Consider the following 268,257-nt stretch of genomic DNA (forward strand, 5'->3'; position numbering starts at 1 on the left):
TTCCGTTTCGACGCTCCTGTTTATAACGTCGCGTAATTTTTCACGGGAGCCGCGAGTTCCTCCGCGTCGATCCTTCATCTTGCGAACGAAAAATAAATCCTCGCGGTTTTCATCGCTGGCTCCCTGTTCTCGCGCGACCGCCTCTGCTTGCTTTTCCTAATTTCGTTCCGCGAATTGAATTCATTGCCTCGGGATACGCGAGACTCGTTTTGATTTCGACGCGTTGATACGCCGGAAACGTCTCGCCGCGCGAATCGAACGGAAATGCCAAAAAGCCCCGGTAATTTTCCGCTTCCAGTTAAGGTTTCAATTAGCGTTTAAATCGCGAGCACTCGAGAAGCTGCTCTCTTATGTTTAACGGGGATCCTGGACCATGTAATTATCGAGTTGCGCCACTCGACACGGGTATTACGTAACTCGAAGTCGAAACCTAAACGTTTGAGGTAAATATCAATTTTTGTATTCAAATTTTTCCCGCGAGTGCAACTTTTCTATTTGATATTTTTTTTCATTTTCGATACCAATTATTGGCTTACCGTACTCGACGTGTTCTCGACCCACTCAAAACCAATATTTAACGTTTTAGTAACCCTCTTACGTTTCCACGAAAGCGAGCCTTTTCTCTGGGACAGGTTATTAAAACTCATCGATCGTAAACTGGAACAATCCATAATTAACAAGGTTCGTTCGCGGGTCTCTGTCATCCGATATTTCTCCTCCGCTTTCGCAATTATCTCGAACCTAATCTCTCGATCTCTTAATTCTCACCGCGTCCCCATAATTTAATATGAAACTTTTCGCGAAACGAGATAAATTGATAGTAATTGTCGCGAGCTGGACGAAACTTATTTAAATCGCGCAAAAGAGTTCCGTAATTGTTCGCAATTGCTCGCGGGGAATCGTGTCGTGCGAACACCAGCGAGTCTTTTGACGGTTTTTTGCTCCTCGCCGGCAATTATTTCTCGTTTAGCGAGTTGCCATATATCAGATTGACGAAACCGAGCAACTGGATACAGACGGTCACGTAGCACCCGGGCAATATCGCCGCCAGGATCTTTATTCTTTCTTATTACTTAATATCCCCTGTAACGACGATAAATGCGTTATCCCGGCCTCCGCTAATTGTCACGATACTGCACGCTCGTCTCTCATCGATCTATCGCGTACCCTCCAAACGTTACGTGGAACTTGTTATATTCCCTCCAGCTACGCTTCCTACGTGCTCTCTCGTTTCGTTTTTCTCTTGTGTTCGATTTTTTAAAATTATCTCGCTCTAGAATCACCCTCCAACTACTACAGGAATTTCATTTTTATTTACAGTAACGATTCGTAAAATTAACGTAAAATGATTCGTTCTGGGATTGGTATGTTCATCTTTCGTAATTCTCAATTGAGAGTGGTAGAAGTGTTCAACTTACGAATCACGTGTTCATTTAAAGAATCATTGCTGTATTCGAGCCTCGTCGAACTCTTTAGGGGCATACCAATTGTTTGAACCTATTGTGTATTACTCGTGCATTCGATCGGTGGACGAAATACTCTTAGCGATGAGGGTAAGCAGACGTTTCAAAAGAATAAAATTAAGACCGGGACGCGGTTTCGGAACCAAGTCCGAGAATCGAGTTCGTTCTACCTATCGTAAAAGGAAAACACTGGGTATAGACCGTTCGACCAGTTAGTTGCGGTTTCGAGCCATTCGTACGATGTCCCGAATGAGAGACCTCGCCTAACTAAATTATTCCGCGAGGCTGACATTCAAACGCATTTGCGTTTACCGGACCGTGAACCTTCCCCCTCCATCGCCACTAATTGATTTATAATTATTCAACTTATGGAGTGCTAAATAGGAACCGACGAGACAGACCGAGGGAAGTTTACTATGCCAAACGAATTAATCCCAGTGCACTGTTTCTGTACGTTACCGCTCGAATTGGATGTATTGGTCCGGAGTATTAGAATTTCATCGGTGCCGTGTATAGTTGGAACGTTTGCATAGCCCGTGTATTGTACGATGTAGTTGACATTGGCTCGACGAACACTAAAACTCGAAGAGAAAAACGTTTCTGTAATATCGCGACTACGTTATTTATTGGACGATCAATGGCGTTAAAATTGTTGCATAGAAACGTATAGATGGTTTCGATTAAGGACAGACTGATTTATTTCGCGTTTGCAACTTCTTCGAATTGACGATCGCCAATTGCCTTCTATCGTTACGCATTTATTCCTGGCGTTCCGCCACAGGAACAGCAAACATTTCTGCCTCTCTTTTCCCCTTCCGGTTGTCTTCCTGCCGTTCTATCATTCAGTGGTAAACATACGCGCGTGGTCGGCCACGAGGAGCCGCGTAATAAATTCCAAGGCCCTCGGGTGGCTCAGAATTCTGCTCGCGCCCGTGTCCCGGTTCCGGTCTCGTTTCCCAAGCCGGACGTATCTGGCTTCTAGACCAACGATAATCAGCCACGTGAAATCTCGTTTGTTCTTGTCGAAAATACGGCCGCGTCCGGGGCATTATGTTTCGTTTGCCTCGTTTACAGCCACCGGTGTTCGCGTAAATTAGCCTGTCAACGCCGTGTCCTCGAGATCCGATTTAACGAACTTGCCCCCCTTGTTTGTCCCTTTATTTTTCCGTTCCATCGATATCACTCTGGACGAGGACGCTCTTCTCGTTTCCCTTAGAGAGATGCAATTTATCACCCATCATTTTTTATCACGCCCTAGGTAATTCTTAACGACGAATCTCGATGAAATATTAGCCGGTTTCGACTTCAATTTTCATACGTATAAACAATCGAGAGCACTCGTGAGACAGACAAAGAGCGTATATCCCTCTGCTGGCGAGCGCTGGAAGCGTCCCGAAGATCCAACGCGCGGCAAATGGGATTTATTACAGAATTACAAATTAAAAATCTCGGTCGTCTCGGTGTTCCTCTTGTCTTTAACGATCGTTGGTTAAAGTTGGCGACGATCGAGGATTATTCGAGGCGAGCTCGGGCTCTTTGACGCTCGTGCTCGCAAATGGAAAGATTTTATTTCGAAAATGACGCAGAAAGCCCCCCTCCGTGCTTCTAACGAGGGTTCTTTCATTTTCAGCAATCCGCGCGCGTTCGCCGTAGAGTTTTGCTCCTAGAATTCGTGCTCTGATAATTCCCAGGCGCTATTCACGCCCTAGTTATCGCAGTCTCGGTGGGATGCTCTAAATCGTTATCTTTGACGGATCTGTCCGCCACAAAAGGATCACGCGTCTCTCGACTTTTTAATTACGGGACGCGTCTCGAATCGGTCTCCGTGTTTCTCTTTGCTGTGGCACACGTAGACCACGGTGGCTCCGGTTCTCTGTGAAAGAACGAAATTTTCGTGGCTTCCGAGGCCTCGTTCTAGTAAATCGCGATAAAAATCGTTCCCGTGGCGCGAGGACTCGCGTCGAACTTTTATAATGTTATATCGGCAGGCACCCAAGTAAACAGAGTCGACCCGCTAACGCTGATCGATGGCGTTTCCGAGCTTCCGCGAAATAGGTGCTCCCTTCCTGATAAAGGACGCGACGAGGGCTTGGAAACGACATCGAAACGTCAAGACAACTTTTTACTTTGATCTTCCATTATTTGGTTGCAAACGACAGCGGTGACATATTTTCTTTTACACGCGTCACCGAAATCCAGTTTTTCACTAATGCTTTCACGCCTCGAAATAATACAATACAATCGCGGACCACTGAAATTACTCGGTAATTGGATCCTTTGTTACAAATCGAAATTCGTCAGAACTGCTTTTAATATAGGGTCACCCAAATTGAGTGTCACATCTTTCAACAGATGGGACTGCTAAACGGTTCGATTGTTCTTTGTTATATTTTACACACGTCATCGCTAAACACAAACAAATCGTCACGGAACGCTACACTGTGCAACGACGTGTACAAAATTATTAGAAACATTCAAGTTCTGTTCGAGCTTGTTTTCGATGCCTGTTTTCTCAAGGAGATGTAACTCCATTAGACTTTTTCCTATGGAGTTTTTAAAAAAGTAAAGTTTATGTCAATAAATCACAAACGATTGACGAGCTAAAAAGCAATATGAATGAAATAGACCCCCAATTATGTAATAGTGTAATAGATATTAGTTTTATTTGAATTTAAAGATGTGACGCTCAATTTGGATAACTCCGTAGAAGTACATACAATGTTACTTTTCACGCGTAGAAATTACTTTCAAAATCTTGAGTGAAGTCTTGGAGGTCCTCGACAACAAAGAATTATTTAAAGATGGCTGTAGCCTTTGTGAAATACGAAAGTTCTCGGTAACTGTATCAGGGTCGAACATTTCCCCGACGAGTTTTAAACGATTCCAGGGAAACGAACGTTAGGTCCCGGATCCGCTTGATATTCGCGAACGCATATTGAACTTGATTCCGTTAAAGTTTCGAGGCACTCGCCTCTTTGCGCCTCGTCGGGTACCCACGGCTCTTTGTCTCTTTTTCCTTCGCGAAACTTTTCCACGGAGGAGTTCGTGGCCGCCTGTTTAATGTTTAATCGGACTCGACCGCTTGCGAGGAAAGTGCTCGGTGACGAACGACAAACAGAAGTTGAGTGGTAGGGCGTGCATCAAAGAAATTGCAAGGGTGAGGCAGAATGGATTCAAGATTCGCGATCACCACAGGGGTGGTATGTAAAGAACCTCGAACCTAAACGACACCCCCCTCCCCCGTTGATACGAAACAACAGATGGATCGGTAAACAATTTACGAATATATTATTTTAAAAAGATGCACCGCCAGGTAAACTATGTTTCCTCGATACGATTTTCCTCTCCACTTTCATCTCATTTACGCGCAACGCGTTATCTACACTTTGTGTTTCTCTTCGATTTCAATTTAAACGCCAAACGTAGCCTCGCGTTACGTCAAACGATTTTTTCTCCCGGGGTTGGTTTCGCGACGCGGTACTTTATTTCTCGTACACTTCGGAGCCACTCCAGAGTTACTCTTCGCTATGCCTGGAATTTCAAGTATCCTGCTTTTCATTTTCAGCGTTCTTTACGCTTTGCTCGTCTCTGTTCGACAACGAGTCGCTTTTCTCGATCGTTTTACCCTTCTTCGGCGTTCGATCGTGATCGCGAGCGATCTCTCCTAATTAATTTCGCCGACTAATTCGTTGGTCTGAGATGCGTTTAATTCGACCGTCCCCGGGGGACACGCACATACTCGTTCCTCGATAAATCAATCCCTCCGTCTCTCTCGCTCCTCTTGCGATAAAGTATCTTCTTCCATCGTCGCGTTGTACCAAAGACATTATAATCAGAGCCTCGCCGCAAGCTTCTCTCGGCGCTTCTCCGAGCGAATCCGCTTCGAACCAGTTCCTCGGTACGATGTTGGCGTCTGATGACATCCTAAAATATGCAAGCTTTCACCACCAAGCGGTTACTTACCCTCCAACTCGCGAGTATCCTCCTCTTTCTTGCTTTCCCCTGGAATCTCGTCCATTCTTTATTTTCTTTCCGTGGAAAAGCTTGTACCCGTTCGCGTTATATAATTTTCTCCTATATCGATCCTAATCGTTTCCAAATTTGTTATTTCAGGAACCGTCAGAGAGGCACCCTAGCAGGCCCTGCCTTAGGCGCTGGGATGTTGGATGGTCAGTCGAGCGCTTGCGAGAGAGACGAGAGCGTAGCTCTCCGGTGGCGAGTACAGGAGGCGTCGCCACAATGGTACGCGATATTTCAAATATTTTAACGAGCGTAGTCTGATAAAATTGAGTTTGCGAAGGAACCTGAATTTCGAATATCGTTCGCAGTGGCATAGCGCGTGTTTCGAGGTTCGCGTCGCGCAGGAAATTCTTTTCGCCGGCAGCCGCGGAAGCCAGTTCCCGCGACAACAGTAACCAATGTCGTCCGCGAACTTTATTCGGGTCAGAACCGGTAACTTCGTAATCTCAATTTAATTACTAAACTGTTCTCAATTACGATCCACTTTATCGTCCTCCGGTATCGGGAGGTTGTTCCGTCCAAAACAGCGCGCCGCCCTTCCGGGCTACCTCCCTCTTCCTCTAAAGCGATTCAATTATCTTCCCTGCTTAATCGCATATTCCAGAGTTGCTCTGTCCTCGTAACAATCCTCCCGTTTGATCTCTCTCCGCGAGCCAGGGAAAAACCTCGAAAACGGCGTCGCGGTCGTCACGGAAGACAGAGAAAAGAACCCAAAGACGGAAATCCATTTCTTCCCTCGGCCTCCCCTTCTTCTTCCTCCCCTGGTTCCGGTTCTCGGTTTTCCCCGGTGCTCGTCGGGACAACGCGAGCCAGCACTCACGAGAATTATAATTTCCCTGATTCGACGAAACTTTCGTGACGAGGCATCGAGGGAGGCCCTCCCCTTTTCGTGTCTTTTCGGAACCGATTCGGAATCCACTTGGTTTACCTTATTAAAGGGCGGCGTGCTCCCTCTAGAAATATCGCCGCTTGATGGAGATGAGTCGGCGGAAATGGATCGGGGGGACACGACGACAGGTTTCTACCAATCTTTAAATTGATACGCCGTGGGAGGCGACTTTCTTACGTTTCTCCAAGTTCGATTGGATTTGTTAATATCACGACGATTTTCTGTTGCAGAAGGAAAAAAAAGGAAAGGAGCGCCGAACACTTGCGAGAGAGAAAGGTCGAGCGTCGCCCCCTGCTGGCAAGCATGGTAAGTGTCACCACTCTAACACTAAATTTACGTAGACCTTAGTTTAGAAATTCAACCCTTACACGCCATAGAAACGTTGTATTAATTTTTAGAGCAAGTTTAACTTGCCTATTTCGTTTCTAAACGTATCGAATTCTAGCCTTTTTGTGGAACTCAGCCTCCGGAGTACAGATCTTACCGTACCTGTTAAAACCGGCCGTAGGAAGGTTCTTTTTCCCTAACGTTCCATCCCTTTTAAGTCCAAGCTTTTGCCGCGTCTTTCTCTCCTTTTTACGAGAGGGTGCGGAACCAAGAATGCGTCGTTCCAGCTCGGTAGACTTCGTTAATAAAATCGTAGTAAAATGTAGGCGCGAGTAGTATCGCGATCGGTCCAGCAAACGTGGCCGCGATATTGTTCCGTATTATATTGCCAGCCCTGACATTGGCCGGGATGCGTCGCTTTAATATTTTCGCAGCTTGCGCTCGACGAAGGGTGGCGCTGGTGGCCGTTGAGTCGGAATGCCCGTTAGGGGTGAGTTTTTTATGTCCGTTTATGAAGCGAGCTCTTGCACCCTCTCGTGATGCTTTTCATGGTCGGTGTCCGCTACCTTTGCGCGTACAATCGAGCACAATAATGAACTGCTCCACGCTTTTCGTGCCTCGGTCTGTATTTTCATAACAATGATTCCGGAAGCTTCGTCGCAAATGTGAAATACAAATTTTAAAACCGAGTCAAAGCACTGTCTGGAGCCGTCTGTTTACTATTAGCGAGTCTGCACGATTTTAGAAGATCCAACCATTTATTTATTTAATGGGTACTCACGTATCTTTGGCTTCTAAAAATTTGTAAACATGGTGCGAATTAAAATTATTTGATTAATTTGTAAATAGCCCGTTTCAAAGAGGGTGTAGAATTTGAGAACACTGTTGCTAAGTTTGTTTACTGTGATGAATAATCTGGTGAGAAGGCTATTGTTGGCAGAATTGAAAGGAAACAAAACGATCAGTCGCGATTTTTTTATTTATTAAGCCATGCATAGAGATTTACGTATTTCACGATGACGAGAAGAAACAAAAGCACGAGTTAAATCTCACCTTTGTCCAAATATTTTTTCTTTCATATGCTGTGCAGTCTATCGCCGTGTTTTTTCATAGCAACGCGTAAATCTTGCGAGGTTTATTTGGCAGACATTTCACGCCGTCGGTTTCGCGAAAACGGTTCTCTTTTCGTAGCTGAAAGCATCGTCGCGAGCGAGTACGCCGCAAGACTAGAAACATCGCCCGTGAATCTGGCCATCCTGTGTCCGTAGGTATATGACGACGATGCTCGGCTGCCGTGAAGTACCTGTCTCCCATAAAAGCTTTAAAAGCAGTCCCATGCCCGCCAAAGGAGTATTTATACGATGCCGGAGAATTCATTGTTCTCCGTTGCGCGACGGTGATTCGCCAAACATTAAACATGGGGGGGGGGGGGGGGGAATACTGTAAGTCTGGCAGACTCCATTATATTCCACGGAATCGTAGTTTAAAATTTTTGCTACTCGTAAACGTTTCAATCGATGCAAACGCTAAAACACAGAACTCCGACTCGTGTCGTTTTCCACAAAACAAATAGTTTCGTCTTTCCTTCGAAACGGTGGACATCGTCCATTTTAAACGTTGTTTCATAAATTTCTGCTCAGCCTCGACTGCATTTACGTCGGTTCTTCTTACATTTTTTCCTCTCTTTTCTTTCTCTCCGCCTAGCTAGCTTTCAACGACGAACACTTCGCGTGCCGTTCCAGGGAATTTACGGTACGGCGTTTTAATAAATTTTTACAAGGCTGTGTGCGTTTGCCGTGTTCGCTCGTACTTACGAATGCTGGTTGCTCCCGGCAGGCGTTTCCAAGAAGTCACGAACACACGAAATTGGCATTCTCCTAATTTACATATCCCCGTTTCGGGATCCGCGTCGTCGCAACCACGCGAACCGACCTCCCGTATGCCAACGACGACGTCGCGGATTCGTTTACCGTTCTCCGATCGGACGGTCGCCATTAAGATAATCCGTCTATCCAATTTTTCCGACGCTCGTCGACTATCTATGAGTCACCTTCTCAAGATTTAAATTAATTCCAATAATAGCTATTCGGTCCTATCGCTTTTACGAACCAGACTTGCATTCGTGCAAATCGTTCGGAGGTTGCCATACGATATTTATATATATATATACAGGGAGATTCTAGAGGCCAAAATAAGACAAAAATGAAGAATATTAATTTGTTGATTGAGGCTTCGTTAAAAAGTTATTAACGTTTGGAGTTCGGTCTGTAGAAAGGCAATCTGCGAACAGATTTTTTTGGGGCTCTATAGCCCTATTAATACGCGTTGTTTTCATTTTGAAACATTAAAATCCTCCAATCCGTTCAGGAGTTATGATGCTTTAAACATACGCATGGAATTTCAGGGGAATCAGACAGACATTGTCAGACATTGTATTTTCGGTAAGGAATTTTTTTCTCGAAAATGCGCAGGATTTCGAGGGTATGTCTATTCACTAAAAATGATTGTATTTGACCCCCGCAACTGAAAATAATTTTTTTAGAACGATTCGAAAATTTTTTTTTTCGCCGAAAAATTTAGGCACCTACCCCCTGTCGATTTTTCTTAAAAATTCGTTTTTCATTTTTAATAATTTTGTTTGACGCCCTACGAAAAAGTTGTCTAACACTTTTTGTAGGTACCCATGGGCTCTACTTCAGAAAAAAGTTTCATTGAAATATATTCGCTATTATAAGAATTATGGCTGTTTGAAAATTGGTGCATTTTCATAGGGTTTTTCTAACTTTACGGGGTCAAGCAACAACTTTTCGAATATTTTTTGAATTTCTACATATTCTACATTAAAATACGCGTAGTTTGCTTTTTTAAACATTAAAATCGTCCAATCCGTTCAGAAGTTATGACGTTTTAAAGATTCGCATGAAATTTACTTTTAATAAGATTGCCTCCGCCTTAAAATTATCCGAGGATGAATTATTTTTATATAAAATATTTTTAATAGACGAATTTAGAGGAAACTTTACGATAGATCTACACGTACAATGCATCGATAGGATAAATAAGGCGAAGGGAAACGTTCGATTTGGGTGGCGTGAATGTGGATTTCCAAACGGCTTCGAAAGAATTAAATGGAAAATGACGAAAGGACAAAGAGAGAAAGCGAGAAAGCCCGCGTCCCTTTCGATCGAGGCTAGATCGCGCAGACGGTCGTAGAGGGTCTGAATAGAGTTTACCTCGGCGAATTCAATCTCGCTGCGAGAAAAGAACGCGATCGGCGGGCTCGATCGTCTATGCACGCGCGCGATCTAGAGAGCTACAGCCGGAAAATGCGGAGAATCGCTTCCCACGACGAGAAGGAAATCGGTCGCGCTCTAGGTGGCTATCTCCGACTTTAGGGGATACTGATTTTGCCCGATAGCGTACCGGGTAACGGTTTTTGGGCTACGCGAAATTTTTCAGGACCCCGAGACGCTCTTTTTCCGCTAAATCTCCTCGTTGCGGATCGCTTTCGTACTCTCGGATTCAATTTAACCAAAGAAAGTCAAAGGAAGAAACGAACCGCGTCGTACAGTGAAAGATATTAAGATATTGTGGCGCTCTATTATACCCATTCTCGAAACCCATTTTCAGAGTCGGGTGCTCTTTGTTTGATTAAAAATTCGCAAAGCGTACGCGACGGCGAAACACCCGGAAAAATGAATTAGAGAATATTTCGTTTTGTTTATTTTCGCTCGAAATCGGACGCCATCCTGGATACGCGATCCTTGGTGTCTCTGCGTATCGGTCGCCCGCTTCTGACATCCTAAATTTTATTATACCATTGTTTGTACCGCAATTTCTACGTTTGTGCAACAGACGCCAACCCTTAATTTGCTGTCACTTGCCGTAGCGAACTAGGTCAAACGTTATTAACATTCTGACGACTACGAAGTACTGTACGTCTCGATTAGCGGGTAATTTAACTGTTATCTCGCTCAGTTCTTTCGTTAGATACAGAGCACTCTTTGTTCTCCAACATTATTGAGTTGCCTTCCAAATTATACGACGTTTTTTAAAATGTCGTAGATCGAGAGGGTTAGGAGGCACTGATAACTAGCGCCACGGTTTTGCCGGAGCATCAACGGTTTAATAGATAAGAACAACAGCCATTGTGCCGTTTGAATAGTTCAGGCAAACGACAATAGGGTCGATACAAGGGCGAACAATGTGGCTCAGACTAAGGGACAGCCGGGGTAGACAATACGAGCCCGAGATTACATTTCGTCAAACGCAAAAACGGTGTAATTAAATACCGGAAAGGTAGGGGAGGCGGCAAAGGAAGGGAAACGGAGGAAAGCACACCCTTATCTCACACCGAATGTGTGACACGTTCTCTCCATTATGCGCCTGTTGGGCTCGTTCGGCCAGGTACATTCCGTCTGGAACGGGCGAGAACCTCCCGGTATCTTGGACTTTCCTCCGCTCCCCGAGTTCCGCTCGATATTTACCTACGAACTCCCTGTTAATTCGCCAAATAAACTTTTCCCGTACCGACGACCACTTATACAGCAGAAAATCAAGCAATGGCGACGGTCCTCGAGGCTCTCGAGCATATCTTGCGCTCTTCCGGCAATCGTCCCGTTTAAAACCGTCATACTTTGGCATCGATTACTTTTCGCTATCAGCGTTGACCGTAATTTATTTACTTACCGGGCAAAAAACCCATTAATTTATTAAATTAAAATTATTAGTTAATCGTAAGTTACAAAATTACGAAAGATCGTAATAAATTCGCCTTCGTTCTTCGACGGGATAATTAAACGGTAAAAGTTTGCTCGACAAAGGGATTCGCAGAGTCGATCGAGAGGCTGTCGAACAGCAGCGATTAATCGTTGGCGATTAATCATCGACGTTACGCACGATGGATGATCAGGAATTGTGTAATTGTTTGCTGGAGCCTCGCCGACGACGGAATCGTTAACCGCGGCGGGCAACAAAGGAGCCCGTTGACGCGCTCGAAGCCACCAGCGCGTTAAGAGGGGTTAAGCGCTATTAAAAGCTGTTCTGGGTTAAAAACCGTGTGTAAGACGCAACAAGAAGTATCTTGACGATCGTCCGACCGTAAACTCAAAAACAATTATTCGCTCGAGACCTTGCGCCGACCACGTTAACCCCTAGACTGCGATAAATCGTTAGAAAACGATTAAACAAAGACGATTTTTATTTTTCCTTCGCACGTAATATCCATCGCAACTTGATATATGACTCACGTACGATACAAAAATTTTAAGTTGCAAGCATTTATTAATTTTTCTGGGGGAAAAGACGTTTCCTTAAAATGGCGTCGCAGAATTTTACTGCGATAATTCTTTGGTCGTTAAAAAAAGATTTTTATTTTCCCCTCGGACATAATATCCACTACAATTTGATATAAGACTCACGAACGATACAAAAATTTTAAGTTGCAAGCATTTATACATTTCTCTGGGGGGAAAACGATTTCCTAAAATGGCGTCGCAGAATTGCATCCAAGCTGGAAATGGGTTATAACGTCTTTTCTTTCATGGTTCTCGTGTCTCTCGCGTATATAAAGGTTGTAGCCGTTTCTAATAATCGAGGAAACGAAAAAATCGAGATCCAGCTGTTGCGTATTCTGGTCGCGCGCGGCCCCCGTCTCCCAGCGTTAAAAACGATCTCCGACGGTAGCCGTGCGGACGGGATTCGTTCCTCGAGGTGGAAAAACGCGTTCGCCGGCCGCCTGGAAAATACGAAATGTGCCTGCGACGGAAAGCGGCCCCCGGTCTCGTCAGACTTTCCTCATAATTCCTAAAAGCTTCTGGAAGATAGCGAGACGGTCGAATACGCCGGGAGAAAGCGGAGGGGTTTCGAGGGACGAGCAAAGGGCACCATTGACATTGACTTTCCCTCGGTGGGTGAAAAGGAAAGGGAGGAAGAGGTCGGGAAGCTGGCGGAAAGAAGGGACTCCGCAGATGGGTGTGGAAAGGACGGCTCCGTGGACGGAAACAGGGACGTAACGCGAGCCCGGCCAATTGCGCGGAAGATACTTATGGGTGCGTAGAAAGGCTGTGTAATTTCACGACAGGTGAAACTGCCGCGAAACCGGAGCCACTTTTCAGACAACGAGACAACGAACTTGGATTACGCCGACAGGGCTATCAATTCTCTCGGTCCTCCGCCTGAAAATGGCAGGGAACGCTTCGAACAGAAAACAAGCGACGATATTCTTCCTTCGAAGTCGGATAAAACCGTTTCTAATAATTATTATTCTTCGCCAAGTCCCGACTCGTTAACGGTCGTCCTTCCTACTTTCAGGATAGACTGTTTTAGAAGTAACTTAAAATAAAATTTATTTTTTCACTTTAAATACTCGATCAGGCATTACTGTTAATGTAAGGTTTATTGCATAAAATTTGTCGACGATCGTAGCACGTTGGACACCACCAGTTCTCGTCCGGTCACCGAAGTGCAGCATCCATTGGACCGTGTGAGATACAAGATTATACAATATTAAAAAAGAAAGTATATATAACGAATACATTCGAGGCTAATTATGAGCCAATGAAGCTTGTAAGAGAATGGTGAAAACTAACAAACCGGATCGAAAGGAAAAAGCCACCCTCGTCTGAAAGTACGGGGACAATCGAATTAAATATTCCCTGAAATATTTAAACAACGATCAAGCTCTACTTCGAGAGGCAGAGTAGGAAGAGTTTCGATACGTTCCCCAAGAGTTTCACCCCCGTAGTTCTGTTAGGCGAACGAATTCTGGAACTTGGTTCTCAACGGGTATAACGTGTGGCTCTCCGGGGAAAGCATCGCAAGGAGGCGATTTGCGGCTTGATATCCGTGACGCGCGCGTTGCATCGTGTTCAGCAAGCACCGAGGGATTCTTGGAAAACAATAAAACGTTTATAATTCGAGTAAGTTCGAGAGATCGAGAACAGAGAGAGGAGAAGGTCCCTGGATTCGTCGGGTTATCGCGAATGCGGCATCGTCGGGTTAAAATTTCATATCTCTTATCATCCGCCATCGAGCGTGAAGAGCCACCGAGATACGGACCTCTTGCGATCGAGCTTTTCAGATGCAGTCCACCCTCGGCGCTGCACCGTGTTATCCGTAGGTGGAACAAGAAAGGAATTTCTCTGGCACCGGGGAGACCTCAAATTCGAAACTTTCGAACCGAGAGTGGAACAGGACGTCTAAACGCGTAACTGTTCCGAGACCGGTTCGAAATTCGGGACGAATTTCACGAGGTCGTGAATTATCGGATGTCGCGTGTGCCAACCTAAAAACGTACAGGGTGATTTTCCCGTCCGTAGACTCGATCGGGGTATTTCTCTCTCGCAAATAGAGCCGTCCACGAAAGCGACGTATCGAACCCGCTAATAATTTCTTACGTTCGTTTCTCGCGTTCCCGAAATTCGGGAGGATATCGGAGGATATCGTTCGCGGGCGAGGCCTCATCTATCACGCGTTGCACCGGCCTGTAAGATACGATCGAGCGTGTCTCGATGTGTATCGATAATTCATCGTGCGCCGCGAGATACGCTCAAGCCGAATTCGGTGTTTCGCGACCGGCGATCCATCATTCGAATTCGATAAAGCGCCTATCGTCCGCCGGGGGTGATAAAATTTGCCCTTAGGCGATCCGTCTTCCGCGAACGAAACGCGATAATTCGAAAAGTACGTTCGTTAGATCCTGATAGAAGACTCGGACGCGAAAACGTTTCCATCTTGGCCGAGGTTCTCTCGGAAACGTTTACCGGGGGCTCGAGGGTAAATTGCGTTCGCGGAAACGACGCGCGTTCGTTCGTTCTTCAATTAAATCGACCGCGGTGTCACGAATGGGTTTACACTCTGCGTCGTTGCGTTTAATTACACGCGCGGATCGCGGCTGAACGAGACACGTTCGTAAATAATTAGAACGGTATCTGGCCTCGATAGAGAGAACGCGTCGGGTTGCTGAAATAATAACACTTCCCTGGGATCTCATTAGTACTTATGCTTCCCGTTACGGAAGCGTTGTTTAGTGTGTCGCGCGACAACCTCCGGATAAACGGTTCGCTGAAAGGCGACGCGTTCTCTTCTCCATTTTAAACGTACGGTAAACTTTTATCCTTCTCAACCTCTTATCGAAATCCGCTGGAATCGTAGCCGATAGCGCTTACATTTTTCGGATAAATTGCAAACTCGTCGCGACAACGTGGATTCCGGTACGTTCTGGACGGATAAAGCGTCCCCGGTTGTTCGGACTGGCTATAGACGCGGATCTGAGAGCAACGACATGCACTCATGGCACCCGTATGAAATATTCCAGTAGCCCGGCTACGTGATGCGATGCAGACGCACGGAATATTCCTTTGTATCTTTGTCTACAGGTGACACGGCTAAAGTGCACTTTTCTCCGAGGGACGAATGAAAAATGAGAGGACCCGAGCACGGAGGGGAGGGGGATAACGGAGAAGAAACAGAGAAGACGCGACCCGCGACTCGAACACTTCCGTGCCGAACGAGAGAAAAAACCTAACGAGGTTGGCTGATTCGTGACAGGGAACAACAAATTTGTAAGTTGAATATCAATTGTTTAATTATCGACACGCCTCCTAAAACATTCGTTCGAGCGTAAACGATTCCTTCAGGACTAAGAATTATCCGTTAATTGTCTCGAATAACAAGAAAAAAGGAGGAATCGTAGAGGAAGATGGGCACAGTATCGCGCGAGCGAAAAAGTTTGCCTTTCTAGTCGACCAAGTGCATCCACACGGTTGTAAGTCACGCGAATCCCCGACGCTAACTTCCTAATCTAAATTTAAGACGTTGAAACGGAACCGAAGAAAAGGGAAGCAACGACGCCATTTGCGTACGTTGGTCTCCGTACGCTCGGACGACGAATTCTGATTTTCATAAGAATCCGCTTTTCATATTCAATCTTCTGATACCGTTATATCGGACGAGCCCGTATTTACGATCGACTACCTAAACGGTAAATTGGTTCTCCTCGGAGGTGCCCTCGATCATCGTTAGGGCGTCTTATCATCGATTGCTATCACGAAACACTCGCAAATCAAGATTACGTGCTCCGCGTCGTTCTCGCTTCCCCCCTCGTTTCTCTTTACTCCTTGCCGCCCGTCTATGTCCGATCGGGTAATTTCGGCTAAGTGACTCTCTCTTTCTTGCTCTTCGAACCATCGACGGGAGATGCTGTTGCTTGGAATAACCCTAAACCTTGTCAAGATCGATTCCTCCATTTATTATATTTTCGATCGATTCGACGAATCATTGACACGTAACGTGTCACGATTTACTCTCGCAGTTACATCGCTCGACCGCCGTGTTTCGTGTCCCGTTACTTTACGTCGTATTAAGTTTCACTCGCCAATCAGAAACCGGAGATATTCTCTATTATTTTGCGTAGAACATCGTCGAACGCTGATTGGCAAATATAACAGCATCGATCGATCGTGTATTAACGCTAAATTTTGTAACTGTGTGCATCGAACTGTTCGATGCCTCTCTTAGGCTAATCCAGCTTTAATACCATTTGCTTCGATATAGGTATACGATCACAGTGCGGTATTTATACTTTTAGCTCACACCCTTCGTCGTCTTGTTGCAGCGTTTCTATCAATAATCGTAATAAACAACGGAGGGTAATTTAATTCGAGACAGATCCGCGTGCGAGGGTTTACATTTGACAGCGAACGCTGAAATCGAGTACAGAAGCGCATTGCGGTACTAAGCATAAAGTCAAGGGGATGCGGATGGGGGGGGGCAACTAGTGTTATAATTGCGTCGGGGAAAATTACACTTTCAAATGCCCTGGCACACTGCGATGGGAACGTTTACAGTTGCCGCGAACAGTTGTAATTTCATTTCGTACTCGGTCCGCTTGATTCATATTTACCCGCAGAAAGAGTAGAAAAATATGCCTCGTTCGCTGGTGTCCTCGACTCTGCTCAATTTCCAGAGTACGAGTAAAGAAACTTACCAGGGAGAAAACAATTTAAAAACCTCGACAGATTTCGATAGATCCACAGCCAGAAGATTACCGGTCATCTATAAAGTATAGAAGCTGTTGAATCTTCTTTTTCAAAGAAACCAGCGATACGAGTAACTTTCAAAACGAGTCATACTGCGCTAAGTGTCGGTCTGAGGAAGCGCGCACGCGTCGTTTCAAACGGACGAATGGATCGAGGCGGCGCGAACCGAGGGGCCAATGGGAAGCTGGGACAGAAGGGCAAGTTGGCCGGCTGAGCAGCGGGAGGCACGATCGGACGCGATGCATCGCGGTCCTCGCAGTACCGCGGCAACCCTCGATCCAAACGTATCGCGTGCGATGTCGCAAGTGACGTGTCGTGAAACGTGAGAACCTCCTTCTTCCTCTCTTTTTCGTTCTCGTTCGCTCGCGACCAAATTCGTGCGCGTTCAGTGTCCGTGCTCCATCTCTCTCTCTTTCCGTCGCGCTTTGAAAATCCGTGAACAGTCATCCACGAAACGATCCCGCGCCATTGCGACGTGTCACCGGTCTCTCGGTTCTCCCTGCGACAAACGATTCCCATCGCGGGTCATCCCTGACGATCGCCACCGGTTCGCGCGACGACGCCTGTGTGTGATATGTGAGGTGTGTTTGGTACTCGGCGTTCCTCTCCATTGCCGCTCTTTACCGCGGAAAAAAAACAAGTTAGAGAGAGAGGGCTGCGACGGACATCGAGACCAAGGTAAGACGATCCGAACTCGATCTAATCGATGGGGGAGTGGTCTTGGTTTAGAATATTAACCCCTTAGGTACGAGGCAACTTTGAATCGTAAATTTTTAGCCACACAGTCTATAAAAATCGCAAAGTTTGTGGGCATGGTGCCAAAAGGGTCGATCGTCTTCTTTTTTCATGATTTCTTAACTCGATCGCGCTTACTCTGGTGGTCTCGCGGTTCTTTCGCGCAGACCCAAAGTTTTCCGTACGCGGGGCACCAACTAGGGGCCAACTTCAGCTAGTAAACAAAGTTTATGGAAGATGTAGCGGAGTGTGGTCGGCCGCAAGGCGCGTATCGTATTTCGTCCGAGCGTCGAGCTCGCGGCTATTTCCTCCTTTTGGCGGTAAATCTGGATGTTTTTGCGGAGGTAATCGACCCGCGACTTCGTTGCGTAATGTTTAGAAGAGGTAAAACGACTGGTGGAATCGAGGTTATATAGCCGCAGCAATAAAAGCAAACACTCTCGACTTCGGTGGCGCAGTTTCTTCAATTTTCAAGTGGAACGGACGGGACCCGCTGCAACCGACCGTTTCGCTAATTCTTTTTGCAACGTGCCACCACTAATGCATTTACGATATCGAAGTTACTTTTTATACTCTTCTACCTCTCTCTCTACACAAATTACAGTTCGAAAACGGCCATGTCTTTACGAATATTTTATCAATTATATATATTTATAATTGGCGTAATATGTTCTGTAAAACTGATTGGATTTTCATCATATGTTATATTATAATTTTTGTTTTAAACACAAAATGGAATCGTCCCATTAAATACAGAACTACTATTATTAGAATCTGTTGCACAGCAAAATGGAAATAGCGTATTGCTATGTATATTTTATCGTTCTTGAATTAACTGACTTGCAAACTCGTAGATATTTCGATACTAGAATAGTTCTTTAATATAGAATCGTACAGAGAAACAAATTCTCAACTTTTTTTTATCGTTCTGTATTACTATTATCGTAATGTCGAGAGCAGCGTCTTTCGGTGCAACAAGCAGCAGCGATCTAGAGAATTTTTAATTTACGCGACGGGTACCGAAACCCACCCCCGATCGCGAAACGAATACTATCGGTCGAAATACGATCGAATGACGGAAGAGCATGGTTATGCGTGGCGTTCTGTGGTAGATTTGCGGATTCGCTACCGGAGGCTTGTAACCCGAAACAATTACGCTCCGATTGGACCATCCTGCGTACACGCCTCTGTCAATAGACTATATGGCCAGAGACAGTTTACCGCGTTTATTATCGCGTGGTAACAGCGTTTGTTAAAATTCGAGAATCAACGACCCGTAAATATATATATACATATATATTTTTTTCCGCGGAAAAACGTATTGTTCGCTACGCAATTGGTCGTTTCAATTTCAACTTTCAACGTGCTTCCAGCATTAACTGCTCTCCCTTCTGTTTGGAAAACCCATTTTTTGCCTCCTTGTTCCGCGAAAGCTTGTTTCCGTAATCGTTTCGTGAAATTGTAAGCGTCCCAGTTTCCATCCCCCCTCCTTTTTTCCTTTTTCTTTCGCTTTTCAACGCGTACCGAGTTGTCGACGATCAGGGGGCGACAGGTCCTCGAAATTCCAGGCGAAATTCATGGATACGAAACGTTTCGCGTACTGGATTCGATAGTTCATTCAGAAGTGAAATTGATTGCCGGTCGTGTTCGCTTTATATGATTAACGAGTTTTCGTGCTTCGCGACAAAAGGGCGTAAGTTGGAGCTGCAACTACACCGATACGTGCTCGGTTAAACGAGAACTTTGACGAGAGAAAGGTTCATTAATTGGACACGGGACTGCCGAATTAAATTGTCCTTCCTTTTTTTTCTCGCTATCGGTGTTTGCTTTCACGTTAACGTTAGTATCGATATGCTGGAGGCTAGGTTTTGCCAGCGACGACACCAAAAAGAATTAGACTACTCATTAGTCACGATTTGGCCAACAGAATTGTTCACGATCTAAATATTAGAATTTTTCCGCCATTGGCGTGTTAAACGTTCGATAGCATAGTTATATTAACGCGTCTCGATTCTCATCCAATTATTTATTATTCGATGGAAATTACAGTCGCCGCTCTCAGTGCGATTGCCTCGTTTAATTATCGAGAACGTATTAACTAATTGTTGTGTTCGTTAATTCTTCTCTCGTTAATCGTGCTCGTTCATTTATCGACTTTAGTATCGCGGAGAAACGTTAGATTTATAGCCAGATAATCATAATGATGCATATTTTAACCGCATTAAACTAAGATGCGCTCTGATAGCTACGCGGCTCTAATTAATCAAGCACTCTATCTGGCTTTTTAATTTTCCGGATGCGTGCTCGTATCTGCACGAATAGGTGCACGCATCGTGTCTGGTACAAATTAAAAATTGTTACTAGAAGCTTTAATTACACGATACAAAGTTCGTAATATTCTACGTGCGTTTGTCTTGGAAATTAATTCGCGCATGGAATCTCGCTTGTTGCACATTTGCTCAAATGGTAACTGTTTCTTTCCATTAAGCGTTTGAAACCATACATACAGGTTTATGTGCTTTACAATGGCGAGAAGGAATAGGTCAACGATGTCCTTAGATTTGCAATTTACATTTTTTGAGGAGGGAGAAAATTTTCCAAGTCCTTATGTTGCGTTTGCAAAGAATCAGATCGAGCAGTTGGCGCAGAGGATAGCTCGTTGGATTTCTAATCAGATGTTAATTGCCAAATGTGAAATTGGAGAGTCGATTAATTGACTCGCGTAACTTGCATTATAAATTGCGTAATAGTAAAAGAAAATGGAACGAAAGGAATGGTTTTCGAAGGATGGCGTGCATTGGATATAGTTCGAAACAGTATACACGGGGTTGGTAAATAGATTGGAGGAGGAGAGTGGCTCGGGTAATTTGCCCGGTAGACTAAAGTGGGAGTCAGCGGGGCAAGGTTCACCGCGAGATCCCAAACACTCCGAAACACGTGTTCTCCGACAAACAGTAAACGAGTCGAAGACTAGCAGGGGGCTGAGAACGAAGACGGGAGTTACGCTTTCGAGGGAAGTTAACGACTCGCCGGGGAAGAAGTTGCGGCCCCTCGTATACTTTTAAAACACACCCGCCCTCCGTTCGCCCCCGCAGCGGTCGAAATCGGTCCGGTTCCTCGGTCTGCGTCGCGACCGAACTTTTGTAACGGATTCTGGGGATGAAGCTCTCGAGGAATCCGATTGAAATTGAATATCCAGAGAGACGGGAGCGCGGCAACTTCGTCTTCCCCGGCTATTCCTCTCGCCTCTCGCTTCCGGTCTCCGCCCCCGCCCTACCACCGTCGTCTCACTTTATTATTGCCTCGACTACACAGGAGGAGGGAGGACGAGTGGTTGGTTATTTTCCCCTCGTTGTAAATCCTGCTTCGAGCACGGTCTAACCGAAAAACTTTTTCGGCCTTTTTATTCAAACATTATTTAAAGCTCGAGCGCCGTGCAACGGGAAGTATCGCTGTACTCTTCCCGCGGCCTCGGCGAAATCGCGAAACGTATTGAAACGCTCCTTCCGCCAGAGTTATCTTCCCCGTTCCACCCCCGTTCGCGTGGACGAGAATGGTCGAATCGATGGGAAAACCGTATCGGTGGAAGTTTCCTTTCGTTTCGGGAACTGACGCGACTCGCGGAAACTTCCGGCGAGGGCTTAGTAGTAACGTGTTCTTAACCCTTTCGATGCCAAGTCCGTATTTATATTGCGAAGTCGAAGGTAGCAATGGATTAATGCTAAACTGTTCGTAACGCTACGTTCTTAAAGGGTATTTTATTTTTATTTATTCAATAAACGAGAAGATCCATTAGGTTTTGAATGATGTAATAATGCCTGTAAACAAAATCCAAGGTGATAAAGTTGAGAATCTAATCATGCTCTCGCGCGAACATAAAAATTGATTAACTCAAGCAACTTTTCATCGTAAGCTAGCTAATTAATACCTAGCGCATGATAAGCTAGACGCGTGGAAAAAGCGTTCAATTCCGAAAATATCGAGTCTCGAGGGAATTTATAGACATGAAACGCAATTCGTCGCGTGGAAAATACCGGATATTTACGACTTTGAGTCTTTTTTTCCGCCGGCGTGTCGCATCGCGCACGGAGGAAGCGAATCGTTTTTGACGAAGTCGCGAAAGCTTGCGGAGGAGAGCCCCGTGAAATACTGTCCCGGCGAGCGCGTACGTATACACGTTACGTCGATCGTTTTATGGTCGACAGAACGGTGCCAGAATTTTTCGTTTTATTTTCAGTCTCTCTCTCGGAAGTCCACGGGGCGTGTTGAGCCGCGTGCAGTCGCCGGGGAAACAGAACTACCGTTTAAATTCATGTAAAATCTCTACGAATCCAAGGGAGAAAGAGAGGAAAGGGGCCGTGACTCGTTGGTTTTCATTATTTACGTGCCAACAAGTAATCGCGTTCGCGACAACTTGTTGCTTACTAGAAAATTCTGAAGTTGCCGTTTGCGGGACCCGGAAGAATTCCATCCGCTAGATAATTGCGCGGGCGTATCGCGTGCACGCGAGCTTTCTCGTACGGACGGTCGATTAACCGTAGGATTAGCTTTCAACCGCCTCGAACGCAAACGATTTTTCGTGCTCCGGGGGAAAAAATTGTAACGATTCGGCGTCGGTTGGGATTCCAAGACGATAAAAATAGCGATCGACGCTATTTCGGGCCTCGTGGAAACGATTCCAGAGTATGGATTAGCAGAGGACGTCGTTTCCGGCTTATTTGTTGACTCTGCGATCTTTTAGAGTATGCTTGGAAGTTTTTGGAATGTCTGTGAGTTACAGTATTTATTATTTATTGAGTTAAAGTTTTATTACGGAATTTCGATGTATTTTTGAACGTCTTCGTTGCGCCACAAGTCACGGCGTCGCGTGTAAAAATTCCAGAGCCGAAAAGAAATTAGTCAGCCGACGATATTCGAGGGTGTCCACGTTCCCGTTGATTTTTCGGTCGTTTTCTCGTTCTTCGTAAGTTAAGGGCAGAAATTGGGTCAACAACGCCGAGAGACAAACGATCCGACGCGTAAGCAAAATCCGCCTCGTGCAACGAGTATTACGCGTTCGCGAGATATTCCGGCGGGCGAGGTTAATGAAACGCAATGAAGTATATAAAAAAAAAAGGTAAAAAGGGAGAGAGAGAAAGAGAAAGAAGGAGATAAAGTAGTTTTCAGTTAGGTGGCTCGCTGCCACGAGTTAGTAGCCGCGGAAACCTCTATGGTCGGTGACAGTAAACGAGATACGACTTTACTGGTGAAATAACGTCCCTGTTCTGCTCCATTTTCCCGCGAAAATGTTTCCTAGTCTACGAATAACTAGTGTGTGCGTTCGAGTTAAGGCGAGAAACGTAACTTTAGCTTTCGGGACTCGAGCGTCTATTTTTCGAAGAGAAACAATTCTCTTTTCAGCATTAAAATAAAAGTAAGAATATATTCCGTTTAAACAGAGTTGCGATTGTCTATAAATACTAGAAATAAAAAAATACGGTTATATACCTTGATTCGTAAATTGAACATTTCTATCCAACTATATCAGACTCTGTAAACGTCTGCTGGTGTCGAATTTCGCCTCCACTGTACGAGAGATGAACGTGCCAACCCTGTAACGACGTTCATTTTAAGAATCGCTACTGCGTAAACATAGTTTTCTTCAATTTAGTAAATCTCACTGTGTATCTTTCCTGTTATCTTTACGCAGAACGAAACAATAATATTTCCTAAGAACGCAATTATTCATCCGCAGCGATGCAGTCGTGTTTTTTGCGCGGCGGAACGATGCATATTTCATGCGATAAATCGATGGCGGTCTTTGTTCCGCGCGGAGAGTACAAGATAAGCTAATGCATGGCGCCGTTAAAAAGAAGCGCATCTGCATGCTGCGCTCGCGCGGTTGCGTCGTAGAAGAAGTCGCATTACAGGAAGATAGACCTCGTTAAACGATTCAACTTTTTCGTCCGGCAATTTTCTTGGTCGTCTCCCGGGAAAGAGACGGGACTCGTTTTGATATCTCGAATCGTCCCTTTACGTTTTTGCGCGCCTCCCCCTACCCCCGTCGTGTTCGATGCGGATTAACGGAAATTAAAAGGACTCTCGCAGAGAAGGGCAGATAACAAAGGTTCATTTGGGATTATTGCAAAACAGTGATTCCTGTTGAATTTATTTTCAATCGTGGGAAATACGTAGCTAACGATATTCGTATCGGTGTATTTTTACGAGCGACGGAAAGGCGCATTTAATTTTCATCCCTCTGGGGAGTTTCATTACCGTTTTCGTTCTGCCGTTAACTCGGTAATTAGCGTTCGATGAATATTTTCGATAATGAAAAATCTGTTTAAAATTCAATGGTTGCGAGCCACCGTTTTTCTTTTTTTATTTTTTTTTTTTAATACTTCTCGAAGACAGAAACACGCTACTTTATCGCGATATCGCCCGATCTCTCTCCCTCGAGAACGGACAGCCATGGCGTTCCAAGTCCAGCAAGTTTTATTTTAGTTTCTTGGTGGGAAAGTAATTAACGAGTTTTCTCTGATTTGGCAACCGGGAAAATGCGAAACTTTCGAGATACACGCGATTCGTTAACGAGTTGTGTTAATACGCCGAGCGGTCGGCGTATTTATACTCGCGAGGCGGATCAACACGCCCGGGCCAACTCGTTTCGAAGTTCGGTAGCCTGTCCGGACGGTTGACAGAAAGGTTCCTCGATTTTTAACGCGCGTGCAGACGTCGATTAACTTTTTCTTCCCCCCATTTATTTTTTTATTTCGTAAAAGAGTAAAAAGAACACAGGAAAAATTTCCATTTCACCTATGGAAACCTACGAATATTGAATTCGATGCGGCGAATGCTAGAATTTTAGTATCGGATTTCCATTTTTGAGCATATTTAGTCACAGTTTGATTAGAAACCTCAAACAACGCATTGTAACACGCGTGATTGCAAAAGTTTCCGCGAAAAGCAGGGCAAACACGACGATATGCATTTTTCAATTATTTAAACACCGAAACTCTATATCATCCGCAGGTTTCGCGATGTTGATTCGCCGTTCCATTTCGGTCAAATAATGATCGTTGTAAATACAAAACAGTATTTACAATTCTCCCTGCGAGTCCACCCTCGCGTTGAAAAATTAGCTCGTTGGACGGTCTCGTAATGGAAATGAAACCGATACCGTAACTCGACGAACCGCCATTTTTGACGAGCTCATTTTTGCGTTTCGAAACGAATAAAAGTAACATTATCCTAACAGGTCGATCAAGGCGACGGACAGAATTCATCGACACGTTTCTCTTAGATTTTCGTTAACAGAACTTGTCTCTTAAACTCTCGGTTTTGTCGACGAACGAAAATACACGGAACACTCCGAAAATGCGTTTTATCCGCGAACGACCCTTTTGCGCTGTGCTTTTTATGGAATTCCAACAGCACGCGCGAACAACATTCGCGCGACGCACCTCTCCTGCTTCCTGTTATGCCAGAACTTTCCAGCGAGAGAGGGATTCGAAAAAGACGATCGCAAAACGCTCGAAACCTTTTACAAAAGTTCTCTCGCGCTCTGTTTCAATGTTTCTCCTGATTTTCGCTATTGACGCTGAAACTCGCGACTCCCCTTTCAAACCCAGGGGCTCTCGGGCGCAGTCGTTCTTGAATTTTTCCAAACAAGTTCGACGCCCTCCATAGCTCGTTGCTTCTTACAGATTCTGATAAATCTGTACAGTTTGTGACTTAAAAAAATGTGTGTAACCTTTGGAAACACGAGTGAAGATACACTGACGAATTAACAATATCCAATAGTTTAGGAAAAATAATTATAGAAAAGGTTTTAGGGCTCCAAAAATCATTTCATTTTGAAGTTATTGAAGACAGAAGCGAGGGTGAAGTTACTCGGAAATTTTCATGATATTTCCATGAAACAACGAGTTCGAAAGTGGTGTTTTCTGGCGCACGGTGGTCGAGGAAACACACACAGGGGCGGTTTGGGGGCACGCGCGATCGACGTCGCGGTCTAGCGAGGATTAACTTCGGAACGATTAATGGAAAATGAACGAGTTTTCACGGTGGGACCGTAACACGATTGGCGAGGCGGAAAATCGCGCGTAGACGACACCGCCATGAAATTTCGACGAGTGGCGGGCGGCGTCGACCGATCGGAAGCGTTTCGAATGCGATTTGAATTTTGAGTACACTCGCGAATCTGCATATGTAAACAGAACGCGTCGATGCATGCTGGGGGGGCTGATACGATCGCGCGGCATCTCTCTACGTACGCGCAATCGTACCACCTGTACAATATGTCCCGTTCAACGACAGAGATGCTTCAAAAATCTTTATTATCGGGGACGCGCTACAATTTTCGACAAACTCTGGTTACGCCGAACAGCGAACAGCAATTTTTCCCTCTTCCACCGTTCGCGGTTTTGTGGATGTCAAACGTTCGTTTGTTCGACAAATTCTTCTGAAATAAACGCGACGAACGCGACGCTAAACGTTGATCCAATAGTAGCATAGTTCCTTATAAATACTAATATTGCTAATAATATTGTGATGAGCGAACGTACGAAGGAAGACTTTGCTCTTGACTCGCCGAAGGCGTAGTTGCGACATAGTGTAATTGCAGCTATTGGAGGTGGATAATTCAACAGAAGTACACCTTTAGAAATACCGTATAATATTGTTGAATGCGTATAATATGATTTAGTGAAATAGAAGGTGGTCTGTCGAGTACTTGTGAGAGAGAGAAACATTGACGTAGCCCTCTGCTGGCGAGTGCGGGAACTGTCGCACCTCTATCTTCCCGCGATATATAAAAATACAAGGTTTGTGCTAAAAAATCGAGCAACAAATTAAATATGCAATTCCATAAACGTAGATATATGAATATCGATAAAAATTGTATTCTTCTATACGTTTGAAGCGATTTCTACGAACATGAGCACTGGTTTAGAGCTAACAGGGCGTTTCGCGAAGGTTTATAGCCGATTCCAATTGGAAATTGCATTTTCTGACCAGATTCGAGTCACGACTTCCATCGTTTTCCCCAATTTTGATTTACACGCGAGTCTTTGGGAATCTGGCCCGAACGAAACACCACATAAATCGATCGCCGAGCTTTGTTGCGCATTGGTGCGTTCGAAGCCACCGGGGATAACAACGAGTTGCACGGTCCGGCATAATTTCGATTCGTATTCAAGCCGTCGGATTGATCGAGCCTCTGATCGAAAGATTATCAGGGCTTTAAAAACTCCGTGAAATTTATGCGGTCGATCGGAGCCCGTGCACGTGCAAACGCGTACGCGTACGTGCACGCATTTCGCGTCGGTTCGATCAACGGGTGGGCGTCTTCGTATTCTAAAAACGTTGTTGTTCGCTAGTATGGAAACTGAGAAGCCCATGGAAAGCACGAACTACGACCAATGAATTGATTTTCGAACCCGAACACGATTTATCCTGTCGAGGCAAACGAACGAACAAATATACTTGTCGATCTTTTTATCGTTTCTGTCGTAGCACGACTGTCACGTGTTTTATTGTATTAACGTTAGTCGTTAATGAACTTTCAGATGTTTCGCGGGACGTGGCTGCGGTGGTCGACGCTGCTGTTGACGCTGCTAGGGACGCGGCTGGTATTCGTGGTCGCCCAATGCGGATCGTTCACTCAGGACAGACAGGAAAAAGAGGACAAACAGGATAAGCTGGCGCTGTATAAAGTCACTTTAAGGACTTACTGGTCGAGGGCGCGATTTCCACGGCATTATCCAGAATGGAAGCCGCCGGCGCAGTTTGGCAAGCTGATCGGTGAGTCTTGGAACGTTTTCAGCTCAGGGTTTCTGTAGGGGGGAGGTCAGAGAAACGACGCTGCCCCCGAGGAATGGGTTTTTGGGACGGCTTTGCGTTCTTAAAGAAGAAATTTAGCGAACGATAGAAAGACACACGCAAGAATCCGAAAGTTTTATCTAGATTTGCGATAGAAGGCAAGCCCGTAGAATCGTTTCGAAGTTGGGATTTCAGCGAGAAATCCCAGTTAGCGCGTCTTCGATGATCAGCGAGCGCTTATTTCTGAGCCACGGCGCGCTTCGAGCAACGTCAGCTTACCACGGAACACGCCATTTCCTAGGTTTGTTCTCTTCGACCTCCTTTCTCCGTCGGAGCGAGAAACGATAATTGGAGAAGCCGGAAATTATCGGTAGTCGACGCGCATTCTGTCGTTTTAGCGCGTATCAAGATCCCAGGATCCGCGGTCCCGCGTACTATAATCTCTTTCTTCTGTAAATAGGTCGAATGTTTTCGAGGATCTTTCCAAGAATGGAGAATTTGTTGGGTAAACCGTAAAATAGTTGCTTTCGCGGAGTTGAGTCTCTGAGAAACTAGTTCTGCTTCCTTTCGAGTTCTTTAGTTGAATACAGGCAACGCGTTACCGCGTCATTTGAAAATTGGCGCCAGTCGACCATGTTGCTTACATATAACGTCAGATATTACACGTGGAAAAATCAAATATTAAATGATATCGTTAAACTTAAATTGTCACGTTTTACGAGTAGACCTTACATCCAATGTATTTTCTCATTGTTTGAATTTTGAATCGTTAAAATCCTTCAATCCGTCCAGAAGTTATGAATTTTTAAACATACGCATGAAATTTCAGGGGAATCGGTTCAGTCATGGTCAGACACTATATTTTCGATAATGAATTTTTTTCTCGAAAGTGCGTAGGAATTCAGGGATATGTCTATTCACTAAAAATGATTGTAATTGACCACTGCAACCTAAAATAATTTTTCCAGATTGATTTGAAATTTTTTAATTTAATTTTTTAGTAAGCCCTTGGAAATTTTTGTGCAGACCTTCCAGTACTCTGCTACACACTTTCGAAAATTGCGTGTTGTCGACCTTAGGGCACGTTTTGTGCTTGTATGTTGCGGGAAGCAGAGTTCGGCGGGTCCATAAACAAGAGAAATATTTCAGATGGTAATGGCCGCCACCGGGGGAACAGGTGTCGCGGGTCTCTGGCGGTCAATAAATTTCCCTCGCGCCTCGTAACTTTTCACGGTTCCGCGCCACCGATTCGTGGCTGCGGCCAAGAGCGCGCCCCGTCGATGGCGCGAGTCGAAAGTCGAATAAATCCAGAGGCCAACCACGGCCCCCGTCGTCGGGGGTGTCGGGGGTCACCATTGGCCGTGTTTTCGCAGGGACGCGTTTCTGAGCGGCCAGGAAACGTCAAATTCGAATTAGGAAGGCACGCGTTCGCCCGAAATTCAATTTCGGTTTAAAGACCGTCCTCGCATTCCCGGGGCGAATCGAGGGGAGGGTTGGCAAGTCGACGGGGAGTCGAAAAGGTCGCGGAGACGAAGGAAACGGAAAAGAGGGAAAGCCGGACGAATGCGGGGAATGCGAATGCGCGGCATTTCCAGCGTCGACGGCATTTTGTTTTACCCTGCACGGGGAGGAGAATTCCAGAATCGTTAGCGAGCTCGCACGACCCCGCCACGGTGGCCTTCGAAGGATTCCTCCGTCGCGGGAAAAGCTAATTCGTCGAATTTCCCGTTCCTACGCGAGAAGCGAAATTTTGATTTCACGCAGGAATTCCGGCCTGTTTCGTCAAACCTCCCTCGAGACAGTCTCGGTTCCGCTGAAAAATAGTCGAATTCGTGGTTGTTATTTTTCCCGGAGATTTTATTTCGATGGATGTTTAAGGGATGAAATTCCCCCTTGACGGATCTCAACGACGAATAAAAATTTTTAGATTCCCCGTTTATCAATTTAATTAAAAGAAGAAAATCAAGTGACTGTTATATGGGAGCTGGGATTCCCAGGGAGCCTCAATGTGTGCGAATTTGTGTTGAAATTTGAGGTTGTACTGACGAGTGTCGATGTCGAATGTCTCGATAAGCGTCAAGTTGTTGAAAGATATATCTTAGAATGGTTCGATGCAAGACTATCGATTTCAAACATAAATGGTATCGGTGTCTAGTGAAGAAAGTAGCTGCTGGGAATTTGCTTCCACCCACCACCGGAAGCTGAACGGAACGTTTTCGAAAAGAATACGATCCTATCGATCGGTATTTTGATTCCTCCGTGGCAGACTCGAATTTAAAGCCAGCTTCAGCATATTTTAAACATATTCCATGCAATATCTCTTTTACACTTTGAGTTTCTAATTTAAAAATTTAATTTTATATGAAGTTCCTTATTAATCCGACGTAAGAGGACCTTTTTGATGTCGAGTTTTACAATTATGAGGCTACTCATTCGTCGTCAAGCCTTATAAATTAAAATCAACATATTTTTACATTCGTGAGGTATTCGTAAAACAAATTTCTTCATTTTCGTGACCATTCCTTGTACGAACAAATTTAGATTAAATAGTCAATGAGTTAAATAAAGAAATATTAAACATTGATTTCGCGAGTCTGGGATCGATTAAAGGTAAAAAGTAATCTGTCGCGGAGGAAAGTGGAAAGTGCATCCGTTCTTCTACGTCCGTTCTAGGGGAAACAAAATGATGGTTGTCGAAGTACGTGGTCGGCGATAAACATTGAACGCTGATGCGGAACACGAAGGTGGAAACGAAGGAGCGCAGAACTCGAAACCAAAGCGAACAGCGGAGAAGCTACAAAACGAAATCGAAAATCCTTTACGGGCGATTCGTCGTAGCTATCGAGACGGTAGGAGTCCCTCTCCGTTCCCCAGCATTCCGTAGGACCTCCGGGAAAGCCTTTTCAGGATATATCTCGCGTATACAAACGAAACGGCACGTTCGATCGTTAACGGCCGACTAATGGAATGGAATTCGCGTCCCGAACGTCGCTCCTACCTTTCGAACTTCCTCCTCCGCTCAGGAGGAATCCTGAAATCGGTATCGAGGTTCTCCCGTTGTTTGCTCGGCGCAATTCCTGCGGCCAGACTTAATTCGATTCTTTTTTACTTCCGCCATCGTGGATGTTTCGTCTCGTAGCCCACGATTTTCGTTCCTGTTTCATCTCAACGACGACGGATCGAGATCGAGGACTATTTCCGTATTTTTCCCGATATTCCACCGGAGAGGTCGCCGACTGTTGCGTTACCGAGATTTCGCCTTCGTCGCCGATTCGTGGAATTCTAGCGGACGGTGCCAGAAATACAGCGAACGCACGCACGTGAATTAATAAAACATCGTCCTCCGCGAGTGGCTGGCGCACGTTCTCGCCGGAAACCGTTACGCTCGTGTCAGAGACGATTCCTCGCGCTTTAATCACGGGATCGAGAAAGAAATCGTTGAAATTCGGAATCAAACGTGCTTATAACGTCAAATCCAATGGACCATTTCATTATTTTTATTATTATTCATTTATTCGAGAGAAAAACCTTTTACTACAAAAAAGGAGTATTACATTGTTGGTCACGAAAGTTAGTGTAGCGGCCATTGTATTGCCACTACGCCCTTGCCATGGTATGAATGGAATGAAATGCAGGGATGGTTTTGAGCTTCCTATTTTCCCATTTTCTCAGGGCCTCGTGCGAGCCTCGTCCTGGTAAACACGAGGCGCCTGTTTTCCTTCAAGGTTTCGCCTGGGCTTCGGACCACCCCGATCCGGGCCCAGCGAGCCTCTTGATTTTTTAGATTCTCTTCTGCTGTATAGTCCGGGGCAAAATATAGCGAGGTCGTAAACTAATCTCTTGAGGATTGGGACCGACTATTGCTGCGGCACTTAGAGCCGTACATGACATCTTGCTTGAGGGTGCCTTTCTGAATGTTTTTCTGTGTCCGTAATTGCACTATCTTTTTTCATTTTCTACATGCATATACAGGATGTTCACCCACCCCTGGCAAAAATTTTAATGCGAGATTCTAGAGGCCAAAATAAGACGAAAATCAAGAATACCAATTTGTTGATGGTGGATTCGTTAAGAAGTTATTAACGTTTAAAGTTCCGCCAGTACTGAATTTTTTTCTCGAAAGTGGGTAAGATTTCGGGGGTATGTCTATTCACCAAAAATTATTGTAATTGACCCCCGCAACCGAAAATAATTTTTCCAGAACGATTTGAAACTTTTTAATTTAATTGTTAAGGCCCTTAGCTGCTCGTATTTCTGTCAATTCATTTGTTTCGGGAGCTGAAAGGTGTAAACTTTGACACCCACTCGAGTTTACAACCTCGCTATATTTTGGCCCGGACTATAACATTAACTTACGTGTGGCTGCACACCCACACCCGCGGCAGATCGTGGAGTTGTTATTTCAACCACCAGCCCCCTCATTAGTAAACTCATATTATATTTTCAATGTATTTATTTCCTTTTAAATCGCAAGATTTATGAAAGATGGCGGAAGGTTGGTGCCCTATGCACGTAAACGGAGGTGAAGTTGATTCGAGGCGTCGCGAGAAGGGATCCCGTGGCGTATTCGAGGCGTGCGTGGATCCAAGAAATCTTTGGTCGCGCGAGAAACTAGACGCAAAAGCACGTCGAAAGCGTACCGAAAGAAGAAGAGCGAGAAGAACGCTTCGCGGCGTAGAGTTTTCTCTTCTGCGGACGCTCCGAGGGCCGCTTCTAATTATTCTACTCTCGAGACACCCGCAGCGCGCGCGATGTTCTCGTTATTTTTTTTTTTTTTCTTTTTTTTATTTATAGCCGTAGAGTCGACGGTTTGGAGGAGCAACGAGAAGCGGAAGGACAGAGACGGAGGGACAGAGAGGAGTCGAGCACGTCGACCGAGGAGAGGAAACAGGCCGAGGAGATGGCGAAGAAGAGCGAGAGAGAGTCGCTCGGGGTGTGCCCGAGAACGAAGGGGGCGTAGGTACAGAGGAGATGTATTTTTAGCTTGAACCGAGAGAGAGTCGAGCTTCTCGTTTTGCTCCCGTTTCTCTATCCTTTCTCGTATATATACCAGTCGCGCTCGAATCGACGCTGAAAACCGACCGGAATCGGGGAAAAAATGATGCACTTTACGCCGACGCGAATTTTCTTTAATTGCGCCTTTATCGCGCGATTTTGTTCGAAAGAACAATCTTCGACGAGAAATACGCCATCGCTGACCAACCATCCCCAAAGTTGTTATTATTATCATTGAATAATTTAACGGGCAATGGCCTTTTCACAAACTTATGCAGATAGAACGGAGGCACGTAAATACAAAATTAATCGACGTACTTTGTCCCTCTGCTATTGTGAAGGTGGCTAGCTAGCTAAATATCTATTTCATCGACTGTATTGTATGTAGAAACGTGGAAAGTATACTTCTTAATTGCCTAGACGATGCGTAGAAATGTACAGATACCAATAATAGCAGAAAAAGTAGCGTTCCGTTCCTCTATGGTCTGACCGTGACGTCCGATTCTACTAGTCTCCGATTCCCCTGAATTTTTCGAGCGCGGAAAGTAGTTACTCCAATCGTCGCCAGACTTGGAAGGTAAGAGTGGACCAGATTTGAAATTTAAAAAGTATAAAAAAGTTAATAGAAAATGTATGACATGTACATTTCCTGGGCTACCAATGTTATGCGTTAAATATTACTCCTTTACTGATGTTCTCTCGTTTTGAAATATTTGTTAAATATGTCAGGTTCGAAAATAATTAAATGACGTGTGGATGTGGTAGCCTGAACGGCTGAAATTCGGTACTGGTCCACCATGCCCGAGAACCGGAAGTACTAAACGCATGACAAGTGGCGTGGGTGGATGAAAGAACCACGGGGCAATATTTAGTCCACGAAACTTCAGGCCTCTTTTCCTGTTTGTTTAACCGTGGATATACTTCGCTGACACTCGATATTCGTTCGAAAGTATATTTTCCTAACTTTCGAACGTTTTCGAAAGCGATTCGTAACCCAATAATATTGTTTCCAACTCTGGGTGAAAATGATCGACAAAACTGAATCTATTCGCGACTCTTTTCCGATTGTAATTAATAGATTGTGGATCTTTATGCAAACTCATATTTTCATTAACAGAATTAATGAAACGAGAGCTTTGTAGAGGGTTGTTCCAACCCCTAAATATAATAATTCGTATCTTACTCTAAGTATTTCTTGTATTTTTGCCTATTAAGTGCATTTTATAGTTTTTTGATATGAATATTCACAATCTAGTAACTAATAATACGGAATTGTCTATGAAATATAAAAAAAGAAAAGAAAATTAAAGTTTAACCATTAACTTCAACTACCTTCAATAGAGACGATGTAAAAAAAATCAACAATCAAATAGAAACCTTACGCTACGCTTTCAAAATTCTAACAATCCGTAATTTTGTCGTCTCGTCCTCATTTTCAATGTTATTTTCCATCGTGCTTGAGATTTCTATTCCAACCTCGCTCGTCTCGCGATTGGAAATTCAACGCCATCGAAGAACAGCAATTCCTCGCGGTTTTTTTCCACCGCGGCGGCTCCGCGTCTGAAATTTTCCGACAGGATGGGAAATTTTCCGGGTTCTCCGGAGCCGTAATGCAGAAATGAAAAGGGACAGGGTACGGGTCTGGCGTCTCTGCGTATTCTTCGTTGCTCTTCGCTCGCGTATCCTTATTCCGGCAGGTTCTACGTGCGTGCGTTGATTCGCGGATAAAAAGCAGAGGCTTTGGTTGCTCTTTCGGGGCAACCGACCGTGGACGCGTTTATTAGGCCTGGCGGTTAATTAAAGCGAGACGCTGAAGGTCCTCGGGAATTGAAATTCCAGGTAATATGAATACCAGCTGGGAATACGAGGCGCGTTCCTCACGCGTCGGCTTGTTTTAAAGCGGCTCATCTTTGCGGAGCATCTCGCTGTTTCGTAATTATGCGCTACTTGTTCTGCGCTTTTTCTTCTCGTGCTTCTCGCTACAACAACGTTGATTCATGATCTCCTCGATCGAGAATTGCATAACCTAGGGACTCCTATCTGATCCTATGCTAAATATACTTAACTACAAACACTTTCTTACTCGTGAACGAACCATTATTATTATTCACGAGAAAAACTCTAGAATGTATACACGAAGTAATACCTAAAGTTGAACAAAATAAAAATTATCGCTTATAAAGTTAGTAAAATATTGTACGATACAACAGTTTTAAATTTCTCAAAGATTATATCTGTTTTTGCGTGTACGGAGTATATGATAATAACTAAAATTGATTTAAAAAGTACACGGACGTGCTCGAAACGCATTTTCCAGCGAAGGATCGCTCGATAAAAAATTTCCGTCATTTTTATTTTTTCCCCCGCTCGTTTATTCGGCCAGAATCATTTCGTTCTCGACGGATTTTAAATTGTAGCCGAGCCTGGGACGGGAAAGTCGAACGGTTCGGCGAAACGTTTCAATATTTTTAGCTCGACAATAAGGGTCCCATCTGGTTTCTTCCATCCGTCATTACGAGTCTCCGCGAACGTCAGATGCATTAAGCCCCCATTTTCTTGCGATCGGCTCGCTTTGCGCCGCGATTCATCTTTTCAGGGCATCTCTCGATCCCTGCCGTTTACGTCGCGCTCGATTTTTCCAGAAATAATAACGATCGAATCGCGGGGGCGTTTATTTAAAAAAAAAAAGAAGCGTCGCCGCGAGGCGACCGGTCGAAACAATCTAGGAATTAATTTTTCACGCGCGTTTCGAGCGAGCTTCGTCTTCTAAGAACGTCGGGTAAAATTGAAATTGACATTTGTTTACGCGCGAGAGGCCATAGCAAACATGGTCATCGATTTGCTTCGACGCGTAAACACATACGTTGCGTTTCATCGATCAGGGCCCCCGTGAATAATTCGCGACGGCTGGAAATAAACGAAGCTCTAGAAACGATTCCAACTAGAACATTTTCCTCTATTTTTTCAGCCTGGCGATCGATCGAATTTACCATCGTTGACAAATAAACTACAAAAAAGAAAAACAAAAACGCGTCGGTGTTGTGCTTCCGGAGACAAAATTGTGGTTGGAAAAATGAATGCTCGACGGTTCCCTCGTCGCGAGAAGTGTTTTCGCGTCCGGGATCGTGCATCGTCTAAATATTCGTGCTCTTCAATTTACCCTGTGTTTTTGATCGACGGCACGGACACGCGCTATTGCGCGAAAGTTTGCATACGGTCGAGCACATCCCTGTGTCCGAACTTCCGGGTACATCCTGTTTTGCGCGGCATGATTAAACGTTCGTAAAAAGTCAAAGTTGTCGAACCTTTGAAGAGCACAGAATTCCTCTAACGTTGAAAATCCACGAATTTTCCGCCAGATAGATGAAACAACGCTGGATGAAACGATCTGCGGAGTGCGAGATTCGCCGTTTCGCGAAACGTTTATATTTAAAACCGGAATTATGACTAATTATTTGATACTTTTCGTAGAATCGTTAGTTTGAGAGATTTTTCTCCTTGTACGGCTCGAAAACGATCGACGGTGTTTAATTTACAGTTCATCTGAAATTAGTCGTATTTTCCAAGCAACGATTTTCGAAACAAAACCGTGGGAGGCCTCTGTACGGACCGAATATGGAGTTCTCTCCTGTCATTATCGCGAGCACGCGCTGGGACGAGCCGCAAAGGGCGAACGAGGCGGGGGCGTAGCGGAGAGACAACCAGAAAGGGAAAGGCGGACAAATAAATAGAGAGAAGAACATAGACGGGGGAGGGATACGACGAAAAGCTTTCTGTTGCAGATGTACTGCTCGCGTCTGAAAACTCATCCTCCCGTGGGGCTTTTGTTGATTTAATAAACGCGAACCCTCAAGTTTACCGCTTCGACTACGCATTGTCGTGCTCAACTCGTTTCATCCCTTTCCTCCTCTCTCTCTCTGTCTTTCCCCCTCTCTTGGGGCTCTTGTTTACCCTCCTTCTTTATACTCGCGTCTCGCTTTCCTTTTCCGTCCAATTTATTTACCCTGCTTCGCCCTTTCGTTCTTATTGGTCTTTTGTCGTCGTCGTCTGTGTGCGTTCCCGCTCTTTCTCGCTTTTCTTTCCCTTCTGGGACCGTTTTTCGCGTATGCTGGGCGTTGATTCGTCTGTCGGTTTAATTGTCCACGAATATGAGGGTGGACTTTGAAGACTACCCGATGATATACGGTAATTCGACGATTTTTAAACTTCGGAACATCGGAGACCAGAGACCCGCGAGGAAAATCGTCGCACGGTTCGTTAATTTTATGCGTGCACCGCCGCCACGTTGCCTTTATCAAAGGTTTTCTACCTCTTTCTTTCAACTATGGTAGGAAGTGACGGGACATTGAGTGGTCGGTCGAGCACTTGTGAGAAAGAAAGGTCACAGCGTAGCTCTCTGCTGGCGAGTATAGGAACTGTCACCGTCACGCAGCTATAACCGTAAACTCGTTCTTCCAAGCAGTGTTTGCAATAACCAAAGCACCAACTTTTAAAAAAAATATTAGGTTTAGTCTTAGCAAGGCTCACCGTGATTTCGAATAATTTAAAACGATATCAAGAACGTTTGGAAAAACTGTTAATTTCGTGGACGTTGGTCGATTCCGCGTCCATTGCCGGGAAACGCGAGCCCGTTTGCGAATTTCCGTATGCTTCGTTCAAAGTTCAAAGGTAGACGAGCAACCGGTGTCAAGCGCGTTAATTTCCTGTGAAATTATTCAAATACCTTTCTCCGGTCGACCATTTGACGGTTCTCTCGCTCCATTTGGCGCATCGAGTCTTCGTATTAAAGTTTCTCTCCTCGTCGTCGGATCAAACGGAACGATTCGAAGTGTCGCTTTCTCAGAAACTTACGGGGAAAAGCCGCGTCCGCCCGATTCTTTTTCTACTCGCGAAACTCGAACGGATCGCGCGTGGCCGAGAGGAGCGGCGTTCGTAATCGGGAAACGATTTAACGAGGATAAAATTTCGCGTTCGACGAGCAGACTCGCCGTTATCTGTCGTTCACCGATCGCTGTTGGTTCGATTCGACGGGGGCTGGACTCCGTTAAAAAATTTTCCCTCTGTTTCCCGGCCCTCCCCCCACTTTTGCCAGAGCGGAAAGTAATTTGCGAGAGAGGAATAAAAATTACGTTTCAATGTTCCGCGTGACGTTGCCAATTATTGCAATTTGCCTGGACAATTCGCGCGGCAATCTGTGCAAATTGGAAAGCTATTTATCGAACGACACAGTGCAGTGCATAAACCGAATACACGGTCGATGTTGGAATAAAATAGTTTCGGAATCAGGCTGTGCAATGACGATACGTACAAGTGTTACAACGAGATTACGAGCGATCGAGGTCTTTGTGGCGCGGCGATTAGCGGTGTTTGAAATCTCGATCCTTAAATTTTGTACGTTGGAAGCATAGAAAGCTTAAATAAATAAAACGATCGATCAGTTTGAACAAATAGAAGCTTTCTAAAAGAGAAATCGAACGTCCGGGATCGAGGAGGATGTAGACGGAAGTCCCAGGAATCTAAGCGAAAGCCTTGGACAAAATGGTCGTAGAAAACGGAAGGAAAAACACGGATTTTCGTTGGCGTCGCACGGATCACTCATATCGGATTTCCTTTAATCCACGGAGCTCTTTACCGTACTGGTTCCTCGGCTCCCTTCGTCGAAGCGATACCATTAAAGCTGTAAAAAGACACTCGCGACACGCTCCTCTGGAAGTTCTGCAACGCGAAAGCTCGGGCTGGGTCAGGCGAACAAACGAGCGAGTCGGCCCACTGAAATCCTCGGGATCTTTGTCGCCACCGCTAACAAGGACAAAGGTAGACTTGCTCCATTTGTGCTCCGAGTGTTTTCCTACTACGAACTATGGCTGGACTCGAGAATTTACTCCCAAAGTTCAACTCGGCTTACGAATAATATCGATACTTAAACGAGTCGTACTGTAAAAAAAGTCTCGTCTATTCCGCTATTGTTTTATCCGTCGAACGTTCGAACGTAGATGTCCAATTTTCTCGTAACCGGAAGCTCGTTTCAAAGGAGTTTCGTGATTTTTCAAGCGATGGTTAACGAGCTTCCGCGCCCCGGAGTTTATTTAACCGAGGAAGCGAAAGCTCCCCAGACAGACTACTATTTTCTTTCCAAATTATTCTCGGGAGTTTCTTATCGCGCCACGCGTCTCGAAACACCAACTCAAACAAAGAGTTTTAATTAGAGTTGTTCGGTGGACGGGGGCGGACGAGCGTTTAACAAAAATTGTTGATTGAAATCTTTTTATGGATCTCGGAAAGGACGGAGAGCGAGGTTCGACGAGGTCGTTAACATTCTTCGGGAGTCCCGGTGGGGTCTTTCCTTGGCGGAAAACTAACCCGTAGCGCGTGTGTACGTGCCCGCGTTTCCCCTGATACGCGATCAAAAGCCGTCACTCCCTCTGAACGTCGTAAACGCTTTACGAACCAAGGTGTGAAAGCTCGTCTGGTCGTCGACGAAGGTCGAAAACGCCGCCCCCCGGGGGACGAGGGATCCTAGTTGCTATTTTTTCGCCACCTCATTGACGGACGTTCCTCCGCCCTGATTGCCGACGTCCGTGTCCCTCGCTTCCTTCGTCGACGTGCCTTGTTACCAGCTCCTCGTCTTCCTCGACTCTCTTCGTCGAAGCTGCTCGAAATTTCCAAGATAGAGCGTTTTAAAAATGTCGGATCAGTGGAACTTCCTAAATAGAGATATAAACACCATTTATTACAAATAAATGAATCACCATCACGACGTAAACATACAAATAGATTTGACAGTTATTTTACAAGAAGTTCTTTTTTTTACCAACATGGGGGATGGCTGTATCCTGCTTGAAATCCCCGTAGCCGCGTTTAAGAAAACTTTGAAAAATCATAAAATGCAAACGAGTATCGTAGAGTGGCGAGATCGTCGCAAGCTCTTTCTCAAAATACGCTGAGTTTGGCGGTCGAATCCCTGGCGTGTTTTACGGTTGCCCGATGCCTTGGTTCCCGATTTCATGAATAAATTGCGACGGGGAAGTCGAGCAGGAGCAAACAAACCGGCAACATCAGAAAACAATCTTTAGGCGGCTGGAGCGCGTTTCCTTGTTAACCAATAACGTCTCGAAAACCTAGAAACCGCGATACGGATAGCGGGGGGAGTGTCGAGGCTGGTGAGGAAAGGAGGACGGTGGCGGGAGAGGAAGGGGGTTAAATTATGCAAAGTACCTCGATAACTCAACTTCCTTTTCCTTCGACTGCGGGTCCGGAGCAGTCTCCACTTAATATTTCTTTTAAAAGTTGTAAAGCCAGTTCCCTCCGGCCGCGTCTATCTCTTTATTTCTCTGTCTCTCGGCGAAGCCACTTTCGCTGGCGTACTGTTGGGGCTGCTGCACCCTCGTTTGTTTCAAAAACTGGCCGGAAACGGCGTCTCGAGACGGACCGCGCGTCGCAATAAGAAACGGAGGCGAAGCTGAGGACGACTGCGACAAAAGGCAAAAGCGAGGCAGACGGCGCTTTCTTAGCGAAGTTTAGACGGCGCGAGGTTTAATACAAAGAGCCTAAGCACGCTGAAAATTGGAAGAATTAAAGAACGCGTTTACCCGTGTTCGTTGTTTCTCCCGACGGAAGCTTTTCCAACCGTTTTCCGAGCAGCCTCTGAACGTTAACAAAGTAATATTTTCGCGATTCGAGTAATTTCGTGTTCGCCGAAAACTGTGAAACTCGCGGGCGGGAGCGACATTCTCGCGCGAACGATAAACGCGTCGATCTATCATCGGATCGACCGGGATGTTTGACGCGAAACAAAGTCTGGTGACCTGCTTGTTCGAAACGTTGTATTCGTCGATGAACGGAACGGAGCAACGAAGATTAATAACCGTCGGAAAATCTGACGTTGATTTTCCAATTACGTTCCTCCGTAATAGATGTACCTTAATAATGGAATTTAACGTTTAAAACGAAATTAGACGGATCCCGGTTCCCGATTTGTACTTCGTATTTCTTCCCTTTCGGAACAGCGAATCCTCCCATAAAATTAAACGGATCCGTTCGAATTTAATTCCGCGACTCGCAACCGAATCAGGGGCCAAACCGTGGTCCATTCTCGTCGACCTCGGATTTCTTTTTTTATGCATTAAACCGTGCAAAACCGGCGCGAAACGACCGTGCGTTAATGCACATTTTAAATCGCATCACATTATACGCGAAATAAAGTTTCCCGGGGTTACGCGACGAAGAAGTCCAGTCGCTTAATGTTTTCCTCGGGCAGATAAAACTCCGGAGCCACCTCTAACTGCAATTTCAGCCGATTGTGACCTGAAGTTATCATTCATAAACCGTGGTTTTAATTACTGTAATTTCTGGCCCCCGTAACCTTTTACATTTTTAATTCACGTTCTGTGCCCGCCGGGATTTTTTACCCACCGTGGAATTCTTCCTCGCGCAATGGAAAACGTGCTACTTTTCGTAGCCAAAATGCCGGCGTTATACTTCGCGAAAGCACCAAAATAATATCGAAAACTTCTTCGAGGGGCGTCAGGTGCATCTGTTAAACGCAGGTGGAGTTTGAAGTTTTGGAAAGAACGCTCGATAAAGTCTTGCTCTATGGCCTCTTTCTCTTTTCTTCGGTTGGCGTGCGACAGCAATTAAAAGTTTTATCGATGTGCTCCGTCGTTTCGACGGCGAAACGAATACCCATCCCCCGATGCACCAGGCGAGAAGATTGCCGATTAATGTACCGTTATTCCAAACGTCGAACATTTTCACAGACTTTGTAAATACTTAAGAAGCTCAATTTACGCTCTAAAATAACAAAAAAATGTTCATCGCGTGCTTCGACGTCGAATTTTTTTTGTCGCTGATTACGAATAACGAATTCGTCGCAAATTGAAGGACTCGATCGAGGAACGAAAGCGAAGGAAGAACGTAGACACGGAAACGGATCGAGTGGATTAACCTAGTTTAGTTGCTCCTGTCTTTTCTTATTTTTTACAAGCTTCTAGAAGCGTGGTCTGTCGACGATGCAACAATCGATAAGTTTGCCACACTGTTTGAGAATATCGGTTAGATACACGAAATACTCCGAAGGGGGATCAACTGGATCCTCTCAACGAGTCTTTGGAAGATTTTCAATGGCCGATTCCATAACACGGAGCCGAAATTTGCCCCGAGAACCGTTTAATGCACGAAACGATTGCGTACACGAAGCAATTGACGCTGTGCACGGCTAACGCACGACCATCGAATAGGAATTAGAAGCATATGCCCGCGATTGTCGGCACATGTCGTAATTTCAAATAATTAATCGTCGCGTCGTCGATCGAGCGAGTCTGTTTCTATGCTAATTGCGCACGGTGCTCGTGCCCGGCCATTAGCAACCGTGAAGATCGTTAGAAAGCTGACCTTTTCGAAATGTTGAACCTTCGAGGGAATGTAGGACGTCCGGTGAAATTCTCTTTTATTTTTTTATTATTATCGAACGTAGAGAGGGGAAGTTGCCCTGAATAAATCAACGATTACTTAAATGTACGAATACTTTCCACGGAGGGTCGTCGAACCGACTCGCGTTTCCATGAAAAATATCGTTGCGCCAAGTAGCACGCTACATAAATTATACCGCATCTGCTCCGGGGCTGCCTCGCCGCGCAAAACGAACAGACATCCGAGTCTTTTAACCGAGGTCAGGTCAGCCAACGTTGCGAACTGTTATCCGGGAGCACGGCCCATTAGTCGATACCGTTTCGCGTCCCATTCCCGCTGAATAATTACGACCATTCAAACCATTCGAAAACAAAGAACGACTATTTCGATATTCTCGCGTTAATTGTCGTCTTGGTCGTCCTCCTTCCACCTTCCTTCGAGCAAACCTTTTTCTTACCTCCGTAACGACCAATAATAACGCGGAGAAGCAAACAACTACTATACAGAATTATTTTTCAGCTCGAATTTCCTTTCCGTCAAAACTCTCGTTTGCATTTTCTTTCTAATCCTCTCGGTTTATGCGAAATAGGCTTTTTGGGGACGAAATACTCGGAAGAAACTCCGTGGATAATTTTTGAATGTTACCCGGTAGCAGTTCCGCTTTGGTATGCGGACGAACAGGCGGCGATAAAATTTCTGCCTTGAAAATTTATTCAGGAAACTGTCTCCCGGCATCCACGCGCCGAATTATCGGGAGCTTCGAACCGTGAAATGTCGATGTTCGTGATATTCTCTTTTTCTCGCCGGTTGAATGGATTTTCAACGGGCGGCGCGATTTAATCGATTCGATTTCGAAAACATTTACCTTTCCGACCGCTCCGCTCGAGCGTCCCTAAATAAATTAGAACTTCCCCGCGCGCGTTTTTTTCTTTCCCCATCCTGCCCCGGAGTCTCCGTCGATACTCGCTTCCGCAACGACTTATCGATACCTCTCGAACAGTCGTTAAGTCGACGAACGGGGGTAAAAAAAATTGATCGTGCAGCCGCCGTCGATGAATTTAATGCCGGTTCCGAATGGCAGGAAATGGAACAACGACGCGTCGAGAGGATAGCGTTTGATCGCAAACATTTCCCAATTGTTTTTCTTGGTCCGTTTGCGTTTTTGTCCCGCTCCCGTCGAGAGAGCATCGATTTCATCCCCCCATATCCGACGGAAAGGAAAAGTCGTTAATTATGCAGGCTAGTCGGTACGATTGTTTCTATAGGAATCATTTTATTACCGTCGATACGTTGAATTGTAAACGATTTCCGGCTAAATCGGAACGGTTTGTTTATTCGGCGCCGCGACGCGAGCGATGACAACTTTAATCTTACTTTGCCGTGAGCGCTCTCGACGGGAATCGATGTAAATAATTAAACGGCGAACCTTTCGAGAGGCGATAAATTGTAGGAATAAAAGCGCTGCCGGTAAGTCGAGTCGTTGCGTCCCGACAACGTACATTAATCGTACTCCGAATTATGGTTTCGATTAAATTAAATTCGAACACGCGTGATCGCGCGCCGGGGAATATTTAATTTTCGTTGGAATTAATTTCGTCGCCGACGCACGGAAGCTCGTAACGCGCGAGTTGTGAATAATTAACCGGCGGTTAATCAACATTCTTTTTACCCTTTCTTGTTGCTGGGAACGTGATCGGAGGGATTCGAAACGGAGTATAGACGAGTGCATTACGGAAATTAAAGCATCGTGGTATCGAGCACGCAGCGTAGAGCATAGAAATGATAGATCCACGAAGCAGAAATACCTACAACGAGGCAGAAAAGGCAGAGGCCTGCGGTGGCCTAGTAGCCAGCGAGTCCGACTTTCATCAGAATGGCCCGGTTTAGAATACCCCGGAATTTGCAGTTCCAGTTTTCATGCATCCTACAGCACTTGGTGTATCAAATTTAACCAAGGATGTTCGTCCAGCTGTTGAAAATTACGATCCATAGACCCTAGGAAAATTTTCTTTCGTTTTTAATCGTCACAAATAGTTCTCTATGCGAAGAAGAGAGAGAGAGATAGAGGTGACGTTGAATATAAATTCATCATGACTGTTCAACCAACGTATGATATTCTGGGCCAAAGTTCACTTGCGAACTATGTGTGGCAGTGTAGGTGTTGTTGTGTTCTCTTCTGGATAAGCGTGCGTGACACTTGGAATCGCAAAATGGAAACTGACAACAACGTTGTTGCAGAACTTTCCCCCGGGTGGGTTAACGTAGCGTTTCAAATTTTCTCGGTTTTGATAGCAAATCATAAGTATATCGCAAGAGGTTGTAGTGTGCGTGTGTATGGTCTAGTTAGACAAGAAATTTGGAGCAAGCAGCGAGAAGGTGGGGTGAAAAGTATCATGTGAGAAGCAGGGAACAAAGTGGAAAACTAAAAATGAGGAGAAAAACCGGGTGCAGAAAAGTAAGTTTGGAGATGAAATGGAAAAAATGGCCCCAACAGGGCAAAAGTAGAAACAGAAATAAAATAAGTGGGTGGTAAAGAAAAAAACAATGATGATTTCTATTTCATCGAGGACCTAGTTTCCCCCGATTCGATAGCAGCAACGAGGGATGTAAATAATTCCATGTTCCTCGGACACCCCCAAAAACTGTTAGCAGCTACTTTGCAGAAACTTTGAAGAGGTAAACTGAGTCGTTAAGGATGTAGATTAGAGACTGGCTGAGTCGAGTAGGTCGGTTCTCGAGGGTGGCAGCTGGTGACGTTCCTCCCCTTGTCTTCCCCGAGTCCCGAGGATCTCCACGGTCTCTTGGCTGCAGAGAGTGCCGTTAGGGTGGCTGTAATAATAGCGATGAATTGTTGATAGCATCGCGCTACTCTGTATTTATGTACAGAGGCAACTCTGGCATCCCTCGAGCCACTCCCTCCGTCGGCGATCACACACGGTATCATCACCCTTTCTCGCCCGGCTTTCCCGTCTTTAAAATATGCAAGGAACGATGCTCTCGTTACGACGAATTCATCCCCGAAATTCGTATATCGGGGCAAGCGAAAGAGGTGGCCAGGGTAGGGTGCATTTTTGATAACCGAGTTGACGACCGAGTGGAAACGCGTGCGGGAACGCGTCGTTAATGGTACCTGGTCGGTTTCTTTCACCGTTCGCGGGCATTAAAGATTTTCCAGTCCCTCGGGAGCTCCGCGTTTATTTGTTGGATTTGTGGACGGAACGTTTCGCGCTTTTTCATCGGGAAAAAGACAAAGATTCCGGACTGGGGGACATTTGCATCCAAGCTTTCCGCGAGCAAATCGAATTAACGTTCGTCGACGAACCTATAAAACGAATTGGAATTTTTATATTTTCAAGCCGGACGTTTCGTTTGATAAAACGTAATCGTCGATATTAACCCCTGACAGTCGCAGAGACAATAGTACTTGCGTCGTTTTACTGCAATTTTGCCAAAATCCCGGTAAAATCGACGCAAAGTCGCGCGATTCCGAAGTAAAAAAAGAAAAGTATGATCGATATTCCACCGAAGACGATATTAAATATGCGAAACATGTTTCATATCAAAATTCCTGAGGGAAGTCTGGCATTCTGGGAGGCCACTCTCCACTGTGTACGCGCGGTGAGTCAAGAGCAAGGCAAATAGAGAAGAGCAGACGCACACCGGCATTCGATATAATAATCTCGATAACAACTCCCCGAAGGTATTCGTTCCCATTCTTCGTTGCCTATTCCCTGACGACTGAGACCCTCCGAAAAAGGGGATGCAGGCCTTTCGTCTCTCGAAATTAAACTCGGAACGCCGTATTACGCTCTTAAATCGAGTGTGTGCGTTCGAAAGAACCGGGATCGAACCGTTTCCGATTTTCAGCGGCGTCTAAGCAGCTTTCCTATTTCCGGTTGTTGCTTCCTTATATTCTGGCAACTCAACAACCGTGAAACGCGGTAAGCGACGGAAAGTTAAAAAAAGTAAGCGTTTCTTAAACAGTACGATTTGCTCGAATATATTCGCTCTCCGTGTATCTAACCAGTCCTCCAAGTTTCGAGGTTGGCGAAACGGTTCGCAAGATCCTCTCGTTATTCCTCGCGGCGTTATCACCAAGATTACGGTCGCCGCAGGAATTATAATGCATGAATATGCGCTCGGTGATCAACGATGCAACCGGGAAATCGTGGAACTTACACTTTGTTAGTTGAATCGAACGTATCTGAAATTCCACACTCGGCTTGCGAGCGTTTTCATCTTTGATATTCTCGAAATTATTCGTTAGAGTGTTTTTTTTCTCGCGTTCCTCGATTTTGACAGGCCACACGGACCTGTTGCTTCCCCGTCGAACTTTCGTCTCGGGAGCAAAGTATTTTAATTACCTTCGTTGAACGGGTCAGCTTTAAACCATTTGTATTCTCCCTTCGTTCCTCGAGTTTCGCGTTACCAGCGTTCCCCGTCTTGGAGTCGCGATTCGACCCAGTGAATATCGCCTAGATTTATGTTAAATATTCCCGATATCCCGCGAAACTCGGGTAAAATTTTCGTGGCAAAACGCGTCCTTCGCGTTGGTATTTTAATCGGTTTAAATTCTCTTCTTTTTTACCCGTCGAGAATTTCGAACGACGTTCGAGCAATAATTCTTCCGCGTATTAAAAAAATCTCCGAAACGTCCCAGATATTCGTTGTCGATCGAATGGAGAGAATTTCCGCGCGAAATCTTGTCGAATCGAGAGCAACCGGAACCAGACTAAGTATCGTCTCTGATTTACGCGAGAGCAAATCGGCTTACGTGACAACCGTCCTCCTCGTCGTCGTCGTCGCGACGGTTAACGCGAACGGTATACAACGTCACCGAGAGATGAGTTCCAAAGGTAGTTAATGCACCAGTAACCTTTTAAAGGTGCCAATGCCCCCTTTTACGCGATGGCTGTTTCTCGCGCGTCTTCGAGACCGTCCTCCCGGGGACGAAATGCTCGATGAAGCTCCTTCAATTACGGATACATTGCCCAGACGCTCGTCTTTGACGGTCTTGCTTCCAGTTTGCCAATTAAACGCCAGACAGGGCTACCTGCTTTCGCTCGATGACGCCATCTTTAACGCAGAATCCCACTTTCTCTAATCGAAGCAACGAGAAATACATATTTTTAATTATTGTCGTTGAAAATATTTAGTTTCGAATTAAGATTATCTTTGTAACCGTATTTTGACTTATTCGTACACTAATCAGGCTTCCAGCTTATCGAATAAATAAAAAAATATATTTCGTTACTCGACCAAAGAAAATATGAAAACAGCAAATTTCGTGCTCGGTAATTTCGAAAGCAGGTTGTAGTTTTAACGAAGCTTGGGACAGTCGTGAAAGGCAATATGGCGGAAATATATGGACGGAAGCGTCACGATTAAAGCCAGGAGAGGGAATTTTCTCCGAAGAAGGTAAAAATTAGTCGAGTCGGCGGTTTTTCAACCGTCGAGCACTCATGCGCTGCGCGTTCTCGTTGGTCGCGCGCGCTTCGTTGCACCCTCGAGCGTCACTCGTGGCACGGTCCCGCCGGGGATGGCTGCGAAATCATAATAAATATCCAGTCGAAAACGACGGTCTCACCGTTTACAGAGGAACTTATCTAATAAAAGCGTGGAACACGCCGCGACGCGCTCCAACTTTTCCAGTCACGTTCGCTGCGCGTTCCGCGAATTTATAGCGTCGGTTTCATATAATTTTTCGTCGATTCGATCGAGAGCCACCGGCCCCCGGAGTCGTCGATCGAACGCTGCTCTCGAGATTGCTTCGATTCGCGCGGTCGTTTCGGAAAATCCGATTGCCCCCAGAAACGATCGTGCCCGAGATTCCGCGAAACCGGAAGAGGTGGTTGGCTTTTGATTAGTTGCCCGTGGAAGCGGAATGCTCCGTTAAATGTAAATCTTCGCGGGAGGAAGTCGTTGTTCTCGCGAACAAACATTTCGTTGGATAGTGGAACGAGGTGGATTCCCGGGATTCTTTGAATCGCGTTTACCGCCGACGTTGTTATAAAAAATTTAGTGGAAAGAACGGGATCGTTTCCGGGGAAGATTAACGGAACCGAACCTGTCGCTTTAAATTATTCGACTCGATATCCGTGATTTAAATTTTAACGAGAATAGCCTCGACGGATTTCATATTGCTCGTCAGAGAGATTCGCGAATAATTCGTAATCCGAGAGCATCGAGGTTGCTCGAGGGTATCGCGTCCCCCTAATCGCGGGCTAATTCAAAGTTATCTCGCCGGGAGTCGTCTAGTTAGCATAGAGAGGCGGCTATCCGCGGAATACAGCCGGGGTCGTCAAACTATCGCGAGAGGAAGACGCGTGGGAGGACGCTCGAAGGTCCCGCGGAGGGCCGTTAAGAAAGTCGTTAAAGCGGCGAGGCAGCCGAGAGGAATCTAGAAAATTTAAATTCGACTAGTCGAGGAGTACGAGACGACGCCAGAATCCGAAGAAGAGAGGAGCGAGTAAAAACTAAAAGGTTGCGAAGGAAAAGAATCTCTCGGCGTAGAAACGAAGACAATTTTTGAGCGTGGAAGGAGAAGAAACACGGAACCGGAGGAAGACTCGGCAGCTTCGTCCCCCGGAGGAATTATAAACAAATGGTTTCGCTGGAGGCTGCGTGTTCCACCCTCCGTCCCGTATTCTCGTCCACCTTGTAACCTTTCCCTGTCGTATAATGACGCGTTATTCCCGCGGTTACGAGATACTTGCGAAGTCGGTGCATCCAGGACACACGGTATTCTGGTACCGCAATATCTGCGCCATTCTAGATGGTATAATTTCTCCGGGGTGGTTTGCGTTCGAAAAATTACCCTCTCGTCTCCCTGGAAATTTGGGGAAATCCTACTGCATTTTAAATAAATAGGGTATAGGATACTTTGCATTTCAATAACATCGTACTTTTTGCAAACTCGATTATTTTCTGATTTAAAGTCCATTTAACGGAACACTTGTGCGCGCTACAGGGCCTCTTTATCCGCCTAAAGAGAAAGGGTAGTAAAAGGAAGGTGTAAATGGCTAGAAAAAAAGATACTTTGCGTGTTAATAACACCATAAATTACGCAAACTCGATTATTTTCCGATTTAAACTCTATTTAACGTAACACTTGATAATAATATGCACGCTAAAGGGCTTCTTTAAAGCGAGAGGGTAGCGAGAGTAAGGTGTGCCGGGGGTGGTCGAGTCGTACTTAAGCGTCTAGAAGAGACGCCGGATACCTAACCCGAGCTTATTGTACATGAACGAGGCCCCCTTAACCGGTGCACTCGACCCACTGAGCGCCCGACGATGACGATAAGGTCCGCGAACGAGGAACGCGTCGCGGAGGACGTCTCCGAGGGAGTTTAAAAGAATCCTCCGCGATACAGATTCCTCCTTTACGAGCTCGTAAAATCGCCAAGACGGCTCACGCGTCGAATCGATGCACGGTTTACAACTCTTTACGAGGTTCGCGAACGAAAGCTAGTTAGCCCGTGGTCTATTGGGTAGATTCTCGAGGAACACAGCGAACGATACCGATTTCCCTGGGCTTCCCGGAGGGATCAGCGGGGCGGGGGAATCAAAGGGACGTCGACGGGAAAGTAATTGCTCGTCGCGCAACGATTACATCGAAATTAAAGCGGTCCCAGGGCAGGCGAGATCGACGTCGGTCTCGAAGGTTGAGGCTGCCATTGAAAGGCCGCCAGAATCCGCCGATAGCGGGTCCAGGTTCCCTGGTTCTCGCGTTCAAATCTGTGCCCGAGCGTCTCGAGGGACGTCTAGGTTCCCCGGCAAAGGGGATGGTCGGACCATAGTTTCGGGGTAACGAGAAACGTGGCTTTCCAGTGGCGTTCTAGTTAAGAGATAATGCTTAATCGATAGCGAGAAGGAGGGCCAGAGAGGCATTATCGTCGGGCCAGACAGAGATACTAAGAGAATGGAAGACGCTCGGCTTGTTGCATCTGATGCATGTAACCAATTTCGAACCGCACGCGCCATAACCGTATCTGTACGCAGCCAACTATGGCGCAAACCGTGTATCCCATCCAGGCATTAATCCGCGGAAGGTGCGTCTGTGTCGTCTCAGACCTACAACCTCCCGGCTACAGTTCCTGCCCGCCTCGTAACTTTACATAAGCATGCAAGCAACCCCGGTTTACGCTGCGAGGCTACACGGTTCTCGGTCTTTCCCGCGATTTTGCGGCCACCGTTGCTTCGCGTTAATCTATCGCGCGCCCTTTACCACCCTACCATTGTTCGCCGTTAACGAAATATTCCCGGAACTTGAACCCGAACAAGTTGTTGCTTTTGACCTCGATCCTCCAATTCTAACGCCGAACCGCTGCGGATGGTACGCTCAAAGCTATTACACCGATGACAAGCGCACGGGAAATTCATTTGCTCCTCGATTTTTGCTATATATTTATTAATTTATATACGCTACAGTGTGTTTCGCAAACCTTGTCCATTTAAATGCATTGGTTAAGGACTCGGCTGTCCCCTTTGAAGGAACATCCAGCAAAGAATTTGGATGTACACTCTAAAGAAACGCAACGATATTATTGTTTTAAAGCGATTACGTGTGACAAAATACATAAACGGAGAATGTAAAAAAAATGTATTTCGTAAGAAAGTGTGTTTGAGTTAGTAGTAGATCGAAGAAAAGTCTCCCAGTGCAAAGGGTTAAATTTATTACAATCGACCACCTTGGGTACGCACCTGTTTTCCCATCGTAACGCAACACGTTGCTTAAGGCGTATCGTACTAAAAGGTCGTTTACATTGTGGCCAATACAACACTAACCAGATTTAATTTCAGTCGTTCCATTGTCGTTTCGATTATTCGTAAAATTCTGTCCTAACCCGGTAATCCGCGCGTTCTTTTTTCTTCTCTGGCTAGAGGATTTGAACGTCGATGGCGCTCGAACAAGAACTCACGACTTCGAAAGGGATTCCGGAATTCCGTTTATTGTCCCCCGAAAGAATACGGAGGATTTGGATTCCGGGGCTCGATGGTGGCGTTAGCGGTAGCCTGGCGCCGAAGAAAAACGAGAACCCCCCATTCGTGGGATTAGAATTCTACGAGCTTCTGCGCGTTAGGGGTAGCCGGGGAAAATCGTGAGGATTTGAATTTTTCCGAGTTGCCATCGACGACGACCGCGGAAAAACAGACTTTGGTTTTCCCTTTCGTTGTTTTTGCCGGTGAAAAATCCTCGCGCGTGTTTCTTTCGTGGATTTTCTTCGTCTGGGTCGTCGATGATTCTCCACGTAACGGCGGCGGGGCTTCGCGAAGCAGGCTCGTTTATTTTTCATCGAGTTCGATCACCCCTCCTCTTTCTACGTTTCTTCTGCTCCCACGCCACATTCTCTTATACGCGTCCGTTGAATTATTAATTTGATCTCCCGGTAATTTCAAGGTTGCACCGTTCTCTCCCGACTCTCTTTTATTTCCTGCATAATTAATGGCTCGATTTACCTCCGCGGATAGCGGGAAACGTGTGCTGCAACTCGATTCCGTTCTTTTATATAGCTCATCGTTGAAATAGTACTTTGTAAATTATGTTATTCGCTTATAGAATTACTTTATACCTGAACAGCAATTTAACTTTTATTTAACAGTCGCGTGATCGGCTACTATTTGCTATCGGAGCTTCTTTATTATGGATATGCGACGCGATACTTCCTGTACTCGCCACCAGAGGGATACGTTAACCTATCTTTCTCACAAGTACTCCATCGTCTACCTATTCCTATATAGTATACTTTCCTTTCACTTCTCCCTACACAACAAGCCGCCACACATAAACCTTATAGCCCTCTGGTGGCGAGCATAAGAAGTGTCTCACTACCTGTATTTATATTACAAGAAAATATATTTAGAGTATTATAATATTACATTCTAAGATGCTAAAATTATTGTAACTGCGAGCTGTTGGGATTAGCTACTTCGATCTCTACCAAAATATCGAAAGGTTTCCGACCTCGACGCTTATCTTATCGACGCGTAACCAAAGTAACATCGGATTTCCGGCAACGTTGAGATACTCTGGTCCAAAGGAAGCGACTCGACGGAGTCCGCGGAGAGCAGCCCGCGAGCCTTTTCGTCGAGGCTTCCTCAAAGTCCCTCAAAGAAGCCGTATCGATGAAACAGTTTCTCGGATTTGTTCCCCATTCACCCCACCCCGGCAGTGGGGTGCCTTCCGTTCTTCGTGCATGCGATCAGAGATGGCCGACGCGCCAAGGGCGATAAACGCGAGAAGGGTTTCGAGTCGATGGGGTTACGGGGGTAAGTTTTTCACGAATGACACATCGTGGGTTTCGCGACTTTATCAGGAAATCCCTTTGCGTCGGAGCTTTCGCGAAGGTAGCACCCCGAAAGCGAGGGAAAAATATCAAAACCCGGGGATGGATCGACGGCGGAGATTCTCGAAATTACCGGTTGAAAGCTTTCGAAAATAACCCCTGTCGACGATTTCCGTTTTTACGATGATCTATCGAGCCCCCGAATGGAAATTAGGAAGATTATCGAGACTCTTTATCGCGCGTACGCGGAACTCGAAGCCGTTGAAATAGTCGCTCGCGGAGTCGCGCTGGAGGCCGGATATCGAGTGTAACTCTGGTAAATCGAAGAAAATGATCAAGTATCGGGGGTAGTTTGCGAGGCAACTTCGGTTCGATAAGACACGGTGGCTGGCCGCGAAGGCGCCTGGTTGCTGGATTAGCCGGGTACATTCGCCGCGATGGATTTAATATTATCGAAAAATAATTCGTGGACGGAACGGCGAACACGATACGAATCGTAGCGGGTAATATCGCGAGAAAAAGGAAGGAAAATAAACCGGATCAAGGAGAAAACGAAACACGCTAAGGGCGGGAGAGAACGTCGAACGCTATCGGTACGCACGGCGGGGGAGAAATATCCTACGGGGAATACGCTGTTATGAATTTTATGTTTATCGATCCCCGCGATATTGCTAATAAAAGCACCGACGTTACTCTGGACCCTACTCGTCCCGGTTTTCCATCTGGTATCCGACTGTTGTTCGCACCCCGAGCTATCCGCACGTACCGCACTATGTTTCATGGCGACGATCAACCTCCCTTCCTCCTACGATCGATCTTCGTTGTAACGAGTTCGGCTGCTGATCCGGAAAATCGACGCCCCTGGCTCGGGGAACTCGCTTGACATTATTTTGATCGATGCTGGAATGGGAGAGGTCAACGCGACGGGGGTTTTGACCGCGAACGCATCAGGAGAACGAGTGGACGCGCGAATTTTCTAAACGTATTCAAAAACTACGAATCAGAATATGGTCGCATATTAGCTGTACAAATTTATTTCCTTTCTATTTGTGGTGATTTTAATGTTATTAAGTAATCTACCAATTCCCAGGTAGCTGTTTAACTCTTAACTCCCATCTTTTGGTTAGCTTTGTATGCATGATTGCAATTTAGAAGAACACTCTGTGCAACTTGGGATTTTTTTCTTTCAAAATCGTGTGCCTCAAAGAGGTACCATACCTTGCCAAAAAAAATCGTACGTTAACTTTCAAACAGTCGCCGTAAACTAGAGGCCTTGCCCTACAAAACGAGCGAAGGTGTACCCCCGTACGATCTTTTCTCACCAAGTTACAGCAGGTCAAAGTTTCCGGGCAAAAATCATCCCTTAAGTTTGGCGCGCAGCGTACGTTATGCGTTCGAGTACGCTTCCTCGAGAACTGGAGCATCTCTAGGCTCTCGAAGAGATATCCCTTTCGCGAGAAGAGTTAAGAATCACCTTCTCTAGGACTTCCTCCCCCGATAGTCAACACTCGACGCCCCACAATCTCCGCAACTGAAATAGCGGAAAAGATCGCAACCAGCGGCAAATTGAACGCGTCTCCCTTGTTTACCCTCGAATTCGGACCTCTTTGTGCGGTGTTTCGCGTCCGCGAAAAGGGGACGTTTCGCGGCGCCCCAAAAGCTTCGACGAGGACTCGGTCCCCGAGAGCCTCGCGGGTCCACCCTCCGCGACAAGACGGAAGATTGGCAACGGGGAGTAAACAGCGAGAAGGGCGGAAGGGAACAAAAGAGCCGAGCAAACATCCGACGGATAGAATGTCTCCGACTCCCTCGCGGTGTCTCGATTCTCGGACTTTTCTCTCTCGAGAGAGCCCAGCACAGGTCGAGGGTGGTTCGCCCTTTGAATCTCAGCGTCGGACCGAGCTCGCGAGACTCGCGAGCCACCCCTGCTCTCTGCTTTCAGGCGTTCAGCCGTAATCAAGCGTAGTCATTTACTGTTACATCGTGGGTCGCGTCCGCCGCTGCAGCCCCGATGTACCTTTTCACCGTTCCTCCGTTCTTCCGTTCTTCTTTGTCTTTGACGGTCCTCTCCGTCCTCCGGGTTATTACCCAAGAATCACATTAACCCTCTTAGAGCTTCCTACTCGCGAAACGCGAGACGATGCACCGATTCGAATTTGGAAAATCGTCGAACCTCGCTCGAGAAACTCAAATCCAAAGGTAGTAAACGTGATATCTCTTGCGTAACCTCGAAATATATACACAACTTTGTGAAGAAAAATACAAACATGGCTGCGGTGGTACCCAGAACTCCGCAATATTTAAATTAAACTATATCTCCTAAAGTGAACGATTTTTCGTACAGCTAGCTTTATACTTTCTTTTAGAGAATGACGAGCTGAATCAGTTAGTGTATCAAATAAATATATGATTAGTTTAAAAAAAATAAAGTTGACCTTCGAACGTCCTCTACGTATCTAGGTACAAAAATACTAATTGCATCGAATACTGACCACTAGCAATTTCGAAGATATTGCAACTTCCAGTCTCAGACAACTCACCCTTCATACATATGTATTGTATAGCTACTCTTGGGTTGAGCAGTGTGTTCCAAAAAAAATTAGGTGAGATCATCCATATAAATCTTCTATATACATAATTAAAAATTGCAAATAGTTTAAAGCGTAATATCGAACATATTCAGTAACAAATTAAAATATAAACTAAAGGATCCCCGGTGGCGAGTGAATCCAATTCACTATCGGTACCCTTTAAGAGCTCCCCGTTAACGAGTCATTCATTTGGCAGTGGAACGTTCGCCGTTCGGGAGTGGGGGGTAGAAAAATCGGGATTTTCCCCGTTGTTCCGACACAGACGTCCGGGCAATTTCGTTGAAATGCAAACGAGCGACGAGTAATGCAATTTTCGTCGTTACGTAAGGTGTCCCGGGAAACGCAGTCGCGCCGCTAGAATTCAACGAAAATAATCCCCGGAACGCTATATAAATAGAGTCGGCCGTTCCATAACGAAATTTTCAATTACGCGTTTGAGGAACCCCACCGGTTCTGATTTTCTTCTATTTCGTGCAACGACCTCTGCTTTCGCTTCTCTTTCCGCCTCCGCGTTTCCCACGGTTCCCACGGCACTCTCTTTTCAAACTTCGTTCTCGTTTCCCCCCTCTCTCTACAGGTTTGCCCCGCATTTTTTCCACCCCCTCTCGTCGTTCGTTCGTCCCCTCTTTCTTTCCCCCGGACCTTCGCGAACTGCATACAAAAATATTCACGGTGCCCGGCCGCCAACCTGCCAAATTGGATTTCCCCAAAAAATGGCCGCCGACTGTTTCGCAAGCCCTTTCCGCCGCCTTGGCTCTTCCTCTCCCCCAAGCCATCGACGTTGTTCCACGGTGCTCGCACGAGCTTGTTAGTCGAATCGTTCTGCCCGCTTTTCCACGGTACTTCCTTTTCCTTTGCCTCGAGGTCCCTTCGAACCTCCTCCAGCCACGGGGAGATTGATGCTTGAAAATTGGGGGCTCTTCGAATGCAAATGTCTCCGGCGTTCGACGCTTTTCTCTCGTGTCTCTGACCGTCTGTGTCCCGGGACTATAATGCCGGAAACTCCTGCGACCTTAGGACGCGCTCTCACGGCGAACGCAATTTTCTCGAGGACGGAGAACGCCATCCTTCGTTTCTGCTACGATTTTACAACAGAAATCGCGTCCCCCTAATTTTATCGCCGGCGATATTTTTCATAAATTTGCGGTGCAACGCGTTCAGAGCTTGACATATTCAATGCTTGTTTACTTGAACAAAGCCCTTTTAAATATGAAATATAAAATATAAGATGGAGAGTGACGGTGAAAAGATTAACGATTCATCGAAGAAACAAATGATAATTTTAGAAATGAATAAAAAGCACCCAAATATCGAGCACCGTTTAATTTCCAGTGCGTTTCACGGACTCCTGGGAGGGATCGCGAGTTCTTACAAGGACGAATGGAGTCTCTAAGCGAGCTAATATCCTCGCGGAGATCGGTGGAATTCCTTTGTACAAAGACGTACGCGCGCTTTCCCCAGCGTCGCATTTGCATTTCAAATGTTCGACCGTCCAGACACTGGGCGCAGTTTTTAACAGGATCAGCGTAATGCGGCGAGAAAAATTCGAGCCGAGGCGTCCACTCTTGAAAGAGATTGCCCGAAAGCGTCCCGCGGACCGTTTTTAATCCGTTTTCCTCGCGCGACGTCCCGTTTCGCCGTTTTTCGACCGACGGGCTCGCGTTCCATCACCCACTCTCGCTCGAAACGAAATATTCTTACCCGGCGGTACGAAATTTCGCAAAATAAGGTTATCCCGTCCCTTTTTCCCTCGCTAAAACAGCCGGCAATTTCAGCGAGGCGCCGCCATTGCGATCGAAACCAAACGAAAAATTGCACGTTATCTGGATCTGTGTTTTTCTGCAAAGCGAGGACTTCGAAATAGACCGCCCGAGTAATTTCTTCGTTTATTTTGGACGCAGAATAAATAGTTGGAACGTATAAATTTGTGAGAAGGAGGAGAACCGATCGAACGATAATCTCCATTCTGCACGATCTGGAAAGACGGTCAGAATTCTGGCGTCCCGGACGGGAACAAAAAAAGCCAGCGATTCGTCCAAGAAAAGTCCAACGACGAGCGAATAAATTTGAATGCGGCGTTCGCGGTTCCCGACACTGGTGGAAGCGTAATCGAATAATATTCAAATTTAAATGCCCGGTGCAATAAAGTGTTTAAGAATTTAAAACTTTATTTGACTTTCGGAGGGACTTTTCTCCGCTGCCTCTGCCACCGGGATCTACTCCCGCACCCCTCGACGTCCGGCTGACTGCGACCCCCGTTCTTACTTCCACCTTACGAGCCGACGAAAATGAAGAGTTCGCAGTTAATTTCGCATTTCGTCGCTTTTACCGTCTTCCTGCTGCTCTGTTCGCGTCCTCCCTTCCTTCGACCCTCCCCGAAGGGTGTTAACGGGCTCATCGACCGAAAATAGCAAGCTTGTACCGCGCTATTTCTTCGTCATCTTCGCTTCTCTCTCGATTGACTCGCGTCCACAATTTTTTCAAAATAACTCGTATTCGTAAATCGATGTCCAATCGTTCTTCCATACAGGAATACCTATTCAAAAAATAGCAACACAGACGAGGTATACGAGTAGGCCTTAGACGTTCTGAACTTTCGTGGTCCAATCTGACTGCCATGCCGATCTGAACATTCGGAGGTGTAGGTGGAATTTTTCGATGAAATTACAAAATTTCAGATGCTTCTAAAAAAATTATTTTTGGTTGCAGGAGTCAATTTTAATCATTTTCTGTCATTACACATACTCCCGAAATCCTACGCACTTTCGAGAAAAAAATTCCTTACCGAATGTCTGACCATACATTGATACGTTTCACTGAAATTTCATACGTATGTTTAAAAAGTCATAACTTCTGAACGGATTGGAGGATTTTAATGTTTCAAAATGCAAACAACGCGTATTTTGACGAAGAATATGTAAGAATTCTAAGAAAGTTCGAAAAGTTGTTCCTTAACCCCGTAGAAGGTAGTTCCATTGAAACAAGAATATGTAATCCTAAAATATCGAGGAACAGAAGCTTTAATAACGGTGTTTTCGGCAGTTTTAACGTTTCGGTGTTGTTTGAAAAGCCCACGCCCTGTACGTAGCCAAGAAATTTGTACAATGGACGCAACGTCGAAGGGGTGGCAGGCGCGGGAGAGCCTATCAGCGGAATCTTGTTGCGAGAAATAAAATTAGACGCGTCTGTGGATGCCGGCATTCAAGCGTGACGATATATAGACGCAAATAAAATTATTCCTTATTATGTTATTTCTACCGTCGTCCTCTTTTAGACGCTTCTAGTACCCGGCTGGCCGGAAAGGTTCGAGCGGACACTGATTGGCTCAGACTGCAGCCTTTCTCCCTTTTACTTTTCACTCCGACGCCTTCGCCCTTCCCCCTTTCCTTCGACGCCATCCACGAAAATATTTCCGCGCGCGACGTCGAGAGGAACCCGGTCCTCTCGCAATTTTCCCTTCCGTTCCTTTTCCACTTTTCTCGCTTATTCTCCGACTCGTCCGATTTCTTTGCCCCGCGTCTCGGACACCGATGTTACCCCGATCCCGTTCGCCTCGTTATTGTAACGGATACCTTGATTCCAGAGAAACGGAGCAATTTAATTTCACCCTGGGTTGATTGGATCACCGTTTAAAAACGGAACCTTGTCTCCGGGCGCCTTTCGACGACAGTCTTAATTGCTTCGACGTGCTCTCGCCTTTGGTCGTTCGAAATACCTTGGGACGCAGGGATTAGATAACCAAACGATTATCGGGGGTAGATAGGTCATTGTTATCGACCGATCGCTAAAAGTCAAGGCTATGTATCCAGAACGAAGTTTGAAATACAATTTAGGGGAACGCAAAAGAACGATCGATAAAAAAAAAGGATCAGTAATGGAGCAGTCTCTTTCCCAGAGAGATCTGGAAGTTGGATGTTGTCGGAAGTAGTTCGTAGCCGAGATTCGGCGATATATTCGAACGTCAGGCCAAGTAACTGCCGGGAACCGAAAGCCTCGATAACCACGAGACGGTTCTGTTCGTTTTGCAGGCAGCTTTCCTCGTTTCCAGGGGCAATTTCGAACGGCGTCACGGCAGACAGCCGGGAGAAGTTAAAATAAGAAAGCGGCAAGAAAAGGCAAACGAGCCGGTAGCGCCTTATTACCAACTCGAGACAACTTCTCGGGAGGATTCGCGGGGGACGGGCGGAAAGAAACGAGGGCGGATATAGCACCGGGGGTTCGAAACGAGTTCAGTCGAAGGCCCCGCGGTGCATCTCGAAATCCCGCGGGAACCAGACACAGCGTCTGCCGTTTAATTTCACTTCCTTATCTCGGACTCCGTATAATCCGACGGGGCTGCAATTTCCCGAAGATCCTCGAGATTTCTCGCGACGGTGTCTGGCGCGAGAATCGGAATCTCGCGAATCATCGTGCAACAATTGTAAACTGGGTTAACGACGGTAACCAACTCCTTTTCCTACGCGTTCACGGGGCATATTTTCCGCCATTTTGCATCCGAGAACCCTGTAAAAAAACGTAATTCCTACTTCCGGGTACACCGAGGCATCTGAAATAGATTATTTACGAGCATCGAGATATTCCCGCGGAGAATTCGACTTCCGGTTCTCTCGGTCGGTTTGGAAATTCGCGAGTTCGCGGGCGGCGTGACTTAAAAACTGGAGAGATAAATTGAAATTCCCCGATACGCGGCGTACTTTCCGCGGTGGCATTTCTATTTGCAACGCGGAAACGAAATAAGAGGGCGGACGGGGGTGGTGGCTGCCGCGTCTGGAAACGACGAAAAAGGAGAACGGGAAGCGCCAAAGGCACGGAGGCGAAATGCACGCGAAGATGCTTGCCCCGAAGTGCTCCGAGGTGAAATCGAAAAGCATAATAATGGGAAGTTGAACGATGTGGTTCAATTTTCGAAATGAATCCATTCTTGGCCGGATGGCTATCAGGGATGCCAGTCGGAGCCCCGGGTGCACCGGGGACACCTCGTTCCACTTTCTCGCGCTATGCCAGATCACGCGTACGTGAGTTCGTAGAATTTCGGAGAGTCGACAAAGGCAAACCGACACGTGCCCTCTTTCTCGATTCTCCGAAGCTGCCCGAAGTAATTTCGGACCGTCTCGTGGGACTAGAGAGAGAAAGGTCCACATTTGCCTTATCATAACGTACATAGCAATCATATGAAAATGGAGTCATCTCCGTTGGACAATAAGTAAAATCTCTCTAGAAATTATTTTTACCGAGAGACTACAAAAATGAATTTTCAGGATTAAAGAAAATATATTTAGACAGGACTCCTAAATTTTAACTGTAAGTATAAATTAAATTGTGGGTTTTTAACGATACTATTAACCCTTTGAAACGTATAGACACCGAAGTCTTTTGTAAGTTCCCTCCGGGGGAGTCTAAGCGAGAAACCACCCTTAAGGAGCTCGACTTCCTTTCGCCATTTTCCGTTCGTGAGTGGAAATTCGACTGCAAAGCGAAGGGAACGACGAACGAATTTAATCGCGGGGCTTACACGGGATTACACCGACACCGCGATGGTGGTTCGGTTTTCACGCGCGAAATTCGAATCGAATTTATCCAGCAGCGGTCTGGTGGATGCGTGAATTTTTGGATCTCGAGTCCTTCGAGCGATCGAACGGTTTATCATACGGTCCGAATTCGTTGGCCATTGTCTGCAGAAGTTGGTGGCTTTGCGGTTTGTCCGAGTCGACCGCTGAGAGAAAAGTTTGAGAAACACTGTTCTAAATGAAAGCCTGGTCGGCGCGCGACAGGCAATACCGCAGCATAAATTTCCCAACGTTTCACCAGTTGGTTTGGGGAGGGGGTAACCGACCGATCGCGACACGATCGAATAGGAGTTAATTCGAGGATTCGAAACCACCGCGGAGAGGAGGCGAGATGAATTCACCGCTGGAGGACGTCGAACGCGCTCTCGTCGAACCAATTCCGCATCGTCGAGCAAATTGCACGCTTGTTGACGTCACGTCCGCTTCCGTTGCACCCGATTGTTATTGCTTTCCAATGATACAGCCCTTTCCAGTCCGGGAACGCCGCGCTTCCTCCTTTTTTCGCCCTTATTTTGCGGTTCACCCTCCCCCAACCCGCGCCATTGTTCGACAATGGCTGTTTATTCGCTCCGAATAACGTTTATTTATTTACTCGATCGTCTCTTCGGTTTCGACAGTTATAAATATAAGATGAAACTAGTGGCATTCGTCGAGACAGAAAATATCTGAGCTCTTAAAATTCTCATTCTTGACCTCGAGTATTTCGGGAAGGAAGTGTCCGCTGAGACAGTAATACCCATCGAGGTCGTACAAGAACCAACAGAGGTTATCGAACGAAGCAACAAAGTTAAAATTTGTACTTTTCTTCCACCGTGAAAAACTTCATCTTTCCTTCTCGTTCTACTTAAATTGTTTCTTCCGGTTCCGAGGATTACCGAGGCTTACGAAACCCGGAATCCTCATTGTAAAGTAACTGTAATTGGCTCGAAGAACGTTTCGCCGGATCAAGCTCAGATTAGTTCCTCCCCCGGAATCGATCTTTCAAAATGGAGTCGCCGCGGAGAGTTCCTTAACGGTTGTAACCGCTCTGATTGACCTCGAATCGCGAAGATTCCGCGCGTCAGGATCGCAGACGGGCATAATTAACGGGTGTCAAGTGTTGCAGAACATTGACCGCCTCGAGTTTGCCCAACAGACACGTCGGGATGCCCCACGTCCCGCTCGTAATCCCCTCTAATGAATTTACGATCGATCCGAGTGATTAATCGCGAGAGGGGGAGGGGGCGATGCTTGGCGTCTACTTCACCGACGCGGGGAAGTTTCATTTTGCCCGTGCAATAATTTACTTGGTCGTTCGGTAAGCAGGCTTTGGTCAACGAGACAGTATTTTCTCGATCCTTTGGTAGAAAAATCAAAACAAGAATCGGAAGATGCGGCGGACGTTGAAAAAATTACTCAATTTATTAAATACTTTCCTCGTTTCTACGTAAAAATTTAAATACAGTATACGTGGATCTGTAAATCGCATTTCTATATTTCTATTGTATCGCTTGTCACCCTCAAAATGGTGGAGGAAGATTCTTTACGTGTCTCTGCTCTAACTGTATAAGTTTTTAAAACAGTATATTCATTTTCGAGACACTGGATCTTAAAAATGCACTCTAGATTTGTTCGAAATAGATTTATTAATAGCAGTGAGACGTTTCGAACTCTGGTTCCTGGAACAGAGGGGGTACATTTTCGTAGATAAGGGAAAATCCGTCGAGTTGCTAGGCTCGTCGCGCGCCCCGAAGAAAGATAATTTCAATCCTGGGTGCAACGACACCCCTCCCTGGCCGGGTTTATGAGATTTGCAATTCACTTTCTCACGGAATCCGGCGGCGCGAGCCAATTTAATCTACACGCAGATCTCGGTCAATTAATGAAACCTCGGAATATTCACCCCTTGGCCGGAACGCGGGAATCGTTGAGTGCCTTCTACCGGGGGTATCAGACATTACTTTCAAGATTCAATTAATCACAGAACCTAGCGAATTTATCGTTCTATCGCGTCGGCGGTGCCGCGAGAAACTGAAATGGCGATGAAGATATTGGAAAGTGGAAGTCGCCTTGGACTTTCCTCGAGTTCGACGGTACTCCAACAGATTATTCGAGACGTTCGTCCTTTCTGCTCCAAATAAATTTCACGTTCAGCTACATTATGCAGTTGTGAGTATGTAAATAAATACCTAGTGTTATTATTATTATAATGCAAGATCGTTTGCAATAGTAAATAAAAACCACCCCTCGATACATGGGTCTCGAAATTCTATAAATAGAATTTTTTAAATCTTGCAGCATTATTACATTAATTACATTATTTTCATTTTCTTTTTCTTTATGTATTATTTGTTCTCGTGCCAAAGGGTTTTTCCCCGCGAATGAATGAAATATTAATAAAAACGCGAGGCCAGCCAGTGATGCAATAAACGTCTACCAAATTAGGGTTGTAACGACGTTTATCCAGTCTGCGGAGAAAGGAAAAATTCGACGTCGGAGGAACATCGATTCCACGATATTTTCATAGGGCGAGCGGAATTGGTGTAGGTAAGCCAGTCGACGCGTTCCCGCGGTAATTGGTCCATTCTGGTGCCTTTAACTGACAAATAAATTTAGCTCGACCATCGGGGGCCGGACTCTCGTGCTTCTTTAATTGAACGATCGTACAATAAAGAAGGCCGAACTCGGCCGACCCTTCGCGTTTCTTTTATTTACGAGCCTCCCCCCGAGCGCAGAAGAATTCTTCAAAGTTGAAACGAAGTAAATAATAGAACGGGAGTACGAGGAACGGATGAATCCCGATTATACGCGTTCGTTTGATTAGGGGGCCAAGAAAGGACGCTTGTCGCCGAATTGTTGAAACCGAAGAGACGATGGGACGTTCGATATTTACTAAACTGGTCAAAATTTATACAGAATCACGTAACTTTTTTATTATTACTAGTGGTCCGTTAAAAATGTTTTTTGTTTAGTGTAACATAGTTTGTATCCTGTAGATACCTTTTGGAGAATAGAAATATCTACTAACGAAGAAATAGTTTTCGTCTTATGGTATTTGTGAAATAGTTTATTTGCTGTTTATTGAAAATCGAGAACTCGAGGATTCCGCTGATGGAGGGTTAACCAAAGTCGAAACAAAATTATTTTATTTCGAGGAATCGCGGAAGTTTCGTGGCGATATCACGGCCGCGTGCGGTTCATATTTCATTTGTTTATACGTATATAAAGCAACGGGAATCACGGGTGTACGTGACATTAGTTCGCGACGCGTACGTGCGAACGCGTCAAGCGAAAACGCAGCGCTTTCGTGGCCCCGTTTTCGCCCCGGAACGAAAAGCGACTCCTTTCCGGCCGAAAGTTTTCGTCGAAGAGCACTAAGCTTCCGTGTCCAGAATCCAAGATACCCGGGGACGACTCTACGGAGCTCCGCGAGTTTACTCGAAAATAATAGTCCGTCGGGAGAAGTTGGACCGCCGCCGTCTGTTCTCGCCCCGTTCAACACCCCCGGTTGTTTCCGGCGTTACTTTTTTCTCTTTCTCTCTCTGTTGAACACCGTGGTCGTTTCGGGTCGATCTTTCGTTCGTTAGACCGCGTATCACGAACTCCGGGAGCGGTCGAATTACAAAGTTCGGTTGTTTATCGCTGGCCCGGGAAACAACTCGGGACCACCTGGTGCGCGTCGACCGTGAGTTTCGGGATCGTCGAACGAACACGAAATGAACACGAAACGCCAGCCAGGAGAACCGGGGGAATCGTTATTTCGCTATGCTTTCTGTCGATTTGCCCGCGCGGATATCGCCGCACAGTTTATTATCGTTATTATCGTTCATTTTGTTCCGTCGAATATGTGGCTGTTGTAGAGAGAGGGCGAGTTCGCAGGGATATTCGATAACGAGTCGAGGAGTGTACATATAGGAATTGGTGGTCGAGCACTTGTGAGAGGGACAAGAGCCGTAGCCCTCTGGCGGAGAATTTCATTTCTCGTTTCGTATATTTCATCGCGTTGAATAATTTCGTGCTTCGTTCGTTTGACCAGCAACCTCGGCGCACTCGTATATATTCGGCTTGGTTTAATGAAAATCGCTTCGTCGTTCGTATTAATAACGTTACAAGCGTCATAGACTCAGTCGCGGGTCAGGTCTGTTTGAATTTCCCATTTTAAATCATCGCTCCCGACCCCCTGCTCCCCCCTCTCTGGCCCTGTGGTCGCTATCGTTCGCTGGCAGCCCCTTTTCGAGATAATTACAACGATCGAAATAAAGCCGAAACGAGCGAACAAAGGGGAACGGAGACACTAAAAACAGCCGAAGGACGAACATACTCGAGCGTAAAAGAGCCGTGTAACGGACGCGAGTGTTTGTCGTGCGGTCGTTTTTACAGCGGGTCGTTCCCTTTGCTCGTTCATTTATTTATCTCGATGGCGCGACATCGATGACGATGTACGAGCACTCGTCATCGAACTCCAGTGCCTTCGAATCGACTACGAATAGCCACCGGTTCGGAATACGAATCGAATCGAATCGAAGGGACGTTGAATGCCAAAGTATCTGCGCCCTGTCCGTGCTTTCGTACGTTTCGTTTTATCATGCTTTCCGCAAACCTTCGACAGGACTTTCCACTCGATCGAAGCGGGACGCGTCTTTAAAATGGCTCGACCTGCAAAAAAAATTAAACGATCACAGATTTTATGTAGCGTGAGAACGACGTTTCGGAGAACCGCGTACGTTCCATCTTCCCAGTGATTTTTATGGAATCGATCATCGCCGGGCGACCAAAGGACGAATAGCGGATCGTTTCGAGGGGACAGAGGGACATTTTTCAGCGGTCGAATCTACTCTGATCGATCGTCGGGCATCGTTGGACGAACTTTCTCTATCGCACTTTTAAAAACACCTGTATTCGACTGGAACAACCTTTATCGGGTGTTGGAAAGGGAATTCTAAACTATGACTCGGGTCGGCGCGTTCGAAATGAAAGGGCAACGATCCGAGCGAAACGAGCGTCGACGTTGACGCGAGGAAAATATCATTTTTTATAATATAATTGTCAGGCATCGCGTTCGAACCACGACGCGGAATTCCGCAAAGATCGATCGACGGTTCGAAGTCCGCCACGACGAGGGGAAAAATAATCCGCCTCCTGGGATCGTCCTGGTGTATTTTTTGGGAAACGACGGGGGAACAAAGGGCTCCCTGGAAGGTGGATCCTCGAGCATGGCGACGATTTCTTTGAACCGAGTCGAGAGAAGCCTGGGATCAATATTCCGGCTGAGACTGCTTCGGAATCGTGGTTACCAGTTACTCGAATAAATTTTCCTAAGTGCATGGAATTCAATGGACGTACGTCGGTTTGCTACTTAAATTCTACTTCTTGAGTTCTCGGTGAATGCAAAGTACATAGTTAACGATAGATACAACCGAAGGTTGTCGTTGCTCAAAATAATGGGAATGTGAGACTACTATTAGAAAAGGGGAGTCTTCGAAATAAATAAGAAACGAGAAACGAATGATATTTCGTCGAATATATGTGCGAAAGGCTAACTCGATTGGCGCGTCTGACCAATATTCGTTCTTTCTACTTGCGATCGCGAACAGCGACGAGGCGACAGTATTATCTGTTTTTCGTTAGGATCGCCATCATCTGGCTATCCAGAACATCATAGATCGTTAGTAGAACGCTTTTGTTGAACAATTTTTTTTAAATTATACAAACTCTCGTTGCTGTTCGCATAGATAGATAGATTAGAATCGAATCGTTGATCTGGGCCAAAGCCACACGGAGTATCAGATTTGAAACGGTCGATCCAGGCCGCCATTTTAGCGAGATGTTTGGTTCTAATTGCGCGTCGGTGTGTTAATATGTACGTAGGATCGATGGAAGACTTCCGCGAGGCGCGAAATGACCCGCATTCATCCCGCTCGATTACAGGCCGTTTTCCGGCGGAATACTCGACGCTCGCCAATTTCTTCCATGCAATCAATACCCATTGTTCAGAATTCGTGTACAATTTGCCGCGTGCCAACCTGTCCCGCGCGCGCGAGGGGACTATTGATTTCTGCACTTTCCCGGAGAGCCTCTCGAACCAATTCGTTCTAGCTGCTCGCGCGCCCGGCTCTCCCTCTTTCGCCTTTTCTCTCTCCTGAACGAGAACCGTGGAAATTGTGACTTTAATGGCGCGAACGAGAGGCTTTCGAGACGCGCCAAGATCGCCGATCATTCCCACCTCTGTGCGTTTCGAGTCCCGCGTTCCTGTGACCCCGCGTTCCTTGTCTTCGGACAAGGAATGCTCCAGAATCGGAAAATTCCAACCAACGTACGACGACATCTTTTTATTTCGTCGATCACTTGACGTTTTCGTTGGTTGATATTAGTAATTGTTGTCTTCGGGTGTTTGATGTAAATCCATTATCGGTATTCTCGTTTGTGAACAAATTAAATTAAATACCCATGCTCTAATTCGATCTGAGTTGCGTCAAGTTCCTGAAATCGGCATTCAGAGACAGAAAATTCTAACCAATGTACGACGACATCTTTCTATTTAGTCGACGCTCAATATTTTCGTTAAATAAAATTCTATTTGGTATCTTTAAATATTTGCCGCAGATCTATTTCGTAAATTAAATTGAAATCCACGTTTTCGCTCGACAAAATAGAGAGTTTAAGAAATCGACGAACTTTCGAATAGACCGATAATTAAATAAAATTGTAGAGTGGACGGTATTACCGACGACATTTTACATTTTAATTCCCCGCTGCTCGTTGTTAGCATTTGGCGTTGCCATTTCGCAGAATTTCCGCTCTTTCGCGATCTCTCGTCCATTTTGGCACGAAAATTCGCAGACTTCTGGACGAATACGAGGCAATTAGAAGCGTATTCGTAACACGTGGCTCGGTGACCGTCTACGCCGTCGGTCTCGACACGTCCGCGGCACTGCTGCGTAATCCCGGAGAATGAAATGAATTATTCATCTGTTCGAGACGCTAAACTCGATACTCGCGACCGTCGAGAAGGCGAAAAAGACCGAAAAAACCGGGGGCCATTTGTTTCGCCGAATGCTGGAAATTGCGACTACTGTGCGCGCCTTGGACGACTACGCTCGTCCTCCTCGATCTATCCATCGATTCCGATTTCGAGATCCAATTCCACGGTTACGTGTCACTTTAAAATACCTATTCCCTGCGAAATGTTACTCGTGGCTTCGATGGCAAAAAGAACATTTTCTAAGATCTTAAAAATTTAGAGAAAGCTTGGAGAACCTTTCCCGAGGCTGCGTTTTGTTGGACAGAAAAAGCGTATAAACTGATTTCGACGTAGAATCAGGTCGAGAGACACCGCAAGAAACGTTTCACCGAAAGATCGAAGTATTTTTCTTCCATCGAGGAAAGTAGGACTACGTTTAAAACAGAGACGACGGAGTTCTTTCTTCCAACAAGAACTCGATTATAGTACGGTATGCTTTCACACAATATTCAGCAGGCAAGAAATAGAAACGGACGGTTCTCCGGGAGCTCGATCCACCGAGTTACACGAAACGCCGTAAATTACCCTTTCAAGGTTCGCGGACGCGAACTTACCTCGTCATGCCTTTCCGCAAGAAACGCGAAGATATAATTGGGAGCCGAGAACAATTCTTGGCAATTAAGCGGTCTATTACTTTAAATCGAAGAGAAATTGTTCTTCTGGCCCGGTTGGGGCTCGATTAGCATGTTTCTCGCCACGAAATTCCAACTATTGTCGCAAGGAACCCCGACAATACGAATTTAACGAAGTTTGTATCGCGTTTAATCGAACGACAATAGTTTCGATCTTGCACAAATATTTACTTATTTCTGCAAATGCGAATAACCCGTCGTAGGGGTTATCAAATTATTTACTAAACACTCATCGTTGCTCAGAGAAATTTTTAATAAGCAGATTCGAAGTGTTTGAAGTAGTTGGATTCTTCAAGGCGGTAAAATAAAAATAGAAAAGGAGGAGCGTGGTCTCTAAATTCCGTGGATTTCTTACGTTTTTCGTATTCGACTTTTTGCTTTCCCCTTCCGGGAAGATGCAATTCGGTGTTACTACGAGATCTAGTAGTCGAGCAAAAAGTAAATCCAACTAGAGACGATCCTCCTCCCGGGAGCAATTAAAGAGACTGTCGGTTTACCGACAAGAACGGTTCTTTGGCAATTAGGAGAGAGATCGTACGGCTCCGATATCCGTGGAACTCTTTTCGATAAAACACAAAAACACACCGCCAGCTTCGATGCGTATCTCGAAGAGTTCACGCGCTACCTCCACTTCCTGTCGCGACGAGGCCTTTCAGGTGCGGTTTTTACGTTCTCTTTGAAACGACCACGACGCAAGCTTATATTCTCGAACTCACCTGCGATAATCATAACGAAACATCTTCTTCCCCAGTCGTTTCGAGCGGAATTTGAAAAAGTTTGATCGAATATTAATCGACTGTTCATGCGTTGTTCGAAAGCATTCCTGTACACGAGAGAGTTCGATGACCAATACCAGTAATGATTCTTAAACCGAACATGTTTCGTGCAGCGACGAAAATTGGAGCCAACCCCTAAGAGCCTCTTCCCCCTTTTTCCGGAAACTACAATTGATATCGTTAAAAGGGGGCCACGGACTGCATAAAGTACGTTGTTTGCGGGCAGACTACATCGTAGAGTCTGTCGCTTGGGGCGGTACGAGCAACCGGAAAGAAGGAAAGGCCGCTTTACATCCCCGGTAGTCTTTGAGCCAGATAAAATTGGAACTCCTCTCGCGCTCGGCCGTTCTTTCTCTCTGTCCCGCCAAGGATTTTCCATCGACAGTTTCGTCACCGCCGACGGAAAAAAGCCACAAAGGAAACTGGGACGTTAATCAATTATCAGCCCCCTCTGTATCGCTTTCGTCGTTTCGAAAACCTCTCGTTCCTCCGTTCCGGGGAATCGCTGCACGGTTTACGCGCGAGCGTTCCTTCCTCCTCCTTCGACGAAAACCCTCCCCCTCGAGCGGTTCTCGAGACGTTTTCAATTACCAAAAGTGTTCCCGCGATCGATCCTCGCTGATCACCGACATCCGAGGAACTCTCTCGCGATCTCAAAGATCAACCTAGGGAGGGGTCTAGGCGAAGAAACTGCAAGGCAAACGTCGAGACGACGGCTTCCCCCGACGAGAACCGTCCTGACGGACGTCCTTGCAAACGGCCGCCACTTAATCGCCGAGAAGACTCTCTCTCTGCGCAGCATCTTTTTTCATCCGGTCCAATTACCGGGGCTCCCTCCGGGCCCCGTAATTGCGAACCCTGGGCGAAATTCGGACTCATATTTTTACGTCCGCCTCTTTAAACGGTGGTCGAGAGGCGTGCACGTTAGCGGTTCTCTTATATTGGACCCTGGAACACCCTAGTTCGCAACAATAAAGTCAAATTGCCGCTTTGGGGGAGCTATGATTCTTATAATGGACTACGTGATTCGTAAGTTGAACGTTTCCTCATAACTGGGGGGCAGACATTTAAGAAACGATGTATAAATATCTACTAGTATCGAACTTCTAGAATTCCACTCGTCTTCCACTGAGAACACACCAAAAGATCTCGTCGTGTACCTTTTTGTGTCAAGTATTGTTAGTACTTTTAAAGTTTTATCTAGGGTAAAATCATAGCGACGACTCGTCATTAGACTGTGGATCTTTACGCAAATTCGTGTTTTTATTAATAGAATTAATTAAATTGGGAGCTTCGTAGAGAGCTGTCTAATTATAATAATTCGTATCTTATTTTAATTCTTGAGTGGATTATTGGGGCCCTCCGCCAGTTTAAACTAATAATTGCTCGATATTCTCCATTAGTTCATTATTTTTTAAATGCATCAGATTAGCCCTTTAAAAATTAAAATTTCACCACGCTAAAGATCCACGCTCCTCCTTGGTTATTAATTTATTCGAAAATGGGCGATTGGGAATCCTGGGTCGCAACATCGATCGAGATGCTTGACCCCTGTCGCGGGACGGCCGATTCCTCAGCGACGATCGTGGCCAGAGAGTATATAAATGCCACGGAGACAAGGGGTGGAAAAAAAAGAATTTCACCGGGGGCAATTGAATTATTCCGGTCATGGACAGCCGCGAAGCTGTCAGTGGAAGCGACCTGTTCGTGTCAGACACCACCTCGGCTTAGCTTCTACGTCTGACTTTGTCAGCAGTTCCGATAGGAAGCGGTGCTTTTTCCCCCCTTGACATTTACCCGCGTCCGTGCACATAATTTTCCGTTTGCTCGATGGACGTCGAATTCTACGTTCGGAGACAGCCATCGAACGTCGTCTGTACGCGTGTGTTCCGGCAGGATTCGTGACATCGTGCGCGACGAGAAGAATGCGAGGGCGGAAATAGACGCGAATCGCAAATAAAAATAGCTCGAACGCGTAATCTTTCGACGGCGTGAGTCACCACGGACTATTATTCGGGTCGAAGAACAGCATTATAAATTTCGTCAAATTTCCACGATGATTTCACCGTGTCAAAATCGCGTTCTTATTATTAAACTTCGCCTCGTTTGTGGTTAATAACCCTGGAGAAACAAGTCGCGTCGAGTCTTTTTATTAGAAAACTGTTTTTAAATGAAAAATATACAGCTCTTTTTTTAAACGCGATAAAACGTATCAGTTTCGTTAGATTGTTTCCGTTTTGTTTATTTGTTTCGACGAAATATTTATTACAGCTAGAACGATTCGGGAGTCCTGAAAACTCAACTAATTTACGCGCGTAACACCGGTTTTTATTTTATTGTTTATCTACTAATATTTCCACTGGACTCAAATGTATTTTTAGACGTCGATTCTGAATAGATAAACGAGGAGAAATAACTGTTTGGAAATATTTTACTAGCAGGTGGTCTCGACGATCTTTCTGGATCTTTTTTATATAAAATATGATAGTCGTTTTTTTGCCACGAGTCCTGTAAAAGTGTTAGTAACAGAGGGGTTAAAAGGTCGTAGGGTTGGACGCGCAAACAGTACCCAGGGACACAGTCGCTGGAATAATTTGCCTTCCGCCGCCGTTCGCTATGGAAACATTGATATAATTAGGCATTATTGTTCGGTAATAGCTCGCCATCGAAAACAGAACTCGCGACAGAATCCTCGGGGATAGGGGATAAACGCGTTGATCATTTGTTGAATCGGTGGAACGAAACGGGGTGGGTTTTGCGAGCCGGCGGCGGCCTCCAGCCCGACCCTTCGGCTGTTAATTCTATCGCGTCGAACGCGAAAGGTCTCCCCTTTGCGCTACAAAATCGAGTCGCCCGAAAGGGTGGAAGAGTCGTACGCGTTATCGCCGGATCGCGTCGATATCGATATCGTTATCGACTGGCCAGGCAACGAGCGACCCGAGCACCGTCCCGCTTCGTGTAATTCAGCCAAATTAGCGAAATGGCTGCGCCAATGTTCTCTCGCGTACCCCGCTTTGTTTCCCCGCTCGCGTCATGCTCGTCCCTGAAAATACGTCGCCTCCATTATTCGATACTGCCAACCAAAAGTTAACGATCTTCGATGATTAATCGTTCGAGCCGCGCTCGATATTAGGTTAATTCTTAAAACTTGCCTTGTAGATGATTCTAATCGAGAATTTCGAAACGAAACGCAGTACTATTTTATTTTAAGAAAGCATACAATTTTATATGAAATACACAAACATGAACGTGAATGTAAGAGAACGTAATTTAGGAAATATAATAAGTATTATAAAAATATCAATAATAATATCTATTGAAAAGAAATCGCTAACACTGCTACAGTCGATTTAAAAAGTGAAGGGGGCGACCGCTGTTTTTTCCTGGATTCCAGATATATATCATTAAAATGCATCAACCAACACCACGTATATAATCTAGGACAACAAGGTATCCGTTTATCCCAGAATCAAAGGGAGGATCGCGACGAAGATGATTCCCAACCCTGGTGATCGTTAACGATTGCCCCAGCGCTTGCAACTAAACTGGATTAACGGAATGCTGAGTTATTAAAATCCTCGTAATCTTGCCCGGGTGGCTATTATCGGGCTCGACGCGCGGCCATAGGGATTATGTTTCTTGATAATTGCGATCGATTGGGTGGGAAATGCGCCACGAGTGAGAGAACTCGGGTGTGTGTGTGGACTGTGTATTAGAAATTGTCCCTCGAAATACGAGCGTCTCTATGAAACCTCTGATCTATCCTTCAAACGTTTGCGTATTTTCTCTGCCTTTCCCCATCGAATAAGTCGCTCGTATGCAAGTCGGACCAAAGATCGACGCGTGGGATGAACGAAAGGCTACCGCCAGGACCATTGATTCCGTGGCCCCGTATCTCTCTTACACTCGAACGCGACCGAATCCTCAGAAATTTATACGAACAGTTAGTTCCGGGGTAGTTTGAATGGCGCCACCTCCGTTTGGCATCGGGAGTTCCCCCCATCCCTTTTCCCGCGATTCGAGCAACCACCTGGCGTGGCTCTGGTCCGCTCCGAGCTAGGCGAATCAGTGTCTCGGAAGGTTGAGCCAGGTCGGTCGTAGGTTAAGCCGGGATAAATACAGTCTCATAACTTCTCTCCACCCTTCCTGCCTCCGCGCCTCATCGTTGCCTTCGGTTTCCCGCGTTCTCCTTGTTCTTCCCGCGCCAGTTTCGACGAACCGTCCTCGTTTAACGCCGGTGTTCTCCGTGCCCCGAGATTTCGATCGTTCTTCTTGGCTCCTCGAGCGACCTGTGTCCCTTCCTTGCTTCGCCAACTTCTCGAGTCTCGAGCAAGCACCCCGAGATTTCTGCGCTCTGATTTTTCCGACTTACAAACGGAATCGTTTGCGCGGTATTTTTTGCGATTCTGCCGTTCGAACGCTATCGCCTGTCTTCGAAGCTTTACCCTAGTACAATGGCTTCCCGTGTTCTCCAAACTTTTCGATGTCAAAACGATCTTTTGTCCAAGTTTTCTCAGGTGGATCCGCAACTTTCCTCGGTTCTCTTCGTCCTTAACAGGAGATCGTCGTATGGAATCCCGCGTATTCTTTCCAAATCTCTCGACTTTGTTCCCGTAGCGCGCGAATCGCGTCTCCGATTTTGCTTGGATATTCTTCCGGAAGCCTCTGTCGGACGAGTTAGGGTCTCCTTGGCACGGCGTTCCGAGCGGGTCGCCCGAGCGGAAAAGTGGCGTTTGAGGCGCGCAACGTGCTCTGCAAGACAAATTAAGGACGGTCCGAGGGCTGGCCGGAAAACGAGCGGGGATTTAGCGACGTCAAAGAGGCTACCGGCCACTCGACCGTGAATTATGCAGGATTTTCTTAAGATTCCTCTTTAACGACTCTGCCGTCGCGCGTCTGCTCGTGCATTCGATTAATTCCTTTGGGATTACGGATCGGTGATTAAAGGCTACCCCTGGCTTCCCCCGACGAGCAATTTTATTTATTTACGCGAGCCGGGATCTCCTCGAGAAAAGCTAAACGTTTAAAAAACGTAATATTTGGTAATTAAACGGGTCGAGTATACGGAGCTGCAAAGATAAATTTCAAAATATATATTCAGTCGAAATATTCTTTACATCCAGGCGTGAATTCTCGCGAATAATGAGATGCTTTCTTCGATAATTTTCGTAGGTTTTTTGGGTCAACGACGGATAATTCGACGGGCGGGAAAACGTTGATGGAAACTCGTTTCTTTGGGCAGCTTGAAACCGGTATAAAGCTCGCGTTTAAAATTAACGATTCCGTGGCCTCTTCTTTTTATTTCCTCCTTTTATCCGCGGCTCTTTTTCCTTTCGTTCCGGGCCGGCTAGCCGGGAAATAAAATAAGAGATATATATACAGCTGGCCGGGGAAACGCGTCAAAATTTCGCCAGCCTGGAAGTTTCAGCCGTAGCTGACCTATAAACAAAAGGCGCGCCACGGCGAAGGACCGCAGGGAAACGAGCCATTAAATTATTTAACTCCTGCTAAATTAGATCTTACCGCCGGGTCGCGGCCACGTTCTCAACGAAGGGTCCGTCGGGAAGTCAAGGAAAACACGAGTTTTCCAACGGCTCGTTGTTCCCTGCGTTGCCCCAGCGAACGGTTAACAATTTCCCTCGCTTTTTGTCTGGCCTACCCGCGAGAAAAAAGGCGAATCCAATTATTCCCGACCCCTGGCCTAGCGCAATTACCGGTACCAATTTCGGTAATGTCCCCTAAGAAGACCGCAACGACTTCAAGGAGCCTACGGGGAAACTGTTTTCAGGGGACCCGTAATTAGGGTGGTTCTCGGCGAAAGAATTCGCGTCGCAGCGTCCTGCATCCCCGGAATCCCTGGACCATCGAATACCAGCGACTTGGTGCTCGAATATATTGATATTTATCGATGGAACAATGGCGTTGTATATTTATGAGAAATTTTTATGCTCAAAAAACTACAGAATGCACTTGATGTACGAATTACTATATTTTGGGGGGGATAAGGCAACCCTCTACAAAGCTCCCATTTCATTAATTCTATTAACACCGTTGACGTACGATTTAATTCCATATAATTTTTCAAACATATACTATTTAGTTTCGTTTGAATTTGTTCGTACAAGGAATGGCCACGAAAGAGAATAGATTTGTTTTACGAGTACCTCGTGAATCTAAAAATGTATTGATTTTGATATACAGGGTGCTCGGCCAACTCTGGGAAAAATTTGAATGGGAAATTCTAGAGGGCAAAATAAGACGAAAATCAAGAATACCAATTTGTTGATTAAGACTTCGTTAAAAAGTTATTAACGTTTAAAGTTCCATACCGACCGGAACATTTTTCAGCGAAATTAAAAAATTTCAAATCATTTTGAAAAAATTATTTTTGGTTGCAGGAGTCAATTTTAATCATTTTCTGTTATTACACATACCCCTGAAATCCTACGCACTTTCGAGAAAAAAATTCCTTACCGAATGTCTGACCATACATTGATATGTTTCCCTAAAACTTCATGCGAATCTTCAAAACGTCATAACTTCTGAACGGATTGGGCGATTTTAATGCTTAAAAAAGCAAACTACGCGTATTTTGATGGAGAATATGCACAAATCGCAAAAATATTCGAAAAGTTGTTCCTTAACACCGTAAAGTTGGAAAACCCCCATAAACGTGGTCGAAATTCAAACGGCCTTAACCCCTACAATAGTGAATATATTTCAATGAAATTTTTTGGGTAAGTAGTGCTCATGGGTACCTACAAAAAAGTATTAGACAACAATTTCGTACAGCGTCAAACAAATTTATTAAAAAAGAAAAACGAATTTTCAAGAAAAATCGACAGGGGGTAGGTGCCTAAATTTTTCGGAGAAAAAAAAAATTTCAAATCATTCTGGAAAAATTATTTTCGTTTGCGGGAGTCAGTTGCAATCATTTTTGGTGAATAGACATACCCCCGAAGTCCTACCCACTTTCGAGAAAAAAATTCGAGAAGGTGGACAAATTTTATTAATAATTTTTAACAATAATTTTATTAATAACTTTTTAACGAAGCCTCAATCAACAAATTGGTATTCTTAATTTTCGTTTTATTTTGGCCTCTAGAATCTCTCATTAAAATTTTTACCAGAGCTGGTCGAATACCTTGCATAAGACTTGATGACAAGTAATGTCACGATTGTGAAACTTGTGACGAGTCAGACTCACCATTGTATGGCTAGGGGTTAACAAAATCAATATTGGGAGAACTAAAGAAGTGTGTAAATGGTGTGTATCTGTGCGTGAATGAATGAAAATAAATGATTAGTTGAATGTTGTTTGAGCTTCGAAGAGTCGATCAGGTTTAGGACACAGATCGTCTTTTAGTCCAGCATGGTCAAAAGTTAGAGTTTCCAAAGCATCCAAATGATATTTACTTCGTTCGATCGAATTAAAGTTGAAATTAACGTAAATTAGAGACGAAAGTAGGAACATCTCCGAAGCGTCGCGCATCTAGCGTCCATCGTCGTCGTCTAAAGGCAAGAAAATCCAGAAAAAACGTAGGAAACAAGGAAATCGAAATTCTCGAGCGTTCTCCCGGCAACTTCTCTCCTTATTCTCCGGGTGATATCGCGTAACGTCGACGCCGCGCTACCCTCGAGCGCGAAGAAACGAGCATCGCAGGACGCACGCGCGGGGGTGTGGGAAAAAGCGAAGGAAATTCCAGAAGTTCCCGGGCGACGTTTGCTGGTCTTTCTCTCCTCTCTCGTACCAGCAAGAGCTCTTCGAAAGCTAAAAGTTTCGCGAGGGAACGGGTCGCGGTCGCAGCCTGCATCCGGATGGAAACATTCCGTAAGATCGCCGAGGAAGATGACGACGCGCGAAAACTGGAGCGACGTCGCGACGACGACGGATAATTTCTGACCTCGTTGGAATTTCGGGGCGACAATTAAATTAAACGGGCCCCCCTCCCCCCCTCTCGCATACCGAAATGCCCCTCGTACGCGTTGATATGCGCCTACGTGGGCGAGGAATGCAACAAGGTGCTCGTTGAGCAGCCACCGCGCGCTGGATCGTGTGTCGTTCGTCGCTAGATTTCTCGAGAAACATAAGAGATTCGCTGCACGACGTTATGTTTGCGGTCAGCTCTCGGTACTTGACTCGCTGATGAGCTTTCGATGTAATTAAAATTCTCTCGACAGCGAAAACGATAGGCTGTTCGACTTGTGCGGCCATTTTCTTGCGTTCGACGTCTTTAGTGAATAAAATTTAGTTCTGGGTTAGGAAATTGTAAGAAATTTGAACAAGTTGCTAGCTTATTACTAGACTAAAAGGTTGTTCCAACCCCTAAATATAATAATTTCTATCTTACTTCAAGGATTCCTACTTAACCGTGGGCATACTTTGCCGATACTTGATATTCGCTCGAAAGTACATTTTCCCAACTTTGTTTCCAACCTCAGGTGAAAATGATCAACAAAACTAGATCGAGTCGCGACTCTTTTCCAATTACAATTAATAGACTGTGGATCTTTATGCACATTCATATTTTCGTTAATAGATATAATGAAATGGGAGCTTCTAGAGGGTTATTTCGTATCTTACTCTAAGTATTTCTTATATTTTTGCGTATCAAGTGCATTCTGTACTTTTTCCAGAATTAAAATTTCCCATGAATGCATAAACATCCGCAGTCTACTCATTACCTAAAGCTTCCAATTTCCAAACGTATCGCTATACTCGTGTAAAAAGCAAATTTCGTGGGCGTGACGAGTCGACTGATAATTGGCTGCGCCCTCGTCGAATGTACGAGGCTCGATCGGATCGAGTTTGATCGATCCCGGGAATATTTGGCGGTCGTTGGCAAATATTTGCGACAGGCCAAAGGGCGGCGGCTGAGGTAAACGAAATTAAAGTCGGTTTCGTTTCTTGGAGATCGATCGACGGTCCCCGCGCGGCTAGGTGAGCTAGATTTAATTATGCAAATGGCGCGAGTGCATTTGCAAGACGTTCTCGGTGATCCCTGGTTGGCTTTATCGATCAACCCGTCCTTAATGCTGAGTCAAGGCGGCGCTAATTACGACCGAGCGAGAAGGATGTTTCGCGTCCAGGCTGTATCGCGGGACACGACGCGCTTTTATTAGTGCTCGTCGCTCTTGGTTAATCCAAGCGGTCCGGGAGCTAACGGCGACCGTCAAATTTAGCCGCGGACCGCTCGTGCACGTTGCTGGACCCTCGACAAATTAACTTCCGTCCAGACGCGAAAAGAACACGGTAAGAATAAGACTCTGATCGATAACGCGAGCAGACGAACAAAAAAACGCGCCCTGATATCCGAAATACGCTCTCCGCCATTATTAATCTCCATAGACGCGCAGCGGGGTATCTGCACGATTGGAAATCTTAGATCTACTTATAGTTAATAGCTACTTTAACAAAAAGAAAACCTTGCAATATTAATTATCGAAAATTCGAAACGATTCTTCCAATTGAATTTCATCTTCATCTTCGCTAACTGATATGGAATAAATAAGTTTCGTTACAAAATATATTTTATTATAGAACAGATAAATACACACGATTTAAGCTCCTCGAATTTTACATCGTTTTTTTATATCCGTTAGAGGAGACAAGTCAGAAGATTCCAGAGTTGCGAATCTCCAATTGTGGAACGTTTTTAAATAAAAACGTAGGGTTTCTACGATTCCACGGCTTCGAAACGACGTTAAATTAAGCGTTTTCGGCAGAGGGTTCTGTAACTATGGTCGAGAATAGACGTAGGTTGACCTACTCCGGCAGTTGCTATCCTCGGAAACTTATGTTACACTCTTTCCAAGAGTGCGATATATTTCTGGTGCAACGGGACCAAATAGATGACGCATGTTAATTTATTTGTTACGCAGGTTACATACATTGTACGCTATAAATAATAACTTACGCAACCAGACTACGAGAAATAAAAGCGCATCCCAAGCAAACTTTTCGAATCAAAACTTAGAAAGCAAAGAAACTAACCATGTTTCGAGATTAATATTCTGACCGTGAATCTTGCGATACGACTCCACGAAGTCGATAAGAATATTATCAATTATCGCGTTAAAATTAGAAGGTGATTAATTGGCTTGCGAGAATCAGCGTCGTTCGAGGAATATCTCGTTTCCGGGCGGAAAGGGGACAGCGTCCCCCCTCCCTCCCCACCTTGGAAGAAACGGGAAGAGAATCGGAGGACGAAGATTAACGAGGGCTTTCGTCGGATTACGCGTAATGAGCGAACAGATCAGCCCGATCTTCGGCCCAGGGATCGTCGGGGCTAAAAAACCGTTCGATCCTCTGCTAACTGCGGTCAGAGATTATTTCGTGTCCCTTAAAACGACGCCTCGCCGGAAGCTCGAGTTGGCCGGCGTCCAGATAAACGTCCCATTTACCGGCGGACCCGGGTTTTTCGTCTTTCTGCGTGCATGCCAGGGCGACGAAGAATAGGTTTTTCGCGGCCCTTGGCTGTGTGTTTTGTAATTCGAGGGCGGTTGCCGGTGACGGGCGTCGTTAAACGTGTTCGTGGGATGCTTGTTTTATCGCGTTCGGACCCGTGGAATGAACCCGTTGAAAAGTTTCGCGGCGCGAGGGCTCTTTAATCGCGATTTTTTGCTCTTCTCGCTCACGGCGGAACCCCTTCGTTTGTTCGAACCAACAGGGACACATAAATTCGCGGATAATAACGCAGACCGTGGTCTGACGAAATTAAACTTTACGCGAGGGGCGATCGTTGAACATTTCAGAGCTCAACGAAAAGTAATACGATGATAAACACCAAATTTTTTCGAGATACAATCGGTTTGTCTGTATTTTTTTACGTAACTTAGTCTTTTATACAACGTCCAGATGTAGCACTTTGTGGTGACAGTTCCCGCGCTCGCCAGCAGAGGGCTACGCTCGACCTTTCTTTCTCGCAAGTACTCCACCGACCTTCTATCCCTGCATACAGGATGCCAAAGTAGAAAAGTAAATGACTCTGAAAGCACTACATCTGCAGAACCTTAAATTTCGTTCAAATTCAACAGTGCATGTGCAATTAATCCTTTCTTTAAATGGATATGTATATTTTTTGTTGCACAGATCCATTCCTTTGTCCATTCTACGTGAAAAATTATTAGTTCTCGAGATATTTTCAAGAGATATCTTTATTAAAGGAGATGCTCAAACGCTTCATGACTACAAAGGAACGGATAATACTGGAAAGTACAGCAATAAATACAGATAGTTAAACACAGTTGTGAAAACAATAAAAAAACACTATGGAAAATCTTTAGAATGTAATGGAGAAACGTAATGAAGAAGCTCGACGGACTATTCGATGCTTCAGCGTCTTTTGCTGTCTCGTTCGCTTCCTCGATAAAAATAATTTTAATTCACCCTAAAACTAATAACTCCAAGATCGAGGGCGCGCTTTATAAAACGAGACGCGAGAGAGCAATCAATCAGAACGGACTAATTCGCAACAATAAATTAGCCAGACGGAAATCGATACTCGTCCGCGGCGCCATTCGCTAACGCGATGATAATTAACACGAGATATTACACGTCCGTGATTATATAAACGCGTGCAACGCGCTCGTAACAATGGAGGCTCGCGTCCACGACGCCAGTGTGTCTTTGTGCCGATCAACAATAAGCATCCTGGTAATTAGAGCTGGAAACGTGGCTTGCATCGACGATGCCTTCCCGGCTTAAGACTATCCGGACCCGATCGTATCGCCTGGCTGTTTGTTCGCGAAATTGGAGTACTAATTAGGCGGAGAAGCTCCAGTTTCGCGGTAAAAATTAGTATTTCGAAATCGAATCGGGTCGTGGATTGCCTCGATCGAGGATACCCGGGAGCGGATCGATCGTGGTCCCGATAATCAGCGAATCGGTGTAATCGAGTTCCGCAATTGACACAGCCAGAGGGTGTTCGCGGACCAGGAAACGACATTATTTACGGTCGAGCTCGAACCGGGACGACTTCATCCAGCTAAGTATCACCGAAATTGCCACGGTAACTGCCGGCTGGTGTTACTTCAATCTGCATAACAATTGGCCAAGCATCGGGCTCGGCTGGATGGCCGAGATGGATCCTCGAGGGTGGCGAGGGAATAAATTATTTGCCCTTGACACTCGCGTGCGCGCGGAACGCCAATGAAAATTTATGACGACAGCTCTCAGATAGAACGGTCCGAGGAGGGAAGATAGCGCCGTGGGAGGGAGGGAGGGAGGAGGGATCGAAACACCGTGACGCTTACGGACGAGCAAAATTTATAGGAAAAAGAGGATTCCACGGGAAAGCAGAGGACGAGATTACAAACGAGAGGATGTTTGAATAAAATGGACCTTTCCCACCCAACAGTCTCCTTTCTGGATTTGTATAAAAAATTCATTTAGAATATGTTCCGTTTAACGTCCAAAGAAAATAATATTAACGAAGGGATCAACGATGCTTCGGAGTCTTTGGGGTTGAAACCCTCGAAAAAGCAGACTTCGAGGGATCTATAGATAGGCGAAGCAAATAACGTTCGTACAGAGACGAGAACGCGGGATCTCAAAACAGGTTTTGTTTGCCGATCGTCGATTCCGCGAGAGTGATTCATGGAAACCCGTCTGTGGTTTCTTCGGTTCCTCGTTCCTCTGATCTCTTCCGAAATTCATCTTGTCAAAATCATCATCCTCATCCTCTCGAAATGTCTCTCCTCCTCCGTCGTACTAGATCGTTCTTTAACCATTTACTTTAGCGTCGATCATCGTTTCCATTCGACGTCCATTTTTCTCCAGGCCCCTCGCGAGAGTTGAAAATTCTTTGACCGCCTGTTCGTTCTTTATCCAACTACGTCTGCGTTCTAGTTACCAGCCCCGCAGGTTTCCAGAGATCTCCTCGTTGCACGTCGAACGCACAGATCCCTTGATCCGTGGAGGAAGCGAGCCCCACGCTCCGTCTGAGCTGCGGATCCACCGACAGGCTTTGTAACCGAATCATTAACAGCCCGTGTGTACACAGACTGTTTAGTATCTAATCGAGATGTTCGTGGGAGAAATTAATGCGGTACTACTCGATCTACGAGGGGCGGAATTGTTCTCTTGAAAACGCTTCGACCCGCCATTCGACCCCGAAGTAACGCAAACAATGATAAGTTGTACGGTAACTGTACTTTGACGCAACCAACTCTCGATAGAACATTTGCGAAATGTCCCACGCCGTGCTCGATGGAACATATCCCATATCAAACGTTGTAACTTTGGTCGTACCACGCAATTCTATCGATGTTGAACTCTTTTCTTCTTGCATCATTTTTATCGTTGGTCTTTGCCACTTCTACGAGAGAAATATCTTATTTTATTTTATTTATTCGGTAAATGGAAAGTACCATTGGTGTAAAAAGTAGTAGAACACGACAATCAAAATATGGTTGCAAAGGTAATTTTAATGTGAATCAAATAAACGTAAGGACAGAATGTTTTATGAGAAGATTGTGAGAGAATTTAGAGCAACTCCAGGTGGGAGACAATAAATAAATTAAAATTGCGTTGCTTGTTCTAGCAGAATTGTATTAGAAGAATACGAGATGTAAAAGTTTGATTTTTATTCGTGGATAAATTGTGCGAGATCGTGAGGGGAATATCGATCGAATAAATCGATAATATTAATGGGAACGTGTTACCTAGTTTTCGTTGGTTGCAGTGCTTCTCTTCCGCCACAGTAACGCTCGGTGCACCGACGTCTGACCAATCGCGGTGTAATCTACTTAAACATTTCGCTTCGACCATAGTAGAAATTCGTCCTCGAGAATCGCAGGTATTATAGACGTTCTCCGATCTCGAGGGCCTTCTTCATTACGTTTACAATTTAATAGAGAACAAATAAAATTTGTCAGAAATCAATTTATAGAAATTTAAAACAATCAGAAATTCCATAATATGTTTCAAATGTTACTTCAAGTTCTATTACACAACTCTAATAGTCAACTTCAGCCTCCCAAATTAGTACGAAAATACTTTATCAAAAGATTCTCGTCCAAAACATCGTTACTTTCATTCCGTTCTCCAAAATGGCGCCCAGTAGCCGCGCACAACTCTCGACTTTCGTCCATTAAGAGCAGACCATCCATATTATTTACGAATTAGCGATACGAGAGAAGCGAAAACTCGTTATTTAATCTATCCCGGAATACTTTCGCGCGATTTTTCAGACTCGCTTCCAATATACGTTCCGAGCTCTTCCGTCTCTCAAGTCCGATATTAATGACGCGCAATCGAAGCAAGTAAGACGCCGGAGCGAAGATTTACAGGCACGAGTAGAGCTGCCTCGGTCGTAGATAAGCAAAAAAGAGGCAGGTTTTATCGTCGGTCGTGTCCTCCACCCGCGGCTACGCTTTCACGAGCGACTCTCGGGTCAAAGAGGAAGAAGGAGGACGGAAGACGGTGGCCAAAGCTTTTTTCCCGAGCGAACCTATCCCCGGATCGACGTTCGCTTCCTACCCTCGCGGCGAACGATACGAAAGGGGTGGTTCTAGCCGCTTGTAAGCCGGGGAAGCTCGTTGTTTCGTATGCGGCGGATGGTTATTTTGAAATTGTCTACCGGGGAGAGGGGGAGGAGGAAGATTGATGGTATTTTGATAGACTCCGGAAAGCTGCCAGCAATCCGGACCCTCCGGAGGAGGATACACCTGGTGCAACGTCCTCGAAGCTTCGGACCGGTCGTTCTCGCGTCGTTGGAAAAGAAAATATGATCTCCACTCGTTTTGCAAACTTATCGTTCACTGATCGCAATAATGGTCGACGCGAGACGCAAAGAATCGTAAATATAGCTCGAAACGAATGGGAAGACAGTGTCGAGGATAACATTTTATTATTATTATTCGTTCATTAACGGGAAATTTTCGATTTTTTAACGATTGTTCAATTCAGAGTTTGCATATGGAATCATTCTATTTATATAATTCTGAGAATCAAATGTTGCGCGATGTTTTTTAGAATAAAATAGAATGTGATTTCGGAAATATTTTGAGGGCATATACAAAGAAAACAATTGGACAAATTCGAAACAATCTCCCGTCCTAAAGGACAGCGAAAAGACAAATGAAAGAAACCACTGCTTTTATCTTTTACTGATCGCAATAATGGACGACACGAGAAGCGTGGGATCGTAAACATAACTTGAACAGACAGTGTCGAGGGTTTCACGTGCATTTTAACGAATTCGAAGCAAATCTCTAAAGAATCAGCATCGTTTTGTCCTGCATAAAATCGAATAATTCGATCGAAGTCTACGGCAAAGGGCAGCGAAAAGACAAATGAAAGAAGCCGCTGGTTTTTGCCCCCCCATAGTCCCACGACAACTCCGCACTTAATACCTTTAATATCGGCTTTTATTAAAACCTTGCGGCCAGCGAGGGGCGGGAGGGATGGCGGAATCGACGGAGGCGGACGAAAGAGCACGAGTTTAATAAAAGCGAAACAAGCGAGCGAGCCAGCCAACCGACGGGGGCGAATATTTGCCGAAGAAATAATTACAGACCGGCCCTAGCTGCATCTTATGACCCCGGCGTTGCTCGCGAGCGTTGTATATACTGATTTCCGGGCGCACGAGCCAACGTTTTCGTGTACACGAGCGTGGCCGCGAGTTACGGTCGACGTGCGTCGAATGGGGAACCTGCCACCCACCTCGGGATTTAATCTGCCCGAGTATTTACGGCCGCTGATTCCCGGCCGCCAGTTTTCGAGAATCGAAACGATTCTGAATACTACGGGTGTTCCTGGAATCGACGATCGGGATAGTGGCCCTGGAATCTCACGCGTAAAGAAGTTTGCTCGCGTCGCAGGGCTAAAAAGAACCTGGAGAAAATTCCGTCCGCCTCGAAGAGAGTTCGCGAGGAGTTGGAAAATTAGACGCGCCTGTGCCAATGTGCCGGGGGAACCGCTGGATAAATTTTCTAAGTTTGCTTAGATACTCTGGGAGATCTTAAATTCAGGGTCGCGTAGAAAGAGGAAAAGTCTCGCAAAGAGGAAAGTTTTGAAGATTCTCGACTCGCTCAAATGTCGTTGGAGACGAAAGGATTCATTAAAAGTTCGATCCGTTTTGCACGTGTATTTTGAGAGACCATTCGTCGATCTTTCTTTTTCATTCTTCATTTAAAGAAATCGTTGTTTATACATTTCATGCCCACGTTTCTTTCGAGCCCCCTCAAAATTTGAATTTAATGTTCGTCTCTAGGCTTTCCTCGCGTCTGAGAGCGGAAGGTATAATTTCGACGCCGGACAAAAATGAAGGAAAAGGTGCGTTCGTGCTTCGATAACGCGCGTACGATCGGGTAATATCCGAGCAGGGTAAATAATTCTTCCGGGGCGGGTATATACATCCGGTATAAATTTCTCGGGATTTGTATTCGAGGGAGGGCAAAGGCGGGTGGAAGAAGGTCGATGGGTGATCGTAAATCAGAACTCGCGGCGGAGTTTGAGAAACGTCTGAAAGGGCGTGCAGGTCTGAGTTAGGTCTGAGATTCCCTTTCGAGTTCTCCGCGAGGCTCGTCGTCGCGGTACACCGAAAAAAGTCCAGAAAAGTCGAGAGGCTCGAAAGCAAGGACGAGACCGGTCTGTTCGTACTTCTTTTCTTCCCTTCTAAGCCGCCCCCGTCGTCCGAGGGGTGGCTTTCCACCTTCCAGGGTACGCAACGTGACTGATTTATTTCCAAACTGCCGGCGAAGTAGCTGCGCCTCGCGATCGATGCCTCCGGGAACCTGCACTTTCCGTTTCCAGACTCTACTCGGGAAAAGCTGTTATTATTATTCATTTATTCACGGTGGAAACCCCTTTAAAACAAAACAAAAGTGAAAATAAAAATTATACGGGAGAAAATATTATCGTTTAGAAAAGTGAAACAATTAAGGATAGTTTTGGACTTGGATGGATAGAAAAAATTGATATTAATGGGACGCAATTAAGGGAAATCGGCGGCTCGTAGATTCGAGGGGGAGGAAGGTGACCAATTACAGGGCGCGACGTAGACGGTGCCCTCTAACTGTTTGCTCTCAAGGGTTGCCATTTTGATGGAGCACTTAATCGAAATTGAGGGGGATGTAGTTTGGTATGTATCCATTAAGAGGGACCGGTTGAGCAACAGGGGAGGCGGCCTCCGTCCAACCCGACATCCGTCACCGGGGAATTATGTACATCCAATAATTCAAAATCATGGCCGACGCATTAAGGTTTAGTTCGCCACGTTGACGTTAGCCGCGCCCGGCCAACTCGACAAAACTAATTTAAACTTCTGATCCGGCAGCGCGCGCCGCCATAGCCCGCGCGACAGCCATGATTTTGATAGTTCGGTTAATCGAACATTCGAGGAAGACGCGCAATTTTAGTCTAACCTCGATGTCTTCGATGCTTCCTTTTCCATGCGTTTCTCCAAAACAGAAATTTAGACAAAGTCACAGATCTTTTAATATACTGTTACTCGTACAGTGGTGATTCACTATAAATGGAAGGAAAAAACTCATTTTATGTGCGGACGATCGTGGCAAGTGCAGCATCATTCGGTCGCGTACAGTACACGATGGGTGACCGCTCGATGAATAAAAGAGAATACATTACGCATTGTTGGGTTTATTTGTACAATGTTTGTATTATTTGTTTATACAAACTCAAATGAGCATATCCTGTGTACTAAATGAATAAATAAAATGAATATGCAATATTTAAAAAAAGAAACCACTTTATAAATAGAAATGACACAGTATAATAAACATTTGTTAACAACGAATGAAAAAAATACATAAGAAATGAATGTCTGTCCATTTATAGTATCAGCATTATATAGTGCACGAATCTGTAACTGAACGAATATAGTTAACTCCGTAAATCGTTGTTTTACATTTGACGCGTTCGTCTAGAGCGGCTCTAAAGAATATAGTTGGCTATAATAACACAGGAACAAAGAATATCAGAAAAGAAGAGTCGTTGTTTCCATGGGAAACTATGCAGACCCCCGTTTACAGTGAGCAGCACCGGAGTAAAAAGTTGAAACGAGCCATGGCGCGCATTCGCGAGAGGAGAGACAGCTTAATTATACCGGCCTAAGAATGCGTCGCGATATGTAATCACGTAACAAACTTAACGGAACTAATTTAAAGTTATAATCGAAGGTGTGCTCTCGCGGGGGGCGCTTGTCGACTCGCGCGCGCACCGTTTCCCTCTTCTCGCGATTTCGATGGTCCGCTTAATCGAAATTCAGAGGGATGCGCTTTGGTATGCATATCCATTGGGGAGAGAGTCTATTCGGATAGGGCCGCGCTAATCCATACCTAACCGTCTTAACTTACGGTACCCGGTACCAAATTTGCGGCCCTCGAGATCGATGCGCTATCGTCTATCATCGAATCGTCGCCTCTACACTGTAGCCGGATCAATTTAAACGCTGGTTCTCACCGCGATAAACGCCCCCCATTAATCCTGGAAACCTCGCGTTTTGTTCTCTTCCGTTTCTCTCAATTGTATTCAAGTTTTTATTCAAAGGGCGAACCCTTTACAATTAGTACAAAAGAAGAGGAACGTTAGAAATCAAATATTCCAGCGACGACGAAGCATTCAAATATCTACATAATTTATTTATTTACCATTGCTTTATGAAAATTATTAGCTCATCTTACGTTTTAAAAGTCGATAGACACCTACTAACACCGACGCTGTTATAATAATATTAATAACACCGTGAGCACACCGAACAAATGAAATCGATGAACGATCGATTTACGGGCGCGCCGGCGAAATTAACTCGACGTCATCGCGAACACGAAGGTCGACGTCTAGTCGATGGGAGTAACGGATGAGGCCTCTTCTTTCGGCGTCGGCGTGGAGAAACTCGTCCGGTCGACGCGTCGTCAGTCATCGCGGCCAACAGGCGGGCGAAGATTTTCCCAGACGGGGAGAGATCGGGTCGAGCTTTCTCGAATTACGCGTCACGACGTCGGCGTCTCACCTGCCGCCCGTAGTTTCCAGCGTCTTCGACGACGCGACGACGGGAGACTCGCGACCCTCGAGGCGTCTCCCCGGTTGATAAATTACGTGGAAGACGCGGCTGGGCGCGTAATTTCTGCCGGAGTCATCGAGCCTCCGGTTTCGATTTCGTTCTCGATCGCCATCTTAAATTTTCCCCGTTAGCGGTAACGATAATAAAATAAACAACTTTTAATTCGTTGCTCGTAACAGAGCGATATATTAAAACGACCCATTTCAGGACTAGATTCTACACATGAAAACAATAAAAAAGTTCATATTCGACTTGTTTTCGTGCTATGACGAGTCGTATGTTGGTATAGACAGTCAATGATGAATCGTTTCCAGACCTACGTCCAAATGCAAGGAGCTCGAACATTTGTTGCGAAGATGGACAAATGCGTTGTGTTAAAGAAAAAACTCGCCATAATTCGAAAACAAGATCAAATAGGACGTATGTTTATATGAATCTCATATAATATACGAGTCCTACATGCTACGGGACATCTTATATTAATCGACCCTTTTATGGAGTATCGTGGGTAGGTCTGATTCAATATCGGTGCGACTACTTGCGCCTGACGTCTGACCATGCGTCGACCTCTACTCCTTAGGTTCGCCGTGCCTGGAGGATAAACGGAAAAAGACCAGACCGCGCGAACCTTTTACCCTTCTCGAGGGCACGGAAGTTTCAAACAACCAGCCGGTTCTCACGGATGTAGGACAAAGCTCTGTTATCGAGACCACGAACCAGGGAAACAAATCTACTAGAAACGAACGCTCGATAAAAGTGCTTCTAGTCGACCTCGAGTTCCATCCTAATCGAATAATACATTCATTATGTGATATAAATATTTGAAGTTTCTAGATCCGGTAGAAATTTATCGACCTTCCACCTCTAGGAGAAAATTAGCGCGAGTAAAATATGAAATTGTCGTTTAGGCGAGTCTGCACGGTCCAGCCTCCAGACGGTTACGGATAATAAATTTATCTTTTCCGGGCGGCACGTTACGAAGGATTATTCGACGATCCGGCGATGTGTGCGAAGGTTCCCGTTTGCTTATGGGTTTGACGTCCTCGGGGAACCCTCCTTTCGAACGATCGAAGTGTACCCTGTGGTTTCCGGTTGAATGCAGTCTCTTTGACGAAGTACCCGCGGAGTACCGACGGTCGTTTGCCAGGATTACGATAATCGTGAACAAAGTCCGAACTTCCGCGTTGCTTGGCACAACTCTATTCGCGACGCTGTCGATATTCCATCGACGAGATTTAATATCGAACGACGGTGAGTCAATTACTGTCGCCGATATCCATCGAGACTGATTACTATTTATTTAACGGGCGCGGTTCCATTATTGCAAATTGTACGAACGCGAAATGGCCGCGGAATGATTGCAGATGCGTTTTACAAACGGTAGAAATGAAATTCCAAGCCTTCGGTTTCGAGTTTCGTGGCGATAATTATTAGTTAAAATATAGAGATCCGATTTCGACAGGGCCCCGCGTGGAATGGCGGCTGTTTGGTATGGAAAGGGCGGTGTTTGAGGATCCGTGTTCCAGGGCCGCCTAAGGCGCGTCGGGGATCAGGCCCATGTATAATTTAAGCTCCGCGTATCAATCGCCGAAGGGCGAGTACGGCTGGAGGAGCAATTCGCGTATCAACGTGGGGAAGACGGGCGGCTGGATGGAGTCGGAGGCCTAGGGGATGATTTCCCGGGCGAGCTGAGGTCGACGAAGCACAGATGTTTAGACTTTGGTATACAGGGTGTCTCGACAGCCAATGTTTATACCGAAGCATTCTGCGGGCAAACTCGTGGTGTCGTACGCGCATTCATAGGGCTCCTCCTCGGACGCATACATTATTCCAAACGTTTGTCTATACCCGTTTGTGGGGGAGGAGATTGTTTTAACTTCCACTTTTCTATCCGAGGTTGGAATTACTTAATCGTGTACACAGTTACTCGTATTCGTACACTATAGGGGTGATTATATTTTTACCAAATGTTTATTACACTGTGGTACTTCTATTTACGAAGTAGTTTTTTTTAAATTAATATACTCGTTTGAGTACACGCGAACAAATACTATAAACAGTGTACAAATAAAATACCAATAATGCGTTTTTTCTTCGAACGATCACTACCCATCTTCTGCTGCACTTCGCTGACCACGCGAGAATCGACGTGTCCAAGGTGCCACGACCGCTGACATGTTTTATTCTTAATTTATTCAAACATAAACCCTTAAATATTCAATGTACGAAAAACTAGAAAGCATTTTTAAATGCAACAGCACAATTTATAAGAATCAAGCTTGTTTCCATTCACAGTGAATCACCATTATAGCGCAGGAATACGAGCGGAAGTGGACTGTACGTACTTGTTTCGTTCGATTAAAATCTCCGCGCATCGTTATTTACCCGCGCACAAAATTGGGTAATTATCGAAATAAATAAATTAAGAGAGCAGCGGATACAAATTTAGTAACTCGCGTATAGTAATTTACAACTTGCTGCTCGACGCGTTAATGGAGATGGAACGGCAGAAATTTAGAGGCTCGAATTTACCGTTTATTTAATATCAATCCGCAAGGTGTTCGATTTGAAGCGATCTACGATCGTTTTGGCAGGGGTGGATCGTCGAATGATAAATTTTACATTTAACGTGTTTGACGAGTCGATTGGAAATCCAATCCCTTCGGGAATTCGAGCTCGGTTTTTTGCAAAAATCAATCGCCCGATGGTAGGTAATTTCGTTACGAGATTAAACCGTGTATTTGTAACGCGATATTTTATGCAGCCGATGGAATAAAGCGAGCTCTCGATATTGTTGATACGTATTGCAAATCTCCGATCAGATATAGCGAAACGTATCGATCGAGCGCCCTCGAGTGCCGGCCTACGTGCAGTTACGCCGACCGTTTCGCCGCGTCCGACCAATTTGCGGTTTCACCACTTTTCATGGTCGAATACCTTTAATGGTTTGCGCGAGGTTTGACTTCGATTGACCGTCCGTCGCGGCGTCGGTGTTGTTGTCGCGACGGAACCCCTACACGGTGTTATTTACATCAGTTAAAACCGTTCCCTGAAATTTCGCTTGACCGGCCTCCGTTGTTTGTCTTTGCTCGTCCGTTAAACCTTCGAACCGTCCATTGAATTTTAACAATATTCACTCCTGTGAACCTCGTAGTTGCGAAATCCTGATCACTCGCATCCATCAAACACGCCGCGAACTTCCTCCCGCGCCAATGGTCCTGGCACGCCAAGTTCAAAGAAGGCGATGCTCGAACGCGAGCCAACGTCAAACAAAAGTCCGCCAGTCGAAACTAATCACCGGTCGCGTACCTAGCTATTACGCGAAAAAGATTAAAACTCGATTACGCGTGGACCGCTAATTACCGAGAAGCAAGGTAAACGCAAACGGTGGCTGTGTCGATGTCGACGAGCTTCCACTTTTCTCCCCGAACCGGACGAACTTGGAAGGGTCGTGTTTGCACGGAGGTGTTGCCAGAGGATCCCAGAGTAGGGAAGGGTCCCTTTCGACGTGCTTCTCGGTGGCAATTTACCAATCGGCTTTATTAAATTTCGCCGCCTCCAATATGGCGGAGGCTCGGTACCTGGGTAACTCGATCGAGCGATCCCTGGTGCCGCGCGTTTCGCCTCCCTGCGACTGGCTGGCTCCTGATCCTCGCCAGGACGCCGTAGTCGCGGTACCTTCGAGGAAAACTTATTATAGCTCGATCAACTCTCTCATGAATAACATTAGACGACGTCATTATAAACGGATATACCTCGGATCTCGCGAATTTCGGGAAATGGAGGTTTCCCGGTACGGGAGATTAGCTGGAATTGCCCGGAGAAAAAAAGTTGTTTATTGCCGGTGCACTCGGACCAAATTGCTCGGCCGTTTGAAAACCTTACGACGGTGATCCTCTATGCAGATTGGACTCTTGGTGCTCGAGCCGAGTCAAGATTACGGCCACCGTAAGGGAATAGGTTAAGACCCGGTCGAGTTGGTTAATCTTTCGATTGATCTAACGGTCGCTTCTGTTGGGCGACTATTTTATGGTCACTTGGTGGATCTAAATTATTCTTTGGGTTACTTTGCTGGCTTGCAAGGGATAGAAAGCACGGTTGCTCGAGTACTTGCGAGAGAGATTTGCAGAAGGTGTCGACACAGCCCTAAAGATTAGTTCTGGTCGACTTGATGATTCTTTCGTTCATCATGTTCGTTTCTCTCGGGACAATTTGGAAGCAAAAAGTGGAATTGCAGTAGCTCGGAGGTGGACTAGCGTCGAAACGTCACGATCGTTGCTCTACCTTGGCGTTTATCTTAGCGGTGGACTGGCGGTCGAGCGAACCGGGCAATAAAGTCGCGACGAGCTAGGTAAAGGACAATGGAGGTTCGGTGCATTTTTTATGTCCGCGCGGTGTAACTAATGCGGGACGGTTTTACGGCCGGTCCTAAAGGGCCGAGGTGTTCGCTGGCGGCGCTGCTAGCGCGTTTATCGAGCCCAAGCCCCGTAAACCCCGGCCAACGTTACATCCGGGAAATGTTTCATGAGGCGGTCGTGTTCCCCGACGCTGAACGTAGCCCGGGTAACGAAGACAAAATCGGCAGAATTGGAACCGTTGCGGGAGCGCGAACGAAATATTTTATTCGAACCGCCTCGCCGGAAACCCTGGGAACGGTTATCGTTCCGTTCTTCGAGCGTTGAAATTTCGCGATCGATTCGTATCTCGACTCGGACCTCTCCAAGCAGTTTAGAAAATGTATCCAGAGTCGTTGCAAATTAATATAGCTACGTCAACGCGGGACGTTTGTTTGGACTTTGATAAATGGAGCAGAAATGGCCTCGCGAACGACGAGCGAAAGTAAACGTGTCTGAACATTCGTCGTGCAATACTACTGGGACTGTACGGACCTAAGGAATCGTGGAGTTTCCGTCGCGTGTTTCGAGTTTGCTACGTAGAAGCCACTCTCCGGAAATTGGTGGAAAAAGGAAGGGGGTTAATAATATATTCAAACTGCGTACTCGATGTCCGTTTTTGCGCGCGTTGATCCTTACCGGCCCGATGCCTTTCACAGCTGGCCCGGCCCAGAAGCGTACCAGAATTAAACCATTAATCGATATCGGAAAGTGCTTCCAGCAATATTGCCTCGAAGGATATAGCGGGGAACGGTCGTTACTCTGTCAAACGTACCGAGCAGAAATCGGAGTCGTTTCAGCCACCGAAGTTCCCAAGAAATTCTCGGGGCTTCCTGCCCGAGGAATCGAGCAACGTTATCGAGAAGCCGGGACGATCCGGCCCACTTCGTACACTTTAATTCCTGATTCTTCTTTAACCTCTTTCTATACTTCAAAGCATCGTAGGAAATGGCTTTCGTCCGCATTGAAACTTGAATGCCTCGCCGGGTCGTGCTGCTTAAACGTCGAACAATTTCTTTCAAAAATTAACCGCCGCGAGTCGCGAGGACTTTTAAACTGGAGCTCCTGGAACCGATGGGGGCTACTAATACTTCGGTCGTTCGTCGGATGCTGATCGATCCTGACCGATTGGTCACTCGAACCAATTTTTTTCACTGTCGATAACTCGAAATTCGGTCGATAACGTTACACGAGTTAACACTTTACCGACCGGTAGCGATTTTCTTTCTTATACCGATCGGTAAGTGTTAATAGGCTATCGGTCGGTAAAGTGTTAAGCAAATTCCGAAGAAAAGGATCGAATTTGAGGAATAATTGAGCGATGGCTTGCTCGTATGCTTGGTAAAAACCGCGAGACACGATGAAGTAAACTGCGGAGGGTGAAGGGGGCCAATAAAGCCGAGGAGATCAGGCTGGTACCTAGGAACGGAGCAGGACGGTTGAGCAGCGAAGCGCGAGACTCCATTCCAGCTGGGAATCGTATCCAGGCAGCCAGCTAATACGAGATCGCCCGATTTCGTAGGAGTTGCAAGGAGGAGCGTCGATCTGGCCGCGTTACTATGACCCACTTGCGAAACTGCTGGCCCCGACGATCTCTGCCGACCGGTTACGGAGCAAACAGCGACTTCCTAGACGACGCAGCGAACCAAACTGCCTCTCGATTAATATTGCCGGGGCTCTTGTTTTCGCGCAACCCGCGATAAATCAAACAATTCGCCGTCCAAATTCCCTTCGATTCTGCCCACCGAAGCCCTTTCTTCCGCTTCGATAAGCAATCCACCTAGTGGACGGTGTTTGTTCTTCGTCCCTGTTAAGAATATTATTATTATCGAGTAACGCAATTTAACGCGCCCTTTTTAACAAACTTAATCTGCATACATTGTTCCCCCGCCATTTTGATGGTGGCTAGCGATAGGTAAATTTCATCCATATTGTATCGACGTAAGACTTAATTGTCGAGTATATTTTTAAGCGGAGAACGACCCTCGGATGTCTTGGAATCACATATACGATTCAGCCAGGGAATTTTTCCCCGGACGCGTAATCCCCCCGGGCTTTCAATTACAATTTATCACTCGAGTTGCTCGGCTACAAGCTGATCCTCCGTCAGCTTTAAAAGACAGAACGAGAAGGGTGGAAGGGCGGAGGCATGTAAATGCTCGCGACACCGATGCTCAAGGCGAGCCCGGGGATGCTCGAGAGCTCATACGGGGGTGACAGGCGACCCTAATATTTTCTTTGGATGGTGCTTTAAGCCCACGCCTCGGCACTGCTGAAGAGTTGAAGTGCCGGGGTACTCGTGCCACGGAACGATACGATACTCTGCACGCGGATACTTGGACTACAGAACGCTTCAAAAGATCCGACGAGCTCGAAAAACCAACCACGAATTTCCGAAAGAAACAATTCCATCGGAAAATTCTATCCTCTGAATGTTAGTAGTTGGATTCTCTGCTGGCTATGATTTATTGCAATTTTGTAATCGAAAGCAGAGATAGTTTCTGGATAGATAGCGAAACTTTTGGACAAAACTATAGACTTGGAAGGCGTCGAGGAGGGCCCTCGACGGGAAAAATCACGACGACGATGGTCCGTTTGCCGGGCGTCTCGTCCTTTGAAGTGGACTCTCTCCATCTTGCCTTTCCAAGCTCGCCTTGCCACGCAAAAAATCCTCGCAATCATCGTTTGTAACGCTCTCGAGCCTCCGTCGCCTGCAGAAATTCGTCGAACGGTCCCTAAAAAAATAAAAGAAAAATTATCGTGGAGAAACCTTGGACGGTAAAATTTTATTGCAAGCACACGAAGGAACGAGTCTCCGTCGAGTTTCTCGATGTGTTTCCGGGGTAGACCATTCGCCGTTTAGGACTAAAATGTTCCATTTTCCTGTTCGCGGTGCGCGCGATTCCAGGAGCACAAAGCCCCATCGAAGCCGGGGGGTGGGAAAAAATCCCATGGACGATACGATGGGCGTTCGGCGGGGGAATTTTCGGAGGCACTTCCGACGCGACTCGTCTGCAGCCCTCGGTGCAGTATAATGGGTTAAAAGGGTAGGCGCGTGTCTCGAAGCGGACGCTTGTATTCAGAAACGAGCTTCGAGCACATCGGCTGATATTCCGCGCGGACTGTCAATGTTGCTGGCTCGGAACGTGCACCGGGGAAAGGGAATCGACAGCTACGAAACAAACGATTCGTCGCGTCGCCTCTGCCCGACGCTTCCCATCGGTGCATCGTACGTTTAGGGGACTGTGAAAAATTGTCTGGTGGACGCGTTTGCGTTCGGACAGCTCTTCCGCCGCGCAGATTATAGTCGAGCAGTTTATTTTTTCACGAAGGCCTCTGGAATCTCGAAATCCATGACAATTTTACATACATTAGAACTCTATAGTGCATAATACGTAACACATAATCCAGGCTATACAGGGTGTTCGGCCACCCCCTGGGAAAAATTTTAATGGGGGATTCTAGAGGCCAAAATAAGACGCAAATCAAGAATACCAATTTGTTGATGGAGGCTTCGTCAAAAAGTACTGAAAAGTGCCAATTTTCAAACAGTCATAACTCCTACAATAGTGAATATATTTCAATGAAACTTTTTTCTGAAGTAGAGCTCATGGGTACCTACAGAAAAGTATTAGACAACTTTTCTGTAGGGTGTTAAACAAAAGTATTAAAAATCAAAAACGAATTTTTAAGAAAAATCGACAGGGGGTAGGTGCTGAAATTTTCCGGCGAAAAAAAAAATTTCAAATCGTTCTGGAAAAATTATTTTCGGTTGCAGGAGTCAATTAGAATCATTTTTGGTGAATAGACATACCCCCGAAATCCTGCGCATTTTCGAGAAAAAAATTCAATACAGGTAAAATTTTTCCCAGGGGTGGCCGAACATCCTGTATAGATACAAGAAGAAAAAGTAATAATAGGGGACACGATAAAAATTCATCGATTTGATTTGCAGCTCGACTTCAACATGGTACGCTAGATTGTTAGTATTATTATTCATTTATTAACGGAAATAAACCCTTTAGTACAAAAGATGTAATATGTAAGGAAATACATAGTCAAACATTATCGCTAATTGTGAAATTTTCCAGATGAAACGTGGCTTGCCAATAAATGAAGAATCTCATTTTGTTATTGATTTTTCCCAGCCAGTCGCGATCGGGCATCGAAGGGGGATGATCGGTTATGGTCGAAAGCCGGCCATTTTTCGGGCGATTCCGCACCCTCCTAAGGAAGACCGATAAATTCTATCGGTGCTTCCCAGCCGGAAAGCTGGCCTGACGTCGAACCCTTCGCGGTCCCACGTCCGTTCGTGGATAGTCCTTTGGATTTTGAGAGAGCACAGGGGACGTCGAGAGCGCGATTGGTCGCCGACGACCGCAACGCGACCGCCATCACCGCGATCATCGGCATCCTCTCCGAGTTCCTGCACGTTAATGGGTATTGCGATTGGTCCGGAAGATTCGATTCTGATTTAGCGGGCCTACCACCAAGGCGAATTGTTCGTCGGCGATAATAACGCGGACACGACCAGGGGCTTTAAGCTTTAAAGCCGATCCCATTCGTCGAAACTCCACACAGAGCTCTCGACGCTGAGGATTCTTACGCAGCAACAAACTGAGAGAATCAACATCCCAATTCCCCTCAATTACTTGCTCGTAATTATCTATTTCTAACACTACAAAACTCTTAAAATTCCCAGCTTCTTTTAATTTCGATACTTTGTCGAACACATTTTCTTCTTAGATTCCCCACATTTCAGGCGACCTATTTCCTCGCCGTAATCTTGGGGCTGTCTCTCATTTTCGAAACTTTGTGTTTGCGTAATAGCTTCGAAGTTGGGTTTAAAAGCAGCTTCGGGGGGCTTGCTCTCACCATCGCGTAAAGTTGTTCTTTACGTTGCAATGTATGTACACTGTATCTGCGTGCAAACATATAATATATAATATTACTTCCCCTGCGCTGCTTCTGGGGCAACAAACTTCCTGGCACTCGCCATCAGAGTGTCTCAACCTTTTTCTCTCTCGCAAGTACTCGACCATCTAAAATCCTACATATACATTCCTCGGTTGACCAATTGCGAGTGAATGTCTCCTTTCTTTCTTCTTCCACAGTACTCACGGTCTCACAACCCCATAGAAGGGCAGGCCCCATCTAAAAGGAGGTCGGGTCGAACACTTGTGAGAGAGTTAAAGGTGGCTTAGCCCTCTAGCCCCAGAACGAAACGCACACTCCCCTCCCCTTTCCATCTACGACAACAAGCCGCCACACGCATCGATACCGATCGATTGACGGGCCATGCAAATATTACAAGATCGATACCACCGTCGGATAAATCCTGCGATCGGAGAGAGGCCAGAATCTGGTTTGGATTACGGTTACTATTCCCTCTTGCAACCCTCCGGGGCAGACTGTCACTTATTCATCGCGCCGGAAATCCTGGGGAAATCAATTCGCCGATAAGCACGCGAAGTCGGTCCGTTTTGTCGCGATGACAAGAATCGATGAAACCGGGAGAAAGTCGAATCAATCTCGGTCCATTAATCGACACAGAATTCGCTCGGTGCCTGAACGGCGTCGGTATCGATTTGCTCGACGCGACGCACGTCCGTAAGCCTCGCCAGCACATTTTCCGGATTTTCCCAACGATTCTTCGTCGTTTCGAGCCCGATGCGCAATGACGTCGATCCACCCCCCCCTCGTCCCGGCACGAACGAGAGGTAGAACTGTGTCAGCGTGGTTTTAACCGATTTGTGGTTTCAGCTCGTCTCACGCGCGAATACCTGCAATACCTTCCGTCGGGAGTTCGCGGCGATAGGCCATTCATTGGCTGCGAAAGCTGTATCGTCGAATGCCTATGGGGATTCCCTAAATTCTTTGCCACCCGTCCGTTCCGCGCGCGCGCCAGTTTAAATTTCACCGATGGACTCCGCGTTCCGATCGCGCCGATTTCGATAAGTGGCGGAAGCATAACTCTCTCTACCCGGCTCCCGATTTCCTGATTATGTGCAAGGCAATATATACTCCACCGTGTTAAGCTCTGCGGTCGATGGAAGACTCCAATTATTATTGTTATTTCATTAATTGACAGGTACGAGCTCTTGGTACGCGTAGAATCTTAAGACCAAATACGGAATAAAGTTGTGTCTAAAGAAAAGTATGTGGCGACACTTCCCGTGGTCGCCGACAGAGGGCTACTCTCTCAACTCTCTCGCAAGTGCTCGACTGACCATCTGTTCCTCGTACATACGCTCCTCGACCAGTCTCTGATTAAGCATGCGTTGTGACGAATCCGTCACTGGCGTTAAAAATAGTTGTTCCATCGATAGGAAAATGAAAATATGGGAAAACGAACGACGCGAAAGGGAGAGGGCCCGCGTGGGTCGACGGAAACCGAAAGTTTCCCGTTGCTCTGGGAAAGGGACGACCGGTTGCTCCTGTTTCGCGATCGATTCGAATGCGTTTCCGGTCAGTTGGCCGACGCGAGACGAAATCCCTCGGGACGTCGAAAGCGACCGAGCGAAAGCCCCGGAGGCTTTTCTCTCTTCCCTTCTTTCTCCGTGCACACGCGCGTCCCTTTTAGTTTTAGCGTTCGGTGAAAGCCCTTTTACTCGCGGTGGGCTTTGACTTTTCGGAGCGAACCTTCAGCGCGAACAGGAGCTTTAAAGAACCACGCCGCCGTTCCCGTCCTCGTCACGTTCAAACGGAACCCTCCAGCCCGTTCTTCCGGCTGCTGGAAAATTAACCCGCGCCCTCTCTGGTATTTTTAGGTCGACGAAAGGGTTCTCCGTCGACGCATTCTGGCTCTCTCCGCATCCACCAAACCGACGAACACGCGCGGTCTAATTCACGAGCCTCGGTCAGAGACGCCGCGTAATTAAGATCCGCCCCCGAAGCTTCTGGGTCGAGCTTCAAGCTCGATAGCTTCGAAGAAAATCTTCCTTCGATTCGATTATGCTCGAAAATATCCACGAGGAAAACGTGCTGCCTGCAACTTACAGACAGAAACTGATTTCCAACTGGAGGACTTCGATATAAACATCAATGTCAGAGCAAAAACTGATGACCATATTTAATAAATCGTTATGGGAATCCAGTTTGATTTAAAAAAAAAATAATAGAACTAGTCGATGGACTCGTCTTGAACGAGACAGCCTCCGTGCAACGCGTAAGGCTTTGCAGTTTCGTTTCTACCGGATTCGATGGATTCTGATCGTGATCCGCAAAGTCTTGGAGGGGCCTGTAACTTTTTCCCCCCGGGTGAAAAGAAGCGTAACAAGCCGAGGAAGCGCTAATCGACTTGGAGTCTCGCGCGGGATTATTGAAATTTCCCGGCGCGGCGCATCGGACGATCGTCGTTCTTTTCTCCTCGTTGTGCAAAGCAGGAAGTACCGGGAAAGGATCGATTGCCGAGTAAATTGAAACCGCAACGACAAAGCCACCCGCCGCTCTTCGCATTTGTTTTTCTTTCGGAGCGGAGCAATTTTACGGAGCGCGATCGAACGCGTAACGAGGCCAAACTCGATTGTCGCGAAATTTTTTCCGAATTCTTTTATTCACTCGCTCATTATCGGCTTCGATCCTTATCCGGGGGCTGATTACGCTCAAAGGAACGTAATCTCGTCTGTTCCCAGCCGTTTCCCCCAAATGTTGCGCGAAACGTACGTCCGAGACTCTGTTTTTTACTTCGAACGATTGTTAAAAGTTCCATCGAATTATTATTGTGAAAATATTCTTTGATGTTCGTCTTGCCGATATGAAACCCAATCGATAAAATACGCATTTGCATTTTGAAGCATTAAAATCCTCCAATCCGTTCAGAAGTTATGACGTTTTAAACAGACGTATGAAATTTCAGTGAAACATATCAACGCATGGTCAGACATTATATTTTAGGTAAAGAATTTTTTTTCCCGAAAACGCGTAGGATTTCGAGGGCATGTCTATTCACCAAAAATGACTGAAATCGACCCCCGCAACTAAAAATAATTTTTCCAGAACGATTTGAAAATGTTCATTTTCGCCGAAAAATTTAGGCACCTACTCGAATTTTTTTCTCGAAAGTGAGTAGGAATTTGAAGATATGCCTATTCACCAAAAATGATTGTAATCGACCCCCGCAACTGAAAATAATTTTTCCAGAACGATTTGAAATTTTTGAATTTCGTCGAAAAATGTTTGCACCTACCTCGCGTTGGTCTTCTGACCACAAAATGCCCGACAGCTTCGTTTTTCGTTCTTGTCAGAATCCTATCATTCGTTTCTCGTCTACAACGAAGCTGTCTCGCCGCAATACATCATTTTCCCGACACACACGTAGACACAGGCCCGAGCACTTTCACCGCGCCCATGTACCGCAGGTAAATACATACTCCAGGACGCGAATATTCTTCGTTCAAGGCGGTACAAACATCCTATTCTCTGACATTGTTCGCCACCCACTCGACGAGGCCGAGGGGTGACGAGCTGTTCATCGAGACGCGGCAAATTGAAAGGGAACGTCGTTTCGTCGATACCTTCCGCACATGTCGCGTGGATACACCGTTTCCTTGACGACTCTTCCCCGAATTATCTCCGGTTTCGATACAACGTTGGCCGCGAAACAAAAGACTGGAACGAAATTTGGAACCTAACACTCGATCTAATCCTGGATGGCACCAAACGTAAAAAACAGAAACTCGAATATGCGCAAGAATTTGACGACAGATATTTTATTATGAACAAAAGACGTTCCTCGCCATTGATATATCGTTGCGCGTTATTTTTGTTTTCATATTTCACATCCCTATTCTGGGATTCTTGTGACGGTATTCGAGTTACGAAAAATAAATAACGCGGAATAATATTTCAATGTCGACCGATGGTTGCTATTTTTCAAAAAATATCTGTTACCAAATGGTCGCGTCGACTCGTTTGTCTTCCGCAGCGACGTTGTTTGTCCACCGTAATCAATGGTCGCGTTCCTATTGTATCTAATTGATCATTCCTCGTTACCCATTACGTCATAAGCACAATTCGTCCATACGAGTTTCCCGGTCTACGAGTAAATTAAATATAAAGTTTGCTCTTAGCGCTAGGTCTGTTTCGATTTCCGTCGTAACGCTCGCGAGAGCAAAGTATACATATAGAAATTTTGGTACAGTCTGGATCGTAAATCCGTACACACTGGGTCACGATCCCCGATCGTCATCGATCGGTTCAGGTGAAACGTACCAACGGGTTATTGGTCGCGAGCGCGAGACCCGGTAATTGGAACGTCCGTTGGAATATAAACAGCCGAAGTTGGCTCGCCGTTTCAATAATTGATATCGCTTAATTGCGCGAGGCCACCGTGGAGCACGATTTTTCCCGTCAACGTTGCCCCTGGAAACGTTCGAGTGTTTGATTTGCAGATTACACGCGAAACGTCCTCGGACCGCCGCGAGAATCAGGACAGTTTACCGTGTCACGGATCTTCCATCAAGGTGAACAAACTGTGGCCCGGTTATGACTGACCGCCACCGACGAGAGCATCTATTTCAAATTTAAGATATCAAATTTTCGGTACTTCAAAGATACCTTACCGACAGAACGTAATCCGTCGATGTAGGAAACATCTTTGTATCGTGCAACCACAGATGAGGTATGCGAGTAGACCTATCACCTAATGTACTTTTTCGGCCCGATTCTCTGGGGCTCTAGAGCCCCATTACCATTTTCGTGTCACTCGCAACGTTATCAACAGATTTAGTGAAACAGAAAATGAAATTACAGAAATTTTATTATTTTTTAACAGAATGAAAGCTGTACGGTCCATAATTGGACATTAATCGATTAATTTTATTGGAGTAATCAATCAAAATACCACACATGCCAGATCACGCGTACGTGAGCTCGTGGAGTTTCGGAAACCCGACAAAGGCAAAATGACGCATGCCCTCTTTCTCGATTCTCCGAAGTTGCCCAAAGTAAGTTCGGACCGTCTCGTAGGAGTCGAAAGAGAAAGGCTCACACTTCCCTTTTCGCTCTTGAACAACTAATATCCGACCACCCGTCAACAGGTCTCCACTGGCCTCTGCTGACCGCTGCTGACCACTCCTGGAATTTCTGACAACGTATAACGATTACGACTGGCTACTGTTAGTCTCTCCCAACCTCTGCTGACCGCTGCTGACCACTCCTCTTACTTCTGACAACGTATAACGATTACAACTTGCTACTGCCTGCCCCTGCTGGACTCTGCTTGCCACTGCTTGCCACTGCTTGCCACTGCTTGCCACTGCTTGCCACAGCTAGCCTCTGCTGACCACAGCTGACCACCCCTGATGCTTCCGACAACGTATAACAATTACTACTTGTTACTGCTTGCCCCTGCTGGACTCTAGTTGTCTCTGCATGCCTCTGCTGGCCTCCGTTGGCCTCTGCTGACCGCTGCTGACCACCGCTTATATTTCTGGCAACGTACAACGATTACTACTGGCTACTGCCACCCTGTACCACCCTCTGCCAGCATCTCCCGACCTAAGCTGGCCTCTGCCAACATCTCCCGACGTCAGCTGACCATCGCTGACCACTGCTGACCGTTGCTGACAACGTGTCACATGATGTAATATAATATAATATGTGTTTATGTATTAAAGTTTTGTATAATGTAAATCTATGACAATAAATGATATAATTTCAAAGAATTCTATGTATTCTCATCATTTTTTACCCCTCCTGCCCTCTCCAAATTTCCCGCCGCCAGAAATTTCTGCGAATTCCTAGAAATGACGTCATTTTTAAGAATTCCTGAAAATTCTCGGGTCCCTGAAACTTACCGGCGTCCCTGAAACTTCTCGGAATCCCTGAAATTTCCAAGAAGTTTCAGGCAGCGGCAAAAATTCCGGCCTGAATTTTTCGGCAAAATTTTTAAAAAGCCGTTACGTAATATTACGTAACATTACGTAATAGCTCTTGAAAATTTTTCGCGGCCGGAATTTTTCGGTAAAAATTACGTAATATTACGTAACATTATGTAATATTACGTAATATTACGTAATAGCACTTTAAAATTTCTCCGGGCGGAATTTTTCGGCAAAAATTATGTAATGTTACGTAATGTTACGTAATATTACGTAATATTACGTAACGGCTTTTTAAAATTTTTGCCGAAAAATTCAGGCCGGAATTTTTGTCGTTGCCTGAAGCTTCTTGGAAATTTCAGGGATCCCAAGAAGTTTCAGGGACGCCGGTAAGTTCCAGGGATTCAGAGAATTTTCAGGAATTCTTAGAAATGACGTCATTTCCAGGAATTCGCAGAAATTCCTGGCGGCGGGAAATTTAAAATCTTTTCGGGGAACTTGGAAAATTTTAAAAGATTCGGAGTGTCTTATAACTAAGGGAATGATTTTGATAGGAAAAGAAGGGTAAAAATGATAAAAACACATAGAATTCTTTGAAATTATATCATTTATTGCCATAGATTTACATTATACAACACTTTAATACATATACACATATTATATTATATTACATCGCGTCACAATTTGTCAGCGATGGTCAGCGATGGTCAGTGATGGTCAGCGATGGTCAGCGTTGGTCAGCGTTGGTCAGCTGACGTCGGGAGATGTTGGCAGAGGTCAGCAGAGGGTGGCAGTAGCCAGTAGTAATCGTTGTACGTTGCCAGAAATATAAACGGTGGTCAGCAATGGTCAGCAGCGGTCAGCAGAGGCCAGCTTAGGCTAGGGGACGCTGGCAGAGGTTAACAGATGAAGGCAGGAGTCGTAGTAATCGTTGTACGTTGCCAGAAATATAAGCGGTGGTCAGCAGAGGCCAGCAGAGATCACCAGGGGTGAATAGTAGCAAGTAGTAAGCGTTATATGTTGTCGGAAGCATCAGAGGTGGTCAGCAGCGGTCAGCAGAGACGAGCAGAGGCATGCAGTGGGAAGCAGAGATCAGCAGGGGCGAAGAGTAGCATGTAGTAATTGTTATACGATCTCAGAAGCATCAGGGGTGGTCAGCAATGTTGAGCAGAGGCCAGCAAAGGCATGCACTGGCAAGCAGAAACCTGCAAAGGCAAGCAGAGACTTGTAGGGGCATGCAGTAGTAAGTATTAATCGTTATAGATTATCAGAAATACCTGCAGTGGTCAGTAGCGTTCGACAAAGGCCAGGAAAGTTCAGCAGAGACAAGCACACGCTGACAGAGATCAGCAAAGACCAACAGAGGTTAGCAGAAGTCAGTAGTAATCGTTATAGGTTGTCAGAAAAATAAGCGATGGTCAGCAGAGTCCAGCAGAGGCATGCAGTAATCAGGAGCAGTCAGTAACAGTCGCTGTATGGTGTGAAAAGTTGTCGGGAGTTCTGTAGTTTTGTCAGCACTGGTCATCAGAGGTCATCTGAGGCAAATAGAAACCAGGAGTAATTTGCAGAGTTCAGTAATGAACTGTAGGAAAGGCAAGTAAAAATACCTGGGCAGTCGAGATTCCAAATCGTATGGCGTAGACGGGAGGTCGAATTCAGCTGAGTGAGAGCAAGAAGGATAGACTCACATTCACCGCCTTTCTCGAATCCCCGAAGCTATATGAAACGCCAGAACTCATATACAAGGTGGTTGTGCATTGTGTGTAAGTGGAGGGGTAGTTTCCTTTGGCCATAGGCTTGTTGTCTGATAAAATTGCACTGCCAACTCACATGTATTTACGCACACACTACAGCTTTCTGCCCATCAATACTAATTCAGTGAATAGTTTCTCTGAATTGATCGCCATCCATGAGAAGAAGATGCTAAAATCAGCTCCGAATTTTCAGGTCGGTATGAGCAGTCAGATTCGGCCGCGAAAGTCCATAAGGTGATAGATCTTCTCGTATACCTCGTCTGTGGTGCAACCTCTGCGCGGATAAACAATCCACCCTGCTGCTGCGCGAAACAATTTCCTGAATTTCGTGTAGCTTTTTAGAGAGCAGCTGTGCGTGACAGGATTCCTAAATCTTGGTCCGTTCCGACGGGCGTGTTTTATGTTATTTTAACGAGTCCGCTGGTTTCTCGAAAATTAAATAAGATTCTTAATTAACGAGTCGTTGTAGATTAATTTTTAATTAAAGGGCCACCGACTCGACGTCCTTGTAGAATGCTTCCCTCGAGAGAGAGAGAGAGAGAAGCTTTCGTCGAGAAATGACATTGTAATATTCACTGGGGTGGGGGAAAAAGATCACCAATTTTTCATTTTTGTGTAAACTTCTAGAGGAGCCAAGTGTTCGATACAAAGTCGATAACTACCCTCGCGTACCCTGTAAATGCCGTATTCTACGGGCCGGAGAATCTCACCCTCGAAAAGGGTTCTGAAAAATCTCTCAATCGGCTTCACCCTTGTAACTCGTGATCTCCTCGGTAGGGCGTTGCGAATGCGATAATCTTGCTTCCCCTTTGAACGAATCCTCCTCGTTGTTATCAATCAACGTTGCATTATTCATTCCGTGGAACGAATTTACGGCAAATTGCCAGTCGTAATCTCGGAATCGGTTTAATTGCTTTATACGTTCGATCGCTAATAGGTTTTCCCGCAAATAAATAAATTAACTCCCTCGCAGAGAATCGTCCTGCGCTGGGTCGTTCTTGTGGCGACGTCTCTTGCATTTGCCGCCAGAGCATATAAAATAAATGTAATTTGAGAATTAAGGCTTTCCGGAAGCCTTGACCTCGATTGTAAATATAATTATTTAATATTAATAGCATTTTTAGAGATAATTTCATGCAAAGAGAGGGGCTAGCAGACCCCGAACAAAACGCATCCCTTGTTGACTTCTTCCTACCACGATAAACCGCCACACTGTTATTGTAAAATGACCCAGAACTTTCAGATTGGACGCAAGAGATGGTCGCAAACCGCTGCCCTGGAATATCTGGAGCGAAACGCGGCTCCCGGGGAGAAGGTCTCGTTTCTAAAAATCCCCTGTGCGGCTGTTCGCGTTTCAGCCGCGTCGGGAGAAACGCGAACAGCAACAAAAGGCAGCCGGTGAAACCGCGCTCGTGCAGATTCCCCAAATAATCCCCCGCGAACTTTTATAATCCGTCGGAATTCTTGGCAGAGATTCCTGGCGAAATAACGCGGAGAAAAAACGACCGGGTAATATTCAGAAAAAAAATGCCCGGGGCTTTTGATCGAAATTCTTCTCGGGGCCAACCACCGGGAGAGGTTCCCGCGGGAGGAACGAATGGCCGCGGACGGTGTTTTCGTAGCGCGCAAAAATCCACCCCCTGGCTTTAGGCTCGCGTCCAAAACGCTTCGATTCGAAGTCTGCTAATTCGCGGCGGGCTGACCAGGGAACGATCGATCCCGCTCGTGCGAGAAATAAACCAACGGCACCGGTTTTGTCGTCGCCGTTCACCAGATGTTCGAAAAAAAATTTCTATCCCTCGTTTCCGCTCTTCGACGCCCGGAATTCCACTGACGTCTACCGCCAGTGTAAACTACAGTGCTTTGAGCGTGAGGGAATTTTAGAAATGTTTCCGGAAACGAGGAACAAAGACCGGTGGTTTTGTTAGCATTGTTTACAGGTGTTGATCGTGTAATTATTACACGGGAATGCGTTCTTTTTACGAGCAATTCTCGTAATTATTTTATTTAAATAGCTGATGTCGTTTCTCCGGCGAAAATTGGACGAAATAGTTCCGTGGTGCGCGTTCGCGGAAAGTTGGTAATTATTCCGAATACTGGATGGTATGTAACCGAAGCAAACGTTTGCTCGCGCTAGTCATTTTTGGTTTTTGTTCTGCCAATGGCCGCGGGTCGTGCGTACGTATTACGCTTCGCGAAAGTAGACATCGAGCTTTGCTTCGACAATGAAAATTCCGCGAATTCGTTACACAGAACCGAGCATCGAAGTTACACACAGCCCGAGTCGCTCGAGAACGCGTGGGATTTTTCTCGAATCCGGGGAGCCAGCGTTTCGCGAAATGGCGACGAGTTGCTCAAAATGCAGATCGCGGTGCACGGCCACGTGTAATGCAATATTGCACAAGTTCCCGGAAGTTTCTGTAAGGGGAAGCTTCCGCTGACACGTGAAACCAGACAGTTGAATATTACATGCGGCGCTCGCAATGTTCCCTAATGCCGGAACCGCCAGTGGGGTGTTTCGCGGCGAGAACAAGGCGCGTCGTTTCTTCCCCAAACGAGATCATCGATCCTCCAGGGAAACGATCTCCTCCTTTGGTCATTTCAACGTCGATCTTACGTAATCCCTCGACGTACAATTTAAGTAGAAATCAGTTTTCGAACCGTACAACTATTTAGTATTGTTTAATATTTGTTCCTAAGCACTGTCAGGGTTATTTAATTAACGCTGTGTTGATATCAGTCGAGGATTGTATGTACGAATAGATGGTCGGTCGAGTACTTGCGAAAGAATGAAAAGAGTAGCCCTCTACTGGCGAGTGTGGGAGGTGCGTCGTAATTCTTATTCATCACGGATCGTTAAACGAAACAGAAGAAAACATATTTTCAACACGACGAATTATTCCTTTCTTACCAACACCTGCAATGTTCGCGAAAGAGAACAGATTTGTTAGAATGTGTCGATCAACGCGTCTTAAAAAAAGAAAGTAACGTTTCTTTCGTGGACTTTGTAGAGGAAGTCTGGCGCGTTTTCTAATTTCGAGGTGCCTCCGCGGCACCTCAGCGAGTTTTCTTTTCCCTTTTCGTCGTCGTCCCCGGCGATATCTCTCCCGTTCGCGTTTCACGGGAAAGTTCGTGCCGCGGGGCGCGCGGAGTTTCTTAAAAAACTTCGGCTCGATTCCTGGGCGACTCGAAATTCCCTCGGAGAAGACGGAAAGAAACGCGGCCCCGGCGCGAACGCGAACTTCTGATCACGTTCGCCGGGGGTTCCTTCCTTTCTTTTGCCACGTCGTCCGTTCCCGTGAAACGCGTAATTAAATTAATCAGCGAATCAAGACGCGAGGAATCACGGGAAATCGCAAGGCGGTGATATCGAAAGTCGAAAGATCGTTCGCCGCTTCCCGCGCTCGCCGCCAGAGGGCTTCGACCTTTCTTTCTCGCAAGTGCTCCTTTCCTTTCGCAGAACTAATCAACGAGAAAGCGTTCGAAATCTTGTTGTCGATACATTCGATTCGCGGGGAAATTCCCTTTCGAAGGAACACCGTTCGCAGCCCCGCCTGTGCGTTGGGCGCGTCGAATGCAACGGTGCATGCAATCCGGTGCATCCTGTGCAGCCGGGAGCGAAATTATCGTTACCAACTCGTTACGTCGTTCCATCGGGCATGATTGATAGGCGCGATCGTGGCAGGGCGGGAGGGTTTCCCGCGGGAAAAGCTGGCCCTTTGCATGGCCGGGTGAAAAGCCGACGGAGGCTAAGGGGATGGAGTAAAAATTGTAAACGCCTGGAGGGTGCTCCGGCGTTCTCCCTCTCGCATTTCCATACGAATTCGTATATCGATGCGCATACGAATACCCCGGTTCCTGTTGGATATCCACGGGGCGTCCCCGGGCCTCGCGCGTTTCGTCCATACTACGCGCATCTACCGTGTGTTTGCAAAGTACGGGTCGCCCCGAAAGACGTCTCGAAGGGTGATTTTGGTCACTGTCATTGTAAACAAAAAAATTTTACTTTGAGATTTCACGCGAATGGTTTCACCTGACCTCTTTCAAAATGCATTGCTCGAGAGGAGCTGCTGTATATCAATTTTTTCTTTCTTTAAATGTGAACTTCTCGACGGATTAATGCGATCTTTGTATCGCGTTGATATTGACGAACGTTTGAACATGGTAGGAAGGCATCGACGAAGGTAATTTAACGGTTTGTTCGAGGGTAGTTTCCGCGATCGAATTCGTTTTAAGACACTCGCTGGAGAATACCGTGCGTGGTCTCCTAAAATATACAGGGAGAACGGGCCATAAACCGTGGCATGGAGTTTTCGATTGGTTCGTTCGTTCTTTTATGGCCCCCGAGCCACGTGCGCGCGGAAATATTGAAACACGACTTACGAGTTTGGCCCTGACCGCGGCGCGAGCGCGTCGGAAATAGTCGCGAATTTACATGTTCGGGTGAATTTACAACCACGGTAGATTCGAATTACCAAGATCGTTCATCGTTCGAGCGGTCTAACAAACATATTCCTGGCCATCCCCGTAATCCGTGACCAGTTCTTTCATTTCCTCGCGGAGCATGCTCCTTCCACCCCCAGGCCCGCCCAACCTTCCGCTTCCCCGTTTCGTTCTTCAGAGACGAATTAAAGGGAAATCTCGTGCTCGTGCACCCGGCTTACTTACATCTCCGCGGAATTGTTTGCTTGCACAAATTGGTTTGTTCGAGCGGCAAGTTTCTGACGTTCAATTCCATTTGCCCGTGGCGCGGGAACAAGGTCGACGAAAGAGCTGCAGAAATTTCCTCGATCGCGACAGTAACGGAAATCAAACGCAAACTGTAACGAATCCTCGGCGTCAGGGGCGAGAGACGACAGTGAAATTATCTGACCTAATGCCGAAGAAGGATTCGCTCGTGCGGAGCAGTCGAATAAACTCTCCCGGTCAATTGGTAACTCGGACTACCGAAACGAATCGAGGCTCGAAGGTTGATCAGAGCGCGAAAGTCGACTCGTTTGTCCCGGGGGAGCCATCGGGACGTCCCTCGTAGCTCGTTTCCTCTTCTCTTCCCTCTCTGACACTCCACGATTTTCGAGTAGGTTCGTTCGGAGCGTCCTTTCTTCGAAGGTGGATTTAAATCGACATATCATAGTGCTAGATAATACTGGAAATATTATAAATAAAAGGAAAGTTTGCACTCGAGGGACTTTAATTGAAATTTGTGTTCGGAAGAGATTAGATCTTTGGTCGAACAAATTGCATCTACTAATTCATTGTTTCGCGTCACAGAGTCTTCAACGTAACCTTTGAATCCTACCCTCATATTCTCCAGCGAAGAACGAAGCACCTAGCCGCTACAAAGGCTCACCCGAGGGCGTAATTCCATTATCAACTCGACTACTATTATAACAATTTGTAATACAGAAGAATATCTGGGCTAACTCCACGGATACGCTCGACGTCGACCCCAACGACACGCTCTACGTTCTATATCAAATCTATAGGATACTTTTATTATTTATTTAAGTATTCCAACTTCTGTATTTATAAGCAGCTTTCTCCCCTCGCGCTATTCTTTCGTTCTTCCCATCGTAGCAATTTTTTAAATTGCAACGTGTGTGTTAATAAAAAATATAAATTTAAAATTACACACATTTCTCGGGATATAATTTCACGAGGGAGACGCGGAGCAATATTTCCTGGAACGGAAGAATATTCCCAACGCGTCTAGCGTCGGGTAGTCGAGAAACGAAAGCTCGTTCGAGGAAGAACCGATCCGGAAGTCCTCGACGCTTCCGTGACAAATACGTCGCGTTCGTTCTCGAGATTCGTCGAACACGGGACGAGAAATAAAAAAAAAAAGGAGGTCCCCGTGAAACGGTTGTCAAGGCATCGGTTATCGACGAACACGGGGGATCCGTAGGACGTTTAATACGCTCGAGTGACGCGCGTCGAGAGCACGGATCCCTCCCCTCGATTCGTAACGAGCCCCGAATCGCGCGCGTCGCGGGTCGGGTTCGATTTCCGGTCCGATCGATGCGCGTCGACGCACTAATTATTTCCACATGAATTTTAAAGTCAAACGAGCGCGACGATTAATGGGAAATTCGTCGCATGGAAATCGACCGATTTCGTTCCGACGCGTGACGCGCCGCCGTTTTATTTTCGTTGCCACGGTTATGTCGTCGTTCGCGCGTAAATGATCGCTGGTAAATGGAACGGGAGCTAACTCGAACGGAACGAGCCTCGTCTGATTTTTAGGTGAAATCCCGTGTCGATTGTGCGCTCAAATCCAACGAAAATTGACACTGTGTCGCTCGCGACTTTTATCAACTTGCTTAAACTTGTTAATCGAAGTCGATCCTTACGGTTTAGACGTTGGAGAGAAATTTCGAAAGTTATTGAATTAATAAAAATATAGTAATATCCGTAAAGGGAGGAATTATGTATCGTCGACGATTTGCACATTAAACGCGCGTGCGTGCTCCACTTCCGGTTCGTGGATCGTGCACCGTCCACCGTTTCCCGTCGTTTCGCCGAGCCCTCGCGTCAAACGAGACTCCTGCGCCCTTCTTCGCCCTCCGTCGGTTTTTCCTTCGACGACGATAACTCGGTTACCCTCCGCTTCCGGTTTCGTCGTACGCGGATTCCTCCCGTTTCCTGGCGCGACGGATTTACGACGGAAAGCTGCGGCTCGTTTCGCGTCGTTAGCCGACGACCGGAGAATCCTGGACGAATGGAAAAAGTTTGCTTCTTCCAACCTGGGGACCTCCACGACCCTTTCGCGAAACGTCTTCTCCGTGAATCTCGGCGCTGTCCGTTCGGTATCGTACGATCTACAGCGACTCTTGCTCTCGCCAAACTTCCGTTTCGGATCGATCCTCGTTTTCTTTCGAGAAATTCACGCGGCGCTTTTCCTTCGTTGACGTTGTAAAATATTTTTTGGACATACAGAGCCCTGCGTAGCGGCATTATATGGATTTTAATCAGATTCAATATGGCGGATATGACTGTATAAATTGCGTAATTATGAGCGTTAATTCGTGTCTTGCCAACCGGTGACCATGTTAAATATTTTTGGGGCATACGAAGTCCTACATAGCAGCATTGTATGCATTTTAATCAGATTCAATATGGCGAATATGACTGTATAAATTGCGTAATTATGAGAGTTAACTATTGATTCGGGTCTTGTGTTCCAGTGACCATGTTGTTAAATATTTTTAGGACATATAAAGCTCTGCATAGCAGCATTATATGGGTTTTAATCAGATATAGGGATTTAATGTCTAAAAATACCGTTCAAATTCCGTTCACCCAATAAATTTATTATCGCTAAAAACTCGTAAAAATAACCTGAATAACGGCAGACCTCGAACACGTTACCCAGCAAGAAGCATCGTTTCGAAGCACGAATAGGGCCAAGTCACTGTCGCGACACTTTTAAGGTTCGCGATGGCGCGAATAAATCGGAAATTCCGGGTCGTGAATCATAATTCGCCAATTGATCAACCGCGCCGCGTCGAAGTCACCGAATTTACGCGCTCGACCGCTGTTCGATTCACTTTTACTCCATTAATAATTTATTCGTTGTTTATCCTGGCATGAAACGGCCAAGTCTGTCCATGAAACGAGCAACACCCGTCCACCGCATCGCGACACAGTTTCGAACGGCGGCTCTTCCTTTTAATTGGTCAATGCGACAATCAGCGTGGAAACAGAACAAAACGATGTCGAATACGATGGCATTGTCGGCGCTAAAAATCAACGAATAATTCGCGCGAAGCGTTCAGTCCCGCTACCTCCTCGTTATTAATTCGAGAACACTCGTTCGCCTCCGAAATTACTGTCACGACTTTGTCGAGCGCGCGTTTCTCTTTCCGGCTACGATCTAGCGTTCGCCATTCGCACGCGTGCTCTCGACTGCTCGCATTATCGATGTTAATGGGCACGGCTCCGACTCCCGCGGTCTCATTAGTTTGAAGAAGGCGCGCGAACAACGCGATGACGTTCGTTGACCTCGTGTCTTCGTCAACGCGAACAATAAATTGCCGGAGACAGCGTCGAAAACGATCGACTGGGGGGACACGTCTAGAACGATGTTGGTACTTGCGTTCTTCTGTGAAATAGTAAACCAGAAACGTTCGCCTGGCAAATGTCTATCGACGAGTAAAAAAAATTCGAAGCTGCCCGGGTAACGAATGGTCGGTTATCGAGCGGCGAGCGCGATGAACTGCTTAATTGAAAAGCGTTCGTTTTGCAGCCCGAAACGCATGCCGCAATATCAATTGCCTCTGTCCGCCTCGGATCTCGCAGTATCGAAATAACCATACTCGATAATGAAATTCGCAAAAAACGCGCGATGAAACAGTCGTTGACTGTGAAGACACCTTTTTCCCTTAAACTATTTTATACGATATCTATAAATTACCTAAATTCGGATGGTATAAATTTAATTAAAACGTGAAATGTTTCCAGAAGGGAAAACGGATTGAAATTTTAAAGAAACAAATTCCCTTTGTTCTTGACAAAGTTTACGCCTCTAACCATCGTGACGCTAGAGTAATTCAATAGGCAACCGGTCCACCGACTCTCGAAAATCGTTTTCGACGAGCTTCGAACGCGACCGGTGGAAAGTGTTCGATTGCAAAAAAAAAATTGAACGAGGCAATTGTCGACATTCCGTGCCTTCGTTTGGCTCGGAACGGAAGAGCGGGAAAAGCTCGCGGACACTAATTTCGATCGACGGAAAGGGTGACGCGAGTTCCCAAGCATCGATACGTTAAATATCCTTGTTAAACGATCGACGTCCGCGCGACGATCATCAGCGGACGATCGACAAATTGAGACTTCGTTCCTATTGGATTCGACGATGATTGGCAAACGCTGACGTTTCGATGAACGGATACGTGTCGCAGGTAGAGGACGGCCATTTGTCGGGTCAAACCGCGAGTATCCTCTATAGGAATCTGCTTTTCACCTGAAACGATGACGTTTCCAACGATTTTTACAGCTGAAAAATGCTTGGTCTCGTATCGGAATCGAATCGAATGCCGAAACAGTAGTTGAACTGGCAATGTTTAGGCTCGTTAATTCTACGATTTCGACTCCATTTTGGATCGATACTCGATTCCCGCGAGTCCACCGAAAGCTCATTGTCATTCTTAATCTCTATTAGCGTTCCCCGATAGGAGGACGCTGATCTACGGCGGAGTTCTCTGAATAATACATCAAAGGATGGTAAGCGAACGCGACCGGTTCGGTGAACTGGACAGCATCAAGGGAAGAACAGGGAAAGGAAAATAAAGGAGGGTAGGTAAAAGAAACAGGCGAAGGGTCGAATGGTAAGCAAAGGACGCACACAAGCGGATTCTAAAGAGAAACAGTGGGGAATGGACGCGTTTGGTCGAGGGGAAACCTGAACGAGGCGGAAGTCGAGATTTCGACGAATCGATGAAGGAGAAGTATTTCGTTGGAGATTAAAAACATACAAGGTCGGTAGCCACGAGGAATCTACGACGTAATTTTCCAACGACCATCGTCGAAATCTGTGTTCCTCGAGGCGCCAAGTTTTTTTTTTTTTCAAAGATACTTGGGGGAAAAAGGGCGACGAAAGGAAACCCGTTAACATTCTTCGACGGTATCGCCGCCATTGCCGTGGCTTTTCAATGGGGGCGAATCCTTGAAAAGTACAAAGACATCCCTCCTCTCCCCCGTAAATTGAATTTTTCCCCGAAAAGCGGAAGGACGAGCCGAACGTAAGGTCTCCGCGGGTTCCTCGATCCCTCGGTCTTCGTTCGATCGATGCCGCCATTACGTTCCTCTTCTCTCTGACATTCTCCTCGCTATCGACAGCTTCGCGGAAGAATTGGGTCGCGCGGAGGGTTGGTCTCGTTATCCCGAAAGCCTCCTGACAAATACACAGAGACACCCCGACGCTGTCCCCGTTTGCTATTTCTGGGTCGCGCCGAAATGATTTCGATCCCGCGGCCGGCTCGTGATGGCGTCGGACAACCGTGGGAAGTCGTCGTGAGTGCCTTTCGATCCACCGAAAATATTGAATGTGTACACGATCCCAACCAAATTTTACTTCCATCCCTGGGCCCGGATAGAAAACCAACAGATGCTGCCAGACAAAGTCAAGAATTACTTTGGTCCCTTCTCCAGCACCTGTTATTCTCTGTATCGAATATTTTTATTTGATTAATTAACTGGTGTGAGCGGTACTTTGTTACCGACATGTAGCCTATATAAGAAAAACTCCTATCGGTCGGTAAAGTGTGAATTGTGAGAGACTTCGCAATAACGCAAAATAGGATAGTAAAATCGAATGAATCTTTGAAATGATTGACACTGATGATTCGAAGAGTGAAATATCCTGTGAAATATCCCGAACAAAACCGTGACCCTCGAAAGAGAAAATGATGTGCCGCTCCATTTGCCGGCATTCAGAGGCAAACGAAAGGGGTTGAGGGTTTCCACCCTCGTTGGACGTAGGCTCGCGACAACGAACATATTACACGTCGGTTATACAAACGCGGGCACGATAACGATGGTTGCTTTCGAGTTAATCACGTAACTCGCGGGCGCGTGGGGCGATCGGGCGAACGGCGATACGGCGAAATCATTTCGCAAATGGCCTTCGCGTAGGAGGGGTAGAAGGGCTTTCAGATGGATCAGATGGAGCCGGTCTTTTGAGACGAACGTGTATAGCCGGGGCTCGTAGCAACGCCAATGGATAAGCCCGGGCCTGTCTTTGTCCCGATGTCTGTCCAAGTGCTGCAGAGGAAACATGAAATTCCCCGCGGCATTAGTTCCAGCGAAGGCACGCGCCGATATAACCAAGCTGACAATTGTCCGACGAGCCAACACGCGTCCAGGAATAGCACGGAGAGAGACCACCGGCGAATGCGTCTCTCGCCACTCGCGCTGCTACCGCCTAATGGTGACCCGGAACGTGCAAATCCTATAGGCTCGGGGACGCCAGCTTCCGTAATTGTGAACATGAACGCAAAGGATCGCCGTTTAACGGCTTTCTGTCGTTAAATAGTACCTGTCTTCACGGACAGGGCCGAAGGACTGCCCGATCCTTTGGCGCAAACGATTCAATAGCGCCCTTGTTATCGCACCAGACGACATCGAATCGTCTCACAGTGGGATATTTTTTAACCGAAAAGTCGGAAACCATTATTTTTACGCTCGAATCGTATTGGAATGATGTGAATTGTTGAGGGAAACAAATTAGGAAAAATAATAAAAAGCTTAATTGCTTCTATTATTGATATAATATTTGCTTTCGAAATCATGGTCTCGAAAATCGAGTATCGTAGGCCGTTCGTTAGCCAGTTAGGAAACTGAACCACCGGTCACCATTTTAGATAGTTATCCGTCCACCATTCGTAGCTCTCTATATGCTCTACAAATAGAAAAAGACGCTAAATTCAAATCTACGGGACTCTCGGATCGCTGGTAAACCGCTGCTATCCCATTGTTATAAATATCTCTGATCCCAGATAGATACTAAAATCTCAATCTTGTTCTCGGTTCCCGGTTAATCGAGATAAATCACCTCTCTCGACAACGAGACGACCCAGATCGACGAAGGCGATCGGTCAGTTTTCGTGGAACGCGAAAGGGGCCACGGAAACGGAGATAAACGCGATACTTCCGGGCGCGAGCAAATAATGCAACCCGGAGGTAATCGGCCGGTTAATTGGACGGCGGGTTCGAGGTCGTGTAGTCGAAGGATTTATTTTTCTATAGGTTCGATGAGAAAACGAAGGAGGGATCGTTCGACGGGTAGAAAAGTGGCCGGTCGTTCCGGGCGATCGTTAAACTCCGACCACCTTAAAAAGTCTCCCAGGAGATAAGACGGTATCGCGTCGGTCGAAACGACCCATGGCTGTTTACGTTTTCTCGCTCGAACGAGACACACTTCGTGATTTCCTTCGATTCCCGTTGATGTCGGTGCCGTTGAGCGCGATAAATCGCAGCCTGGCTTGATCTCCTGTTTCTTCCGCTACCCGGCTGCCGCTCGTAATTCCTCTTCATTTGTTCCGCTGGATCGAACTCTTGTTCCGATGAATTATATTCTCGGTATCGTTTATCCGATTTTATATCTGTTCGACCCGACGGCGGCGTTCGATACGCCATCGATAGGTAATTAACGGAATGGATACGGAACAAGTGAAACATCGCAGCTTTTTCTTAGTTTTAGAACCCACGGACATGGGAACTTTTTATCGTCGATTAGGTAAACGGCTGCTGTTACTATTTGAACGTTTCGTCCTAAGCCTGCTACAATTCTAGTCCTGTCTTAGACGTCAGTCGAGCAGTGTGGCCGAGTACTTGCGAGAAAGGTGGCGAGCGAGGGAATTGTCGCCACACCTTCCTCAGACGTTACAAAGTAATTCAATGCTGTCCACATTCTACCAACTGTATTATGTGACTATTTTATTTTACTATTTTTGCAAAGAGTCTCCTTTGATTCCTCCATCGTATTCCATGCCATGTTCGCGAACGTGTATCGATGTTTGAGGGAGTGTAAACCGATACGTCTGCACTCGAACGAACTCTAGCTCGAAACGCGGACAGAGACGAGTACTTATACGAGTCGAAACTATTTCAAACGCGAGTGTATCTAAAATCATTCCGGCGGTTACAGTATTTATAACCAATTTGCGCCACGACGGCGTCCATTGGGAAGATATAAACGGATGTCGACTGAAATATAGTAATTAGTTCGAAGCGCGACGGTCTTGATTTCGAACCAGAACGACGTACACAAAAGCGGTGGTCAGAGAAAGCGACGGTTACTCACCTCTTCGCGTTAATTTCGTCGCTCTCGGACACACGGCAGGACAGAAACGGATGCCAGAAGCGTGACGACGTTCCTGTAAAACCTCCGCGTCCCTGCCTCCCTTCGTCCGTCCGATGTTTTACGATTTCGCCGTGAGATTGGGTCAAACTATAAATACGAGGCGCCAACCTGACCGAGCCGCGCGAAAGTAACCGACGCGACGTTCGTTTGACGACGTTGCGTAATTGTTGAGAGCTTAGAAACGGACCGGTGACTGGCGACGCGGAAAACGCCAGTCGGATGAATATTCATGGCCGTCGCTGTGATTTATAAAACGTAATCGAATGATCACCGTCGACAATATCATTTTAATTCATTGTACGTATTCGACGGGTTCGCGTTCCGCTCGTGGCAGCGCCCATCGACTGATTGCATTCGCCGTTGCGTGCACCTATCGCGCGATGTTCTCGGTTAACTTCGTCATCGGCCATTGTCGCTCGCGAACCAATCGAAAATCTACCGTTACCGCTTCTACCGTCGTTCCTCTTCTTATCCTCGAAGGAAATTAATACTTTTCGAACCCTTTCTCCCTTACGAAACCCACGAGAAAAACGACGACTCGAAATAATTTCAAATATCGTCGTTTTACTTTCAAACTCGTTCGAACTGTCGATTATCGATTAGGATTGCGGAATCTCGTGCCGGTGGGAAATTATAGTAAAATTCCTCGCTGGACATAAAGTGTCATGGTTCCTCGAGCGTGTCGGTCGCTCGTTCGAAAACGAAAACGTTGGCGCAAACTCGCCTGACAAAACAAAACACGATACGTGTCTGCGCAACATGCGTACGCGAACCTGCCAACCGGCTCGCGGACCACGAAGATAGGCAAAGTGACGTTTCAATGAAGTATTAATGCGCGGTTGGCCGCGCTAACGCGGACCGCAAACATCAGCAAACAAGCGCACGAAGTACTCCGGGGTACGCGTTTACGTATGAAGCATCATCGAGAAACGCACCGTCACGCGGTTACGAGTTTTAGAACTCGAAACTAGCTCGTTCGAATCAATTGCTTTTCAAATACGAGAAACGTAGGAAGTTCGAGCAGGGTGGAACCAAACTTGAGTAAACTTTAAATTAAAGTTCAAATCTTCGTATGTGAAAAATTCTATAGCGTTTGGTAATTAATCGTTTCACGATCAAATATTCTCTTCGTGGATGAAAAGTCGCGATTAACGCGTCTAGTCACGATAAGCGTCGGTAATAAAGAACAGACTGATAGGCTAGCGGTCGGTAAACGTCGGTAACAAAGAGCCGATTAATAGGCTATCGGTCGATAAAGTGTTAAGATTGTCGAACACCCGGGAAAACATTTTTTCGAACGTGCGAATCGATGTCGTTTAAACGGATACCGCGCGTGTAAATAGGAGGGCGTAAATCGAGTAATTATTGTCCCGGTGCAACAAAACCGAGGAACCAGTGTATCGGAATTGATTCGGGATCGGTGACTAGGTACGCGTTCGAATTTGAATTCGAGTTCGGGCCGCCTTTAGGTGAGATTTCGATATCGGTGTATCGCGGAATCGAATCGTTGTCCCGGGTTCTCGGCGCTTTCACGATGCATGACGTAAAACTCCCGTCGGACGAGGCCGATAGACAGGGGCGGTCGGTCGTTCAAGCCGCAGCTGGGAAGCGAGTGTTTCGAAGCCGTGCAAACAAACGGCGCTCTAACGAACCGGCGTGTTCGCGCCAAGTACCGTGTTCCGGCACAATGTCCCGTGAAACGTTTAAATGGCACGCATTAGCCGCGGCGACGCTTCCTCCCGGCCATTTCGCAGGATTTCCAAGCTGAAACCGTACGCTCGTAATGCCGGCGGATTGTTCGCCTCTGCCCGGCCACTTTTACCCTAATGCCCGGCAGCCTCCACCCCTTTCCTGGCTTGTTTCGTTGTAACCGGGCGAATTAGGGACGCAGAGTCAAACATTCGCGGTCGGTGCACGCACCTTACTCCACCCCGGAACTCGAAACATTCGACGCCAATGGCCCCAAGGTGCGTGTTCGCGCGACGTTAAAGTCACCATCGTATGCCTCCTGATCGTTCTCTACCGGTTGTTTATTTGCAATCGGTCCTCCACGTATCGTAAATGAAAATTACGGTGAGTCGAGGAACAGAAACTGGTCGAGCGCATGCGAGAGAGACGAGAGCGTAGCCCACTGTTGGCGAGCACGAGAAGCAATGCCTAATCGAGTATTTAAAGGTCTCCTGTTCCATTACAAATGGGGTCTCGAGCATCGTTCGAACAGAAACGAATGGGTAGGGAGAAGAATCGAAAACGTTTAACGTTGAAATGAAACTTGAGGGCTAATAAACGCCTCGTTGACTCGACGTGCAGAGGGTGTTACGCGAATCGAAAGCACGAGGGTCGTAAAAAGTGGCCGTGAGAGGTTCTCGTAGTTTCGAAGTAGCGATCGCAGAAGGGTCACTCGGTCGAACGTCGATAATCCACTTTTAATCGTCGTCCTGCGTTCGCGCGTCTCCGTTCGATTTATATTCGCTCGAATCGCTTTCGATGAAATTGTGTTATAGACGTTACGATGCAGCCTGCCGAGCCAAAGTCAGCTTCTATGCCGATGTTCCTTAAAGGTCGGACCGGCGAGACCGAGCAAGTCGCGAGGACTTCGTTAGCGTAGCTTTTCAAGCTGAAAGTCAAACAGTGTCGCGGGAGGATTACAACGCTTCGTTACTTTCTCTATCCGTGTCGAAAGACTAACTTCTCCCTGGCAAAAAACGAACCTCGCTCGTACCGCGAAAAGCCGAGTCGCGAGTGAAATCGAAACGGCGGGATAATTCCTCTCCCATGCAAAGTTTCAAGCGCAAAACAAACCCGATAATGCAAATGTTTAGCAATTTCGAAAGAGTTTCGCCAAGTATTCGAGTTCTAACCTCGTTCGTCGATAATTTTTTTCTTCCAATGCGCAAGTTTGAAAAAAAAAAGAACCGTTCGAATAATAATTGCGCCAGTTTTTGCGCGTTCTTTGTCAAGACTCGGCGGCTAATAAAATGCAAATTCGACCCAATATTGCGCGAGCTTTTTCGCCCAGGGACGCCGTGGAAGGTTCGTTAAGAGGACAACGGACGAAATTGCGTTCGCACCGCGGCGTGTTTCATTCCGTGAACGTTCGGACGAATTTTTCCTCGCGAGGACGCCCTGCCACGATTCGTCAAGATTTCCTTCCGACTCGCGAGATAACGGGAGATGAGCTTTTCTGGGTCGAGTGTGCTCCCCGCGACGAGACCAAGGGAATGGAAGAAGTTCTGGCGAGCCGCGCCGGGTTACTTTAAGACGCCAGAGTGGAACTTGGAGAGCACGGTCTCCCTCTCTCTCTCTCTCTCTCCTCGTTCTTATTAATTGTTATTTTTAATTAGATTATCCTGCCGCCCTGGGCGGCGAACTCGAGACGCTTTCCGAGCAAATGCCACGCCGCGCTCGAATTATTTCGCTCCGTCCGACTTCCCGAAACAACCTTCCCTCTATGATCTGTATATTTTCTTTGGAGATTGCTAAACGACCGCCACGGATTTAACAAAGGGCAGAAATGGTTCTAATTAACCCATCGGGCCGGGCTATTTTTCCCGTTTTGCGAGGGCAAACTCGTACGGGTCTCGTTTTTGGCGAATTTACTCAACGGTTCGCCGACGAGACGGATTATTTACGGACACGGAACGTGTCAATTAGGCGGACGCGCGAAAGACAGCACAGGGGACTCGTTTAATGCCCAATTAACGAACCGTGACGTCGCTGAAACCGAAACCCGCGACGAGAGGCGCGTTTCGAACAAAAACCGCGCGAGTTAAGGCCGGCTTATATTACGACACGATCCGATATTGTTCGCGGAGTCGTCTTCGTGTAATTTTCTAAAGAAAACTATGTTTACTCGCGAACGAACATTTTTATAGACCCTACGGCGAACTTTGGAGAGGGATTACTCTTTCTACGTCTATTTTTTGCTTTGTTAAAAGTGGCGACGAGCGAATCGTCCATTCCCATTCGAACGCAAGAACGCGACCGTCGATGCTTTCAGCTACAAGGAGCTAAAGCGTCGCAAGAAAGTTGACGGTTCCCTCGAATCTCTCTTCAAGTTCGTGCACGATGAAAGCAAATTCTAGGGTCCCTCGGCACCCTGTTTCCACTAATTAACTATTAAGCGAGTCGCCGACAGACTCGCGAGGGTGGATGATATTAAATCCGCGGCAAGTTCCCGTCGAATGAAAACGCTCGGTCCTCCGGTAATTCAGGAACACGCAGAACACAAACTTCCGTCGGGCATCTCCTCGAGGGACGCGGACAAAAAGACCACGATGCGGAATATACACTCTCCGGCAGTCTTCGGAACTATCGCGAGGTAAACAATTTTCTCACGGTTTACCGGAAAATGTGAAATTTCATTTGATAAAACCTCGCGAGTCTTCGAAGGGAATCGAAAGAGAATATATTTTTTATCTTTCACAAATTGCCTTAACCCCGTCGACTTACGATTTAATTCCAAATAATTTTTCAAGCGTATGCTATTCAGTTTTATTTAAATTCGTTCGTGCATGGAATGTACGAATACCTCGTGAATGTAAAAATGTGTTGATTTTAATTTATAAGATGACGAGTGAGTAGCTTGGCATCAAGAACTTGTCACGAGTCATACACGTCATTGCATCGCAAAGGGTTAAGTTACACTTCCAGCTTAATAGTATCGATTCCTACCATAGCGATTTTTAAAGACAGGGTCCAAAAACATCTCCGAGGCATGTATGGCTGATAACGATGCTCTTTTGCATCGAAACCCTGCCCAGGAAGTCGTAACACGATACCGACAGCATCCCTTGCGGTAACAAGCGTGGAAGAGGTTCTTTTCACAGAAGGGTCGAAGCTCACAGGACTCTCTTTCGTTTTGCCTGAGAAATTCTGCATAAAAATGTTGCGGGAACGATTGTTGGGGATCCAGGAACGATAACTCGAGCGAGCGCAGACCCGATAGCTCCGCGGAAATGAAAAAGTCGCGGAAAATACGTCGAGCCGCGATCCATTGTACCAAACGGCATAATGGATAGTGATGCGCTTCAACAGGTTAAAAATGGCTCCTCCTCTGTTCCCGCGGCCGGATTTTCGCAGTGAAATACAGGCGGCTGGTTTATTTAATATGGTTAGCGCAGTCTGCGCCCGGAGTATCCGGTACCGACAGCTTTTGTTCGCGTCGCGCCTGCGGTATCGCGGATTTTATACGGCCACTGAAACTTTGTCTTTTTTTTCCTCCGCCCCCCTCCCCCACCACCCCACTCCTACACCTCCTCATCCGGGTCGATGAAAGAAGAGCTCCGGCGTCGATGTTCGTTTCGTTTTTGTCGACGACGTCGAAAGCACCGCGTAGCTAATTCGTTATGACGAATGAAAGGGATACGGTGTTGTATTCAAAAGTCCCTGTCGAGCGAGTTGAGTCAAGAATAGGTGAAAATGCACGGTTGTATCTTCGTCGAGCTTTCATTGAATGCAACGCGTCACGAAACCGTGAAAACATTTTCCCATTCAAGCATGGCACCTTTCGATGCCTTTTACCATTTTACAGATGCTGACACCGAACGTCTCTATCTCGCGTTTAACGTTTCGAAAGCTAAACCGTATCCAGCCAAATATTTCCACGTTGCGAATTAGGTATTCGGGGGTCCGAAGAACTCATAAACAAGACTTGGATAGACGCGAACCCGGGGCCTTTTGACCGTTGTCAGCGCAGGGCTGCTTTCCTCTGATTTACACACGGAATAATTTACTCGCGGAAAGGTAGAAAATTCCCTTTCCTACGGAAACAGAATTCGGGAAGATGCGGCCACACACGCACAGAGCCAACAGACGGGAACAATAGACAAACCATCGAAGTCTAAAGGATTTTTAAACGGGTAATCGGACTGTAAGGTATCCGATTTCGCGATCGAAGGCAGAATTTCACCCCCTGAATGGCAGATTGGAAATCGTCGTGATTAACGTTCCTCTGCACGTGTCCAAATTTCTTTCTCCTTCGCGAACGATATCGATCGGCCGGTTCGATGCAAACTAATTGCCGCTTCCGATAAATTCATTAGTAAACCAATTATATCTCGTGCGTCCCCCGTCAGCATCAGGAAATCCAACGGTCCTCCTGCTCCCTGCGACGCACCGTTCGGTTACTTGTCCAATAATCGCTCGTTTCCCGTGGAATCTGGCCAAGTGAATTTTCATTTCCTCCCTCGACGACTCCCTCTAATCCCTTCGTCGCGCGACGAAGGACAGCCCGAGAATCCTCTTGATTCTCCAGATTGAAAACGTCGCGTCTCCAAAAGCGTGCTTCTCAGAACGCGTCTCGTCCTCCAGCTTTCTCTGAAAGTCCATCGACGCAAACTGTTGAATTACCGCTATTTCATTGCCGACAATTCCACGAATTCTTAACGCTTTACCGACCGGTAGCAGTTTTTCTCATATAGGCATAGACGAGGTATAGGAGTAGACCTTTCACCTTATGGACTTCCGTGGCCCAATCTGATTATCATACCGACCTGAAAATTCGGAGGTGATTTTAGCGTCCTCGTCAGTTGAGAAACTATTCACTGAATTAGTATTGATGGACAGACAGTTGTAACGTGTGCGTAAATACATGTGAGTTGACTATGCAGGGATTGAAATTTATTTCTAAATCTGTTGGTAATGTTGCGAGTGACACGAAAATGGTAATGGGGCTCTAGAGCTCCATAAAAATGGGCTGAAAAAATACATTGGGTGAAAGGTCTACTCGTATACCACATCTGTAATATAGGCTACCAGTCGGTAAGCATCGTTGGTAAAGAAACTGATTAATAAGCTACCATTCGGCAAGTATCGTCGGTAAAGAGTCGAGAATTCGTAGCGTACGAATTGGACTTCAGTGCAAGTAGAAACAGTGATCGATGGTCAGACGCTCCAGGGATGTTCGTATTCGATCGCCTGCGTGTCCGACAGATTTATGAATTCAATTATCTCGGAAAGCAAAGCAACGATGTGGGAAATGTTATTCCATTTCATCGACTTATTTTCATTTTCTTTGCCACACTTTCTACTCGAACTATCGGTTAGTGAATTATTCTGGTGTATTTCGCGGTGATCGAGGCGAAAATACGGCGTCAAAACAAGAAAAGGTCAACGACCAGGGGTCCTGGGTGTACACGAGCGAAACGGCACCCGTCGCTGGCAACGCAACCCGGCTCAGGGAACCCGAGTAAAATTGGGTTATCCACTTTCTGGGTACACGTCTCGCCTCCTCGCGTTTCGGGCGACTGCTGCCAGGTCTGAGACGCGGCAAGGTGCACATGGAAGTGCAGTTGCACGTGGTACACGGCTGGCTCGTGGTTGCACCGAGTTAAGACCGACTTGTTAGGAAAGTTCTATCAAGTTGAATCACCGGGGCTACGGAGATTCCTTGCTCCAGCTGGTTGAGACTCCACCATACGCGTCTTTGAACTTGCCTTTGCCCCGATGGAAACTTCATCCGCGACTGATTCTACGCGATATACGATATCTCGCTATCCGTTTAATCGTACGTAGTTCTGTGACGCGCGCGAGCCGTTCAATCAGCCTCTCGTTAGAAAAATCTTTTCGAGCATGGGTCGCGTCGAAGGTTGCTGCTTTTAACCGTTTCGTAACCACGGACCAAAGTTCGTATAATACCAACTACCGAACACTAGTTTGAGTTTGTTAAAAAGTAACGAGAATTCCCTTGGAAACGCATATTCGAGATCCGCAGCACTTTAATTTAATTTGCCCCCGTTTCGACGCTATTAATTTCCTTAACGAATCGCGATGTATTCGATTCGATTCGGTTTCTAATCACTTTCCGTATGCAAAATTGAGAAGTATCGATTACCCCAGTCACGCGAACGGAGTCTGGAGCTCGTTGATTATTTAACAGGGCACGGATCCTCGGCGAGAGACACGGAAACGCTAACAACCGTCTAGAGAGGGCCTGGGGATCAATGATCGAACGCGTGGCTGCGCGTGCGAGTGGATTCGTCGGTGTTACTCGATAGTTTAGCATCCCAAGCCGGAACAGAGGGAGTCTCGAGGTCCATCGAGTTCCTCAAAGACGCCTAAACCGGGAGCTCGGTTGTACTCGGGACCGGATAAGGCAGAGTTTCCTTCCGCGTACGGGATATCGCGGGACCCGAAGTTAGTTCCAGGGACTTTCTCGAGCGAACCCTCTAACGGATGTGACTTCGCTGAGCTATTCGTAAAACCTGAGCGGAATTTGTCGGAGTCACCCGGGGGGAGGAGATGCTGGGCGTCCCAGTTTTCGACGACTTCGTCGTCGTTCGGGCTGTTCGAACGTTTATTTTTTCCCCTCGTTTCCCCGCCCCGAGAAGCTTTCCGCGTGGAAAATTCTCATTCGCGGAACGCATCCGTTCCGGTCGATCGGGAAATCTGGGAATCTCCGGGACTTTGAGAAATTTCAAGGTAATTTAGTTGGAAGAAAGTACTCGTTTTGTTTGTCGAAGATTAAAGAAAACAACGAAGGTGTTAGGGGGAATTCAATCACAATTAACGCGGTGCCATTGTGTAGGAGAAAGTGAAAGAAAAGGAAAGGAAAATGCAGCGATCGATGGAGCACTTGCGAGAGAAGTGTCGAGCCGTAGCCCTCTGCTGGCGTGCGCGGGAAGTGTCTCCACGCGATATTTTACTTATCAAGCTGAAAAATTCACGTTTCGTCCAAGTGTCTCGACACTGGGCAGATTAGAGATCCAAAATCTTTCGCAGTGAGGCGAAAAAATAGAAATCTTGTGATTCAGGGAGCTAATTCCACGTCGGAGATATAAATTTCTTTGTCGCGTGCAATCAGAATGCATAGTCGTCGGGTCGGCCATTGGCAGACGGTCGAAGAGAAATGGCGTTTCCGTTGAAAGTCTAACCCTGGACGATTTGTCAGGGCGAGGTCCGTTGTTCGGAGCTCTCGATATCGGAGCCGGTGAAAACGAAAAGCCGCGGTGCGATTCTCTGGCACACACCGTGAGCACGGCTACTAATTAAAAAGGTCCCGTATTGTCAGAGACGCGCATTGTTCGGACCAGATCGAGGCTAGTGGAATTCCTGCGGGCCAATGGTGTGAAAGCAGCTTTGTTCTTGGCACGCTTGGTCCCCGGTCTGATGGATTTAGAACGGAAAACCGGCTGCCGCGGACCGACTCGAACCCGAACGAATATACGTCGCGGTTCCTTTTCAATACGGACACTCGAAAAGAGCTTAATCAAATTTACTTCTTTGAGGTCGCGACCCTTTTTCTCCGGGATCGCGATTTCGTCCGTAGCGCAATGAAAGTACTATAGAACGATCGATTCGGTTGGCTGAATTAATAGCCATTCCGTGGTAATATAGGGGACTCTTCGTGAATACGTGGCTCGCGTTGAATCGATGTTCGAGAGAAATCAAGATTGCCGGAACCAACTTTCCCAAACTGATTCTTAAAAGTCTTGAAAGGTGCATCTCTCGACTGAGCAAATTTCCCCGATGCGTTCATGGTTAAATAGAAAAAAATCTGCGATCTACGGAAGCGTATATTTTGACAGATTTCAAGAGAATACCTTTCCATAAAAGTTACCGAAACCGTAGAGCGCTATTATAATTAATTTAATTAACGGAACGATCCGAGAAGCCACGGACACACTTTTCCCCCAGGATAAATATTATTTGTCTATTTTGTATAGCAAAGAACTCGACTCGGGCATTAAAAAAACAAGAAACGGGAAATAAAACAAACCGCGTAATCGTTTTTATCGAGCCGGCGGAACCACGGGAGGGGGTAAGCGCGAACAATGAAGAGACGAGGAATGGGAACAGGAAATAATCCGAAATTTATGAACCATGGAATAAACGGCGTATCTATTTTTTATAGGGGACGTAATAAAATTCAGCGACACGCGCCGAAACGGGATACGTCGTTAACGAACAACCATCTCGCTTAAAAAATATACGCGTATGCGCCTCCTCCTCCACTCCACCCCTGCCCGTTCCGCGGAATTTAAATCGCAGCGAGGCCGAGCGATCGATTTATCCGGGCGTGAATACGTTATCGTCGAAACAAACAACTGGATCGATGAATATTCAAACAAGGATCGTATGCCCTTAATAACGCCCATTAACCAATTTCCCTATCAGAGCCGTAGAATATTTCTGTCCAGCCTGCGGAAACAAGACTTCCCCGATAGTCTACTATTGCGACGCATAAATATTCATAAATCGTTATTAATATTATATGAACTTTTTGTCGAAAACTCTCTGCGCGCGAATAAATCCGACGACATCGCGAAAAAGTTTTATTTTCTCGTCCACCCCGTGTCGCTGTTATTAAACGTTAATTCTAAAATTTTATTCGAGAAACAAAACTGTCGTCCAGTCTTTAAAATCACCCGTTTCCGTTTGGTCTACGAGCCTTCCCCCTGCGTATCGTGTTTTGTAAACACGGTGGATACGCACTCGCATGACATACCGGACTTCGTTCTCGGTGCTTTCGACCAAACAACCCCTTGAATCACATGGTTTCCCTCTCGAACCCTTTCGGCCCGTCCCCGGGGAGGTCTCGCGCGCGGGCCATTTCCCTCGTGGTTTTCGCTAATTTTGCAACTAATTAAGTTGCTCTCTGAAACTCGATAGGATTACGGGACGGTGCGCGGTACGGACTGAGGCGCGAGACAGCCAGAAGACCCCCTACGCCCCTTTGAAAACCGAATTTCGGGTACGTTCCGAGCCGACCAGACGGAGAAACCGCAAAGCAATGACGGTTTTGTCAAACAGTCTGGGAAATTGAAAACGCCGCCCAAATTCCGACGCGACCAGCCTTCTTAACCCTCGCGGGGACCAACCCCTGGTCGAAGGAACACGTCTCGAAGGTGTTGGTACCTCGAAACCCGTATTAACACGTACAGGCGAATAAAAACGAAATTACAGAAGCGGTGCTCATGAATTTTAATGGCCGCCGCGCGATCCTGAATCGCAATGCCCGGGCCCATTTGAATAACGTTTACATCGTCGATTATACGTGTGTCTACGAGTCTTAATAGGCTCAAGCATCTATTAACGCTAGACATACGAGAACCCGTTAATTTAACGCCGGTTTCCGATTCTATGCTTAATTTTTAAATGTCGTCGTTATTTTACTTTCCTAGTTGCAATCGCAACTGCACGCTTTCTAACCTGTTTGATATAATTTCCGTTGCTTTTAGTTGCAAAAGCTACCGTGTACGCTCGAAATACGAGTAAATACAAAATTCTACCGTAAAAGAAATCGGGAAAAAGGACTGATATCGTTCGTCAAACATGTACTCCCAACGCTTGTTCTCTGCTCGCAGATTCTGCGGAGCTTCGAGAAACGATAAGAATCGTGGAAAAGTGGAAATAATATCGCGCGAACGATTAATTTCTATCGATCGATAATACGATCGCCCGAGCCAACAGACGCGAAGCGATATTAATTTCGCGTCCGTGTTTTCTCTGCGCGTTATTAAAAACGTAATAACGTATGATATTTTATCAAGTGTACCGAATCCCGTGAAAGTGAATTTCAAATGTACGAGGCACGAATATCGAAGCAAATGAGTGTCCAATCAATCGGAAACATGGAAACTGGTTCGACCAGACGCGTTATTTATAAATTACAAAACGAAGAGATTATTTATCGATCAAGAAAATTATAATAAAACACCGTACTGCAACGATACGAATACAAAATATCGTTGCACCGACGATGAGAAGTAACTTGGGCGTTAATGCACTCCCGGAAGAGCGTAAACAAACGCGAGAGCATCCATCCCCGAGACAAACGACGACCCACGACGGTTTATTTCCAACGCGTTACGCCGGAACATTTGTTCGGGTTGGCGCCTCGAATATGGTCCAGATAGAAGACGTTTAGCGATCGCTGCCGAGCACTCCGAGAACGCGAAGCGTAACGCTAAATTCTCACCCCTAGAATATTCCTCGTCGATTCGCCCGCGGAAAGAGAAGAACGCGTCCTCTTCGGATTCTCGAGGAACGTTATCGCTTATTCCCGCGTTGTCGAACCCACGATAAAACGCAAACTTCCACCTGTCCATGGCCCGAGGCCCCGCCCCAGAGATGAGAAACGTCTTCCTGTTTTCGCGCACGAGTTCCGCGGAGAGGCTACGTGACTCGAGTACCGAGCACGAGCTTTATATTTTATTATGCTTTACGATATGTTCTTATCTTATTTCGGGCCGCGTCCCGGCTACGAATTCGCGATCGATGCGGACCGAGGCGACGAAAAGATACCGGGTATCTTGGATCCTCGATGACTTTTGAACCTCTTCTTCTTCAGAGACAAGGGGAAGCGCGCCATTTTTTAGTTAGAAACCTCCTCCATTTTTCCCCCCGAGTGTGTAGCAATTAACAGTCTTCGTGATTCTATTTTTTGATATTTTTTATTGCGACGGCTTGATGTTGTAGGAAGAGGTACGAGAGAGCAGGAGACATCGAATGGTCGAGTACCTGCGAGAGAGAAAGGTTGAGAGTAGTTAAGCGTCGCTATGCTAATTATTAAACGTCCACCGGAAAATTTTAGAGCAGATAGCTTCGGAAACACCAGCCTCTCTCGCGGGTCGACTGCAAATTTCCTGTCCCCCGTAATTTCCACTATCTCGCCAAAGGGTTGGCTGCTAACGATCTCTATAACAATTTAGCCTGATCCTCGTCGGCCGTAGTCCGACCGACGTATTTCAAAAAAATATTCATCGTCGCCGCGTTAACGCGATCTACCGTTGCCACTGAATTAGCGTCGCAAATAGCTCTCAAAATACCACGTTCATTAATTAATTCCGTACTATCGCGCAGGAATATTTTATGGAAATGCTTACTACATGGTTCGTCCATTTTTCGTGCATTTTTTAAACATTTCATAAGAACGATAAGATAGATTCTGTAACTAGAGGAGCACTCAAACTGGAAGTTGCGTTTCTATAACGTTACAAAGCAGATGTTTGTACAATTAGTTAATTGGAAACCCTCTATTCAGTGATAGTCTTTCTAATATAATCCATGACGTTAATAGTTTGTTTGTACTTTGAATTCTTGCTAAAAAAAAATTACAACTTTATTGAATCCCATTGTATACAGGGTGTTCGGCCACCCCTGGGAAAAATTTTAATGGGAGATTCCAGACGCCAAAATAAGACGAAAATCAAGAATACCAATTTGTTGATGAAGGGTTTATTAAACAGTTATTAACGTTTAAAGTTCCGACCGTACTGAATTTTTTTCTCGAAAATGCGCAAGATTTCGGGGGTACGTCTATTCACCAAAAATTATTGTAATTGAAATTTGATTTGAAATTTTTAAATTTAATTGTTAATAACTTTTTAACAAAATCTCCATCAACAAATTGGTATTCTTGATTTTCGTCTTATTTTGGTCTCTAGAATCCCCCATTAAAATTTTTTCCACGGGTGGCCGAATACCCTGTATAGCCTGGATTATGTGTTACGTATTATGCACTATAGAGTTCTAATGTATGTAAAATTGTCATGGATTTCGAAATTCCAGAGTCCTTCGTGAAAAAATAGACTGAAAGAAAAATAAGATTAGTAGGCTAAGTATAGCCGGTAAAAAAGACCGATTAATTGGCTACCAGTCGGTAAGCATTGCCGGTAAAAAAGATCGATCAATGGACTACCAGTCGGTAAAGTGTTAACGTCGAATCTTTCCGTGTATTTTTTGGTTTTAAAAGATAAACGAAATGATTTATATTGGTTGCATTTTCGTTGCAGGCCGAACGCACGATTCCACCTACACCCTGTACAGGTTGGGTGAGAGGCTATCCAGCGGAACGAGACTGTACGTGGAGACCGGAAGAACAGACGGTCTGGACGCCGACGGCGATTCCCCCAGCAGCCTGCACTCATTTACGGGGCCACCCGTGCCGCAAGGAGAAGGAACCAGCATCGCGAGAGCGTTCTTGGACGGCAATCACACTCTAATCAGCATCATGGCGCGTATCAACCCCAGCCCCGACTGGTTCGTGGGGGTCGATTCCTTCCAGCTCTGCGTCGAAGGCAACTGGGTCGATACGGTGACCGTCGAGGTAATTGTTATCGACTAACGTCCGACGTTCCAGCCACGTTTTACTCTTAAATTTTTCTCACCAAATTCGCGAGAAACCCTCGTCCCGTAGCTTTTAAATTCGTAACAGTTTCGTGGAGAGTATGTAGCTCGGAATAGTCTGCCTCCGTAACGGGAGAAAAAAAATTGTTTTTCCTCGTCGAGGAAGACGAGGTTACCCTCGTTCCGTTCGCAAAAGGTAAAAAATCGGACGCGTTTGAAGTCCGCCGATCGAGTATATAGGTCGTGGCCCATTTACGAAGGAGAATCCGAATGCAACCTTTTCCCATCTCATTAAAATCCGCTCCATTGAAACATACTCACTGTACAGCCTCTGTTCGTCTCTTTTCGCAGTTGGATCCGTTGGACGGTGGAACGGATAACGGGTTCACATTCACGGCTGCCAACTGGCCGACGCAGCCCCAAGGAATCGCCTACAGGATCACGTCACGATACCCGGCGCATCCCGCGGGAAGCTTCTATTATCCGAATCTACCTCGTCTGCCGCCGATAGCCACCCTCACCTTCACCAAGGTAATTCGGCCTCTCTCTACCGAGCACGATTCTAGGTCGACCAATTGCACCAGGACTCGAATATATCCACATGGCGTACTTTTTATCGCTTTATAACCGTTTGCTTCAAATTTAAATCCGTTATCGCTGGTGCTGGTCGTATATCACCGGGTGTCGATCGGTATTCTACTTCCGGGGCTTAAAACTTTGCGCGTAAAATACAGGGTGGTGCATTTAAATATCTCCTGTAATCGTGGGTGCACAATAAATGTTTTGTATGCTTTTTGAAGGAGTTGAAAAAAATATTGTATTGTAGAGAATATTTTATTTGGGGGTTTGCAAGGTACCCACACAGTCGGAGATATTTAGGTGGACCATACGTGCATTTACAGGAAACTACAATTATATCGATCATCTTAAAGTCGATTTCTCTGAATCGTCAAACAATTCTTTTTAGAGTTTGCAAGGTACCCCCACAGTTAAAGATATTTAGGTGAACCATACGTGCATTTACAGGAAACTACAATTATATCGATCATCCTAGAGTCGATTTCCCCGAATCATCCTTTACGGAAACCCTTTTTCCCCCGACGTCGAACACGCTTCCAGCAAACAAGAGGTCCTCAAGCCGCATCAATATTTATTTACCGGAATCGGTTCTGGAATTCTCGGTAGCTCCTATCGTTGCTCCTTCCACAGATTTGATCGTTCGATTCCCTCCATCTTTTACTCTTTCCTGGGTGACCCGGTCCCGATGGCTGGCACTGGTTCTCGGCGCGATATTCGAACGAAAAAGCGACAGCGCCGGTAACGAGATTCGAGAGCCCGGGCGACCGGTGTTAAACTTGCTAATTATGTCTTCCCGCCTTCCTGTCCTTCTTCTCTCTTAACTTACTTTTTGCCCCTGTCTCTTCGCCGTCGTATTTCCCTTCTCCTCGAACCGCCATCTCGCTAGTGACAAGTCGCTTGTGCCACCGCGACAGCCGCTGTCCCCTGTCCCTCGACCGCGCGATTCCTCTTCCGTGTTCAACCCGGCGCCGCTTACCGCGTAATTATCAAACTTTCCTCGCTAATCTGATAGACCTCTTCCCGCCCCGGCCACCGCCATTTTTCCTCCCTTCCATCCCATTTCCTTCCACGTTTACGTAATCCACCCTGACTCGTCTCTCTCGACGACGCCTCGTCAGCTGTTTCGACGAGCTGCTCCAACGTCTTATCATCCGGTCGGAAGATGCCCAAGAAAATATGTCTTCCGGCCTCGTCGAATTACCCTTCTCCTTCCTTATCGACGAAAACTTGCAACGTAAAAAATACAACGCTTTCTTAACGCCAGATTCGCACACATTATATTTTTATTCGAGATTAAAATATGGGTTTTCTGTTAATCAAGATATAGACTCGTTTAATACAAATTGCTAACAAATAATATGTATTACGATTTCTGCAACTGCCAATGGAGGAAAGGAACATTTTGACCCACAGAAATGCTTCGCTTTAAAATCGAAATGTTTTAATTACGAGTTCCTCTTTCCATCCAAATCTGTCGATGACCTAAAATCGGTTCTGCCTACTAATTTAGTTTAGTGCTGAATAAATAAAATTCCCCGTCGGAATTTCCCGATCGGCCGAACCCGTTAATCCTCTCTGCAGAGAACACGCGAGCCGACTGACGAAAAATCGTTCTTCGCGGGCGATCGATTCGCCGTCCGATAGAGCATTTCCACCGTCGATTTTCCGTCGAACGATGACACGGGGACGCGTCGAGTCACAAGTTGCTAAAAACACCGGCGCGATTCACAGCCGATTAAGCTTCGCTCCTGGCCCTGTTTCTCGCACTCCAGAATCGTTTTCGCGTTTATCGAGTCCGTGGAAATCGTCGAACCGTAAAACGTTAATTCACCCGTTCTTTATCCTGTAATTCGCGTCCGCCGTTACGGTTGCCAACCGTGTCTACGCCGACGCGTTCGCGAGTCCCTGTCGCGACAACGGGGGTGGGAAAAAAAAAGAAGCGATAAAAACGACCGTGCGAACGGTTCCATTAACACTCGAGCATCTTAGGCACTCCGTCGAGCTCGAAATTGGAACGCGCGAACGGTAATGCACGGTTCGCAATCGCGACGGGTTCCATCGTTGCGGAGCGATTCCTCGAATCGATAGCATTTATGTCCTCGTACGGGATGGAAACGGATGCAAATTGTCGGTTGCGTGCATGGACACGACCGTTCGAATTGATTGGACGCGAAGGAAACTGGGCCACCGTAGCTTTCTCACGTCGAGAAATCGGAGTAACTCGGTCGATAAAACATTATCGAGGGTACTAAAAAAATGTTTAATTTTCGAGAAATCATTTTCGACGCGGTTCGCGCGAATTTTCGAATATCCAAGCTTCTCTTCTTCGCCGTGGCACGAGGAAAACGACCGTTATATAATAACTCGAATTACGACTCTTTGAAACTCGACGCGATTACTCGAGGCTCCCAGCAATAAAACGCGAGAACTCTTTCACCCTTCGAGTTTAACGAGAGGTCGAAAACGCGTCGTAAAGGCGAGCTTCGATAAAAGCAGCGGCACCCTTGAATTTCATAAGCACAAAACCCCTTTGACCCGTTCGAGAGCGATTGCGTACTCGCAAAATATTTGTCGTCGTTAATTAATTACGGTGATCCCTTTGTGGCTGTCGGGGCTCTTTGCTTTGTGTATCCCGTCTTAATTCAGTCTTCCATTCCCGTCTACGATTGTACCGAAGTTTTATTCGACTACCAACTCTTATCACTAAAGCTACTGGCACTTCATGTATATCCATTCCTACCATGACCGGTCAAACGACTAGTCTTTCTTTTTCTCTTTTACGAGGCAACGCACTTCTAATTGTTAAGATATCATTCTCTTTTATGTCGCATATTTTTTCTTAAAGCGTTGAATTGTAAGAACCCGTACAAAAATATTCAATACTTTTTCTCTCAAAGTTTCTTTCAAGTCGATACCGTAATTAATTCCAGAGAAAACAATTATTTACGAAAAAATGGCATGGTAATTATGTAAGCACCTTGTATACAAATTTAAATTCATTTTCAATTAAATAAACAATTTATAGTCCAGTTTTATCCCACATCAGTCGTATGATCATCGATAGGAAGTGCTGAAACTACTTTGGGTATGTAACGTCAAAGTAAATGTGAAAATAAACATAGAAGACATAAAAAATTATGGTAGCTGGTATATTCGTTGGATAGAGGATAGAATGATCTTTAAAACGAGCGTTCGAACAAGTCGATAGCTTTATTAGTTCCGGAGATATAAGGCTTCGAAGTTTGTTTACGTTTCATTGTTCACGTCGCGTGGTCAATGACCGCACGTGAGCCTAATAAATAGTAAAAACTACGTCACTCGGTCACTCGCTCAGTGGATCAACGTGTGAGAAGGAGTTAAGAAAAATTACATACATAAATTGCGATATCTCCAAAGCGGAAAGTCCGATCGACAAAAACCAAAAACCATTTTAAAAAGGAACTACACGCGTTCAAAGTTTTAGTATTTTTAATACGCGTTAATAGACGTTTCTAAGGCGGCGAGAGCGTGGATAGTGGAAATTGAACGATTACCACTTTACATAAATTACGATATCTCGAGAACGGAAAGTCGGATCGACATAAACCGAAAGCCATTTTAACAGAGAAGGTTACCGCTTCCAACGATGGCTCAGTTATGCAGAAAACATGAGCAGTTTCAAAACTGCACGCGTCAAAAGATTTAGATTATATTTTTCTGTTTTCCGAAAAGAAAATTCCTCGTTTCTCGGTGCAATATTTCGCGAGTAATTTCGTTCGCGTGATGCATTTTCAATCTCACCGCGACCGAGAGCGAAAGAAAATCGCTGGGCTCTTCGGCCCGGGGTCGGAGAGTGTCGACAGAGAGAAAAAGCGACCGCGGGAAATAAATCCTTACGGTCGGGAAAGCCCATAACGTGTCACCAGTTATAAATTCTTACGTTTCCTCGAGAGTTTGGAATACTGGCGGCGAACGGAAGGAGAGTTCGCGATCCTCTGTCACCGTACCCTCTTTCGGCTTCTTGCGTTTCGCCCAGTTCTCAGGAATTGAGATTTTATCGGGTTCTAGGAGGAACAACTTTTTCGTTTCGCTTCTCCTTTTTTCCCCCCGCCGGAAATTTTCTCGTCGAACAGACCGCCTTTGCCCCTGTTGATCATAGAACACGTTCGACCACGAATAATGCTTCGAATGGCAAATTATTTTACGCCTTGTCGATGGTTGTTGAAATTATTATAGACAGCCATTTTCAACACTCTGTTCGCGAATCAAGAAATATTGAACGCTTAACTCTGAGCGACAACGTAGGAAGCTTAAAATTCTTTATTTTTGTGTTTTCGAAAATCAAACTAACTCGATAAATTAAACTACGTGTTCGTTTTACTCTCAGCGCCCAACCAAAATAAAATGTTCTACATAATTGACTGGCCATAAAGGCGCTTTCACACGGTTCAATTATCTTTCGCGAGAACAAGCCGAATCAATTTGTACCTGTCGCGTACCTCGTTTCTTTCGAACGCAAAGTACACGCCATTTTTCTCCTGGGAGAATATTTCTTTGTCTATGTTACTCTCGTAGAATCGTCAACCATTGTTTTACTAGGCGAAGTGCAGGTTCTCGAATCGAACGCAAGTATTCTCATTGTCCCCGGTACTCTACGGACAGTTTCCAGATCGTGTTGATCTTTCGACTCGTTGAAAATATGTCCGTTCCACGTTTTCGAACGACCAAGTTTCTATTCTCTATCGCGTGTTCTCAGTCGAGTGCTTTTGTGACGCTACGTCGCTACGGTGTGGGAACTCGTAAAAATCGTAGGAGGACAGAAAAGAAAAGGAGGGGGCCTGCTAGTGGACTCGTCAGTAAGGCTTTCTAGCAGGCCCTGCCTTAGACGACTGAGATATTGGGAAGTCGGCCCCTCTGGTGGCAAGCATGGGAGGCGATACCACACTTTCTTTCAGAAACGCTTCCATTTTGCTCACTGTTTCGACCTACATATCCATATCACGGAGCGTCTTCGAGTAAATTAATTAGAAAGAAATTGTCCAAACTTGGAAAATAAGATACAGACACTTTTTATTCAGCCTCCAAAATCCAATATGGCCGCTTATTTACGTACACAGCGAGTTGGCAAAGCTAATAACGAGCCCTTTCGCGCCGTTCGAAAAGGGAAACCTCGGAGAGACGGTTTCCACGATCACGAGGCGTTGTTTGCCCCCAGAACGAATTCCACTCCGCGTCGCGTACGCCCACGCACGACGCTTTTTAGAAAAAGACGTTTTACCGGGAACAATGGGTCTGCCCCGGCACATATCGCGACAGGGAAAAATATTTTCAGACCGCTTTATTTTCTGGCTGCGTGGATTCCTTTGGACCGGAGCAATCGAAAATTTGTCGATCGGAAGGCCGTTCCGTTGTTCCGAGGATTCTTTGTTAGCGAAACGGAATCGTTCAGGGCAGATGGATGGACCGCGTCGGCGAAAAACCGACTTTGTCTGTGAATTTATGGCAACGCCGTCGCGGAATTCAGAATGGAAGGTTCCATAAATCCTTGAATTACGAGGAACGATTCCAAGAGCTTCGCGATACCACTGCGATCGCTATCGTACGATTACTAGATTCCTGAGGTACTCAAAATAAATCGTTTCTATCCTTATTATTGTCTAAATATAGTTTAGAGAGAAGAATTTAGAAAAACTTTACAAGCATTCGAATTTATAAGCCACATTATCATGCATTCAATTCTATATAGTTTTAATTTTTTTGAAAATATTATGCACTTTAATGGCTACTTGATTCATTGAAAATTTTCATTTTATTTTGTCTTCTTTTAGCTAGCATATTACATAAATTAAGTACAATTGCAACACTCGAATGACCTGTCCATTTCAAATTTCTGCTGTCCGCGAACGTGTTAAATAGTGTATGCTTTGCTTTACTGCGAGATTAACCGTGTAAACGAGAATGTATCGATAAGCGTTTGGAAGAAGAAGTTTGGTAGAGTCTGATTTGTTTGAAAATCGGAACACGGGTATCCCGGATACGGTAATTTATCTACGTGGGCCAGTCTTCGAAGTTCTCCCGGAATACGCAAAGATACCAGATTCACGGATGAGTAGAGTCACGGGTCTCTCGCATTCATCTTGGAAACAGGGTCGCTTATCTTGACACCGTAGCGTTGACACGGAGATACTGGGGTTGAATTGGTCACAGGGGTCGCGAACGATCATCCCAATTGCACGTGGCTTAATCTGAATAATCCTCCCTCGTATATTTCCCCCGGCGACATGATTCTTCTTTAGTTCGACTCCGGTTTACGTAATACTTCGGACAGGTTGTTAAACCTTGCGTAACGAAACTGATGAAGAAGAATCGTCGAAGCGTAAACAAAGGGGCGTGTCGGGTGTTCTCTCCCGAGGTGGCTGTAATTACTTTTCGTAATCGAAGCTTCTAATTTTACGCGACGCTCTCGAAGCAATTTTTGGAAGTTGAATCACGGGATAAACGGAGTCTTCCGGAATTCGTAACGATCGCGTGGGAGACCTACGGGGACCCGATTCGAATTAATTTCCCGGGACGCGACCGCTCCGTGAATCCCCTGCTCGAAGAGGAGACAAATTACTCGACAGAGAGGAGGCGAGTAATCGAGAACAGTCGAGATAATCGAGCGCCTATGAATAGTTGGTAATTACGTAAAGTACGCGCGAACATCGAAATATGCCGCCTGCATACGGCCGTGTCACGGTTAACCAAGCCCTATTGCTTTCAGCCAAGTTGGGATAATCCGGTCGGCGCCGCTTTGCGAACTAACGCGCGTCTACCCCCTTTATCTACGCCCGGTGATACTAACTCACGGCTTACGAGCGTTAACGAGCCTCGCGAGATACAACCCACTCGGGTCCTCCCCCCCGGGAACAATTATAATAGGGGATGATCAGCGTAATCGATGCGACCCTAGAAAAACCTCTCGAAAATTCCCAACATCGGGAGAAAGCTGCTTCTTCAAAGTTCGCAAGCTTGAATTTTCATGACGAATTGACTATGCGTCGCTTTAACTTGTTAATCCGGAAAATACGAATCCGGGAAACGCGCTTTGAAGATGTCTCTCGGTCGAGCACGAACTCGGTGCGGAAGTATCATAATCACTGCTGATAACAGATTTTTTTTTTTATTTGGGTGGTTTATTGAAACATTTTTGGGTGGCAGACTATAGAGAAGAGACTTTTGTTTAATTTTGTTACAAGCTGAGATGCTTGGAAAATGCTTTGAACGATGGTACAAACTGGTATAGTCCTTTCAGCTCCCGGAGCAAGTGAATTGACAGAAATATGAGCAGCTAAGGGCCTTAGACTATGGTCAAGGCCGTAAGAAGAAATGTTGCCATTTTTAGAGGTATCGTAACAGATAAAGGTTTTACTCAAGTCTTTAATATCTTAATTTACCTGCTTATAATATATACACGTAAAAAATGGAAAAAGGTAGTGCAGTTACGGACACAGAAAGACATTCAGAAAGGCACCCTCGAGCAAGATGTCATGTACAGCCCTAAGTGCCGCGGCAGAAGTCGGTCCTCGAGAGTTTAGTTTACGACCTCGCTATATCGTGGCCCGGACTATACGGTAAATAATGTAGAATCCTGAAAAAAAAGCGGTCACCCACCTTGGTCTGGACCTGGACGCGATGCGCTTTACTTTTTAAATCGACTAGCTAGCCGCCTCGCCAGCTCCACCGATTCCTAACCCACGTGAATAGACGATACAAATACTATTTTAGGTAAACTTTAGAAATTATATCGTCGAATCGCTATACTATACAAACGCAATATTATTTTAAGTTAATTGATCCTAAAGCGACGGACAGGTTGCCGTTTAATTCTAATTTATTACCCAGTCTCAGTGAAAGCTCTAAATAAAATTATATGACCAGTAAATAGATAATGGAGTACAAAATGAGCGACCAGGCGGCAATCCCTTAATTTTCGCCCGCGTTAACTGCGTTTCTGACGTGCTCCGCCCTTTCGAGCAGCGCCTTAATATTCCAGGGGGAGGGGGCATTAAGCGGCACAGCGGAAAACAAACGCACCAGCAAACGCGCGGCCACTTTGTTAGGGTAATATCGTCGCATTAAGCGATACAAACTTAATTGGCATAAATGATAACGAAGGTTCCTGGCCAAATCCACGATCTTCGAGCCTGCATCTCGGCTGATTCCTAGGCTGCTGGTACTTACGCCCCGGAGCTCTTAAGATATTAATTTCGAAAACGCTGCGTGTATTTCGAACTGGGTCACGAAACTCGAATAACCCCGCAAACGTTCAAGGAAAGTATCGATTCACGGTTTTCGATCAAAGGGTCGAAAGATTAAAAACGAGACACGGTTTATCCGTTCGTAAATTTGAAATAAACATAGGTTCTGGGGACGTTAACGTTTCTCGCCCGGTAGATATATTCGTCGAGGTAGACTCGAATACCCGGAAACAGAATTGGAGTCCGTCGTGTGTCCACGGAAGCTTTTTATCGTTCGGCTGCAGCTGCAGTGCTCGCAACTACGGGTCGACCCGGCCACGAGGACGGATTGTTAAAAGTTTCCCTCGCCTAGAAAAACCTGCACGTTCTATACCTGTTCTACGTCCTCGTTATCCGGCTTCCGGTATTGATCAATCTGATAATTTGCACGGGGGGTTGTAAAAACTGAAACGGTCCGTAAGTTGGATCGCACTTAAAAATGAAATCGTAACCGTGGAAGGATGGCTCTACTTTTTCCCGTCCAAGTTTATTCGTTTCGATATTATAAACCTCTCGATCGGTAGAATCGTGTCAAGATTTATCCCGATATCGATGAACTTTTCGAATCGAATTTTAAAAATACATTCTTTATAATGCCTCCGCTAAGTAATTCCAACGATCGATCGCTCGCAATTGAAGCAGGAATTCCGTCGATTTTCCAACGCTCGTCGCGTGTCCGAATCCCGTCGGATCGATAAAAAACCCCTAGAAATTAACAAGGTCTCGTTGAAACCGCCGCAGATCGTAATTACAATGAACGCGAAGAGCCATCGAGGCTCTCTATCGCGCAACGATTATGCGAACACGTGCACGTACGCTGGTAGTTTACGATGTACATCGAACGCACGGGGTATCGAAGCGTCGATTACTCGGAATTGAGAGCCACCCGGGAATCAAAGTCTCGACAAAATTCCGGTCAACCGCCCGAAAATTCGAAACTTCCATCCCGAACGGCGCGAATCAACTTCCAACAATTCGAGGCGCAACTTTTCAAGTAGTTCAATTTTCCGACACGCAACGTGTTCGTCGACCGACCAGGGAAACTCTCCTCCCTAAACTAAATTCGTTTCCAATTAAACCACCCAGCAATTCCACCCTCTGGCCCGTTTCCCGTCGCTGATTTCGTCCCCTTTTCTATTCTGCTGTTTTAGTCGCGATCGGACCTAACCGTTTTTCCTCTCGGTGTCACGGTTTCCCGGCCGTCCGTGTCCTCTCCTTTTCCCTCTTTCCCTCTGCGGACGCTCTTCCCTCGGCGTCGGTTTGTCACGCTTGTCCGATTATCGACGGATTAACCACCGAATCATGCTGACCGCCGGTGATGCAGCCGACTCGCTCGCCTATTCGTATTCTCCGCGCGGATCATCGCGACATTAAACGATCGGTAGTTTTAATATATCGAGTCGTTCGACGAGCATCGCGAATTGGATCGAGAGGTATCGAGAACGCGAGTGTATTCCGCGTCATGCGTACACAGTTACCGAAGGTGAGAATGCGCGAGAATAATTGAATATGATTTAGCGAGAGAATCAAAATTGGGTGTAAGCCGTATCTTTGAACAGCTAGCTTCTTTAGAGGATAAACGACAGATACGTCGGATCGAAAGATAGAAATCGATTCCTTTGGATTACGGTAATCTCGAAGCATCGAGTCAAACGTTGCAACATCTGATCGGACAACGGTTTCCTTTAGAGGCGGATTTCGTTCGAGGCTGATTTGATCGCAATATACGGAAGATAAAGCAACGCGAATTCGATTATCTCGTTATTGATATCGTTACCGGTACACCGTTCATAAAGCAGACGGCTAAATTCGTTTTCTGTTCGTCGAGCGAATGGTCCGTGTAACGCGTTCCTGCCTCGAGACTTTTTTCTCTACGGCGGATACGGGGCAGAAATACGCCCGGAAAGCAGCTTCGAGACCCGATGGAAAGTCAATCGCGTGATTTAATCAACGTTCCCGATTGCCGAATGAAATTTTCAGCGATCCTTTCCGTGAACGTTTCGAGGGCTGGCCTAGACGCGATAAACCGAAGATGCAGTCGCAAACACGGGGCTGCTACGATCACCGATAATTAAACCGATACTCGTCGCGCTGATTATCGTTTTATCAGAGTCCTCCGTTGGAGAACGCGAATTTTCCTTTCTTAATCTAAACACGAAACGCATGAGAGAACGGGATTAAATAAAACCCGGCACGGGTCATATTTAACGCAGGCCACGGCTTCTAATTACAAGCTGAACGGAAAAGTTTTCGCGTAAAATTAAGTCCGAGGTTTACGAGGGCTACGCGCAAGCTATTCGACGTAACGACTAATAAAGACGTATATTCGTGAAAAATGTCTGCCAGAGTTCTCGCTTCGAGGCTCGAATCGATTTTTGACGCGTCGCTGAAAACGCGCGGCGAAGGCGAAATAATGGTAACGTTGCGAATGACACGAAAATGGTAATGGGGTTTCGAGACCCCATAAAAATGGGCCGAGAAAACACATTGGGTGAAAAATTGACTCGTATACCTCGTCTAGAATCTTTGATGAATCAATGAGAGTCAAAACTAATCTAGCGAAGAAGCTCTATATTTATGATGACCTATGAAAGGCAGATCGCAGCCAATTTGCTAATATTATTTAGTTTTTAATTAATAATTGCATTACCCAGCTAAGAGCGATGCGATTATTAATTAAACGCTAAATAATATTACCCGGGTCTCATCACGAGGAGGTTGCTGCGAATGAAGACCCGTCCTAACCCAGACCCTAACCACCCTCCATTAATAAAGATCTTCTGCGACCAAACAAAGGAAAGTGCAATCAATGAAAGATGCACAACCAACGAAAAGAGTTGAAAGAGTTTTATCAATAGCAGGTAGGCAGTTCGTTAAAGCGAAATTGGAATCAGATAATCAACTAGAAAGGAGGAGAGGAATTTTAAACAATTCTTACCGTCAGTCAGCACTGGTCAGCGCGGTTCAGTAATGGCCAAAGATAGGAGCCCAAATTCCTTAAATCCACTTGGAAGTCCCAGTGGTACTGAAAGAGTATGTTATCAGTGACTCTTCATATACTTCTTCCTAAGGTGGAAGAGTGGAGAGACGCAAAAACAAAGTTGACAGTGAAGAACAGTCTGGTCAGCAGAAGAACTATTTCGGTTGGTCCTACCGCTTGGCCATTCCTGGACCTTTGACCTTGATGTCAGATGTCAGTCTCATTGTTGACCAACGATGACCATTGCGTAAACATTGTTGACAAGCTAATAACCTAACCCAGACCTACCACTTGGCCATTCCTGGACCTTTGACCTCGATGTCAGCCTCACTGTTGACCAACGATGACCACTGCCTAACCATTGTTGACAAGCGAATAACCAACGACCCATTAAAACCACCACGAAGTCGAAGATTAAAGCCTTCTTACAAGGTTCCCTTAAAATGTAATGCACTTGCACTTTGTGTATCTCAAGACTAGGAAATAAAAGAATAAATGTAAAACGTGGCCAGGTTTGGCGATATATTCCAACGAAACGGGTAGAGATTCGGAGTGGTCCGAGCAGCGGCAATCTGCGAATGCCCGAGGGAAGAGCGGGGTTGGTTTTCCGGAGGCTCGATTCCCGAAAATTCGGCGATCGTGCCGAACCGGGGCCACCGTAGTAATTTGTCACGATTCCCTGGCCGTCGATCGTATTAGCCGCGGAGGACCGCCAGTCGGGTACCCGGTACTCGTCGCGCGGAAGTAAACGACGCAAAATTACCAGCAATTATTAAATTACAGCGACGACTGCCGCGGTAATTATCGCCGGTGCCGGGATTATAGATTTTACGCCGAGCAAATCCGTTTAATGTCGGACGCCGCATACGTGCGGGCCCACGGCACTGTGTATCCTGCCAACGCGAAAAACCCTCCTATCGATCCCCGACTCTCGTTACGCGCGGCAAAAACGAACAATATTTCTTTTCCGTGGCGTCGCGACGCGCGTCTGCCCGCTACCCGCCGAACGCCAAACAAAACGCGTTCTCGCGCCGCAAACATCGCGCCGCCATCTTCACCGATCGCAAACTTCGCTTGCACCTTTCTTGAAACTCAAACAACAGAGAATATCGATGAGAATTCTGCTTTTATTCGGTAATATTTAGATGGTATCGCCAGTCTTTTGCCTTAATATGCATTAATCAGAGCCAGAGGAAGGTATTAATTACGGGAGCCCGTTGTTTAATATCGATTACATCGTACAGGGGACTTGCGTCGTCCTCTCTCGAATTAATATGGATAAACTCGACGGTTCGTGGACGCGGTAACTTCGCATTTATTTCCATTCATCCGCCCCCTCTCCCCCCGCTCGTCTTGGTTCGATCGCGTAAACGAACGTCGGCGTGTATAATCGAAACAGTTAATTTAAAAGTTCATCAGAACGAGGACCGAAAACGAGCACGGGGAGCTCGCGGCCCGTGAATAAAAAGCTCACGCTCGCAGCCAACGCAGCGAGCAATTACTTTTGCAATTATTTTTAATAAACTCTCAAGAATTAATTGCGCTAACTCCAGCGCGGAGTGAACGCGGACACAAAGCGTTCTCGCGCAGTCGAATGCGAGGAATTCTCGTCTGGCTGGCGGACGCGTTTCCCAGCCGTAAAATCTCGCTTTTCGCGCAGACGGAAAATGCAGGTTTCCGGAGGGGCACGCCGCGTTACGAGTCAAGAACGCGGGTAAGGAACAACGACGATCTCGAGTGTTGTTTGAGAATTCAAATTTCGATAGGGCACGCGTTCGAGGCAAGGATCATTCTTCGCGAAAACATAGCCGACAAATATACAAAATCAAACGTTAATAAACGTTAATATTACGCTGTATAATTCGTCGTTGCAAAGAGTCCTTTGTTGCGTAATTAAAATGGACGGATTTGTTCGTTTTATTTCCGCGCGTTATTGTTTCGCGTTACAGATACATTCCCGATATTTCGACGCATTTTGTTCGTAATTTACATAGCTCGCGAATATTCGGCGATTCGTTCCCTCCGAAAGATCGCAAAAATGATCAGGGAAAATAACGCGTCGCGGGAATAGAGAGACGGGTGTGCTTTGAAGCATCGCGTTCCCCTTCCGCGACGTGAGACACGTTCGGTGCACATGCACGTGGATGCACTCGAAAAGAGCTTCGCGCGCGGTGCAGCGAGCGGAGTTATTGGTTTCGAACAAACACAATAGCCGAACACGATTGACATAACGATACTTGCGCCCGTCCTTTGTTCTTGTCGCAGAGATTAGCGGGCTCTCTCGCTGACCCCGTTTCTCTCTTTCTCGTTTCGCTCGAACGAAAGTTACGACACTTTTCTGATGTGCTCTTTAAAGGAGAACAGGTTATTTGTTCGATCATCGAGAGGAAATGGGGATCTTCTATTCCCCCGATTTATGTCGCAAGAATCGCAAAAGTATCAAACTTTTCGAGCGTGGGGCGATTCTAATCCAACAGTGATAAAATACTTACAACCTGGAACAAAATCGGTTAAATCCAGAAACGTGCACGCAAATTTTTCGTTTTATTAACGGGCAGTGTGTGTTTCAGTGGCGTAGGAATCGTAACGATAAACGAACGAAACGGTAAAAAGGTAAAACTTCAATCTCGAGCGGGGCAATCAGCGAGTCGCAATTTACTACAAACAAACGGCGCGTCATGTGTGCCTAAAGCATTAAATACAAACGTCATGGATGCGAACAAAAAGCCCGTGATCCAGAGAGTTTGCATGCATTAATAATAATAAATTGTGTCGGCCACGGCGCGGCAGAGAGCTCGAAGGGGTGAAACTGGCGGCTCGCATGCGCGTTAATAATACTCGCGCTGTTGTCGCGCTGCTAATTCCACGTTGTCATTCTAATCGATCCGGCGGTTCAATTATTCCTCCGGCATCAATGTAATTGCATGCCCGGCCTCGATCGTTCCGAACGATTCCGCTCCTGGCTTCGGTTTCATTATTTCGCCAGCAATTCCGCGATACCATCTACCGTCGAACCGTCGCGTCGCTTTGCAAAATTAACATATGCGTGAGAATACACCGAAATACGAACGTCGAAATACTCCTCAAACTTCGCGAAGAAATACGAAAATATCGGGGATAGTTAACGTTGAATGCTCGTAGTTTTGATTTTTCCTAAAATCAATCCTGGAAAAGTATACGAGACGATGTATCGAGGGGAGAACGAGCAAGTACAAAACGTGGCAATTCTAAAGTCGGTTTAGGAATCAAAGAACGAGACGAGAGAAGATTGGGTGGGCGAGTTCCTCGGGTCGGTAGTTCATTTGGACGAATGGGGGTTCTTGCAGCGAGCGGAATCTAGTGAAGCCGGCAGCTGGTCGTCCGATTAGTTCGGCCATCAGCCGGAAGTAGCTCAGCCGGGGGAAGTTCGCCGTCGGAAACGGGCAACACGTGCAGATTCATGCGTCGCGTGCGGCCAGGTTTTACAAGGAAGCGCATATACGGTCTGCAGACGGACTGCAGTGCCGCGGGGGATCGTCCGAAGAGGAATGGCGGTCGCAGGACACTCGGTGGACCTCGCCGACCGCAGATTTATGAGGGCCCTGGTCCGCCGCTACGACGAGAATTTCGAATGTTTTGCGGCGTTACCGGCGGAAAATAATGTGGCGTAGTATTTCACCGGCTTAATTACGTTTTGCGAATAATTGATTAGAATACAAGGTCTGCCCGCCGCTGTAAGTCAGTCGAGACCGACCGCGAACGGTCAAGCGTAACGCAAGGCATCTCGAGTCGCTTAACTGCGAGTCAACGTTTAATCGCCTGTAGCAATAAACATGCCGTACGGTGGAATTAACGTTCCGTTGTTATTGGGTAATTAAAACTAGTAACATTTTTTATTTTAGACTACCGATCGGTAAGCGTCGGTAACAAAGAATCGATTAATAGACTAACAGTTGGTAAAGAGTTAAACAGAAACTACTGAGGTAATTTGAGCAACTGACTGTCGAAATTCCCGTATCAAGTTGAACCAGAAGCTCCATTCGGTTTTTGGTGTTCTTATCGAAGCCAGGGGATTTCAATGAACGAGAAACCGAGAAACTGGGAAAGTCTCGCGGATGATTTGAATAGTTCGGACTCGTTCGCGTTGCAAATCGCGTCTGCAGTTAGAAAACTAACGCCTGCGACGGCGGTGGCTCGGAATAGAAATTGGTAATGTCGGATGACCAACGACCGCGTCCAAAAACCGAACGGCGAAATTTATGCGAGTTATTCGAGTTCCTCGCAAACTAAATTTTCCACCACCTGTCCCGCTGTCGAGGACCGTTCCCCCTGCGTTCGTGATTGGACTTCCCGATCGCAGTACCAGCCGCTGTAACCGAATCAAAACCTTTTTTCCCGTCGGTGGAAGCCTGCGTGACAGCCGCGAAAAATGTTTTCCGAACCGACCTGTCGAGGACAGCGAGAATTCCGATCGGTTGACTCGCTGTCTTTCGAATTAACGACACGGGCCACGGTAGTCGATTTGTCGAATCCAGCTGAACGAAAACTAAAATAAAACGTGTACCAAGAAAAGTGGTTCGCAGTTATGCCAATAAAAATCATAAATTTCGAATAACGAATAAGTAACTTCGAGAATTTGTTTAAAAAAAAAAAAAAGTTGGAAACCGTGCAAAAAAGGAGGCAAAAAAGTAACAGAACTCTCAATAGATTCCTTTCTGCAAACTTAAATTGGCTGGACACGAAACTTACGTTCCCAGCCAAAATTGGGGGTGGAAATGGATATAATTGCTTCGAGTACCGACTCTGGAATTCGCGATCGGCCTGTTACAAATTTTCATAAAGCAATTTCGAAAAGTGAGATAAGAAAAGTGCAAACTCTTTCGAATTTCACGCCCGAACGATTAAGTTTAACGACGCAAGTTAGTCCGCGACAAAAGGGAAAGAGTAGACGCCGCCATTATAATAGAAGAAATCACGGAATTTTCTCCGCGAAGGGCTGCTCGAATTAGGAAAACTTTTCACCGACCTCGCACAAATTCCTCTATTAAGTTGAATCCTGAGAAATCATTAAACTAAAATTAACGAAGAATCGATATAAATGTATCAAGGATGACAATGTAGCAAAAATACATTTGGCAAATCGACAAAAATTCTTGTTTTTTCACGCGACAAAACTTTGACGAGTTTCCTTTCGGAAGATATTAACTTTCGAAGAAGAAATCCATCGCGAAGAATGAAGAGGAATTATGTAAATGAGCAGAACCAAGGTTGATTCTGCTAATGCAACGTCGTTCTCCAAATGAAGCAGAGAGGATTGTCGAAGAAGAAGAGGGTATAAAAATTTTTTTATGACAAGCCGCTCCTTGATGGATTTATACTCTTGGAGCGTCGAGTACCTTTATTTCTATGCTTTCTCGATAACTCGGTCTTACGATCGTCTTCCTATCCGCTGAAAGAACCAACGACGCGGAGAATATCGAGCGGAAACTTTTCAATGCTGTACTCCGATCGAGCCACGCGAAATGGTTCTCGATGCGATTATCGATCTAAACACCGTCCAACGGATTAAAAAGTATTCGCGTGTATTATTTAAATGCAATTGACAATCGGGAATATATTATTAACCATCGCGTTTACGATTATATAAAATGTTTAAGTATTTATCGGTAACAACGGGCGCCGTTATTGTTGGCGGGAGGAAAATTGTCGGTCGTAACGCCAGACGAAAGCGTTAATGCGCGACAGAGTGGAAATTAATTTACATGAAAAGCTAATTTCGGAACAATGGTCGTGGTAGAATATACAATGGCGGCGCATCCGCTTGCGAGCCGTTCAAAGTTGAATCGTAAAATTCACTACCACGGACATTGGCGATGTAATGCAAAGAAAACACTCTGACCTTAAAAGGTTTAAGAGCAGAAAGCTGTAGCCTCGAAAGCCCAAGGTCAGAAAGCCTTAACCATCAAGACCCAACGTAAAAATACCTCCTACGCTTTCCTGTCGTTGATGATCCTGCGACAGGAATTGCTCTGAAGAAAGCTTAACGCTTTACCGACCGGTAGAGATTGACCCTATCCACCGATCGATAGGGTACCGGTCGGTAAAGTGTAAAAGTTTGGTTAAAATTGAGTCAATGCGTCAATTACTTTCGCCAACCGAGAATAGTTTCGCCTCGCGAGTAGATCGATTACTCTCATGGAAAACATTCCAACTTTGGAAGTCGATCAACAAACTATTCGAAACCCGAGGTCGAACGAATCGCACGAGCCCCGCGGAGATAGTTTTCGCGTTAAGTCGTGGCTCGAACATGCCGATATCGTCAGGGCGCGATAGGAGGCTAACCAGACTCTATTACCGGTTAAATTAAGTCAGTAGATGGCCGCTGATTCGAGAACTCCGGTCCCCCGCTGCTCCTACGAATTGTTCCAGTTTGCTGCTTGAAACGATCGCAGGGATCCCGTGTACTTGGCCAAGTTTCCTTTGTTTCCCGTCGAATCGCACAAATAGAGTATTATGCAATTACCTGCGGTGTCAGGCGACGCGAAAACGCATTCGACATGCTTACCAACTCCCTATGCAACGACGACCTTTGCGCGACGATCGAACGAAGATTAAAACTTTCGCGCTGTCTGTCAGAAACTGGCGAGGCAGGCGAACGAAACTCGAAAGATGCTTCTTCTCCGGCACACGTGCGCGCGTCGCCGTCTAATTTCGAATTCTCGAGACGCGTGGGAGATGACGCGATCCACCGACGTGTAACTTTGCACGGCCACCTTCGAGAAACGCGACCCGGTCGCGTCGTTACGACTCCGTCCCGGAAGTAATAACACTCCGAAACTCGTGTTCCCGCAAACACGGGCTGATTCCACCCGGAAAACGTGCACCAGCCACCGAAACATCCGACCGTTCCGGCCGGGCCGGATAACTCGCGCGAACGAACGACGAGCGCCGTTTGCGAAATGAGAAATGGAGCATATATGAATCGTACGGAGGTCGAAGAAGATCAGAGAATACATACTGGTTACGAAAAGTATTGCTATTCTCTCGAAATACCTTTTCTAAACTGTACTACAGTAATGATTCGTAAATTGATCATTTTTATCCTTCCCAGCTAGGAGCATCCTCGTATAATTTCGCCTCTACTGTACTAAGAGCTCTGAAAGGGCACGCTAACTTTAATGAACATTGCTTAAAAGTATTTCAAAGCAAGCACAGGTACCAATGTATTTTGTAGTCACAAAGGTTGAATAACAAAGTGCATCCTTCGATCGTAACGATAGCAAATTTTTTCATCAAAGATAATTTGTAATTACAAATTCGCGCTATCATCTGCACGGAACGTAAACACGAACGAATTGCGTACGCATTAGCAACAATATTATCACATAAAGCGTGCGGCCAATTTCAAACGCAGCGGAAATGCATCGAACGAAGGTATCGCGTGTCGCGCGTGTGTTTATTACAAATTTCCGGCGGGACCGCGGAGCGTTTGAATACACGGCGCAAAACAGGTGAACATTTCACCCGCAAAATCAGGTTCGTGCAAATACGATGCAGCCTCGAGAATCACTCCGGGAAACGGTGTGCACGATGCATATACATGTGTACGTATATAAATCGTGCGCGACCGCGGTGCAAGTGCATTCCACTTGGACGAGCCTGGGAGAGAATTTCGGTGTCCACCGGACGGGGCTTTGCAAACACGGGCATCGAATCTACCTGCAGTTAAAGGAGATCCACGGGATCCAAAACCGGCGATCGTAGAGACTTTACGGGGGCATTCGAGTGCTAAAACCTAAAGTGCTGAGAGGTGCATTCGACGATGCAAGAGCGACCTACCAAGTCGCTTTCACGAAGGGATGCGACCCGAAGCCCCTTTTCAAGAAACAGCAAAGACGCAATGAAGCTGCAATTTGCGGCAAGAGAACCCTCGAGATCCGACGAACTCAAAGACTGGCTGGGAGTAATTAAGAAGAACGCTTCTTGAATTGCACACAGTGAAGCGTAAGAATTGAAAGAAAAGGAAAGGGAGAGATATGAACGGTCGAGCACTTGAGAGAAAGGTGTTGAGCCGTGTCCCTCTGGCGGCGAACGCGCCAAGTCTTGCCAGAGAGTTAAAAAGCGAGAACGCTGCGAATCGAAGGAACTCGAATATCGTTCGTAATATCTATGTTTACGGCGCGAACAATGGAATTTACAAAATGGCCCCCGGCGGGCGTTTCGTCGGTCGACGGTGCCTAAAAAGCAGCAACAATGGTAGAAGGTTGTTTTGGGAGGTCAATTCGGTGCCGCGGACCGCCGACCCAAAAACTGATCGTTGAAATTTATGCGAGTTGTTCTAGTTGGGGTGGATAAATACACGGGCCCTCCCTTCGTTCGCAGCCAGTGGCCTCGAGCCACCTGCACGATCCATTGGTTTTGCGCACGAGTTTCCGTTACGCGCCGGTGTATACTCTCGCGTAGATTAGGTTTCGTGCGACACGGGCCGCTAATGAACGAGGAGGTGTCGTTTGCACGGAAACTGGACGGGGAGAAAATTTTCAAATTTGTGTTTACGCCCCGAGGCGAAACCAACCCCTTCGCCCTTCATCCTCGACGTTCCTCCCCGGTTCGCTCGCCAACGTTCGCCGCCGCTACGTGCAAATGAACGCGTAAATACACCGGTCGTAAATACGCGCGAGATTTATTCTCTGACGCTTTCCACCCTTCGATTTTTCTACCCCTTTTGCCCCCCTACCTCCTCCATACGCGAATCGACTGTTTTCGTTCCGACTGCAAACACAATAGCGGCATTTTATTTACATTCGTATCGTTCTCTCTTCTATAGCTTCGCGCAACTCCCTCAAAAATTTATATTCTGCGTTTATACTAATATTAATAACGGGTAGCGAAAGATTGTAATTTCCACTGTGAACTGCAACTTTTATACAAATTACGAGTAGCTCGTATTTACCTTCCTTACCTTACTGGTCGGTAATGAGTTCTCTGTTGCCGGCAGAAGGCCGATTAATAGATTACCGGTCGGTAAAGTCGGTTAATTGTTTACGTTGGTAACGATCAGTGAATATCGTGCTAAAAGATAGTTGTATAAATAAATTCCAAGTGAGAAATCAAAGGTTTCCGTTAGAAGAAGCCGACACAATATCCAGGGCAGTGGTTTTTGCGGGTGTCTCGCGAGAGGAACGGAGAATCGCGAACGAAAGAAAAAGAAAGGCGGTGGAAAATAAGTAGACGCAAAAACGTGCGGCGATACGTGGGGGAAGACGTAGAAAACGCAGAGGGAAAACTGTAGGTCGGGTTCCGATATCGCTGAACCGGCGCAACGTGCGCCCTGGATAATTCTCTCGGTCACGTATAGCTAGATATGTTTTCGTTGGTAATATCAACCCTCCGTGCTACCAGCCACAACTTTCATTCACGACTCCCTTCGTGGCCAGGCTTTTTCTCCGGCCGAACGTTCGCAACCCCCGAGGAACGGGAAAGAAAAGTAACGCGAGAAGATTCCGGCTTGTAACGAGAAAGCGTATCCGATTTCCTAAATCCTCGCTTCTCCGTGTCTGGGATTCGCAGGCTGAAGAGCAACAGGATCGTTTATGATTCGAGCGATGTTGCAACGTTTTATTAGATCCTCTCGCGAGGAGGTAATTCGCGCGAATTTAATTAGGCGTGCGAGATATGGGGAACAAGTCGAATCGCGATTCAATTCGCGTACGGGCAAACACATTGACCCAAATAAAAAGTCCATATTCGCTCCGCGCGAACCTACGCGACCATCAGTACCGATTAATTGGACGACCGTCATCCTCCGAACGATGTTAATTAGAGATTATTACTAATCGAGAAAAAAAAGAAACAAGATTCGGTTCGATGCGAGTGTAGTCGCCTTTATCTCGCGATCGCTGGATGCTTTTGGGCAAACTTTTTGTCCCGTGCTCGCGTCTCGTTCAATACGAACCCGTACTTCTGCCGCAGACCCTGATAATCGATTGGAAACCGTAATTGGAAGCTGCCACCGTACGTGAAACAATTAATTAGACCTTAATTAGCACTCGGCCCAGTTTCAAAGTCCCGACGGCGAGTAGGTTCCAGAGAAAGCTGGGACTTCGTCATCGTATTACCCTCGAAAACTCGCTGGAAGAGATAAAGGGACGGGTTCCGTACGTCCTATTTAATCCCTTCGCCCGTCGCTGACGAGACCTTATCGCCGTGTAATTATCTTCGCACCTTGTAAAATACGATACGGCTAATTTTACCCGATAAAGTTAATTACTCTTCGTATACCGAGAATCCATCTGGACGTTAAATTATTCCCTGCGAAAAGACACTGACTCCAACGTTGGCTCGTTTATGCGAAAAAATGGTACTATTATTCGTATCTATTGCTGGACTGTAGCGATGGCAGAGACTCGGTCGATAAGATAGAGAAGAACTATTATTTCGCTAACGATCCAACCCACGAGAAAGAGACCCTCGTCGAGGGTTCGTTCCCGATAACCGAAATTTCCTTCTGTTCGGATAGTGGGCTCCGAACGGAACCAGACTCCTGCCCTTCTATCTGCTTGTAGGGCGAAAAAAGGCACCCGGGCACCGGATCAAAGACACGCGCGGAAACGTCGCCTGTAATTCGGTTGAATCGATCGCCACGACCCGATGAATTGCGACTACGAACCGATACCTCGTCGCGAAGCGCATCCCTCGGGATCCTTCGTGCGAGACTAATCACGGAGTGGAAACCCACGACCTCCCGGTGCAGCTAGATCGTCGCTTTTGAAAATTTCGTTCGACGAGCCGCGCAACAGGATCGAATTTTACGCATCGATACTCGATTTGTACAGTTACTCGTAGTATTTCTATACACTGTAATTGGACGGGCCTTCTTCTTACGAATTTTTTTCATTTACTTTTATCGAATGTTGTTGTTTATTACATTGTACGTTACGTCACGTCGATGATTGGCCCAACATGCCATGATCATTGACATAAGAAACAATTTTTTTTCTTTAACATTAACTGTGTAATTTATATATTTAGTATATGAGATATACTCATTTGAGTACAAATTGTAGTATGCAAATAAAGTAACGATAATACCGTTTTTCCCCCCGGAGCGATCACCCATCCCGTACTGCATGCGGCCGAATGATGCTACACTTCGGTGATCAGACGAGAATTGACGAGTCTAACGTGCCACGATCGTCGACACATAAAACAAGTCCTTTTTTCAATTTATAGTGAATTACCATTATAACGTACAAATACCAGTAACTGTACATGTTGTAACACGTTATAAATCGCCGGATGTTTAATGCACAGTGTGTAAGAACCTGTTTGTATGGACCCTGTATTTCACAAGCAGTCAAGGAAAACACGTTGTATGCATTATGTTATTATTCTATTGAGTATAATATTAGCAAAAGTATCGAGGGAACTGGTGCAGAATTGTGGCACTCAATGAACTTCTGTTTCACGATTATTCGGTTCCCCGACGGTTATTATCCGACGGCATTACCGGATAATTTAGGTGCGCTTTGTTCGCGCGAGAATGCACCAAGTTCAGCGCTGAGCTCACCTTGACGCGGCCGGCTATTGGGCTCCGGTGTTCCGTCGATACAAATTTCGAAAGTGATGATGAAGCAACGTTACGGGAAAGTTCAGGCAGTTTGGAACGACTGCTTCCTCGGCGTTTCGTAGCTCGGGCTGCAAGCCGTGCATCCAGGAACGGTTTAAATTTATTAGAAACTCCGTGCGATACCAAAAAGAGACTCTCTTGTGAAAAGATTTTACTCGAAACGATGAACTATATAATCTGATCGATAAAACGGTTGAAATGAATTTCCGTTGCTATCGACTGTGGCGAAAGAAACGTTTCTTACCAGAGTTTGCCGTGTGTGTTTCAGCTACGAGAATACACGTTAACCGAGACGTATCACGAAGACGACGTCGAGGTGGAGTTCGTCAGTAACGACAATCTACTAGCAAACAGTCCGACCCCTCGGGGAATCGATCCGAACAGGGACCTGAACGAGGCCATCGCCGAGGAACGAAAGGAAATGGACACTCAAAGATACAGGTACGCTTGTCTCCTTTATTCTCATCGAGTTTCTCGTCCTTCTCGTCGTCCGAACGCGGTTAAATCAGAACTCTCGGACCTAAGTTTTAAATCTCGCGAACAACATCCGGCTACAGGTGGCGGAGATAAAAATTGTCGAAACTTCGAAGCCGCTTGGGGACCGGAAATTGACGCGTTCGCGCACGACACCGACGTTTTCCGACGTGGGTAACGCGCGAGAGGATCCCGGAGAAATAAATCGATTCGAAAGCGAGAAGACCTAATCGTCCTGTCTTGTCGGGGCGACCTCGTTCGATTCGCCTCGGGACAATGGCAGAAATGAAATTCGAAAAATGGGTCGCGAGCTGGAAACGTTCGCTAACGGAGCCTCGACCGGACACAGGAAGACACGTTGAATAGAACACTTGGCAAAAAGGACATCCAGGTCCGACAGGCTGAAACCGCGACAATGTCCAGACGTATCGCGAAAAGAGTTCCGGAAATGAGACGTCATTGGGAGTCGGGACTGAAAAGAGTCTTCCACGGATCTTAGGGGAGAGTATCTCGTAGGTCTATCCGTTGTTTGCCTCCCCCTCTTCACCAGGCCTGTTGGCATCGTTACGAAATCTTTTCTCCGCTCCCCCGCGCATCCCTTTCTCGCCCTATTTCTCTTTTTAACATTTTACGATCGAGCATGCCGTTTCATAAAAGAACCGCCCCCACCTCCGCGACGACGAGGCCTTTGTGCGACGAGAAACGCACCAGGAATCGCTGTTTTTCCGTATTCTCGCCATTCTTGCACCCTGACGTTTTCAAACCCACCCTCGAAGCACTCGTTTCTCGAATCTTCGAACCAGCGTGCTGTTTCAAATCTTTCTCGAGCGATCACAAAGTCGTATTTTCTATAAAAAAAAATTTTGTTAATTTCCTTTCGTACAATCCGATGCCCGTAATTTTGTATTTTTTTTTCTTTTTTTCTGGATATTGTTTATCCGTCGTAAACCGAATCCCATGAAAATGCAATAACGGCGTCCGCGAATCGAATACGTTTCCTCCGCGCGATTCCCCTGGGTCAGCGTATATACATTTGACATCCGATGCCCCGGATAACGATATTACTTTCCGCGGACTTGCCGATTCTCAGCGGCAATTTCTGCGATACGCCCCGGACAAAGTAGAGTGTCGTTATCGTTGTAATATCCGGCTGAGGCCAAGCTGTTCGTGTCCATCGCTTCGTGATCGACTCGAAACGAACGAGAACGCCTCGACTTTTCCCTTACTTTATACTTTCATCTTCGTCTACGTCGCCTCGACCCGTTTCGGGGACAGCAATTTTTTATTTAATCAAGACGGTGCTCGGTGCATCGAGCCAATATAACGTTAAGACGATTGAGGTAGCGGCGGAGTGTCAAATTATCGAAAGACACAATTCACAGCCTTCGACGTGCTTCGATTTGCATTCGAGACAACATTAAAGCAGCAATTCTCCAAAATGAAAACACATATTTAATACATTTAATATTTCCACTATAAAAAGGAGAACGAATTCGTATACGTTTCGTTTTTAAACTTTCGCGTTACATCACGCGACGTATATTAATCTCCGTTCTATCGTGCCCTTTCGATCTCCGCTCAGAAAATGTTGCACGTATTTTAATAAAAAATCGCTCCAAGTAAAAATTACAGGGAAATCCCGAGCCTCGGTTACGGTTCGCGTTCGGATCGATAAGTCGGAGAATCGCGTCGGGGAGCCTTCTCAAAAATAAGCTCTCCTTTGCCGATCGATCGATCGAACGAATGTTTTTTGTCCCGGGAACGGGAAATTGTTTCACGAAACACCGTAATGCCTGACGCTGGCACAGCAACGACAAGCGTAAAATACATTGCTCCGGGCCGTGAAACTTTTAACCAAATTGGAACACCGTCGAACGGCGAATTTATTTTTTATTTTACAGCTTATACGGAATACTTTTTCACGTCGCGAAACAGTGTCTCGAAAGCACCCGCACCTCGATCAAACGCGCGTCGTTTTTCCACCGTCGATTTTCTAACCATCAATCTCGCGAGAAACAGTCATAAATCGCTGCATTTTCAAATAAAGGACGATCATTGAAATTGGAACGAAATTGTGTCTCTTTCCCAACGGAAGACACAAAAAATTCGTCCGGGGAAAACTTGTTTTTTTAAATTGATCCCTCTTTTACGCGCATCGATTCCGTTGTTCCGCGCATAAAAATATTAAAGTTGCACGTATTAGTGAAACGCAACAAAAATGGAGTGAATGCTACGGAATTAAAATATTTCTTTACGAGAATAGGCAACTGTGAATTCTTCGAAATTATATTACATGTCTTTTCTTCGTGAAATGGATATCAAGGACAAGTTTCACGGAGGTTGTCGCGTTTTCCAACGACTGAATGAACCACGTGACTCGCGCTGATAGATATAATAACCTATTGAAGAGGGGACTTTAGAAACGTTTCCGCGGATGACGACTACCGGAACAATGTTGCTCCACGGTAAAAAGAAGTCTGTTATTGGACAATGATGCTACATCGAACAATACATCGCGCAGTATCCTAGGCGCCTATTCACAAAAGTGGACCACTTTTTCCTCTAAATAGAATGACGAGAAAAGGGAACTCCGTCCGCAGACGGACTCGAGAGACTTCGTTCTTGTTAGCACTCGACGTTAACTCGACCGACAGTGTCAACTCGCGGTGTCTTCGATTTTGCCAACGATAAACTGACGTACGCTTCGGGAAAGGCAAAAACGACCAGGTTATGATGCTGGTTGGAATCGACGTATGGTTGGAAGGTCTCCAACTCCGGATGCACGAAACCGATCGAATTTTGCAGCTATTCGAACGCATTCAGGGGCTGAAGACTCCAGTATAAACTCTAAAGTTACTTCTCCTACGATGCAAAAATGATTTTTCAACGAATTTCAATTCGACATTTTTCAGTCAAATGTTTACCAGATTATATAAGTCGAAAATGACATTGGAGAATGCCATTTTTTATACGAAGCTTCTTTTTCGAGTAAATTTATGTTAAATGTTCGTGGCATAAATAAAACTACTTTTTGATCAAGAAGTTTGAGACAGATTGAGAGAATTTGAATCGTATATGATAACAAGCCATGACATTTTTTATAAACACAAACGCAACGAAGACTAGTCTATAACATAGTCAAGTGTGTGTGTGTGTGTTCCATAAATAATTAACATCGATTTATTCGAAAAGAAAGCTTCGTACGAAAAAATGTCACTCCACATTTTCGACTTATTTTTTCGATTAACGGTTCCGTGCACCGACAATCTTTCGACGTTCCAACGAAACTCTCGTCTCTTTGTTAGCGACGGAAGCGGAGTTTTCGCGGGATTCTTGTTGTCGAAATACCGATTGAAAATATTGGACGAAACCAGCCGCGGGGCATCGTGAAACGTCGCGGTGTTTATTTAAAAGGAGAAACGTTACGTGTACGGTAGGACGAGGGTGAATTTTTGAGAGGGAAGTTCGCGGGTACTCTTGAGGAACGTGTTCAGCGCGTGTCGCCGACTGTTTCTGCATTTTTCACGGACCGTCGCGGACCCGGAAGCGGTCGGCGACCCGGAATTTACGTCAGCTGTCGGACGCGAATTTATGTTCCACGGCGTCATTTGCATTTTAAAATTGTCGGCCGACCCCACTCCACCCCCCTAGCACGGTAATGAGCAATCTGAATTGCAAATCCGATATAATAACCGTATTTTCGTAAATATATTTTCAATTACGCGCTCGCGAAAGTGACGTTTCGCTTAATTGATCTTCGTTTATGCGGCAAACGCGAGGGGCGGTCGAATCGCGATCGACACCGACACAATCTCGACCGAATTAATCTCGTTCGTCGATCCTTTTTAGCGAAAACCACGCTCCGTTCCGGCGTTTTCGAATCTTGCTTTGCTCTGCTTTGCTTTGCTTCGCGGTGAAAACAAACGACAGAAAGCGCGCGGACGAAGCTTTCGGCCCACGGCTATTTTCATGAATTCAAACGTCCCCCGAACGATCTTCCGCGCCAAAGGAATCGACCGCGTCGACATTACTCCGTTTCCGGCGAGCCATTAACGGGCACAACGATGGAAAACAAATTGAATTCCGGTTTCCTTTGCGACCCTCATCCGGATCCCGCACAAATTCACCATCTATGTAAATAATATTTTCCTCTCGTTAAAGTCAATTTCGAAATTATGTTTTAAAAAAAAAAAAAGAACCAAGAGCACTGATCTAACGTAACAACGAGTAATTTGTCTTTTCTCTTTTCACGATGCGTCGCTGTTCAAAACGTGTCAAGAGTTAAATTACCAAGTCAAGGAGTAGACAAAAGCAATTGGCTTTCGGGCAATACGTTAACAACGGGCTCCGGGAAAATGCGAAGCGTTTTCCTCTTCATTCGGTGGCAGCGTTTTCGTCCGAGTGAAAAAATAATTAAATTCCAAGGGCGGAACCGTACTTTATTCCGCTGTTTTGCGTCAAGTTTAAAGCTCCGCGCGGGCAGAGTACGACGGAGGAGAGGGCGCAGATAAAAAGAAAGTGAAAAATAGTTCGGCCAGATCCGCGTAAATGTAAATAACCGTGCAGGGTAAATAAACGACGCCCACAATTTTTAATATTAACGAGACCATTAATAATAAGGGACGACGTAAATGAGCTCTACGAAGGAAAGTTCGCGCGCGGTTTCTCCCGTTGCTGTTCGCCCGCGCGGGACGCACGGATGCCGTCTGAAAAATTCATTTCCACGTTCGTCGACCGAGAAAATCGCGTCTCGATCGATCTTCGAGACGTTCAGCTACAAAAATACGCGTCTCTCCGATCGTTCCCGAGATCGAACAAAAAATTCGCTCAAAAATGACGATGAATATCCATCCTATCCAGACGCAAATTCAATTTCTAACATAGCACGATTAAAAACATCAACCCAATCCGCTGGAACAAGTTTTTATACACTTTAAATTTATGCTCGAGCCTTGTATAAAATAAATGGTTTATTTGAACCGACTACAATAAAATTCATTTCTGACCACACTTTATATTTTCGGCAAAGAATTTTTTTCTCGAACGTGCGTAGGATTTCGGGAATATGTCTATTCACCAAAAATGATTTTAATAGACTCCTGCAACTAAAAATAATTTTTTCGAAATGATTTGAAATTTTTTAATTTTGCCGCAAGTAATTTGCGGCGTCTGCCTCATGGCTCGTGTTCCTCGACCGGAAATCCGATCCGACGCCGAAAACCAGCATCGTCCAATACCGGGAAACACGAGAAGATCGAACATTCCACGAGCCGATCAGAGGACAGAGGACTGCACCGAAGCAAGAACGAATAAGTTTCGATAACGAAACGTGAATCGGTCTTCCTTCTTTCCCCTTTATTTCCTTTCGTTTCTCTCTCGTGCCCCAACATGCTCGTTTCTCTTCCCTTCGTTTTCTCTGGTCCCGTACGCGCGTAGACATGGCAACCGTAAATCAACTCCCGAAATTGTTTTCGAGTGTAGAACATCCCCGGATTTGCGCAAGCTCAATACCTAGAAATTCGAACGTCTCGCCATGGGTGTAGCGTTTCAACGAGAAATCAAACAGAAAGATAAATTTTTCTACCTTCGAATCGCTGACTGTATAATGTTATTTCGTTATTAATATTTAACGAATGGTTTATGGTTTCTGGTCTGAACGCCCATATACAGTTGTACATTTGGGTAAAACTAAATCGAAAAGGTTCACGAGTTTCTTTTCATTTATTGCGATTCGCTGTTATAGTGTGCAAATACGAACGAGTGGAACTGTATCTCTTCGAAATACTGCGTCGACGAGCGAAATAATAGCGCGTCGTACGTTGGCGGCTTCGATAATTTTCCACCCCCGCCACCCGGAAAAAAATCACCGAGCGCGGAATAGACGATCGTATCGAACGTTGCGTGATGTATGCTAAAGCGTTCCTGAGCATCGAGGACATTTGAATCGATTCCACGAGCAAAAGTGGAAAAAGAAATTTCCATGAACCTAGATCCGCGGAACGATTTCTTCGTTATATTATCGTTCATCTTCGATGGAAACACGCAAGATTGCGCCTCGCCGACGGGATATATTAAGCTGCTTAGAATCGAGTTTAAGGAATCTACCGAAACTTTCGTTCTCGAAACTTTCCGGACAGTCTTTTTCCCCGCTTAAACTGGTAATCGCATCTTGACGCGATCGATCTCTGTCGCAGGTACTGGACGACTGGTGGAAACGGCCAGTTGGTGACGGACATTCCGCGGGACAATAAAGCAGCTATCATGGACAGCATCACGTCGTCGTACGCGCTGCAAAGGCCAAGACTCACCGCAACGCCCGTGCCGAAATTCTCTAAATACAACGGGAAGACAGGATGGCCGTATTATCAGAAGTACAAGCAGACGGCCGAGGCGCAGAAGGCTCAAATCTTCGAGGACATTCAGAGGAAGATCGCAAACGCGACCAACGGGAACAGTCTCGGCCATTCTTGGAATTCTACCGACATCACCACCCAACGCCAACACAGGCTCAGAATGAAGCACCATAGACTGACGTCCAAAGGGAAACGCCTGAGAACGCGTGAGTATACGTTTGTTCTCGAAAATTTGCACCCCATTTCTCTCTTACAACTTTATCGACCGATAAATAAATTATCGACTTTCGAGTATTCAATAGTTATCGACCGCTGGCTGACTTATCGACTTTTGGGCGTTCCAAGAGTTATCGACCGCTATCCGATTAATCAGCTTCCGAACCATATCTATTTCTTTTGTTCTCTGGACGTTTTTACCGGTCGTAGCCCCGAGAGAAATTCCTGTCGAGTCAAGATTTCGCTCGACTGGCGCAGTCGATCGAACGTTCGTCGGAGTTCGATTAAGATTCGCCGTCTAAATCCGACTCTCACGTTAAACCGAGGTCGACGGACCGAGTAAGAATTGTGCTCGATTGTTTCAGGTCCTCCGAGGGACTGCAAGGTCGGAGAATGGGGTCCTTGGAGTGCCTGCAGTCGTAGCTGCGGGGTTGGGGAGACCCAGAGGACGCGGAAGATAACGATAAAGCCCCGCCGCGGAGGATCATCGTGTCCGCCGTTGAAGGAGACCAAGTGGTGCGGCAGCGCGAGCCCCTGCTCCGACAGCAAATCCATCGTGGACAGCTACCAATGGTAGTCGTCGTCGTGGTTGTCATCGGTGAAGCGATCCCGAGAACATGATCCACCGAGCGGAGACGATTCACCCTGAGCGATCGAGGGCTGAGATTCGAAAGTCCCAGGGTGGGTCTCGCGCGTGAATACAAAATAAAGAAAAAAAATAAAAAACTAGGCGAATGCGGTGGATCGTCATTAGTGATCCGCTAGAACGCGTCAATAACGTTATCGTAGTCGTAGCACCGAGGATTTCGCGCGTCGGGACGCTCGTTCGGCGATCGGGACGTCGGAGTCGTGCCTCGAAAGTTGGCTCGATATTTCGAGGATTCTTTGGAGGCGTCGTAGCATCGAACGAATCCAAATTTATTCGCAGAAATTGCTCGAGAGCCTCGCGGATGATCGACGGAGTAAAGAGGGTATCGCGAAAGAAAATATTTTTAATATTCTTGGTAAATATGGATAGTGTGACGAGCTCTTCCCGGACGCTTGGTAAACTTTTCATCACGAATTGAGCTAACGAGAGTAGGTTCCGATACTTGCATCAGTTTTAACTAACAAGGACGATCTTGCGCAAACCTTGGCCTACGAGTCGCGAGAAAAGAGCGCTTCGTTTCGACGACTTTCGAGGACGAAGACTCCCCCCAACGTACAGCCGAACGAACGCAGAAAATTCAAACGTTCCCGATTGTATCTTGTCGATCTGATCGAGCTTATTTCCCCGGCTTAAACTCTCTCGGTTACCTCGGAGTATGTTCGAAAGAATCCCGCGAAAAATCCAACCGCGTCTTTGTCGAAGAAACGCGCGATAACCCTGCCCTCGGAGCATCGATTCGGAAAAGCCCGGTCGCTGAACCCACGGCGATTATTTCGAAAGAATTCTAGTCGGTCCGCTAAATTATCCTACCGAGATGAAACGAATCTCCGAACCGGATACTCTGAAACTCGAACGGCCAGCGTCCCAGTTCCCACCGAGGCGGATATCCAACGAATTCGGTCGTTCGCGAGAAAGGCGATAAAACGACCAGGCAGAAGGGGCTGCAAAGAAAGTACAGAGTTTTCTAAAGGCACGAAAAATCGACGGCAATTCCCCGAGGCTGAAGCGTTGAACGCAATTAGCCCATTGGACTCGCACGAGGGAACACCGCCTCTCGCGTGTATGCCGGACGAATTCAGAACACGATCGATGGAAAAGTTTCACGAGGAATTCAACGGGTGGCTTGCGCGTAGATCGACACAGTCTTCGAGGGACTTTGGTCGTGTTTCAGGATATCGTTCGCGCGTATTCGAAACTTCGAGACGCCCGCCATTTTGCTTAGATTGGTCGATCCGCGTTCAACTTAATTCGTAGTCTTTAATTTCGAGAGAAAGTAATTTCGTTTCATTCGTTCCACGTGTACTAGGTGTCCACGCATGTCCAGCAAACGATAAGAAAAATTCATACGGCTTTGAATCAGCTACAAGATGGACGTCAATTATTTTTCCCTCCTGGAGACCTTTCAGAGTTGCAAAGGTCAAGTTCTTTTGAATGAACGAGTGTTATTTTTTTGCATATTTAGTTAGGAGACATTTACAGTCGAAATAAATGTCTTATATAGACATTTACAGTTGCAAGAAAGTTTAAAATATAACAAAGTATCAAGATTTCTGAAGACTTTCAAGATGTTGAACCGTTCAAAATCCTAGATCAGATTAATTTCATACAATCGGTAACGGGGAAGCAGCGTGCTGCCCAAAAAGTCTCCGGGTATTAATTAAAACTTGCAAATCTCGAGGTACAAGGCGTTCTCGATTAAACGATCACGTACAGAAATCGTAACCGGGGAAGAAAATGACGCAGCGGGAAACGCGGGACAATGAAATAATATTTGAATCGATGGCCCGAAAATTCACGAACGAAAATCTATTTCCGTGGTTCGCGTCCCTTTATCGATATGCCTACGATTCTTGGTTCCCCGGTTCTATTAACCCTTTAACCGCGTGCACTCGTCTCTCGAGTAGAGTTTGCGCTTTCGTTCGAGTGTTATTGCCGGAGGATTATCGACGTGGGTCTCTTTGGAATTTTCTCGTTAAAAGCGTATTCAGAACGGGATCCGGTGAATAGAAAGCGCTGAATTGGTTTATCCGGGGTAGTAAGAACACCGAATGCTTCCGTTTCAACAAAATTACGCGATCAAAGGGTGAAAACTGTGCTGGAAAACGTTAAATTAATTCGATTACGCGAGGCTGGTCGTTGCCTTGGTTCGAATTCGCGAAACGGCGAAAGTTCTCGCGAGACAATATCGAGACGCGGGTAGACGATTTCGCGGCAGCCAGGTTTTCGCCGTCGTTCGGGGGTTTCGCGCGAGACCCGCGAAAGGAGAAGAGAAAACCATTTAAGGAGAAGAACGTTCGAAACATATTTCCTCCGCCAGTGCTACGACGTGCCCGTGCTCGCGGCGTGATAGGGAAATTTTTACAAAAGATATCATCAGGTACGTCTTAGGTGAGTGTATTATATCTTAGGCGTAAATTTAACGATAATAATTAACAACTAACGTTTTAATCGTAACACGTTAATTTAAATAGGCTCGTACCGTTGCGCCCTGCGAGGGGCTCTTCGCGGCGGCTTGTCCTTCTCGCCCTGTGTTCGACGCTATTTTCATTAATAATAATGGTTTTTTCGTAGCTGGCGAAGAATCGATGAAATTAAAACGTGTAAGCAATAATTTTGAAAATTGATGGAAAGAATCGCCCGAAAGCTGGGACCGGGAGAAATTAATTTTGATGAAAGCTAATCCAGATAAAGCAGTTATCTCGAAACGAATAAAAGGAGGGTTTTGCAGAGGGGGGGGGGGCTGAACGGGGTAAATGCTCGTGATTTCGCTTAATCCGCAAAACGATGAAATTTCTCGGGACACAGGACCGGGGGCCGACGGACGACGAAAGAAGAGACACTTTCATTTCTACCGGCAGGAAGGACCAAGCCGTCGCAGTTTTAGCAGCATTAAGGATGAACGTTTTATAAACTAAACGCCCGAGGGGACGCTTTCGCGACGAAAGTTTCGACGACACGGAGAGAGAAAAGGAGTAGTAGCTGGACTTTGCCTAAGAAATAAAAGCGCGAGATAACAAGGAGGGGAGACGTTACCAAAGAAACACTCGTGTAAATGTATATCTTTTTCCCCCCTTTTTCTTTCCTCCCCCCTTTTTCATTCCCTGGCCTTCTCTTTCTCGCTCTCGTTCCCTTTCGACCTCCCGTTACTTCCGGTTCGCCGGTGCACGCTTCTGCCTCTGTTTCTCTCTTCTCCCTCGCGCGCGAATGGTTCGCCAGAACGTATGACAAATCAATGACAGACGAAAGGAACGAAGGAGGACGATTCTGTACAAGACACTGTGCATTCTAGCCTCTAAGGACCTAGCCGATAGGACCTAGCCGTTAAGCAAGAACATGTAGCAATGTATAACACATAAGTTTATATTACATAATAAAATCTGTCGATAAAAATCCGTTCGAACGATATTTTTCACTTGTGACGTATGAATGGTGTTCGTGTAATAATAAAGTAGCCGTTATTTCAGGATCTGCTCGTGTACCATTTCGTGTCCCAGCATCTCCTCATTCTTCTAAACTATACTCTACGGTCTTATCAATCTCTTGATGTCGAGTTTCAAAATTAACACATTTTTACATTCACGAGGTATTCCTAAAACAAATCTATTCTTCGTACGAGCGAATTTAAACAACATTAAATACGTTTGGAAAAATAATTTGAAATTAAATCGTTCTTCGAGGGGTTGATAAAGCCTGCTTTTCAGCCACTAAAATTCGTAACAAACGGTCCAGAAAAGAGACGTTTTATATAAAAATTAAACTCTGAACGGATGATTGATCGCTAGCAAAAAAAAATCAACGAGCAGCTCGTCGAGAGTAGCGCTTTTTTCATTAACGATCCGATCTCTTTCCGCGGGATCCAGCCGACAATATTAATAATCGTCCCAACGGAGCAATTCCAACCGGAGGGTAGCCAGGCAGCGTTGGTTGTTATCACGCAACATTACCCGAAAATAAAGGACGGCGTGTTTGCTGAAGGAGAGAGGCGAATACGAGGGACAGGTAGTCGGAACACAATACCTAGAAGGCGTACAGATCTTGGAGCCCCTTCTACGGCCAGATAAGAGGGTAGAAACCGCCCTTTGCTCGACCCCTCGACTCTCGAGAACGAGCGAAGCGCAATGACGCTGCACGAGCGGTGCCCGCTTTATCCGCCATTCGCGAATGGTCTTTATCCGCTCGCGTACAGTTAATCGTATTAATGACGGTCGTTCCTTCCGCTTTCAGCTTTTTCCCGATTGTTGCTGGAAGGGTATTTGTTCTTTGGGAAAGAAAATTAACCGTGCTCCACGGAGAAAGTTAATTAAGAATCCGAGATAATGCGCACCGTGCGCCGATCGAATACCCTCGGTAAAAAATATGTTTAAGAATTCGCAAATGATATTCGAGCGAACGATTCTAATAATTCTAACACTTTTTATGGACAAGACCGAGTCCGGTCTGGATTCGCTTTGCGATCCAAGTGCCGAGTCGAAACTTTAAATAAGCCCGCATCTTTGACTTCCACTCGCTAAAATCCATTAAATTGCGGATTCATTGTTCGAGAATGCCGAGGAGAAGCTCCCGGAACCCGACAATGCAAATGTTTAACCAGAGAAATCAAAGGACCGGGGTGTCTTCTGGCTTGTTAGACCAGCCCTTGACGCGTAAACGTTTCCAGTCGAGCGGACCACGTCCGTTTCGCCTCTCTCCCCGTTCGAAAGGCGTTCCGTGGATTAATTATATTAACGTTTTAATTAATCAAACCTGGACTGCGGGAAGGTGAAACGAGGGGGGCGAGTTCGTTCGCGATTTCGAAAGACGGCGGCTGCGTCTTTGGGACGAAGCTTCTCTCGTTAGCGTGTTTATCTTGCTTTCGTCTATCTTTCGCGGAAAGATAAACCTAGCCTTATTAAACGAACTTAAAGAAAATAGACGCGGACGGGAACTTGGGTGCTTCTTGTTGCCTTATTATTGCGCCGGTAACGGATTCCCGGTTCGCTTCGCCTTGCCCAAAGATTTATAAAGCGGAGACACCCGTTAACGACCAAGAGATATACTTTTTTTGTATTAAAAACATCGATGAAAGATTCACGATACTCTTTAAACGTGATTTCTAGTCGGAGAGTTCAGGATCTAAGAAACGAGGACGACCCTGTCGTATGGGGTGTGCGCTGTTATCGTATTTCCCGCGCAAAATCGCGATTGGAACGAGAGATAATCGAGCTTGAAGAACAAAATCGATGGTGTAATAGGTGGAAACGTGTGAGGCGAGGCTGGACGTGCGGAAAATCGACCACGGTCCTCTGTAATTGAGATACCGTCGTTGGAACACGTACGTCAGGTTAGAAGCTAAGGTAGCCCGGGGTTCATAAAATTAATAACCTATAAATCCTAGGGAATATCGTCGGGAAAATTACCCAGACATACATTACCCAACTGCTAGCCCGTCTTGCCAGCACTCGACCCTCCCACGCTGCCAATACTTGCGGGGAAGACGTTCATTTTTGGGGTTGGAATAACCAATCCTGAGGAATCCCTATGTGAAGTACACCCTTGGCTCTGGCTGTTCTATTATTTAAAATTGATCGATTTTCGATACTTGTTTCAAGCTCGCAAAGAGAAGGCACTGGATAAGATGACCGTGGTTGTAGACAAATGGTATACAGTAACTTATTCTAGTCGGACCCGAAGGCACGGTGAGAATCAATGTTTAGACTGCAAACAAGACTGCACACACAGCCCGTTACGATCACATTGTTCTAAACAATCCCTTGAGGTCTCAATCAGACGTTGTGTAACCACCCGGCAGAATCCCTTTCATCCCTCTTTGCGTTCGCGTCCCTTTCCTCCTAAACCGACGGCTTTGGAACCAACGAACCTCAAAAAATCTCCTAATATCGTTTTAACGCTTTATCAATCGGTAACGGTTGACCCTAATAACATTTTTTATCTTCTACCTTACCGGTCAGTAAAGCATTGTCGGTAAAAAGTCGACTAATAGGTTACCGGTCGGTAAAGTGTTAAGTAGTCTAACCCAGCGCCTGGTCGTACAGACTGCAAGTAGAGGGACTCGACGTTTGCAGTTACCGTGACTAGAAGCGAGCATTCCTGTTATTCAAGGCGAAGATACTAAGAACTATTCGCGGTATATTATTCAAGCTGCTCGATCGAGATCTCAAGGCTACCGAGTAAATCCTCGCTTACGTATACCACAGCCAATCACTTAGTAGATCCTTTGGATCCCAGTCACGAACGGGAGAGGTCGTCGATACTCGAGAATGGCGAGATAGAAGCCGCATATAAGGCGAAGGGGGAAGAAAAAAAACTAGATATGAGAGGGTGGGTGGTTCGAGAAGCCAGGATTAATAAAGCTGCCGCCGGTAACATGATTTCCGCTAAAACGTTTTAAAGTATCAACGTCGAAAATCCCAGGGCCCTAGGTGGCTCGTTACATCGAGATTGCTCGTGCAAACAACGCGCGCGGCTCGTTGGTGTTTCCTGATGCGCTTACACGGTTCAGTGTCTTGGCCCTCACGGCGTTGTTTCGTTGCTCGGAAGTTAGCCAAGTCGACAACTAACAATAAGTCAAATATCCTGGTCCCGGTTCGTTCGCGCTTCGACTTTGCGTTCCGGTTGGGTTTCGAAGGCTCGAGAACCGGGTCGATTCGAAACGTCCGTCCGCGAGGATGACTTTTTAATCAAATTTTGATAGAAATTCGAGCGCCGTGGAGACGTCGCGAGATAAAGGTAAGACGGCGGAAACCCGAGAACGCCGAGAATATCTTGGAAAACCCTAGAAAATAAGTCGTTCCCCCGACGCTGGAAAACTATTAAAACAATTTCTTCCCGCGGGGGAGCTTCTTTAAAATAAAGATCAAGGAACTCTACGGGGAGGCGAAAGACGAAGAACAAGCAAAGAACATCGGGGCCAGGGGCGAAGAAGAAAAGAGTTCCCATCTCCGTGATCTACGTGACGTCTTAACCAAACGGATGGATCATAATGCGCCGCGGCGGCTGCGTTTGCGTCAACAATTTCAAATATTTATTTCCACGCACCGTACAGAGCGTTCTAAAATATTACGATATTACTAAAAATCTTTTAAGAATCGGATTTTTCGGTAATCTCTCGCGAACCTTGCGCTCTCGACGAACAAATATTCCAATAAATTTCTTCTTTGGGTCCGCGTTCGTACGGAGGATCGAGCTTTTCTATAATGTGCCTCCTCGTTGGAAATTCATAAGATACTCCGACGATCGTAAACAGTTCAAAAGCATTCTCCTGCCGCGCAATATACCGACGCGTATCGAATACCGCGCGAACGGGAGTATTAGCGCAGAAAATACTTGGACGTCGACTTTAAACGTCGCGGACCGAGGGTTCCTTCCGGCGAGAATCGGGATTAACTCTTCGAACGAAAGTAACATCGGTCTGCGTGAATAATGGGGCTGAAAACGCGAACATGAACGAATGTACACTCGATTTAACTTTTAATTAATGGATTCGTTAGGGTAATAGAGTCTACCTTCTGCCGCGGTGTTGGTTCTACCTTTTGCCCCGCCGCTGGATCGAAATCGAGACTTTATTGCATTGACTGCGACTCTTGTCTGTTCTGAATGTTTTTCTAAATCTCGATATGTAATCGATTTATAGTTTACTAGATTATAAATTGCGAATGGTTAAGAAAGGGTAAATTATAGCCCATTAAATGCAAAAGGTTAACGTGTGAAGTGGAATCCTAAACCTACTAGGCAAGGATTAAATAAATAATAACTCCACTTGTTGTATAACGAGGCTTTTAAGTGCATCAGAGTACAAATTCTAATAACGTGACCACTAAATCGTAAATAAACGACGAATGATTTTCTTTCTGTTAGTCGAGGTATCTCGCAATCTTAGGGTTGGATTTGAATAATCTCGCGGCCAAGGTTGCATAACAAAGTGCAGCGTTGACGGTTCTCTGCGCCGCGAAGTGATCAATACGTCGTAAAGCAGGATCGACGGGAATACGTTGAATCGGCAGATACCGCGGTTGAGTAAGCGACAAAGGATGGCTTTGTCCTGTTCCGCGATGCGCCGCTACGAAGAGGAAATCGAAAGTGTGATAGGCCCTCTGGGATGCAGCGAAGCTTGCCTGTCTAGCGCACCCGGTGCATTAACGCCGCCCGATCAGCGAAAAACTGAACATCACACGGACTCTTTCGCGATCTTTTTTTTATCCCATCTTCCAGCCAGACGAGAGACTCTGTACCGTCGCGTCAGCGTCCTATGCACGAAGGCCGCCGTTAATTAACAATAATTTACCCCCAGGTACTCGTCGATATTCTACGCAGAGTGAATCGCCAACATAGTAATAAAACAAATTGTTTGTAAACGAATTCATCTTGAGTTTTTAACACTACGAAACTACAACAATCTTAGATAAAGAATACAAGTTTTAAGTTACGTGGTTTGTGATTGACTGTAATCAGAGCTTTGATCTCGTTTCAGTCTGGTAACCAACGTATATCGAGAGAAAATTTGATAAAAATCAACAACCAGGGATACAGTATCTTTCTGTTGTGACAAAGAGCACACGTTGAAAGGCAATCGGTAGCAAAGCGATATTCTTCGTTGGAAATAGCACCCCTACGTTTCACTGAGACAGATCTCTCCCCAGGACACCATTCAGACACACCCCCTTCGTCTCGATAACCCTTCACCGCCCTTTTAATCAACGCGATCCAGCGAGCCGGGCGAGGTTGGAAGGTCGAAAGAAGGAAACGAGAACGAAAGTGAACAATACCGTACGACATGGGAAAACGAGGAAAGGGGAAAAGTGTGGCCGGAAATGAAATCGAAATTATTTTTTCCTTTTTCTTGTCCTCTTCCCCCGCGTTTCTTCGGGGCGGAGCGCTCGGAAAATACCGCACTGGCTAAACAACAAACGACGTAGAAACTCCGCGCCAAAGCGTAAAAGCGTACGAGAAACGTCAACCGAGGTCCGATTTTTCCTCTTTCGAATCGAGAAGCAAGTTCTTCCCGCGATAAACGCATTAGGTAATGGGGTTCGCGGACCAACTTGGGCCACAATTTATTTCGTATCAGGCGGAGTACATTTCCATCGGTATCGCCTAACTTGCGAATAACCCTCTCGAAACGAGGCAATAGCGCGTACACGCGTTTACGAGCGGGCTGCGGGGCTAAAACGCCCCATAAAGATGCAAATAGCCGGTCGCCGCCCGAAATGAGAAGTATCGAGTATCGTTCAAGGGTGGGTCGATCGGTAGACGTCCCCAACGCGCGAAACTGCCGCTACGAATGCTGGAGTACACGACGAAAATCGCTCTGCGTCGCTCAGAATCAAGAATCGTTACCTCGAATTAATTTTAACGTTTCCTGCGATCAACGGGCAATTACGACTAAGGAGAGGCCTCGTCTTAGACGCCACGACATTCAATTAGTCGGTCGATCACTTGCGAGAGAGACAAGAGCGTATCCCTCTGGCGGCGAGAACGAGAACTATCGCCACGCTTCTAACAATCGAGCATTTTCTACTTATCGCGCGACCCTCTAGCGAGCTATAATAATGTTTAAATAATTATGACACTTTATATCATCGTCCATAAGTACGATCGCGCTCGTTTAACAATATATTAGATCCCCGAGCACGGCAATGTTCATTAAATCGCTAGCTTGCCCGGACAAGGGTCCCATTTTTCTTCGTTATTTCGAAGCCGTCGATACTTTGTTAACAACGTGTCCGATAACGGTACGGTTCGAGCGATACACTCATCCACTCGCAATTACGAGAATGAAAGTTTGTTTACTTGACCCGGATAAGCTAGCGCGGGGAGCTCGAAAGGGGTGGATGCCGAGTGGAACGGGCTCGATGGTCATCCGTGATCGTATCCGGTGTATGGAATTGGATTAATTAAGACACGATGTCCGTCCAAGAAACTTCGTTCATTTTCTCGCGTTAATTACGATGGCAATTAACGGGGAACCCGCGTCGTTATCAGCGTTCCCGTAAGTTTTTCAAAAACGTATTTCCTCCGCGTCCGTCGTCGTCGTATCCGCGATAATAGTCTCGCGTCTGGTCCGAGGAACGAAAAGGTGAAAACTAAAGCGCGAGATAACGAAACGACGCGAAAGACGAAGCCCTACACCACCGACGGTCTTGCGTGGACAGTTTATTTTACCCGACGACTGCCGTTGACACGGACAAGGCACGTACAATTTAGTGCCCGTTCAAGAATCCTAATTTATGACGTCTGCCTGGGTACCTCCTTTGGGCGCAGTGAGTCTTCGATCGATCAACGAGCTACGTGCAGTAAACGTCCATGGAAGTTCGGTGAATACGCTCGACAAACACGACTGCGGTAATTCTACCCACGGAACGTGCCGAGCCTCTGAATCTTACCGAGAGTATTAAAGTCGCTCGCATAATTCGCATAGTGAAAAATCACTTTCGTGTATGTTGGGGTAATGTCGAGAGGAAAAATGGAAACCGACTGTTTTAAGAACACCCGTTTTCATGGATCTGTTCGTTTGCAAATCCAAAAAATGTTGAACTGGTCTATTTTCTCTCGCCATTGGAAATCATATACGCTTGTATACAGCGTGTTAGGCCACCCCTGGGAAAAATTTTAATGGGAGATTCTAGAGGCCAAAATAAGACGAAAATCAAGAATATCAATTTCTTGACTGACGCTTCATTAACAAATTAAATTAAAAAATTTCAAATAGTTCTGGAAAAATTATTTTCGGTTGCAAGAGTCGATTACAATCATTTTTGGTGAATAGACATATCCCTGAAATCCTACCCACCTTCGAGAAAAAAAATCAAGTGCTGAAAGTTTTGGGTGAAAAAAAAATTTTCCAAATTCTTCTAAAAAAATTATTTTCGGTTGCAAGAGTCGATTACAATCATTTTTGGTGAATAGACATACCCCCGAAATCCTACCCAGTTATGAGAAAAAAATTCGAGAAGATGTGAAATTTTTCGTCAAAATTAAAAAATTTCAAATCGTTTTGGAAAAATTATTTTCGGTTGCGGGGGTCAATTACAAGCATTTTTGGTGAATAGATCTACCCCTGAAATCCTACCCACTTTCTAGAAAAAAATTCAGTACGGGCGGAACTTTAAACGTTAATATCTTTTTAACGATATCTCCATCGACAAATTAGTATTCTTGATTTTCGTCCTATTTTGGCCTCTAGAATCTCCCATTAAAATTTTTCCCAGGAGTGGCCGAACACCCTGTATACGGTTTCAAGCGCTTAATAAAACTTTGACGAGGAAAATTTAGCAGTATCGCAGAATTAATTAACCCTTTAAGCGAAAACTCAGCTTTAACAGGCTATACTCGTTAAATTATTAAAAGCATTACTTACCATTGTGGCGACGCTTCCCGTACTCGTCACCAGAGGGCTGACGATCTTTCTCGCAAGCGATCGACCGACCACACAATATCCTGGCGTCCAAGACAGGGCTCGCTGGAATTACCTTCTCCTCTCGAAACTGAATAAAAATCAAACCATGTTAATTTCATTCATGATAATTGTGCGTTCAATGCTGTAATAAATTAAATAGAGTAAGTATATTTGCTTGAAAACAAATTCTAAAATAAGGGGTTAACGGAGAGTTAAGGATTGCGCGCCTCCGGGACCTTTTCCCGGCCAAAGAATCCACCCCCACCCCTGTCCCGGGGAGGGACTGGCGTTGATTTTCCGACACACGCGTACGCAAACGCGCTTTAAATATTCCCAACACGGACACTTTCATTTCCGAGAGCTTCCGGCCCGAAGAAATATCATCGTAGGAAATTGTGGAGAGAGGGGGATGCAAACGGCTAAGAATAAGTCGAAGCGTGGCCGAGTTTCGCCCCGTATCGCGAATTCGCTCCCAACGTAAACTTCTAGTCTCGATTCGCGGCAAGAACATCCCGAATGGCCGATAGTTAGAAATTCCAACCGTTCCAGTCGGAGGGAACGTCGACGATTTTTAATAAACGCCCCTGAGAAAAGGATACAAAACTTGCTGGAACTTATCGGGACCGGCGACAAAAATTATAATACGAATGCTGCGTCGATATTTATGGAGCGGATATTTTCGTCGTTATATTCGGTCCAAAGAAACTGTAGGAAATAGCGAAAGCAGCGGTGACCGTTTCGTTCTACCCCTTTTCTACCCTCGAAACGGGCACGGCAAATCCGCAGCCCTCGGGAACCGCCCCTCCCCGTTCTTGCCCGCATTGGCGGCCCATTTAAATAAGAGAGACATCTCTGACACGATAGAGATAACCGCGAGAAACCTCGCCCCCCACCCTCAATTCTGTGGGATGATAATCCTCTTACACCGGAGTTCTCACAGTGTTCTTCGATTATCCCGTAAAACGTTACAGCACACAGCCGACCGTAAATAGTGGACGATACAGTCTGGTCGGAGCTTAAAAAGAGAAAGACCGAACTGCTTCTGGAAATAAATCGTACCTAATAACGGGGCACCTTAATTCGCTATTTTCAGTATCAAGGTATACACAGGATGTTCGGCCACACCTGGGAAAAATTTTAATGGAGGATTCTAGAAGCCAAAATAAGACGAAAATCAAGAATACCAATTTCTTGATTCAGGCTTCGTTAAACAGTTATTAACGTTTAAAGTTCCGACCGTACTGAATTTTTTTCTCAAAAATGCGCTGGATTTCGGGGGTATGTCAGTTCACCAAAAATGATTGTAATTGACCCCCGCAACCGAAAATAATTTTTCCAGAACGATTTGAAATTTTTTAATTTATTTGGTAATAACTTTTTAACGAAGCCTCTATCAACAAATTGGTATTCTTGATTTTCGTCTTATTTTGCCCTCCAGAATCCTGTATTAAATTTTTCCCAGGGGTGGCCAAACACCCTGTATATTCTGAAACTAATAGACGTTTTAATTTAATCGAGGAACTTCGTAAAAGGGAAAGGCCCTTCGAAATGTTTTAAAATAGCGATACACCGAACAATGGACCTCCTGTTTGTTAAACATTGCATACATTCTACAAACTTGTATGAATAATTTGTATAGGGATTCTATACGAGCTCAGGATACGCGGGTACTGAATATTATGCCCCAGCTACTTGTATAAAGACGTTACGACATTGCAAGAAAGTATACAAACATGCAGAGAGTTATATAGGGAAGTAACCGTTAGCACATAGCGGAGTTAGTAAATAGAAAATTAGCGAGCTCGGAGACACGGCTCGAAGACGCAAAGCAGGGGAGAGAAATTCGTTACTACCGCTTCGTAGAAGGGTCGAGAAGGACGACGGATAGGGGAAATACTGGTTTGGCATCTACGCAATTTCCTTCATTAGCATCGAATTTCCGCAAGACACCCCCATAGCCACGGCCCGTCCCTCTCCCCTTTCCCTCGGTGAGCTACCACGATATTCCCCCCTTCCTCCCTCGCAACTTATCCCTTACGTAAACCAAATCTCTGGCAGAGCAGAGATACAAGGTATCCTCGTTGTCACCCGCCGATGTAATTTCGTTACTAAACTGAGGCTGTGTATTTATACGAACGCACCCCCGACTGGCCCTTCAACGCGTCAAACTAACTTCTCTTTGCCCACGGATCCGAAATATGCCGATCGAACCATTCGAATACCGCTGCGATCGTAAAAATTGCTTTAATTTCTAAAATTCAACGACTTACCCTAAACCCCAACAAGCGCTGCCCTAGACGTCGGGACACCGAATGGCTCGAGAAGCGTAATATACGAATGGGCGGTCGGTTGATTACTTGAGAGAGAGGGTAGCCCTCTGGTGGCGAGCGTAGGAAGCGTCGCCGCAGTTCTGATACTAACGTTGCTCGATCACAGAAATTAAAATCGTAGCTTGAAGAAAGCAAATATTTAACAATTGGTTAAATATTTTAGAACATTTCGCAATATTGCTCATCGAACAATTTTTTCGCCAAACTTCGATACGCATTGTGGAATCTCGTACGTAAATCACGTTGTTGCTCTCCCGTATGCAACACGCGGAGAACGCGTTCCGGTTCGCGTTCCGCGGTTCTTGACCCCTCTCTGCGCGATCAAATTTCATTTAGCTTGATTCTCAGCGACCCGAAATGCAATTTCAGCACAAACACCGACAACGTAAACTTTCCGCGCTGACTGCAGATTGCATCAACCGTGAGCTCCTCGACGCGATCCTAGACGCGAATGAACCGACGGAACTTTTTCTTAACGGAGGCGACACTGTGATTTTACGACTCGTTAAATAGCTATGGCGTCCGAAAATTTAATCGTTGAAACAAGTATTTTTGTTTAATAGTCGAAACAAGATCAGATCTTAAAAAGAAATCTTGGAGCAGATAGAATTGCGGAAGATGGGTACACACCTACCTTTTGGAGACAACCTGTCAATAACACGGGCGTTCCGTGTGCATTTTCAATCGAAATATTTCCTCGTCGCGATGAGCACTCTCTTGTATCGAACCCAGATTTACCAGCAACGCGTATCGCAGAATTTCTTCGAACACCATTGAATCGGTGAACAATCGAAACAGCTGTCATCGGTTTTCTGGGCTTCCACAGAATTTTCCATTTCTCGGACGAATGAATTCCTTAGGAAAATGAAAAATCACCATAAATGCACAAGATCCCGAAACGTAACAAATAAATGTTCCATTTTAAAATGTCCCGATGCCTTGGTCGAATAATTTCAACATTCTACTACACCAGCACTATAGAACACGAATCCTATCTACATGAAATTATTACATAACCGTTTCCATTTTGCTCAAAACAATAAAAATATCTTAAACGAAAGGTATTACTACGTTCGTTTCTATTTCTTATAAAGTTAAAGTAAACTTGACCAACAAAGTTCGCATGCTTAAATTACCACGTGCCTTAAAACTGTACCATAACCTAAAAGAGAAATGCATAGTTCAAACAGTTACTACATTAATAACTTTTGTTGTAAAGAGAAAACGCAGACATTTCTCATTGTAGGCACAGAAGAAAACTTAAATGCAATATCTCAGACAGTATTACCTACACAAGAGTCGATCGAATGCACGACAACGCTCGAGTATATCATCCATCGATTCGGTGGGTGGAGGCGAGAGGGAGATTGAATAGGACAACCGAAGATTTCGATAAGATCATGTGCTCGTTATGATTTTGACCGAGTATCGAAACGACACGATAAACTTTCATGCTCTATTTCTCCACTAAGAATACGAACAACTCTTTCACAAAGAAAACTGAATCCTACACACAACTTTCGAGTACATACGTAGAATAGCGATGCTTACGGTTTCGGTGGACACGATGTCATCACAAGTTTCGCATACTGGCAAGCACTACACTCTTCAACTCATAAAACAAACCAGTCACGGTCTACTTATTAACAATGAAAGAAACAATAAAAAATCAACTTGTCCATCGCAAAAATTTACATCGAAATCGAACGCAAACTGATCGAAATTCAAACTACATAAAGTACAGCCACTGCATACAAGTGGTGCCATCGCACGGAACTACTAATTTTAACACTTGGTATCTAACCAACCGGGTAAAAAACTAACACAGACTACAGACCAGGTGTACGAGTAGACCTTATACCGCGGCCCAATCTGACTGCCATACCGACCTGAAAATTCCAAGGTGACTTTAGCGTCCTCTTCTCATGGGTGGCGGTCAGTTGAGAAACTATTCACTGAATTAGTGTTGATGGGCTGACAACTGCAGTGTGTGCATAAATACATGTGAGTTGGCTATGCAGGGATTGAAATTCATTTCTAAATCTGTTGGTAATGTTGCAAATGACACGAAAATGGTAATGGGTTTCGAGACCCCATAAAAATGGGCCGAAAAAATACATCGGGTGAAAGATCTACTCGTATACCTCCTTTCTGACAATACTTTAGAATTTTTGATGAATCAATGAGAATCAAAACTAACCTAACGAAGAAGCTCTATACTCATGATGACCTATACAAGGCGGATCGCAGCCAATTTGCTAATATTATTTAGTTTTTAATTAACAATTGCATTACCCAGCTAAGAGCGATACGATTATTAATTAAACGGTAAATAATATTACCCAGGTCTCACCACGAGGAGGTTGCTGCGAATGGAGACCCGAAGAGAGATAGATGGGGTCCAAGTTCCATACTTACGCGTTTCGCAATAGTTTAAACAATTGTTAACAATATGTGGTATATGAATAATGAAAGGGCCCATCAGTATACGTAAATAATAATTTTTCGCGAAATAATTTGTCCATCGGACGCGTAAAGATGGCTGACGCACGCTGTGCTCTCCCCACTCCTCCGCCACTACGTTAAAGGCTCATGCGGAGACTTACGTGTCTCATTCTCGCGGGGGGGTCCAAGGGTGGCGGACTTCCTGGCTCGGTGGGTATCCCGGGATCATCCTAGGCTGACCAAGGAGGACCAGGGGGACCAGGGCTGACCAGGGCTGACCAGGGCTGACCAGGGCTGACCAGAGCTGACCAGGGCTGACCAGGGCTGACCACTACTGACCAGTGCTGACCAGTTGACCGATACTGACCACTTGATCAATGGTGAGCTTGCGATGACCAATTGCGACTACTTGCTGGTCAGTGGTGAGCTCTATTCAAATTTTCCCCCTCTCTTATTTTATTGATGCCAAATTTACTTGTATGTTTCCGAGTACCGTTTGATGGAAATATTGATTTTGTTTGATTTACTGGTTTCTGATTCGTTTCTATGGATGTTTCCCCTTATCGATATTCTCTTGAATTGTTGGTCATTTTTGTTCTTCCATTATTAATTTTGACAATTCTAGTGGTATCTCAAGTATATGTGGTCATTTACTGTTTCTATCTTTCGATTGTTTCTGGAATTCATGTCTGTCTCTAACAAGAACTGATGTTGAAAGACGATGTACGATAAAATACTGCTTTCACTTCTTGTTATTTCGTACAATCGTTTGGCTCTTTCCTGCGTACATCAGTATCGTCAGTTGATTAATTATAATTTTTACTTTGATGTTATTTGTGATGTGGTTTCGACGTTTCGTTCATTTTCTTCCGATTATCAGTATCATCGGTTGATTAATTATAATTTTCACTTTGATGTTATTTGTGATGTGGTTTCGACGTTTCGTTCACTTTCTTCCGATTATCAGTATCGTCAGTTGATTAATTATAATTTTTACTTTGATGTTATTTGTGATGTGGTTTCGACGTTTCGTTCATTTTCTTCCGATTCTGACTCGACGAAAATATTCTCAATTCGTACAATTCATTGACTCCAGCTAGGTATATCAGCATCGTTTATTAATTAATTACAATTTTTATTTTCTCTTTATTTGTAATATTCTTAGGACATTTTGCTAAGTACACTGCTAATAGAATAAGACCCATACTAACATACATCATTTAATTCTTTAGGTATGAGGGTTTCTAAATTTCGTAGGTTGTCCAACTTATAGATTTTCATCAGCTCCATTAAGTGTTCTTTAATGATACTAACACAAGTAGCAGTTTTTGTTTCAGGTCAGATCTATTGTAGATCAATTCCAAGGACATCGAGGGAGGACGCTACAACCGCCGAGGGATTCAACCATCAAGGGATTCAATCATCGAGGGATTCAACCACAGAGGGATTCATCCGCCGAGGGATTCAACCATCAAGGGATTCAACCACAGAGGGATTCAACCACAGAGGGATTCATCCGCCAAGGGATTCAACCATCAAGGGATTCAATCATCGAGGGATTCAACCACAGAGGGATTCATCCGCCAAGGGATTCAACCATCAAGGGATTCAATCATCGAGGGATTCAACTACCAAGGGATTCAACCACAGAGGGATTCAACCACAGAGGGATTCAACCATCAAGGGATTCAATCATCGAGGGATTCAACTACCAAGGGATTTAACCACAGAGGGATTCATCCACCGAGGGACCTTTAATTCCAAGTACATTAGTCTTAAGCTTCGTCGCGAATATTAAAATTAACGTCGAAGATTTCTCTATTGTCCGTGTTGCCGCGCCCTACCAAGTAATTATTGACCAAGTAGCTTCACTTTCTCTCGTCCTCTCGTTTCCCGTTTCGATCACCACTGCTTTAATGTAGAAAGCAAGTGATCGGCCGTGTAGTTGGTCCAAAGGATATAATCGCCTTCCCTTGGTAGCTCGAGATATCAAGGGCAGTAGATTCGATCCTAAGATCTGCTGCATGGTTTAACATCGCGTCGCGTCGCGTATCCCACGATTTAGCTTCATCCCTTCTTAAAAGAGATAATTGCTTGGTACCATTAATTTAGAAAATAGGAGTCTCGTTTTCTCCTATCTTCTCAATATTAGTTCCGAATCTGCTAGCTAAAATTTCGACGTTAATTTTAAGTCTCTAGTGTATCCGCGTATGTGCCACGCAATTGTTTAACAACTAGCTTCTCGTTCATTCGTTCCCTCGTTTCTCGCTTCGATCACCGCTGTTTCGTAGAACGAAACATGTGGTCGGCCGTCCAGTTCGTCCGAAAAATCTAGTCGCCTGTCCATGATGGATCGATTTCTAGAAATAGAAATCAATCTACCAAAGGCAGTGTCGATTAGATTCGAAGATCTGCTGCACGGTTCAGCATCGCGTCGCGTCGCGTCTCCCAAAATTTAGCTTCACCCCTCTTTTTAAACAAAACAATTGCTTGGTACAATTAAACTAGACTTAAGCATCGACGACCATTGTACGCGTCTTCGTTACATGCCAAGTAATTAATAAACAAGTAGCTTCTTCTCCTTTCGTTCTCTCGTTCCCTGCTTCGATCATCATTGTTTCATTGAAGGAAACATGTGATCGGCCGTCCAGTTGGTCCGAAAGATCTAATCGCCTTCCTTTGGTAGCTCGGTCGAGGGAACATGGTTCTTCGCTGGAAGGTGTGGAGCTTCCGTATCCAGCGGAAGCGCACACCTTCCAGCGGAAGTCGATCTTGTCTCAGGTACTCTCTCTTTGTCAGACAGCCCAAGTCGGGTCCTTCGGGCTCCCGGCGGGTTGCGTTGGAGAAATGGAGACCTCGATTCAAGGTTGCAGCATCCATCTTCCTATAGAAATCGAGTTAGCAAGGGCAGTAGATTCGGTCCAAAGATCAGCTGTACGGTTCAGCATCGCGTCGCGTCGCGTCTCTCACTATTTAGCTTCGTCCCCATATTAAATCAAATAATTACTTGGTATGATTATCTAGATTTAAGCTTCGCCGACTTTATTGTACGCGTCTTCGTTACATGCCAAGTAATTAATAAACAAGTAGCTTCTTCTCCTTTCGTTCTCTCGTTCCCTGCTTCGATCATCATTGTTTCATTGAAGGAAACATGTGATCGGCCGTCCAGTTGGTCCGAAAGATCTAATCGCCTTCCTTTGGTAGCTCGGTCGAGGGAACATGGTTCTTCGCTGGAAGGTGTGGAGCTTCCGTATCCAGCGGAAGCGCATACCTTCCAGCGGAAGTCGATCTTGTCTCAGGTACTCTCTCTTTGTCAGACAGCCCAAGTCGGGTCCTTCGGGCTCCCGGCGGGTTGCGTTGGAGAAATGGAGACCTCGATTCAAGGTTGCAGCATCCATCTTCCTATAGAAATCGAGTTAGCAAGGGCAGTAGATTCGGTCCAAAGATCAGCTGTACGGTTCAGCATCGCGTCGCGTCGCGTCTCTCACTATTTAGCTTCGTCCCCATATTAAATCAAATAATTACTTGGTATGATTATCTAGATTTAAGCTTCGCCGACTTTATTGTACGCGTCTTCGTTACATGCCAAGTAATTAATAAACAAGTAGCTTCTTCTCCTTTCGTTCTCTCGTTCCCTGCTTCGATCATCATTGTTTCATTGAAGGAAACATGTGATCGGCCGTCCAGTTGGTCCGAAAGATCTAATCGCCTTCCTTTGGTAGCTCGGTCGAGGGAACATGGTTCTTCGCTGGAAGGTGTGGAGCTTCCGTATCCAGCGGAAGCGCATACCTTCCAGCGGAAGTCGATCTTGTCTCAGGTACTCTCTCTTTGTCAGACAGCCCAAGTCGGGTCCTTCGGGCTCCCGGCGGGTTGCGTTGGAGAAATGGAGACCTCGATTCAAGGTTGCAGCATCCATCTTCCTATAGAAATCGAGTTAGCAAGGGCAGTAGATTCGGTCCAAAGATCAGCTGTACGGTTCAGCATCGCGTCGCGTCGCGTCTCTCACTATTTAGCTTCGTCCCCATATTAAATCAAATAATTACTTGGTATGATTATCTAGATTTAAGCTTCGCCGACTTTATTGTACGCGTCTTCGTTACATGCCAAGTAATTAATAAACAAGTAGCTTCTTCTCCTTTCGTTCTCTCGTTCCCTGCTTCGATCATCATTGTTTCATTGAAGGAAACATGTGATCGGCTGTCCAGTTGGTCCGAAAGATCTAATCGCCTTCCTTTGGTAGCTCGGTCGAGGGAACATGGTTCTTCGCTGGAAGGTGTGGAGCTTCCGTATCCAGCGGAAGCGCATACCTTCCAGCGGAAGTCGATCTTGTCTCAGGTACTCTCTCTTTGTCAGACAGCCCAAGTCGGGTCCTTCGGGCTCCCGGCGGGTTGCGTTGGAGAAATGGAGACCTCGATTCAAGGTTGCAGCATCCATCTTCCTATAGAGATCGAGTTAGCAACGGCAGTAGATTCGGTCCAAAGATCAGCTGTACGGTTCAGCATCGCGTCGCGTCGCGTCTCTCACTATTTAGCTTCGTCCCCATATTAAATCAAATAATTACTTGGTATGATTATCTAGATTTAAGCTTCGCCGACTTTATTGTACGCGTCTTCGTTACATGCCAAGTAATTAATAAACAAGTAGCTTCTTCTCCTTTCGTTCTCTCGTTCCCTGCTTCGATCATCATTGTTTCATTGAAGGAAACATGTGATCGGCTGTCCAGTTGGTCCGAAAGATCTAATCGCCTTCCTTTGGTAGCTCGGTCGAGGGAACATGGTTCTTCGCTGGAAGGTGTGGAGCTTCCGTATCCAGCGGAAGCGCATACCTTCCAGCGGAAGTCGATCTTGTCTCAGGTACTCTCTCTTTGTCAGACAGCCCAAGTCGGGTCCTTCGGGCTCCCGGCGGGTTGCGTTGGAGAAATGGAGACCTCGATTCAAGGTTGCAGCATCCATCTTCCTATAGAGATCGAGTTAGCAACGGCAGTAGATTCGGTCCAAAGATCAGCTGTACGGTTCAGCATCGCGTCGCGTCGCGTCTCTCACTATTTAGTTTCGTCCCCATATTAAACCAAATAATTACTTGGTATGATTATCTAGATTTAAGCTTCGCCGACTTTATTGTACGCGTCTTCGTTACATGCCAAGTAATTAATAAACAAGTAGCTTCTTCTCCTTTCGTTCTCTCGGTCCCTGCTTCGATCATCATTGTTTCATTGAAGGAAACATGTGATCGGCTGTCCAGTTGGTCCGAAAGATCTAATCGCCTTCCTTTGGTAGCTCGGTCGAGGGAACATGGTTCTTCGCTGGAAGGTGTGGAGCTTCCGTATTCTGCGGAAGCGCATACCTTCCAGCGGAAGTCGATCTTGTCTCAGGTACTCTCTCTTTGTCAGACAGCCCAAGTCGGGTCCTTCGGGCTCCCGGCGGGTTGCGTTGGAGAAATGGAGACCTCGATTCAAGGTTGCAGCATCCATCTTCCTATAGAGATCGAGTTAGCAAGGGCAGTAGATTCGGTCCAAAGATCAGCTGTACGGTTCAGCATCGCGTCGCGTCGCGTCTCTCACTATTTAGCTTCGTCCCCATATTAAATCAAACAATTACTTGGCATAACTAAACTAGAAGATCGAAGGGACTTGGGTTCCTTCTATCTTCTTAGTTTAGTCATTCAGATTGTAAAATTGCGAAAGGGAGATCGATGGAACTTGGATTCCATCTATCTCCCTTTGGGTCTCCACTCGCAGCAACCTCCACGTGGTGAGACCTGGGTAATATTATTTATCGTTTAATTAATAATCGTATCGCTCTTAGCTGGGTAATGCAATTATTAATTAAAAACTAAATAATATTAGCAAATTGGCTGCGATCCGCTTTGCATAGGTCATCATAAATATAGAGCTTCTTCGTTAGATTAGTTTTGATTCTCATTGATTCATCAAAAATTCTAAAGTATTGTCAGAGAGGAGGTACACGAGTAGATCTTTCATCCGATGTATTTTTTCGGCCTATTTTTGTGGGGTCTCGAAACCCCATTACCATTTTCGTGTCATTTGCAACATTACCAACAGATTTAAAAATGAATTTCAATCCCTGCATAGTCAACTCACATGTATTTACGCACACACTACAGCTATCTACCCATCAATGCTAATTCATTGAATAGTTTTTTAACTGACCGCCATTCATGAGAAGAGGCCGCTAAAATCAGCTCCGAATTTCCAGGTCGGTATGGCAGTCAGATTGGCCCACGAAAGTCCATAAAGTGTAAGATCTACTCGTATAACTCGTCTGTGCTTTTATTCAAAGACTGGGGAGAGAAGCTACCACTCTATAAAAAATATTAAACAATGCCTTAATTTTTCTTAATACTTCGAAACAGTTTAAAGTTTTGAATTGTAGATATTTTAACAAATTAAATTTTATTTGTTTATAAATGATAGATGTAATAATAGTGTAATTTTATTCAAAAAGAGAGTTATCATCGTTGAAACAATTTTATTTAAGCAAAAATACTTTCAATGGATTTCGCAGTCAGAGGAACACTTAAAAGTTTTATTCCAAATGGCTCAGCCCTGTACTTAAAATAATATTACATTCAATAATTATAGATGATCTTACTTTTAACAAATTATCCACGATAAACGAATATTATGAATGTTTCGTTATATCTTATATGACATGTATAGTATCTATAATATAAATATAAACATTTGGCGCGTCATAATTATTTCATCATCGCTGAACCTGTTATGTTGTAATGCTAACGATACGGTGTAATCTTATCATTTCGCAATCAAATTGTGTTTTAGGGAAAAGAAAAACGTGGACATTATTTTCAATTAATGAAAACGATAAAAACAAAAATTACGTAAAATAATTTATATATATGTATACATGTAACTACATATGTCTATGTTACATTTACAGGCCATTTTCTTTCAGATGACACATACCTCAAATATAACTGTTTTCTTTGTGGATGATTATACAAAAGATTCCACTTTGGACAGTAACTATGTATTTTGTTAGCACGTATATAAGCATCGAAAGAATGTTGTTTACACTTTCGTGCAAAAAATATAACTATGTTGATAAATATGTATCGTATAACTTAATTTTAATACTGAATCACAGAGACCCGCCGAGGGGTAAGCAATAAATTATATCCTTCAAGAAGCTTGCATATACTTCTCGGGAGAGAATTTGTGCTTACGTTGGAAAGAAAGCAACACCAAATTCGAACAAATTACCTGATAATTTTTTTCTAATATTTTAAATTTACAAGACTGAGAACAAAGTGTATCCTTTTGGTAGATATAAATTTGTCCAGAATATTCGATGTCTTTTTTTCTATTTCACTTGACACGGCAATGTTTAAAACACTGAGATGTATACTCTAAAGAGATAAGCACAGAAATGACATTTGAAGTTACGAATGTTAGTTATTACTTTCAAATGTTATTTCAGCTATTTAACAATGCGTGAATACATTCTCATAATTTTCCTGATGCGTAAGTTACAATTTTTACTAAATCTATGAAATTGAAGGTATTTCAAAGTTAACACTAAGATTTTCAGATTGTGCTAACTTAACAATTGTTGATAATTTAACCGCGACTCGGGCAGCTTCGTCGAGATCATCGATCGGAACAATTTTTAATCCTGCGTTCGCAATAAGAGCTTTCGCTTCATCTACGTTTGTACCCTGAAATAACATAATAATTGAATGCAAGACTCGTTTAGATAAATTATTATTCACAGAAAATTGCTTATAAGCATTCGTGAACATTGTACCTGCAATCGGACAACAACAGGAATTTTTAAATCAAGTTCTTTAGTTGCAGCTATAATTCCTTCTGCGATAACATCGCATCTCATGATTCCACCAAATATGTTAACCAAAAGAGCATGAACCTGTATATAAACAAATATCGATATTTATTTAAATAATGAAATCCCTCTAAATTTATTACATATTGATCACTTACTCGTGGATCAGATGTAATTATTTTAAATGCTTCCTTTACAGCGGAAGTAGACGCACCACCACCAACGTCTAAGAAATTGGCTGGTTCTCCTCCATGTAATTTTATAATATCCATGGTAGCCATGGCTAAGCCCGCTCCATTGACCATGCAACCAATATTACCATCGAGTGCAATATAATTCAAATCAAATTTAGCAGCTTCGACCTCTTTAGGATCTTCCTGGGTCCAATCTCTCAAAGAGAATAATTCTTTTTGCCTAAATTCTGCATTATCATCAAATCTGCACTTGCAGTCCAATGCGAAATCTAAATATCATTAAATTAAGTTCCCGTTTTAGTGATACATATTATAAGTTATTTACGAATTACATAGTTTTCAGCTACACTTACAGTTTCCATTAATATCTTCCGCAAGAGGATTCACTTCTAATAAAAGAGCATCTTTCTTTAAAAATAGTTTATACAAATTCATAATGATATTTGAAATGTAATCTTTCATATTTTGTAGACCAAGTGCAACAGCTATACGCTCTGCTTGCTGTTTCGTAATTCCCTTGTTGATATCAATGGGTTCGTACATTATAGCGCTAGGATTTGTTGCAGCAACTTCTTCGATATTCACACCACCTTGACTTGAAGCTATTATGACTGGACCCTTGAATCGAATAATTGAAAGTTAAAAACTACAATTTCATTATTTCGACTATCAGGTGTACAAATAAGAGATCCACTAATCTTTTCATATTCGTGAAACAGTAATTTAAATTCGTACGAAGAAGTATTTCTTCTTCATTTTGTATTGTGTTGGACAAAAAGAATTTTACACTGTTTGGGAAAAATTATGGGAATTACTATGAATTATTTTGGCATATGGATTACTTGTTTGTACGTTGAATATATTCATTTGGTAACATACACCAAAGGCTCTTTCCATCATGACTGCAAGGTAGTATTCTTTACGAGGGAACATACGCTGTGTTACCATTACCGCGTTGCATATCCTACCCGCTTCGCCAGTTTGTTTAGTAATTAACAATTTACCTAACATTTGACTTGCTAACTTCTTTGCTTCGTCTGGCCTGTAAATAAAATACAAATAATACACATTATCAGTACAATTACACTTTTGCATACTATGGAACTTACGTTTCACACATTTTTACACCACTGACGTTGCTATCTTTAAAATGACCCTTTCCTCTGCCACCAGCTAAAACCTGTGCCTTCAGAACGATATCTTTGGATTTCAAGTCGGCAGCAAGTTTTGCAGCTTCATCTGGAGTTTTGGCGACTCCAAATTTAGGAGTCGGTACTCCAGCTTCATTTAGCAGACTGTAACTGATGTGTTCGTGTACATTTAAATTCCTTACTGGTTGCTTTACTAAGTTGGTTTTGCATCCTAATATCTGTGCAAAAGAAAAAAATTAGCTAGTAATTTAATATAATAGTGTAATAACTTATTAACAGCAAATAAATATTTACATAGACCAATATATATATATATATATGTATGTATGTATGTATATATACAGAGAGAGGAGAGGGAGAGAGAACAATAGATATGAGCTATTTATTTATAGCCACGGAAGTGGAACTTATATTGATGATTATGATACAAATAAATCTGCAAGGACACTTTTGTAACTTAATATTTTCCTGAATTATCGATTTTTTGGAGCGCGCTAGTAATATCAAAATTTAAAGAAGTATCTTTAAAATTTTTGTTCCTCTGGTTTATTCCGACGAAACTTAAAAATGGTATCGCGTCTAAATATCTTTGCAACTTAAAGAATGGTCTACTTTATATCGAACTTTTCGTAATAACAGAAAGAAAAAAAAAAAAAAATGAAAATAAATTTATATATATACATATATATATATTAATATAAATAAATATATATAAATTTACGCTCTAATGTAAAGTATGATTAATTTAAACAAATTTTCTTTATCCGAAATTCGCGCGAGCGAAGCCGTGCACAAAAGCCAATATATTATAAGATTAGATAATTAGTTCTTGTATACAGCTTGCTAAACATAATTAGGTAACATAAAAGTATGCCTTTATCTTAAATATTTACATATAATATTCGTTAAAATAATAAGCTTTGCAATACATAATATGGTATTCGTGCGTGAAAAGGAGGGGAGTTAAAGTGATCTAATACACTATTATTGACAGTTCACAAACTTTAAGGCCTTGGCCTGCAAGATTTAAAAATAATACGAACTCAAAGACCAATCAATGGTAATGACCCACATACTTTTCATTCAATCCTGGTCATCTATAAATTGTTTTGTCTTTGATAGCTGTATAGCTTATGAAAACAAACGGACAAGTAATTTATGAAACATCGCAATTATGAAAAATAGACGGGACTTTGAAACGAACACTGCTTCGATAGTTATAAAAAAAAAGAAAAACAACGAAAATGATTACAAGTAAAAAGGAAAGAGAAATGAAAACAATCGACGACGAAACTACTCTTCGATTATTCGAATTTCGTATTTTCAAGAAGTATGACAGTTCCCGATAGTTTGACAAGTTGTCTTCGTTCCGACGTAATTCGATAACTGTTAATCAAATACGAACATTTCAGAGTCATCGACCGAAGAATGAACGAACGAGTACGGAAATGCCCACTTTTGTATTGCGTAATTGCAATACTCATTTCGTGAAAAAAAATAGTTTCGTGGAAGGCCAAGATCCTTGGCTTCGAATCGTCTGACCCTGGCGCCCAATTTAGCAGACTACAGATCTAATATGGTGGCCACCCTTCTTACAAATCATCGGTGCGAGAACCGTTAAATTTCGAGATATGCAAACTAAAGGGAACATTTTCATACGAATATTGACAAACGGATGAAATATTGGCATATAAGGAACAACTTGTTTTTCACGTACCTTCGACCCGTTGAATCGGGCAAGATTTTCAACGAGTGAGACAGTCCGCGATAACATGGTAGCCATCTTAGTAAAGCAGTGGCAGTGGACTGCCAAGTGTAAGCTGCGCCTTCATGTCCCCACCTTTCTTGACGTTTCCTGTAAAAACATGACGCAAACTCGCGCACGATGAGCCGCGGTGGCAGCACCACTTTTCTGCACAATTCAAGGCATTATTTGAAATGAATATGCAAAGTGAACGAAATGAAAATAGTATTTTAATGATAACGAATGAACATATATCTAAGAATTCAAATAAGATTGTCTTAATCGAATGACGAAAAAACAGAATGAACATACTTTGTTCTTAATTGTAAAGTACTGTTTGTTACGAATTGAAAATACGATAGGATAACTATAAAGAGAAAGAACTGTTACAATGCACAATTTGATCAATTTTTATTTCTCCAGTTTTTTGCAATTTCCGAAATATTGTTTTATTTGCATTCACTTCAGCACCCGATGTTTATATGTATAGTTTCCTAAACAGAGCTTAGGTCTGTATATGTATATTTATATCAAATAATATAATATCTTCATTTTCAAGATATTGTAAATAAAATAGTATTTTTCTCTCTCGCTCATTTCAGTTTTCATAAAATTACTATGAGATTAGATATGTCGCACAGATTGAGATCGAAACATAAAATGGAATCAAAACATTAATTTCATTTGCTTAAATTTCATGACGAAATATAAAACTAACTCCAAAAACGGAATAAATTATTACGCTATGAATTCAAAGAAAAGTATTTATTTTTTACAAATATATTTATATTTATATAAATTTTTAGAATTTAAAAGATGCAAAATAGGTAACAAATACTTGATTTTGATTTTAAAATCGTCATTGCTCGTACGAGTAAAAAAAGAATTGAAAATATGAAAATGAGCGTACAAGGATTATATGTTTAAAAATGATGGATATTATACCGCACTCTCTAATTCTTTCCCACGAGTATAGAAAAAAGTTAGGGCCTATTTCGAACTTTTAGATTTCTTGTCAGATTTTTCTCTACTCGTGAAAGAAATGTCTAAATTTAAAGAATTTGATACGTTCACCATTAATGCCAACTTTACAGCTGCTTCACCTGCTTGGGAAAAATCGTCCACAGAAATAACTTTTAACTTCGCATCGCGTATCAATATTTTTCCTTCTTCTACGTTGGTCCCCTAAGCAGGAAGTAAAAAAACAATAAAACAAAATTTGTCATCATTTTTTGACACTTCGCCAAGCCGTTAATAAATTACCTGCAGTCTTACGACTATTGGAACAGTCATCTTCAAGTCCTTAGTTGCAGAGATAATTCCTTGCGCGATTATATCGCATCTCATAATACCACCAAATATATTAACGAAGATAGCTTCTACCTGAAAATTTCCAAAATAAATTTCATACATACAGTGGTAAACATAAGTATTGATACAGAGCAATTCTTGTTAAAACCACTTTAAACATAGTATTTCAAGTGTGCCAATGCTCATGTTCGGTATAAACCTTGTCATAAAACATACTTATATTATTATTTTGTTATCAAATATATCAAAGTTTATCTTTTCTTATCATACTTGAACACGAGATAATAATGTTATATCATGATAACAATTAAACGATAGTAATGAATTCATATATATATATTTACGACTCTATAGTTTTGTTTCAAAAATCGCTGTGTGCTAATATTTATGTTCTATGCTGTATAAAGTTTTTGGAAATGTTTCTTCCTTTACAAAAAAGTTAACAAATGTAATATTTACTATCTACATGTTTCAAACACCTTTGGGTCGGCGATTATTATTTGGAAAGCCTCTTTCACAGTTTCTGCTGTTGCAGTACCACCCACGTCTAGAAAGTTGGCCGGCATACCGCCGTACAGTTTTATGATATCCATGGTAGCCATTGCCAATCCAGCTCCATTTACCATGCAGCCTATATTACCAGGTAGACCTATGTAACTTAAATTAAATTTGTTCGCCTGTACTTCCTTAGGATCGAGTTGTGTCAAGTCCTGTAGAGCAAATAATTCTTTTTGTCTGAATTCCGAGCTGTCGTCGAAGGAACATTTACAATCTAAAGCATGATCTGAAAATAAACAACACGTATCTTATTAAACGTGAGTTCCCCATTGGACGAAAATTAATTTTACTCTATGGACGTACATTCCCCACAAATGTCCAATGCAAATGGATTTATTTCAAGTAACAAAGCATCTGTCTCGATAAATAGTTCGTACAGATTGCAAGCAATTATCGAGACTATATCTTTCTCCTCTCCCTCTATGCCTAATTTATCTGCGACGAGATCCGCTTGTTCGGCCGTTAAACCCTTCATGACATTAACTGGTATATACGTTATAGCTTCAGGATTCGAGGCGGCAATGTCCTCAATATTCACACCGCCTTGTTTCGATACAATTACAACAGGACCCTAAATTAACGTGATAAATTCAATGATACGAATATACGTATATCCCAATTAAAAGAAAAACCTGCATTTTAATATAACCGTCAAAAAAATAAGTTTCAGGTAAATTTAGTCATAAACTCACGTCATAACTGGTCTCCAACATGACTGAAAGGTAATATTCTTTGCGAGGAAACATACGGGTCGTTACCATTACCGAATTACAAATTCTTCCAGCCTCTCCAGTCTGTTTAGTTATTAATAGTTTGCCTATCATATTACTGGCGAGAGTCTTTGCTTGTTCTGGACTAAAAATATTAAAGGCTATAGATAAGATATAGATTTTGTAACACATTTGAAACAGAATACTTTTCTAAAAATGAAAGTAGTAGAATTAATTTTAATTCATAAAACTCACGTTTCACACATAACAACACCGCTGACGTCGGTACCTTTAAAGTGTCCCACTCCACGACCTCCAGCAAGAACTTGTGCTTTTAAAACAATGTCTTTCGTATTGAGATCTTTAGCTATTTTAGCAGCTTCGTCTGGCGTTTTAGCTACTCCATAAGGCGGAGTTGGGATTCCAGCTTTTTTCAATAAAGTGTATGCAACATGTTCATGAACTTCCATATGTCGAGTTTGTTGAGTAAAAATAGACGTACGAGTTAATAACTGAAACAAATTTTTCCAACTATCAATAATTAAAATAACGTTGTTTTGACTTATTGATAAAACCAATAATTGTTTAAGTACTTAAAATATGTAAATATCTACCTGTCTCTTTATTGTCTGGGCACAACATGATATCAACGACGATATTTTGTTTGACATCTCGATAATTAATTTTAAACAATTTTATTTACGCAATATTATATTCAATTCATTCGCATAGAAAATTTGTTTTCATGAAAATGTATGAAGCAACACTTCGTCTTTTATTAATCTTACAAAGATTTCTGTTTGCACATCCATTATATAAAACTTTCAGCGTGCATATTTAAGAAAAACTTCACTATATATATGCACTGTGAAGTCGATTAAGTAGGCAATGAACGCTGAATATGTGTGCCCCTTTGTTTTAATACAGTGATAAGTGCACATATTTACGAGTAATTGATACCGTTTTGTACAGATAATACCAAGCTATGTATAAATGTTTATATTTTTAAAAAATGAAAAAAAAAATTAATAAAACGGCGCAGCTCGTTGTACAAATTTCACAAAAGTTGTCCAGTTTGTTAAAAACGTCACGTTACAAATTTTGTTAAACGTTTTTAAATTTTGAACGCATTATGTTACTCGATACGTAAGGTTTGCAAATTATAACAAACTTGCTGAAAAAATAATGAAATTTAATAAACGGGAAAGTAATTCCACTCATTAAATTCAACTTTTGTATTATTGTAGTAAACGTGCGATCTTTCTATTTTCTTTATATGCGTAGAAGATACATGTATTAAATTATGTTAATATAGTAAAACATAAAAAGTCAATTTACATTGTACATATATGTATAATCCGATTACAATGATTTCCTTACAAGCGCTTATAGTTACCAAATAATTATAACAGAAATGAAAATTGCTACATTATATGTATATTTATAGTTCATTGGTATCACGTTCAGATATAACATATAACTCAATATGCTCCAAATGTGAGTCACTCTTGTGTTAATACCACTTGGTAAGATAACAATTATTCTCTTACGGAAGTCAGACGTACGCTTATCTTAGGAACTATGTCCTTAACGAGATTTCTAAAAATCTGATAATTCGTAGGCAGTTAGAGCATTTCATTCCTTTTAATTATTCTTATTATACTTCGCGCCTGGGATGTAAATTTGACTTTATGGACCAAAAAAATGTTATTGAGGCCACATTTTTTCATAAACTTTTAAAATTTCATTAAAGATATTATAGCCGCCGTAATTCTGAAATAATCTAGTTACAATCAAATATAACTTTGTAAAAAATTAAATAATATTACTGTATACGTTAACCGAAAGATTAATATTTTCAAATATAAAAAAAAAAAAAAGTATCTTACTATTTCATTACATAAACGCAAATAGTACAATTTTGTTTTTAAACGAAAAAAAAAATATGGGAAGAAACACAGAACAATTTATCACATAAAATCTTAGTAAAATGTCAAAGTATCGTTAGAAATAAAAGATAATGCAAATATTGAATTTATTAAAAATTCGATGCATTTAATACTTTGAAATATATTCAAAACATAGCTGATCTACGCTCTATAATTTAAAAATAATTTTCATACTATTTAAAATATGAAATACAAAATAAGATCGACCAGGTTCGAGGAAACGGAGTTTTGTTTTTTTCTTCGCGTGACACAACTTAAATATTAATATAATTTGTAGAACAGAATTGCTTCTTCTATCTATGTTTTAAGCATAAAATTTCACTTCTGGCCTCAACAATCTTATATTCTAAATACAAAACAAATCTTTTTTTTTAAATTCAAAAACTAAATCTATCGTTCAGCGTTCTTCCTGTGACACCAAGATTTCCAGATAAGCTGTACATGACTTCGCTGAAAATACGATCATCAACGTCGGCTCTTGCATCTGACGAAGGAGTGTTACGTGTGCGAGAACGGGAACGTGACCTTGACCTTGAACGTTGCTGACCAAATAGCGGCGCCCGACCAACCTAAAACGAAAAATTTATTTATAAAAATAATTCGTTATGATTCACAGTATTATTCTCCGATGAGAGTAAATTTAACATTTTTTGTAGTGATTAACGTAAAAGTATTCGGAGAAAACAAAATACGAACTATTGAAATATAGTAACCTATAAATACAAATGTTATTTTTCTAAATTAGACCATGCGTAAATATAAAATTCGATCAATAATTTTGATATCATACCATATTTAAACTTTGTACATTTTGTCTGAACGGTGAACGTCCTCTTGGTAGCTGGCGCAAACTGTTCACAGCATTTCCATTTCGACTTGGTGCAAGAGTAAGTGGGCGTTGATGCGTGCTAGGGGTATATTCATTCCCCAATGTACACATGAAGTTCACATTTGAATTAGTATTTAATCGTGGTGAACTACAACATTGTTTGTATAAATTAATAAAAATAAGGTTCATTGGTTCGATTATTAAGTAATTACACATTGTAACATCGACAATTATATTATATAAATATGAAATACGAAAATAAAACATTCAAGAACATTTTTCTGAAAGTAAAGAAACATCTCAACCAAAATATCTTTCACAATGATTTTGCTATCAAACATATATCAGATTGCTCATAAATTGCTTTATAAATTATTTGTAATTGTATATTCTAAAAAGGGGTTTCAATCATACTTCATTCTCATCAATTTCTGTTCATATTGTACGCGTCTCTGTGCACGGGCAATTTGATCTGAACGTAATCCGCCGGTAGTAAATCGGCGTTGGGATGTTAAAATTTGTTGTCTTCTGTCCATAGCACTTCTTTGTTGAAGCGACAACAAAGATTTCCCAGCTGGTGGTACCTATAACAAAAGAATTACTCCAATTTCTGTTCCACCGACTTTACAACATTCTCGCTTATGCCACTAATACTTACTCTGAATTGGTTTTGTAGGGATAATCTCTGATTCTGTCTTTGCAATAATAATTGTTTTGCTCTTTTAACACGATTTCGATAAGCAATTTGAGCAGGACTCTGATATCCTAATCGATTATGAACCGAAGTTGGGTCGCGCAAATTTGGTAGACTATTTGTTCTCTTCAATGTTGTTTTATTATTTGTGAAGAGTCCTCCTTGAGTAAAAGTCCAGTTTGTGCGACTTCTACTACGCGTCAAACCAAATCTATTGCCTCGACCACGACGAATATTAAATGCTCCTCGTGTGTTGGATTTCTGATTCAAAACCAAGTTGCTTCGTGATCTAACAAGACCATTATTTTTCTTATATCGTTTCCTTACAAAACCACCGCGCACATTATTATTATTATTGTTTTGTCCAGCTGGCCATGTTTGCTCTTTTTTATTAGTTCCAACATTACGTTTCACTCTTGCACCTCTACCCCTAAGTCCACTCCGTCCTCGTGCACTACCTCGAGTGCGTTTAGCGCCAGCTTTTCCAGTGGCAGTCCCAGCCTTTTTCTTTTTCTCCTTTTTCTCCATCTTTATGATTTCATCTTAAAAGGAAGAAAATTCACAATGTTTAGTGAGCGTACGGTCTTAGCGTAGAAAGTTAATTTGTGTTAAGCTTTAATCTGGAATGTGTGAAAAATTGCCTCCTGTGTGGACAACACTGAAGGATAACTTAAGACGACAAACTCTGTTTCTATTTTCATTAAGGAAATTGGTTTTGTTTTCATTAACCATTTCCCTGATTTTCTTCCAATACATATGTACATTTAAAATAATCTCACTGGATATGGTTTTTTTTTAGTTATATATATATCTATCGACACATTTAAATTTAATATACCAAAACATTAACTTGGGACTCTCAATGTCTATTACTGGTGCCTTAGTAGATTTTCTCAACCGCTTAAAAATGGTTCAAAATATACTATTGATTCTTTAATAATAATGTAAAAATAAATAATAATATTAACAGTAATGATAAAAATCAAGTATATGCTACTCTAATTTAAAAATTATAAACTCGTTTATCGATGTAATCCCATAAATAGTAAGCAATTAATGTTTTAAAATACTATTGTTTCATGTAAACTGAATACATATAGGTATGAGCGTATAAGTTTCTTTAAACCAACAGCATTTTCATATACTTTTCCACAATGTGTCGCCACTGATCATACAAGAAATGTACTTTCAGTTCATATTGCAGCCAACAGTAAGTAAAAACAATTTATTTCATTATAAAATATGTGATCTCTAATAAATCTTCATTCACATCGAGCTTTTTCTTGTTCTTCTTTGTTCGAGTTTATGAACTTTTGTGTTTCACAGATTTCCTTTTAAGGGTTTTTCATCTCAGTTTGTACTTGGTTTTTCTTTGTTCTTCCAACAGTCTTAATTTATAAGTATCTTAAACACTTTATACACACATTGTTTCCTTGCATATCAGAAGTTCTTCTTACACTTATATTAATGCTTGTTCAATATCCAGTGTTGCAATGACCAAACACATTTCCAATTGTACATTCTGTCAATATTTTCATTCATTTATGTTTTATTTGATTCCTGATTCATAAACTTTTTTATTTTCCTTTTCTACTCCTGACATTTTATTCCTCAAAAAACATCTTATCTTCTTTTATCATAAAGTGATCAAAATGATTATATCAATGTTTGTGTAATATATAATCAATTTAACGATTTATCATAAAAATGTTGTAATCAAGCAACTATGCAGGAATAATATTAGTTTTCTGACAAACATTATACATCTTGGAATATAATTATCTTTTTCTATTTCTGAATTTTTGACTCATAAAACTCATTGCATATATAAAAGCAGCTGTAATTATCTATAACTTTTCCATAGTTGTGTTGCCATTGGGCAAAATTGTATAGACTTTTCATTTGCTTGAACATGTATCCCGTGAATCTTGATCCTGGTTGTGAAAAATCAATACTGACTTTGTGTTTAACTTTTTTTTACTAAGAAATATTATTTGTTTGCAGGCAGATTTATCTATGCTTATTGTTCAAATGCATAGATTTGGTTGAATGTTTTTAATTAGTCTTTTTTTTGACAGAAAATATTTCTTTCAATCTTCAGAAATACTTCAATTTTTGTCAAAAATCTTATTGTCTTTAATACAGGTTTATTGTATGGCCAAGAAAACATGTTCAACCGTGAAAATTAATTTTCCTGAGCTACACATGCTCGCCGTGTATGTACTAATGCTTTTGTTCTTAAAGGAATTAAACAGTTTGATTCAATGGTGAATGTGATCTTTCGCAAATACTGCATGCCGTAAAGAACATTACGTGCTGAAGATAAAAGAAAATTCATTTGAACAATTCAGCATTTTTGTTTGGTCTCACGTATGGTGTAGCACTTCAAATCCATTACACGAAGGAAGAGAAACTCGAGGAACATGATAGCAGAGATAAAAATATAACTAAAGTTACGCAAACGTATATCCCACGCAACGAGAAAGTTGACTTCTTTTTGTGAAGCGTGAGTCACAACTTGCTTGCGGCAGCGTCCAAAAGTGTCCCGGTTCATGTTCGTCAATTTTCCATTCAATAAAACGCCGCTATCGTCGTAAGACAAATCGTTCAATCGATTCTATGTGAACCGCTGTACTCTCTCCCATAAAACTCGTAATCCATCGTGGCGGCTGTTACTTTTCTTCTTTTTCACGATCTTTCGCTGAATAGTAGAAACGTATCTAACTTGTGCAAGAACACGGTCGAACTAAATGGTTCTGTTCTTTTTATTAAATTTTTTTTTTAAAGGAATGCGTACATCATTATACACGTTGCTGAACACATCGTAAATTTGTGAGAACGTTTTTTTCTTCCAGCAATCGAAAAAGTCCCACCATCTTCCCCGTAAACATCGATTAATATGCGACAGCTTTTGTTTAAGAGTTAATTAGGGAGACGAACGGTCCTGTTAAAATTGGCTCATTGCTGGGACATACTTTTATTTTTATATTTTCCGAAATCTATCGTCGAGCGTAAACGAATGAAAATAAATTGTGGATATCTACGCTGTATGATATTCGTCGCCATATTGAATTTGTGCAAAAGAAGAAACAGTAGCCGTACGCTCACCCGGGATTATCAGCGAAACCGCTAGATTTTCGAGACTCTGGCCACTTACCGAGCGACATGTTCACTTTCGCGTCAATCTCTGACATTTTTTTCTTTGTTTCTTTGTATCTCTTTCAATATAAAGTACACGAGGATCGCGATTTAATAATCCGAATTAATTTTCGAACGTCACCACAGACCGCGCACAATAACATCACACGACGTACCGAACGCGAGTGAATATACAAACGGTTGAAATGATGCGATTCAGTGCAGGAAGCATCGTCATATATAACCGGAAATAAGTCTTCATTCGCTACAAGAATTCGATACTACGTACCGCGAAAATTTCAAATCGTATAAAACGATTTAACAATGTTTGTATAATTGTTTGCTGAATAAATTATGTCTTTCAATTAGCAAATAGTCCAATTTGATTTTGACTTTATTTACATTTATTTCACGTGCACGTTGTTATTGGTATGATTTAAGCAGGTTTAACTATGCAATGAATAAGATTTCATTCAATTATGTTTCTATTAAAGAAAATAGAGAAACAGTTTATTTAACTATTTTATATAAAATTCAATTCTTTTTCAAATTTGTTTAAAATGTTTTTAAAAATTTTTACAAATAACGAATGTGTATCTATATTACAGTATTAGTGTGTTACTTGACCCTTGACGGCCTTGATCAAGGTTTCGGTGTTTTTTCTATTAAAATGCACGCGATATGTTGGGTTAATTCCTCCATAACAACACTTTTGCACCCAAAAACCTATTTTGTTGACAAATATGGAAGTTATAATACGTAAAGCAAAGCGTGAAGACTGCACTTCAATTAGAAATTTGATACAGGTATACGTAATGTAATAAAATATATTTAGTGCGTGAATATAAACTATGAACATGTTATTTGAAATTTTTGGTTCTTTTAGGAATTAGCTAATTTTGAGAAAATGCCTGATGGACCAAAACTTGATCACACGAGTAAGGATTTAATACTAAACATTTTTTATTTAGAAATTACAGATTAAGTTATGTGCAATATTTTTATGTTTACTGTAAATAATGATTTTTAGCACTAGAAAAAGATGGATTTGACACAGAACATCCATTGTATATATGTTATGTGGCAGAAGTAAATGGCAATATAGTCGGATATACAATTTCATATTACACATATTCAACATGGTGTGGGAAAGCCATGTATTTGGAAGATATTTACGTAACTTTTGATTATCGAGGGAAGCATATTGGCAGTAAACTTTTGAAAGCTGTTGCTAAGGTTTGTATTTTGATTGATAAAAGATCCATTCGATATTGTATTGATATTTAATTTGTATAGTATTAAATTAAAGTTATGATGTTCATTAATGCACTTTGAATTATTTGTAAAGGAAGCAACAGACAATAAGTGTTGCAGATTAGATTTCTCAGTTCTTAAATGGAATCCTGCTCAACATTTTTATAAAAACAAAGGGGCAGTTGATTTAACGATAGAAGAAGGATGGCATCACTATCGTTTATCAGATACAGATTTAAAAACCTTATTAACTAATGTATAATAATTATTATTAATGCATTGGTGAAATTATTCTTATAATATGTAGAAGATTTTTAATATACTGTGTATATTATCAGAATATTCAACTGTTACAAAACAACTGAAATAGAAAATGTTATTTATTAATATATGAAGATTACTTAAAAGTTTTATTAGAGGAAATTATTTTAAGGAAGAATTGTTAATAATTTACACACAGAAATGAGCAATAAACAGGTAATATTGTACTTTACTACAAATTCTATGAATTACTGTGAATTTTTTGTAATTACAGCTTCCATACCTTTTTTCCTCTGTACCATCTTTATTTGAACCGAATGCAATCAACACGATTCTTATTAAAAAAGAAAAATCATCCAAGAATTATGTCGAAGACGTTTATGAAGTTGATTCCGATATATTATCCCATAGTAATCTCAGTTGGGGATCCTTGGAAGATAGATATGTACCGTTTGAAATTTTATCCGATGATACTGCTTCGACTGCTTCTTCAACTTCTTCCACCACCAGCGTAACTATCACTCGATAAAAAATTTGTTCCGCTTCGTAGCATAATCAGATTCACAATTCTTTTATTTTTAAAGTCTAGTTCTTCGGTCAAGCTTGATTATATGCCAGTACCAATAAATGTAGATGCGATACACTGTGCGAACGAAAGCGATTGGGCTAGTTACGCTTTAGATGCTAATTCATGGGACGACGATAAAGCAAATATTGTAAAATTGAGGCACCTTAAAGAATTATTATTTGACGATTTAGAATTTTGTGGCTTCTTAACGGACAGGTTAATAGGAATTGGATCATCGTTTTTAGTTAAATCACCTGAAAACGGTCTATACGTTTTGAATAAATGTATCATGAGAAATATGGTATTTCTTTATTAATTTTTTATTCAATAAAGTCTTATGTTTAGAAAGAAGAAGAATAATTTTTAAATAATTTCTTTACAGTCGCTTACGAACATTACGATGTTATATTGTCATCGTTATTTACGGTACATCGATCTAGCATACAATTATATTTCTAATTTGTCTCCTTTGGGAGGAGTTCCCTATTTAATGCATCTAAATCTAGCGCATAATAGAATCAAGACTATTTTAAATTTCACACCTCCTTGGTATTTGACTTATGTGAATTTATCATATAACTATATATCAGAAATGCGCGATATCAGCAACTTTTGGAGCATCGTACACTTGGACTTATCGCATAATGCAATTGAAGTCATTTCTGGTCTGCAAAATTTAAAGTTAGTGCATTTTTCCGTGTGACGAAGAAACAGATATTCTTTCCATATACGTATTATTTTCGTAGGTATTTAAAGTATTTAAATTTGTCATATAATTTAATCGAGTGTATCGAGAATTTAGATAAATTGAATATTCAAGAACTTAACTTAGAAGGTAATTGTATCACATCGTTTAAATCTGCTGTACCTGGCTACAACATAAATACGATACCCCATTTGCGAGCGATATACTTAGGATATAACAAGATATCTAATTTGGAATTTTTCAAAGTAATAATTTTTATTTGGTTACAAGTAAATTATAATTCCTAATCATTGTGGCCGTTAAAATATAAGAACCGTGTTTGAAAATTTAGGATGGATACAGTTTGCGCGTAATAGATTTGAAATTCAATAGGATTACTGATTTATTAGAATTATCAAATTTTAAAGGTTTTATAGATGAAATAGACCTTAGAGGCAACGGCTGTACAATGTGGCCTAATTATAAAGGTGTGCTTTTATTTTCTGTACCGAGCATACAAATAATCGATGGTGATGTTGTAACAACCTCGGAAAAAGTATGTAATCAAAAATTAAAGGTGTATAATTTCTAATATAATATGAAAAATTAATTTAAGTAGATTGCCGCTGCGACCCTGTTTGCGCCACCAGTGAATTTAATAGCCGCTCGTACCGTCACAAAATTAACTTTATTAGAACAATTAAGCATGCCCAAAATTGATTTACACGTGAAACCGTACGACGAAGCAAGCCCACCATTAATAATACTAACAGGTCCATCCGCGGTGAAGAAAACATCCTTAGCTATTCACATTGCTCAAACGCTTCCGAACAAAGTAATATTCCGATTAATTTGTAATTCATTTTTAATCGCTTTATAAAAAATGAATTGTTTACCTCAGATAAAACATTGTCAATGGTATACTACGAAAGAGCCAGAGGACAGTGAAACTTTACATCGGTCCTATATATTTACAAATAGAGAAGACTTTAACGATATGTCTCGTCGTGGAGAATTTTTAGCAATTCAGGAACAATTAGGGAATAGTTATGGGTTTCGTTCGTTTGAAGTATTCTTATATACAACAATTTGTGTATACTCAATTCCCAATTGTAATTATATCATATATTTACGTAGATCATAATCAAATTGTTTCGTTAATATTGGAGAATAAAGTTGGTATCACGCAAATGGATTTACACGCAACCTTACAAATGAGTAGGCGATATCTTAATATTAAACCAATTCTCGTATTGACGAAAACCGAACAAATACATCGTAATTGGATACAAGAGAAGTTTGACGTTTATATATGCGATAAGAATAGCGCAGAAAATTTACTGGCTGAAAATGAAACTAAAAATACAGAAGAGAATAATTCGGAACCTACAAACACTGCACACAATCTTGTCAATATTCCTATATTTTTATAATAATAAAATAATTACGATTCTAATCACTTCCATTTATAGATTGTAGATGGGTTTCAAATATCTTCAAACAATATATCTATGAAAGAACCGGATAACGATGTAACAACATCTGATATGCTACAAAATAATTCAATTATACATAATGAGATAACAAGGAATGGAACAGAAACGGAAAAAAAAAAATATATAAAATTTCACGAAATAGAAACTCCGAATAGAGAATTTTTTAATTCAAATTTTGAAGCTAAATTTGATAACCAGACAGAATTAAGAGTAAGAATTTACTTGTTAGCTATTATTTGAATGTATAACAATTACTGGATCGTCGAATAGGTAATTTTAGACGAAAGTTCGAATCTCATAATCGAAGATGAAGAACTAAAACGTAGAAGGCGTCAGGAAAGAATGATACATCGTCGAAGTACATTACTATCTGATGCAGAATTTTTTGCAGACCATAGCGAATCGATATCTAGCGAAGAGACGGACATAGATCAAGTATGTATTCGAAAATATATTATCTTCTAATTTGTGAATAAAATTGTCTATACAAAATAATATTATTTGCTGATTCAACTCGACAGTTTTCGGAAACAAGAAAACCGGAACACTTGAAAGAATTGTACACCGAGCTTGTAATAAAAACGAGGGAAATGTATTTGAATCATCATGCGAACAAGCCAGGATTTTTCGATTTAGTGGTAATAATTCTTATTTTTTTTAAATTTTTACATGTACGATTTTTAAATTATAATTATTTTACAGCTGCTAACCGATGACTATCCTAAAGCATTTAATACATTGATTAATTTTATTTATAAAGTACATACAAACCACTCAACCGAAAAGCCCAAGTCTTTTACTGAAATCGAGCATTTGTCGCAAGTTACTGTTCCCGCAATGATTAACACCGTTGTTGATGAAATAAGACAGTAAGTTATCAGCTGTTGCTTACTAATTGTTACAATTCTTTATTTTGATAAATGAATTTATAGATCATTATCGACACCAATAATGCAAAGAAAAACTTTATTGAGAGCCTATGGTGTTACTTCGTGGAAAGATTTAATGCCTAGTCAAATGATATAAAATTCATAAAAATGAACTATAATTTTTATTCTTTATATTATTGTTAATCATTCTACAAGTAGTTTTCATTGCTATTGTAGAATAAATAAATAATGAACGTGTAAATGTGTCTAATATAAAATTAGTTCAATTCATTATACATTTGATCCTTTTACTGTATTTTATTAATAACAGTTTCGTTGGTACATAGCAATTAATTATATATATAGAATGAACACATTTTGTCAAAAATACTTTTGTGTAAGGAACTCTCAATTATAACACGAATTTCTAAAAATACGTACTTATTATTGTTCTACTTAGTTATATTAGTTTATACATCTTTGTGGATGTAATGCATATTAAGAAAACTATATACGAAATGAAGAAAAACACGTATGTTAATACATTTATTTGAAAAAAAATAAACGAAAAATTAGTCGTGTATAGGGTTGCTCGAGAAACCGAGGGACTCTAAATGGTAATCCTAATCATGTATGATTACAAACACTTAATTTTTTCAAAATATCTTGTTAGCAGCATCGAAGAAACGAATTATATATTACTCTTTAAACACTAAAATTGATTGCTTAACATTATTTTCTTTTATATTAACATTTTCATTATATTTTATTGCTCGATCACATGTGCGTTTTATCGATGGAAGGAAGATTACTGTTTAAAAGTGATGTATCTGATGATTCTATAATTACCTGTAAACTCGTATTATAATTTGTACTTTCCACAGATAGTTTTTGTTCGTTGAAAGTGACTGCAAATGAGCTCTCATTGATTTCAGGTAAAGGATTTTGTAGCAGCACAAATTTCGTTTGATTATCAATGACATCTAATTTAGAATGATTCGTTTGAATCCACGTTTGCGGCAGCACACCATGTTCAGAATTTATTTTTTTTGGTAATTCTTTAATTTCCGACTGAACCGGAAAGACTGAATAGGATTTTTTAAGATCAAACTCAGTTTCTGTATCAGTGTGATATTTTAAATGGTCGCTCAAAGTTTGCTTTTGTTCGAACACCAAGTTACAACGATTACATCTAAAATAAAACTAATTAGAATATAAATATAACAATTAATAGTTGGGCGATGTATCTTGTCAATACCTATACTTACTGGTATTGCGTTTCGTTAATATTCTTTGTTTTATTTTCAAACGGATCGTGAATTTTTTGATGCGCGAACAAATTATATCGTTCGGCGAAACGTTTCCCACATAATGTGCAACTATATGGTTTTTCGCCCGTATGAACTCGCATATGTCTTTTTAAATGAGATGTTGAAAGCAAAGATATATCACACATCTGTAATATATAAGTAATTTTAAAAAATTCATTCAGACGACCTATTTTAAGAGCCTTACCTTATATAATTTATTACTTGAAATGTTTCTTCTACTTAAAAAATTACAAAATACATTCTTTACAAAACGAGTATGTAACGATTAATACTACTCACATGGCATTTGTAAGATTTTTTTCCACTATGTGATAATCTATGCATGCTATACGATGTATGATGTATAAATCGTTTACCGCATAATTCGCATTGGTAAGGCATTTCACCAGTATGCATTGGCAAGTGCCTCATAAGCGCTCCTTTCTGCGTAAAACACTTATTACAGAAATTGCATTGAAATGGATTTATTCCATTATGCATTCCCACATGTATCTCTAATGCGTGTTTATGTTTGTATGCTTGCCCGCATTTTTCACACATATACGGTCTTAATGTAGAGTGAGTTTTTATATGTGTTTTTAGTTCAGCCGATGTCTTCCATCTTTTACCACAAGTGGAACAAGAATATTTTAATGGTTTTAAATTACATTTTGATATTTTCCCTGATTTTATGGGAACATTCGGCTGATCAATTTTTGATGCTGCATATACATAAAAATTTGCATAATTAAAAATATAGCATTTGATTAATTTGATTAATTAACAGATAGAATTTTTATTACCTGTTGTACTTTCTGTATTCTCCTTTACTTCTGTAACATTTTCGTCTAATTCCTTCCACTTAAAATTAAACATATTACTTTGCAAAGAACTAATACTATACACATTGTTCTTATCAGTTAATGCAATTGGATTAGGAAATGTATCGTGTCTTAAAATTTCATTTTCACTACAATCAAATGAGTTTATATTATCTATTTCAGTGCAGTCTGTAATTTTCTTTTTCAATTCCTTCTTTGGATTTGCACTGGACTTCGTACTAATATCGCAATCGATGTTTGGAAGATTTATCATTTGCCTGTTTACTTTGTCTTGAATACATTGTTGTTTTATCGTTTCGTTGATTTGAAAGGGTTGTGAATTTGAGCCTCCTTTTATGCGTTCTTCATCATTATTTATATCTAACTTGCTTTCTTCTAAAACTATGCTTGTGCTTAAATTCAAGTTCACATTGTTATTTACCGATTGCTTTATATTTTTTCTTCTTTCTGTAGTACGATATATCTTCAAAATTTCACAACGTATGTTTAAAACAGTCTTCTGTGCTTGTTCCAACATTTGGAATAGATTGTAACATTGTAAACAGATATGAGAATCGTTTGATTCAGGAATAGGTATGTGAAGTACTTTTGATAAAAAATTTGCTAACGATTCTCCGTTCCGAGGTAAGGATGTGCAAAATATATTCACGTAGGACGAAACATCGAGATTTATGTTACATACTAGGCAGAATAAATTGGACATTGGCATCGTATCGCAGTATCGTTAATATGTCATAGAAATTTCGAATCGATAACTTAATTCTTCATCAATGACTTATGACATTACTTTATAACAAATAACAAGCACAAACGTGACCATCTTATTTGATAATCATAAATTAGTTTTTGAAAATGCATCTCAAACGTAACCTCTACTTCATATGACAACATAACATATCTATAATGATCTTTTGCATTTGGTAATTTCAAAGCAATCGTTTGTACCATAAAAGTAGCAAATATATAATAATACGTGCTCGACAGTTTCCTTTTTATGTTTGAATATATCATAAATCGTTGGATATAATTTCTTACGCTTGTCAATGCTTGTATTTACCAGAAATCCAAACACATGTAAAAAACTTCATTTTACATTTCGTATCGTAGCTTGTTTAAAATTTATAAAAAAAATGTAATATAAAATTAATTTTTCACTGTATGGTTTTCATCGTAAATATAAATGTTTTTTATCTAATAAAGTTTCACATGCTTGCATGTTTCAGTTGCCAGATCATTTCAAAATAGTGTGGCCTAAGGAAATTCGTCGTTATTAGTGTCGCCGTCGATGCACAGGATGCACTCAATTATTTCAAATGTGACCGCACTGTTCCAAAATTGCCAAAAATAAGGAATGCGCATCTTTTTTAATGACGGTAACACAAGTTTAAATAGTAATACTAATCGTTCAAATCTTGAATATCAAACGGTAATTAGTCCTAGATATACGAAAGTCAGTGTTTAAAAGTGATTTTTTTGTTTCTTTATTGTTCCCTGATATGTACACTATGTTTCTTTCTATCTAAGAACCATACAGAATTTGTTCAAATACTTATTCTAATTTCAAGAGTTTATCAATATCAGAATCTAGATCTGAACTTTCTGATATCGATTCTGAATGTAAAGTTTCAGGCATTTTATTCTTTAAATTACGTGGTGCTGCTTGTGGCAATGAATCATTTAACGCTTTAGAATTAAATGTTGATGCTTTAAATGGACTTTCTAATCGAAAACCTGTACTTGTTGAACGCATTTGTTGGTTGTCATAGCTACGATTTTCTCTATCTTGTACATACTTTGAAGAAAATATTGTTTCAACCGATCCCACAGGTTTTTGTCTCACCATACTTAACTGGAATAAAATATTTACTTTTCATATTATTTAACATTACATAAATATGATGCTCTCGTCTATACTCGTCATTTTATATTACCTGTGCTTCAAGTTTTTTTGATATTTCTGCAATTTTATCGCTTTGAGTGGTCTTTAGCATGATATTGCTTGTACTTTTGTAACTTTCTCCCTCGGATAAATGCTTTTTTTCAGCGGAAATGCTAAATAAATGTAATATTATATAGAACTTTTATATAAAATTTTTTTCAAAAAGAAAAAGAAATAAAAAAAGTGATTAACATTTATTTTTAATGTGGAATACAATTAATTTACATACCTTGAAGTATTCCAATTATCATTTAGTTCTTCTTTTTCAATATCATAATCAAATATTGATTCTTTATCTTTTTCATCTGCTAAATCGAAAATAACTTTTTTCTTCGTTAAACTACTCGTTGAACCACTCGTAGATTTTAAAACACTTTTATTATACTTGGGAGATATTAAAATATTTTGTGGCTCTGGTTGTGCATGCGAATTACTATCACTATTGTTCTCAATGGATTTTACGTCTAATGCTTCCTTACTGTTTGTTTTTATCTTAGTTTGTTCAGAGTCAAATAAAGCTTTCATTTTATTTAAAGAATCTTCTTTTGTATAAATTCCTTGCGAATTTGTATGCCACGCGCTTTCCAAAGATTTTATCGTATTTGGAGAAAGTTTTATTAAACTTTCTATGTCTTTGTAATTTGTAATCTTTGTAGATTTTATTGGCGATAATTCGCTTTCATTTATATCTTTAGCAGCATGATAATTTTCTGGGGTAGAGTGCCATTTATTTGGCTTTATATTCTGTACTTGCAATGCAGAAGCATAATTGCCTGAAAAAGAGGAAATATCTTTTAAATAACAAATACTGTTTTAATTAGTGAAATAATACATCAAACACAGTGATTACCAATATCTTTTTTATCGCTAAATGCTTTTGTTGTCATTAATTTAGAATTGGTTGCTGATTTATGCAAAGGCATTTGTTTTGCATGTTCTATAGTTTTTTTTGCTTTTCCTTTTCTAGACGTTTTCTTAAGGACCTCTTCAATTATTTTCGATTTAATCCGAGAATACTTTGGTAATTTCTGAGAACAATTTAAAAAATTTAAAAAGCTATATGAAAAAGTTTTACTTATTAAAATGATATTTTATATGCAATTTTATTACTTTCATAGACATTTTTTGATGATGTTTTAGAATCTCCATGATTTGCTTGAAAGTAGCCTCCGGTATTCCTTGCCATTCTGGATCTATTCCTAAATCTCTTAATTTCTGATCAAACATATCTTGTAAATTGGACTGTAATCCTTCATGGAATGAATCATACTGTATAGTCTTCTTAAATTTTGAAGAAGGTAATGGATGTGTTTTGTGTTCATGCAGACTCGAATTATTATCAATTACAGTAATACTTTCTGATTCAGAATGCGTGTGTAAATCAGAAATGGACTCTGAGTTTGATTCAGAAGTTAGATTATTTTCTATGATTTCGGACTTTTTCTTATTTTGCACATTAGATAAGTTTTTTTGAGGCATATTTTTGTTTATAGTATTTTCTGACTTGTTTGTACCAGATTTATTCAAATCAACTTTTGCGGTTAATCGATCGTGTAAGCCATAATTTATATGCTTTGTTTCATAATTAATATTATTTTTAAGCCCCAAACTTTGTGACTCTGATATATCACTTGAACTACAATTTTTCAAATCCTCTTCCAATTTTTTTTTATTCTCAAATCTTGTACTCTTTATTTTTTTAATATTTTTCTGTTTCCTAATTACTTTATTCTCATACATAGTAGGCTTGTTTCCGGAATATAAAGTATGTACATTTCTTGAAAATTTATTTTGCAACGCCAATGGAAATACTATGGTACTATCCATATTTCCAGTAATCAATTGTTCTGTTTTTGCACTTCCATGATCCTTTTGTTGTAAATCATTTTCATCCAGTTTCTTTACAGTTTCATTGGTCCGATCAAAAATTACAGATTGTTCGCTTTTCTTTGGCAAATTGTATTCAAAATTTGTATTTTTTTCATTTAGCTGTGAAACGTTTATTTCATGTGACAAAGAATGTAATTGTTTACTTTGTTCAATTAAAATATTTGACTGATTTGCTGTTTGACGTTCTAAATCGTTAACTTTAGATTCATATTCTGTTTTTATATTTTCGGCCGCTTTTTGTGTTAATTTCAGTTCTGTAGTGAGTGTTTCGATATCTTTTTGATGCTGATTTTCTAAATGTTCGATTTTGGATCGCCAATAATTTTCCTGTGCATATAATTTTGCATGCATGCTTTCTATATCTGGAGTTAGCTATAAAAAAAGATATTAAAAAATTTATCATTTAAAAACATTTCATCAACAAACATTTTACTTACTTTTTCAAATAACTGATTTCTTAACTTCTGAAATTCTTTTTCTTGTTGATTCATCAATGTTTGTACATTTGTTTCCGATGTTCGTTCGTACATCATCTTCTCTTTTTGTCTTAAGTTCTGTTAGAATATTTATCATTTAAATCATACATTCAAAATATTTTTTATTTTATACTTACATGTATTTCATCAAAAAGCATAGTTTTCAAATTTTTTATTTCTTCGTGATATTCTTTGTACTCTTGATGTTCTTCAGATTTATTAATATCGCATTTAGAACTTTCAACTTTATTTTCAGGTAATTTTCTCTCATAATCTATTGTATTTTTATTGGCAACATTTTCAGCATCATTCCTTATTACTCTCTCAGTTTCATTTAATCGTTCTTTTAAGCTTTTTATTTCATTATGCAATCTTTCAGTTTCGCTACGATAGTGATCATGTATAGGGGAAGAAGTCACACATAAGTCTGACATATATGTGTGTCGACGTAAAACATGAGCGCTTGCAAACATTGAAGATATAAACGTTTTTGGACAATGGGGACACTGAAAAAACGATTTATATTTACTTATTTTGAATACAATGATAAAGCAACATTTTTTCATAATACTATAATTAGTGCTTATTTTTAGAAGAAATTCTGATAATTTTTCGAAATATTTTTCAACAGAATGTTTGTTCATACATTTCATTATATGTACATTAACAAAAGTAGCTCTGATTATAATAGAATAAAATGTATAATTTCATTACTTTATAAATTTCACCATTAGAATCTCCAATTTTAGTTTCTATTAATTTACTCCTATCCTTTGCTTTTTCTTTTAAATTCTTTACTACTTCTTCTAAAGTAGCTACTTCCTTTTTCAGTTTAACATTTTCTTCTATCTTTAGTTTCAGTTCATCTTTCAATATTATTACACTGTGGTCTAAGTATTCCTTGCAATATAATAAATATTCCACTGCTAATTGCGCAAGTCGGAATAGTTTTACAAAGTTAGGATCCAGAATCTTAACATCATATTCGCTTTCTAATGAATAATCTATTACATTGTTTACATTATCATCAATGGAATGAAAATCTCTTTCTCTTATAATCTGATCAATATTTATATTACCTAAAAATCAGATATTAAATCAGTTATCGTGCAACAAAGTTAGCTAAAGAAGCATAACATAAATAATTGAACTACATACTTATACGATTCCAATCTATCCGTACTCTGGACCTGTGGGTATTAAAATAAAACCCCGATTCTTTAGCCAATTTTGGAAAATCATGACACCATTTGGTCCCAATACGAAATGAAAACGCCATTATTGTATTTACAAGATTACTTATACGTATTTACATTATTTAAAACTTTGGTGGTCTTAACTACTGATTATTTAGAAATATAAAATTACAAAATGCAGTTAATGGTTGTGCTATAATTAACATTATTATTATTTCCTTTACAATAAAATAATTTTATTGCAAAAAGAAGTCGTTGAATTAGATAAATAGTTTCCGTGTTTGTACATTTTGAGGTTGTAATCAGGTGGAATAATAAACGTAAACAAGATTTAACAGGTGTGATACGATACAGTCAGTGCCCCCTATATAATTATTTATACGCAGATTTAAATTTTATTTTTTTTTCTTTCTTTTTACGTGATCCTAAATTATAAGCCAAACAAACGGTATTAAATTTCAAACTGTCGTTTAATCTCCTTGATTCATACAAAATTTATACATTTATAAATTCGTTATTAATATTTAATAAGTTTTGAAATCATCAATTATATTATTTACTTTACAATATTGAATAGTTTTTATAAATGAATTACAATACGGATATTTATTCTAAAATCCTTAAATCATATGACATGTTCTTCTATTCTATACATCGTCTATGCTTATACATTGCCCACGATGCTAAAAAATAAATTTGAAAAATTTCAAACAACCAAAATCGTATTAAAATATTTAATGGAAATATTAAGAATCGTTGATCTAAAAAGTACTTGAATACCGTTAAATTGTTATGAATATTTTATATAGAATATCTAGGAATCTGTTTTATTTCATTTAAAATCATTTTTTTTTTAAAGAACAGATATCTTATTTCAAACGACACATTTTTGAATTAAAAATTTTAAACCGGATATGAAATATATTATAGATTATGAAAAAATATTATATTATATAATCAAACTAAAGAACCGTTTACAAAAGTATGTACGCATAATATGATACTGTTTAATTTTAATCTTACGCATCGTAATATCCGTTTCTATATATCTAGTAAAGGAACAGTTTAGTTTAATTAATTATGCAAATTTAAAATTACGATGCAAAATTAAATGTTTTACACATGAATTATTGATTGGTGGAAGAAAAAAGAATAATACACGATACGATGTATAATTGGTCGTTAATTATATGAAAACACATTCGATAGATTTTTTTAACGTTCTTGACTTTCTGTGCCTTTTGTGATCACGCTTCTCCTCGACCGGTACTACCACCATCTTGTTTGTTTCATCAATAAAGAGAGTGTAAGACTTGAGGACGATTAAAATTGGTTTAAAGTGTTTCTATTTGTGTCTTGTATACGTTGAACAGTAATAAAAACCGTGAATATGTCCCACGGTGGTAGAAATGAATGTAGAATTTACGTGGGCAATTTACCGCCCGATATAAGAACGAAAGACATTCAAGATTTGTTCTACAAGTTCGGTAAAGTTATCTTTGTTGATTTAAAAAACCGTAGAGGCCCACCGTTCGCTTTTGTCGAATTTGATGATCCAAGGTATGTTCGACAGATATAATTGCATAAAAATTTCTTGATTTTTTGGTATACTGTGCATCGTCTAATATCGTACTCCATTATTCTACTGCCCTCTTTTTTTCTCGCCTTCTTATCATCAAATAAAAGAACAGTTTCATTAACCGTATTTTTGCACTTCGAGAATTTATATTCAAATTGTTAACGTATTAAACGTATAAAAAATGTTATCATAGTAGATCAAGGTTACATAGGTTTTTTTTAAATGATTATCATAATATATGTGATATAGTATTGTGCTATTTTCAGAGACGCCGAGGACGCGGTACACGCGAGGGATGGATACGATTACGATGGTTATAGATTACGTGTTGAATTTCCACGAGGCGGTGGCCCTAGTAATAATTTTCGTGGGGGTCGTGGAGCAGGTGACAGTGGAAGAGGTGGTCGGGGTGAAATGAGTAATTCTCGAGGTCGTGGACCACCTGCAAGAAGATCTCAATACAGAGTTCTTGTTACTGGTTTACCTCCATCTGGCAGTTGGCAGGATCTGAAGGATCATATGCGGGAAGCTGGTGATGTTTGCTTTGCTGATGTTTATAAAGACGGCACTGGAGTTGTCGAATTCTTGCGATACGAAGACATGAAATACGCAGTGAAGAAATTAGATGATTCAAGATTTAGGTCTCACGAGGTAAAATCTAACTTCCAATTAGTGGAATGTAACAAACTATATGTGTTATCGATTAGAAGTTGATATTCAGTTAGCACTTTTCAATGCAGCTGTGCTAGTATGCGTATGATTTTATTTCTGTGAAGTAGGGAGAAGTATTTAAAATAATTTTACATACAAATTGAAGACCCAACGTTTTTACATTTGCGTGTTAAATAATGGTTTTTGTATTTCCGTTTTATAGGGCGAAGTAGCCTATATTCGTGTGAAAGAAGATCATAGCAGTGGCGATAGAGGTCGCAGCGAAGATAGAGAGAGGGGTCGAAGTCATTCACGAAGCTATAGTCCACGACGTCGTGGTTCACCAACCTATTCACCATTACGGCGTAATTACTCGCGATCAAGATCTCGCTCCAGATCTCGTTCATACGACTAGTGTGTACGTATATGTTTCACATGGTAATATAAGTAAAGGCTTATCAATATTTGCTTTACCATGTTTCATTATTACTGATTTGAATTTCACTTAAAGACACCTTCCAATCCAAATCGAATTTGTACAAATTATAAAAATTATTACTATTCATGTTGCTTGAATTTAACAATTGTATTGTACGTAATGTATAGTTAGAGCACGGTTCATTTTACATCTACCAAAATTATATTTTCGATAATTTCGTCATTCTTTTGTTTATTAATTTTTAAATTATGTTCGTCACGGATTAATCCGGGTGTAACATTTATTTTATGGGTACGCATTTAGAATTAATCGTTTGAATAAATCTGAAATAGCAACTAGCCAATTAGATTTTCTTATGAGTAAATGCTGATATAAAGTTTTTAATGTCTTATTCCCGTTGTTTTAATAAAGAGGAATCGTGCTCGTATTAATCGCATATTATTGTTGATGGTATACTGGTTAGAGTTACATTTATGTTTAAAAAATACATTCCTTTATATTTTGCAATTTGTTTTGACACCACACATCAATATTTGAAATGTGTAACAATTTTGAAGTATTATGAATGAGAATCTAAACCGGAGCGACTAATATTATTTCAGCTATTTAATCGGCATTCACATTAATAAGTAGCATTTTGTTGTATAGTTACCAATATTGCCTACGTTCAGCGTGATCATTCTCGATGCACTGCACAGTACCAGAATTGGTAAATATACCGCAATATTTAACTTGATGTGAATGCAGTCTTTGATTGTGTCTTTTTACACATATTTATTCACATTTGCCGTGACGAAAACAGCACATTTTTAAGCATATTTAACATGTAAAACTCTTTCAAGCTTCTAATGCTAAAATGCTTATTGTAAACATTTATAAAGCTAACATTCTTTTTTTTATGATTAACAGCACAAAATTATACCGCATATGTTTGAAAGAAGAAAAGTAATGCCATAATGAAGTACATATACGTGTATATTTTTAATGTGCATATATAGCATGCAAGATAAAATAGAGTATATTTCAAATAATGAATAGATTATACTAGACATACGATCAGAAATTTTATTTTGTTTGCATGAGTACTTATTTCCATTTGCTATAATTGTTACAAGAACGTCGTATCATTATTGAAGTTTGATGTAACAAAAAGAATGGTGGTCTCAAAATTCTGCTGTTTTTTCACGATGTATTTACCAATTCACGAATTTAGACTCGAAGACATTGATTTAATTACACGCGGGAGAAACTGCAAACATAAAACATTATGGCATTTTTCGATATAACACCATTAAAAAATTACATCTTGTGCTAAGTATTAATTTTAACAGATTATTCGTGTGTACAAATACATACATCAAGGTTGTTTACACGGCTCAACGGCGTTTAAGTTATTACACAAATTTAATTACTTTTTGTTTTGCCTATATAATGATGACAATACAACATACTCTTTGTGGTGAAAATATAATACTTAATACCTAGAGAATGTAATACATCGATACCCATCGACCGATGGTACATATAGGGCATAACATTTGATAAATGTAGGTAAAAGATTTATTTTTTACTAAATGATTAATATTCATATGACCAATTTGCTTTGGGAAAACACATACAGCTATCATTTATCATGTATTGATATATTGTCCGTTTGATACAGTAACAAATTAAAGTACATTACAATTTATTTAAGTGTTCTTTAACGACGATCATCTGGCCATTCTTCTGGTTTGACGAAAAACTGTGTGTTATGTACTACTTCAAAATGAAAAAAAAATCTAACTGAAATTATTATTAAGAATATAATAACGTGTCTATTACAATTGTATGGATATCTGTGAAATATCCATATTGAAGTATATTTTAAGTTATACACGACTTACCTTGAGAAATGTGTTTTTTTTTTTATTGGCCGGATGATTTATTAACAAAATACGTTCTGCTGCACATTTCTCGTTTAACGTTTTCCTTTTGAAAATATACAGACAAATTTATTCTATTATACGTCAAATATGTTGAAGGAAAACAACTATTTCGTGTATTCTTGAGAATATTATTATTGCAAATTGATCCTGTGATTTTCGCTTCTTTTCCACGATATTTGTGTGTATTCGTCGATATAGAAAAGGTTTTAAATTTATATTAAACAAGTGCAAAGTATTCCTTTGTATAATATTTGCTCAATTTATGACATATTATCATACATTTGAGTATCGCAAGTCATAAGGATTATATTTGCAGTGATAAATTTTATATATAACATTAATGCATATTGTATAAGGGACTAATGTATTTTTTCTTCTTTTGTATATTGGATTGGATTGTAACACAATGAATGAAAAACTGAAATCGACACGATCTTACTTCTTGGATGGATATAATACACATTCGCTTGACGGTGGGATGAGATGGAATGCGTTTTGGATGGATTTTGTATGGAGCATATATTATAAAAGGATTATACGTAAATGCGAATACAAATAATGAGACAGTAAGGATACTTTCAAGAGGAAGTTCAGGATCAGGAAAGGAATTGGATGAAAGAAACAATCCATTTCATTCAAGGATTCTCAATTAGCTGGATTTTCATCAGAAAACGTTGGCAAATCCATTACAAGGATTCGAAACGATTATCCATAGTTTTCTTTCGTAAATTACCGGGGGAAAAAAATAGTATCAATATCTAATCGTGTTAGCAGTGTCTTTATATTGATGAACTAAAGAAAGAGAATAACCATAACGAAAAGCGCGGAACGAAGAGTTTCGACGTGTATCACCTGCTTGTACAGATTTCTTGATTATTCAAGTGTTTCGTATTTATCATTGTTTTCGCGATTCAAGCCACAACGAAGTGACTCTCGTATCTTTCTCTTACGTTCATGAACCGTCAGAACTGGTAATGGAATGTCAACATTCTACATTTTGTTTTGAAAGTACTTACAGTTTCCGTATAATCGGATGTTAACACTGATTTTTTTTTTTTTTTCTTTTTTTTTCTTTTTTTATCGTTACCGAGACAATAATTCTGATTCTCATCCAAGGAAGTTCGCTAAAGGAAGTATCAGACTTCTCATCTGTATCGGCGAAAGTGATCGATGATTCGCGAACACGAAAATGGAACGAACTGTGGTTCAACGCGACGGGGAGAGGAATATGCTTTTTCAACAATCTTCTTAGTTTCTCGTTCGATCCGTGCGATAAGTTTGGTATAGGCGATATACGATCGGAAGCTCCACGTTTAGCACTCCCCCTCAGGATCAAGGAGAACGGAAAGTGATCCTACATGGAAACTTTGTTCGCGTTGTAAATAGAGCGTGGCTTACACTTCCACTCGAAATCAAATCGTCCGAATGTTCTTCTCTCGGCTATTTCGATCTTGGAATTGTGTATCATTTATCAATCGTGGGCGTGTGTATGTTCCATAATATACATGTGCGGTGTAGTATGAACTGTTACCACTGGTCGTCGGGACTAATAATGCGCGCAAGAGGAATAAATAACTGTTCGGGGTTGAAAAAAAAATCAAAGTAAACAGAATCCTTCATCTTAACGAGGACTGGCTCTCCCTAGTAGTAGAGGATCTCCCGGGACAAAAAAAAAAAAAAAATAAAATAAAATAAAACGAAAATAACAGGATATCGTCAATTACGGTGGGATTAGGATGCTGATCAGGATATAATTAGCGTTCATGATGGATTTTTGGATACGGATAAATTGGCTGGAAATATTCATCGGATTGTATTAAGAGGATCGCTTTGGATTTTTTAACCGGAGAATATACGATACGCAGGATTCATGCAGGATAAGCGGATTTGGATTAATCGAGGTGTCGATCAATCGAACAGAGCGTGGCGTTGTTCATGCTTCAGAAAATAGGTTTCACGGATTTATCGCCTAGGTCGGATACGGAATTTGGACTTGCACTTAGCGGGATCAATACAGGATAGTCGGATATCATTTTTCACCGATCGAAACGGACGCGAATTGCTCGCTGTTAAGGTATTTGATCAAGTTTATATCTGACGTCATTTCGACACACATTTTCTGCATGCATTCTTCTAAACAAATGTACGTCCTATAAATGTCCACATTTTTTGATTTTCACCCGAACACTGCCCGCAAAAAACTAACTTAAATAACAGATATATAATACCCGTCAGCTCGAAAGATGTTTAAGTGTGTTTGAATTAATCGTTCATGTTCTTTACGTTCAGCTTACACACGTTTGACTCCTTATGAAAGTCTCTCATATTTTTTGGCAGATCGAATGTCTGTCGTCCCGGTAGTAGTATTAACCTTTCCACGATAGTATCCAGTCTCCCTTCAAATAGATGATTAATTGTTACGTCTTGGCATTAAATTTCTTTTTTAGTTTTATATCTTTTGACGATGAGAGAAATTTTTACAAAGCTCCCAATCGTCGTTATCTACTCAAGAAGAGGCAATAAAGATCTGTAATTCTTTATCGTTAGTAAATTCTTGAATATCCTCAATTCCTTTCCTCAACTAATGTGTATTATTCAAAAGTATCTCTTTTATGGTTACATCGCTATTATTATATTGTCTTCGAGCGTTTGTCACGATGTTATTTGATGAAATTTACTCGTAGAATGTACATCCTATTTAAAAATATTGCAGTCTTATATAAACATGTATATGTTTGTATTAGACTATGATATTTTTAAGTTTGATAAGCAAGAGGGAATTATTAGAATATATATTTCCTCTCTTACGAAATCTTGTTTTATTTATTTTAATTCGAATAAGTTTGGACTGTATGTTTTAAACAAAATTACAAAAAAATAATATTGTTGCGTTGCATTGGAAGATTAATTTATTAACGATAAAATAATGATTTCCTTTTATAAAATGCGTACAATAAAATTTTTTCGATCAGACTAAATTACTGTATTGTTTCATTGGAAATTAATTTATAAATGTGCCTCTAATCTCTGAAGACAAATGGGTTTCTATGGATGAAGTAATAGGGACCCTGAAACTTGAACAGTTTCATCAGGTGAGTAACAAAAAGTAAGAAATGAAAATGTAATCTCATTAATCTTTTGTTAATATGTAGTAGTTCTCTTCGGGTGATTCATCGGACAAAGAGAAGAATAAGCTTCCACTGGTCTGGAATATGTAACTGGTTAACAAAGTAAGCATTTTACTGTTTCACCTAATTGTTAAAATTACATGGAACATACTGGACTCATTTTATGAGCTTCTGTAGTTAAACAAACTAATTTGTATGTCAATAAAGGAGTTTTGGTTATCATTGAAATTTTCTAATAGTTATTCCACATCTGTCTTCCGAAGAATCTAACATTAAAAACTGTTGGAAACTTCAGCTTATTATTTTAAAAGTGTATTCTTCATTGTCATATAGTGTGTTATGGGAATGAAACAACTTTTTTCTTGAATCATGTGGAATAGTATTTTTCATAATTTTATTTTTCTTGCTAATAAATGGCTTCCTCCTTGAAATTCGTACATGTTGTGTGTACCATATTATATTAAATGCTACAGTTTAACATACATATTTCATTAGTTGAATGTTATAAATGTAAGCGTTCGAATACTTTCGCGTACGAGTGTATATTTTTAGAGTATTTTGAAAATGTTTGTACAACGTTCCGTAAGATTAAAGTTTTTAACAAAATAGATCGAATAACGCTCGATTAAAATGTTGCAATATATTTATTTTATGTATTTACACTGAGTTGATTGGTCTGTTTTATATGAAGCTGTAAGGAAGAAACGAACAAATCGGTTGTTCATTTTTACATTGTGTCGCGAATGGGCGTAACTACGAGCTCCTTAATCAGAACATTTTCCGGAGTCTGCAACGCGAAGAGAACACAATCGGATACGTCTTTAGGTTTCAACGGCATAGATGGGTTCTCCTTCAGCCATTGTGCGGTCATGTCGGTTTCCACCAAGCCGGGAGTAATGGACTGTGATAAAAAAAAAGCAGTAATGTATGATTAACGAGTGATTATAATAATATTATAGGTTGGACAGTAAATTCTGTTGCAAATGTATAATCTACCGTAACTTTAACATTTACAGTCACTTAAACGTTTTGTCAACTTCTATGCTATGGAACTATTACGCATATAAACAACCACAACAATTATCTAAAGTATCATTCGACAAATCGAGCTATAGATTTGTAGCAGAACTTTTTGGCCCACTCTGTACAAACTCACCATCACTTTAATATTCGATTTGGCCTGCGCCAATTCCATACGAAGGCACTCTGTCAAAGCCGATAATGCCAATTTGCTGGCGATGTAAGCAGGAGATACTGGGCGATCGCAAGTGACTGGAATCTTCCAACCACACGTATCATTGATATTTACAATGATACCGTTGTTGATTCCTAAGTACAATATAATAAATTACGTGTATTATTTATCTGCCTCTCAACCAATACTAAAAAAAAAAGCATAATAGTTTTGTATCGTCAAATTTCTTAGTCGTATCCGTGTCACTGAAAGGTGGACTTGTGTTATTATAGGGGTTTCATTTTTTGTATAATTAGGTATCTTAAAGAGTTAATATTAAGGGGGGAGAGGGGCAATGCATAAGTACTTGTTATCTAAACTGTTTCGATCTATAGTTCAAATAATGAATCGTAAACTTTTTGAGGAATTCCAAATGACCTGCAGTTCCTTTTTGCCGTTGTGCTTACTTTATTTTAGGGGGTTTAGCAATTTTGTGTAACTGAAGAGGACGAAAAATATATGTGACATTGTCGGTGAATGTGTAGTAGCAGAACGTACGCTGAGGAATTAATTTGCCAAATTTCGTTCTGGAGATACCAGAGTCTTCACGATGAATTTAAGTCGGGACGATCAACGGATATCAATGACAATGTTTTGAAGGTCCTAGTGGAATAAAAATCCATGTCAGACAACTAGAGAATTAGCAGATAAGATGAAAACGATCTAATCTATTGTTTGACGATACGTGGAAGAATTAGGAAAAGTCAGCAAACTAGGCGTTACACGACTATTTGGCGGAAGAAAACAAGGCGGTTTATGAACAGAAACGAATCATTTTTGGATGAACTAATTACGGGAAATGGAAAATTGGTCGCGTACGAGAATATTACTGAAAAGAGTGGGTAGATGAAAACCAACAACCTCGGCCAGAACCTAAAGTCACCCTTTGCGGAAAGAAGAGGAATAATTCATCATGAACTGCTGGAGCGTAAATGAAACAGTTACTTAGTCAGCGTTGTACGGTGAATAATTGATCAGGGTACGCAAATGAAATGAATAAAATTGCTAAGACACTTGCCCTTCCTTTTCATCAGGTTTAATGTTTCTTTGGTCATGCAAGTTAATCCGAACAAGTTCACGTCGAAGGTCTTCTTCCAGTCTTCTATGTCGCCGGATTGTACCGTGAGGTCTATGTTAACGGCAGCATTGTTGATCAAGATGTCCACGGTACCCAAATTTTTCTCGATCCATTCTAACGTGCGTTGGACCTCGGCCTGATTAGTAAGATCGCACTGAGCAGGGACGAGTTTGCCTGGCTTTGATTTCAATTCATCTGCAAGCATCTGTTCAGAGTACATAATAAAGAAGTAAGTTCGGACACACCAATTCGTAATCTCGTTCTTCGAATTCGATTTTCTCAAGAACTAAGCTCCGAACGAAGGAATATTATTTCTTAAATTCCTTCGAATGTATTACTACGGCGCTCTATTGTTATCTGGAATACTCGTCTGTACAAAATTTCAAAGCTCCGAGTGGATTAAAAGTGCTAAATGAAAAGCATGTAAAAAGAGCAAATGTGATAGTATAAGATGAAAAATTCGAGACAGACAGGTACAATATTTGTCCAGAATGGATCGAAAGCGTTAACGGACAGTTAAATGTTACCTTGATTTTGTCGATACGACGAGCTATGCCCACTACTGTCATCCCCTTGCCAACCAAGCACTCCGTCAAGCATTTACCAATGCCGGAGTTAGCACCGGTGACGAGGGCAACTTTCTCGGTCCAGGATTTTGTCTCCATGGCTGTTTTCTGGGCTTTACTGACTGGTTTACGAACGTGCACGAGAACTGTGGAACCTCGACCACCAAAATTTGTCTGCATTTGGCTGCGTCACCGACGGTTTATATACCGGAGTGAAATAGTGAACCAAGATTACCGAGGTCGCGTTAATCTTCAAACTTAAGATATTTCACCGGTGTTTCCATGCTTGCGATTTGCTGCAGTCTCGCAAGTACTTACATCCGAGACGATATTGCATTATTTTCAGGAAATAAATTAGTCGATAAATACAGTTGCAGGCTGCTGGGAAATGGGCTTGAGATAGGATGGTATTTTGCTACGAGAGAGACCCACTTTCATTCGGTTAAAGTTTGTCTCGATCGACCGAATCATTTTTCTTTTTCTTACAAGTAATTGTGCATTGATTTCCTATGTATTGTGTTACGGTAAATTGAAGAATATACATAGTACGTACTAGCAATTGTAATGTAATCGAAAGAGAAGCGATTCTTTGTCGGAGAACAAATGAAAACTATAATCCTTGTAGGCATAATTTGTTAGTATAATTTTAAGTAAAAGTATTGACCCCTATTATTTTCAGTGTTACAAATTAAATAACGTTAATATAATCGCGCATTTGCTAGCATTTTAAATTTAGAAATTAACAGTTTTTTATAAGTTTCAGTCCTATGCAAATGTTATTTAAAATACATGCGCGCTATATGTTTACTACACGAAAGAACAAAGATAAACGAGATACAGATATCTTCTTAAAGAGTAATATATTTCAAATATTGCGTCAGATGTTTACTTTTACATCATCTGCATTAATTAATGAACCCTTTATAAATTACATTATTTTTAGCATTCGCAAAAAAATTACATAACGAGACATTCGTAAACATTTATAACGGTGTACAAATTCAAAAGTAAATTTTAATGAAAATAAATGCCCAAGTATATCCATTTCAGTATGAAATGTTAATAACATAAATAGGTAAAATTTAAAAAATATACAGAAGGTTACGCTAAACGGTAATTGAGTTTCTGTAATTACTATGTAGTATTTGCAGATATTTTTCTATGAAATTCGCAATTTCTTCCAACTATCATAAAATCATAACACGTGTAACGCATAGTGAAATTAGTTAAGAATATTGCATCAGAATTTCCAGCGATCGAGAGAGTTTTATTTTAGTGTAAATCGGTCAACAGTATCTTCTTCGCAGCAATTACTAAACAAAGATCGATAGAGACCCGTATCGCACGATTCACGAAGGAACCCTAACCCTAACCTGTCGGTTCCTGTCTCCCAATATTGTTTACTCTATTCTTCCGACATAATGTCTATTCGAAAAGGTAATTTCCTAAATTCAAATTGATTTTTGTTGAATACTCGAAGCACGTTCTCGACTAGGTGAATTTTACTCATTGAATGTCCTTTGTGCTTAGCTATTTTTTCACGGTCATTCAGGATATCGATTATTCGTTCTGTTCCATCGATAGTTTTTCGTGCAGTCGGTAAGTGAAATCGTGCCCACCTTGTCAGTACTTCAGGAACATTCCCAACGCGAGGTCGACACTTTCGTGGTCAAGGAAACCGTAATCCAAAAATACGTACGATTTTGGGAAATATTTGGTTAGTTTACTTAAATAAGTAGCACGCATCGCTGTTCCGAGTTTATTGTTTAGCATACATCTAGTCATAGCCGAGTTGTGTCTGTAAAAGAGGCATTCGATTTATATTTTGGCGCCTAAATATTGGCGCCAACGAATCAATATTGCGTTCGATAATGTTGCGAATCGGAGTTAGTTTTCTCGTAATGGCGGATATGCTTCTTTTTCGAAAACGTGCGTTGTGCATTTAGTGTAGAAGTTTTGCTGTCTTCCCTGTCCTCTTACGATGCTGCTGTTGGAATCTTTTAGGTAAGTTAAACAATGATATAGGTATTAAGGTTCAAGCTCTTATCGTATTAAATATCACTGTTTAATCAGCTTTTGCCTGTTTAACAAATTCGTTAGTGGATTCTAATTTACGAATGAATTTACGGAAGAAGGGTAAACGGAAGTTGCTATACCAGTGAATCTAACATTTTTATTCGTTATTTGTGAATAAAATTCGCCTAACTGTGTCGTGCATCCAATGTATAATCAGTGATAGATACGATCTGTATATGATTAATTTGTCGTGGAATGGGGCGGTCATCGGTGACATAGGTATTATAGGTTTAGATAGGTTTACATAGGTATAACAAAGTAAATAGTTATTCGGCAAAGTTTAGATTAAAAATCGTTCCGACGTGCACTCGAATCAGCGGAAGTTGGTGGGTGAAGAATATTTCTTGTCCTATTTTCGCTTGTTCGTGGTCGTGTGGACCGCGATCGGGACTCTGTCGGTTGCAGCAGTTGCGGTCGTTCGGGTTGCGGTCGTAGAGGAATTAGCGCGATTTGTGGTCGGTGCTTATACTGCTTATTTTTAAAAACAAGATGGAATTCGAGATGCGGTCGGACGCGAGGTGTGTGCCTAGTCAGGCACTAAACCCAGGATTTCATCGACAGTTGAAGCACTTCCGTGGAACGGAGTCCTTCTGTTTCTCGACATTTACGCGAATTCTCGGTGATTTGGCACGGTATCATGGAGTTGGCGGAAACTTCGAAAGGCAAACCGCTCGTACTGTACAAGGGGTACCAGTTTCGTCAGTATAGGAGCAACAGGGAGGTGATCACGTGGTTGTGTCTAAACGAGAAGACGTCCAAGTGCAAGGGTCGCATGGCTACCAGGAACGGAGAGATCCTGAGGTTCGTCGAGCATACTTGCAAGCCTGACCTGGCCAAGTGCGAAGTTAAGAAGCACGTGGCTATAGCCAGGAAGAGGGCGCGGGAGGAGGTGTTACCGATCGCGCAGATCTACAAGGAAGAAGTAGGACAGTTGGTCAACAGGGGGTACGAATTCATCACAGACGTTCCCCCTTACTCGTCGGTGAAGAGCTCTTTGTACAGATTGAGGCGTGGAAGGCAAGGAGACACCGACGAAACCGGAAACGATCGGTCAAGTATTGAGTGCGTGGAAAAGTTTTGATGGATTCTCGATGGACGTCTGTATCAGTACATTTTTGTTTAAAACAATAGACTATCTATTAAAATTCTTTGTACGCGAGGCAACGAACTACTGCAAATTGTTACGACCAAAAGTGGCTGAGCAGCCAAAGCACTTTGAGTTGACAATTTTGTTGAAATTGAATCAACGTTAAAATTATTGTGAAAAACATACATACGTGTTGCGTATATAATAAATTATATATGTCAAGTATCGTGGAAACCTTTATTTGAATTTAAACTACATTCGTTGTTATCGAGTATGGAAAACAATATCGTTTAGAATTATACAAAGTTAAGTGAATTTTAATGCTGTTTACGATTTTTTTGTTTATTTTGAAAATACCACAAATCACAGTTTAGAACCAAAAAAAAAATTCTTCCAATCTCTGGAATCAGTGCATCAAATTATGTAGTAATAATAAAGAGAAAAAAAATCGATCTTCGAAGATGACCATAATCGGCATAATTAACAATCCGTGATAAATTTACTCGCGTTGAATGAAAACACGCGATACGTTATGTCATTTAACGATTAACTGTTCTTGTCAGAGCAGTCGAACGAGAAAAACATTTGAACACGTAAAAACAACGATAACGAGTGAAAGTGTCTTCGTAAGCTTACATAACCATAATTGTTATTGCATTTATCGTGTAATAATCGTGCAATAATTGGCATAGTAATTCTAATAAAAGTGCAACTCGGTGGGTACTATCAACAAGTTTATTACCAAGATTCGCCCAGGGGCCGTAGAACGATGTCTTGAACCTGAAAAAAAACATAATTTTTCAGTGCGATTAACTGTTACGAAAATAACGAAATCTAATTACAAGTGTATTATCAGACGCGTTGCTTAATTAATGCGTTTACTACTTTTGTGGGTCAAAACCAAGATAATTGCCTTTTCAAGCGACTTTAAATATTCGTGTATAACTTTTGAAAAGGATATTATTTTTGACGATTGAAAAATATAATTTTTCTGCTCTTTAGTTTCTTCTGAAAATAAAATTACAAATATTATCTATTTTTAGATCTATCACACATTGTATGATATTGTACACCTCTGAAGAAAATAAACAAACGATATTGGGTTGGGTCGAGGGGCGTATGGATATAAGAACGTAAGGGTAGCTCGAGTGTTTGCGAGAGAGCGGACCCTCTGGTGGCGAGTACAGGAACTGTCCCCGCATTAATACAGTTAGAAACGGGGAAGAATACTTACAACGACATTAGGACCATTTGATAAAATGTATACAGCCGCTGCAGCTACGTCTTCTGGGTCTAGAGTGGGCAACGAAGCTAATGCCTCCTCTGTATACGTGCTGTACGAGACCATTAACTCCGTTGCAACCAGTCCTGGACTGATACCCTATAGTAAAAGATTGAACTTTAGGATCTTTTGCAGAGTAGTTGATCGAAAAGTTCAGAGCAGTTTAAATAACAAGACCCCACGCTTTAACAAGTAAATATTAAACGAAAATTAGATGGAATGGAATGCGTACCGTGACGCGTATCCGTGTTCCCGTGAGTTCGTGTCTGAGCGTTTGCGCCAGAGCAACCACAGCCCTCTTCGAGGCTGGATAAACCGAGAAACCGGGTATGAAGGGTACTCGTTCACCCGCGAGGCTGTTTATGTTTATCACGATCCCTTCTTCTCCGGTCTCTCGCATCGATCGAACCGCCTCTCGAGTGCAGAGACAAAGCCCGAGGACATTCGTGTCGAAAACGGTGCGCCAATCCTCCAGGCTACCCTCTACAAATCAATTACTCTTCCATACACTCTGAACCTTAATAGATTTATAGCATAAGCGAAGTAGCTACCATAGAGAGATGTTAGAACTTTAAAAATATTCGGTCAAATCACAGCCCTCTTACCAAAAGGCATCACAGGACAGTGCACCCATTCTTTAGACCAGGGGCGAAGAGAATTTATTCTCTGCCTCAAGTTACAAAAGTTCCAACTAGGTCTATCACTACCACTCAATCTATAAAATAAGTCTCTAACTAGAGACAAAAAGTAAAGTTATTAATTGTCCCGTTTACCTATCAGCGAGGACTCCTTCGTCATTCCAGCGTTGTTTACCAACACGTTTACAGCTCCCAGATTCTCCTGCACCCACGCGAAAGCGGAAACGACGCTTTCCTCTTTGGAAACGTCGCATTCGACCGCGTGTAACTTTCCCGTGCAATCTTCGAGACTTTCTGCCAGCTCCTTGACTTTATCCACCCGTCGTGCAAGCCCAGCCACCATCATTCCTTGGACAAAGAGCCAGTGTTCTCATTACTTTTTCCTCTTATCGACAAAAATACACAAGTTGTAATAGGAGATTTTAGAGAGCAAAATAAGACGACAATCAAGAATACTAATTTGTTGATCGAGGTTTCGTCAAAAAGTTATTAACGTTTAAAGTTACGCCTGTAGAACGGCAATCTGCTTACAGCTGCGTACGTGCGCGATGGTGTGCCCGTTCTACAGGCGTAACTTTAAACGTTAATAACTTTCTAACGAAGCTTCCATCAAATTGGTGTTCTTGATTTTCGTTTTATGTTGCTCTCCAAAATCTCATTAAAATTTTGTCCCGCATTGTTAGTAACGTGTCAATGCTAAAGTTTTTTTTTAGTGCAAAGATTTACTTACCATTGCGGACCAATTGTTTAGCAATGGCCGCCCCGATTCCTGCACTTGCTCCTGTCACAACAGCCACCTTTCCTGCCCAACGGTCCATCCTTACAACGTCGCGTACGATCAGCAACTGTTCGATGAAACTCCGGTAATAAGATCGCTTATAAGTCTAGAAACCGATCGGTAAAAAGCAATGGCGGTTAAAAATCGTCGGACTAGTCGGACCGGAAACCCGATAGTCTCGCGGTAAACCCATACTCTAGCCTTCACTCTGATACGTCCTCGACAATTAATGTTGTTTGCAAGATCTCTGACATCCTGTCTGCGATCTATTTCGATTTCCAATGAATTTTTCTAACAACTTGTTCGCTGCAACGATTTGGGGTAAAAAAAGAAACAAAATATTTTATTTTACATTTTTTAAAATTGTATCGTGCAAATTAGAAATGCTCTATAGTTTGGTACTTGTCACTTCATAACGTTTACGAATATTAATTTATCCTAAGCGTTTAGAAGGAAAGTTGTCAACGCGTCGAATTTTTTTTATCGCACGAGATTAACAGAGTTAAGAGTGGTCAAGAATAAATTAATATTTCTTGGTATCTGAGGACAGATTCGATCAAAACAATTTATCTATTTGATAAGTTGTTTATTAATTATTTTGATCGAAATTGCACTTAGATAGAAACGATGATTTATTCTTTACCTCTTTGAATTATTCTTCCAAGTAAATTAGATTTAATTTTACTCTTTATTCGAAAACTAATGAAATGTACCAGCACCAGGCGTCGTTTTTAAGTACGCACTATTCACTTATTTGAAGAACTGTGACTGCAACGTGGCATACTGTCCGCGATTGCTCGTAGAACGCTAATTGAGAAGCCATTGTTTTCTGCTTATTATTATGTTTCTCCGCTGCTTCGATAATTCAATTATTCTACACCGACACGATTCTGCGTTTAGAATCGACTGACTTTCCTTTGGAACAATGTTCGATTAGAGAGTCGAGTTTAAATTGTATTACTACATTACCCATGGTTGAGTTTATTAAAAATCAAAAACAAATTTTTAAGAAAAATCAACAGAGTATAGGTACAGAAATTTGGTGAAAAAAAAATATTTCAAATCGTTCTGAAAAAATTCTTTTCAGTTGCAGGGATCAATTACAATCATTTTTGGTCAATACATATACCCCCAAAATCCTTTGCATTTTCGAGAAAAAAATTCTTTACTGAGATATAATGCGGTATAGTATTAATAAGACTTCTAAATAGATATAAATGAAGATATTTTGTTAAAAAAAAAGAAACGTAGTAAAAAGTTAAAGGTTAATAGTAAATGGGGGTAGAATAATTGAAATCTACAAGTATTTATTTGATATAAGGCGCCTACATTGCTAAATACTATACACTTGAATGTATTTGATCTGCTTGGGCAGAACTCTAACAGTTTGCTTAGGTTTGGAGGTTCGGTCAGGCGTCCCGCGAGAACGACAATGATTCAACTAAACGTCGTCTAAGCCTGGCACTAACAGGAACTGCTAACAATGGCGGTTAGGCGTAGAAGAGTTTCGATAGTAGAGTGACAGAGTCAGCCCCATTCGACATAAACGTCACACGCCGGATTGCCGTTTTTATTACAAATATTAGAGAAGTCGTTAACACGTTTTCTATAGTTACCGACAGTTATTTACAAATCCTAACTCTTATAAATCGCTGCGGCACGATGCAATTGGAATCACGGAGAAAATATACGATTTATTCTTTAACCGTCAACAGCTCGTCCACAACGGTTTTTCGATCGAACCGGTCATTTTATCAAATCTCTAAGAGCTTTAAGCAGCGTTTGCAACTTTCTCCATTTTCATCGCGTGTTCAGTTGTGAAACATAAAATTGTTGGCACAGGTGTACAGTGAAGAGTATAACTGGAATAAATAATTATTTATTGTTGGGATTAACACGTAATAAAGAAAGTAAATTCTGTTGTAAATATGCATATACACATATGTATATACTAGTGTCAGCTTGTGTGAGGTATTTTTATGGGTGAAAATTAAATTTGTTTAGGGATACATATGTATATGGGACTGTGTAAACGCTGCTTTCGTTTGCTCGTAAATCTAGTAAAATGACCGAATCGAAAAACTATACATACTACACTGTGAACGAGCGTTGCTCAATTTCGTCGTTTACTGGTCGTTTTTCTTTGTTTTATTTTCATTTTCTATTGTATAAGCTTAGGTGGACTAAGGCCAGAGATGGGTAAAATTCTTATCCTACGTCTAATAACGAACAGTGAATAAACGCAAGTTTATCCGTTATTCGTTAAATAAAAATAAACTCCGAGCACGGAAAACGCATTTTCCGTGAAAGTTTACGCAACCGGATGTCTTGGAATGTAGGAAGCATGGAGATACTGTGCTCATCTATCGAACTGCACGATTCGATTTACGATACGCTTAATAACGAAATATTTCATAGAGATCTAAAAATGTTCAGAACTTTGACTCGCTGTGCATCTCCCAAAAAAGTTTTCAAACCATTGTTTCAAACAAATGTAGGATATTAAATTCGCGCGGCATTCGGTTATTTGGGAAAACGATCGAGACGTTTAATTAAAATGAAATTGAAACGCGAGTTTCGCGCGCGGATAGAAGAGGCTAAGAAAGAACATTCCTGGGATTCCCCTCGCGTACGAGATATGTGAAGTTTTATTTTTATTTGTTTGCAGGGGGACACTGATAGATTTCACCGGTGTAAGTGTTTGGCCTGGGGACAAGATGTGGGAGATCTACGATACGTAAGTACATACAATGTGATTCGATCCGTAAGCGTCTTCTCCTCCACGTAAATGTTCAACTTAAACGTAATTAGAAATCTAATTTATAAATGTACGATCACAGACGCAAACTAGGAGAAGCAACCTCGATTGCTTCGAAAAGGAAATGCAATACTTATCGTAAACTCTGGAAAGTTTGGGCACGCTGAAATATTCGATGGCAAGATTGGTGAAAATTTAAACGGTATTTCAAAGGGTTTAACTATTGGATAATTAAAAAAATTCCACGACAAACAGAAAGCTCCTATTCACGGATAGTAATAATTAAAAAGAAAGATAAGAATTTTCCTTTTCTTGATTCCAATTCACGATGGACCGATTTGTGAATGTCCTTGTCATCGTCGTGCGTACCCTAACTTTTGAACAGTAACGCGTACGATGAATGAACGCTTCCAATCGCAAGTTTGAGACCTACGAATATTTATTTACTTATCAATGCGTATAATATTGCTTCGAGTCTTATCAGTAAATTCTTCAACAGGCTAGAAAATTAAGTAATAAGGCTCAGTAACTTTTAAAATACAGAGAATACTAGGAATAATACGCAAGAAGACGTAATGATTAACGCTACAAATTAAGAAAAAGGAATGTAGATTTTAAAAGGTGCCTTAAGAAAGTATCCATATTGCAAAAATCAAATAATATTCGATGAAAAATAGAATTAAGCGGTCTCGAAGTTGCGATCCATCAGCGTGGCGACTGTCTCCAAAATGAAACAAACGAGAAGTCATCGATTTAAGATAGTTATCTGGTATACGAGCGATTCGTCGTCTCGTACAGTCCTGAACGCTCGGTTATTTCCCCTATTCGCTACAGTTATCATCGATATATCGAAAATTCGCTAGTACAAGTGTTTTAGATATCGATTGTAACTGACTCGAGCCGGATATCGATCGAGGGAAACGCAAAAACTTGATGCGCACACTCGGCGAGAAAAATAAATCGACGCTCGATATTACAAATATACATTGACTTTTACATATTAGTGTCCATACTAAAATATATATGCGACGACTTCGTAGCTGCAACGTATCTGTTAGCACGGCCAACTCTTTTCTCTTATCTCTCGATTACTTAGATCGCGTTAATCGTCCTGAGGTTAAGTATTTACCAAGAACAGTCAGCCACGAAGGTTTCCCGCCATTTTACGTATACAGCTAAATGTCTCTTTTTTAAATTAATATCCAATCTTGTTGCGATACTCCTTTACCCAAATAACGTAAAAAGAATTTAACGCGCGTATAAATAATTATAGACGAATGTTAAATAGAATTAAGACCTTAACTTTGCAATCTATTCTAGGCTGACTGTTCAATGACTAGAAACGATATCGAACTCGACGAAATCCTTTTTATCTTGTGAATACCCTTTAAAAAACTATGATTGTAACGTTTGGTAACCGAGAAACCAAAAAGATAAATCAAAAAGAGGGACAGAGAGAGAGAGGGGCGACTATTGCATCGACAATCCTATTCGATATAGTTCAGCTATTTCATGCGACCATAAGAAAATTAAATAGCTTTCTTTCTTCTTCTTCAAATTAGATGATCACAGTTACAGTCTGTTTCGATGTACTTATACAAAATTGTTCCTCCGATTATTGAATATTCATTATTGTATCTCAGAATTGCTTAACGTGCTATTCATAGAAAACACTTTGAAATAGACACGACCGTAAGGGTCTCGGTTCCTCCTCGTGAGTAATACGCGAGAAATATAAAGGGAGAGACGAGACTCAAACTCCCCGGAAAAAAGCAACTTGGTTAAAATACAGTAAACGATTCACAATACCTCTCTACACGTGCACACGATCGACATATCGAAGAATGAAATCTCTAGAGGATTCACGCGACAATTCCAGACAGAAGATTAAAACGCCTAAATTCTCGGCACGCATTTATTATTACACCATTCGTGTCCGTGTCTCCAAATATACAATAACCACCGCTACCTCTGCGAGTTATTACATTGCCATTATTATCTTTGTTTGTGTTTTTTACCATTATTCTCGATATCTGTTCTGCTCACGACAAGCAGTTCGTTTTAATTCAGATTCCCTTTTGTTTTTTGTTTGTACACGTAACGGCTCCCTTTTTGCAAATAATTACCACGATTGTGTCGAGTTTTATTTTCAAATTTATTCTTCCTTTTTTTGTCCCAAATTTTGTTCGAACTTGCCAAGTGTTCGCAGCTGCGGGGGCGTAGCTTCGCGGTACGACCGAGTCGGAGAATGTTTATTTACAGATACTCGATTTAATATTAGAACACGATAGTAATTATTGCTCCCTACATTTATATGAAATATGTCGATTGAAATTTTGTCACGAATATATAATATTTATTATCTATTAATTAATATATCAGTTTCGTATTTCGTTTCTAATCTACCATGTCGTATTACGATGAAAAATTAAGTAATCAATCTTACATAGTTAAAAAGTATATGTTCTTCGAGCCATCAAGGATCAGAAATTTCGATAAAATATTCGTATAGAACAATAATTACACGAATACGATGGTGTTTTTAAAGTGTTAAATTTACGGAATCGCGTTCATTTTAAGAATCATTCGATCGTACCAACCTGGCCCCGCGTCCCGCGCTGCGTTTCTATAATATAATGCTCGCAACTTCCCGTTTTACACTAACCTCGTCGAATACTTTCTCGAATAGCGTGCGAATAGGTTTGTCACATTTAAAAGAGATTTTTAGAGCTGACTCTCTGAAATATTACGAGGATGATATTGCCATGGTCGCGCATGCAACAGCTCCCGTATCGCGAGCAATTGTAACGCGAAACGAACGCGGGTGATTTGTTTTTCTTTTTTTTTCTTTTCATTTTTCTTTTCTTAGCCTTCGTTTCGCGATAGAGAGTTAGGAACGATGCTTACACCCAGGGTAGGCAAGCGTAGGGGGCACACTTATTGTAATTATGCACAAATGGGAGCGAGTGTCTGCCTCTGTGTCAGTGATGTCGTGGAAAGGGATCGAAATGCGAGGTTTTAGGGCCCTGAGGATTCTGGCCCGCGTTGCTACCTGAATGATGCTGCTGCTGCTGTTGATGTTGCTGCTGCTGTTGATGTTGCTGGTGTTGCTGGTGGTGCTGGTGTTGCTGGTGTTGCTGGTGTTGTTGGTGTTGTTGACGTTGTTGTTGCATTTGGTACTGAGGACGTTGTTGAGGTTGTTGATGCTGCTGTTGATATTGTTGGTGTTGTTGAGGTTGTTGATGCTGCTGTTGATATTGTTGGTGTTGCTGGGGCTGTTGGTGTTGCTGGTGCTGCTGGTGTTGCTGGTGTTGCTGGTGTTGCTGGTGTTGTTGGTGTTGTTGGTGTTGTTGGTGTTGGTGTTGTTGGTGTGGTTGGTGTTGTTGGTGTGGTTGGTGTTGTTGATACTGTCGGTGTTGTTGGTACTGCTTTTGCTGCAGCTGCTGCTGCTGTTGTTGTTGTTGACGTTGCTGTTGCTGTTGCTGTTGCTGGAGCTGTTGTTGTTGCTGTTGTTGTTGCGATTGATGATGTTGTTGTTGTCGTTGCTGCTGCTGCTGCTGCTGCTGGTGGTGCTGAGTTTGTTGCTGGGGTTGTGATTGCTGATTAGGTTGTTGTTTCCGTTGCTCCAACCCAGCGGCCAAGTAGGAGAACACACAGAGTACCGAGTAGCAGATTTGATCTGCCTGTAATTCAGGCAGTGGTCAGCAGGATGTAGAATATTTGATTAATACTCGGGCGAAATGAATATAGAACGTAAACGTAAAGGTATAATAAAAAGAAAACATTGTTTCCCGAATCTGTCTTTGTAAAATGTGTATTTTAAAACGGTAGAGTTCGATATACACATTTTACAGAGACAGATTCGGGAAACAATGTTTTCTTTTTTATTATAGAGTAGAAGAATTTAAAAGCAAAATGGCGATCGGGGAAAAGAATCTAGATCTAAATTATTATTGGAGAATAGTATAGTTTTTGGTTAATTATGCACGGTGATCGGATAAAGGAAAGCGATGCGCGAAACGAAAGTTACGTTAAAAGGTGGATAAACATAAATCATAAGTAAACCTTCATGCATCGTCGTTTTCGGAGTTGGCTTGAATCTCAGACGAGAGTTCAGATAACGTAAAGGCAACGGAGAATACCCTGTGCATGCAGTGGCACAGTTCATTGGCCTGTTACACACCACACAAATCTATCACTTACGTGTTAAATAATCAGAACTTATAAATTACAACACATTAATAAGAAAAAAAATAAGGCGAACCTGCTGACTAACCACAATCGTTGTGATTTTTTTACTATTATTTTCTGTTATTTTATTACATAGTTACAACTTTGGTTTCTCAAAATTGTTACTCTCGACAACGTACTTGACTAATCTGCAGGTTGGTGAAAACAAATTCTCAAACCCAATAAAACACACACACACACACTTGTAACATCGATTAATTATCTAAACTATCATTTTTCGATCGATGTACTTACCATTTGAGACTTATATTTACGTTGAATTACTTGTCTAGTTTTAGGATCTGAAACGTAAAATTGCGTAGGTTAGAAAAGATCGTATATTTTTCTAGCTCTGATCTCTCTCGAAAACATATTTACTCGTTTGTTAGATAGGGTTACTCACTGAATTCTTCCAATACAAAGATCCCATCCTTCTGAGTAAAGCACTTGCGGATATGATCGAGTCTTACAAAAAACTGCAAATAATACGATCGTTTGGCATTAGTGGGTGTCGTAGAGAACGTGGCGCGGGATCTACTGGTACATGCACACTTTAGTGATTTATCCTCTATCGGGCTTTTACGCCACTGGCAACGTGAACCGTGTGTGCGAACAATCATTTCGAAAGGCGTGATAGTTCGATCGTAATGCTCATTTCGACCGGTGGGATCAAGCTCTGAGTCTCCGTGATCTCACGTACTATCGTATCGGCTAATACGCATCACAGTGCACCATTTTTTATTCTTTTCTTTGCTTTATTTTTTCACTCGCTTGGCAAAGAAATTTCTCCAAGATCCTACGAGGCAATATTTTATTTCAATTTTCGGACAGAACCATTACGGAGACATTTCTTCGCCACCAGTACCAAAGCTCATCGTTTCACGATTTAAAAATTATTTTTCCTGTAAAAGTCACAATGAAGGTTGGTACTCGTCTCGATTTTTTTTAATTGGATTTCAGCACGGGAACACATATCGAGAGAAAAGCTGGCCGTTGCACAGATACACGCGACGATTATACTTTTCTTATTTCACGCAGTATTATTGTGCATACTCCGTGACCGAACTTTTCTCTAAACACGAGTGTGCTTCTCGGAAAGTCTACGCGTGACCGAGATCAAGGAACGATGTTAAAATTCATGCACGTGGAGTAAATGGTAACGTTCAAAGACACACGAGTCTCGAGCTCCCAGAGATATTGTGAAAACGAGAGATTCGAGTAGCTAGGATTGTCTGCAAGATTTATTTGAAACGAAGAATTATTTTTAAATTTATATTCTATAATCGAGTTAGGAAATACATACAATGCCATTACTATTTAAATGAAAAATTACTCTTTCTATAATTACTCTATCCAAGTATTAAATTGCACTTTAACTTTAATTTAACTTTGGTAATCTGAGGAGAACCGTAGACAATTTTCGAATAGCTCGTTTAAAAGTTTTAGATATCAAATTTTATTTGATATTCCGTTGGAAAACTACGGCCAGAACGGTATATTGTCGTTTTCCAGTCTCTCTCTTTCTCTGTGTAGGACTCGTGTGTTCGATAACGATTACCGACGACCATGCAGGAATTAAGAGGAACGATATAAGGGCCGAAGCGTAAATGCAAAACATCCCCCGGGGGCACGCGATTATACACCATGCATCATTTTCTCCGCTAATTAAAGTCAAGTCAACCATTAGCAGACGATAATCGATATATAAGCGGCGCAAGCGATTCAAAAATTCTAGCTCTAATTTGTTTATTATCATTTTTTCTTGTTTTCGCCGCCTGGTGCGATCGTCGATAAGCGAGTTTCAATCATAAACGTAAACTCCGAAGCGAGATACATATATAGAGCGGCGGCCATTTAATTAATCGCAGCGATAAAAGTAGCGGCAGGCAGGCAACTCTGGAGATGGCCTAAACTCATCAAATGTAAATGTCAATCGATTGCTCGGTGTCGGTTTAATTCTGCTAAATGTGCGTTCGCATCGTTTCAGACGCGACGGAGAAACTAAACTGACGGCGGACCTGTCAAAGTCCCCCCTTTTCTTTTTTTCTTTTGCTTTTTTTTTCTCTAAATGATGCACAGTCGTGATTCGATCGAGGGTTGCGGTGGTCGAGTCGCGGAGGATCGTACGTAATCGATGGTAACAGAATCGATACATCGTGTCATGCTATAGAACAGTGTTTTTCAAACCGATTCGCTATATCACTTAAACATTTTTAATTAATTTTTCCACGCGAAAACGAGGATACTTTCTACTCTCAGATTGGCCAAGAAATATCCCTGTTTCCTCCAAAAATTAATCAAGAGCTATTTAAGAACCTCTCAAAGAGAGAAACGGATGATAAGAAACTTTTATTTTATATAAAGATACCACTATTGGTACATTTGCACCTTGTTGTTTCCTTGCCAAAGTATTGCCAAGTATTGCCAAAATCTGCACATACTTTTTGGCCAACCCAATATGTACGATTTAATTCTCAACTCGATCAGATGAGAACACCTTTAAACCATCTGTAATTTGTAATTTAAATAAATAAAATTCTCTGTATTACGAGAGTAGATTGATAGCCAAAGACTGAAAAACACCATTATAATAATCTCGAGTGTTTGTAGTTTATTACTCGAACTTGTGAGTCGCGTACCAAGCAACGATCTATGGAAGTTTCAGGTGTTCCTACCCAATTATCGAACTCGAAGTGTAATTCTCGATTTTTCTCGATAGAAGATGGAAATGGTTTGCAAAACACTGCTATAGAAAATGTACAGTCGGAAAAGGGGGTGGCGCGGGCCTCGTTCGGGGTCGGTTTCCAACGTTTCGGGAGTTTCATTCATAAAATCAGACATCACTATATAGCACGAAACCATTGCTCTACTACATAACTGGCAATGTGAGAGCGGTTTTATAGATGGGTTTGCAAAAGCGGGCGACTTCTTTCTATTATACATATATATAATATCGAGATCTACTCATTCATGCAGTGCATTCAAATTTCGTTAGAGACGTACATAAACATTCATCTCTATCGTCGTTCTTGGTGAGAATAGGTACCCGATTCGCGTTCGAGCTTTAAAGTTGCTTTCCTTAACGATTCGACGATCCTCGTGGATCGGTAATGTCTGTCACCCGGTTTTGCGCGCGAATCGATTCGATAGAAGAGGTTCTTAGATACGGTTTCTGGAAGCTGGATGCCAAACGAGCTTCTCGAATCGGATAACTGCAAGAAACGATCTACCACGTAACTGTCTTTTTTTCGTCCCCGCCACAAAGGAATATATCAACGATGAAACTTTTCTATTTTTTATTCGTTTTTAACGAAACTTTTTCACCGTATTTAGTAAATTATTAAACGAGTAAACGTGATCTAAATTATAGCGTGTTTGGTTTTATTTCTAATCGTAGAAACTTACAAATACGGTGGTAAAAGTTTTATTAAGAAGGAACTGGAGAATAAAAAAAGTTTCATCGAAAAAAGTGGTCGTTTTTTAACGTCCTTGTCTCTTATCCGTATCGGCGTACGTCGCGAAAGAAAAACAGAGATACGGATTAGCTCGAGTTACGTTCGATAAATCGTAAATAAATTTAATTGACACGCGACGCGATTCGAGAAGCACCGTTCGTATGCACCGTAGTGAAATTGCAATTAACGAGCACGTGGCTTGTGGATATTCGTTGTCGCGGCAGCGATTGTTTAAATTTGCCACCTCCAGTACCAGCAGTCGAACCGAATCAGCGATCGACAGAGATCTTAACGCGTGTGACGAGTGATCTCTAATCTCTACTGCCGAAACGCACTCGGTGTAATAACGTAGAAAGAAAAAGCTGTGATGAACACGAGGAGGATAATGAATACTGTGTACAGGATCGTAATATAATAAGTGTACGAATGACAGAGGCTATGGTAAAAAGATATATAGTTGCATTGAGTGCACCGAAACATTGCTCTACAAGTTGCACTAAACACTACTTACAAATACTCTCATCTAAGACAATATTCTCGTATCGTTATGTCAAATGCAGCAGACACTGTTCCGCGTATTATATAGATTACTGGTACCTGAGTCAGCTTTACGATAATATATCATAAGGGAACATATAATGTATATATATAATAATACATATATACGTGTCGCATGTATGTATTTTATACGTATACGTGTCACAACTAACACCGATCGATGGTAGGAAGAACAGTAAGGTAGACAGAGCAGATCAGTTAATTTAAATGCACTGTTAAGAGTGTGGTATTATAGTAGAATATAGTATATATGGTTAATAATATACGGCTAAAAGTAACGGTGAAATAAATAAGCATTTCCGGAAAACACGGCCAACATTGATTATATAATTAATATACTGAGTTCATATAACAAACAATGATTTAATTGTTTAGTACCTCGAAATCCTGTTTACCCAGCCCAGGGGCAATGTCGACGGACAGGACAAGAAAACAGAAAACAGAAAAACAGAAAATTAAATTTCTGACAACAGGTTAATATCCACTCAGTAGTAAATAACAGGGCTCAGTACGATGATAATACAGCTAATTACCTATCGTCATGGCCAATTAAAGATAGCAAAGATTTCATTGTTCAAGGACCATCTCAAAAGTTCCCCAAGCTGAGAAAAGTCTATCGACGATGGCTTTTTTTTTTTTTTTTGTTAGCTTCCGATACACGAATCGAACCGATATCGATTCTCACGAACACGCGTCTACGATATACCGATCAACGATTCTGATCGATCGTCGATCCCAGTGCCTCGAATACCCTGTCACGACGGTCCTCTTTCTCGTTTCCGAATAGACTTTCCTCGCGTATGACCACGACAAATAATAAATCAAACGAAATAATGTAGAAAAAAGTTGTTAGACTCATAGAGAAAAATATAATGGCATCCAACATTCAATACAAATCATAATAGATATATAGAGTAGTAGTAGTAGTAGTAAGTAGTAGTAGTAAGTAGTAGTAGTAGTAGTACCAGTCAAGGGCAGTCTGTATTCTCCCTATCTCTTATCACTTATGAATGTAATGATAAATATGTAATGATTATAATACAGATAAAAAGAGACTGCAGCTGCACATCGAGCTCCATGCAAGAAAACACTGATTAACGCTTCAACAAAATATTACCCAACGAAATTACCCATTATATATACGTATATCACGTAACATGATATAATATACATATTATGTCATGTATATGGTTTCTATAGGTATATATTTAATATAAAATAGGTATATGTATATATATATATATATAGAGAGAGAGTATATATACGTAGAGTACCCTGCAGGTACATGAAATACAATTACCACACATTAAGTGTTAAGTACTAAAGTAAATAAACAAATATCCAATGAGATAGATAGAATTATGTAATAACCAGCGTGTCAGGGCTAATTCTGGTCCCGTGTGGATCATAACGGTGTGTATGAGCGTGTGATGGACGGTAACGGTATACGTGTTGTTTACAAAGTGCTGTGTGTGCATATACAAAAATTATACGACGTTTTCGGTGGAGCTGGGTAATCGTTAATTAGATTTTGTTTACTCGTGGCTCGCCTCCCCTTCGTTCTTCTCGTAGGTGGTTTTTTGTTTTTTCTTTTTCTCTATCCTCGTGTGAGGGTGTACTCGTGTGTATGATTAATCGTGTAGAAGACAGTCTGAAATGTGAATCGACTCCCGTGCGAGTACATGGGTGTCCCGAGAACGAAATCAACGATCAAAGGTCTCCAGCCTCGAGCCGGGTAAGTTTGGTGTGCGATCCTGTCCTCGTTAATACACCTCGCAAACTCATACATAAGACTGGTAAGATACGTACAAATACAAATTAAGCAGATCGTGGTGGCTAGCGATGGGAGATAATATTGAGTGGTCCTTGCATCAATGCAGTAACGAAAGTAGGGGTGGGGGGGGGGGGGGGGGGGAGAAAAGACACAGAGAGAAGATTCAATAATCGAAAGAATATGAACGATAAAAGAGATGGAGGAACGGCGGACAATGCTCCCCTTATTGCTTGCCTCGGTTCCGTTTTATATTAATTTATTTTTTCTTCAAATTAATATTCTCGACGACCAAAGGTTTGAAAAATCGACGCGTTCGAATTTAAAAAAGCATCTTTCGCGGATCGATCAGGCAAACGTTGATACATTTCGCATCTATAGGACAGCAAACGCGCGAACGAAATTAAAAATTGCGATGCGTAACGAACCGAGGCGATTTCCAGCCGAACCCCCGTCATTCATCAACATAACAAAGTTTTCGGAGTGATCGTTCGATCGCTGAAATAAATACATCGTTATACGGTATTCAACATTAGTGGAGGCAGATAACATCGCCAAAATAAAGACACGGAGTCATATAATATGTATAATCAAAAGGACAGTAAGTGTGAGAACGTAAACGAGTCGGTAAAAATAAATAGGGGCGGCTGGTACCCAAAAAAGGTGGATAATCGGATGCGATTTCAACATTACACGAACAATTGGACAAATGTAGAAAATAAGAAACGTTTGCACAACCGTTAAAGTTCGAAGTTTCCATTCTTCTTGCATCGTTAGAAACGCAAATAGTTGGGTGCACTTTTAGGCGCGAGTCATACCTTGCTATTCGCGAAGAGGAGACCCACGCCCTCCATGCAAACCTGAAGAAGTCCGCCCTCGCCGGTGCGCATGTCCTGCACCGGGAATTCCCCGCCAAGCTCCACTCCCATGTTCGCCCCACGACCACGGGCTGCTGCCTTTTCCATTGCATCTTTTATGCAATAATACAGCTCCTTACACTGAACATACATCACATCAGAACGATTAAACATCGACATTTCCTCCCTTATCGCAGCTCCGACTGTTAACTGCCTCGTCGCCAGGATAGCACGCGTCGCCAACGAGCTAAATAATTTATTCTCCAGGTGATACGTTAAAGAAAATTAGTTTGGTAAACCTACCACGACCGATCAATCGAATTTACTAAACGATTAGCACTATTTTAGGTACCGTGCAACTATTATCGAGGTCGAGAATTTTACTTTGTAATTTAATTCTACAGAAACAATTTGCAAAGGCATACCTTTTTAGTGTAATACTTATACAGCTGCGTTTGCCCGCCGTTCCGTCTCCAAAGGCACAAGACTTTGTTCTTCGGACTGTAGGTCATGTTGACCAAACGTTCGTACCACCATCGCTCGACGATCACGCCATTTACGGACCTTAGGACCAAACCGTCGTGGCGGACTTCGAGAAAACGTAGGTCACCCTCCGCGTCGATGCCGGCGTGCACGGTGAACGACTGCCGGTGCATTTGTCGAGACGTCAGTGGCTTCAAGTCTATGTCGTTCCCGTACTAAAACGTTCAATAAACCTTCACGACTGTCGCCACTTTAGTTAATCGCGATTCGAGCACGATCGTTCGAAATTTATGGGTATCTTCTAAGAACAAACGAGATTGGAAGCTTTGAAACGTTGCAGTTTGCATCTGAGGGGCTGGAGACTGATTTCAAGTCTTCTAGCCTTTAGCTCCAATGATGGAAACTGCAACGAAGCCTCGATCGACAACGATTTTGATACTCACAAGATTATGGATTTGGTCGAGAAGTTGATTGAGTTCTTGACTGTAGATCAGACCTATGTGGCTTTTCCCGAGCAGTCTCCTCACTTTGCGTTTCACCTCGTTCTTGTCGGCGTTCAGCATAACCAGGATCGCGGTCAGATTGTGCAGCAAAGTGCACAACAGTCTGTCTTCGTCGTGCTCCAGCCGCTTCTTCTCGCTTTCGCTCAAACTCTTGTACCTTTGCACAGAAACGTGGCTTAGTTTCATTTTTATGGACACTTGAGGTTCTTCGTATACGTATACATTTGTTAAGAGTCGACGTAAAATTTATTTGGTTCATCCGTACCTTTCCATCATCTCTCCAGGGCCTTGATCCATACCGATCATGTCTCGTTCTTGGGACACGGCGTCCAGAAATGCATCCTCCCAAAACTGCATCTGGTCCCAAAGCGAGGACCTCTCTTTTCCCAGCAAGCCTGCGACATTATCGTAATTTTATGGTAATTTATCAATTTTTTATGTGTAATTCGGTCTATGTACCTTCGAACAAGTAGGTTCTAGCAGCCTCTGGACTCGGGGCGGTCGTGGTTGGCACCAGGCTTCCTCCGTGATACCGGAAGCCGGTGCTCAACGACGATTTGCTCGACCAAACGCTGCCTGTGCGTTGTTTCGGCTGACGCGGGAACTGAAATCGTAGAAACGGTCTCAGAATCCTACGACCACTCCGACGTCCGTTGTTTCACGCGATATTCGTGATCGATCGATCCTGATCTAACGGTATCTAAAGTACTAGCGGTAAGCTCGATTACTCTTCTCTAAGATCGATGGAAAGCTTCGAACGATCATACAAGGTTGATAAGCAATTTCATACAAGCTTCTTGCAAGCATTGAATGATGCTACGATATAATTGGTATCGTTCCTGACGATACACCATAACGGTGCTAAAAACTAGCAAGGGAAGGACACGAATCGCTCATACATTTTCACGGGCTTTTACACAATAAATCTTAGGGTTCCGATACTTTCCTCGCATTATCTTTATACTATTTTGATTGAAAATAATAATCGTTTACCGTTTAAAGTTACGATTCGACAGCTCTTAAACCAATTATCGATACTTGTAACAATGTTATATCTAGTATGCATCAATTATTTTAATACTCTTTGTTCAAGATTCACCATGTAAAAGTCCGTAAAAATCCGTGAGTCACCTATTTCCTCTCGTAAATAATGGAGAAATACGTGTGCTCGGTGTACGTACCATCGAAGAAAGAAACGTTTGTAAAAATTTAAATTACTCGTAGCATAGAGTGAAAAAACTATGCAGAATTTGCATTATGACTGAAATGTGAAACGTGTTTAGACTTAATGTTACGCAAGCTTTCATCGATATTCGGTCAGGTGCAAATGCTAATTCGGTGATCGTAGCGACATGCTATTTCCCTGGTCGATGATCGTTAAACGACCATCGTTATTCGTTCGACGGTTTTTCCATTTTCTCACTTAGTCCGCAAGCTCTTCTTTGTTCCTCTGCATCGTTCAACTAATTACACCGTCCAACAAATTAAAATCTTTCCTCTGTTCTGTAACATTTATTAGGCATTCTTACGAATCTGGAAGCAGAATTGCTTTTAGTTTTTGAGAAACAGGAATTTTTTAAATTAAAAACGCTAGGAAATTTCGAGTATTCTTCAAAAAACAGTGGAAAGGTTTTTGATCTTGAATCGGCATTGTTTCAAACTTTGAAAGCCATTTGCAACGACCAAAAATCAAAAACCTCGTATTCGAGAGACTTTTCGCTATTTTTTGGGGACCAACTGGGAACTTCTGCGTTTTTAACCTTTTAAGTACAAATTTAAATCTCCTGCTGTAAACTTTACATAGTTAAAAAATAAGTTGCTCAGACTAGAAAGACTAATTTGCACGTAACACCGTTACTTTTTACAAAAATGCGTGTTTCTCGAAAACCGAAGTTGACAGAGCAATTTCTCTTCCAAATTCGAGTTTGTCAGCCGGTGGATATTGCAGATCAAGATTGGACGATGTTATCCAACGGCTAGTTCGTCTAGTGGCGACTAGTTTCGTCTTCAAGGTCGACTCTAACCGATCTAAGAGCTAGTTAGTCTAATAAAAAGGGGGAAAAAAAGAACTGATTCAGTTGATAATTTACATTGCCTTGCTCGACCTCGCTATCAGAGACAGTGCTTCGGAAAGAAGCTTGGTGCGCTTGCCGAAAAGCAGGATTAGTGATAATGCTACCTCCGTCTGTGGACAAAGCTTCGCTGCTTCCTGTTCCACCTCCCTGCCCACTCTAAAAACACATTACGCTTCTATATAGCACAGTTAAACAAAAGTGAAACGTGGCGGCGTATCGATCCAGTTGAATTCATTCTTACAACAGCTTTCGACCTTATTTAGTTTAGTTTTCTCGGGCAACGTGTCGCCTCCGTATCGCGAGGCTCGCTTCTCGTAATCTAACGACAATTCGTGCAACAAACGATATCTACTCGTGTACATACGGTTAGTTTGCGTACACGCAACAGCCACTGGATTCGACGTGAGAAACGAAAGATCGTTCTTTAAGAGATGCTAGTCTCTATTTCCCATCTTTTTTTTTTTAAATTAATCTACCGACTGTAAAGTATTACAATGATGGATTTGTCGCGTTATAAAACCCCTGGCAAACAGTATTTCCTTCAGATATTTAAAAGAGTAAATTTATTTTATACAAAGAGTGTTTTATTTTATGCTGTTAGCGAGCTCTGTACTCCGTATTTTGTTTTTAAAACATCGAGACAAGGACTCACTCGTCCTACCATAAATTCTACCCATTCTACCTGCCTTTCCTCGAATTTTCCGAATCAATCACCGTCTACTTTTCACGATCCCTAAACGCTCAACGAGCCAATAGCGTTTCTTCGTACCCCTCCTCGAAATAACATGAAATTGGGAACAGTGAAATAGTGCGTAGTAAATTTACTCTTTTTACTCGTCGCTACAACAGTAAAATTATTACATTTTCTGTCCTTTGAACTCGTTGGGTGATATACGTTTTGCCAAGGATCGTATAAATCGCGACAAGTATCATCGTGATGTAAAGTTTATGCGTTTTCGTTGGGCCTCGCGGCCATTTTACCTCGGAGTCGAACGACGTTAGCCTGCTGAGGAACTTCCCCTTTTTGGTGAACATATCGAGGAACATGTCCGTGGTCGATTGATTTCCCTCGGTCGCTGCCGACGTGTGTCCGTGCGGCATCTCCAAATAAACTTGAGGCGGCTCTGTCACAGAATTTCAATCAGGAAAACACGTTTTACGCGCGATATTGCGTCGATCATTACGAACCTGATTTCTGTCGGTCGTCAGTGAATTCTGGCTGCGAAGGGGACTGTGGTGACTTTAAGTTCTCCCTGCTGCCGAATGGACTGGACGCCTGAAGATAAACATTCAAGAAAATCCAACGATATCACGTAATCGATTAACCCTTTGACTACGAAAAGCGTATGTATAAGACCTTAGGAGTATATTAACGCTAAAATAAAATAAAATAAAAACAAATACATCGTTGTTGAGGATAAGCATTGCATGCATGTATTTTTATAATGGAAATTTGTATCCATTGGTGCAGTTCCCTCCTGTGCAAAGGTCAGTACTACCTGAGGAGGTACTCGTTTATTGCACCCCCTGAGCGTCTCGTTTCTTTTTTCCCGAGCCTCAAGCTCGGTTAGCAGAAAACCGTCAAGCTAAGAACAGCATTTTCGTTTTGTAAAACTACGTTAATTAAATATATACTTAGATCGAAACTCGGTTGTATTTATTTAGCGAATAAATATTCAACAATCGTAATTGTCGGTAGTTCTAGCGTTAATATACAGGGTGTTCGGCCACCCCTGGGAAAAATTTTAATAGGGGATTCTAGAGGCCAAAATAAGACGAAAATCAAGAATACCAATTTGTTGATGGAGGCTTCGTTAAAAAGTTATTAACAATTAAATTCAAAAGTTTCAAATCGTTCTGGAAAAATTATTTTCGGTTGCGGGGGTTAAATACAATCATTTTTGGTGAATAGACATAATCTCGAAATCCTGCGCATTTTGGAAAAAAAAATTCGAGAAGGTGAGAAATTTTTCGACAAAATTAAAAAATTTCAAATTGTTTTAAAAAAATTATTTTCGGTTCGGGGGGTCAAGTACAATCATTTTTGGTCATTACACATACCCTCGAAATCCTATCCAGTTTCGAGGAAAAAATTCCTTACCGAAAATCTAACGGGAGGCCAGAAATGCTTTCCTGAAATTTCATGCATATCTTTAAAACGTCCTAACTTCTGGACGGATTGGACGATTTTGATGTTTAAAAAAGCAAACTACGCGTATTTTGATGGAGAATATGTACAAATTGCAAAAATATTCGAAAAGTTGGTCCTTGACCCCGCAAAATGAAAAAAACCTCATAAAAATGGTCCAATTTTCAAACAGCCATAACTCCTACAATTGTGAATATATTTCAATGAAACTTTTTTCTGAAGTAGAGCTCATGGGTACCTACAAAAAAGTATTAGACAACTTTTCTGTAGGGGGTCAAATAAAATTATGAAAAATGAAAAAGTAATTTTTAAGAAAAATCGACAGGGGGGGTAGGTGCCTAAATTTTTCGGCGAAAAAAAAAATTTTCGAATCGTTCTAAAAAAATTATTTTCGGTTGCGGGGGTCAATTACAATCATTTTTGATGAATAGACATACCCTCGAAATCCTGCGCATATTCGAGAAAAAAATTCAATACGGGTGAAACTTTACACGTTAATAACTGTTTAACGAAGCCTTCATCAACAAATTGGTATTCTTGATTTTCGTCTTATTTTAGCCTCTAGAATCCCCCATTAAAATTTTTCCCAGAGGTGGCCGAACACCCTGTATACGAAAGAAGTAAATTGAGAATAGCTTAGCGTGTTGTAGTCAAAGGATTAAAAGAATCTTATGGATTTAAAAATTTTGTAAAAATGTCACTCACTTGAGACATCATAGAATTATCGAAACCAGTTCCTTCGGTGAGATCCTTGCTCCAGTAGTGGGTGTGAGCGATCTCCATTAGCTGAAAAACCGAAGCCATTCCGCCCAGCCCGAAATTATTGTAAGTGTGTATGAGACCGTGGGACACTGCTTGAAGGCACTTTAGCATTCCCTTGTAAACTGGTTGCGTGATGCACTATGTATGGAAACCAGAATGTAAACAACACTCGCGAGGTGAATTTTATTTGCAAAAGGGTTAATTTTTAATATTACGAAGGAAACTTACCACGTCGTCGATGTGATCGTCAGGACTGATTTTTTTATTCAAACCTTTGTTCAGTTTCGTCACCATCAGATCCCGATAGCTCTCGTCCTCCATTAGCTTCTTCAGTCTGTTCAGCTTCAGCCAACCAACGCCTTCCCCGGTCAATACTTGATTCACCACCTTTAATTTAAATATTATTCGCGATCTTATTACGGATTATCAAAATTATTAGGTTGTTACCTACAAAATGTCCCGATTTTCTAATATAATAACTCATATTTTTATGTCTGTAAATGCGGGAGCTACCATTTTTGTCTTCTTTTATATCGTGGAAGTATTATTGCTCTTATTTAAAGATTCCTTAGATTCCTAATTTACTTTAAATGTCTAAATATCTAACGGTACAGAAGCTTTCCAAATTAAAATAGAAAACTTTGCCTCACTCTCGCGTTACGAAAAATGTATAGAATGATAATTACATTGATCGATAAAGTTTAGTACCAAAATATACCTTCTTAAAGTTTGTTTTAAAAATCATTGTTTAAAGAAAGGTTTCATACGTAACAACCTAATAGGATTCTACGATACACATACATCCGTGAGGAAAGCTTGGTTGTCGCTGTTCGTACTGGACCGTTCTGCGTTTTGCATCCTCTGAATGTCCTCTTGGCTGCTCTTGTTCGAGTGTTTTATTAACGACGATCGTTCTGCCAGTCCAGTTTTGCCAGCTAAAAATGTATCACAAATAAGTTGTACTCGTTTAGTTAGACATTTAAAAATGAACATCGAAAAGATGGACGTTGAATAGCGATATATTACTTTTGGGGAAAGATCCGAGCATAGGTATCTTCTTTTCAGATTTCTGCGACTGAGGGTGGAGACCGGTATTTCGATTCGAATTATTTTTACTGCCTGTCGATGAAAAGAAAAATTGTAATCAGTAGGGACGTAAACAAGAGTGGAACGCGTGATTCGCGTATAGAGCGTCCAATTTTAATCTATAAATGCAAATTACTGTTGGCATCTTTCATTCTGCATTATACGATACACGTATGGACGAAACAGATCTTTTTAGTGTGTCAAGTATTTATGTATTTTACTATATTACTATTACTATATTTTTTATTTTATTTTAACCTGTATAAGTTTGTAAAAAAGGGCTCGTTAAAATGTATTATTCGATAATAATTGCTGGTAAATATGATTTGCATGGATACGGTGTACGAAAAGAGATAAAAGATACACAGTGGGCAATTTGCGAGTAATTTGCATTTATGCATAGATTGAAAAAATAAGAGAACGCGTACCGAATAAATCGCTAAACATGCTGCTCGTTTGCGCGGCAATGCCATTTAAATCGCTACTAATATTGCTGAAAAAATCACGTCCGATTTCCCTACGTCCTCCGCGACTATCCGAAGATACCAATTGCGTGCTGCTCGAATCCCTTCTTTGCAACATTCCTGGAGATGGTGGGGGCGATTGTTGCGTGTCCCCCAGGCTCTGAAACAATTCAATTAAAATTTGACAATTATACTGCTGGTCAATATTATAAATTCACTTAATTTTTGTCTCGTTTGTTGCGATAGAACAATTGTGTTCTCCTTTTCCAGTATTAAAATGCAAATTTTGCAATATTAACATAAAAAAATCTCTTTTTGCCAAATTTTATTCCATTACTTTATCTTATCTTAATTTCTACGTAATACTGCAAATGAAAAAAGACAATAGCTCTAACCGTAATAACAAACGAGCTAAAAATGAAACAATTTTCTCTGTAAGTGTTCCATAGTTTCGACTCGTTTTGGACAAAACATCGTATACCGCGAAAAGATTGTCTGAAAAATCTTTAATATTTCGAATTACGTACTTTGATCAGGCCCTTTTTCGCGGCCACTTCTTTGGCACTTTTCGTCAGATCGCCAAAAGTGCTCTTGCCCACGTACGTTAAATCGTCGAACGTGTTCTTGCTGACCCCTGCTGCGGTTTTGCTCGCTTCCAAAGCAGTTTTCGACGCCTCTTGCACAGACTTGGTCGCCTCCCCCATGGCTTTCTTCGTTTGTTGCGTCAACTGTTCGCAGTTTGAAAAATAAATTTTATTTTTACAAAAGTCCTACTTCCCTTCGCGTGTCTCGAAACAAAACACTTGCCTGCTCCAGCGGCGCGAACAGACTCTCCTCCCCAGCTTCTGTGATCTTTTCCTTCGCCTGATGTTTCAACTGTTAAGCAAACAAACTTTTCTAACGTTATAATATTTTTAGATTCAAGTTTTTAATCCTATACATTGGTTCTCCAGTTTCTATTCTTTCTTAGCTATTTCTTTGATGTTGTTACAAAAAATTTCTTATAAAAATTTCGTCCACTGTATAATATGTACCATACATCGATGACTCGATGGCTAAGCACAATTCCATCTTGAAACGTATCAAGACAGAGAAGGATAGAACCATCGTTGGACAACGTAAGCTCAGAGTATTAACCACGAATAGAAGAAAAATCTATCTTTCGTAGATATGGAGATCCTCCAACTATGCTGTTCAGTTTGTAGGTGCCTAGCCACCAAACAATCTCTCTATGTATGGTAGTTTGATTCCAAATAGTCTCTCAAATAACATGAGAATGAAGGTCGTGCCTTATCCATATGAGCAAGTATTCCATCCTGACTGCTCTGTCTGGTCGTTTCGCGAACCAAATCCTTAGCTTGTGAGGCGATCTGCTCGAAGAGGGATCCTTGAGAACCCTGTCGCAGAACACCGTTCCCCGTAGAGTTTGGAATGCTCTGCCTTTGACCACCTTCCGCAGGTTGCGTCCCACCCAGTGACAGTTGTCGAGAAACCGTGGACGATTCGGAGTTCTCGTTGCTGCTGCTGCTGGTTTGTCGTGGCAAAACTGGCCCGGTTCCAGTCCCAAAACTAGACGCTTTTACCAAAACGTTCCCCACGCTCGGATGACGTTGGAGAACAGCTCCGCTAGGTTGAATCTTTTAAATGAGAAACGGTCGGGTTTAGGAATCGATCAGGCGAGCTACATCCCAAAGGGAAGATTTGTTCTCAAAATTTTTGGAAAATTTTTCAACATTTTTTATTTAAAATTTTGAGGAAACTACGGTCTAAGTCTTACGGGAATCTTTGATCAATTTTTACGCAATCAGAGAAGGGTTTAGGTATTTGTTACGAGACGAATTTTGGGTGCTACGGACAGTACTTTGATGCAGTGATTTCCAAACTATTCGAGAGGCAAGAGAAATAGAAATTTCCCTCAAGATTTGTAGATTAAATATTTGTTTGTTTCAAAGCACTTTCCATTCTCTCTATTTTGGAAAACACTGCTTTAAAATGCGAAAGTTGAACAAAAATATCTAGATACTATTTACACCGACTGATATGGAAACTTATCGCGAAGAAATATTATCTACAATGTTCATTGTCATAGTGATGTGGGTGTTTATAGTTTTTTTTAACGTCATTGTGGTAAAGTTAGTTGTACAGTATCGGGGTCAAGCAATTCGTACGGGTCGTATCTCTCGTACGGTTTGCGATAGGAAAAGGCTGTAGAGGAAACAGTCGAATGGCGTACTAATATGGCCCCATTTTTTTCTTTTAATTTATTTAATGGAACTTGGACAGAAATTTATTTTAGCATTAGAGGATTCCAAAAAATACAATTTTCTTTTCACGACATTCAACTTTCTTCTCTAGCCTATATACAAGATTGCATGACACGTCCTGTACAACGAACACAGTATTTCATCATCGCAACCAATTTTGTAACCAATATATGGATTCGATTGGAATGTTCTTTGCGGTTTGCTAGAAAATTTCCAAGATTTGCAACTTACGATCGTGCGTTATTGGGTATACTGTTGGAATTCGGGCAGATACAGGACACAAACACATCCAGAGAGTCAATAGTAATCGAAACATGATTCGTCGTCGGGTCCCATGCAGATTTTCGAAAATAAAAAATGTCCGACGGTGCATTTGAAACATCGAGAAAGTGCCATTAAATCGATCCTTTGAAAGTCTTGCAGCGTAAAGTGAAACGCATGCATCTAACGTTGAGTAGAAACGACGAAGCAGAAACGAAACAACGTACGAAACAGAAATAATCGGTTTTTAACAAGCAATTTTTTATTACCATCTTTTGAAAAATTAATGGGTGCACAACAATCGTATTGTAAGAATTTCAGCTAAGATTCGACTAGAGTATTTTTGGGGGGTCCGAGCCACTGTGTGCATCGAGTGGAAAAGAACATTCTGTTCGTTCTTTACAGCATGCAAGTTCGCGGTACATCGAGTAGAAAAGTAAATCGATAGAGAGTGCAGAAAGTGAAAGTGGCGAGGAGGATATGACTCGCAGGAACGACAAGTCTACTGACACGTGAGATCCTGTGGGAGGTGGCAGGACGTTCACTGTTGATGACCGTCGAAGCGGCTAACGACCCCATGCCTATTCCGAACTGTCCTACCGAACTTTGTGCGCTCAGGATTGTACGTGGTGTTATTGTTGATGCAGAGTCTGACTCAAAGCTACCACCTTCCTCTTTATCCTATGGTCAAGTAGTCGGTTAACGCGTTGAACATGCCACTGACGGTGTTATAGCGAGGAAATATGTATGGAGAATCTGTGGAAACTCAAGTGACCGTACTTAATGACTTTATTGAAACGTGTGAGTCTATTGGTTACAGTAGTCTCCCGTTCGCGTGGAATTAAGGTATCAAAAAATTATCAAAGGGGACTGGCATATTCTAGGCACTCTTGCAAGTATCGAAATACCCTAATTTCCGTATAGTTCGCTCGCGATTGCTTACTCTAGACTTTAAACAATTCGTAAAGTAACGCTGCTGGTGCGTGGAAACGTTTAAAACCCGGTGTTTCGCAGACGATAGACGCAAAAAAAAAGTTTAGTCATCGTAAAAATTTCACTTGTAAGCGGGTCAAGAAAGAGACGAGTAAATGAGTGGAATTTGGAAGGAACGATAGCTTACGTTGGTCGATTGCGAGCCTTCCTGAGCTTTCGGGTTCAACTCGAATTCCGAGTCTCTGTTGAAGCTGGGGCTACTCAGATCGCTGTGGCTCGAAGAGGTGCTGGGTGGGCTCTCTGGCCTCACTGTTGACTCCTCCTCCACTCCGGGATATTGCAACGTACTCGGGGGCTTATAAACCTCCTTTAGATCCACCGGTAGGGACATTTGTTGGGGCTGCGCCACTTGCGAACAATTGTAACCTGCGAAAATGGACGCTTTTAATGAGTTTGAAAATGAGACAATTTAGTTGGAAACACTTTATTCAAAATGGCTCAACAGATTTAGTTTTATTCTCACGAAAATCAAGAACGTCAATTTCTTGATTGAGGCTTCGTTAAAAAATTATTAAAAAATTAAATTAAAAAGTTTCAAATCATTCTGAAAAAATTATTTTTGTTCACATACCCCCGAAATCCTACGTACTTTCGAAAAAAAAATTCTTTACCGAAAATGAATTGCATAAAGATCCGCAGTCAACCGATGACTCCACTATCAGACCCAAGACGAAACATTCAGAGGGTATGTTTCAAACATGAATGAGTAGACGAACTTATGAGACGACCTAATAGTCGAGTGACGATGCTCCGTGTAAAAAGTTATCAAATTGTCAAAAGACGAAATAAATCGAATTACTTACTGGGCGAGAGGTCGGAGGAGGCCATTTCGGAGACAAAGTCGCTAAGAGAAGAGTAAGAAGAGCTAGTGCTCTCTGCGCCTTCGGAGTCCGATCCGCTTTCATCGGTTGGTTGACTCTCGTGCTCCCTCATCGCCTTGAGGGCGTTCGCCAGCGAGCTACCAGAGTCCCACACAGGAAAAGAGATGGGCTTCAAATCGGAAGCGTACCATTTCGGCTTGTCGCCGATCTGAGCCGGATCGAACACGCCGGTCTGCACCCTCAAAAACGCCACGTTGCTGGGTGTCAGGGACCATTCGGCCAGAAACTCGACCGCCTGGGTTCGCGCGAATTTGCTCAGAAAATGGCTGGCCCTTGGCCTCGATCGAAGGAACGAGTTGATCTGGAAAGCCACCACGGGCCTCGGGTACAGCCTGAGGGTCCTGGTGTGCTCGGTGAAGTTGGCCAGCAGGTTCTGAGAGTTGAAGAAACGCACCATCGCCACCCTGGTCGCGATGTCCACGGAATCCACGTCGTTGGCGTAGATGAAAGGGTTGAACGGTGGCGTTATTTGCGAGTTGGGTTTCTGGGGCGACGACGAACCGGTCGATTGCGAAATGGACGGTCGACGGGGACCGGATGTTACGGTCGTGCTGGGAGAACCCAGTGGACTGCTCTGAGGATGCGCGTGGTGGTCGATGCTCGATCTGTGCTTCATCGACGAAACGCTGCGTAAAGGATACCAATACATTTTTAACGCGTTAACGTATTAACGACACATTTTTATTAAAACTTTCCCATACGACGGGTGATTTTGATAATATAGAAACCTCAAAACAGACAGATGAGACGTTATGCTCTCCCTTCTGCTAGGAGCTTGAAGCGACGATCGCGGGGGATTGTCCTGCGGCAAAGGTTGCGGAGTCATGCTAGCCATTGCCTGGAAAAAATAATCGACGCGATGTAACGATCAAAAGGATCAACAGTGTCCTTGATTGTCTAACGAGCGAAACTCGTCTCTGCGTAATCACTGAAGCAACTACGTCTATTTCGTCTAACTCTATGCCCAGGCTTCCTACACAGTTTTACTTCTATTTATATTCTATCTATTACAAGTTCTCCCTTTTTGGTTTAGACATTTCTATCGAATACTTGAAGTATACCGTCCCATGCAACTGGGGAAAAATGATCTCTCTAAAACTGGATCAGAGATAGAGAAAAACGTTTAATCTTGCTGTAATATTTTTCTATCTCTGATCGTTTCAGAGACGTGGCTTTTCCCAGACGCGTGGGAGACCCTGTATACGATATAAAAAAAATTCTCCATGCCGCTAACTACAACACAAGGACGTCAGCTATACGCTACATGCAGAAAGTGGTAGTGAAATATTTACACCAGAGCCGGCTTGGTCCATCAGTTGCATCGCCTGCAGAACCGAACGGAGGAGTAAGGGATTAATTAAAAACATTTATTGAGCCTCGCGACCGATCGGGGGTGGAAAATAGTTGATCAGTGGCACACCCATTCATCTTAGACTCTCGTAGATCCTAAACTATCATCCAAAGTCGATAGAAGGTAACGAAAAAAGAACATTTTTATCTTGAAACGTAAAGGAATATGTTATGCTGTAAAAAAATTGTCAAATATCGCTTCTCGTTTTACTATTTTACACGAGTCTCACCCCATAAACGTTAATAACTTTTAAACGAAGCCTCGATTAACAAATCATTGTTCTTCATTTTCGTCTTATTTTACTCTCTAGAATCTCCCATTAAATTTTTGCCCTATGGTTGCCGAACTGTTCTCTAACGAACGTTTGGAAAGCGTGGCAAAGTGGTGCGACATTTGTTAGAATTGTTGGGTGCGCCACTAGGGGGAGGGAGAGGAGTGGAGATGAGTTGTTTTAGCCAAAAGGGACGTGTTTGTATTTACCTGTCTCAGGTGGTTTTTTAGTATGCTGCCTTCTGGCTCGGGCAACGGGGGCAACTGGTCGCGCAGACCAGTCGGCGCGTTAATCTTATTGCTGTCTAGATCCACTAGCCAAATGTCATCGGGCATTTTAAAGTTCGTTTTGTACAATAAAAAAGTTGCGGGTATTCCGATAACAAATGGTGTAGGTGCAAGCAACAATTGTTCCGCGCAGCTCATGCACGTGGGTAACAACGGTATCGCGGGGAACATGTACTCCAGAGGGTAAATCATTGTAACGAACGCCATTACGGACATCGACAGGGCATTGTAGTCGCGGGATTGCAACACAATCTGAAAACAAATATACACTATTAATTCCAAAAACTGCCAAATAGATCTCTCTTGGAATTTTAGTCAGTTTTATTAGCGATAAAACCAAAGAGTTAACGTTTAACGTGTACCCGGGGTTGAAACCTTTGCAGTTAGCCGGGTACTACCGTAACGTTACACGATTTCTGTATTTTACGCGAGAGACTCACCTTGTGCTCCAAGAGAATCAACGTGAGGACCTTCAAACATATGTCAACGCCAAGAAGTTCCAAGGGTAGATGCAGAGGGAAATCAACGAGAGAAAATCTAGTGTGATCTGGGAGTGCAAAACAGAGTGGTGGCTGCATACTTTGCGACACGATTTCAACCTCGACGCGCGTCTTTGTGGGAACTGGCACGGGACTGCTCAGCAAACGTAATATCCACGTCTCGATCTCCCTCACGTCGTGGAGGACTATAGACGGCGTTCCCTCGAACACTTGGCCAGTCAGAGCGCTCCAAACTGTGTCTCTGTTCGCAAATACACGAAAAGCTTATCGGTGAACTTTTCACGTTGTTTCGAAGATTTGTTAAACAGATTTGTTACGGTTACCTGTTAGTCTGCCTGGAAGCTCCCACTTTCTGCGGCGAGAAACTCTCGTTGCACGCGTCGATGATCTTCTTCAAAACGAAAAGGCATTCGCGGAACATCGAGAAGAACGGGTGATGGGAAATGATGCAAAGCGACGTCAAAGAATGGTTTCGTATCCTCTGAAAAGATATAGTCGACGATTCAAAGCGTGAGTTCTGAGTTCCGAGTCCTTAATTCTAAATTCTGAATTGTGAGTTCTGAGTTCTGAGTTCTGAGTTCTGAATTTTGAATTCTGATCTATTTATCACGAATAAAAGAGTTTTCGAGGACAGTTGTACAGGTTAATTGTATATGTTAATTTGACCTGCCGTCTGCGCGAAGCACGCGGCGATGGGGAATGGCTGCCTCCGCTCTCACTGTCTCCACTGGGCGCGGTGATGCCTAATCTCGGGGCACTGGGTATATGGGGGGTATCGGAATCCCTTCTGCTGCTTGGACATTCTTTTTCAGAGTCGCTAGGACCTACTGCACTGCCCCTATAGTCGCTATAAAGAACAGCTAGAGATACAGTCTCATAATTGTTGCAAACGAGAATAATCGTACGGGGATAGGTGAGAATAGAACGGGATGAAACTATTAAATTATGCGTTAGATTAATATTACGATACGATGATGCGTTGTAGTTCACCTAGAAAAGGCAGAATCTGTGCTCTTTTCCATGCTCTTCCTCCAGCTCTCCCTTCTCGACGTAGTATTGTACTTGTCTCTTCTAACAGAGACTCCACCCCCGATTGCCGCTCCTACCCTTTCTATTGGCCGATAGAAGTTCACGCAGATCCCGTACCGAGTCTTGCCTGTAATTACGGTACCAATAAGAGTGGGAGTAACTGTGTTTAACGCGTTGGCGGACAGTAAAAATGTTAACGAGCTGCAAAAATGAAGGGGCGTTGCAGTTTTACTTAAGCCCGTTGACGTACGATTTAATTAAACATTATTTTTCGAACGTGTCCTATTTAATTTTGTTTGAATTCGATTTCTAACCGGAGTCTTTGTCCGTGAGAGTGAAGGTGAAGGAGGTGGCTTCTCGCAAAGCTGTTCGTTTAGGGCCCACGCTGGTGCAACCCTCCGGTTGACAGAAGTAAACCATATCCAGAGGCAGTGGAAAATCTTTGTGATCTTCCACCGGATATCTCCGCAATAATTCTGGAACCTGCAATCCAGAACGTGCAAATCACACTCCTCGATACGATCGAAGGGCCCTACGGGGATCAGGGGCCTCAACGATAATTCAATGGTGAATTTGTTACTTTACAATATTCCAAATTTAAGTAGCGTACTATACACTTTCTATTGTCCCCGAATCACTATAGGACCCATATTGAGAGTAGTAATTGTGACTATATTGGAAATAAGTAAATGCCTTTGACCGTGTTCTATTTATAGTAGTATAAATAGTACGGTAGAACAATTACTCGTTATCTTGTGGTTATTTAGGAAGAAAGGTATGTTCGATTTGTTTAAAAATACCTGCACAGGCTGCCTAGAAGCTGAGGGCAATCTGGCCCCCACAATGGCGAGATAATCCACCAAGCGGGGGCACAGATACTTCTTTTGCGTGTCCATGGCTGTAATTTAGAGCTCTGTCACCGTTTTGTACAGTGTGTACGGGTCACCTGAGCCGACGGCCTTCTATCAGGATCGTTTCCCAGTCGAATCATGGTTGTATCATTCTCCGGTTAGTCTTCCACATCTGGAGACAAACAAATTTTTATTCCGGATTAACCCTTTAACGCTCCTAGTCAGACTCGAACCGACGGACCGACTGTTTTAAGTCGTTAACCCGTTTTCATGGATCTGTTCGTTTGCAAACCTAAAAAATGTTGAACTGGTCTATTTTCTCTCGCCATTGGAAAACATATACGCTTGTATACAGCGTGTTCGGCCACCCCTGGGAAAAATTTTAATGGAAGATTCTAGAGGCCAAAATAAGACGAAAATCAAGAATATCAATTTCTTGACTGACGCTTCATTAAAAAGTTATTAACAAATTAAATTAAAATATTTCAAATAGTTCTGGAAAAATTATTTTTGGTTGCAGGAATCAATTATAAGCAATTTTGGTGAATAGACATATCCCTGAAATCCTACCCACTTTCGAGAAAAAAAATCGAGTAGGTGCCTAAATTTTTCGGTGAAAAAAAAATTTTTAAATAATTCTAAAAAAATTATTTTCGGTTGCGGGGGTCAATTACAATAATTTTTGGTGAACAGACATACCCTCGAAATCCTACCCACTTTCGAGAAAAAAATTCGAGAAGGTGTGAAATTTTTCGACGGTAAAAAAAAATTTCAAATCGTTTTGGAAAAATTATTTTCGGTTGCGACGGTCAATTACAAGCATTTTTGGTGAATAGACATACCCCCGAAATCTTGCGCATTTTCGAGAAAAAAATTCAGTACGGGTGGAACTTTACACGTTAATAACTTTTTAACGAAGCCTCCATCAACAAATTGGTATTCTTGATTTTCGTCTTATTTTGGCCTCTAGAATCCCCCATTAAAATTTTTCCCAGGGATGGTCGAACACCCTGTATATGCTTAAAATAATTGTCTTAGTAAATTTAAAAAAACTGATCAAGATGCCTCGCGAATAGAAACAATTAAATTAATTTAAAATTTTACCTAAATAAATTATGCAGTTTATTAACCTTCGTGAAGGCAACCGGGTTTATATATTGATATAAAATTGAGTAGAGAGAATTTGAGATAGTTGAATAAGTTGGATTACATATTTGATATCAAATGGAGGGAAAAAACGATGTTAGTCGGTTAAAGAAAAGATTAATTAATAGTAGATTCGTGTGTAAAAGAAGCTTGGAGCACGTTTCTCATTGATTTCTCGAGCCTCGTGACCTATATCGAGTTATCTGGATTCGCAAAAAGGTTCAAGTACTACGCAGAATTTCAGCTGATCCTGATTAACTTGGAATAATATTTCTCTGGCATTTGCCCGTCGTCGTTCTAAAAACCAGAAACTCCTGAAAGCTTTTGCATATTTCTATATCGTCGATAAAATTGTTAAAACTCCAGAATTTAATTAAATATTACTCCCGATCGTTTGACCAAATTTTTTTATGACTTTGGATCGCGCAGTGTCATGGTACAAGAAAAAATATTTGATTCCCAACGACTTTAAAAACTCGATCGTAACTTTACAGAACGTTTCGCGAGAATCGAGTGGCCCAACACGAAAATTCGTGATCGATGAGAACCGCTTAAAATATGTATGTCATCGTGGAAATACGCGTTTGCGCGGAATCTCGCACCCGTATTTACCCCTAAAAACCTTCCCACAATTTTTCCTTGTCCCCCAATAGATTCGATCCCCTTACGAATCCCCCTTGGAAAATTTTCCTCGAGCATCGATTCTTTGAAAACGCCATAGACCGATTTATTCTCAACGTTTCTTCCATCCCCAAAATTCTAGACAACGGTTTCGAAATAAAAGGAAAATAACAGCTTATCCCTTCACTCGATGAATAATAATACAGTTCTACATTTTGCTGTTATTTGTTATCTTGACTTATGCTTCTTCTAATCGTTCAACCATGAAACGTAGTTTTAAATAAAGAAACGGAAACGTGAATTATTATAATGGAGGAAACACAAGTTTAACATTCTAAAATTGATCGTATAATTTCATTTTATAATTCACGAAAGTCTTTTATCTTTCGTTAGTTTAAACAAATATTCCATTCCAACGAACCTTTTCTGGAGATTTTCGCCTGCGAATTAATTCCGAAACGTTAAAAGAAAATTCACCAAATACTCCAAGGAGTCAAATTATAAACAATACACGTTGAAACGACAATCTTTTACCGAAAATGTTGATTTAGATAAGAAATTTGTCCGACTCTGTCGATAGATTCGGATGTAAGAATCAAAACGTTGTTTCCTCCGACGCGAAACGTCCCGTTTCCGGTCGGTTTCGCGATAAACGTAGAACACTCTACCGAAGGATGTCGATTTCAAGTTTAACGCGTTTATCGAGCCTCGTTCCTAGCTCAGAACTCGAACTGGACGTTCTTTTTCTCTCTTTTCACGACTTCCGAAAAAAAAGGCGGGCAATTTCCCAAGAGACACCTTCCAGGAACGCCAATCCGTCTGTCACGGGGGAAGATTTCATTGATTGGACATAATTGCGTTAAATTCGTCGGTATCGATCCGAGGTACAGTCAATGACACCCATACACCCTTTTTACGACGTTATCGTCAGGTTTCCCCGATCGAGATGCGAACAAAAACCTCGAAACTAGCTCGGTTAGCGTCTTGTATGTGTTGGACGAATCCACGTTTCCCATCTTCCGCTTCGACGGAACGGAAACTGGCTTCGAAGACGCGACGTTACATCGACCTAATCGGCTCTTGGACGCTTAAGAGGATATTAAAATGTTGGAGTGTACGCGTATCGGCGATATGCTGTCGCCATTGTCGAGAAAAATTGCACTCGAATTACGAACACCCAAAGAAACCAATCCACGACGATTTAACGGTGATCGTTACTCGACGAAACGCCACGAATCCGTTCTTAATAAAACATTTCATTCCCAGATTTAACGCTAGAACTGTTGGACGTGGTCAAAATGATTAGTAATTTCTAACAAAAATTGTAAAAATTTTTTATTTTACCGTGGTTTTCTATAAGAGAACGAACAAACATTTATTTCTATTATAAATTTCTTGGAGTATCTATCGCTTTAAATAAATACACCGTAATAGTTAGTTCTAGCGTTAATCCAGACACAAATTTTGCCCACGTCTGCTCCGTCTTACGTTACTGGAAAACTATCGCAGGGACGAAGAAGAATGATCAGACTCGTAAGGAATTAGAGACTATATTGGATCAGACTCGGTTCGGTCTGATCAAAGATCGCTCGATTGTCACGTTCTACTCGCCCCTTAAACCGATCTTCCCTTTTTCCTCGTACCACGTATCTACGTTACCATTGCTATCGTTTGCCTACGTTTCAATTCGTTTCGCACCTTACCCGTCCGTCGTTTATTCAACGTACACGTTGAGAAACTATTCGTCGAGAAAATTGTAACTTTCATCGATCGTGCTCGTGTCGTGAAATTTCGTCACGGGGCTAGGAAACGAACTAGGAAATTGTGTACGTAGCACAACGACCGAGCCGCGATCGTTCAGTGTCACTTTTGCGTGTTCTTTTTTAATTTTTTTTTTTATTTTTGAGCTCATTGTCGCGTTTGGGGATAATTTCACGCCCACGAAGAGTAAGAAACGATTTACGTGGGGGGACTTACGTGTTGTTAGACGAGGTTACGGTGGGTGGAGGTGTCGTCACTTTGTAGCCGTCATTGGGACAAGCCACGAGCCCGCTCCGGATCGCTCGACTGGCGATACCATACTGGCGATCGTTCGCACGAAAGCTACTAGGCAGGCGTGCGACCAGGGGCGGCACTCGCACCATAAAACAGACACCATTACCCTGAATACCGAGCCCGGATCACCAGCTCCATCCCTCACAGGGGCTCCCCTATCTACACCAAATAACAAAACGCACCTACAATTTTAACACAAACAATATTTTATTCGATTCTTAAATGCAAAACATAAAAATAGCAAATAGTAATATTATACATATACGATACTAACATTAAATTCCTATTAATATCGTTACTTTGCTTGATACAAATTTTAATTATAATTCAATAGCAAAATCGAACAGACCCGTGGAGTTTTAACAGAGACAATATTTTATTTAATTGTTAGATACAGAACACAAAAATAAAAAATAGCAGTATTATGTACAATAGGCTACTTATGACTAAGATTAAATTCCTGTTGCTATCGTTACTTTGCTCGAACGAACGAAATTCGACCCCAAGTGTGTTGGGGGCGGGGGATGATTTGAGAAAAATTATCGCTCCGACAGTGACCATGACTGCAAACGAAGGATTAACGATAGGAGTTATCAAGGTGATGTAAGAAACTTGAATTTTGAATGGTAAATAACATTTAAAAATGCATCCTTTGAGTGCTTCTCTATATGTCCCCGAGGTGTTTAGGTATTCAGTTCAAGGATAGCCCTTGGTAGTACGAGTTTCCCCTTGAACCGTTGATATGGCAAAGCAAATTAAAGAACTTGCAAATCGATTAATTCCTTTCCAGATACAAAATTTCACAAAAAAGAAAATAAACCTTAAAACAACTCCTTATAAATTAAACTGTAATTAAAATTTTGTCTTTTAGAGAAGTTAACATTCGATAGAAATAATTGTATCGTCGCAAACGAACGTCCTAAAAAGCACCTAAAAATACGATATTAATATTGCTCGAGAAAAAGCTCGAACGAATCATATCTGTTCGATACTTAATTTATTAGATTCGAGGAGGTCGATCCGAGAATAGAAGACTTTTTTTGCGATTATCGGCTACGTTGCAGGAGGTGGATAAAATTACGCTCTTTTTAGCTACCAGCTGGCAACTTAATTGCGCTACTGTTCTTCGCGACTTTTACTATGCACACGTACACACGCACACGCAGACATATTTGTGCACCGGTGTACGCACACGTCCAGAGAGCTTATCAGCCTTGTTAATGCACTTATGGCGTCTGAAGTTGCGCACGCGTGCGTCAGCTTACGCGTCTACGTGTGTGCGTTTCTCGATGATGCTAATAGTTTCGAAATTTGATTGCCCGACCGTACCTAATAGCATACAGTTTACGTCCCAATTACCTCGAGTTAATTGAAATATCAAAGAAGCAGCCTGCGATTTTATTTATTGCGCCATACATTTGCAAATGCACGCGTGTCGAGTCAAACCCCAACATTTGTTCAATTTTTCTTGAAATATACATAGAAGAGAAATCTAAAAATTGAAACGGAATGAATTATCCCATTGGCGTGAATAAATTATTAAAAGGAGGTATAACATACGTGTCAAGCATCGTCGATGCTTTAACAATTGTCAATGTCATCTACAATGGTTAATTTAAAAGACTAAATGATAAAATAGAGAAGAGGTCTTTGTTTCTACAATTTCATTAATCGTTTCTATCAAACATAACGTTTGTAATATGTTTATTTAACCTCTTCGTTGGATAAACGTGGGTAAAACAAGGATAGTAAAACTAATAACTAATAATATTATCAGTGGTATGCGCGTCGTTAACGCATGCGCGATGTGACGACGCGCGAGCAGCTGATTCGGATTTAAACAGCGCGCCCAGAAGTCGAACCTACGTCGATATCTCGAAAACGAAACTACTCTGCCCTGAAAAATGGTTTTTGATCTATATTTTCTTAAAAATGGATCTCATTTCGATCCATAGTACCATTTAAAGTCGTATAAAATTTAATAGCATCGCGTCGAAGTGGAAAATTGAAATTAGAATAGGGCAAACCGATTCCACTGCAAATGGAAATTTCGTGTAATTTGGATGAACTCGATTTCCCCGAATATTTGGCTAAAATACGAATTTAAAGATCTTGCGTAAGATCCAAGGTTTCTGCATTTTAATTTCTTTTTCGTAAGCGTTGTTTTATTTTGAATTGCATTTGAATACTTTTGACCAACTTTTTGGAACGAGCACCCTCCACTGTTTCGTCGTTGAGTTATTTTTCGCGTACAAGTGGACGGTCCTCGTGTAATTTGAGCGAAAAATCTCATTTATTTGGCCCCGTTGACCCCTAAAGTCGATATTCGCGGTCGAACGAACGAATTGCGAGCAAAGCAAGTTGACGGGGCAGTTAATAAGGGTGAGATATCGAGCAGTTTGAGAAAAGCGTGGGCAAGAGTTAACGCGATTAAGAAACGCGTAAGAACCGACTCCGAATACGAAGTTAGCACCTTCTGTGCTATCAGCACACTCTCGAACCAGGGAGCGCATACACCATCCGCGGGAATGGATGGCCTCGTTGCATAGACGTGGTGCCACCAGCTGGATCAATAACGTTGTCAGGCTTTAGCTGGATGTTTGACGAGCTGGAGGGGGAAGACAGGGACGTAGGTACCACGACAATAGATTCGGGAGCCCTTCGTCGAGTAAACAGTCTTCCATTGTCTCGGTTAAAATTAGCTCCCATTCAGAGCCAGCTACGCGAAACGACAGCTATCCGATAGAAATCTGCGTAATCTCTTCTCAATAAAAAATATATTTATACGTGCGAAACAAAACTTTAACTCGTAAAAATAAACATTTCGTGTAAAATCAATGACAAAGTCTCTCCTTGCTATCCAAGTTGCAGTCAAGGTTAGCTTCGAATAATACCAGTTTACGTGCACCTGTGCACTTTGCTCGTAATAATAATAATTTCTATTATAATATTTTCGAGTTATATCATTTTTGTGCATGCTTCCAATCATATATGTACAGAGCATTTTAAATTTAAGTTTCTCTGCTTTGAATAATAGAACTAAAAGGCAGGGGACTAATTATTATTTTAAAGTTTTAGAAACGACCTTTGTATTAGAGAAACTAACATTTTTAGTGTACAAATAATTGTGTAATATTAGTAAGTAAAGTATTCGAATTGTTTGCGAGACGAGGAAGGTGCATTCATTTGACAACGAAGAATACTTGGTCGCTGCCAGCCGCTGACTGATTGCAATCGAAAGTTTTATACTTACCCTCTCTTAGGCAAACGCATCTACGCATGCGTACGCTAGCGTTCTATATCGTATATGCTACTCATCAATGGTGTGTGCCGAGCAAAGTGGCTTTTCGTACTATAAATACAACTACAGCCGCGGTTAATTAATTTTATGAAAAATTAGATCCTCATAGAACCATCGAAAAACTATATTAAGTGCATAAAAATTTGATTAGATTGAACGATATAAATATAAGCAAATTTAAATAATTTTGCAAATCGACTGCGATAAATTATAGTATTAATTTAACTATATTACCCGTGAAAGCGTTTTCGATTAAAAACCGAGACTTTCGGAACGGTAATTCTCGAACGGAAAGGCTCGTAACTTTACAAAGTTAAAATTATCGAACCTTTTAAGAAATATGTGCTAAAGTAAGTAAGAAAATATTTCAAGAAATTCAATGTTGAATGCACCAAGGATGTAGAGGAGCGAGTAGGAGTCTAACTACGTCCCTGGGGGGTACGATATCGGGGACAGCCAAGTATCTCAAAGGGAGTTCCAGGTCGAATAGACGAGCAAGGGTAGGAGGTGAAACGTGGCTCGGTCACGAATGTTCGAGGTCCTCAGACCCTCCTAAAACTGAGCTACCAAGTCAGGGGCAAAAAGATGTTTACGCAATTTTTCTCCTTTGATCGTAAACTTTACTGTCGCTACGCGATACGAGCTTTCCCTTACCTGTTTCTACCCTTTTGCTTGCAAAAAATACAAGTATGAAAATTAAAGGCTGCACAAGTTGTTTGGCAAATCAATATCGAATAGCACCTTTAAACTCACTGTCCATCGTATATATTATACTTTCTTAAAGCTAATGAAACAAAGTGAAAGAAAAATATAAACGAACAAAATGTTTATGCATTCTTCTAAATTCTTCTGAATTATTATGAGTGACCGAATTCCCGGGAAATAGTGGTTAACTGCTGACCCAGTTCATTCCCCCTCCCATTTCTCGCGTGGGGTATTAAAGTTTTTAATCGTTATTCGAATTTGTTCTACTTTCGAACACGAGAAAGCATTTTAAACGACCATAGGATTCCTGGATATTAATAAAACAAGATTGCACGGATTACGTTGAAAAATCGCAGTGGTAATTCAAATTGTTTATTTTATCACGTACATTACATTGTTTGTAAGATTGATTAAAAACAAGTAGAAGCAACCTGAAATATTCTTATTTGGCAACCTCCCATATTGCTAAATGCAGTATAATTTTCTTTTAAACAATTTTAAATTCGCAGCCATTAGCTCGGTGTCACCCACGAAGAATAACTTTTCTATCGTGGGTGACACCGATTACCAGGTCTCACCACGAGGAGGTTGCTGCGAGTGGAGACCCGAAAGGAGATAGATGGAATCCAAGTTCCATCGATCTCCCTTTTACATCCTTAGAAACTAGATTAGTCATGCCAAGTAATTATTTTGTTTAAAAGAGGGACGAAGCTAAATCGTGGGTGGCGCGACGCGACGCGATACGACGCGATGCACCATGCAATAGTGCAAGGAACGAGAGACGCGAACCGAATAGCGAAGTCAAAAGGGTCAGCTCGTTGCCTCTTGGCAAGTCCGATCGAAGGGGAAGGGAATCGACGCACCCGACACAGGTTCCCCATTTCTCCCACGCATCCTGTTGGGAGCCAACTGGACCCAACTCGGGATGTCTGACAGAGAGAGGGAGCGTGTGTCGGGGCTACCGTAGACAGGAACAGTCCCTGATCCCCTCTAAGGCCGAAATACCCTTTCCCTTGGATCGTCTCGCTAGAGAACGGCAACTGACCCTTCGGGCCAGCTAATCGGCCGATCACTTGCTTTCTACATGGAAGCAGTGGTGATCGGAGGGGACCAGAGACGAGTGAAAGAGAAGCTACTTGTTACATAATTACTTGGCAGGACACGCGGCTACACTAAAGACTTAAGTCTAAATACCAAGTAATTATTTTGTTTAAAAAGGGATGAAGCTAAATTGTTGGAGACGCGACGCGACGCGATGCTGTACCGTGCAGCAGATCTTCGGATCGAATCGACACTGCCCTTGGTAGATTGATTTCTATTTCTAGAGATCGATCTATCATTGGCAGGCGACTAGATCTTTCGGACAAACTGGACGGCCGATCACATGTCTCGTTCGACGAAACAGTGGTGACCGAAGCAAGAAACGAGAGAACGAGTCGAGAGAAGCTACTTGTTAAATAATTACTTGGCAACATTGGGAGACGCATACAATAGGGACTTAAAATTAACGTCGAAGCTCGAGTCTAGTCAAGTTGAATCTAAAATTCGGACGATAGAAGGAAACAAAGTTCCTTGATTTAGTTATACCAAGCAATTATGTGGTTAAAAAGAGGGATGAAGCTAAATCGTGGGATACGCGACGCGACGCGACGCGATGCTGTACCGTGCAGCGGATTCGAGGATCGAACCTACTGCCCTTGCTAACTCGATCTCAACAAGAAAACAGAGAACTGCAACTCCGAATCGAGGTCTCCATTTCTCCAACGCAACCCGCCGGGAGCCCGAAGGACCCGACTTAGGCTGTCTGACAAAGAGAGAGTACCTGAGACAGAGTCGACTTCCGCTGAAAGGTATGCGTTTCCGCAGAATACGGAAACTCCACACCTTCCAGCGAAGTGCCGTTTTCCCTCGATCAAGCTTACCAAGGGAAGGCGATTAGATCTTTCGGACCAGCCACATGGCCGATCACATGTTTCAATCGATGAAACAGTGGTGACCGAAGCTAGGAACGAGGGAACGAGCGAGAGAAGCTACTTATTGAATAATTGCTTGGTAAAACGCGAAAATATGTACAATAAAGAAATCTTCGACGTTAATTTTAAGATTCGCGACGAAGCTTAAATCTAATCGACTTAGAATTAAATGTCCCTCGGCGGTTGATGCCCCTGCGAATAATCTGAAACTAAAATTGATACCCATATTAGTGACATACGAAAGGAAATTTAATAACCACCATGCAAACTAGACGAAGCGATGGAATAATTAGTCGTGCTGATGTACCTAAAAGTGAGAATCTATAAGATTCTCAAAGCTAGACCTACCTAAGGAAATGTACAAAATTTACACATGATACAAACAAAGTATTCTACCTATACTTGCGTAACGAGAGTAGAATGTTGAAGTAAAATAGCAAACGATTACAAAAATTATCTCAAGAACCATACGAATTTCAAAAACGAACAGAAACAAAGATTGAAAATCCAACGCAGAATTG

The 268,257-nt window shown here is 42.8% G+C and overlaps 10 protein-coding genes across 14 annotated transcripts; 3 read left to right on the top strand and 7 right to left on the bottom strand.

Annotated features, from left to right (window-relative positions):
- The first annotated feature begins 17,016 nt into the window (after nucleotides 1-17,016).
- LOC143346324 (spondin-1) lies at nucleotides 17,017-165,970 on the top strand. Its single transcript, XM_076774316.1, has 7 exons — nucleotides 17,017-17,417; nucleotides 27,023-27,257; nucleotides 131,128-131,441; nucleotides 131,813-131,992; nucleotides 155,155-155,327; nucleotides 161,555-161,919; nucleotides 162,295-165,970. Exons 2-7 carry the CDS (start codon nucleotides 27,023-27,025, stop codon nucleotides 162,504-162,506), a joined length of 1,479 nt encoding a protein of 492 aa, XP_076630431.1. The 5' UTR covers nucleotides 17,017-17,417; the 3' UTR covers nucleotides 162,507-165,970.
- Nucleotides 165,971-185,602: 19,632 nt separating this feature from the next.
- Nucleotides 185,603-189,790, bottom strand: LOC143346918 (succinate--CoA ligase [ADP-forming] subunit beta, mitochondrial-like). The gene is made up of 7 exons (XM_076775609.1): nucleotides 189,631-189,790; nucleotides 187,872-188,131; nucleotides 187,642-187,804; nucleotides 187,116-187,380; nucleotides 186,727-187,031; nucleotides 186,533-186,652; nucleotides 185,603-186,443 (listed from the first exon to the last, which is right to left on the bottom strand). Exons 1-7 carry the CDS (start codon nucleotides 189,694-189,696, stop codon nucleotides 186,273-186,275), a joined length of 1,350 nt encoding a protein of 449 aa, XP_076631724.1. The 5' UTR covers nucleotides 189,697-189,790; the 3' UTR covers nucleotides 185,603-186,272.
- Nucleotides 189,791-189,925: 135 nt separating this feature from the next.
- On the bottom strand, nucleotides 189,926-193,312 carry LOC143346917 (succinate--CoA ligase [ADP-forming] subunit beta, mitochondrial-like). Its single transcript, XM_076775608.1, has 7 exons — nucleotides 192,851-193,312; nucleotides 192,492-192,748; nucleotides 192,219-192,381; nucleotides 191,830-192,097; nucleotides 191,448-191,752; nucleotides 190,921-191,040; nucleotides 189,926-190,842 (listed from the first exon to the last, which is right to left on the bottom strand). Exons 1-7 carry the CDS (start codon nucleotides 192,905-192,907, stop codon nucleotides 190,648-190,650), a joined length of 1,365 nt encoding a protein of 454 aa, XP_076631723.1. The 5' UTR covers nucleotides 192,908-193,312; the 3' UTR covers nucleotides 189,926-190,647.
- Nucleotides 193,313-194,270: 958 nt separating this feature from the next.
- Nucleotides 194,271-199,029, bottom strand: LOC143346919 (uncharacterized). 3 transcript variants are annotated; one of them, XM_076775611.1, is made up of 5 exons: nucleotides 196,854-196,954; nucleotides 195,673-196,250; nucleotides 195,429-195,598; nucleotides 194,976-195,162; nucleotides 194,271-194,754 (listed from the first exon to the last, which is right to left on the bottom strand). In XM_076775611.1, the coding sequence occupies exons 1-5, from the start codon at nucleotides 196,879-196,881 to the stop codon at nucleotides 194,563-194,565; spliced, it is 1,155 nt and encodes a 384-aa protein (XP_076631726.1). In that variant the 5' UTR covers nucleotides 196,882-196,954; the 3' UTR covers nucleotides 194,271-194,562. The 3 variants fall into 3 exon arrangements, with proteins under 3 accessions (XP_076631726.1, XP_076631727.1, XP_076631725.1); XM_076775612.1 differs by lacking the exon at nucleotides 196,854-196,954 and adding an exon at nucleotides 196,979-198,859 and having other exon boundaries at nucleotides 194,274-194,754; XM_076775610.1 differs by lacking the exon at nucleotides 196,854-196,954 and adding an exon at nucleotides 198,866-199,029 and having other exon boundaries at nucleotides 194,282-194,754.
- LOC143346118 (uncharacterized) lies at nucleotides 199,017-204,136 on the top strand. The gene is made up of 17 exons (XM_076773893.1): nucleotides 199,017-199,652; nucleotides 199,733-199,784; nucleotides 199,877-200,082; nucleotides 200,195-200,356; nucleotides 200,636-200,872; nucleotides 200,946-201,230; nucleotides 201,312-201,610; nucleotides 201,676-201,880; nucleotides 201,967-202,170; nucleotides 202,234-202,449; nucleotides 202,516-202,672; nucleotides 202,752-203,023; nucleotides 203,087-203,320; nucleotides 203,381-203,545; nucleotides 203,632-203,748; nucleotides 203,813-203,979; nucleotides 204,043-204,136. Exons 1-17 carry the CDS (start codon nucleotides 199,590-199,592, stop codon nucleotides 204,134-204,136), a joined length of 3,135 nt encoding a protein of 1,044 aa, XP_076630008.1. The 5' UTR covers nucleotides 199,017-199,589.
- LOC143346916 (uncharacterized) lies at nucleotides 203,539-207,449 on the bottom strand. Of its 2 annotated transcripts, none has more exons than XM_076775605.1 (4): nucleotides 206,093-207,449; nucleotides 205,590-206,011; nucleotides 205,248-205,435; nucleotides 203,539-205,171 (listed from the first exon to the last, which is right to left on the bottom strand). In XM_076775605.1, the coding sequence occupies exons 1-4, from the start codon at nucleotides 206,838-206,840 to the stop codon at nucleotides 204,757-204,759; spliced, it is 1,773 nt and encodes a 590-aa protein (XP_076631720.1). In that variant the 5' UTR covers nucleotides 206,841-207,449; the 3' UTR covers nucleotides 203,539-204,756. The 2 variants fall into 2 exon arrangements, with proteins under 2 accessions (XP_076631720.1, XP_076631722.1); XM_076775607.1 differs by having other exon boundaries at nucleotides 204,994-205,182.
- Nucleotides 207,450-207,588: 139 nt separating this feature from the next.
- Nucleotides 207,589-212,405, bottom strand: Dzip1 (DAZ interacting zinc finger protein 1). The gene is made up of 9 exons (XM_076775604.1): nucleotides 211,595-212,405; nucleotides 211,151-211,515; nucleotides 210,574-210,942; nucleotides 210,398-210,514; nucleotides 209,181-210,332; nucleotides 208,921-209,098; nucleotides 208,300-208,843; nucleotides 208,063-208,183; nucleotides 207,589-207,980 (listed from the first exon to the last, which is right to left on the bottom strand). Exons 1-9 carry the CDS (start codon nucleotides 211,713-211,715, stop codon nucleotides 207,681-207,683), a joined length of 3,267 nt encoding a protein of 1,088 aa, XP_076631719.1. The 5' UTR covers nucleotides 211,716-212,405; the 3' UTR covers nucleotides 207,589-207,680.
- A 323-nt stretch (nucleotides 212,406-212,728) lies between these two features.
- Sf2 (splicing factor 2) lies at nucleotides 212,729-217,841 on the top strand. Of its 2 annotated transcripts, XM_076776071.1 has the most exons (4): nucleotides 212,729-213,192; nucleotides 213,478-213,862; nucleotides 214,086-214,280; nucleotides 214,950-217,841. In XM_076776071.1, the coding sequence occupies exons 1-3, from the start codon at nucleotides 213,023-213,025 to the stop codon at nucleotides 214,275-214,277; spliced, it is 747 nt and encodes a 248-aa protein (XP_076632186.1). In that variant the 5' UTR covers nucleotides 212,729-213,022; the 3' UTR covers nucleotides 214,278-214,280; nucleotides 214,950-217,841. The 2 variants fall into 2 exon arrangements, with proteins under 2 accessions (XP_076632186.1, XP_076632185.1); XM_076776070.1 differs by having other exon boundaries at nucleotides 212,732-213,192; nucleotides 214,086-217,841.
- A 2,228-nt stretch (nucleotides 217,842-220,069) lies between these two features.
- On the bottom strand, nucleotides 220,070-228,875 carry LOC143346119 (uncharacterized). Its single transcript, XM_076773894.1, has 10 exons — nucleotides 228,740-228,875; nucleotides 228,049-228,202; nucleotides 227,454-227,666; nucleotides 226,913-227,163; nucleotides 226,633-226,779; nucleotides 226,141-226,178; nucleotides 222,197-222,419; nucleotides 221,610-221,874; nucleotides 220,514-220,686; nucleotides 220,070-220,258 (listed from the first exon to the last, which is right to left on the bottom strand). The coding sequence occupies exons 2-10, from the start codon at nucleotides 228,134-228,136 to the stop codon at nucleotides 220,085-220,087; spliced, it is 1,572 nt and encodes a 523-aa protein (XP_076630009.1). The 5' UTR covers nucleotides 228,137-228,202; nucleotides 228,740-228,875; the 3' UTR covers nucleotides 220,070-220,084.
- Nucleotides 228,876-229,386: 511 nt separating this feature from the next.
- Nucleotides 229,387-261,811, bottom strand: Rab3-gef (Rab3 GDP-GTP exchange factor). The gene is made up of 32 exons (XM_076775737.1): nucleotides 261,680-261,811; nucleotides 257,885-258,107; nucleotides 257,399-257,567; nucleotides 257,046-257,211; nucleotides 256,722-256,902; nucleotides 256,379-256,536; nucleotides 255,996-256,296; nucleotides 255,478-255,807; nucleotides 254,939-254,971; nucleotides 254,375-254,484; nucleotides 253,569-254,272; nucleotides 252,893-253,131; nucleotides 252,283-252,453; nucleotides 250,537-250,884; nucleotides 250,055-250,123; nucleotides 249,775-249,975; nucleotides 249,212-249,407; nucleotides 248,724-248,816; nucleotides 248,499-248,632; nucleotides 247,926-248,084; nucleotides 247,641-247,835; nucleotides 245,975-246,062; nucleotides 245,768-245,910; nucleotides 244,802-244,942; nucleotides 243,171-243,315; nucleotides 242,977-243,106; nucleotides 242,652-242,868; nucleotides 242,151-242,423; nucleotides 241,687-241,866; nucleotides 235,488-235,560; nucleotides 235,340-235,386; nucleotides 229,387-234,537 (listed from the first exon to the last, which is right to left on the bottom strand). Exons 2-32 carry the CDS (start codon nucleotides 257,978-257,980, stop codon nucleotides 233,836-233,838), a joined length of 6,192 nt encoding a protein of 2,063 aa, XP_076631852.1. The 5' UTR covers nucleotides 257,981-258,107; nucleotides 261,680-261,811; the 3' UTR covers nucleotides 229,387-233,835.
- Between the last annotated feature and the right edge of the window lie 6,446 nt (nucleotides 261,812-268,257).

Source organism: Colletes latitarsis, chromosome 10 (assembly GCF_051014445.1).
Source record: "Colletes latitarsis isolate SP2378_abdomen chromosome 10, iyColLati1, whole genome shotgun sequence".
Taxonomy (NCBI): domain Eukaryota; kingdom Metazoa; phylum Arthropoda; class Insecta; order Hymenoptera; family Colletidae; genus Colletes; species Colletes latitarsis.

Bases quoted from the DNA above. Each gene is read 5' to 3' on its own strand.
- LOC143346324 (XM_076774316.1), top strand. From the start codon at position 27,023: ATGTTTCGCGGGACGTGGCTGCGGTGGTCGACGCTGCTGTTGACGCTG. The intron at 131,993-155,154 runs GTAATTCGGCCT...TGTGTGTTTCAG, and splicing joins CCACCCTCACCTTCACCAAG to CTACGAGAATACACGTTAAC. The intron at 155,328-161,554 runs GTACGCTTGTCT...TCTCTGTCGCAG, and splicing joins ATGGACACTCAAAGATACAG to GTACTGGACGACTGGTGGAA.
- LOC143346119 (XM_076773894.1), bottom strand. From the start codon at position 228,136: ATGGACCGTTGGGCAGGAAAGGTGGCTGTTGTGACAGGAGCAAGTGCA. The intron at 222,420-226,140 runs GTAATAAACTTG...TCGGTGACGCAG, and splicing joins CGGCCCCTGGGCGAATCTTG to CCAAATGCAGACAAATTTTG. The intron at 220,687-221,609 runs GCAAGTGTCTTA...TATTGTACTTAG, and splicing joins AAACCTGATGAAAAGGAAGG to GAATCAACAACGGTATCATT.
- Sf2 (XM_076776071.1), top strand. From the start codon at position 213,023: ATGTCCCACGGTGGTAGAAATGAATGTAGAATTTACGTGGGCAATTTA. The intron at 213,193-213,477 runs GTATGTTCGACA...TGCTATTTTCAG, and splicing joins GTCGAATTTGATGATCCAAG to AGACGCCGAGGACGCGGTAC. The intron at 213,863-214,085 runs GTAAAATCTAAC...TCCGTTTTATAG, and splicing joins CAAGATTTAGGTCTCACGAG to GGCGAAGTAGCCTATATTCG.
- LOC143346918 (XM_076775609.1), bottom strand. From the start codon at position 189,696: ATGGCTACCATGTTATCGCGGACTGTCTCACTCGTTGAAAATCTTGCC. The intron at 186,653-186,726 runs GTAAGTGATCAA...GTTTATATACAG, and splicing joins TAATTACATCTGATCCACGA to GTTCATGCTCTTTTGGTTAA. The intron at 186,444-186,532 runs GTACAATGTTCA...ATGTTATTTCAG, and splicing joins CTGTTGTTGTCCGATTGCAG to GGTACAAACGTAGATGAAGC.
- Dzip1 (XM_076775604.1), bottom strand. From the start codon at position 211,715: ATGGCGTTTTCATTTCGTATTGGGACCAAATGGTGTCATGATTTTCCA. The intron at 210,515-210,573 runs GTAAGTATAAAA...ATATTCTAACAG, and splicing joins TGCTTTTTGATGAAATACAT to AACTTAAGACAAAAAGAGAA. The intron at 207,981-208,062 runs GTAATATAAAAT...ATTTTATTCCAG, and splicing joins CAAAAAAACTTGAAGCACAG to TTAAGTATGGTGAGACAAAA.
- Rab3-gef (XM_076775737.1), bottom strand. From the start codon at position 257,980: ATGGACACGCAAAAGAAGTATCTGTGCCCCCGCTTGGTGGATTATCTC. The intron at 256,903-257,045 runs GTGAACTACAAC...TGTTCTTTATAG, and splicing joins ACAGATTCTGCCTTTTCTAG to CGACTATAGGGGCAGTGCAG. The intron at 235,561-241,686 runs GTATGACTCGCG...TATTATTTGCAG, and splicing joins TCCTCTTCGCGAATAGCAAG to TTTTTTGTAAGACTCGATCA.
- LOC143346118 (XM_076773893.1), top strand. From the start codon at position 199,590: ATGGAAGTTATAATACGTAAAGCAAAGCGTGAAGACTGCACTTCAATT. The intron at 203,749-203,812 runs GTAATAATTCTT...ATTATTTTACAG, and splicing joins CAGGATTTTTCGATTTAGTG to CTGCTAACCGATGACTATCC. The intron at 203,980-204,042 runs GTAAGTTATCAG...ATGAATTTATAG, and splicing joins GTTGTTGATGAAATAAGACA to ATCATTATCGACACCAATAA.
- LOC143346919 (XM_076775610.1), bottom strand. From the start codon at position 198,902: ATGTCAGAGATTGACGCGAAAGTGAACATGTCGCTCG. The intron at 196,251-198,865 runs GTAAGTGGCCAG...CTTCCTTTTAAG, and splicing joins GAAAGTGAACATGTCGCTCG to ATGAAATCATAAAGATGGAG. The intron at 195,163-195,428 runs GTATGATTGAAA...ACAATGTTGTAG, and splicing joins CAGAAATTGATGAGAATGAA to TTCACCACGATTAAATACTA.
- LOC143346917 (XM_076775608.1), bottom strand. From the start codon at position 192,907: ATGTCAAACAAAATATCGTCGTTGATATCATGTTGTGCCCAGACAATA. The intron at 192,382-192,491 runs GTGAGTTTTATG...TAATATTTTTAG, and splicing joins GGTGTTGTTATGTGTGAAAC to TCCAGAACAAGCAAAGACTC. The intron at 190,843-190,920 runs GTAATTTATTAA...CTTCCTGCTTAG, and splicing joins CAATAGTCGTAAGACTGCAG to GGGACCAACGTAGAAGAAGG.
- LOC143346916 (XM_076775605.1), bottom strand. From the start codon at position 206,840: ATGCCAATGTCCAATTTATTCTGCCTAGTATGTAACATAAATCTCGAT. The intron at 206,012-206,092 runs GTAATAAAAATT...ATGTATATGCAG, and splicing joins GAATACAGAAAGTACAACAG to CATCAAAAATTGATCAGCCG. The intron at 205,436-205,589 runs GTGAGTAGTATT...TATATATTACAG, and splicing joins AAAAATCTTACAAATGCCAT to ATGTGTGATATATCTTTGCT.